The 219,637-nt window shown below is 44.1% G+C and overlaps 6 protein-coding genes and 1 long non-coding RNA gene across 9 annotated transcripts in view; 4 read left to right on the forward strand and 3 right to left on the reverse strand.

The window, feature by feature from the left end:
• grk6 (G protein-coupled receptor kinase 6) overlaps nt 1-17,114 on the reverse strand; it is a 37,848-nt gene extending 20,734 nt beyond the window's left edge. The window contains exons 1-2 of the mRNA XM_076750398.1: nt 16,860-17,114; nt 10,489-10,584 (exon numbers count right to left, since the gene is read on the reverse strand). Of these exons, the coding sequence (XP_076606513.1) occupies nt 10,489-10,584; nt 16,860-16,911 (148 nt within the window). The 5' untranslated portion in view covers nt 16,912-17,114. The remainder of the gene's footprint in view (nt 1-10,488; nt 10,585-16,859) is intronic.
• A 3,103-nt stretch (nt 17,115-20,217) lies between these two features.
• Nucleotides 20,218-27,635, forward strand: nop16 (NOP16 nucleolar protein homolog (yeast)). The gene is made up of 5 exons (XM_076750595.1): nt 20,218-20,409; nt 21,364-21,472; nt 23,140-23,206; nt 24,118-24,224; nt 27,135-27,635. Exons 1-5 carry the CDS (start codon nt 20,303-20,305, stop codon nt 27,276-27,278), a joined length of 534 nt encoding a protein of 177 aa, XP_076606710.1. The 5' UTR covers nt 20,218-20,302; the 3' UTR covers nt 27,279-27,635.
• A 2,185-nt stretch (nt 27,636-29,820) lies between these two features.
• arl10 (ADP-ribosylation factor-like 10) lies at nt 29,821-47,793 on the reverse strand. The gene is made up of 4 exons (XM_076750596.1): nt 47,656-47,793; nt 41,743-41,926; nt 37,744-37,919; nt 29,821-34,747 (listed from the first exon to the last, which is right to left on the reverse strand). Exons 1-4 carry the CDS (start codon nt 47,791-47,793, stop codon nt 34,574-34,576), a joined length of 672 nt encoding a protein of 223 aa, XP_076606711.1. The 3' UTR covers nt 29,821-34,573.
• Nucleotides 47,794-51,669: 3,876 nt separating this feature from the next.
• Nucleotides 51,670-94,485, forward strand: wwc1 (WW and C2 domain containing 1). The gene is made up of 22 exons (XM_076750499.1): nt 51,670-52,711; nt 66,931-67,040; nt 67,218-67,421; nt 68,362-68,438; nt 69,433-69,512; nt 74,904-75,033; nt 79,323-79,469; nt 79,893-79,963; nt 80,177-80,422; nt 82,702-82,791; nt 85,612-86,300; nt 88,900-89,017; nt 89,101-89,271; nt 89,675-89,867; nt 90,464-90,604; nt 90,871-90,923; nt 91,089-91,278; nt 91,428-91,598; nt 91,686-91,778; nt 92,955-93,185; nt 93,284-93,402; nt 93,493-94,485. Exons 1-22 carry the CDS (start codon nt 52,593-52,595, stop codon nt 93,557-93,559), a joined length of 3,510 nt encoding a protein of 1,169 aa, XP_076606614.1. The 5' UTR covers nt 51,670-52,592; the 3' UTR covers nt 93,560-94,485.
• Nucleotides 94,486-99,125: 4,640 nt separating this feature from the next.
• On the forward strand, nt 99,126-119,562 carry rars1 (arginyl-tRNA synthetase 1). The gene is made up of 15 exons (XM_076751285.1): nt 99,126-99,307; nt 100,306-100,440; nt 101,588-101,776; nt 102,183-102,291; nt 102,433-102,533; nt 102,790-102,911; nt 103,638-103,758; nt 104,255-104,384; nt 104,544-104,648; nt 105,076-105,254; nt 106,121-106,230; nt 108,825-108,930; nt 114,265-114,437; nt 117,788-118,035; nt 119,232-119,562. The coding sequence occupies exons 1-15, from the start codon at nt 99,263-99,265 to the stop codon at nt 119,339-119,341; spliced, it is 1,983 nt and encodes a 660-aa protein (XP_076607400.1). The 5' UTR covers nt 99,126-99,262; the 3' UTR covers nt 119,342-119,562.
• A 3,356-nt stretch (nt 119,563-122,918) lies between these two features.
• Nucleotides 122,919-131,289, forward strand: LOC143333187 (uncharacterized). The gene is made up of 5 exons (XR_013078253.1): nt 122,919-123,196; nt 123,463-123,509; nt 125,928-125,979; nt 126,083-126,184; nt 131,171-131,289. It is a non-coding gene; the product is annotated as an uncharacterized LOC143333187 (long non-coding RNA).
• Nucleotides 125,165-219,057, reverse strand: LOC143333186 (rho GTPase-activating protein 7). 3 transcript variants are annotated; one of them, XM_076751160.1, is made up of 17 exons: nt 218,882-219,057; nt 150,174-150,245; nt 149,980-150,061; nt 148,950-149,013; nt 147,505-148,136; nt 147,031-147,247; nt 146,549-146,932; nt 144,487-144,830; nt 143,580-143,753; nt 139,603-139,762; nt 139,245-139,443; nt 138,347-138,560; nt 133,963-134,077; nt 133,625-133,858; nt 132,423-132,652; nt 131,153-131,326; nt 125,165-126,157 (listed from the first exon to the last, which is right to left on the reverse strand). In XM_076751160.1, exons 1-17 carry the CDS (start codon nt 219,000-219,002, stop codon nt 126,049-126,051), a joined length of 3,525 nt encoding a protein of 1,174 aa, XP_076607275.1. In that variant the 5' UTR covers nt 219,003-219,057; the 3' UTR covers nt 125,165-126,048. The 3 variants fall into 3 exon arrangements, with proteins under 3 accessions (XP_076607275.1, XP_076607274.1, XP_076607276.1); XM_076751159.1 differs by having other exon boundaries at nt 143,580-143,756; XM_076751161.1 differs by lacking the exon at nt 218,882-219,057 and adding an exon at nt 161,063-161,208 and having other exon boundaries at nt 143,580-143,756.
• Between the last annotated feature and the right edge of the window lie 580 nt (nt 219,058-219,637).

A 219,637-nucleotide genomic window follows, 5' to 3' on the forward strand; every position in this document is an offset into this window, starting at 1 on the left:
TTAGGAGTTATAAAAATAAGCAGCTGGAGAGACTGAATGAAGTAAGTAATTAAAGTCCAAAGATCTGAAACAGGTGAGAAGAATAACCAAAGACTGAAGATATGAGGTTGATTCTAAGAGTGAAACACCCATTAAGTTCACTCTTCTGTGAACACAAAAAGGATTGTTTCTAAAGATGGGACGATGAATCCAGAGGAACCGTCTTTAGCTCTGCAGTTGGAGCGAGGGATTGATAAAAGGCCGAGATTAGAGGATTGGGGTAGTCAAGAAGTGGAATATGGGACAAGGAGATAAGAAATGTGACTTGGGGAAAGGTCATGAGATCCATATAAGAAATCAACAGGATTCTGTAGTTTATTCAAAATGTTACAGGAAGCTAACGGAGGGTCATGAGGGACTGTTGGCGAGGTCTAGTTCACAGCCTGGCAGCTACATTCTGAACTGTAAACAGTTTAGGGAAACTGGACTAAGACACGTGTAGAGGGAATTACAATAATCAACGAGAGAGGAAATGAAAGAGTGAATCAGTAGTTCAAGATCTGTAGAAGATGAGATCCTGATTTTGTGCAATGTTTCATAGCTAAAGAAAAGAGTGTATCATCGGCATAACAGTGACGTGACACGTCATGAAAGCAGATAGACAAACCACCCAGAGGCACGTACAATGAAAAGGATTTTTCAGGGATTCTAGATAAGAAGAGTAGCTTGGAGGTTGGTCTGAAATTCTCTAACTGGTCTGGGTCTAGAGAAGGTTTTCAATCCAAAATAATCTTTAGTTCATGCAGTGGAGTCCTAAAATATTTGTCATGGTACACAGAAATGCTGAAGTTGAAGTACTTGGCAGCTAAGAACAGGCTTTGAACAGATTTTAACTACACCGCACCTCCTTAACACGTGATCTGATATTAGTTTGATGCTGTTGAAACAATGGTTATAATGTTTGCAGCCTTGACATCCAAACCCCTGAGTTCTTCTGTCCTGCTGTGCTTCAGGACCAAAAACAACACCAAGGAGTTGTAGATTTGCATCTGTGACTCGTGTGGATGCAAAGCAACTCAGGAACAAGCAAATGTGATTCAGGAAGGAGCAGAGAGGTCAGTGTGATCGAAAGGACAGAGCAAAAGGATCTGCAGAACCCTTCAATCAGACCAGTCTGACTCACCAGTCAGCCAAACAATTCCCATCTGTACAACACAAGATTTACAGGAAACCATTCAAGACAAGTCCAAACTCAACAACGGGATCATAAAATAACAAATCCTTGTTTTCTGTGTCTCAGTCTCTAGGCAGGACATCTTATAGCACCTGAGCTACAACACATAATGAGAGGAAAAGCTGGCCTCGTTCGGTCTGTGCAGTGAGGCCACTCCTTTAAAAATCAAAGGTCATGTGCTGTCATATGAGTTTACTTCTAAACAAAGTTCTGTTTCACGCAAAATACACAGCACGTATTCTTCAGGCCTAACAAGTGTGTTGAGCTCACTCCATTCCCCAGAAAAAAATTTGCAACATGCACATTTGCATTTGAATATTTTGGAATTTGCATCGTTTGCGACAGTTTATTGGACAGCAGCCTTCTTCTGTACTGGTACTGTACCAAGTACTTGATTTAGGAAGGTGTCAAGTTCTAGCCAGTAAATGTTTTCTTTCTTTTCCTGATAAATTACTAAAATGACTGATTATAACACTAATAACTTTGAAAAGATCTGGAGACAAAATGGATGAGACTGAAAGAGCAGATGGAGATATCCTAAATTTAAGTGGTATGATTGAAAACAGGCTTCGTTCTCAGAGAATAAATAAAAAAATCCCATCTACACAAGCACCATTTGTAAAAATCTCTGTCCAATATCAAAACGCAAAACACAACAGAGGCGCTCTAAAGACCATGCCAAACCAAGAGGCAGCAATAAATCCCCTAAAAAACCCTAACCCCAACCCAAAAGCCACGCTGGCCAATCAGACGCCTGAATAAAAGTTTTTACCGGCAGGTTCCCTGCAACTAGACGTCCGACCGGGTGTACGTGTGAACTCACCCTGAGTCACTAACACGGGACAAACTTCCAAAACACTCTATCCTACATTTCCCATAATGCAACCAGTAGCATCTTTTCGTCAGACCCTCCCTGCCTGGTGCGGTAAATGAGCACGACTTGGGTGGAACACCTCTTTAACTGTGTGAAGATCAGTGCTGAGTCGTTTCCTGTGATGATGCAGTGACGGACGCTCAGCCTCGTTCTGTCAGGTTCTGCTGTTTTTATCCCACTTTAGGAGTTTTTCTGCTCTATTTGTCTCCCTTCTGCTCCGCCATGCTGCTGCATCCTCTTTGTTCTACTCTGTTCTACTCTAATGATCTCTTTTCTCTCTACTCTGCTCCAAAGTCCTTCCAATGTCCTGCCGCAAAGTGAACACAGCAGGACAAAGTGAAGTGAATGAGAGCCGGAGTGGGATATCTGGAAGGCAACAACAAGAAAATCATCAGGTTGTTCGAGGCTCTTGTGACCCTAATTAATAGTGCTAATTGACATCTTATAATGCGTGTTTACATTCAATCCAAACCCATTATTGTCCTCTGAAAAACACCAAAGATTAGCTTCATTACAGTTCATGGAGCTACTTGTCCGATCCCACACTGGCTACTCATGCATGAAATATAACATCCCACAGTTCTGGGAACTTTTCATTATGTGGTTGTGCATCAGTGGACTTTCTCAATACATCACTGGAGGTGTGATGTACATGAAAGGAGCTCCAGGGCTGTACAGAACATGCTGTACATCATCATATAGAGAATTTACACAAAGAGGCCTCTGTCCAGCCTCCCACTGCTCTGCAGGCCTCAAGGTCCCCACAGTAAAATTATTATGCCACGGGTTTGAAAACAGATCAAGGCCCTTGCTCTTCTGACTGCCTCTCTCTTTATAGAATAATCAGGGGAAGTCGGGAGAAGTAAGCACACTGAAATTATCGGGTGGATTCTCACTTTTAGCTCTGTGCAGGAGCGCTGTATGCAAAGGTGTTCTTTGTTTTAGACATGATAGCATTGATGCTCTACGGATGCCAGTGTGGGCTGTTGGTCAGTCCTCGTGGTCCAAGCTGAAATATCTCAACAGCTATTGGACAGGTCGCCACGCAATTTTGTACAGAGGATGAATCTGACTTAATGATCCCATGACCTTTCCTCTAACATCACCATGAGGCTCACATTTATGCTTCTCCAGCACTGAACTGACTGCAATGAAATTTGCTAAAGATGTTCATGTTCCCCTGGAGACGAACTGTAATAGTTTGAATGCCTAAAATTGCATCTAGCACCACCATGAGGTGTGCTGAACCAAAGCGAACATTTTCATCTGCCGTCAGATGCTAAACACAGCAAACATACCTTTTCAACATTGTCAATGTGTGCGTGTTAGCATTTAGCTCAAAGCACCACAACTTAAGTACAGCCTCACTGAGCTGCTAGCATGGCTGTAGTCTTGTTAGCCAATTGACCCCCTCCAATGAAGATCGAATTTTTAAACTTTATTAACATGTCCATATGGTATTTCTTATATGCTACAAGGCGGTGCTACATAAGCATTCAATGCCAGGCCTGAGCATTTCTGCCTGGGAACTGCAGTGGACCAATGACAGTGTCACAAAAATGGATTCAGACAGCCAGGATTTCATATGTCGCATACCTAAGAAACCAATCCCGTCAACTTGCGGATTAGGGCTCCGAAGAAACGAGAGGCCTTAGAGGAGAAGAGTTTCACGATTTTCAAAAGAATGCCAGAGACAAAGTCGCAAAAGAAGAGATGGTGAGTCAAAGCCGACGGAGATTTGGGCATTTTTTGCTTTTAAAAGCAATTGATTCAAACATCTGTGCTTCAACGATCAGGTGAAGTTCACTACAGGCTGCAGCTTACCGTTTATTTCTCACACCAATCAGATCCCCAGTGGCTCTGTTGGCCGATAGTGCTGAATGCACAAACATATTTCTGTGACGACATGAGCTGCTGACAGAAAAGGTTTCTGCAGCCACAGCAGCTGATCTTTAAAGTCAGTATGGACCTGGTTTACCGTCAGATCGACTTTCCTTAATGGCCTGTAGATGAGGGCACTGAGCACTGAGGAGGAGGAGGAGCCAGCATCTATCAAGACTCTAGATACTTTCATTTGCCTTTTGTAGAGAAGACAAGCACGTGCAGTGAGCTTCCTGCACGTGTCTCTCAGAAATGGCCACCAGCAGCAAATCACTGGGGGAAAAGCAACAGTAAAAGATAACAGAAAGCAGAAACTACAGCAAAAATTTGACAATTTGTATTTTTTTTCTTAATTGCCTTGATGTGTTTTTGCAACCTGTGCTGTAAAACAGCCCATCAAACTTGCAATAACTGAAAAACATAATTTACAACAGTCATGCAGCCTGTTCAAATGATGCTTTACACTCTTCCTCTTTGAGCTGGAGCCCTGGCGTTGCTGCAGTAATGTCACTGGAGGCCAAACTTTCACTGGACGCCTGTTGATACTGTCGGACGCACTTGGAAAGCTGGACAACTGTCGTCTCCAAAGACTTCCCCATGTCTCATTCACACACCCCTCCATCACATCTGCTTTCCCTATTTGCTTCAGTTTAAAGCGGAAAACAGCAGCTGACCGATCTGCTGTCTCCCTCTTCATGTGACTTCAACACCAAACGTTGTACCTCTGCATTTTCTCCAAGGATGAGTCAACACAGCAGAAACAGATTTCTCTTCAGTATTGTAGCAGAAGACTGACAGGAAATCAGCGTTTGCACAACGCTTTCCAAACATGTTTTCTATGTTTTAGTGATTTGAAGAGCAAAGACAACCAAAACCTTAAAATGACATTTGAATGCATTCGAAGTTTTGATCACTGCGTATAAAATTTTAGAAAGAACAAAATTGGCAGAAATGCACCTGAACAAAGGAGGAGAAGTGGAACATCACAGTGATTAGACAGTGTTGTGCAAGAGAGAAATGCTGCGCACTGCCTGCATGGTATGTGATTGTATGTGCTGTAAATGTAAGGAGAGAAGAGGAGCATGACGGGGAGAACAGAAAAAGAAACAGAGAAAAGGAGAGAACAACCTGCGTCTGACAAACAAGGAAGTTGGCAGTTTCCTGAGCGTCTTTCTCAAGACTCCCTCCCACTCACCTCTTTCTTCTGGTTTCATAAAAACTGTCAACAGCCAGACTCACCAAGACTTGCAGACGTGAATCATTACTTCTCTTCTCTCCTCTTTCTACATCTTATTAGTTGTCTTATTTCCATTTCTGACTCTTTCTAGTCTTCACACATCTTTACTTTCCTTTTCTACACATTTATCAGCATAACTTCTCCTCCCCTCGCCGGGACATCAGCTTTTCAAAACATGTGGTTTTGTGCAGCTACATCTTGAACTTCCTGCCTGCATGTGTCACGTCGTCTGCGGGACAGCATGTGTGAGTGAACTCATTCAAATCCATGCTTATTTGCATAGCACCTTTCAGGAAAGAAGCAGCTCTGTTGTGAAGGTTTCCTGAAGAAAAAACATCTGCTGTTGATCTCGAACGCACCCACCACCTCAACCAAACTTCATTTCACACACAGAATATTTTAGCATCAGCAGGAACTCTTGCTGTCACGTCTGACCAGAATCCAAGACGTTTAATCGGGAGCCGAATCAGGATGTAAAAGTCACTTTTACACGCTTTTATTTGCATTTTCACCACATCTGAAAAGCTGTGACACATGTTGGAAATGAGACGTGCAGAGGCAGAAACACAGAATGAAACTCCAAGACACCTGTCTGAGGGGCAGAAGTATGGTCTCAGGGTACTTTGCTTGAATACGTAAGCACATTTAAACCCTTTGATCAAATAAAGTCCCTCTTGCTTGTTCTAATTTTCTCTTTTTCTTAGACTATTTCTAATACTACTACTACTGCTAATAAAGTCACAAGCTCCTCCTCATCTCCGGTCCGTAGAGTGATTCAGTGACAGCCAGCCCTTGCAGCCTGAATGACGCTGTACACATGTGGTAGCAGTCTGGAAGCTCAGTTCTATAAACTGTAGCCCAGGGGACCAAGGGTCAGGGGCCAGATCCGGCCTGCAAGGCATCTTACGAGGCCGTCCAAATGTTTAGAATTTAACAATAATTTAATGCAAGTTACAGCATTTTCTTTTTTTAATTGGACTTTTTGTGAAAGCTCCAACAAACTCAAACTGTACATGAACTCATCCTTGTGGCTCAAACCCTCCTCGTGCTTTTGATCCTACCCAGCCTGTCTGTCGCCACACAGCATCTCAAGGCAGTATAAGGTTTATCGCGGGTCGTCATCAGCTGGGCCTTCATGCTTCTTCTTTAATGGATGTCTCCCTAACAATGTGGCCTGTGTGTTTACTCTGCACGGCCTGGGTGCCATGTATGGACGTATAGCATGAAGTGGCCGTGTGCAGTGACGGTCAGTGCCTCCATGCACAAACAGACCTCTCATGGATGGGAACGCCGATGTAAACATCACGCTGACACCTCATCCTTCTATAGTTAACCTTAGAGGCAGCTCAAACCACCAGAATGGTTAAGGACAAAACACAAAGACGCACACACAGGGCTGAAAGATTTGAGAAAAATATCTGTTAGCGCTTCGAGTCAAACAAAATGATGCACTCAGTCGCTTCAGAGGTTGCCCAAATGTTCTTTCTTCAATCCATCAGTCAAAAATCCTTAATATCTGACGGAAGAGCCCTGACATTGACAGATCAGCACTTTAGCTGCTTGGGCTAATCACACACCGATCACACTTATACCATCCTGCTGGCCTAAACGCGGATTAATCCGCCGCTGAAAATAGTCCCCAAAGTTTAAAGATTTGTGTTGTCAGTAGGAACCAAAGGACTCGGAGCTAAGAGACAGAGACAGAGTGTGGAAGTCAGGAAGTGCTGAGAGGCGAACAAACACACTTTTTGGTCTTTTCATTTCATTTCACTGTGAGAAAACTGTAAGCAACAGGAGAGTTGTTGTGTATATTTCACTGGGTCAACACCATGACTGTCCTCAGTGCTTCAAGCCAGAATCTCAGACAATAAAGAAAGTGGAATGCCTTCAGCAGGGCGCCGGCTACAGTTTGTGGTAATAATACTGTATGAAGAAAGAGAGAAAAAGACTTGCTTTATCTTTAAAATATAAGCTGAGTTCTGTACAGGGCTGGAGAGTTCAAGTCAAGGCGGAGCTTCTTTCCCAGCACAGCGTTGAGTGGATCGTGACACACAGATACCACATCGCCTGCAGCTCTTCATTGCAGTGATGCAGCAACACGGCCACCATATTGCTCTGTGCAAGCAGCGGCTCCTAATGCAAGTATGTCTATCGAGGCACGAAGCCGATCCACAATTAAAATCATCATAATGTCATGTATGACGCGTATTTACGAAACACAATACTTGGTTAAATAAAAAACATGTTGGGGCCTAATGCATTACGAAAGTAGATAAATGCATTTATTCAGTGCCTTATTCTTGGAAATCAACCTCGAATTTACGTGTATATTGGTAAAAAGATAGACTTGATGCATAAATAAAAGCTTCAGGTCGCGGCTACGCCTGTGAGACGCAGCTGAAACAGGAACCTGCACAGAGGTGGTGCAGACGGCTCGCTGATTAAAATCTGTCATGTGAGACATGAGAGTCCGACAAAGTCAACGAAATCAAAAAAAATCACAGGGTAAGCTAACGATGCTACAGAGAGCTGAGGCTGCAGTTCGTATAGGACAGCACTATTATTACAAACGCTGCACCCGAATACAACACTAGTCGTACTTCTGCAGTCATAAATGTAACGTATTACTTTGAAAAAAAAGTAACTGGTAATTAATGTTTATTTTGGCAGTAACTTCCCAGAGAGTGAAACAGAAGCCAATTACTGACTAATCCTTTCCTCATAATCAAGCCTTTCCCTCCAAAGCGTGTCATTATCAGGAGCCTTCGCTGCTCATGATCACACAAATACTTGACATTGTTGGACCATTTCACTAATCTTGGGAATTAAACCATGAACTGTTCCATCCAGGGCTGTGAAGAGCTCCACTGTACTTTGGAGGAAGCTGGGGACGATCGCCAAGAGAGTCTGACTTCCTCCTCCACCTCGCACTTTCAGTGACATCCTCTCCTGCCTGTACGTCTGGGCTCTTCTACCTGCTCCGCTGTCATTAACTCTGAGCCGTCACCTGTTAAAATGAAAGTGCTCATACTGCTGGTTGAAACAGCAAAAACAGCAGCATGCTTCCTCTTTCTGCACCGGCCACAGTTTCCTCTGTGGTAGCACTTGAGCAAGATTCGTTCTAAAAAGCCTGCAAGCGTTCAGCGCTTGACTTTTCTGAACTGAATGAATGATCTTCTTGGTATGAAAGGAGTCAAGTTAGGACACATTTTATCTGCTGAATGTAGTATGAAAATGAGAGCGGACGTGACAAAGCAGCTGAGAGTCCTGAGAATATCTCTGGGTTGAAACAGAGATTCAAAGAAGAAAGTCAGAGCGCTGCGCTGACCGTCCTGTCCATGCGTTGGATGGGAAGCAGTGCAAGTGATTACGAAAGACAGCACTTATCACCCGCCTCAATCAGTTGATGACAAAAGAATATTACACAATATTACGAAATCCTGCCACTGAAATCAAAAATGCCACCAACCAGCTTTAAAATGACCAATAAATCATAAAGTTACCTGATGGGTGCCTGTTAAACTTGTGTACAGTCAGTACAGTGACTGGTTTTGGGGATTCCTGAGTCCAGAGTTGTCCGTCACGACTGAAGAGCTCACTTGTAAACTTAGTTGGATCTTAAAGCTGGAGATATTTCTTATTCAAAAACTAAATTTGAATGTATTAAAATCATCGTCACCATCATAAAAGTTGTGAAAAGTAGAGGCTCACGGCTCATTCAGTCATTGGCTTTCTCTGCGAGTTCAATGAGAAGATTGATCCCGCTCTCGTGTCTGTACGCTGACCATGAAGCGAGCAGCCGTTAGCTTAGCATAAAGGCTGGAAGCAGGGGAAACAGCTAGCCTAGCTCTGTCCAAAGTGAAAAATACACCTACCAACACTAAGCAGCAGTCAAACACGCGTCATGTACATAAACAGAAGCATTAAAAAACACAATTTGTTGTTTCAGAAGGAGTTATCTGTTGAAACTATTTCTTCACAGTAATTTTATCCAGGCGCTAATGTTCAAGGCTAACGCAGATTGTCAGATTCGGCCGGTGAGCCCAGGTTTTGGCACTGGTCTCTGACATAAAGTCACTGAGAGCGTAACGTCCATTTCCTCCTTTTGAACCTGAGAGCATGCAGCCTGTGGATGAATGGATGTCTATTTTGGTACAGCATTATTAAGCAACCGCTGGTCCACAGAGGAAATGAAAAATCAACATTGATCACATAAACTAAGTGAAACGTAATACATCAATAAATACTGAAATACCACATTATCATTAGATCACGTTTCAGTATATCCGGGTGTCCAAAAATAGCCAACTAATCTGACTTAAGTGCTTAAGTACACAGTGTGTTGTGTACATAAGCACTAACTTTGTCCTCCAAGTGTTTTGAATCTCAACCTCTGCAGCTGAATTCAAGACGTTTGCTGCTGATTTGCTCTTAAATGAGAGCTACACAGAGCTGCCCTCTGATGGAAAACATACATTAATATCCCAGTCGGGCTGTTGGGACTTTCCCTCCGCGGAGAAGAAGAGTCAGCTGCTGCCTCTTAAAGGGAAAACCTCAGAATATAATTCCTGTTATTCCTGTAACACTGCACAGCTCAGCTTTCATTAGTGAATGTGATCCTGGTCTCTGTGAAGTGTGTCAACACTGGAGTGATGATGTCCATGTTCACGGGGAAAAAAAGAGGAATGTAATTTACTCATTTATATTAAATCTATTCAACACACAGGCTGAGGAGCACAGCCCAAAGATCCACCAGCTCAAGTCAATGTTTGCTGTTAATTCAACACAAGGAAAATGCAGGCAGGTCCACTCAGCTGAGTGATGTATTGATAAACCGGATGTGTGACAAGCAGCAGTGTCTCCATCAGATTGGTCCAGACTGAAATATCTCCACAAGAGATTATGAGTTTATTATGAAAATGCTTGTTATGGTCTGCCTTATTTCCATCTTAAGGAGCCACTTGACTGCAGACTTTATACAGGCCACGTGCAGAAGAGCTTTTATAAACTTACACTCCAAAAAGGACCGTTCCAGAGGGTCCCACTGTCCCATTTTAACTCAGATCTGATGACAGGGGTCTGGTGGTGGCTGCACATGGTAAACGTAGCTGAAGGGGCACTGAAGCAGAGCAAAAACCAAGCTGTGTACAAAAGGTCTGAATCTGTTTCAAAAGCCTCAGACTCACTCTGACTCACTCAGCACATAAAAGACCACAAACATGTTCGCGCCAAAGCCGGATGAAAGCCTGCTCCTGTCGGACGGGGAAGATGCCGTTATCTCACCTGTGGTTTGTCGCAGCTCTTCACACAGACTTATGTGGGGGAACTGCAGCAGCTGCTTCCATTTCTTACTTTTTCCTTTTCTGTTCCCGCCGCCTCCTGTGAAACAAACAGTCTGGGTTTAAAACTCAAGTCCAAGAGGGATGTTAAAGATGTAGAGTAGTACAAGTAGCATAAAATGGAAATACTGAAGTAAAGTAACAGTAACAACACTAATACATTTTATTTGTAGAGCGCTCAAAGACGCTTTACAGGAGAAGGGTCAGATAAAAACAATAAGACCATACAGGACAATTAAAACACAATCAATAAAAGCAAAGCAGAGAAGAAGAAAAAAAAAAACAAGTACTTTGAATTTGTACTGCTTGAGTAAATGTACTTCCAACACTGGTGGGGTCAACAAGCTGTTCACACAGTCACATTGTGAGGACTTCAGGGTAAAGATTGGATGTTAGGTTTGGAATTACAACGAGTCTAAAGCCTGGTGTGCCTCCAGGGAATCAATAAATGCGCTCACAAGTACAGCAGAACAAGTCGGTGTGTTTGGAGGCAGCCATGCGCAGTTTCTTCAGAAACTACGGAGTGAAGATAAAGAGCGAACGTCACTCAAGCAATCAGCACAAAGAGGAACCAGAGGAAGTCCCTGTGCGCTCTGCGTCAGCGCTCCGGCTGCTGCTCGGCGCCCGTGCAGCCGGTGAGACACGGCACAGCCGTGCAGTTCATTCACCGCACTGCAACAACAGGGACAAGAGCCGACACGATGCTCGCCGTATTACATTAACACCTCATGCAAGTTTCAAGTCCCTGCAGGTTGATTTGCTTCTTGTGAAATGAAGAAACCATCAGCTGCCTGAACAGTGGAACATAATCCAGCAATCACTTTTTTTAAGGCAAAATGCAAAACATTCAGCTTTTCTCTTGTTTTGTGTCATCGTGAACTGAATATCTGTGAATTCTGAAATGTTAGTCTGCTAAAACTAGACATGTGAAGACGTCACCTTCAACTTGTGGGACATCTTTTGCCATTTCAAGGACTATTGAAGAAAGAAAAATAATTGACAGAGTAAGTGAAAATGAAAATAACGTTTCATTCATCCTGCAGCTCGGGCTGCAATTAACAATTATTAATGATTAATTGATTAATGCTTCGGTCTGTAAGACGTTAAAAATCAACAGCCCAAAACCCGCAGACTCTTGACTTGCAGTCAAGCCGTCAACGAGCACAACACAAACTTCATCTGAATCCCTGAACAGATCTGAGATACGCCAACAGAAAGATCTCCTCTCATCTGGATTTCAGCAGCTGGATTATGTTAACAGAGGTTTTGGGGACAAAAGCGTGAAGAGTGATTTGGACGTGCCATCCCCATTCCAACGGAAAAGTCCCTCTTGCTCCCTGAAAACATCTCACTGGCCGTCCCTCAGATCTCCGAGACGATATCACTTTCACAGATTAGACGTGACTGATTGATTAGTGACGCTCCAGGATCGAACAACGTGTCCGAGGGGCAGCGCAGGAGCCGCTGATGGACGTGCTCGTAACAGAGCGTAGCTGTGAAGACAGCGGCCGACTGGCTGCGGAGTCAATGCCACGCGCCACAATTTGCTATTCAAATACTGCACGGCAGCTGCTACTCAGTAAAAATGGATTATTGTCATAGACGCAATGCAAACAAGATGTTTTGTTTCTGTCCGGGAAACAGATGATAATATCAGCCACGGAATTACCAATAAGCTGATTGATAACAGAGAAAAGGAGATCTCTGATGTCCGTTCTGTGCATTAGTGAAACATAAATAAATACAGATGAAGAGCAGGAAGGCGCTGAAACACCGATTCTTCACAAAATGATTAACATACGTAACGAGAGGATGAAATCGTCCCACATCGATCATGGAAGGAAGCAAAGAAGAAGCTGAGGTCAAAGGTGAATTCTCAACTTCTGTCCTGAAGGAAGGCTGTTCAACCAACACAGTGTGACATGATATCATATCTAACAGTGAGGTTCAGCCTGACATGAGATAAACGTGCTGCCTTAATAAACCACGTCACAGCGACTGACACAACAACACGTCTGTTGTTTCTCTGAACAGTGCGTCTCTTAATGTCACATACACCGTGGAGTTCAAACACTCGGCGTGCGTCCTGAAGGCCAGACCAACGCGGTCGATGTCGGCCCAAAACTAACAATTACTCACATTATTGACTAATCTGCCAATTATTTTCTCTACGAATCCGATGACTGTTTGTTCTGTAAAACATAAATAGTGACAAATCAGCATTATAATTTCTCAGCCTTTGTTTGACCATCAGTCCAAAACCCAAACACAGCGCTGCATTACTATAATGTGAAACTGGTAAAAGTGGCAATTCTTCACATTTGTGAAGGCAGAAACACGAACTGTTTGGGAAAAGCCTTGAAAAATGACTCAGACGATCAATTATCAAGACAGCTGGCGATGAAGGCTCTTCTTTCCTGCAGTCACAGTAATATTGGAAATGGTTCTGGGTGGTCAGCGGTGTGAAGCCTGCACCATGCTAAATGTGACATCTGCAGTTTAGACCCAGTCTGAGATCTCTCACGTGTCCCCTTCTCTGGCACAACAATGAAACGTTCTATGAAAAGTACTTTTCTTTCTGAGGCATAATAAGACACACCAGCTGATGTTTTTATGTCGGACATGACACTTAATCAAGCAGCAACTTGGGTTTTTTACCATTGATGTTAAGTTGTTAAATAACACGTTCCAACAGCCCAAGGTGATATCTTCAAACGCGTTCTTTAGCCGGCCCAAAAGTCATAAAAAAAACCAAACAAATATTCAGTTTGTAAAAAGCAGCAAGTCCTCGCCTGTTAGAAGCTGGAATCAGAGGCCATTAAAAAATGAGTATTTAACTTTCTGTTTATCAGCTGATCAGTTCATGACAAATAGCTTCAGCTCTACATCCCACAACAACAAAATATTCAGCGTACAGTACGAGGAAACCAACGTGACCTGATAACAGGAAGTTAAATCGTGTATCTAATGTGACATCTCAACATTTCTCAGAGCGTGCAGTGGAGTTTTGCATTTTGCTGATCGACTGATTGATTAATCGGTTCATATTTCAGGCTGTGAGCAGGTTGTGTTGCGTATTGTGCTGCGTTCAGGTCACATGGGATTGAAGGGAGTGATGGGAAAGATTGTGAGTTCACGTGTCTGAGCTGGTCATGTGTGCAGTGACAGGATAACACTACAGACACTCAATTTGCATTTAATTCACAAACCTTGAGCTTTGTTTATTCTGTACATATTCACCCATAGGACACTGGAAATTATAGTCACATGACATGAATAAGCTGTTGGCCAGTGACACTGAAACGCCTCGTGTGAGCTGTGCTAGTTGACAGCTAAGAAAATAGCAATTGTTTTACCCCTTTGTGTTCAGCTTAGAACACAATTTAGCTTTTCAGTATGAAGGAAAATGAAATATACTGAGTTCGAGAGGTGAGTGGAGCAGAAGTTAGAGCATCAATCATTTTTAGTACTGAAGGAAAGGTGTCTAAAGAACCGAGTACAGCTTTAATTCATGGGAAAGTTTCATTCAGCTGAATACACTCTGGGTTCTGCAGTCAGTAAGTGACAGTATGGAAACACGATAAGTAAAACCCAGGCCTATCAGAGCGTTAGAACAGTACTTCAGCTCAAAAAATGTGATAAAAGAACTGCTCGTCTCTTATCAGTTTACAAAGACTGCAAACTGCTTTAATCCCAGCCAAGTCAGCCGTTACTCCACACAGAATTAGTCACGATGAAAAGATGAAACTGAAGGTTGCCTGGGTTCAACTTTCATTTGACGGCTAACCTGGGGTGTGCCACATGACTAAAACAAGCAGAAAAAAGAAATACGTCACGAGAAAATTACACTAATAGATTTACCGGTTGGTATTTTTTCTGCCTGTCATGACGTCAGCCACATTCCCTAAAACGTACCTGACCTAAAGTAGCTGTGTGAACTTACAGCTAGTGACATTAGGATTGGTCCCAGAGGTGGGGGGGGGGGACTATCCCAATCAAAGGCTGGGATAGTCGCTCCTATGTAGCCTGTCAGACAAAAACCAGGGCAACCAGAGTCCAGACCTGCACATCATGCTCACATAGACTAACTGCTGTGAGCACACAGTAAAATTTGAAAGCCACGGAGATGAACACATTGATCACTTCCTCTTTTCTCACTAGACATTGTTTTGAGAGTTTAATGAGGGAAGCAAAACATAACCACCTTCACGGTTTCAGTTTGATTTCTTCCTTAACTCTGCAGAGAAAGATGGATCCCCCAAAATGACACCTGTTGCCTCTCTCATCCCTTTGCTTTCCTTCACATCAACGTGCAAGACTGGTGTCACGCGAAGTGATTTTCTCAAGTTCAGACTGTTTCCTCTCTCCCTGCCATTTGCAGCCATCACCTTGAGAAGTTGCCAAATGTTGCATGCTGTAAAGGAAAACTCCAACCAAACACTTTAACACCATCTAAAACGACTTTGTTCAATTCTAGGCCCGTTTCGTTTCGCACACCTCATTCTCTTCCTTCCACGAATAACTAAACTGGAGGGTAAATGTAAGTCTTCGATGTCAGGCCTTCGATCCAAAAGCAGGCAGGAGACAGAGAGACCTTTGACTTGTGATGAAGTAAAGCGAAATGTAGTGTAAGAACAGTTGACTGTGTTAATTCAGATGTATGGGAACCTTCTGGTGGGTGTGTTTACATCCGATGAGCAGTGAACTTACATGATTATTTGCTGGCATCATCCATCTGCATAAATATCTTTGTCCTTCAAACTTATATCCATCTTTGCATGTTAGAAAATGTGTCTTTTTATACCTGAATCAAACAAAGTCTGGCCAGCCTGTGCCACAGGCTTGGGTAATAATGATGACGATATAAGAACATCCTGTCTAGTCTCCGTAAAGGTCGGAGGTCAAGGCCTGCCCAGTTCTGGGAGGTATGGTGCCTTGCTCCAGGGCACCTTAGCTGGACAGAGGGGTTCCAGCACAGAGGCTGCACTCCGGGTCCTCTACAAGCTCGACAGATAAGCTGAATTGAGCAGATAAGCTCACAGTGAGGGAACATGACACTCATCTTCTCATGTCCCTCTGCAGATGGCATCAGGATTATGTTGGCAATGAGTTGCAAAAAAACTTTGTCTCCTGTTTAGAGTGACAATAATAGATGGTGTTTCCATTGTTCACAATAAGATGTCTGTTTACAATTTATACTGTAATTACTCAACAGTGTTATCGTGCACAGGAGCCACACTGTGCCAGTGTTTGATAGATGTTACATTGGTTCTGGTACATTTGCTCTGGTGCATTTGCATTTTAGACATTTAGCTGTTGTATTTTCCTGGAGTGGCTTAACAATTTTAGGAGCCCACAGGTATCAAAACATAAGAATATAAGACATACATATAACATAAGAATCCAGAATCTAGACTGCACAGCAAATAAAAGCCATTTTGAAAAGAAGACGAACACACTAAAAAATTATGAATTGCAAGTCTATGCACAAAGTACAAACCCAGTACAGCACAGCTGCTGTGCCTCAATATCCTGTTTCGCAAACGTCAGGACGATGCTGCAACATCAGCAAGGGAAACCCGATGTGTCGCTGCAGTAACGTTTTACAGTTGCAACCGCTTCCGGACTTCTGGTGCTTCGCGTTCCATGTACATAATCAGAGCAGAGCCAAACTTCTGTTTAGAATGTGGCAATTTCAGGCGCCCTTTTATGACAACCGTGTCCGCTCGCTTTCACCGACGAATAAAACGACACTACTAACGTTTTGCATGTGTCTGGGATTCACTCTGCAATTCGGCACACACTCATGGTGCTTCAGTAAATATTAAACTACATCTGCCCCCACTGTCTTGTTTTACCAAGCATCACTGTGATGGTTGTTACTGTGGAACAGTAATTGACGGTTTACAGTGAGCGCCATCAACAAGGAAGGCAAACATTTTATCGGAATACAGCGATTTACTCAAACAATTTCCATGCCGAATTGGTCATTGTTTGCTTAATGGTTGGCCACAGTCTCTAGACAGGTTAACGCACGCATGCGTGATCACAGATAAGCCGGAAAACTTTAAATTGCTAAAGTTGAAAATGGAGTTCGGTACGTCGTTCAATCCACTCGAGAGAACGTTGCGTATTTTAGGTTATATCCTGTTCGTATTGAACAGCATTATCAAAAGATTTGACCAACGGCCAAGAGGAAGTGCAGTAACGGTTGATATCACCCACTTACGGGGCATCCCTCCAGCCGCTGGACCGTTACTGTGTCACTAATGTACCGGGAGAGAGGAGCTGTCAAACCACCATCTCCATCCTTACCTTCCCGTGCTTTCAGCAGCACCGTGTTGGCTACGATGTTCTCCAGCTCCATGTTGATGCTGTTACAGCAGCAGCAGCAGCAGAAGACGGAGCTCCTGGTCCCCCCCGGCGGCTTCAGTCGCCGTTTATCCTCTCTGAACACCGTCCACCACCACCTCCCACCGCCCAGCCGAGGCGGAAAAATTCAACTCTGCGTTTCTGCTTTCGCACCGTCCTGTCCGGTAACAGTCCGCACTCCTCCTCTCCTCTTTCTCCTCCTCCTCCTCCTCCTCCCACTCCGTCTGTCCCTCCGCCCTGAAGCTGCTGTCACAGAGGAGGAACAAACACAGACTTCTCACTCTGTTGCCGGTTTTGCCGTTGAATACAATACAGGACATGAAAATGACCCCACAAACACACCACTCATTTTGCTTAGCTTTAGCTAAAAAGCTAATCATAGTGCATGTGTGGTTTTCTGGTTTTCAGTTAAATCAGTATCTTATAGGATACAATGCTGGATAGCAGCCTAATTATGATCATTTAAGTATTTAAACCGAATTTAATTATTGTTAGAGTTCAAAACATCACTGCTGTCACTGGGTTTTGGCTGAAGGGGAGCTATGGCTAGCTGTAGCTTAGCATATGAGCAGAAACATCCACTGCTGTTGACTGTCAAAGTTTTCTTGGAAATAGTTTCACAAAATAATCTTAACTTAAGGTTCTCTTTCTAGCGTTTTCTTGAACTTCTGCCTGAGATAACAGGGTTGTAACTGTGAACAGCAAGCTTACTAAGTTGAGCTTAAGTTAAATTTCTTTCATATTAAAAGAGTGTTTTCTTCCTGAAACGTTTCTGTCTGGGGTTTATCCTCAGTACGGTTGAGATTCTGGGACATGTCAGGCTCAGCGCCGCTGTTAGGCTTGCCTATCCCATCAGTATGAGTTGCTTTATGGGGCTCAGTTCTTTAGGCTCAGTCGTGCTTTGGAGCAGAATGCTAAAAAACGCTAATGTTAGCCTGTTAAAGCGCTAGTTACCAGCATGGCTAACAACTGGCTGCCATTGCTGGATAGGCATACAGCTTTAAAATAGCCAAAACTCTGCTAGCTTTTCGCTGTTTCATTTCGCCTTAATATACAGTAATATGCAGTGTCTGAATCCACTGTTTGTTTGATTTACTACTTCTCTGTACCTGATTGATCAAGTGCTAATTATTTAGCCAATGAAAATATTCCCAACAATTTATTTGTATTCTACAGTGACATAGGTCACAGTAATTGAATCGATACTATAGGAATGACGTGCAGGTCCTCTCCGGAGCCAAACATGCATTGATATCCCTGGATGTATCAATCAGAATTGATGCACTGTTACAAATCCAGAAATCAATACATTAATGACTCCAGAGCTGCTGCTCTCTGTGGCTCATCTTTCATTCTGCAGAAAGTGGATTTCCCTTCACAGATCAATGAAAGCACCACGGTGCATTAAAGGTCCATTAAGAAAGACGTTCACTGTTTTGCTGCACAGAATGACGACAGCAGCTCATATCAGGCGGAGGACTGGCAGAATTATTGATCGGCATCTGTCACTCAGTGATTGCTTCCCCTGGAAACTCACTCTCTGGACCAAACTTCCACTTGGACTTAATCGTCATCCTCCCTCGGAGTCTTCAGCTGCTCATTGATGAGGAGGACAGCGTGACCTGAACAGTTCAGACCTAAAATGGCTAAAAGGCCTCTTACCCAAACCAGGACAAAAGAAAACAAGTGAGCAGCATCGTCCAGTAGGGATTAGACCACGTACACAAGTAGTGTTGAATAAGAGTGGATAATATTGAATTCTACATTTTTAAAGTAAATACATGCGTTATTTTTACTACCAAATTACTATGCAACATAAAAGCTTATTGGCAGAAAATAATGTGTGTAAATATGGAGACTGTGAACTACTTTGTTATCAAAGGGAGGTGAAGAACTAACTTTAAAGACTGTACTACATGAGGTCAGATTTGGCTGATGTAGCTTCTGAAGAACCGATAACATATATGTTTTATTTAGTTTGCATTTGTGAATATATTTGTAGTCCTTTTGACCTGCAATAAATTATCCATTATGTGAGGTCTAAATTGAAGGTATTCAATGTTGAGATTTCTGACTGTCTTCTATGATGATTGTTATACATTTTTAGTTTCTCTGTGGGGGAATGACTGATTGCATGTTACCACGATAACACAGTGACAGTATTACCGTTAGAAGATTCTGTGAGCTGAATCAGCCAGGAAAATCTAAGAGCGAACACTTTTTCAGAAGGACATTTTGTCTTGACCAGTAGCAATTAACACGTGACAACCTAATGTATTAGTAAACATAAATTGACAAGCAGGGATTAAATAGAAGGCAATAGGAAGGTTTGAATTTTGGGTGTTGAGATTCATTTTGACCCACACTGACATCTAGAGGAAGAAAGCAGCAGCTGCAGGTGCTTCCAGCCCTTGACTGCACCTCCTCACCTGAACCACAGGGAGAAGCAAGGCTGACAGTCTAAACAAATGTCCTTAGTAAGGGTTTAGTAATATGATTCCCTTTATAACATTACATACTTGATGAGTCATAATGATAATGAGTTTTTCATTGCTTTTATTGCACCTTATTATTAATTCATCATCATGGACTCACTGTTCTTCAGCATTAGACTCAAAACTGTTCTTTTTAAAAATGTATTAAATGCAGTTGAGCTTGAAGGTTCATCGCTGACCCTGGACTCAGCAGTTTGAAAAACATCTTTGGCACAAAATCTGCATACTTGACTCCTTTACATGGCTGCTGGGCGTCAGAACGTCGACAGCCACCAATTACACCGACCACAAACCATTCAAAGCAAGGCAAGTTTATTTGTATAGCATCTTTCAACAGCACAGCAATTCGAAGCGCTTTGCACACTGTAAGACCTAAATAAGCACTGCACGTGTTTCTCCATGTAGTTTTGACCTGGAGCACAGTCAGCAGACCAGCCTGCTCACAGAAGAGGTGGTTCAAACACATGCTAAACCCTCTTTTAACATATTTTATGGCTTACTTGTTGTAAGTCTCTGTGGTTATTTTTATATTGTCAGTGTTGTTTCAGACTACGTTTCATTTATACACGCCCTACGTTGGCCCTACGTTTGTTTGTCTTCATGTAAACTATTCACTTAAAATATGAACAAGTAAAATCAATACGAAAGCAGAAAAACAAACACATTTTAAATCGATCATATCTGCGTCACGGATACAGTTATCAGCTTTCAATTTGCACTTAAAATTAAAACTTAGTTTAAAAAAACTGAAAGGTTAAAGGTGAAAGGGGGGCGTGGTCTGTAGGCACATGACCGGAACCAAACATACGGGTCCTTCTCGTCGCTGCACGTTGTCTTTTCCTCACCACAAACAATTTTCAGCTGTGCTGTGAAAACAGAAAAATCACAAATATGCCGAAAGCCAAGAAGTCAGGGAAGAGAAAGAAGTTCGATTACAACCAGGACCGGAAGAAGATGAAGAAGAAGCTGTTGAAGAAATACAACCCGAGGATAGAAAAGTAAGGAACAGAGCGGTACCTTAGCATGTTAGCTAATGCTAGCTAACACTGGACACATTCAGACGAACCATGTGAGAAGGGTTCGTCCGAGCGCTGTTTGATTGAGGTTCGTCTTTAATACTGCAGTGGAAAGGTACCCAGATCCTTTACTTAAACGTAGAAAAATCAAATAATGAATGCAGTCAATTACGAGTAACTGCCCTGCTTCAAAATCTTAAAGTTACTAAAGTATAGGTATGCTGCGCTGTGCTGGTGTTTTGTAAAGTCGTTCCTGTCGTCATGTCTTTAACCTGTATCTTCCACAGGTGTGTCAGATTTCACTGTCACAGTTTGTAAATGATCATTGCAGAAAGTTCCAGGTCAGTTATAGATTCTGTGCGTCACTCAGTCATTCTGAAACGCTTTGGTTTAGCACGCAGTTTGAGCTGGGGCTGCACCATGTGGTCAAGAATAAAGACATGAATTAGGCTGTGATTATTTTCACATTTAGTACTTTTCTATGGTTCTCGATGAGTGGTAATGATCGTTTTTGCCTCACAGTTTTAGTGCGTAACTGATGATGGAAGCGTTTGAGTGGAGAGTTCAGGCTGATGCGGCTTTTTTAAGTGTTTGGGTTTGGTTTTTGTTAAGTTACCACCTTATAAAACTGACACTGCACAAATTCAGTAAGTCTGTTTTATTTCATAACATGTACCCACAGGTTCGTTCTTTATGACAAAGTCAAAGTATCTCTGGAATTACAAAGGTTTTGTCAGTAGTTTGGAAAACTTCTTTGCTCTGGTCAATCACAGAAAGTGTTTGTGGTGGATTTAGATATGAAGCTACAGAACAGTCCCTTTTTGATGGCGTACTTAACGTAAACACACACCGAAGGCGTCTCTGTTTGACTGGAACTTCAGCTTCGTCCTCCTGCAGACTGTTGGTGTCATCGTGTGTCTTTCTTGTCCTTCTCAGCTCACAGATTCGAAATGCGTGGGACGACAGGAAGTCCATGGCCAGGAACCTGCAGGACATGGGTCTGGCCTTTGATCCAAACCGCACTCTGCCAATAAAGAAGCACAGAGTGAGTAACTGAACTGCTGTGGTTCTGTTGTAAGGTCCCTGTAGCTTTAAGCCACGTTTCCACCAAACACCTTCGGCACAGAACCCCTCGAACGCCAAGACTGTACATTTACTGTCAGACTGACTTCCTGCCAAGGAAGGGCCCATTGAGTTTTGAGTAGATCCAAATCACGCGGCGGTTACTCGCCTTATTTTTCATCTTTGGTAACAATGCAAAACAGGACATCTGGCCCATCCAGTCAAAGGTGATAGCAGTAGGATTGTGATGACTCCATATCACAATCCACATGTGTAGTTGCTTCATACAGAGAAGGTTTGTTTTTAAACCAAACTGAGTGTTTTCATGGGAGAACAGGTGCAAACACCCTTTTCCCCTCAAACTCAGGTGTGGCTGGTCCTTGAAAGCTCCTCTGTGGAACAATGCTGACTCCGTTCACTCGTTCATCAGACTCACTGACATGGCTGAAACTAGGTCAGCTAGAGAGTCATAACGGTAGTTTCTGTAAATTTTGGATGAATCGCTCAGCCACAGTCTGAACATGTCTAATATTAACTGTGTGCCGTCACGCCTCTTTGTTTTATAGATGTCCCAGTTTTACACACTCTGAGGTCTGAGTCCGCAAAACTGATTTCAGCAGCAACTTCTGCTGCATCCATAAATTCAATTCTTTGTAGAGAAGTCCTTTTTTCTAAGATGATTGTACATGAATACACCAGATCAGAGGAGCAGCCAGTCTGTTTGATCTGACTCTGCAGCAGATGCGAGCGTCATCATCACGTTCAGCGGCCAAATGAAATATACGCATTAGAGATGCTGCATGTTAGATAAGGTGGAAATTGATGTACAACAGTTGCAGTAAAAGAGAGGAAACTGTGTAAATATACAGTATTAACAGGTGCACATTTAAGAATAACAATAAACAGAGATCCAAAATCAGCATCAAGGTAAACAGCTAAGGGGGAGCTGATCACACCAGGTTGTTCATGTGCATTTGGATCATCCAGGATGTATTTTTGAACATGGACCTGACTCATCAAGACACTGATAAAAGGAGGCTCTTATTATTTAAATTAAAAATGATAAATGTTTCCAGCAGGTCAGGATGGAAATCATTTCTCTTCCTGTCCTGTGGTTTTTGTTTCTGCCAGAAGGGGGCAGCAGAGTGTTGATTATGATGGTTAAACGCATGAAAATCAAGAAGAAACAAACTTCTGTTCAGGAGTCGTTAAATGTGTAAAACTGATTTGAAACAAACATGGATACGAAGTGTTTCTGTCTCTAGAACATTTTTAATGTTTTTCTTATTTTTCGGTTGTTACTGAAGCTCTTTGCTGCTGTGACAGATTCACCCTGAGGTCAGTGATAGTTAGCCTCGTCCTCTGGGCCGCAGCTTGTTTTCCACCAGCCTGAAACAGTCAGATTTTCTTAACTTCTGACAGCAAGAAACCTATAGATGATTCATTTTTGGCTCAGCAGCACAAACACTGAAATCTTGAAATGACATCGCGCACAGAAAACTCCACATTTCATACCTGTCGTGCCACCTCAGAGAAGACGACGGATGATCTGTGGAGAGGAGACATACTTATCGTCCTCCGTCCCAGAATCACACGCTCGCTCATGGCCTCCGTTATTCTTCATCACATGTTTTTGTTCACACTTTGTAGCTCCTCGGTGAAGAGAGGGAGACGAAAGCTCCCGCCGCCATCGTGACCAAGCCCTACGTCCTCAACCGTAAGTCACTTCTTTTTAAAATCTCACCTCGTAGAGCAGAATGTGTGACAGGGGACGAAAGGCGTCCCACGCACTCTGTGTCCCACGGAGGCTTCTCCATCCGAAGGTAATCAAGTTTGGATGATATGCCGATTTAATTTGGTCTAACTTCAGCAGTTATGGGCCACAACAAGAAAAATAAGGGAGCTCAGCCAATCAGGGGAAATGCCCGGCAACCTTATGCCCGGCCTCGTGCACGTCCTCGTGCACGTCCTCGTGCACGTCCTCGTGCACGTCCTGGAGTCAGAATAATCTACAGAGTGTGTGTTTGTGATAATGAAGGAACATGTGACACAGTGCTTTAATTCTGTGTTTCTCTGCATCTGCCAACAGACAGAGTTTAACACTTGAGTTTGGATGGTCCAGCAGAGCTACTGCCATAGTTTCCTCCACTTTTAACAGTGTGTGTGTGTGTGTGTGTGTGTGTGTCTGACCTTGTGTTGCCTCTGTGAGTGAATCTCCTGATTATTTCCAGGTCGTTACTGATGCGTTTTCTTTCGCTCTCACTCGGTGTCACAACTCTTGTTCGTCGCTCTCGCGAAGGCTGTTTCAGACCACGTCCAAGGATCTTTTCATTTCATTCCTTTGGACGCTAAATGTGATTACAGCCTAATCAGACCAGACTGAATGAAGGCAGAGCGGCCTTCAGTGTTAAATGACTTATCCCTCCAGTAACAACGGCGGGAGTTTGAACGCTGTGCTGAATAGTTGATGTTACAAAGAGTGACTGAGATGGTTTGCATATTTTTCACTCTTTTTATTTTTGTGTCCTTGTATTCTCACTCACGGGGAAAATAAAATGAATGTTCCTGCCTCTCGGATGCCTCGAAGGTGTTTCACACCGCGACTTGTTCTTGTGTGGTTTTGAACAGAGCTGGAGGAGGAGGCCAGCCGTCCGGAGAAAAGCTCCAAGACGTTGTCCTCCGACCTGATCGAGTACGTCCAGCACATGATCCGAGAGCACGGCGACAACTTCAAGGTGAGAGCAGAGCGGGAGCCTGAGGGGGTCCCGCATGATGTTACAGCACTGAGAGATTAAACGATCACACTGGTGCTTTCACACCATTTATCCCAGTTTTTATATCGAGTGAATTCAATGTCAGACCTTTCCGAATGCTGAAGATCGACGTCCTGCCTCCTGTGCACCACCGGTTTCAATATGTTCTGTTCTGAACCTACAAAGACTGGAAGACGAAAACAGTCTGCCTTGTGACCAGGGTGCATACTGAGCGTGACGCTTTACAGTGTGAAACTGAACTTCTCAGAGCTTGTGGTGAACGAAATAGCTCATGAAGACAATTTCTAAGTGACGTCAAATACATTGAAACGTATGTGCTGTTCTTGTTCCTCGTCACGGTCGCAAACACGAGCAGATATGCTGTGAAAGCGTAACGCTGGGTGTTGAAATGCAATGAATGAAGCTGTTTTTTCAACCATCAGCTTAGAGCTAAAATGATCACAGATGATGAGAAGCCATCCAGAGCTGTCAAGGCCCCAGTATGCTTCAAATGAACTGGCCTGAACCACCGTTAATTGAAGCGCTGCAGTGCACGTATGACAGCTAGGTTGTGACCTGTTTTGAAGGTTTTGTAGTCACTGTTCATACGGTGGCAAGTTTACGTACTGTACATTAGCATAAGCCACCACACAATGTCAGACTGAGGGTCTTGTGGCAGTCAGGCAAACATCTCACGATGTGGCAGGTTGTAATTAGCTTGGCTTTAAGCCATACAGGCGATTGAATCCAAGCAGTTTTGAAAGTGAAAACCGCGTTCGAAACATCCATTCTGAGGAAAAGCTGGAGCACAGGCACCAAGCCGAGCCGGCCGGCTGTGTGATCTTTCATGTTTCTCACGTGCAAATGCGTCATGAGGAAAGGAACCATGAGAGATGATGTTTGACGGCAGGCAGCTATTGACTGCAGATGCTCACACTGACGCCGTCTCTCCTCAAGGACGTTCACGGTGGTGCTCAGTAGTTCACGCTAAAACTCAACAAAGTCGTGTGGAGACTGAAAAGAAACTGAAACCCTGCCGACTTTTCTCACCTCCACACACCTGAACAGAAGCTGTGGGACTCAGACCGCCTTATTCCACCGACAGAAAGCATCTTAACATGCTGTTAAATTATCCAAAAGGCACGTTTTCTGAAGCATACTGAGGCCTTGAAAGAATAGTTAGCTTCTCTTGGTGCAAAGACTGGAAACTGGAGAAAAATTGCTAGCTAGCTTTCCCCCCTTTGCTGTTTTTTTGTGCTAAGCTAACTAGCTGGTGGTGTTAGCTTCATGTTTATCTTACGAATCTTCTTACAAAAGCAAGACAGCATAATTCCCAAAATGTTGAACTCTTCCTTTTAAACTCAGGATAAGAGCGAGTGATCGAGTCAAGCTTACAGATGATCCGCGAAAAACATCTTTTAACGAAGCCAAACAGGATCAGTGACGATGAAGATGTACCGCAGTCTTTACCAGGAAGAAGTTAGCTTAAAGGTCAGTCTGACCTGCAGGAGGCACATTTTACACGAGGCTTCAAGGTTTCACATTCACAGTCGGGGCCTGAGCTGTATGTCTGAGAACTGTTTGGAAAAGTTTCCCCGATGCGTTCAAGGACGCTCTGAGGCATGAGGGCCGGCTGCCGTCATCGCCGAAGACGTTTTCTCTGTACCATCCTGGACGTGCTCAGTTGCTGCAGAGGGAACTTAATTTGTCAGTTGAATGTTTCTCTGGTGTGCACCGACGATAGCAGCATCCTTCCTCTGTGCGCTCTTGAAAAGTTTTGAAGCAAGCTGCTCAGCTGAAGGACAAATAAGGTTTCGGCTCGATGATATTCTTTTTCTGGTTTTCTCGTGACTTTCGATGGAAGGGACTGCCGGTGCTCATGGCGGATGGAGCTGAGAGCTTAGTTTGTTTTTAGTTTTTATTGCCCAGAGCGGCGAGTGGCAGAAGTTTAAATTACTTGAGCTTTTATCAGTGAAGTGCTTCATTCGAATGGATTTTCAACAGCTGCTTTAAGTGGAACTGAGTCATCACGGGGAGCACTGCCAAGTCAGAACCAGTCAATAACAGAGGATGGTGTGTGGGTGTGTGTGTGTGTGTGTTTGTGTGTTTCTGCAATGAAATATATTTCATTAAGAAATATTCTATCCTTAACTTTTAATCTGAAAAGCTCACTTTTACAGCTCAAAAGTCACCTGAATGGGTCAGTTTATTTTATAACCGCCCTTGATAAAATGTGTTTTTGTGTGTTTTATCTTCATCCGTGTTCTGGAAACTGGAAGATTCAAGGTTTTTACTGGAGGCCCTAAAATGGACCTGTGCTCCCAGTACGATGACTGCAAATTTTAGATTTGTCTTTTTAGCCTCACTAACTGTAGACATGCTAACTACATGTTAGACTGTCAAAGTCCGGTAATAGATGCATTTTAACACTTTAGCATGTTCTAAAGCTAAGGCGCTGAGCGTTACAGGCTAACTTTACTGTCGTGCTAAGCAAAAACATGCTAAAAATGCTATATCTGTGACATGGTAAAACACTACATGTTATATGCTAAATGTTGTCAGCAGCGTTGGTGTACATGTCAGTGTTTTAGCTGTGGGCATGCTAATACGCTAATCTTGCTCGTTGAGTTATTTTATATAAATTATTTGCTGAGTCACTATCAGTTGATTCAGGTCCTGGTCTGTCGTGTTCAGACAAAAAGCAAAAAATCTGTGACTCGTGGAGTTAGTAAGCGTCTCCTCGGTGGTGAAGGTGTGTTAATATTTTCATCCAGGCAACACTTTAGTGTTCTGGTCTGTAGTGAGCACAGCAGCCTCACTGGGGCGTCCAAAACAAAGGAATATTCTGCAGCTTTGACCGAGCTCACTGTCCTGTTCTCTGCTGTCCTGCAGGCGATGGCCAGAGATGAGAAGAACTATTACCAGGACACACCCAAACAGATCAAGAGGAAAATCAACGAGTACAAGCGCTGCCACCCGGAGCACTACGACGCCTTCATCAGCTCACTAGACGCTCCACAGCAGACGGTCCAGTAGAGGCATGGACAGCCCTGTTCTGGACTTTATGTCTTTGTCTGTATCAGGATGAGATGGAGCTCATTCTGGAGACTGTCAGGACATTCAGACTGTGACGGTGTGAGGACAGCAGGCCCATAATCAGGCTAACCAACAGTGACAGGAGGTGGAGATGTCCCGGAGGAGTGAGGGACGAGCGCTGTCTCTGCATCTTTCAGGTGTTTCTGGACATTTCTCCTGTCACTGTCCTCCCTGTCGAGACTTCTTGTTTTTATGTTTTCCATTTTCTTGCAGAAATATTGTCCTGATCTCAACTGTGTGCTCTGAACGCCTGACGAGATCTAGTTTTAAATATATGTATCATTTAAACCCCCTGAAGCTCATTTAGCCGGCGTGTTTTTCTTTCTCCAGGATGAAAAGTGTCCCTGCATAAACACTCGAGCCTTCTCTGATGTTTCCCATCTTTTCCACGTTGTCCTGACCATCATTCGGTCACACGGGACGTGTTTCAGATCTTCAGTTAAAGCATCAAATGTTGATGATGATGTTTGTGTCCGGGAGGAATCTGACTGCGGCGTCATGCTTTGAACTGCAGTGGAGATGTTTCCAGCTGCATTAACACGCAGAGAAAATCCCATTAATGATGCAGTTTAACCTCTTGACGCAGTTTGTGTCACTGAATTTGGAATCTTTGGGTGAAAATGACAAGGTTCAGGTCACACTCTGAGAGCAAGAAACCTCATTAAAATGCTCAGTTTACTTCCATTGTAACATAAACTCACTAAAGAAACATGATGCCACAAAACTAAAAGGATGTTGAACCAGCAGACCAAGAAGTGCTTTCTGCAATAGCTAAAACCTGATTTAAGCTAAAGTTTTTTTCTTGAATCTAAATTGAGGCAGAGACAATTTAGACAAATTACAAATGAATGTAAGCCTTTGTGGAAAAACGTGGTCGCAGCACTTATGAAAAATAGTTCTCACGCTGTGTTTCTGGTGAGTATCTTCAGCTCAGAGTAAAGGAGTCGAGTCATAATAACGGTGTAAAAATAGGTTCCCAACAATAGCATTAATTAAACTTTTCAAGAAGGAAACAGCTTCAGTGTCTCTCGCAGGATGTGAAAGAGTCCGAATGGTCGGTTCAGTCAGCGCAGACAGAAGTGAAGGTCGACGGGATGACGAGGATGAGGAGAGGAAGCAGACCCTGAACATGTGACGAACACTAAAGAAGCTTTGAGTCGACAGCTGAGCCTTTGAGAAAACTGGTGTGGGATTCTATGAAGAGGATGTGGAGACGGACTGAGCCTCCAGGAAAGGACACGGAGGTTAACAGCATCAGTCTGTCAGTCTGTCATGGTGTCTCATGAAAGGACCAAAGCTGACGACGTGTTCGTCCATCTATTCATACTCTGACGTCCTGTTTGTGGCTCTCACCATTCATCCATACCATATCGATAAATCCTTAAAAACTACACAGAGATATAGTTTCATTTTTTGAAAACAAGGTTAGGTAATTTCTTCAAACACCTGGTCACTAGTTTTAATCAAATGTTGCACAAACAGGGAAATTGAGCTTTTCTTTGGGACTATTTTCAGCAGCGAATTAACCCACATTTGGCGTTCCAGTGCAGTTTTTGTAGAATTTGAGTTTCTGACCCCTGAGAAGTGGCTGCACATGTAAGTCAACTCAACCAAAGCGTGATGTTTTTTGGTTGTTTTGTTTTATTAGTGTCCTTTTTATAGACTCGAAGAGGTGAAATTATTGAGTAATTCCAAAAAGGAAAGCAAAGATTAAAGGGAAATAATGAAGAAGCCTTTGAGAGTTTTGTCTTTCCACCCCTCAGATTGATTTTCTGATTCCCACTCATCACTCGCTGATGTTTTTACTGCTTTTTAGACAACAATGGAGCTCTCTGGCCCAGAGGAGTAAGATCTCTCAGGCTTTGGATACACAGAGCTCCTACTGCCCAAAGGCAAAATTTGTCAAAACACGAGCTACAAAACCGCTGAACCTGAAATCTAATGAAACCTGCACCTGTACTTTGACAGTAAATGTGGTTTAAAATGAGTCATTTGTTCGCAGGACATGATGTGCAGTGGCTCATCTTACCCTTTGTCCTCGGCTTCAGTTGTTTCTGTGGTGGCATCTCACCATCAGCTCTGGAGTGTATGCAATGTATTTCACATATGAGCTGCTTTGTCAAGATGTAAGACCTCGAGACTCAGTGGAACCTGCCGCGCTTTACCTGTAAAATGTCTAAAACACTTCAGCCTGTCAAACAGGCTTGGACTTAAAAGCTTTTTCCCTTAAAAGCACCAAAACCAAAATCATCCACAAGCTTTTTCACGATTAAATATTCATGGATTTCATTTTGTCACTTTGAAACCCTCATCAAACTACAACAAATCCGATGACCCTGAAGGCAACAACACACTGTCAGAGCTTCATGGGGGCTGATGTTGTTGAATACCAACTTCAAAAAAGGTTTTCTTTTTATTGGATTAAATGATGTTCAGGAATAAAACGTCCAGAGTTTTACTTATGAGCCTTGGAGTCCTAGAAATGAGTGTGAGATTTGCACTGATGGCAAGAAAAGTGTGAAATAAACAGCAGAGGCTTGTTTGACAGGTAGGTAAGAATAAATCATAATCTTAAGTGACAGAAAAGCACCAAGTTTCTCAGCCATCATTACTGCATCACATGACATCCACCTCTGGATTCACTCATGACTGATGCAAACTACTTTAATACCCTGTTAAATCTGTTCATGGCTGCAGAGTTTCGGTGCGGAAAAACAGAGCAGATGATGGGATGTACGCGTAACCGAAGAGAACATTTTCTAGACAAAAGCTTCAAAACTTTTAGAAACTTTCCCTCTTTATTCTTTCAGCACCTGCAGCAACTCTGTCGCCGTAAAAGTGACATGTTTTCCTCCAGGATGCTCAACTCTAATAGAACATTTTCCTTTGATAGAGAATCCAGTTTAAGTGACATTAAGCGCTGAAGTGTAGAAACACAGCTGGGACCTCAACAGTGTGATCAGTGACAGCCAAGCACAGAGACTGACTCTCACTCTCCATGTGTTGTGGATCATTTTGATTAGTTGTTGAATTCGAGTCTACAGCCAAGCTATGCTCAGGGAGAATTCTACCACTTTAACTCCATTAGTTTAGTAATTCAGCACATCACATTTCCTAAAAGCACTAATCACTACATACAGCTGGGATTGATGGGAACATCAGTCATTTAATGATGTGTGTTTGGCCACGAACCAAATTATTAGGAAAAAAGTGAAAATTAGGACTGCAATGTGAATCCGTGTCTTTGCAGGCATTTAAAGCTGTCCTGTGTTTTCTTGCAAATGAACAAAGGTTATGTTTATATTCAGTGATACTCACCAAAATGCATTGTGTGTATCAACAAATGTAATGCATGCCTCATCTAACACGCCACCTTTAAAGGTGCAATGTATAACTGTAAGAAATTTAGTTCAAAACGTTCAAAAATCAACAAAAATTCTCAACAGAATGTGAAAAAGTAACGTTCTGAAGTCACGTCCAAGACGTCAACGTATTGTGTCGCAGAGTTACCCACTGAAGTTAGCATGCTAACCAGCTAGCTAACCACTTGGTACTTCCCGGATCCAGCCATGTTCACCAAAGGTTGCCCCGTTTGGGCCGACACTGTCAGCTAATATGGCCACTAGCTGCATGGCTAACTGAGCTAACTAGCTAGTAGCTGGTAGCTACAGCAGTGCAGTGATTAGCAGTTAGCTGATATGCTGCTCCCTATTTGTTCAGACATTTACCACATAGCCAAGTCTTATTGCATCTTTAATATATCACAAATTATTAAATCATGCATAATGAGTGCTTTTATTTTAAGTGTACTTTGATGCTAACAGTTTTGTACTTGCTGCTTTGATTATTTATTTTAGCTCTTAGTGAAAGGGGACGCTGCAGTCTGTCTTTGGGGATTTTTGGAGGTATTACAGCACCTGTGGAAATCAGGTTTCTCTAATCCTCCACCCCGATTACACAAACTAGGTTTCTGGCTTACCTGACCTTCAAGAAATTGTCCTGTAGAAAAAACCTCCAGGTAAAACCAACACACAGGTTCACCTTTCCTTGAGTCATGTGAACGCGCAGCACATTATCTTTATTGTCCTCTGTTGTTGTTTCAGATTATCTGCTGCAAAGTTAACGGCAAAACAACGGCTTGACCTACATGTGCCGTGTTGACCTTTGCTGTTCTCGTCAATCATTCACCGCCTCGTTCCACTGAACAGCCCAAAGGTCCTCCGGCGTCACGTGTTTGACCATCGAGAAAACATCCCCGGCACGCTCAGGAGGGAGGAAGCTTAATCAAGTATCTGAGAAGGAGCGGCAGGCCGGAGGAATGTGAGGTATGACTGCTCTGTTTCACTCCAGCTGTGGGTGTTTTCTGGAATATTCAGCGGGTGGGACTTTGAAACTATGAAGCGAGTTGGCAGCAGGTTTTCCATCAATGAAATGCTTCTCGTATCTTCAGTCTGAGCACATACTGGAGATTAAGGCTGCCGGTACCCTCGAGTGTTTCACGTACGACCCTGAAAACAATGAAGACAAATCCTGATACTGTGACACGAAGACTTGCATCCAAACTGAATTCAGGCCTGAGGAGCGATATTAATATTACGTAACCCTTCAAATATTCTCCAGTTTAATAGGTTTCACTTGGCATCATGACTCATTTATGTAGCTTTGATTCTGATTGGACGTCTCACAGCTTTACGAGATGACGAGCTCTCGTCCACAAGCTGTGCAGTCTGAGTCACGCTGCCTCGCCGTCGCAGTAACCTGCAGAACTGACGGCGTGCAGTGAAAACACCTGAGCTCAGAGTGACGTCTCAGCGAAATCTGCTCGTTAGACCAGTTGTGAAACTTGTCTGACAAAAAACAGTCAGGCAGCTCCAGAAGCCCGTAGATTATCTGAGTTTGTGTTTGTGCTGACATGCTCAGTCCGCAGAGACAAGCACTCGACCCCCAGAATCTGTGCTCGTTAACAGCTCATTAGTCATCTTTGACATCTGGTACTAAAGATCCATCCATACTGTTTTTAGTGAGGTGAGATAATCCCACTTGTTTGAGTGCCTGTTGAGTACATACCTGTGTTTATGTCCTCTTTCTACATGTTTCCAGTTTCCCATGCAACAGAGATCTTAATATCAGTGAGATTATTATGTTAAAAATACAGGGATTTTTTTAATTATCTAACATTTTTCAAATCAGTGGCTGCTCCTGTTTAAATGGACTAATTCATTACAGCAATGCAGCTGGGAAATAAATAAGTTTTCAACAAGAGATTTTCTCTCATCCCTGTTTTCTGTTGCACATTAAAAGGGAACTCCACTGATTTAGCATTTCAAAAATAAAAAAGTATTTTAGTCTATGCTTTCTCATTTTAATTCATTTCCTGACATGAGCAGAACAGCAAAATCTGGATTTTACGACTGCGTTTACGTATTTCTTCTTATGTGACCAAACACGCTCAGTGTCGGCTGCGATGATGAGCGTGCAGTTATTTATTTAAGCTTTCTTTCTGTCCACTGTCTGTTAATTTAATTTTGTAAATTAATAGTAAGCTTTTACAAAAATTGTCAGACTGTTTACTTACACTTAACACTTCATGGCAAAATAAGCTTGCTTAAAAAAAAACTGACTCAGGTTGATTCATAGGTGTGTCAAAAATGAAATTAACACATTTTTTTCTATTTGTTCTCGTGATAATTTCCCTGAAAATATGTTCGAAATCGGCGGAGCTCCCCTTTAGGATTAAATAACCCAATGGACACTTGCTGTTTAGGAAACCACAGCTGAACACGTTAACATCGTTTTAACAGAGAACAACAAACCATAAAGACATGCATGAATTCACATCTAACGGCTCCATTTACATCTCACATGAAGACAAGGATGAGACGGTCACTGGTTTTAAAAAAAGAGCACATAGGACGATCCACAAAACTCAGTGACTGTGAAAACAACATTTCTGCAGAATTAGCCCACATCCAAAGAATAAAACCTCACATTTCATTAAAAAAAGTCTCATAAGTAAACACTGCTGCACACATACAGCATTAAAAATCAGAATCGAGCCAATTCAAGTTTATCTGTACAAGAAGCATTAAAGTCAAGTAACTCACATCTGTATTTACACACTGAGGGATGTGTGATTCAGTGGATTCTAGTCCGTGTGAGCGACTTCTCCACGGCCATCTAACTGGAGGGCAAGCAGGATCGGGAGTGTACGAGCTTTAAAGGACTGAAAGCAGCTCAAATCCTTACAGACTGAGACTGATGAGTGCAACCGAAAGCAGATCTTACCTTCACAGAACACTCAGTGGTTTCTTGTTTATGAACGGTCTGACCTCGTATGACGGATTGTGTCTGAACATTCAACAGCTCTGTTTTTGTATTAACTGGATTTGGCTGATTCTGTGAAGTTGAGCGATGTGTGGTAGTCGTAGCCACATCGCCGAACAGGGACTGGTTTCAAATGAACAAGCTTAAAATGCTCTCAGGCTGTTTGTGAAGAAATTCATGGAAACGCTTTTCACTGCTTTTCAAAAAGTCCAGGGATCCTTTAAATGATTTGAAAAAAAAAACTCCCCCAGATCTCAGTAAAGCCTCCGTGTTGGAGTCAACACCCAGTCAGTGAATTCATCCAGCTGGTGCAGCTTTAGTCCCCCGGGGGGCTCCAACCTGGCAGCCCTGAATATTACCTTTTCTGCTCTGCTGAACACAGAAGACTTTCAGAAAACAGCGACGTGATGAAATCTCTATATGAATCTACAAAGATGACACACTTCAGTTTATACACAGTGTAATCTACATGCTTAAATAACCCTGTCGCAGGTCGACACTAAGACGAGTCCACAGTCTGAATCTCGGGCAGGAGGTGAACGCTGTGTCACAGACTCCACGAACAAGCCTTCGTCCTTCTGTCCCACCTTCTGTCCTCGTCCTCCTCCCTCTGCACCTCCTCTTCTCCACTGAGTATGAGGAGGAGAAAAGTGTAACGATGAGCTGAAGGGCGAGGAGGAAGACGAGGAGGTACTGCGAGGCTTTGTACTCATCTTGGCATCTTCTCGTCTGATTCAGTCATTTCTCTGCCTCAGTTCGTGCTGTCTTCGTCATCTCCTCCTCCTCCTCTGCCTCAAATGCGGCAGAGCTTAAATAAGGAGGAGGAAGAGGAGGAGGAGGAAGATTGCTTCGAGCCATCCTTTTGTTTTCGTCCCTTCTCCTACTCTTCTGCTCTGCGGGGGGAGGCGAGATCAGACGAGCTGGAGCAGGAGGTCCTGGAAGGTGTCCAGGCCCCGGCAGGAGTTCCTCAGGGCTCCGTCAGAACCCAGCTGGGCAGCCAAGAGGAACAACTTCCTGTCCTCGGTCACGGAGCCCAGAGACAGGGCCTCATGCAGCTCCGACACACTCACAGCATTGGGTTTGTCCTGTGAGGAGCAAAAAACCAGTGAAACTTAGTTTGACAAGAAACAACTGCCTCCTTGTTCAAGGACAACTACGACTGCACATAAACCACACCAGCATTGACCGAAGATGTTGGTGCTGTTTGTTCTTGTTTTTAATAGAATCTCATGTCACTCGTCACATAATGACTTGTCCTGTTCTGAAATATGGCTTTTATTAAGAAATAGATATCAGCCAATAAACAATATGAGTCTGGTGGAAAACATAGGAAAACTCTGTTTTCTTCTGTAAAAACGTACAGATGTTCATAGAAAAACTGTACGTAAAAATCTGTCTTATGTTCCCAGTACTCATATTTTCAGTAAAATATACACCTTTTTTTTTGGACGTACGTGCCTACGCTAGCTTAGTTTGACTGCTAGCATCAACACAAACAACTGACAATGCTATATCAAATATAAGCTGTGTATTCAGGCGTGTTTTGGCTCATTTTTGGTTAAAATGGCCACATATAGTTCAACACTTCTGTTTATCACTGTTAAGCTAACAGCTAACTGAGCAAGAAACAAGTTTTTGCTAATGGCTTTTGGTTAGCACAAACGTGAAAAGCTAACAGTGCTATCAACAAACAGAAGCTGAGCGTTTGCCATATTCTTGGCCAAAATATGGTTAAATTAACTAATTTGTTGCTTGTGCGGTTCGCTAGCTACATACCCTTTTTTGCAACAAAGGCAAACAGTTAACTGCAATAACAAAAAATGTACTTTCAGCTATGTTTTGGAGGAAGTACGAAATAATAATCTGTACAGTATAAATAATAAATCAATAAAACCTGACTTGATTTCCCAAGAAAGAATAAAATCACCATTATCTTCCATAATACAGATAACTACACGTCAGACTTTCAAATGTTGGCCGGCTCAGTTTTGAAGACAGTGAATTTAACGCCACCCTCCTACACAAACCATTCAACCCAGGCTACAGTCTATGGATGTCCGCCTCGTTTCTTTGCACCGCCACGTCGTTTCCAACGCGCAGGTTCTGCTGGAAACATCCTTTGTACTGTTTCAACACAGCGAGTGCCGAGGCAGAGAACAAAGCAATGGTGGGTGAGAGCCGGTATCGCTGTCAAAAAGAGCTCCTCCCTCTGAGTCCCTTATTTCTTTAACTTCACCTGCGTCATGAGCACAGCGTGACACAAGTTCAGGCTGTGCTCTCAGGAAAGTCAAGCGTTTTGATGATATTAGAGACTGTCCATTGCAGCTCTTTTCCAAAGCAAACCGTAGTTTTTTAACGAGGAACTGCTTTGAAAAGTACCCGCATTCAAGTGGTTGTGAGAAGTAAAAATACTTCATCAATACACAAACCTTGGCCTGCTTTGGAAAACAAAAATCATGAGACGGACAATTAGATGATTTATTCATACACAGATGTTTCCAGCAGATGCCAGAATCGAGTGTTCTTGTGATTTTCTATTTTTGCTTGTGTGAGATCAGCACCCATCTGCACTGATTATCGTTATTATATGCTGCAGGAAAATATTCCTCCTCTGTGCAGCTGTATGATCAGCATGTTCTCAATACTCAATGTACAGCTTCCATTTGTAGCTGGTGGGAATAGCTCTCACATCTTCATCACATGCAGCTACGTTAGCTTAGTTTACACAAACAGCCAGGCTCGCTATAACAAATACAAGCTGTGTATCTGCACATAGTTTGACCATTAAAAAATTCCATTTTGATAAAAAAAAAAAGGAAAATATGACTAAATGGGAAACAGCCATTTAAGTTTGGTCAGAGCTGTATATGTGGTTCAACTCAAACCAGTAAGCTCTGATTTGGTCATGCACGTCAAAAAATGAGCTAAATTTGGTTGAAGTGAAATTTCTTTAAATGACTGTATGTGAAGCAGATACACGTTAAAACGCTCATTTAATTGCTGTCAAAACAATAGTGACACTGTATTTAACATAGACATCTAATTAAGATTCATTATTTAGCCCTCTTTTAACCTGGACGCCTACACGTCTTCTGACCTGCCAGTCACCAAGGCTATACTTTTTACTGCTCAACACTGTGATTTATAACATTCAATTCAATTCAATATTCCTTTATTTGTCCCGCAAGGGGAAATTCCAGATTACAGCAGGATCAGTAGAGCAGATTAATATAAGAACTGCATGCAAATTAGAAACAACATCAACATCCCAGCTTACCTGTGTAAGCTGAAAGAGAACCTGGATTTCTGTAGCCACTTTCACATCAATAGTCATTAAGTTTAAAAAGGCACAAGTCTGGCTTTCATTTGTGTAGTAGGTATTCTGTTTGATGTTTGAACTTCCCTCATTCATTTTGAAGATGAAAGTGGTGAAAAGGGGCTTTAAAATGCCTCCTCAGCTGCATGTTTGGACCATGATGCACTGCATAAGCTAACTGGACCTGCTGCGCCTGCTCTGCACAGAACATTCTGGCATTTAGCTGAACCGCGGTGACTTAACAATGCGTTTTATCACAGGTTCCTCTCTTGCTAATAGTAGCGCAGAGTGCTGAGAGGATGAAAGCTGCAGCGCTGACAGCAGACATGACAAATATTCCTGCTCCCCTCAGAGGGTCATGTATAATTCCACATATGCCGTGTAGGGCGAAGACATATGAGGCGAGGAGGAAATGTAGAAATGTTTATTTCAGGAGTCTGATGGATCATCACTGCTGGATAAATGAAGAGGGAACAACCCACTCGTGCCCATTCATCAGCTCTTTTTAGGCACTTTTACTGGTAAATTCCTTCAGTGTTGTTATGACTGGAGGGTTTTTAATAGAACGCCGGTGCACCAGAGTGTGATGGCTTCCAGGTGAGTACTAAACTTAGAGAAGAAGTGAATATTAAGGTTTATTCCTGTCACTGTTTCCTTTTCTATTTTCACCCATATTGTCTGTTAATACACTCACAGGAAGAGCTTAAAGGACCACACTAGTATTTTTATGTCTTAACAAGAGACGGACAGGACACCTGCTTTTACCTGCTTGTTGCCCAGGACGACCACGGGCAGCTGAGGCTCCACACTCAGCAGGCGGTGCAGCTCAGCCTTGGCCAATGGGAAGCGGCTCTTGTCGGAGGAGTCCACCACATACACCAGAACGTGAGTCCTTCTCAGGTAGTCTGACCAGTACCTCCGCAGGTCCTCCCCTCCTCCGACTGCAACAGAGGAAGCACAAACGTTCAAACTTTCAGGTTTTTTTTTTTTGGGTCTGCCAACCGAGGTTTAATTCGACCAACAGGAACATTTCTAGAGAGAAAAATACGCAACTTTAATGATCATATAACGAGACTAATCTGCCTGTTATGACACACTGGGACAGCAGGAGATGCAGATTCTAACCTGTGACAACACAGTTTTCAGTGGGAGTTTCCATTAGTTTCCCAAAATATCCTGTAACTGCCCGTCCAGACCAAACAAGTCTCAAATCTCTGTTTTTGCAGCCAAACAAACTCTTCTACCTTCAGAGATAAACAGGACCTAATGTTCTGACTCGTCGCCTTGCTCAAGGGCGTTTCAGCGCGGCCGATGTTTTCCGTCGGCATCCTTTGTGCTCCAGTGACAGAAGATGCCTTTCAAATACATCTGATGGTTAAATTAAAAACAGATCAAGTGGTAGAGTTAGATAAGCTGTTGACATTCTTCCTCTAAACAAACTGGCCACAGATTAATTTCAGATGTGTATCAGACCGAATGAAATCACTGATCTAGTTTTCACTGAGGGATGAAATGGGCGACGACGGCGCTCAGCCGGTATTTATCCCCACGTTTCCCTGCTGGAGAAATTGGTCTGATTCATTTTTTTCCGTCTTGTTGCCTTCAGACATATGTCAGCAAGGCTCTGAGCTAAATATAACAGCACAGCTTTTTTCTTTGAAAGGTTTTGGGATTTCTGTTTATTTCTGCTTTTCATGCATTCTTTTCACTTTTTTCCTGTTTTAATTTTCCCTTCTTTATTGGTTCTTCTCATGCGCTCAAAGGAATTCTTCTTGTTTTTTGGAGGGATTGTTTTAATATTCAGGGTGTGTTTGTTTCTCCTGCTAATTGCAAACATATCTCATTTGAGGCTTGGGGGGAATAACTGAGTGTCACGTGAAGCATCTGTGCCGTCATGTTTTAAACATGGAGGGGTCAGACCTGAGAGCTGCTGGGTGTTGGAGGACTGTGTCTCTTGTTTACTCAGATTATTATCTGTCCTGCTCTGTGGACTCGCTGTTGAGTCACGTGACTGACTGATTGTTTCATTGTTATATGAGAAAATGGCGTCATGAAGTCCAGTCTAACCCAGATACAAGCTTGTCAAAGCTTTCTGTATCACCTACACAGTCACAGGACACACTCTCCACCAGCTTCAATGATTGGAAAAGTTTCATAGTAACTGAAGGCTTTAACTTCCCACAGTCCTGCTGTGAACTGACCTGCAGCTGTAATGACCAAACGGCACTCAGCGGCCAAACGAATCACTGCTCACACACCGGCGGGTGTGACTTCAGGTCGTCACCACCTCTGAATTCAGCACAGCGAGAATTCATTAGTGCCGGACTTAATGGAAAATGTTGCTAGGAAACTGGGTAGTGATGTAGCTTTAGCTGATGTGATGTGGCAGCATTAAATGCGTGTTTACCTGATGTGGTACAGACGGCGGAGCTGACGCTCAGCGCTGCGGGCAGCTTGTGTTTTATAGTCAGAGGGAGCTCAGCGGGACGTTGGTCCCGCGGCTCAACAGGACACCTTATTAGACACACACCCACATGTGCACACACGGCAGACGCTGAGTCACATGGGTGTGAATGGTGTGGATGCGTGTATATACTGAGCTAAGCTGTAGTTGTAGTCCTGAGGGCCAAATGATCTCTGTAATATTTTCAATGGAGATCGCGGCTGCACTCTGTGAGCAGCCACACGAGCCGCAGCACCACACATCCGACTGTTTTTACACCACGTTTTGCAACCAACTTTATCTTTAACCCTTGAATATGCTGAATCCGAAGACATGGATCCAAAGGCATTGAGTCAAAGTCTGTTTCCTCACTGATTTGTTTCCTGTAGCCCCATTTGTTGCCTCGACGCTCCGTACGTTACTCCACAAATTCCACCTCTCAGCACAGATCTGAGTGAGGAAATACAAACAGTACTTTTGTACCCGTCTTGTGGGAGCAGTTTGGTTGTCAAAGGTATTTTTGTGATCTGTCAGGTGTTAACTATCCCCCCGGGGGAAAAACCAACATTTAAATCCTGTATTTTGACTGACTGTGCGCAGAGGAAGCCTTCAGAGAACAGCTGTGTTTGTAGTGCTGTTGCTGAAAAACTGTGAAACTGAAACTGGTCTGCTCCTTATAATGAAAACTGCAGTATTTAGTGTAGCTGACAGCTTTAGTGTGTGCTGTAGTGTATTGGCGCCCATGCTCCATGTCAGTTTGTGAGCTTCAGTTAAGGGTGTGCCTTCATTAGAGATGAATGCAAACTAGTACACGCTGTACTCAGACTCGAGCATTTATGAAAGAGGAAAGCTGAGAATATGGACTCCAACCACATCCACAGTTTGCATAACGTAGGAACGCAGGAACTTCTCCTGATTCTGTTTTTCACTTCCCGTTAGCACAAACCCAAATCTCAGCTGCTCAAAGCCTAAAACTGCTTCTCTCACTCATCTCATCTGCATCTTTTCATTTAGAGTTTAAAGGCTTTTAGCTTGATTTCCCCAGCGGACCTCATAAAGCCAACTCGTCAGTCCCTGCGCACTGTACTGCTCCCGATGTGCACAAGTGCGCGCTGAGCTGTCAACATGCCTCTGCATCAATGTCGCCGAGACAAAGACTCCAACATTTACTGCACTGGGCCATTGAAGTATTCTGACTGAGGGGGCGGTGACATGTGTTCCTCTTACTTTCAGAGATGAGAAAAGGATTCTAGGCGTCCACCGATCTCTGTGTTCAGATCATGAATAAATCAGCCGTTGAGTGTGACACACTCGAATACATCCACAGAATCTCATCCTGCGGCCGACTGCTGAGCGTCTCACACTCAGACTGGTCTGAATGAAGAGCAAAGTCGTTTTGGGTTATTTTTAGTGCAGTGGCTTTCAGTGGAATGCTAATTAGCAGGATTTATTTATTTGTCTGTAAATACAATCGAGCCGGAAACATCCGCCTCTCCTTTCTGTGCCTGTATGAGCTGACATTCATTTTAGTGAAATGTCACAATTTCTCAGGTTCTCTGTAACAGTTTTCTAAGTCTTAACCTCCAAAATGCATTAAGACTGAAAACAGAAACGGCAAAGTTTCCTTCAGTCACTGAACAAATCAGGACAATATAGCAAGTGCCAGAGATTGCTTCTGTGCTGGCAGTGATGGATGCAGCCAGCTTTTTGGGAGAAGATTGGAGGCAAACAACTGAAATCTGGATCAAGTTCTGAACAGCCGGACTCGAGCAAAACATACATGCAAGCACCAACACTTTAAAGCTGCTGTCATCGATATCTTGTCAGTAACGCATCCAATGAGCTTGAAAACAGCGTGACAGTGTGTTGGGTGTCTCTGAACCTCCAGAGGACCATCAGCTGAACAGCATCACGTTGCTGTGCACATAAAAAGTTGCTAAATGTTACATGTTAAATGCTGACAAACTAAAATGCTAACATGCTAAATGCATTCCAAATGTTAGCACGTCATCATAACTGTGAGTGGGTTGTAATGCTAACATCAGCTGACTCGCGCTGTCGCTCGCCACAGCCTGCTCTTCTATCTTTCAGTCTTATCTTGAAAGAGACTCAGGTTTTCCAGGTATTTTTAGTTTTTCAGGTATCTCTGTGGAGTTGCTCTGTGCATTGCAAGTTAAATGAAGCAAATGGGCAACTGTACTGAACAGAGGGATGAAAGCTCTTTCCAGTTCTCCACTTCGTGCTACCAAAGCGTAAATGCCTTCTACACTCCACACGCAGAGCCTGCTTTGTTTGATTTGGAGGAACAAAAAGAGTCTTACTCTCCAGGAAGTCGAGCTGACAGGCGGGGGCGTTGAGGCTCATGAAGTTGAAGCCGCGGGTGGGCCGGCAGCCGCCTCGCTTAGCCGCTGCCTCCCCGGGGGTCAAACCCTGCAACATGCTGCTCTTCCCGGCCCCGTCCAGACCGAGGACCAGGACCTGACGCTTCCCACGCTCCTCTTCCTCCTGCGGGCAGAGACCAGAGACGATCGCAGTCCATAAATGCTCAGAAATGTTGACTGGAGGCAAAAACTAAACACATAATTTATTCAACGCTGAAGGAGGTTGTTTGCTTCGTTTTGAGACCACTGAGGGTATGGAAGAATGTCTTAGGTTTATCAATATGATTAATAATGTATTCGTGTTTGGTGCAGATTACGCTCATCAAACCACAGCTGAATCTGAACACAGTGTCACAAACAGTGCAGGCTGTCTGAAATCAATAGATGGCTTTGGGCCTTTGGCCAAAATGGGCAAACAGGTGGAGCACGGGTGGAGACGAGGCAGGCCAAATGAAGCCTGGTTGCTGAAACCTAGCAGCTAGCTGTGGCTATAAGTCTGTTTATTTCTGCTGTAAAGTTGGGCATTTTCATATGGGGGTCTATGGGAACTGACTGGCTTTTGGAACCAGCCTCAAGTGGCCATTCATTTTGAACTTGGCATATCAGCATGCTAACACACTAAGCTAATATTGTGAACATGACAAACATTATACCAGCTAAACATCAGCATGCTAGCTTTGTCACTGTGAGCATGTTAGCATGCTGGTGTTAGCATTCAGCTTGAAGCACCAACCTTGCTCGCAGCATGGCTGTAGAGAATTTTCTGCCTCTCCCCTCAATCTGCTCATTTTCATGCCAACCTCATCGCGTCCATGAGACAATTTGTTGGCGTATTCAGAACAAAATAACATATTTCAGGACAGCCATTCATTCAGAGGTGGAACGTGAGAAAAGTGGTTAGTTGTGCTTGATGCTGAAACAATAAATTGATTCTAAATTGATTACTTAATGTGTTGATCATCCGCTAAATTAATCCACAATTAATTAATCCACAACAATTTGGATCATTTACCAAGCAAAAGTGTCAAACATTTGTTGGTTTCTGCTTCTCAAATGTGAGGAATTAATGCTCTTCTCTGTCTTAAGTTATTGCAAATCTAATATATTTGGGTTTTTGCCTGTTTGTTGGAAAACACAGAGTCATGGCGAAGGCCAAGCTCCGCTATTTTCCAACATTTTATGGATAAGTCATTATTTGCAGCCCTGGCTGTATAAAACCAAATACTGGTACTTTTCACAGATTAGCGAGCACCAGTTGTCCATCAGCTTCATGTCTGGATCATCATTTTGTATCAAACTCAATGCATTAGACCCTCAGACGCTTCATAATGTTCAGGAAAATGAATGAGCCTCTGCAAACCTCTGAGGTAAAACTTTCAGAAAAGACAGAGCAGTATCATGGTAATGCAGTAACACCCTCTTACTGCATATTTAGGTCAGATTTGAGAGAGATGGAGAGTACTTGTCTCCCACTGAGCCGCCTGTATCTGTAGAAAGACACTCGGTAAAGGTCAGCAGCCAGATTCAAACCTCCACGCTCTCTCTGCACCTGAGACGCCACAGTCCCTCTGAGATCCTGCACACGTCAGTCATCTCCTTTTAAAAGTCACACAAGGTTAGTCTTTATTCATGCCGTGTGCTGATGCGCGGCTGCGCTTCTGTGGAGGTTAATTAGCAATTCATATCAGCCCTTTGAGAGCCGAGACGCCTCGGCATCAGCTATCGTATTAGAAATATTACACTTAAAATCTCTTTGTTGATGGATGATGGAGGCTTTAAGAGGAGTTGAGACCATTTTCAAAAGTATACTCAGACTCAGGTCTAATTAGACTCCCTGACACATAAAGAGGCACCACAACTACCCTTTAATGGTACCAGAAAGAAGTCAGATGAAGAATTTAAGATATTTTGGTGATGAACTCGGTTTTGTCTGACGTTCCTCTGGCTGTAATCTCAGACTGGTGTTGCTGGGTAAACGTAGCATCAGATAAACACGCTTGCTTTGACAGATCTGCAGCTTGCCTCCTGTACTTCTAGCTTATGCAGCCCGCTGGGAGACAAACCTCAAACCTTGACAGCATCGAGCAGCTCTGAAGCTGCTGAGGCTGCAGAGCTTGCACCGCTTTTCCTCCCTTTGCTGCATTATCAGCACGGACTTTGTGCGAAGTGATCAACGCTTGCGTACTTCGTGTCTTTCAGTCATCTGATTGGATCTTCTAGATTAGACAGGAGACATTTGTCTAAAGCTTCTGACCAACAATACATCCCACATTATTATATTATATTTCAGGCATTTCTTTGGTAAAGAAATTGATCTGACACTCTTCAAATCAAACCAGCGCACTGGCCATTTATCTCCTGCCTCTTTTGTCAGTTCAAATACTTCAGTGACTTCTTCTTCTCTTCTTCTGGAGTCTAACCTCTCCTCTGCCTGTTAGAACATTTCTCATAAAAAGGCTGTGATACTGTATTGATTTCTATTGTTTATGCTTTCCACGGAGAATCAGGAAAAAAGCTGAGCTCAACTGAAGACCAGCTGGATCTGACAGGGATTTAATGTCTTGCTCAAGGACACCCCAACAGAGCAGATGGTTGGCAACACAGCGGCTTTCTAACAAGGAAACACTAAAGCCAGCTCGCCTGCAGCGCTGAACAGCAAACGGAGGAGAGACGTGATGGAAGATCCTCTAACTGTCACATGTCATCAGGCCGGGAGTTCCTCTGTAATTAATGTTGTGATTTATTTCTGTTCTTACTTCAGTTAATGAATTGCGTCATTAACCTAGATCGCTTTCAACCAGTCCCAGATAACCAGTTTGAATCTGCTGCATCCAGCAGAGAGTCTTCAAGCAGCAAGTGCGGTCGAGTCTTTTGACGTTGACTGAGAGGTCGAACAGGTCAATATGTTTGTTTCCGGTCTTTCATAGAGTCAAACAATGGACATCGGGTTTTGTGTTGAGAATAGACCTGGAGTCAGGACGTGCTTAGCTTAGCTTAGCTTAGCTTAGCTTAGCATAAAGACTGGAGGCAGGGGGAAACAGCGAGCCTGGCTCTGTCCAGTTCAAAAACATACCTACACACACCTCTAAAGCTCCCTGATTAATACGTGTCTCATTCACAGAGATGTAAAACTTGTAGTTTTAGGGAGTTATTTTAATTATGTTCTGCTGAAAAGCAGCGTATTCCTCCGCCGAGCGCTTCTGGGCAGCATCTCTGGTTATGGTGCGGTCGTTCAACAGGAAATAGTTCCAACACAAAACCCCCCTAACACCCCCTTAAATAAGAAATAAGTATGGGACCAGTCGTATGTTTGTAGCTCTTGAGGATGTTTTCTTCAGTCCAAGAAACTAACCCTGGTGATGTCACAGTGATGTCATCGGGGTTGTCTCGGCTTGAACTTAAAATTTAGAAGAAACAGCCTGCGTTACAAACTGGTGTAAAAATTAAAAGACGTGATTAAAAGGCAAAGAAGGAAAAGAATGAAATGTTGCATTATGGGAAATGTAAGAGCTTAACCAACACCAGGTTATTGAAACCTGTCTTTCACAAGTCCCCTAACTTTATGGGAGCAGTAAAGGTGAAGTCAGCCGTTAACCATCAGGGCTGCACTCCATCAGATCCTCATGCATGTTGTCTCATGGTCGGTTCAGTTAATGGACGACGTCAAACAGCCACTCATTAAACTTCTGGCTTTTGTGTGCGGAGAGTATCACCTCGGCTCTCTCTCCATGAATATTAATGTTTTATTTCATGAAAGTTTATTAATCTTTTATGATGTTAGAGGAGGGGTCTTTGTTTCAGCTGTTAGAAAAGTCGGACCGTGAAGAGGCTGAACGGCTGCTGCTGAAACACATCAAAACTGTGCTTTGAAACTAAGATTATGTTTAAACTGTGACGGCTTTTGATTCTCCACTTGATGCCCATTCGTCCACGTTTGTGCAGAAACAACAAAATGACGGCAACAATATGAACAGATCCAGACACCCAAGGCGCATCCTGCCAGTCCCTCTCTGGCCTGTGGCTGCTCGCTGCGTTTATCCACCAGCTGGATGTTTTTCTGTTGTTTGGGTGATTGCTTGTCGCTGTGTAAATGAGCGTGTGCGGCCCCCCCACCTGCCCAAACTCCCCGAGGTCAGAAACACGCTGTTAGTCGACTCCCCTGCTTTCTGAGGCCGCAGACGTGATTACAATACGTCCTGCTAGACTTTGGCTCCCGGGATGAAAACATTCACGTCCCCTGTGGCAGACGCTGGCGACGTTATCCTCTGAAGAGGCAGATAAAGCGAGCTGAGCCGGTTTCAGGCCGCCGCTGCTGATCGAATCCAGGAAACAAGGTTAGAGACACGCAAATCGGTTTTATTAAGAGATTCAGGCCGCAGCTGGAGTCCTCATCGAACCCTCAGTCGGTCAGCTGCTTCATTTCTGAGACCACGTCTGTTCATACAGAGCGTTACATCTTCATCATCCTCATCTTCCTCCTCTCCGACGTCATCAAACCTCGTTACAGTTTGTTTTGCCACCCTCATCATCGTCATAGTCGTCATCCAAGGCGGCTGCTGCGTCATCTTTTTGTTCATCACATACCGTCCTCATCATCAGTGACATCATCATCAGCATCATCAGTACTGCTGTCATCATCTTTGTCACCACCATCATCATCATCAGTGATGACATCATCTACCATACAGTCCCTTCATGGTTTTCTTATTCTTCATCATCACAGTCATCATCTTTACAGCCACATCTGTCACTGTCAACTTCACTATTAACATTTTCCTCTTCATCACATGCCGTCCTCATCATCAGTGACATCATCACCACCGCCATCTTCGGCTTGCCACATTTTCTTTGAAATCTTCATCGTTGTTATCAATTGTGAAATCATCAATAGTGACATTCTCGTCGTCGTCATTAAGGCCTCTTTTCATCATCACCAATGTCACCATCGTCATCATCAGTGACATCATCAAAGCCATCATCTTCATCATCAATACCTTCATCATCATCATATTCTTCCTCCAGCGTCATCGATCTTGTTTCTTTTTCTTTGTTTTCCTCGTCATCTCCATCCTCCTCATCATCACCACAGCCTCCACCACATCATCTTTTCAGGATCTTCATCTTTACACTCGCCTTCATCATTGTCATCTTCACCATTAACATTATTTTTCTTGTGACGTCACCATCCTCATCATCATTAAAATTAGACTCCACTGTCGCCTTTATCTTCATCAGCTCCTGCTTACTCATTACCATCGACCTGTTCTTCGTCGTCATCAAATCCATCATCTTCATCATCAGGATCATATCCACCATGGCTTTAAATCTTGGATCATCACCTTCATCATCTTCACCACTGACATCAAAACATCTTCAGCATCACCACCATCACAATTCATTCATCATCTTCATTATCATCATCATCATCGTCGTCCTCATTATTTACATAATTCTGACCAGCATTACCATCATCATCATCACCACATACCCAAAGCTCTCACCTTCATCATCATCATTAACACGTCAGCTATTCATTAAGCAGCATCCTCCTCCTCCTCTTCATCATCACACATCATCACAGTTCACATCTTACTGTTATTAAATATGCAAAAAAACAAATCATAAACATCATCTTCATCATCAACACTACCACTGTCATGCATTCACCAAGCATGCTTAAATCTTCATCTTCCTCATCATCAGGATTCTGCAGTGAATTCTTCCTCAGTCAGTCTGTCAGATGTGATAACAGTAATCTGAGGTTTCACCACCTTCTTCAAGTTAAACAGTTCAGTGAGAATCTGAAACAAACGTGTTTAATTATCAGAGAGGATCATTAACCTTCTGTCTCACCTCTTTGATCGTGCAGTATTCCGCTTGTGGTGACCATATCCGCCTCTTGTAGAAGAAGTTCAAGGCGATGAAGAGAGCGGAACCCAGGGCAGCCACGGCGGCGGTCAGGGCGATGGAGATGTGCCGGAGGAGAACCATATGTGGAGCGCACCGATGGGCGACTGGAGCCGGAGAGGGGCCACTGCTTCCTGGACAGCGCTGAGAGTCACTGCCGCTTCCTCCTGCTCCTTCTTCTTCCTCTTCTTGTCGCCCTGCTGCCGCTGCTCGCTCTACATGTGATCTAGCTGTCTCCGCTTGTTTTTGTTTCGAGACGCGAAAGAGGAAAAAAAATGCTGCGTTCAAGCGCTGCTTGAAAAATCCGGTTCTTCTCTGGAGATGCGGCTTGTAGCACATTGCAACAGACAGCGGTAGATGAAGTAAAAGTACTAATGACGCTGTGACAATACTCCACTACAAGTAAAAACACTGCATTCGAAAGTATGAAAAGTACTCATTGCCCAGTAAAATGTATACTATAATAAATTACGTTTTTACATCAATATTACTGCTGCATCAATGTGTATGTTGCATTTTAGACTGTAACTTATTTTAACTGTGATAGTATATGTACTTTAATCTACAGCAATGTATCATATTCCTCTCTGAGAAGTCAACTTTTCATGAGTATGACATTGCATAAAATGGAAATACTCAAGTAAAGTGCAAGTATACCAAAGTACGCGTGCTTAGTTACATTCCATCACTGACAGCAGAAAATGTGCAGATATTTACACTGAAAACTCAATTTCAGTGACTTGTTTCTAAGATAAACCTGTGCTGACTGTTGATTCTCTCTCTTCTGGTCAATGTTCCACCATGCTGGACTTGTGGTCAGGGCTGCAATCAGTATTCTAGACAAACTGAGGTCATCTGTTCAACTGTCCCCAGCAGAAGCCCAACCAACTGATAGATTATGGACTAACCACCAACTAAACTTTGTTGAAATTTTTTTTCTTTAAAAATCCCCAAATTATGGTCTAAATATTATTTTGAAGTCCTTTCTATGCTGCAGTGTAGGTATTGTGAGTGTGACTGTTGCTTGTAAATCATCACATTTTAAGATATTTAGTTTAGAATAATATTAACAGCACCTTTAAATTTATGCAACAGTAGAATGTAAACTTCTCTTTATGCCATTAAAACCCCTTAAATTAGATTTTTATTTTTAGTCGTTGCTGAACATTTTCTTTAAAAGCCTCCTTGAATCTGCCATTTTAACTCACACTCAGATGGCTTTGGAGAAAAATGTATGTTCCAGTTCCAGGAACCAGCTGTGGACGTTGGCCATGATGCAGCGTAACAGCTTTTCAACACCACCAATGGTTGTTGAGATTGATTCAGCAATTGTCAGCAGCTTTATTAATTGCTAATTTGTCACTATATTATAAAAGTTTCTTTTTTTTTTTTCCAAATGAACTTTAGCTTGATGAAGAGAAATAATAAAGACATATATTTTAAGCTGTTTAGATTAGTTTGCATTAGACACCCATTGTGTAAATATGCTCACCTATATGACTAAAAATAATTTACAACAATGTCATTTGACAGAAAAAATGGTTCAAAACTTTGTGGCCTTACGCGCCTCAAAGGATCAATCTTTGATATTTCCGATAGGACGTGAATGCGTCAGGAGCACCCCGCCCGCAGCCGGTCTGCAGGTGAGTGCAGGACGTCAAAGACACGACAGCTGACACTGAATGTGTGAATACGTGAAACACACGAACAGAAAAGAAGGAGAGAGAAGCTGCAGATGGGCCGTGCTGAGCCGTGCTGAGCCGTGCTGAGCTGTCGGATCACAGTGATGATGGTTCGTATTGAGCCGCTCTTCATCCAGGAGGAGAGACCGAGGCCAAGTGCTCCATCTACAGTCAAGTCTCAGCTTTATTTATTTCTTTTCTCAAACATCATCTGTGGTTTCTGACCATTCAAACTGCACAAGAAGAGGAAGATTTAAAGGCTAAACTTCACAAAGGCTGCTGCGTCATGTATTTTTCCTTAAAAAAAAAAAAAAAATCAATAATAATAATAATAATAATAATAATAACACCACAATGTAAAAATAGTCTCGTGTTAATAGATTATAATGAAGTAAACGCAACCCTCATTTTACTTTTAGTATTATTATCAGAAAAAAGTTCTTTGATGCAAATTTTCACCACTTTATTTACTGAAAATCTACAATGCACCATATGTTGACATAAAAATAGATTATTATTCTTATGTGTAAAATCTTAACACAGAAAATAATTGTGTGATAGAAATGCAGTGAGCAAAGCTTTTCAACTAAATACTCAAGTACTTTCACTTTCACTAGAGTATTTCTGTTTTACGTTACTTTATATTGTATTTTGTAGTAAACATTGAGCTTTTTACTCCCATGCATTTGTCTGATAGCCTCAGTTATTTTGCAGATTTAGATTATTAAGACAAAACATAAATCTGATAATAAATTGGGATATATGATTATTGATTAAGCTAACACATTAAGACACTGATCATTATAATCCAATTACGTAATATACATAGTTCTGAAATGGGCCAATCTGCATCTGAGTAAGCATTCACTCTAAACAGAGTAAGTGCATTCAATACTATGAGATTTAATCTGCATTAATTTATGCGCTTGATTGATGCCTCAATGTTGTCTCCAACTGCTCGACTTTTAAAGTTTCACCAGAAATGATTCCTGAGTGCCGTCTGGGAACAGACTCCCATCAGATGAAAACGAGTCTCTGGTGACATTAACTCACAGGAACTTTACATGAGTGAACGGTGGTGTTATCATCATGCAAAGTGTGATCTGATAACAAGCAGAGCGCGGGGCCCCGATGCTCATCAGTAACATCTAAAGCGTAATCAGCAGCAGTTTAGTGGAGGATTAAAGTGCTTCATCTTACTTTGTTCAAATCAGATCAATGGTGTCTGCAATTTACTCTGAGCTCAACACGCAAACCTTTTCTCTCACCTTCCTTCAAGTCCATCATTTATTCCAAAAGAGTGAAGCCATATTCACGCTGTGTCATTTCATTTTGTTAAATGTTAAATCCGAGCATTTAGGTTATCAGTGTGTTTTTGAGTTGCTCAGAGCTACAAACAAGATGCCTATTGGGATAAAAATCAGACCACTTGAACAGTTGCTTCCTTTGCCTGAAAACTACTGTATCACCTTCCAAACAAACATGTTTTTTTAAGCATCTGGACAGAGAGTTGTCAGGAGTCAGCCCTCCATGTTTCATCACAATCAGACCACAGATGCAGCCTGTAAAACTGGCCTGAGGTCAGTCATGTCTCAGCATGTAGCAGTTCAGCATTTTCTCCTCAAGAGGGCGCCGTGAGCTTGAAAGTTTGTCAGAAACGTGAAGGAAAGTAGGCTGCTGACTATAAAACACAGTGTTTAACCTACATGACAATAAATAAGTAGAAATACGTGATGAATCAGATAGAAATAAGATTAGCCAAACTGTCTAACAGCCACAACTATAAAATAAATACATTTAAATGAAAAATGGACAAAACAAGGGCAAAACCCTGATAAACTTGCACCTGTCACTGTACAAACGAGAGGAGAGGGATGAAGATGATGGATGATATTTGACCTCTTGCAGTTTTTCATCAATAGGAAAAACAATTTATTGAAAGTTGAGTTGAGTCCATGTATAGACAAAAAGAAAGGCGTAGGCAGTGATTTTGCATGTCATTTTGCAAATACAGCAGAACACTGATGTCATCTTACAAATACATAGCAAACAAAAGTAACGATGCAGTAATAAATGAAAAACAATGCAGATGTGTGTGTTAAGGTCATCAGCAAAACACATACATTCAGTGTTTTTCTTAATATCAGCCATAATCGACGAAAAGAGCTAATTTTGTTTTTTAAACTTCGTCCTGAATTAAAACAGTCACCGGAAGTCTTATTTTGCTGGACGAATTTGTCAACAGAGGTTTTATTTCGTAATCAAGACCGGAAGCCACAGTGAATGTGTGCGCCTTGACAGCGCTCGACCGGCCGAAGTCATCGAGACTGAGGAAAGACTTTACCGCCGCCGCTGCCGCTCCCCTCCCGCCCGGGTTTAAAAGGATAATCTGATAAAATAACACACAATTTTCTCACGGATTTACCGGATCTTAACGGCCGTGGGTTCGGTCGCTTCTTCCTTCTCTCAGCGGTGTTCAGACTGGTCGTTACCCCGCGGCTGGCGGCTAGCATCGGTTACCGCTGCTAAACATGGTGGCCTGTAGGCAAGAAGAAGAAGCGAGCTCAGTTTGTGGATTTTAGAGGGTTTTTAAAGCCACTCGGACGGTCTTTTCAGCGGAACCCCGCTGCTCTGGGCACGCTACTGCCCTCCTTTTGGGTTTAATTTGCCCGTTTGTGGACTTCGACGTGGGGCTGCCCTTCTGTTTACGTTGGAGCTCCAGCAGCAGGCAGCACCGTCCGTGTCTTGTGGATAATCGTACTTTACTTGAAAAGTTGTCGCCAGGCCGCCGCAAAGTTTTCCACCCGGCTGGGAAAAGTTGAGAAACATGCTCTCCCGCGGGGAAAAACGCGTCTAATAGCGAGACGGTTTGGTTTTTATGACCGCTGGGTCTGTGTTACGGATGTCCAGACACTCATAGAGATGAACCGGTGCACAAGTGCAGCTAACTGGAACAGTTTTATCCTCTGAGATAGATTCTTCCACCAGCCCCCCTTTGAGGTTTGATTCACTGCTAATCTGTGGATTATTATGGATTATTATTATGGCCTAATCCCAACCGCACCAGACCGGGAATTTTGGGAATAACCGCCCATACTGCTGCTGCTGATGGTGATGATGAAGATGACAGAGAGAAGCGATGGTTTCCCTTCGTTATGATTTTGAGTAGAGAGGAGTTCATTACATGGAGACTCGCCTGACATGCCAAGGAAGGAGTTGCCACTACCTGAGGGTTGGGAGGAAGCCAGAGACTTTGATGGCAAAGTCTATTACATTGACCACATTAACCAGTGCACCAGCTGGATCGACCCCAGAGACAGGTAGGAGAGTGTGTGTGTGTGTGTGTGTGTGTGTGTGTGTGTGTGTGTGTGTGTGGGACAGAGATGCTGTAGCACTAATGAAGAAGATGGATGACCTTTGACCTCATGCAGGTGATTAAAAATAAGCACTTATCCTGTCAAAATGCTAAAAATGTGAATAGAAAAGTCACATTTCTGACGTCTGTGCACGTTGTTCTGCAGTTACAAAGAATATCCGTGTCAGATTACAGAAAACTGACAGATGACCACAGAACTCGCTGAAAGCCCCAAATCACACGTGTGTGTCTGCAAAGCAAACAGCATCTGTCCTCAGAAAAAAACATCAAGGGACACAGCAGGTGACGGTGAATCGTACCTGTTTCACACCACAGGTGCTGCTGGGTGCTCCTCTGTGCACTAACAGTATTTATTCTTTATTTAGTCATTTATGTTTACACGTTTTCCTTCTCAGAAACAAGGAGATGCTGCTGCCCGTTGCTAAGTGTTGTTATTACATGCACTAAAACTTGATTTATTTCTCATTCATAAGCATTTTTTTAATGAAAGTTGAATTTTTTTTTTTTTAGTTGATACCTTTTTTAAATGAAAATAAAAGCGCTGCAGAGAGAGTGCAGATCTGCCTAAGCACACAGAGAAAATGCAGAAATGTTCATTTAAGTTCAGGAGTTGTTTCTCTTTTGTTATTTTTAAATCTTTGTGTTTTATGAGATGCAAAAACAACAGCGACAGCATGATGATGGTTCATGTATCAGCCATCGGCCTCCTCGTATCCTTCGACCACTACTTATTAAAGTTTTCTGACCTCAGCCTGTTTCTGTAGTGCGTGTCCCCCCAGGACATTTGAAGGTGTCAGTCACTACTGAGAGACTGGAACATAAACATTGAGGCTCCTATCGGTGACAGGCACCACACCGTCAGCTGGTTAATCACTCGAACACGCAGGATTGACCCTGAGCTCGTGTGCATGGATCACTGGACAGGCGACAACATTTTACATGGACCCTGAGACGGAGACTTAACACCTGTGACTACAACTGCAACTAGCAACTTTACTGACTTCCCACATCTGGAGGTGATTTCCACAGATGTATGGCTTTATATTCAGTTTACCATCATGGATCAAATCCTCACATTTGAGGAGCTGAAACCAGCAAATGTTTGGCATTTATCAGAACAGATGCTGATTCGTTTTCTGTTGATCGACTGCTCCATTATTCCTTACAATATGAGAAACAGAGATGGGGCATTTGGACAGGATACAGTGTTGTTTTTAGGTGTAATTTGGATGAATGTGAGACCAGCGTGAACAGCAGAGTGATCAGAAGAAGAAATCTGAATGAGAGGTTGACGTCAGCTCAGGACCTGCAGCCTCCTCTTACTTGAATTAGAAATTCATGCTTGAAGCTGGGAGTCCTCCTCCCTGTGCGGAAGCCTTCAGCCTTCAGTGTTAACCGAACGCATCGAGATGATGTTGTGGATGAAAAATAAGGTCTTCCTCCTCACAGTGTGCTCTGTTCTTAAGTGGTGTCTCATTAGCGCTCGAAGTAGAGACAGCGAACGAGCAGAGGGCGGGACTTCACTCCTGGTCAGGCCATTAGAGAAAAACACATTAGAATTCACAGGAACAAGTCTCAGTGGTTAAGAAATATCCCAGGTGATGCACTGACATAGAGACATGGGAATGAAGTCGGGGAGTTCTGTTCAGTGTGGCTGTTTTCTGTATTTTGCAAGCAGCACATCTTAAGAGAGACATAAATGAATACGTTAGTGTTATATATACCAACATGCCTTCTGATTGGCTACTCATCATGTTTAAATCAGCACAGCGTAGCATCGTTAGCTGTGTTTCCATCAGCGTATTTTCATGTGTGTTTTGAAATACCACATTTGAAAAGGTTAAGTTAAGGATAATTTGCTTGAGGTGGTTTTTGCCTTTTTTGAAAAGGTTCCTGAGAAATGGAAACGCCTTTTTTCCAAAGAGGCCGTGATGAAGCCAACATTTAGCTCGCTTGACTGAAGCTCGCAAACATTTTATTTCCTTTTTGTCCGGTTTGCAGCCTCGACTTCCACCGTGTTTAACGTAGCCTACAGCGCCACCTTCTGACAAAAGTACACTTTGGGTGGTCTGGTTTATCCGCTCCAAACCAGTCGATGGAAATAAGCCTAACTCACATTTTTCCTTTTCTTTTTGCGGTTTGGTTTCCTGCCTTCGAACCGGCCGTTGGCTGCCGCTCATTTTACCGCAGTGTGATAAAAGAATAACTTCACAGAGACGTCAAACCTGAAATGGGGTGCTCCATTTCTGAGTGGTGTTATCAATAACAAGGAAACAAACCAGGAAACAAGCAGCAAACATTAATGCTGGGAGACTTAGTTTGGTTTCATAACACGCCGACACTGCGCCGCAATCAGGCGAAAATAAAACTGGCTAAATGTTGACGTACAGCATCTCAAACAAGTTTCAAGTCTAAGCAAATGTTTCTCGACATGAAAGGAGCAGAAACCAGTGTTTGCTCACAAACCTGAACGCCATGAAATGAATGGAAGCCAAGAGCTGCCTGGAAAGTCAAACCTGATAGGAAATGAATGGAAGAGTCAGTTTGTCTATGCTAAACCATCAGTACATTCATTTACAGCTTTATTTTTCTACTTTCTGTCATCTTTTCAATCAATATGGAGATGAATTTTACAATCTCACCCCAAAGTCCTTTTCATTCATTAGAAAAGTCCCAGGGTGACTGGTTGGACGCTGCACTGTGTGTTGTGTAAGGACATTTTATCCGTTAATATCAGTTTTTCCTTTCAGTTTGACACCAGTTTTGTTTCAAAATGAAGCTTTGGTTCTATAAAAGCAAGTCCAGTTATGTGCAGGACTGAATAAATGATGGATTTTGTTAAATTAATTTGCTATAAAAACATTGCTGAATGCCGGAGTTTTTTCTCCCAGGGTGCATCCTGCTCATTTACATTCCTGTAACTGGAAATCAGGTCTGGAGGTGTGAGTTACCCCCCCCCCCCCCATAGAAATCCATCAGTGTAATAGGCTTAGAGTGCCAAGCATGCAGCACTACATGACACAGTCCAGCTTGTACAAAAACACAGTGTCGGGGGGGCAGATTTTCACGGGGGCTCGTTTTTCATCTTTACCAGTTACTTAAGACCCCTCGGACTTTGACACCAAATCCCTTTAATGGCTTATGTCTGGAATTCTGGAGGCTTAGCGCTTGTTTTTTTCTTGGCTGTGTGACGGTTTGCTGTGAGAGAACACAAACTCTCCTCTCGCTGCTTTTTGTTGACTGTTCTTCTCACATTTTATTTATGTGGCTGATGCTGTTAGCAAACAAACTGTACATCAACACTGCAAGCACGCGGCCCACTGATGGGAAGGGGCCCAGCCGTTATCCCCGGACGGTGCTCCTCTGGCTGTGCCGTCGTGCTCAGCCTTCTCGGGGCTGTTGACTAACTTCCATGTAACGTCCCGTTAAGAGTGATCTGCCCACTCTTCACTGACTTTACTGTGAATGAGTAGTTTTTTAAAGAGCGAATCTACCACCACATTGAGGTAGATTTTGGGGGTTGGGGTCATAAAGGTTGAAGTTTTGATTGTTTGGGTTAGTCTGGTATTATTTTTCTAATTAGTCAGTTAATTGTGTAGTCGACAAAACACAAAGTCGTTTCTAACCACCTGTGTCACTGTTCAGATGGGCCACGCTGTTTTAAGACGCACTTATGAAGTTGTGAATCGACCCTAAAAACTCGGCTTTTTTCTCATCGTGCTGCAAATGAATTCTCATGATTTACAGGATTATGTCACTGTGATGAAATAGATTGATTTGTCAGGTATTTATCTCCCTGGCCGAGCTAAAATAAGGTCATTTTATATGATAACTGTCAGTTGAACGTCCAGAAAACGTCCTGTATCACGATCCATGGTCTGGCATTGGATCCTGTCTGATGAGTTAGGTTTTACTCTGCTGATCTGGTGTTTAGTCACGCTGCTGTGCTGCGGTGATAATTGTCCCATTGTTGTCCTTCAGTCCGGACACTGATATGATCAGATGATCACTCACCTGTGCTGCCTGCTAACGGTGCAGGGCTTTGAGTTTGGATGGCAGCTGCTAGTTTATATTTGAGGCCATGTAAGCCCTCAGTCATCGCACCACAAATCATCATTAGCGGAACACAGAGGACTGTCGTGTGGAGGTTAAGCGTGAGTATGTGACAGGAAAACAACAAGCGAACAGATTGAAATTAGCCGACACGGCTGTCGTGCAAAAGGTGGCGGTGGAATGAAGACTTTCTCCTTTGCATGAAACTCCTCAGGTTGTTTGACATGGAGTCACTTAGAGGCAGCGAGAAGGAGGAGACCTTCCCAAACAAAGTCCTTCAAAAACACACACACGCATTCCTGAAACACACGATGTGAAGGAGCGAGCAGCGCGCGGACTCGCCAGCCAAAGGCCTGATTCATCTGAAATCCCTTTCACTGCCTGCCAAGGTGCACGGGGTCAAAGTGCAGCCTGAGGCCCCGCAAACCGTTGACTAGGATGTGAGCAGAGGCTGGTTTGCACACCGCTGCACTGTCTGTTTTTAACACATAACCAACCGTGCCATAGCTTATTTATGCATGGCACAACAACAACATTAATACAGACCTGAAAGCGATTTCCACAAACTGAGACGCTGACGTTTGGAGTCAGACAGCAGACATTATTGGCATTTGGCATTTGCTGTTTGCTCTACATTACAGTGTCAACAAACCCTTTTCTGCCTGTTCATTTATTTTTTTTAAACATTTACATGATGTTATTACCCAGAGAAATGTTGCATTGCTGCAGTAAATGAGATAAACTTTGATTTCCTGCATCAGAAGGGCTGCAGTAACCAGCTGCAAGGGGGCTGGGAGCCATTATTCTCTGATGATTGATCTGTGAAGTCTGAAACGTCATTGACGGGAGGACAGGAAGCAGACAGAAGCTGAGGACCAGTCAGCTCTGAGTTTAGTGCTGTGGTCATGTGAAAGTCGACGGTTTAGGATTGAAGAAAGACCCGTTTTGACCTGACAGCTCTGCGTTTGTTGTGTTTTGTGTGTTTCTTTTAATCCCGTTCTGTCAGAGACCCCCAGAGGAGGACTCACAGATATCTGATGTTCTGATTGGATATCTAAAGTACCTGCAGCTCTACTGGACTTCCACCAGACTGTAGTGCTGATTTCATGTGAGATTATCTATTAAGGGCATGTCGGTTTGACGCTTGTTTTCTGAACAAATCCTTGCTAAAGTACAGTTAAAAAAGAGTAGAAACATGCTTTTAATTAGCAGGACTTTCTGTGTGTGAGATGTGCAGTTGAATTTAAAAGGTGGCCATTGGCGCCTAAAACACACGCAGCGTGATGGTGTTTCTGCAGACCTTCACGACGACTGACATTAAGAATGAAGGGAGGCAAATAAAATCTCAGCCAAACTGCATTTGCAGCCCTCATAAAGCGCGATATCATCCATCCACCCTTGCAGTGACGCACTGAATGCGTGTCGTCAGGTTAAAGGAATGCAATCTGCGAGATAACACAGCGTCAGTGGTGTGAAGAGGGTAACGTGCAGGAGACTGAAGCAGATCTCTGCTGTCATTTCTCTTCTTTATGAGCCTCATTTTGTTTGGTTGTTAGTAAAGCATAATGGATTCTACTGTGAGGGTGAAAGGAGGTGTGTGTGTGTGTGTGTGTGTGTGTGCGTGTGTGTGTGCGTGTGTGTGTGCGTGTGTGTGTGCGTGTGATTGTTTTCCTGTTGGACCTTGAGCAGCTATGAAATGCAGTTGGAAGCCTCATAACTCCACTTGAGGAATTTATGCGGCGCTCTGAATGAACATTTCCCTGCGTCGCCGCCTGACTCACCGCTCAGATATGCAGCGCGCCTCCCTGCGTGTTTGCACTCTGCCGCACGCTTTGTCAGTTTGCATTAGCGCACCGCGGCCCGGCCTGGCTGTTTACCTTGGTATGCGAAACCTGGGGGTGTGTGTGCGCGCGCTCGGCTGATATCGGGTTTTAAAGGCAGATGTATGACAACTGGTACTGATATCACCTGCAAATTAATTTTTGATACCAAAAACAGCACAAGAACGCAGTGTTTCCCTCCCAGAGTTTAAGATAAGCTTCTTAAAAAACATGCAGGCCGTCATGTGACACGCTCCACTCAAACACACACTTATTGATTGATGCAGAGTTACTCACTCAAAGTTCAACATTATGTCCACTTAAAGTCAGTAATTGTGGCTAATTTGTGACAGAAAATAAAACTTTACTGCAGGTGTTTTTATTTTTGTTTACCCTCTGTGTGTGTGTGTGTGTGTGTGTGTGTGTGTGTGTGTTCACTGTGTATGTGAATGTTATCACCAGGAACATCAGTAACACATGAGTATAAAACCATAAAACCTTATGCTAGCGATGTTGCAGCGCCTGCACTGGACAACAAGCCATCCCAGATTTTTTGTATTGAGCGTTTTGTTGGAGTTTAGATCGTTCAGCTTAATCAGCTGAGGAATAACAGTCACTGATGTCTCTGTGAAATTAATCTCAACAGCACGTCGACTCACCAGGGGCATAAACAAAATGTCAAGTCAAGTGAATTGACTTAAATAGGCCAGGATCACAAATGATCCTCAAAGGCTTTTCCATGGATGGCCATGATGTGTGTCAACAGTAGCTGGTGTGTCATACGCTGCAGGTACGAAAAGAAGGATTAAACTGTGTATGAATATTAAGCCTAAAAGATCGGTTGTCATAAAACAAGTCGTTTGTTTGTTTGGATCCAGCGTGGATGTCGCTGTGACTCAGGAGGCAGAGCAGGTCTTCCACTAATCGATCCAGGCCAGGCCAGGCCAGGCCAGGCCAACACCTAGCATGCAGAATGTCTGTGTCGTTCTGCATGCTAGGTGTGCGATGATGTGCCGTCTGCAGGCGGCGCTCTGAGCTTCGAATGTCGTGGCTACGCAGGGACGGTGGCGTGCTTTGGAAATAATTCTTTGCAGCAGTTTTTCGTACAAGTCAAGAAATGTCTCAGTAGTTTTATTTGGTGCACACACACCTCTGCAGGTTAATAATCAATTCACAGTTTGTGACTTATCAGGCAAACACTCTCTGGCTCTGCTCTGTCTGATGTGAGGAGTTACTGCTTTTCTGTGTTTCATAGGCTGAATATCTGAACAAGCAGCATGTCAGCTGAGGTGAGCTGCTATCAAGGTGTATGATAATTATTACCATGATAGCAGCTTTTGCTCATATTACCACATCCGCCATCGCAGGCCGCTTGAGCACTGAAGCAGTGAAGCATGTGAGAAGCACGACAAGTGGCTATTGAATGACTGACAGCGAAATGGAGGCTGGGCCGCCGCTGCCAGCTGGTCCTTCGCTCAGAGGGAAACTGTGACGGCGAGCGACCAGTTTAGGTCAGCGGCTCCCCCCCGGCCCGGCGATTAGAGGATAGGATTTAGTGGGTGAGAGGAGAGAGGAATCAAATAATGGGATGCGGATACCCAGCCAGCCAACCGGCCGGCTTTTTCTGGGATCAGCGGTTGGCAGAAGCCTCCCTGTCTTCCTGAGCTAAATTTAGAGTGGAGCTGAGGGGGTCCTCTCCGGGCCCCTTTCATTATTCATCAGCTGAAAAAGGACCCAGTTCAGTTTCTCCCCTCAGCACCGAGCTCTGTGTTTGTGTTTATCAGCAGTTAGGCCTGTGCGATATGACGATAAAGTACCGTGAAAGACGAGGAGGAGTGGAGAATCGCAGGCGATCTAACAAATATGAGAGCTCGTATAGATCGCCATACCGCGCAATGTCTTTCTGTTTAAGGCTGGTTCCCGCCCATGCGGCAGACGTAGGCATAGAACTGTCCAATCACAGCGAGCTGTGCGTCTTGACACGCTGTTGTGTTTGTAATCGCTAAAAGCCGCGTGGACAACCATGGCTGAAAGCCAAGCCGAGGAGGAGTTGGTTAAGAAGAGGAAATCCACCTCTGTAGTCTGGAATTGGTTCGGGTTTTCTCCCACTGACGAAGAACAAACGTCCGTGATATGCAAGATATGCAGAGAACCCGTGAAAACGTCCGATGCCAGTACAACGAATTTATTCAAGCACTTGAAAAGTAAGCACCCCAAGGAACATGCCGAAAGTGAAACGATGCGAGCGGCGGCGCCAGCCACATCAAAAGCTGCGGCCTCGGTGGAAAAACCAAAGCAAACTACGCTAACCCAGGCATTTCAAAAAGGCACCCCGTATGATAAGACCAGTAAGCGGTGGAGAGAGGTAACGGACGCTATTACATACCATCTAGCTAAGGACATGGTCCCTTTCGCGACAGTGGAGAACGAGGGATTTAAACGCCTGATCAAAGTCCTTGACCCCCGCTATGTGATACCAGGCAGGAATTTTTTTTCCAACACTGCAATGCCACGTTTATACACGGAGTGCAGAGAGACGCTGGAACACAAAATCCAAAAAGTGCAGTTCTTTGCAACAACCAGTGACCTGTGGTCTAGCCGCACATCCGAGCCTTATTTAAGCTTGACCATTCACTTTATCGATAACTGGAAGCTCTGCAGTGCGACTCTGCAAGCAACGTACTTCCCAGATGATCACACGGGGGAGCTCATCGCGCAAGAACTGAGAGACTCATTAGAAAGTTGGGGACTCCGTGAGGAGAACATGACCTGCATGACTACTGACAGTGGGACCAACATGGTGAAGGCCCTCCAAATTAACGACTGGACTCGTCTTCCCTGCTTTGGGCATAGGCTGCATCTAGCCATTGGTGAGTAGAACTAAACTTAATAAATGAATAACGCATGTCTGTTAAAATGTTTTCAGTATTTATCTGGAACAGATTATTAAAAAAAACTGTGGTGGGATTTATGATTAAATGTTTCTTCACATATGATAACAATACAATTATTATTATTAACATGTGATGATGATGATGATGATGATGATAAATAAATAATTCAGAATGAAAAATATGAGCATTGCAACACTTTCATGTTAATAATTAATGGCAGATTAAAATGTTGTTATTTTGGTTTATTTCTGTCATTGCATCTGGGCTGGTTTTTAAAATGAAATATTGTGTGCTCTTCTTTTGTAGAAAACAGTGCCAAAGACCATCGAGTTGTTCGTGTGACATCTGTTTGCAAAAAAGTAGTCAGTGCATTCTCCTTCAGCTGGAAGAAGAAGAGAGATTTGGCTAAAGCCCAAACTGAGCTGAAACTTCCACAAAAGAAACTCAAAACAGAGTCACCAACCAGATGGGGATCGAGACTTGCCATGATGGAGAGGGTGTTAGAGCAAGAAAGTGCCATATCCCAGGTCCTCAAAGCTGACAAGAAGACGCGGCAGTTGGCTCCATCATGGCAAGATGTTGAGGTGATGGAATGTGTAAAGAAGGCCCTCGGCCCTCTGAGGGACTTCACTGATGCGCTGTCTGGGGAGGATTACGTGAGCGTGTCATATGTGAAGCCAGTCCTGCACCTGCTCAAAGTGAACATCCTCGAGCCAAATGAAGAGGACATAGAGCTGACTAACACAATGAGGACAACAATCCTGAGCTACCTCAACGACAAGTATCAGGACCCCACCACTGATGCACTGCTCGACATGGCTTCGCTTGTTGACCCCAGGTTCAAGAGCCAGTACATTGTTACAGAAAAGACGGAGGAAATACAAGCCAGAGCGGTTTCGGAGATCGAATGCTTATTGAGCACACAACAGCATTCACTTCCCACCTCCACTTCACAGAATGATCCTGAGGCAGAATACCAACCCCCACCAAAGAAGGCAAAGAAAAAAACATTAGGAAGCCTTTTCAAAACCTCAGGTTCTGCAGCTGACACAGCAGGCCGTCCCACCCCATCTCTGAAAGAGGCAATCGAGGCTGAAATGAAGGCCTATCTTTCCACCCCAAATGCAGACAGTGAGATGGATCCTCTGGAATGGTGGAAAGTCCACGAGGTAAACTTTCCCAGAGTAAGCAAACTAGCACAAAAATACCTGTGCATCCCAGCCACAAGCTCTCCTTCGGAGAGAGTGTTCAGCACAGGTGGCAACATCGTGACTTGTCAAAGGGCTGCTCTAAAGCCAGACAAGGTGGACAAATTGATTTTTCTGTCAAAAAATCTGTGACGGGGGAAACTGAATTTCCCCTCTTTATCAGGAGGAGCACCCTGATATTTCTTTGCACTAGAGTGTTGCACTAACTACAGTTACCTCATTTTGCTTTTGACATTTTAAAAAAAGCTATTTTGTTACTTTGATAATAATGTAAGTTGATTTTAAATCATGTGAATGTAGCCAGCAACAGTTTGTGTACTTGAAGATTTCATATTTTACTTTCTCTTTTCTATTCTAAGAGAATGCACTTTCAGAGTGAGAATGTTCTTTTTTATCAGAATGATGTTTATTTTTATCAGTGAGAATGTTTACTTCATCAGTTGGGATGTTTAGTTTATCACAGTGTTTCTCACTTTGTCACAGTCATGTTTACAGACTTAGTAGTCTTCACTTTTCTTTTGTTGTTCTTAATCATAATCCAATAGTGCACTTTATCAGTGTTGTGTGTTTTTTACATTTTATTTTGTTTACAATGATTGCAATATCGTTCATTAAAATCTTCTGAGAAAGAAAGCTTTGTAGCCCCGATTTTTTTTTTTTTTTTTTTTTTTTTTTTTAAATATCGTGATAAAATATCGAAATCGTGATCTCATGCAAAAATATCGTGATACAATTTTTTTCCCATATCGCCCACCCCTATCAGCAGTCATGAAACACAAGAGGCAGCAGAGGAGAAAAGCCAAACACAAGAGTCTCGCTCTTTCCTCTGCTGGATGATGTCGCTCACCATGAACCAGAGACAGGTGGTTTTCCTTGTTTGTTCGTCCCGTGTGACAGTTCAGATAGTGTTTTTGGGGGGGATCTGGACAATCCTGAAGGGAATGATGTGTCTGGTTGCTCTTGTTTGTTGATTGGTACTGATGTGCAGTGAGGCCAGGCTTTGTTTCGTCTTTCAGAGACCAGTGTCAGTGTGATATTTGAGTTTAAACCTCTACCAAAACAGTACTTTTCACTCAGGCTTTGAGCCAGAGTGCTGCTGCAAAAACAAACCTCAAACATAAAGTGGTCCATTGCAGCGGCCTCTCCTGTTAAACCAAAGCAGGATCAGTGCCGTTAGCACTTCTGTTGTTTTAGCTAAAATAGCGTTAGCAGCTTAAGTGCAGACTAGAAGCTGCAACAGGGTCAATACAGGTGATATCTGATGTCTTCAGCTTTAATTAGAATATTGATTCACCAGCAGTTTGTCATTATTGCTATAAGTAGAAAACTAGAAAACACAGTTCTGATGCTGAATATTAGAATTGGAAGAATGAAAAGTAGCTATTTTCACTAAACGTGAGCTCCAGCACATTGGTTTGTTTTCAGGTGAGATTGTTAAGAATATTGTAGTGCACACATTCCCTTCATTACGTGGTGAGAACAAAACAAATCATAATGAGCAGCACAGGTAGGATTAAGATTTTTGCCGGATTCAGACGCTCAGTTCTGTCAAAGTGAAATATGAAAGTGGTGGACTTGAGCGTCGTGGCTGCAGCGAAGTCGTGTAAGGCCGCTGTGAGGCTGAGGGTTGCCCCAGAAACCTCCAGGCGATGTGTCAGCGCTGCTTGTGGAATGCCACGGGCCGGCTTCCTCCTATTGTGGCCAGCTAGAGGGACCCCCCCGCCGGCCCTCAGAGGTGAATAGAGGACGCAGTGAAACACCAGACTACCCACCCCCCCTCCGCTCACACTCACCCCTCCTCCTCCTCCTCCTCCTCCTCCTCCTCCTGAAACTGCTTTCAGAAAAACAGCGAGCTGGGACAACACAAACCATGTGGGTCTGACACTGTGTGCTTCTACAATGACTAGCATCATTTTAGCCTCACTACAGAATATCGTACATACTCTTTAATCTTCATTTGGATCCCCATTAGCTTCCACACGGCATCAATAAGACCAGAAAATGCAATTTGAACCAAACATGCGAGCGCAGTTCCCTAAAGCACAAGCACAAGTCAAGTTGGAACCAGTGATTTTTTTTTTTTTGTCGCTTCTTGTTGGTGATTACTTTTCTGTTGATGGACGTGTGACAGCTGCCTGGTATGACGCGTAAAAAGCTGGCTCAGCATGTTCAATCATCATCACGTGTCACTTTACACATCACGTACTTGATGCTGCATAACGGCTGTTACACACACGGACGGACGTCACGGATAGCTGCTTCAGTTTGGGCACATTTTAATCTGTCTGGTGGAAATATTACAGATTAGTGTTATTTCTTTCAGTGTTTCCCACAGGATTTTAGGAGACTGTGGTGGGAGGGTCTCTTACCCTCGGGGTTGGGTGTGTGTGTACGTTTTCAAGCCTGATGTATCTCTTTAGGGCATTTTGAGACCACTGAATGTAATATAAATTGCTGTATATGAACATAACAGGTTGGTATCATCCTTAAGAACATACGAGAGAGAGAGAGAGAGAGAGAGAGAGAGAGAGAGAGAGAGAGAGATCGCCAGACAGTGCAAGAGAGGTGGCATGTCCTCTTAATCTTCAGAAACGCTCTGATTCAGACTGTTTTCTCCCCGTTTTTTTTTTTTACACTTATATCTTTACAAATACAGCAGTAAGAGACCGACTTTCCCTTTTTGTTTTTTCAGCATCAGCCTTGCAATGGGCCCCCTCATAACCGTGGGCCCGGGGCAGCCGCACCCTCTGCCCCCCCGCCGGCTCCGCTACAGCTTTTAAGCCATAACCTCACCCCTCTTCACCGGCTGTGGCAGAGTCACTGACTCAGTGCTGTCGGATCCCTCTTTTCTTTTTCTTTTCTTTTTCTTTCTCGCCGACGAGAGATATTAAATAATTAATTTCATGTTAATTTTTATAAACGGGTAGAGAGAGAGCACAAACGACAGAGGGATGAGAGAGAGAAATAGCGCGAGCGGGAGAGGGAGAAATAGCGGACAAGTAGCTAGCTACCGGGAAATCAGCACCAGGGATAGCGGAAAGTTAGACTCTGTTTGGTATGTTAGAAGTTGACTGGTGCAATGAGATCAGCAACATGGCCGACACTGCTCCGTTATCGAACTTGATACCTGCCCAAAAGAGAAGTTTTACGCTAGTGGTTTACGCTTCTGCGTCGCGGCGACGCTGTACCTACGCCGTCGACGCAGACCCCTACGCAGACCCTACGCCGTAGCCTGACGCGCACCTCCAAAAAATCCTGACTACGCGTCGCGTCGACGCGTATTGACGTGAACTTCGAGGACTGTGATTGGTCCGTTCAGAACGTAATTTTCGGTTCAGTCGCAGCCCTATGGTCGCAGCACAACAACACCGCCATTTTCAAAGTTTCTGTGGTGAGAGCTACAAGAAAAACTGGACCAAGCCGAAGAAAGAATTATCAAGGAGGTACGCAAGTACGACCACCTCTACAATTCCTCTTCGCGGCAGCAAGAGCCCCCCGAAACCATACAAAGACACAGCAACACCCCCCTAGCGGCTTGGCGGTGAATTGCGGAGCAACGCGTTCCCTCGACGCAGAACTATGAATGCTCAGTAACGGCGTAGGGTGTACGCCGTAGGTACGCCGTCGCCGCGACGCAGAAGCGTAAACCAAGCAAAGTCACACAATCTTGAAATGCCGTTCCGGCCTGCTGTCATGTATGGATCATCGACTGTATGGATGCGGTGTCGCCGGATCGCGCCAAATGCAGCAGACAGTAGGACCGTCTATGAACGCGACGTGTTGGTGCGTGCGTGTGTGTTCACGCGCGCGCTCTCGCTCGCGGGCTATAGAGTAGAGTAGGCTACAGCTGTGTAATCGGCTGACTGACGGATCTGGTTATTATTATTATTTTTTAGGTGGGGAGGGGGGTGGAAAGCGGGGGGGTGGGGACGAGACTGTGGCGGGCCCAAACGAGACTGTGGAGGGCCGCCACAGTCTCTTTAATTGGTGGGAAACACTGTCTTTTATGCAGAAACATGAGTTATTTTGATCCTTGATTAACCTGATGTTAAATATGCTGAATGATGGCTGTGGCTCGATTAAAAATCCGTCCACGCTCACCTGCGTGCTGCGATGGACGTGCTGTTTATCGATCACAGTGGAGACGATTCTGCCTCTGAATCTGTTTTCTTGCTCTGTTTCCTTCAGGCAGACGAAGCCTCTGACGTTCGCTGACTGTATCGGGGATGAGCTGCCGGTTGGCTGGGAGGAGGCGTACGACCCCGTCGTCGGAGCGTACTATGTCGACCACAACACCAGTGAGTTGACTGTCTGGTATTGTTACCCCCCATCATTCCTGCTGCTTGTTCCTGGTTAACTTCCTTTTTAACTGCACCTACACGTGTCACTAATGCCTGTTTTTACGCTTTTGGTTGTGTGCCATAACTGTGAAGATGACTGACTGACAGCTTCCTCTTCACCTTCTTTTCCTGCAGAGAGCACCCAGCTGGAGGACCCGCGGGCCCAGTGGCAGCGGGAGCAGGAGTCCATGCTGCGGGACTACCTGGCCGTGGCCCGCGATGCGCTTAGCGCCCAGAAGGAGATCTACCAGGTGAAGGAGCAGAGGCTCCGCCTGGCGCAGCAGGAGTACCGGCAGCTCAATGACGCATGGAGGGACAAGTCCACGTCGCAGACCAGCTGTGAGTACTGGGACGAAACCGCGGTGGAGCTCGATCTGATTAACACTGAAGGAGTATTCTGGAAGTATTGTATTATTTAACTGGAGGCGAGGGTAGGAGTACTGCCAAATACTGTGCAGAACAGAGAGAGAAGATCCCCTGAAGACTGCTCAAAAACAAGACCAGTGAGTGAAGAGCACACAGCGCTTCACCTCAGGGTCAAACAGCCTCACACACAAGTTCAATCACACCTTTGGCTTCGTCATTACGCCGACGATCCCTCAGTGAGTGAACAGTCAGTGACGATAGAAATCACTGAAAAAAGGGATTCGAGAAGAGAAAGAGAATTGAAAAGAGGTTTCAGTTTTGTTTTTGACAGTCTGATCTCTCTCTGAAAGCAGCAGATGACAAAACTCACAAATGCCTCCTTTTTCAGACTAATAGCAGTTTATCGCCGTGTGATGTGACACTGTAGGTCAGCATGAGCAGAGGCCGTTAGGCGATCGGTCGCAGCAGTTAAGTCAGTGTCCGTGGATTCACTCGGGGAAGTAAATGTGAGTTTGGTGAAACTCGACGCAGTTTTGTGCTGTTGACTGAGCCTTGACGGTGTTGCTGACCTTTGAGGGAACGGAGAGAAAGTGAGGAGGATGGAGGATTTTTTATTTTTTTCAGGTGCAGCCAAGGATCACAGTTTATTTAGATGAAACGTTGATTCTTGTTGGTTTTCAAAAACGTGCAGAGGAGGTTAGAAAAAGTCCTTGACATCAGAGAGGCTGAATTTTCTCTTTTTAAATCTCGACAGAAAAAACACGTTGACAGTTTTCTAAAGGTTCCTTCAGTTGAACAGACCTCCTCTCGGCGTGTCGCTCCCCCTGATCTGACACAAAAACCAAAGGAGTGAAGGAGATAACGGCTGCTCTTCAACACCTCTTTGTCTCTTCATATCTGACCTTTCCTGCAGTGAATTCCAGATCGTCCTCGTCCAGCAAGTACGACCCAGACATCCTAAAAGCAGAAATATCCACAGCCAAAAGTCGGGTAAGAGCCTCTCCTTCCTGTTCCAACCACATGACCACGTGTTCTCATGCTGGATCAGTGACGTCTGGATGATCCTGGCCGACTGAACCGAGACGTTCAGTACTACTAAACTATTCTTTTCATCGCTGATTCGTCTCTTCATTTGTCCATTAATCAATTACTTGTTTATTCCATAAAGCTGGACCAGATAATGTTTGACTGTTAATCATTTATCCACCTTGTTACTGATTCTTTTTCAATTATTTCAGCACTATTTCATATAAAACTTTAAGTCCTCCTACTGTCAGTGTCATCGCTGTTATGTCTACAGCTTAAATTAATCAGTTAATTAAGTCAGTTTTAAGCGAAATGCCATTAATTCTCTGGTTCCTGCTTCTCAGATGTGAGTATGATTTGATTCTCTGACACAGTGCTTAGTGTCAGCCCTTACGTCGTCTTCTTCTGTGTTCCCGTCGTTCGTCTCGAACAAAACAAAAGGCAGATGTTGTGTTGGAATGACATTGACCGTGAACACAAATGTGAACAAACAGGATCCCATACACTTACTCCTCCTGGCTGTTGATCAAATATGTAGAGGAGTCAACAAATCTCATGAAGAGACCAAAGCCAACACTGACTGTACCTACTGAAGCACTTGGTGCGTATCAACATCTGATAGATCTCCTTCCTCTGTGCCACAGAGCTCCATTGTGTTCCAAAAACTATTAAAAGCTCATCAATCAGCCACACTGCTGGCGCTTGGTGTACCCATACTACGAACACACACACTGTAGTTTACTTTGAGTCCCACACACACCGTCCTGCTGCCCCAAATGCTCACCAGAGCACCAAATGTGGATTCATCCTCTGAATAATTGAACCTGTCTTAAAAAATGAAACTTACATATCTGTGACCCATTTTAAAAGCACATTGTTGGTTTGGGGCTTCTCATGCTTTTGTTCGCAGTAACAGAAATATAAATTCATTGAAGCTTTTCTCCTCTCTGTGTCTCAGGTGAACAAGCTGAAACGGGACCTGGCCTGTATGAAGCAGGAGCTGCAGTACAAAGAACAAGGCTTTGAGACCCTCAAAGAGTAAGTGTCCTCAGACTGGTGCAGCCTTTGCCTCTTTTTCGTCCTGCTTATGGTTCATGTGTGCTCTCGTATTCACTTCTGGAAGCTTTCCAGTCTGTCCTCCTCCACCTTGAATCCTCGCCGAAGGCCGCGTTGACAGGTATATTTGTTGACAGCTGATGCTGGGATTTGATCCTCACGCTTTATGCCACCGCCGCCCTCCTAATTTAATTTGACGAGCAAAGCGAGACAGTGGGAATCTGACTTGAATAGCAAGTGTATGTGTGACCTTCCCTCAGTCTTTACAGTTTCAGCCTCTGCCTGCAGAACTCCTTTGACTCACTGTTACCTTGAAACCCTGTGGATAGATGTCAGATGGTTGCAACCATTCAGCACCCAAGGCACTCCTAATTTGCATTTCTTTTTCGGGAATTAGCTTTTTAAAAGTGAAAAATGCCTCCTCAGAACTTCAGAAGTTGACATCTTCAGATGCTTAAATCTAAAGATATTCAGTTTACAGTGGTATGAAACAGAGGAAGGGGTCTCTGGAGTGGATCATTCAAAGTATTAGCATCGTGTTTTAGCGTGGATGAGGAAAATAGGCTTCTGACCAAAGAACACGCCAACTCAGACTCTTGATTGGAGGTCTTGATTGGTGCTCCAGCTCTGCCCTGCCCACACACATCTGTCGTGTTCAAACTTAGAGCCCATCGCTCACAGTAAGGAGCTGTATGTGAACATAAGCTGACAGGGTCTTTAAGATGAAAGCTTTCTGTCTCACTCAGCTGACATCATTAACCTCTGTTCCTGTTTATTGTCAGACATCTGTAGCATCTGTGAGCTACAATCAAACCACTGTTTTACGCTCCTTTGGTTGCCTGACAGCGCCATCAAAATGTCACTGAGAGCTGCTTAATTGTGAGTCTGGCTGTATTAAGACACAGCACTGATGATCACAGAGGGGTGGAGGTGGACTGAAGGGGGCTTTAATCAGCCAGGACTCAGCAGAGGATCCAGACCTTCTGTCCCGCTGCGCAGCACACGTTGACTCTTATCAGCTGTTTGTTTGTTTTGCACATAAAAGCATTTTCAGAATTAGCCGTCACGCTGTGGACGTTGTCCTAATCATGTTCCGTCTCTGCCAGGCTCTTATCTTTCATTTCTCTTGTCCTTATCTATCCGAGGGACGCGATCGCTCGAGCGTCACAGGAATTTCGTTGCACAGTAGAGATGAAGGAGTCGAGCCTTCTTGAAATCTTGCACTTGTTGGAATTTGCCCTTTTAAACAGCATGTAAACATTAAATGTCAATATGCTGCTGGAGCTGATGAGAGGCGGTTAGAGGCTTCGGCGCAGTGCGCTTGCTTATCACCTCAGTTATTGCCTCAGCATTATCGCGCATTCCATCCCATCATTAAACACTAACACCTCTATAAACGCACCAGTGGAACAGCAGTTGAAGAATGTGGATGTGAAAGGAAACACCCCGTCTGTCTGACCCACTTGTACACCTCTGAAAATGAAGTCAGTTCTGTAGAAAGTGAAGGTGCATCGTCAGCCAGGAATGTTGATTCGAAAGGGATTCTTCCATTTTTCTTTATCTGCCAGACTGAGGCCGTCCACGGTTCTGTTTGTGAAATTCTCCACATTAGAAAGCAGACATACCGATCCCCCGCGGGCCGATGTTGAATTGAACAGGAATGTCCGGTCTGTTTGTCTTGCCTCACGCAGCACAGTGAGAGTGTCAGGAGGATTAAAGAGTAGCTGAGGCAGAGCGGTTGGACGGCATTCCTCCGTGACTTTCCTCTCCTGTTACAGTCATCGGACGGTGTTCAACAACCAATCGCTGTTTGCAGAAATACGAACAGGCTTAGACTGGAATGCAGCCCAACACTCAGCTCCTGATAAGACTTCACAAAACGCTGGTGCATGTGAGGTTTTTTTATGTTTTCTGATATGGTGAACAGAAAAGTGGCAGTATTATACTGCAAGGCCAAAAGAATGTGGCCTATGCCCTGCTGTCACAGTGAAGCTAACTATTAATGCTCCTGCTCACAGTAATAATTTAGATGAGCAGTTCCCAACCGGGGGGGTCACGAGATGATTAACGGCGTAGGAAGCCCTCAGCCTCATCCAGCACCTTCGAGATGAACTGAAACGCTGACCGAGTCCAGACCTCACCACACAACAAGTATTGGACCTCACTAATGCTCTTGTGGTTGAATGGGAGAAAATACTGCTGCTCTACTGGCACTGATAGTAGTATTAGTAGTAGTACTCAGCCTGTACAAACAGTCGTGTAATGTCTTCTTTGGCTCTGGAGGAGCTTCAGAAAGTGAAGCTGCTGGTGTCATCGAGGTTAGAAATCAGACTGGACTGGAACTTTCCAGCAGACAACCTGCTTTACAAGATTTTGAAAGTCGTGGGCATTCACCAGGTGGGGAGGGCGTAGGAGAAGACGCCGCTGAACTGCATTGTGGGAAGTGTAGCATCCTTTGCTTTTGGAGCTTCACCCACACCAGAGACTCAGGGTCTGTTAACACCTGAACCAAAGTGTGTGTATGTTTGATCCAGTTAGTTTAACATTGCAATTATGCAAGTGTGCTGATGAGCCAAATGTACGTCCTGTCGGCGTCACCTACGGAGCCGCATCTCCCTGTACTTGAAATTGATCGGTCTGTCAATTAAACATCCACTCTCCTGCTCTCTCCCTGTGCTGCCGTGGCTCATTTTGGTTTGTTGCTTTGTCTGGATCTGCCAACAGCCAGAAGTTCATGTAATTGATCCAAAAGTCCAAAGCATCCAAAATGTTTTCACGACTTTGGGCTGTTTGGTCTGAACTGTGCCTCAGGAGAAATTTCACACCTGTGATTTTGGTTCGAACCAAACTGAAAAGCCCAAAAGTCCGGGCTGAAGAGTTTAGGCTTTACCGCCATTCCTTCTCACAAGCCCCTCAGTTTTATTGAAGTGCAAGACTGAATCACTGCTGAACCCCTTGAGAAACCAATGTCAGTCAACGTATCATCTATTTTTGTTCAGTTTCCAGTATTGGTGCTGGTATCAATCCATTTTCCAGTATCAGCAGAGCTTTAGTGTCCATATACTTGACATGGTTCTGCCTGGTGTGCATTTCGGAGGGTAGTCACCCTTTGAGGTCACAGGACCTCCAGCATCAAAGCAAGAGGAGTTTCAGTATTTTGGATAAAGACAAGCGAGATGTTTACCAAAACAGGAGCAGAAGCTCTGGTTGTCATGGTAAAGGAAAACTCCCCCGACCATGAGACCACGATCGGAGCTGATAGTCCCACAAAGACCCTATTTTGTTCATTTAACGCGAAATATCCAGAAGAATTTACTGTGGAGACTTGAAGTGGTGTGACGGTGGTTAAATGTTTGGGCTTAGTGAGTATGTGTTAATGTCTCTCTGTGTTGTTGTGAAGCGGTCACTGTGATTTTAATTATAAAAAGGTTCATAACACCATATTCACTCAGCATAAGTCCATGTTTGAGAAGGACTTAGAGAGGATTACTTGTTCTCCCTGCCTGTTACAGACAAGTGCCTCTCTCCCTCCCTCACTTCCTCATTCTCTCTGCACCTTGTTTTCTCCCTCTCTCTCTCTCTGTCCGAACCTCCCTCCCCCTCTTCCCTCTCTGAAGAATGTGGAAGGACCTGTTATTCAGATGCATGCATGACTTGCTGATGACAGGGTTTGCATAGCTGCTGCTGCCTCTGATGGCTGTTTCCTGCAGTGTCCCTGCAACGGCAAGGTCTCCCCAGTCTGCCCACAGCCAAAAAACAGGATCTGGTGTGTCTTACGTGAGGGTTAGAAGCTGAGCAAACATTTGAACTTGTTCTCAGACAGATCATAGCGTCCACACCAAGCCGACGGTGTGAAAAGGTGTTTTACCTGCGGAAAGATCTGCACCTACTGGGAATTCTCAGGCTGTGTTCGTCCATGCTGACGTGCCCGTGGAAACAGTAAAATGTCGAAACCTCCTCCCTCTCTTATTCTGCATAAAAAGCTCATTATAGTCATTATCTCACGTGGACACCTCCTGCTCTGCATGGACACCTGTACCCATTTAATACAAACTCTCCATTTAGTTGTTCTCATGAACATATTTTTCCTTTTGTCCTTTTGTGAGACACATGAACAAGTATAAAGAAGCCATTAATTTTCTGTCTGTTAACCATTGAACAGTAAGTCCTGCCACTGAGATGCTGATCCAATCACAGCTTTATACTTGTGAACCTCAAAAAGCATTAAATTCAGCTTCAAAAGAAGAAGGTAATCATACAAGGTATTAAAATGTCAAACAGGACTGCTAGCTCCAGTCGCTTGGAAGCTCGTCCTCTTATAATCAGTAGAACATTGGAGCTTAACTGGTGAATTCACCAATCCATGTTGTGCCTAATGCCTTATCCAAGTGCAGGTCACGTTAAATTAATGATAGTAATTATATGAAGAATTACTGTTATATGGAGTACTGAAACAATGGGATAAAATAACAGATCATTTTAGGCCGTATTGTACTTTTCCATCAGTTGTTGAGTTGCTTTCTGTGTGACATTAAAATGTCTTAAATTTCGCTAAATCTGCAGAAACCCTGAACGAAATGAATGCAGGTTAGTGACTGCAGTGATTGTTTGGAGTGACCGAGTGATCGCAGAGGCAGTTAGAGGTGGCACAGTGTTTACACTGGATAACCATGTCTGGGCAGGCACACGGTGCAACGCTGTTGTTGAAGAACTCAGAGAGGGTTTAAGGGTTTAGTGTGGATAGAAGGGCAAAACGGTGGGAAAAAGAAAGATGCTCAAAACGAGGTGTTTTGAAGCTGCAGGTTTCCAGTCTTTGGTCATCGAGGCATTGTGAGTCAGCAGCAGCTAACAACATCATCATTTGGACAAATCTGACAGTATTTCCCAAAAGAACAAAACATGGGACAGAGTGCCACAGTTTGGTCGTACCTGGGATGAACAGTCAGCTCTGAGCTTTAACACCCAGCCCCTGTCACAGTTAATATGTGTGAGGAGAGTGAATGAGTAATGCTGCTCCACCATCTGCTGTTTGCTGTTTTACTTTCCTGTGACGGCGGCGAAGCCTGCTGAGTGACTGCCAGTGAGAAGGCCGTGGGAAGCTGACACTTAGCATAACTGCATGAGAGTGAGTCAGTGCTGCTGTAATGTGTACACTCACCTGACCCAGTTCCCTGAGTAAACATTAAAACGTTATGATTAAAAGGCATTAGATCTTTGAAACCTGTGACCTTTTCCAGGTCTGTCCAGAGCAGCTCACCGTGAAAGATTTTTGACAGAAGGATTGTTTAAACCCTCCTGCTTTTTCCATTTCTCTCGATCTTCATCCAAACTGACCTTCGTCTCCTGTCTCCTCGCCCTCCTCTTGACCTCCAGGATTGACCAGAAAGTGTCCAACAGCCCGTATGGGTACAAGGTGCAGGAGGCGCAGGCCATCCTCAGCGAGGTCCGCTCCATCCGAGACGCCATCAGCTCTGGGGAGAAGGAGAAACAGGAACTCATGCAGGTAAGAGGATGTTTATCATGGAGGTGACAAACACTTAAAGCCAAGTCGCTCTTAAAATGCTTTTCATGGAGCATAGATGGGACATGAGCTGAGACTCGTCAGGCTGGCAACAGCTGGGCATCACAAGTTTGATGTTTGTCACTTTGGTTGACATTTTTTCAAAATACTGAGCACATTCTTGGTTAAAATGTCATTTTTTTGGTTAATTGAGACCCTTTAGCAGCAGAGTTAAGGTCAGTGAAATGTACCATCAATCACACAGATGTTTCCAGTAAGGCGTCAGACTCAAATCCAGTGCGTCAAGCCGTTATTTAACATGTACGTTCATTCTGTTTCTGTAATTTGACAAATATTTCCGACTGAAATTCAGCAAAAAAAAAACAATAAAAAACTAACTCCAACACAATAGGAGTGAAGGTAGGTACAAATCTGATAAGTATGTAGACGCTTAGCATTGTTTAAAGGCCGCTGAAGGCAGGATCGATCGGCTCCAGTATCAACTCTCTGACGGACAAAAGAGGGAGGAAAGAGGAGACAGATAATCCAGAAGGTGACATTTTATGGCAAGAGCCAGGTGCATCATGTCACAAATCACATGAATGCATGGATTCAATATGTCTGCCGTTGGGACAACTTGAATTGTGATGAGTTTGTTTTGAAATCAAAGCAAAGATGAAGTTGTTATTTTGCATTTTGAGTCTTCAGGCAGTCGGTGCTTCGTCCAGGAGCACGTCTTCATCAGCTTCCTCTTGCCTGCTGCTCTGTTTTGAGAGCTGTTTGGGTTGTGGGGTGAATGAGTGGGGATGGAAGCTCCGTCAGCATACCAATTGACTGGGGAAATGTGATGCTTGTATTTTCCCTCTAAGAGGTATTTAACTATGTTCAGCTGTAAAACGGTCTCGAGATAGATAAAATGAAATGTGCCATGAACCAGAACTGAGAAGCTCTGGCTTATTTACCCCAAGATGGACTTTTCAGATACAGTTTAAACTCCACTTAAAGCCGTGACAGGAAGTGATTTGCGATGAAGAGAGAGCAGAAAATGTGCAGTACAAGGAGACGAAGTAGGAGTATAAGCGAGGGAACGAGGCGAGGGAAAGGAGGCGGGCTGTGAGTGGAGGAGATGAGGGCATCAGAAGACTCTCAGGAGAGTCTGAACGCGTATTAAAACACTTAATGTTATATAGCTGCGAGAAAGAGGCCAGATGCACTGAAAGAGATTTAGGGACTCTGAGGAGCTGAGGCTGCAGGGAGGCAGGTGGTGCTTCAGTGCCGACGTGATGACGGACTGCTGGGCTCCGTCAGGAGAAGATGAGGGCTGTGAGGATCGCTTTGAGACGAGTTTCCTGGAAAGTGGAAACTATTTCGCTGAGGGCAGCAGCATTTTTCTGCCATGGGGGTTTTATTTCCTTTGTAGCTGATGTGGTGTAAACTCTGGGCTCCTGAGTGGGTTTGCTGGAGCGTCTGTGGGCTGTCAGTGTTTATTTCTGTCAGTGCTGATGTTTCCGGTGGAACTGTATCTCAGACTGCACTCGTTTGAGTGTGAATGTAGGGCTGCAGAGAAGTATTCATTTCATGATCACATTTCTGCGATGGTGAAGCACCCAGCTTCAAACCTTCTCCCTTCTTGAGGACGACCTGCTGTAGGCACCTTAGTGATTTAACTATATCTGAAGGGACACTGAGTGACTTGGAAATAGAAGCGAAGGTCCAAGGCTGCGTATTTTCTTGGGGATGACGTGTTAAAGTGCCTGTGTGTCTGTCATGTCACGTGTTTTCCTCTCTCTCAAGTTCAAGCTCCTATGTGTGTCGTTTGCATGAATGGTAATCTCCCTCTGCTCCTCTGCCACATACAAAGCTTGTTTCCGCCCAGTTTCTTGTCTCCCAGCCCTCCTCTGCTTTCCCACCGTCCTTTATTGTGTGTGACAGCATCACATTATTAGCTCATCCATATTTCCACCATGGCAGCAGTGTGTATTAAAGTTGCATGGTGGGACTTCACAGGCTGCAGGTGTGCAGTACGCCGGTCTGCAGGGATGAGGGGAGTGGAGGTGAACATGAAGCTTCTCGCTCTGGTGCAGCAACTGACAAAGAGTCATTTATTGTTTCTAGTTTGCTAATGTACTGTAAATCACCACGAGAATCCCTCTGGGCTCGATTTCTGAGACATTTTCATGCATCTGAACAGCGCAGATGTTCTTTGATGCTCCAGGACTGCACATCAACAGGTTTGCACAGAATATTAAACAGCAGAAAATGTGGAATAACTGATGTATATAAATCTCTAAAATGCATCTGCAACATTTTAGACTCCAGTTCTCAATAAAACTCCTCCATGTTGACAATAGTCCAACATACACCCCCAGACTCACATATAGATTTAAAATGTCAGGTCTTATCAGGGAGGTCTGGCTGCAGACTGGTTTGGAGGTACAGAGAGGAGAGTGTTCAATAATACATAATCTACTCTGTGGACTCCTCTCTGCCTCCCTCTCTCTCCCATTTCTCCCCCTCTCTCCCCCTTACCATCTGCAGCTGACAGCTCCGTGTGTGAGATTGTCCCCATGTGCTCTGCATCATGTGTTTATATGGCTGTGAGGGTGGAGATGTTGCTGTGTGTCTGCCTGTAAAGTCAGAGAGATGCAGGCCTGGAGAAGAGTAGAGAGAGGTGCAGTGTGTTCGTTCAGTTTGGAGCTGAAACAGTCAATTAACTGAGCAGTTAATTTGATTAATTGTCTGCTAATTGTTCCAGCTCCTCCTGTCTTGTGTGATCACAGGCTGAATATCTTTTGGGTTTTTTGAGTGTTGGTTTGACTAAAGACGACATCTGGAGGCTGTGAGGAGTTTTGATGAGCATTTTCACATTTCCTTGTGGTCCTGGTTTTGGGTTTTTGGGCCAATGTTTTACCTTTTCGAAAGGTAAATTGCTTTATTTTACAGGTCTGTTTGTACTTCATGGTTCTCTCAGATGTTCCCTGTGCAGAACTGTGATGTTTTTCGGCACTAATTATAGGAGAAAAACTAGAGGCAGTGTGCAGTTATCGCACTACGGCTTCACTAATTTCAGTACATTTCCAGCATAACTTTAAGTCTTTGAGTCAGTGCACAGCGGGGCAGCTGAACTGAGCATCCAAAAGTATGAAAGTTTCCGGAGTTCAGACCCGTTTGGGTTTAAATGCCACAGTTCTTTTTTAAAAATGACTATTTTTTGCTATAATTAGTTCAGACTACATAGTTCTTTCCAGATAACATCCAAGGAAATAATGAATTTTTCAGGAAAATGCAGATCTGTAAAATGTAGCTTTACTCAACTGAAAGGCTCAAAGATGAGACAGAGAGGGTGAAGAGTCAGGGAGAGAGAGGGAGGTGATGCAACAGGTCCCGGATCAGAGGCAAACCCATGATCAAATGTAGAGAACATGTAACATGTGAAGCATGATTTCACTTTGTCTGCTCAGATTGAGTTGTGTGTGTTGCCTGGAGGGGAATCTTCTAGCTTTTTATCACCTCTCGAAGTCATGATTTGAGTGTGAAGTGCAGAAACAAGCTGACCATGTTGTGTCCGTGCTTTCCTTTACCAGAGGAGTGATGAGCACTCAACATACGATGATGGGAGATTTCTGAGTTATGACGTCTTTCAAATGTGAATTTAAGCACCTCCCTCTACCTGCCGTCTGCACCAGAGATGCTGCGTCTTCAGAACACATAAACACTGCTGCCGACATGGAGCCTGTGTGTTGTTTTTCTGAAGGGCAGAAATGAGGTGCATTCCACCGCAGGTTTAAACGATCTGCAGTCATATAAGATATTATTTCATGACTGTGAAGATGAGACGATGGCTGCAGCAGCTGTCACTGCCGCTGCATCGCTGCACAGCTCAAAGGAACAGGCAGCAAAACACCAAGGATGTTGTCTTTACCTTTTACAGCTTTGGCTCCTCACAGATGCTCTGTGATGGCTTCTGACAGCCAGTCAGACAAACTTCACGTCACTGCTGATTTCTAGAAGCTTCAGGTGCTCGATGAGAGAAAAGAGGACAAAGTGTTTGATTCAGAACCAAAAAGCCAATTAAGAGGTTATTAATATGGGCTGATGCTCGCCTTTATTTCATTCACTTAAAACAGTATTTCATCGCTGCGTTGTCTCATAGTTTTTTCCTCTGTCCTTAATCACATCCTATTTTTATTCCCAGTGTACTTTCCCACTGCAGTGGCCCAGTTTCTCGCTGCAGATCATGTTTTGGTTCACATAATCTCCAGCAGCCCTGTTTGTCCCCTCTGTTCATCCAGAAACTGGCCGTGTTGAAGGACGGGTTCCAGCTGGACTCTGGGTCCCAGCAGGAGCTGTGGGGCAGCAGCCCCTCGCTCGCCAACTCGGAGCTGTCCATCCCTCGGCTCTACTCCGACGCCGGCTCCCAGACCGACATCCCCGCCGAGGTGAGTCCCGGCAGGGTCTGTGTTTCACACAGAGATTTAGTCTAAATTCAATACAGTCAAACAGGTCACAAATGGCAGCAGCATCAGAACGTCTGCTACACGTTGGCAGGACAACGAGTGGTCCTGGAAAAACAAAGAGGTGAAATTCTCCAACATTTCACAAAAGAAAACAAAGATTAGAGAAAATTCCAAAGATAAATACAAGTATATCAAATGTATCAGAACTTTGTTTTTTCTGCTTTACCCTCAAATGTACCTGGTGACCCTTTGAAGTACATTATGCTGATAATGCTTCTGTGCTTCTGAATGCAGGATGAGTTTAACTTCTCATGGAGTATTTTGTACATTGTTGCGTTGTACTTTTACTTGATGTCTGTGAACATGTCCAACATGTCATTGTGTGAATATTCTGTTTGTGTTCAGTTCATGACCAGCAACAACAAACTGGCAGAGAAGGTTCGTCTGAGTCTGAAGTACGAGGAGGCAAAGAGAAGGTAGATACCGGCTGACTGATCTGCTCTGAAGACACACACTCAGTAGAACATCTAACAGACTCATGTTACTGTGAATCTCCACGATGCTCAGAGACAGAGTACAGTTCAAGTCAGCTGCTCATTAAACGAGTCCACGTTTCCCCTCTTCTCTCCCTCTTTGCTGCTCTTCACTCTCCCCCTCCTCCTCCTCTTCCTCCCACCACGCTCTCTCAGGATCGCCACCATCGAGGTTCAGATCGCCAAACTGGACAGCGAGGCGTGGCCGGGGCTGCTGGACCCCGAGCGAGACCGCCTCATCCTCATCAATGAGAAGGAGGAGCTGCTGAAGGAGCTGCAGTACGTCAGCCCCCGCCAGCGCCTGGAGCCCAACGACGCCGAGAAGCTGGAGTCTGAGAAGAAGCGTCTGGAGAGAGACCTGCAGGCCGCCAGAGACAACCAGAGCAAGGCTCTGACCGAGAGGTGGGACCATCACTTCAGTCAATGCTTGAGATGATTTAACAGTTCAGAAGAATCCAAATCTCAGAGCTCCTTATTTCAACACAGCAAAGCTCATGACTCCAGTCTGAATTCATCTCATTCAAATCCAGCAGCAGATTTACTTTTCTCATATGTTTTGTTTAACTTTGCAAGTAAAAACCAGATCCAAAATGGACCCGGCCATTGAAACCAAACCCTACTCCTGAATGTTCAGAGCCATAAGTCAGCTTGAGTAGTCCTCGTATTGACCCGGTATTTATTTAATGATAATAATAATAATAATAATAATAATAAGGGGGAGACAGAAAAAAGGTTCTTGTCTTGGTTGACATTAGCTGACGCTGAAACCCAGCAGCAGCTGGACCAGGACCTCTCTGTTAGTCTTGTGTTCTTACTTCATGTCTGAAGGTGGACTGAAGGCTGGTGTCATGGAGAAGGTCAGAGCAGGCGGTGACAGCAGTGCCATGAGTCTAACTGTGGTCCTTCTCGTCTCCTCTGCTGATGACACCGCTGACCTTCTGCTTCTGTTGGACTCCTTTGGCCTTTAGAGACATCAGACCGTCCTAATGATCATTAAGACTTAGAGATGAGGATGACAGAGACGACAGCCCTCCTCTCCCTTATTCCCTCCTCTTTATTTCCAGTCTTTTATACCTCCGTGTTATCTCTGCTCTTTCTCCCCTTCACCTTTTTCCTCTGGTTTTTACCACTTTGTCTTTTCTTAAAGAGTGCCAGGCAGCGAACGAGAACCGCCAAGATCCCGTCCTGTCCTCCGCTCTCCCTCCCTCTCTCTCCCTCTAACAGGACTCTTGTTGTTCGGTGTTCAGGTCAGACTCCACCTGAGCTCAGTCGGTCTTTGTGTCTCGTCTCCGGTTCCTGAAACCTGAGATGCTGCAGAGCCCGCTCACAAAAGGAACCTCTTGTAGTCCACCTACGCACCCTTATAATCACACACACATAAACCACTCACACACTGATAACTCAAAGTTGTCACCACACACACAGACACAAGAAGTCTGCACGCACTCATGTGTTCTGTGTCTGTAGCTTCTGAAAGATGTTCAGTTAAATCTGAATCAGGGTCCTTCAGTTTACAGAGTCAGTAGTTTAGGAAGCGTCCATGCAGGTGCTACCAGGCGTTCTGGCCAATCAGTTTGAAGTCGGGCATTGTGGGAGAAAGTCAGATGAGGACGTTGCCCTTCTCTAAAAACTTAACAAAACTAACAGAAGAGGGAGGCAGACATCAGTAAGGCCCAGTGTGGATGCATCATGCAGTCAGTCAGGGTGTGAGTGAAACTGTGTGTGGTGTGTTTGTGTGGGCCTTTAGATTTACTTTGAAACTCATTAATGCACCTTTTACTGACAGACGCACGCGTGTAACTTCTCTGACATGTTCACCAAAACAAGCTGTGCTCGGTCAGAGCAGACCCACGACGATGATGATGATGATGATGATGATGATGATGATGACGATGATGATGATGATGGGGCTGGTACAGGGTCCACTTGGATATCAGATACATTGAGGCACAGACCTGAGACCTGTGTCAGTACAGTGTGACCCGACCCAGTCAGACTGAGGATGGTTTTGGAGCTGGTCCACGTCAGGTCCTGGGTCAGCTCTCAGCCAAGATCTTTAAGTTAACGTTGCCAAAAACTTTACCTAAATAAAATACAAAAAGTCTGAAATTGGTAAAGTTTGATTCGTCAGGAACAATCAGATCAGAGAATAAATAAGGTTATGACCGAGCGGACATGTGATGCCAGCTCTACCTGTTGAGCCCTCATTCACTGCACACACACCTTCCTTTCGTATGTACAGTGTAGAAGAAGGAGACAGGAAACTGTCAAAAAGTCAGTTTAACCTGAACGAACAGTGACACCGGCAGCTGTCTGTAACCCGATCAAAGGCTTCCTCTCTGGCCTGTTTCCATTCAAACCGTGGATCGCAGTAGCAGCTGTTAATGGACTGTTTTCCTCCCAACAAGGCTTGTACGAACAGATGACACCGCTGTCACCTGGACACAAAGCAGCTGCTCACGATCGCCCAACAAATCGCCGCCGTCATGTCATATTTGTTCACTTTTTTCCAAGTGTTCACACCTCCAGCGTTAGCGGAGCGCTGACTCATGTTCAGCCTGGAAGCAGATTGAATTAATTAGATTAAGATGTTGCTTTAAACCTTCAGGTTTGCAGCTGACTGGAAAAAGAAATTATATAACTTTTGTTTCTTTGTTTGGCAAATTTCTTTATGATTTCAGGCTGCGACTTCACTGCAAGAGGAACAAGCTGGTGAGAGAACTGGAGGAGATGGTTCGACTGGCCACATCACTGCATTCTCAGCTCAAAAGGTTTGCTCGGCTCTTCTCCTTTTATTACAGCGTGGGTGTTATTTTTGAAGAGTTTTCTGTCATTGCTAACAGAAATAATAAGATAGGACTCACCAAGTTAATCGCTGAGATCTGAGAAGGCGGTGACATCAAGAAAAAGAAGCTAAGAAACACGAGCAGTCAAAGCACCAAACGATCGGTTTAACGTCCGTTTAATGAAATGCACTCATGCATTTAATTTATTTTTTACACAGTCGTTTATGTCGTTTATCATTTAGTTCCTTCAGATTCCTGACAAGGTCGATGACCGTCGGGTGATTCACTGGAAGGGATCTTTGAGTTATTAGATTGGAAGCAGACAGAGAGGCAGCGGAGCTTTGAAGTATTTAGCCTTTAATGACCAAACATTTGCTTAAGATGAAAGCCGTTTTGCTCGTCCTCGTCTTTTTCATTTCAGTCATGATCTCGCCACAAATCTAATTTTCCAGCCCAACCCAGAACATCCTCTGGAATTACATTTTTATGAGATGATGCAAGGCCGCTGCAAGAGCCGTACATGTTTCAGAAACGTGTAATATTTAACAGTCCTGGTTTTTAAGTTTGACAATCCGAAAGCTTGAAAGCGAAGGCGAGTTTCTCTCCCTGTTTCTTGTCTCACGGCTTGTTCATCCTGTCTGTCCTCCACGTCTGATGGACATGAAAGTGTCCCTGGCGGACAGGAACTCCTTTCTGTCTGTGCTAACGAGCCCTCCTGCTTTAATTAGAGCTGCTCATATTCAGGAGTGAGTGAGGAGGGAGCTACAGGAGGGCTGCGAGGCGAGGACGGACAGAGAGGAGACAGAAAACGACTCTACTTTCCTCCTGAAGTAGCCCCTTAAGTCCAATATTTAATGTGTATTTTACATTCTCAGTTTGATTTGAAGCTTTTAAATGGTGATGAATATCTCGCCTGCTGAGCTGGGAGATGTGAAAAAAATAAAACCTCTCAATTACCACAAGATCTTCTAAAGATTGTACAAGTACTGCCAAAACTTTTTTATATAGAGCATTTTAGAGATGAAGGCCATTAAATGTGTCATTTTACATAAGAAATGTTTTATTGGATAGTTTATTGCAAGATGATTTTCAGCTGCACTCAGTCTTCAGCCTGCTTTGTCTACAGCCACGTTAGCAGCTCTGTGAGGCTAACGTCAGCATGCTAACGTGCTCACAGTGACCGTGCTAACATGCTGACACTTAGCAGCAGCAAATTAGCAACATATGCTAATTAGCACAAAACACAAAGCACAGCTGAATCTGATGAGCTTATTTGGTCCTAAACAAAAGCACTGGATGGATTTCCAATTCTGACCTGATGACGATATCACAGAGATAAGACCGTGGAATCACTGCGTCACACACGTTTCAATGCACTTACTGCCAAATACACAGAGGGTGTGAACGCAACACACCACAGTCTGAACTGATCAGGACAAACCTTCACACTCGCATGCAGGATTTATTAGTAGTATTAAAAAAATCACATATCTATTATCCAAAAATCCTGCAGTTGGTCTAAGACCAGGACCCTCCTGGGTCTCAATCTGGCTTCATTTCACTGATGTTTGGCCGAGCTCAGGCTCATACAGAAGGTTCAAACATGTCATGATCGGTCATGAACTTTCGGCTGAAAAATCTGGTGTCACAAACTCTCCAACATGTTAAGGAACAGTGACGAGGAAAAGTCAAGAGGAGTGAGGAGGCAGGGAAGGATGGAGGAGCCGAGGCAGAGTATGAGATGAGAGGAAGGGAAGCAGCAGCAGCGGCCTGCCTGCAGTCTTGCTTCCAGCTCTGCACATCATGTAGTTTTCTTCTTTTGCGTCTTACTTTATCTTGTCTAAGACTCACAATGTCAGTATTTCTTCCCTGACTCAGCTGGTTCCTCACAGTCCTGCTCTGTTGTCTCGCATTTTTGCCTTTTAATTAGTTTTTTGATGTTAAGCTGATGCTCCTACTTACATGTTGCTTACAGTAGCAGAACAAAGCAGATAGAAATTGCATTGAAAGGGGAGCTAATAAGGACAAAACCTTAGAATCTGTTATTAAAGAAAGTTTGTCTGAACGCCTGTTTAAACATATCAGATGGTTGCACTTTAGGGATCCTCTCAGAAGTTCTTTGAATGTTTTTTCCAGTTAACAACAATCAGTGAAAAAGAGTGATGGGGTGAACATCTGCATGTGGATCCTTCACCACAAAGACAAATTTTAGTTGATCAAACAAGCTTAGGGAGAATTGAGGCTGTGACAGTGAGTCTGCACGTCTTGAAGTCTCAAAAGCATCGAAATTAATGTTCTTAAAAAGCAAATGTTCACTCTCTGCTGGTGTAGGCAGTGATGTTAGCTATAAAATGTCCTTGTAGCCAATTACAGGCTGCCAAGAGACATTATAGACCTGTAACGTGGGATAGTTGTGACTGTGGATTGTGCTGCAGGAGGCTGCTTCAGTTTCAGTCAGCCTGCAGCAAACACTGCAGCTACATAAGTCTGATTTTCAAACAGGAACAAACTATTTTAATTGCATGATTTATTGCATTAAAAAGATCTTAAAAGTTTTAGATTGAACTCGCCGAATGCTGCAGAAACCCTGCGTGAGACGTCTACATCGTAGGACAAATTATTATTGTTATTTTTAACTTCTGATTAGTTGGGATTGTTCTGGATGTTCTGCTTTATGTTCCACTGTCTGACTGACTTGAATAGCACCTTGTTTCATTACTTGATAACTACAGTTTGTCTTTGAAACTGCTGATGGGTCATCTTAGATCATAAGTCTCTCTGTCTTCGTCTCCGTCTCCTCTCCAGCCTGTCAGCCAGCACTCTGTCCTGTTCGTCCGGCAGCAGTCGAGGCTCGCTAACGTCCAGCCGCGGCTCGCTGGCTACCACCTCCAGCCTGGGCTCCACCTCCTCCCTCAGCTTCACTGACCTCTACCTGGAGCAGCCCGAGCTGGCGGACCCGGACTTCCAGAACAAGCTGGACAGCCTCCTGCAGGAGGGCGGCCAAGGAGGCTACCGCCCCTCCAGCTCCATCACCACGATACACGAGCACGAGGTGGTGACGGGCTGTGGAGGGAGGGACGCTGGGAAGCCTGAGGGCAAAGCAGGCGGGGCGGGAGGAGACGCGGGGTGTTCTGCTGGAGGAGGCGCAGGAGGAGGCGGTGGTGTCGGAGTGGAGTTGGGGTCATCCAGGATCCAGGCGCTCAGACTGTCAGAAACCCCTCACTCCATGAGCTCTTTGTCTCCGCGCTCGTCTCTTTCCTCGCTGTCTCCGCCGTGCTCGCCGCTGGTCACAGACACTAGTTTCCTGTCTGGAGAGACATTCGCAGGACAGACGGGACCCGGCGGCTTGAGCCTGGACCTGGAGCTCCACAGCAGGCTAGCAGAACTGGAACTCAGCCTGGACTCTCAAGAGCAACTGCGCGAGGAGCACAGGGGTTCCCGGGGGCTGGAGGACAAGCGGAACCACAACAACAGGCTGGGCGAGGAGGTCAAAGGTAAGCAGGGCGCTTCCTCTGTTCTGTGTCTTCTTCATCCGAAATGTTCACTCGTCATCGTCACCGTCGGAATGCCAGTTCACTGACAAGAATAAGAGTCAAGAGAGACAGGAAAAGTGGGAAGAGGTGTGACCTGGAGCAAAGCTTCCCAGTCAAGAATCAAACATGCTGCATGGGTTTGAATCCACAGCTTCAGGTTTCCGCCTTTGCGCCCGGCTGTGGTACCTGGCTGCAGGGATTTGGCATCATTCAGCCTGAAGAGCGTTAGTGAGGTCCAGCGCTGATACTGAGTGATCAGGTCCGGCTCACGGTCGACGTTCCAGTTCACCTCAAAGGTGTTGGACGGGTCTGAAGTCAGGGTTCATGCAGTCAGCTTCTTCCACACTAAACCGAGAAAACCACTTATTTATGGAGCTACATGGGATCATTGTTGAAACAGCGAAGAGACAAACACAAACTGTTGACACTAAGTTGTCCTAAAAGAAAATTATTTCAGTGTCTTAAGAGTTTCAGCTCACAGTATTGATCCCATGCAGGGAAATGGATGTTTCACAGCAGCAAAGTGAAGTGAAGCACGACGGCAGATGCATAATCTAGATAAGTGACAGTAAAACACAGAACCAAGCATGCGTCCACCATCTTTTAGTCACAGTCAGAAGATTAATGATGCTCAGGGATGAGGAAAATAATACATCATCTGACTTTTCATTAAACCTTTGAGCGACTCAGAGTCTCATATCCTCAAAGCAATCATGTTACATCTCAACAGCAATGAAAACTAGGTTTGAATAATAACTCAGGAGGCCTGCGACTCAAATGACAATCCCAGTTAATAACATGAAAACGATAATCGTGATGAATTATCTGCAATTTAAAATGAGCAGCAGTAAGAGAGGGAGGAGGCTGCGGAGATGCTGGTGACGTAACCTTGATCTGTCACACCAGACATCACAGAAAGCACTCCGGCTTTATTGGAAAGCAGGAGAGCAGCAGTCGTTCTCTGTGTGTGTGTGTGTGTGTGTGTGTGTGTGTGTGTGTGTGTGTGTGTGTGTGTGATGAGACACTTGATACTGTGTGTGAAACCTGATTGCCGGTGGGAGAAATGAAGAGAGGGGAGGTGAAGTTTAGGAGGGTGTTGGATTACAGCCGCTGGCTCACCTGTGTGTGTGTGTGTGTGTGTGTGTGTGTGTGTGTGTGTGTGTGTGTGTGTGCTGATCTGTTTAAGTGAAATTGTCAGATTATTATTTCAAAGGATGAGAATTAATGAGTGTGAATGAACTGATTTGATGTGATTTGAAATGAATGAAATCAGTAGCTTCACAGAACATTGATTTGAGTTTTGATAACAATCATTTCAGTCATTTATCATCTGGAGTATGATTTTCTCGGTTTTACACTATAGCAAACAAGTCGAATATCTTTGTATCTTTCGACTGTTGCTTAGACAAAGGAACACATGAAGACTACGCCGAATTAGCTATTAGCAGTTCCTGGTTGCAGTGTTCCCATAGAAGTGCAGACAGCTATAACTGGATCACTTTTATACTGACATTAACTGAAAAACGTGATGATTCTCAGGCAAGTTCTGCAGTTATAGGGGGGATTTTCCTATAAGTGGTGTGTACCCTGTCTGTGTGCTCAGATCTGACTGTGTTACACTCAGGGAGGAAGTCATATTGGCATAAGGATCCATGAGCTGCGTGTTGAGAAGCAGCCAATCAGTGGCCAAAGTACAATAACTAATTTCCTTAAGATGATAAAAATTACTTGTTGTGGCCCTAAACCAGACAGCCAGACATATGTTTAAAGCTGAATTGCGGTAATGGTCAGTTGAAGTTTGGACCGGGCGCGCTGCAGCTGAACGTGACTCGGGCTCTTGTTGCAGCCTCGGGTGAAAGGTGGACGTGGTGTCTGGTTTCCTGTTCACTCTCCATCCCGGCTGTTCAACGTGTTACCAGGCTGTGACTCTGCACAGTCAGGCCTCCGTGCAGCCCAGCAGGGCTGTGTTCAGATCAGCGTTAACGCTGCGTCTCCTGTGATTCCATCCAGCAACACAGTCAAGTCTGTTCAAGGGCACGTTCAAGGTGCTGCTGGGATAACTTCCTGCGTGGGAACAAAAGAGTATTAACTGTAGTTGAGTGTCTTTGAATCAGCCTTTAAACTGGACTTCCTGGTTCATATTTCATCACCTTCACCTGTAGAACCCAAAATGCTGCTCCTGTTTTTTAAGCTCTAATGCGGCGGGCTGTTCTCCACCACGCTGTGCCTCTTCAAAGGCCGCTGTGTTGTGTTTACACCGTACTCTTCAACAAAGCCACGATAACCTGATTACATCTCACAGCACAAAGCAAATATGTGGTATCTGTGGAGTGTTGACAGGTTTGATCAGTATCAATGATTCAACAAGTGCTGAAGTGCTGTGGTTGACTGTTTCACTACAAATCTGTCACGGCTCACTCTGCTGTATGCTACATGAGTGTGTTCATGGTGATGAAGAGTGTGGCTCACTGGTGTCTTTTCAGCAGTTACTGGACAGCAGTGGATCTCTTCATGTAGATGAAGCCATATCTCCACCTCTCATTCCTCCTCTTGTCTACAGATTCAGCTCCCCAGCTGCGAGGGACGGGGGCGGGGCCAAAGAAGATGGGCGTGACCTCAGCGGTGTCGGACGAGTCAGTGGCTGGCGATAGTGGCGTGTACGAGCCTTCAGAACGCAGGTAAGCTTTTTACCTGGCGAAATCTCAGTTTATGTGATGTTTGCTCAGATTTGAGTGTGTCTGGGTGTTTGTGTTTCCTCCAGGCCGGGCCTCCCTGCAGACCTCCTGCTGGGCTCCTACGAGGAGCGTTTGGCACTGGGCTGCTCTCAGGTGCAGCTCGGTTTCCGCTACGAGTCCAGAGACCAACGCTTCACCATCTTCATCATGCAGCTGTCCAACTGCAGCGCCCTCTGTCTGCCGGCTGACCAGAAAATGTACGTCCTTTTTTCTTCTGGTCTTTAGACGACACTTTTTAAGTGAGTAATTTAAAAAAAAGACATTTATGTGCAGAAAAACAAGAGAAACAGAAGAAAAACTGCCGATTAGAAGACGAAACAGGAAAGTTATATCAACAAGCTGTTTATTTAAGACAAAGCACAGCTGCAGTAAATATTTCCAGTGTAGAGAAGCTGGTGACTGCTGTGTGCATGTGTGCTCAGACAGAGACACACAAAGAGTTTACAGTGTTTGCTTTTTCCTCAGGTGTGTCTCATTTGTTGCGTGTATCTTTGCATATTAAATGCCTGTTGGCACTGTTTGCTTATGCAGATGTGCGTCTGAGGGAGGCTCTGTACTCAGATACAGCCTCACGGTAACACTCTCCCCTGTCTGGTGCAGGTATGTGCGTTCGGCGGTGCTGCCCTGCGTGGAGGCCACCCGCTGCCTCTTCCGAACACGTGGCTCACTGCCGCAGGACGTCGTGGAGGTCAACGAGGTGTTCGGCATGCAGATATCCCACAGTGCACTGCGGCAGAAGACACTGAGGGTCGACGTCTGCAGCACCAGCAAGTCTGGCCACGAAGAGTGTCTGGTTGGTAGAAATCTCTGGTTTATGGGTGCAGGGAAGTTCATTTTGATGTTTTTCCCCACTTTTTCCTCTTTTTGTCCTGGTACAATATGAAAACTATCCTTTTCTTGTCACTCAATTTTGCTGATTTAACTCTCTGCCTTCGAGTGAGAGCAGCTGCTCAGCGACAGACGCTGGTTCAGCGAGCTAACCCAGGAGCAGCGGAGAAAACAGCATGTAGAAAACAGAACATTTTCCATCTAACTGAGTGAATTGAGGGTTTATTTCAACCAAATCAGAGTTGTGATGAGGTTTCCATGATGAGTAAACTTGTAAGCAGCTGGGAAAACCATTTAAAAGACAGATGACCGAAAAAAACGTTTTCACATGTAGGATGATATCATTTCTGATTTCTAGAGAAAAACCTGCAGGCAGGAACTCTAAGAAGAGACAGGGAACGTAAACTTCGAGTTCAATGTTTTGAACACATCCTCTCAGACAGAAACTTACGTGCAGAGTTCAAGTATCAGACTATGACCTGCAGTGTTACTTCTTCTAACATTCTGCCATCTTGCCTCTCTCCTCCTCCTCCCCCCCCCCCCCCCCCCCCCCCCCCCCAGGCGGGGGCTCAGATCAGCCTGGCCGATGTCAGCTGTTCGGAGGAGAGATGCACCAAGTGGTACAACCTGCTGAGCCGCGTCTACATGCCCGAGATCAACAACAAGGACGAGGAGAGCAGAGCGTCCAGCGGCTCCGACAGGGTACAGACACATTCGACACAGCTGAAGTGATTTTCCAGTAGTTTTAAGTGGACAGTAAGCCTGCTGTGGCTTGTTCTCATGTTGTAAATGAGGCCATTTTCCTTAATTAATAAACCGAAGTGCCTTTAGAATTCGCAGATGGTTTTAGTTTTAGTGGAAAAGTAGTGAGACTAAAACAGACGCTGACTCGTCTGAATGTTTGAGAGACACACTCACAGCTAATATGAATCTGAGTTTGGTCCTCGTGTGTGTGTTCTGCATTTCAGACTCCGGTGATTTCCAGTGTTTCCAGAGTCGGAGCTCCAGAGGACGATGAGTGGTGAGTGTCTCCTTTCCATCATCTGCTTTTTGGATGTGTCGTATTTTTGATCCTTTTCTTCCTCTTCGCTTAATTTTTATTCTCTCTGATTATAGTGAACATAATTATAATTCAGAAAAAGTGTGAACGTAGTGGAGATGAGAAGGTTGTCCTCCTCTCCGTCAGGCACGGTGATCCTCTGGAGACCGACGTGTTTGATGATGAGGATGGAAATGGAATGGAGGGGGTGGGGCCTCTGGAGGAAGAGGAAGAGTTTTATCCCGAAAGCAGCCAATGGGAGGCAGAAGAGGAGGAAGGGGAGGAGAAGGTGGCCAAACCTCCAGCAGCAGCAGCAGCAGCAGCCATCACAGAAAAGGTAACTTTTGTGATGCTGAAAAGTCTAAGAACTGAGGCCGTATTGGTCTTTGGTTGAGTTAAACACATGAAAACATAGCTGCAGCTTGAGAGAACTTCCATTTTCAGATGAAGGGTCAAAGTCATCATCGCCATGCACTCTTTATCCAGGTCAACAAAGAGACGAGCATGGACAGCTTGTTGCCGTCCCATCACTGCTCCGTGGTCCGACCGAAGGAGCGCCGGCCGGACGTCCACCAGCAGAACCCCTTCATGAGGGGGAACACCATCATCCGCTCCAAGACCTTCTCCCCTGGACCCCAGAGCCAGTACATCTGCAGGGTAAGTGGAAGCAGGATCACATGAGCGCATCACTGCCAAAGATACCGTGAGCTGATGTTTCACTCTTCGCTGTTCTTGTCTTTGCAGATAAACCGCAGTGACAGCGACAGCTCCACGCTCTCCAAGAAGTCTCCGTTTGTCAGAAACGCCTCGGAAAGACGCAGCATGCGCGTGAAGAAGGTAGAAACTCCAGGATAACATCACGAATTACACACGCAACCTGTCGTAGCTCGATGTGTTTAAGGGCTTGTGAGACACACACAGGTGCTGAGAAGGGAAGTCACGAGCGCCTGTACGTTTCTTATGATAGCATTTTATTTGTGTGCTTTTATTTTTTTGTCTGCAGTTTTTATGCTGTTTTTTAGCTGAAGTGACAAACAGAAAATGAGTTGGTGTTGGGTGAAGGATGAAGACGAGTCCTGTCTCTGAAGCCTCTGCAGTAAATCTCTGCATGCTTCACTCCAGCAGCGTGAAGCTCCAGCCTCACTGATTGGACGCCTCTCCTTCTGTTCTGTGCTGTAAATCTTACGTCATCTTCCTGCTTTTGACACTTTAATAGTCAAGTCAAACCTGCGGGTTTACCGACCACATTAACTGTCCTCTCTGTTCTCCAGACAAAGAGACGGAGAGCTCATTTGCTTTTTTTTAAGCCTTAAAACCAGCCGACCACTCCTCCTGAAGTGACTCTTAATATTTAATAACCGTCTGAATGTTTAATGCAGCTCTGACATTTGCCGGCTTGTATTAATTTAGAGGCAGGCAGAAAAATGTGTCCCAGTGTCCCTCCAGGGCCTCGACAGCAGCGGCAAATTCACACACACACACACACACACACACACACACACACACACGCACACACACACACACATCACATCACATGTTGCTGACAATATTCGCAAATAATTCAAGGTGTCACTGTGCACTCGGGTGACGTTTAGGCCCTTCGCTCACATGAAGCACGTCGCTGGCTTCACCTGTCGGTTAAAGTAGCGGCTCTGGGCTTTCAGCCGTAGCCTCTGTTAACAGAGACGTGTTCAGATGTAACAGGCCTGTCATGGAGAGAGCTGCAGCGCTCACGCAGGACGTTTGTCTTCTGTCACTGCTGGTTGAGTTTTATATTAATGACGTGGAGGAAGGAGAGTTTTCTGTTCTGTCACAGGCGGCGTCAGGCAGGAGTTTAAGTCATTTTGCAGTTGCAGCCTTGTAGTCGTAGTAGATTTGTAGTTGTGGCCTGTTAGACAAAACAAATATAATAATATAATTATGTTAATGCAGATTAACTGGTGATGAAAATCATTTTTCGTCGCAGCCGTGTGTGTTTGCTGCTGACTGTGTCCCTCCCTGTCCTCCCCTCAGCCTCCCGTGCAGGTTAAAGGTCTGGATGGTCTCCTGCGGACGTCCCTGGACCTGGAGCTGGACCTGCAGGTGTCCCGGACGCGGCAGGCCCGGCTGGCGCAGGAGCTGCGGGTGCTGCGCGAGCTGAAGACGCAGCTGGAGAAGGCGAGGCAGCAGGGCCAGAGAGAGCTGCCGGCCTGGGTCCAAGAAGACGAGCGCTTCCGGCTCCTCCTCAAGCAGGCCGAGAAACAGGTGAGGCGTTCGGGGCTGTCTGCCAACGAGGGGGTATTTGTAAAGAAGGGGAGCAGCGTTCAGTATCTGAGCACCTCTGTGGTCTTGGTCCCGTTCAGACTCAAGAGGAGCAGCTGCAGGAGAAGCGGGTGGAGAAGATGATGAGGGCGGCAGCCAAGGACGTCCACAAGATCAGGGGCCAGAGCCGCAAAGAGGTCCCCGAGGTCCAGACCTTCAGGTGGGAGCAACAACAGACCAGGCTTCATCTGAAATAGACTCAGCGTCTGTGTGGATAAGCCTCACTGATCTGCTTCCTGTGTGATTTCAGAGAGAAGATGGCCTTCTTCACACGAGCCAAGACCAGCATCCCCGACCTGCCGGCCGACGACGTGTAGAGAAGCATTTCAAAGTATTTCCCCTCCCGAGTCTTAACCTGCTGTTCCCGACGCAAATGAAGCAAACGCTTGGCGGTGTTATGAAGAATTTTAAATAATAATGATGTTTAGTAGAAAACACTCAAAACCGTGAAGAAAGACATTTTTAAAGAGCTCAGCATTTCTAATGTGGATAGTCTTTGTTTGTAAATTAGTGATAGCACTGCTAGAGCTTTTTTTATTATTTACTCTCTCGTCCACTCTGTTAATGGCGTCGTGTTTCTGTTACTAACAGGCTGTTTATAGGCTCTTAGGTGTTTAAAATTATTCCAGCACAAAGTCACACAGCAGCACATGAGCATACAAAGAGTTTTTACTAAAGTTTGGACAGAAAATCTGTATATTGATCGCACAAAACAACACAGAAGGTACGAAAGGAAAATACTTATCCTGAAGAATGAGCGTCGAAAGTTAAGAGATATTTAATACTGACCTTCAGGTGGTGTGTTTTAGAAACCTTCATGCGCAGACAGACGTTAGTCCGCCTGAGGCTCGTCTGCTGTGTACCATATCACAGGTGGTTTCACACACATTGAGCATCGTCAGCATAACTTCCGTTCAGCTGTGGCGTCTTTCACAACCCGACACGAGAGGAAAACTGGAGCCTGTATTTGCTTTGTGAGCATTTCTAAAAGAACTGGATCTGATTATTCAAGAGGGAGTTTTAATCAGCGAGCAGGAGGCGAGATGCTTCTCGTTTTTAGGTCTGAAGCAGGAAGTCGTCCCGATCGCCTCCCGCCAGCCACGCACACACTCATCCAAGTCTAGAACGAGCACTAACTCTCACTAACACTCAGGTAGTTGATTGGATAGTCTGCACTTTAATAAACTTGAGGTAAAAGTTAAAAAAATGAAAAAAATGAACTTGATGTAGGTTTTTGGAAATTAAAAAAAAAAAGAAAAGAATCCAAAAACGTTGGCCTCACGCTGGAGTGATTGTTGATGAAGACTGTGGAGACACACAGGAAGTGAAGATCAAATGTGTTTCTGATGACTGTGAACTTCGTACTGATTGTATGACCCCCCCCCCCCCCCCCATCAGCTGCCAGCCAATAGGAAGAGAGCAGTCCTACTCTGCCTCTCCAGGCTGCTGATCTTCGCTCTGATTGGCTGGTTTAAATCGTTTCTGCCCTGATGGTCCTGACGGTGTTGGTGTCACACTTGTCCCCCGGTGTCTCCGCTCTCTAACTGGATGTCTTGTGTTTGGACTCGCTCTCACGGCTCTGAGAACTGGACGTTAGCACGGTGCCCCAGCAAAACTCAACACGTCGCCGTCACGTCCTTAAAGCTGCACGACTCAGTACTTCCGTGTCATCAGTGTTTAAACGAATGTGTAATGTGAAGGAGGCCTCACAGTGACGAGCCCAGTGGTCACCTTTCAGCGTCTTCAATAACCTCGTGACCTTGGCAGGTGGTTCGGGCTGAACCAAAGGACAAACGTGCTGTTTTTGATTCTTAGACTGGTGCCGTGAATGTGCACGTTAAGTTTTTAGGTCGAGGTTTGAGAGATGTGTTGTTTAGCCTATGTTCTGCTTTAAAATCAGCACAGATGAGTCTAATCTATCGATATATATGAAAACTTCACGTGACTTAAAGTGCTTGCAGTCCTTCTGCATCGTGCTGGTGTTCTGTGGGCGCGAGAAGGTGAGAGAAATGTTGTGAAACGAGTGGATTTAGAGACTCGATGTGATTTGTTAGGAGGCGGTTTTCCCTCCAGAAGTCATTCCAGGCAGCATGAATGAATAAACACTCGTGGAGTCGAACACTGTGGCTCATAAGTGTCTTCAGATAACTGTCGATCAGCTCCTCGTGAGTCGCCGTCAGTTTACGGATCTCGCAGCAGCTCGTGCGCCGTGGCCTGAAGGCAGCAGCGTGTCCTCGTTGGTAGAAGCTGTTCCTCGTTCCTTCGGTGCAGAGTTTGAGTCTCGCGGTGTGATTTCTGTTCTGCTCGGTGAAGACTGTCTGACGTCTGACTGTTTCCAAGGCAGCCGCACTTCGAAAGCAGCAGCAGACCTGGACGCCGGCGCATCTTTTGTTTACTGATTCTTTGTGTTCGTACCTGGATGTTGAGTAGCTGTTGGAGAACGTGTCCTTGGTGCTTTTTTTTATTTTTTTTTTCTCGGCATTTCACCGTGTTAGAGCTAAACTTCTCCCTGAAGCTCCTCTGTTTAGTTGATATACCTCATGTTTGTGGATGTAATGTTTTAATGATCCTGCTGATGACTGGACTCGTGCACACCTGAGACGTTTTCAGCACATTCAGTGCCGACAATGAGCTTCAGGTTTCAGTGTCAGACTTTCACCAGTCAGTCAAAATCAACACACGGAGGTCAATTTAAACACTCACAGCAGAAAGTAGACCAGAATGCACTGCAACAGCAACAACAACAAAAACAACAACAACAACAACAAGAGGGGTTTAGTCTTCAGTAAGAGCTGGAAAGGCTTTCTCATTACTTCACCTACTACCTCATTTATTTTACCAGTTTCTCGTCATATTTCTTCATATCAAGTGTCGTGACTTCAGGAAAGCGCTGATCTGCAGCGAGGCCTTCATGAGCAGCACCAGAGGTTCAGGAAAACAAAAGCAGCACAGTAATAATGAACAGCATTTTACGCTGACTGTGTCATTTCTGCTGCTGGAGTCTCAGTCGAACAATGAAAAGAGAAGATGTAGCCTGATGGTGTCGTTACGTAGCGTTGGATGATGGGAGTTGTTTCCATCACAGGCAGAAACGAGGCTAAACCAGTAAAAACTCTCTGACAAAACACAGGAAAAAGTAAAAGAAGAGTCAGTGAAGAGCAGGAAAATGCAGAAAATAAGATGAACAGTTTCTCTCCGAGACCAAACGTGCGCTGAAGAGGTCGCCGGAGTCTCGTTGCACAGACGGTGCAGCACAGCTCGTTCTCACACTGATGGATAAACGCTGCTTCGCTGGAGAAGAAGCTGGATGGCGGACTGTTGGAGAGGTCACCGTCGGCGGGTCGCTTCGTGCTGGGTCACCATGCTAACCGCGTGTTTTGGGTCTGTCGTGGCGAATGTAGCCGACGCAAACCGAACTGCTGCTGTCCTTCCAGATGTTCCTCTGTTTCACAGCAGCTCGTGAGAGCTCAGATCCAGCAGAGTCGACCTGCAACCTTTTTATGCCTTGTGTGTTTAAGACAACACAAGTTGATTCTGATCTGTTCCCACTTCCTGTTCCTGTTTTCCCCGTCACCTTCAAAAAGTCCCAAAAATTAAAACCAGCTTGTTTTCTGATAATAAAATATTGTAAATCCACAAAAGAAGAACGCTAGTCACAACAGGTTCAGGTAGAAGTAGGAATATTTTTGCACAAGTGTCTATAAGAATAATAAATATCCCACAAACACGTATTAATCAAACAACACTACAGCTCTTCATCCTGAAGATGAAGAGAAACAAAACTTGATGGAAACTGAATCTAATGCTGTGAGGACGCTCACACTGAGGCTCGTTCACTCTGCAGGAAGTGCGCGTTTGATTGTGGCCAACGTCCATCTGAACAGTCGCGTTTCTGCCGGAAAACAAAAGGTCAAAACCAAAGATTTAACACCTGAAGCACAAACAGGGATCCAGACGATGCTTCACCTGTCGGCGTGGCCGCGAGCGTCCCATCGTTTTCATGTCTGTGACTGCTCCGGAGCCAGTTCACCCCGATGCTTTTTGTAACCTTTCCCACGGAGACAAGAGCCAGATGTTGGTGGGTTTTTGGTTCAGTGTGGAGCGTTTTAGATACACCTTCACACAATCCCATAGAGCTGGTGCGCCACGAAGTCTGCTGTTTTCTGACGTGTTAATTCAGTAATATTCGTTATCATTGCGGTCTTAGTGGTGGCGTCTCTAATATTCTGCCCCCTCATGTTTCTTAATGGGAAGAACAAAAAAACATAACTATGGCCTCTATAATAAACATGTTGTAATTGAATTAACACGTTCAGAAAACCTCAGCACTGTGGATTTGTAGAGGTAGAATTCATGGCAGAGCTGTTGAACTGAATTGCAACAGATTGTACCTAATAAAGTGGCCACTGAATGTGTATGTAGCATGGCCTTTTTTAGTATCTGGCCAAACAGGGCAGATGAAAACTGGAGCATCATAAAAACCCGACTGTTCAGACTGAGGCCACAGCAGCAGCCGTCACTGTTATTCTGTTTGTTTCCTGCTGAAAAGAGTCAAAGCTGAACGTGTGTTGAGTCGTGTGACAGAAGCGGTCACGTGATGCCTCCTGCAGCGTGAACGCGGCGGCGTGCCGTGGCCGGGCTGAGGGTTTTACCGTAGCAGGAACGCTGTGAAACGAATGAGCGCCTTTGGAGTCCAATGAGAGAGTGCCTTTGGAGAGCAACACGTGACCTTTCTTTGTTTTTGTTGTCTTAAATGTCCAAACCCGGCCGCCATCGTCTGATGTGAGAGACGCTGGACACGTGGAGGCGTTTGCATTGATTCTTCTGATGTGACGCGTGTGTGTCTCCTCCTTCAGAGTAGGACTGTAGTGTGAGCATCAGAACTGCGTGTTTAAAGTCCGTGATCGATTGTTGTTTAACCTGAAATCAGCTCGTTTATGTATAAATAACATCTGGATGAAGGAATGTAGGTTTTTGCTACGAGAAATCACGATCATTCAGAGAAAACAAGTGCTGTTAGTCTCAAATCTTTTTTCATCATGTAGGTTGTGATATAATTGTTTGTTTTCACGTTCAAGTGCATTTTTTCTTCCTCATTTGATCATTGGTTTTGTTCTGTTTTTTTTTTTTTTTTCTTTTCTTTTTTTAATGAATCTGTTTGTATTACGACTGGTGATGAACCTGGTAATGTGTAAGGAGGCGGCTATGAGAAACATACAGCATGTATTTATTGCACTTTGTGATTTGGGTGTGCTTTTCCTGTTTTTCTTTTTATCGCGAGAGTCCCGAAAAGCTGTGAATTTTATTCTCAGACACTGTACTGTCGACCAGAGTTGTAAATATTTCACCAGCACAAAAAAACCAAACAAACAATATGTTTTGTAGTTTCACAACAAATAAAAAAAAGTTCTTCTCTTCTATTTTGATGTGTGTCGGGTTTTTGTTTCCGGTCATGAAATTGCATTTTGAACTGCTTTTATTTAGTTTAAATGTGGAAGTGTTGCACGTTTCCTTTTTCGGGGTGACCAGAACTGCTTGACAAAAACAAACATTCAATAAAAAATAGTTGCAGTCCAGATTTTTAGTGCATTATATATATTCTAGAAATTGTATTGTTTGGATTTTGACAAACGTGTAGATCTTTTAGTTTTTAGTGATGGAATGTTGTTTCTTTTGTTTGATGGAATAAAAGTGCCTAAATCCTAAGTACTAAGAAATAGTAGTACATGTATAAAAACCTAAAATGTGTATTTCAGTGCAACACTGGAATAAATATTTGTACGTTCACCCCATCAACTCAGATTTAAAACCACGTTTCTACATGCGTCCAGGAGGGGGCGGTATGCATCTTTGGTTGAGATCCGCCAGTAACCCAAAGAAGAAGAAGAAGATGAGGACGTTGCAATTCCGGAAGTATAGCTGAAAGTTGTGGAGTTCTTCCTTCTCTCGCGGTTTGTTTCATCAGCCACGAGACTCCACATCCAGCCGTCGGAAGAGTTTCACTCCAGTGTCCCGGGAAGATGGGAGACCCTGTAACCGAGTACACAGCCCGACTGCAGCAGCAGGTAAGCACCCGGTTTGTGGGGAATGTAGCTAACGTTAGCTAGGAGGCTAACTGTGTGTGTGTGTGTGTGTGTGTGTGTGTGAGAGAGAGAGAGAGAGAGAGAGAGAGAGAGAGACTACCGGCGTCCGTCAGAGAGCTACACCGGTCTGTAGAAGCAGACGCAGCGCCAGACTTCGTTAAACAATCTTTCACTTTCTCGTGGTTCTGCTTATGAGTAGAAACAACCACATGGCAGAACAAAATGAGGAATGTCGGCCGAATACGTGGCGTTCTCCCTCAATTTCGGCTAACAACCCTTGCATCAAACCCCACTTATTACCGAAAAAAATGTAATTTGATTTTGCTGTCCTTCGTCAGGTCGTCGATCGTCCCAGTGAACAGTGACGGCACACCAGCGAGTAGCGTGATGTGCCTGTAAAAGAGTGTTTTCATTGATACGAAGGCGTCGTGAAGTGAGCTGCCGAATTTACTCCAAGATCTTATGGACTCTATTAAAAACCAAGGAAATAATAGCTAAATGAATTATTGTGCGAATAAATTTCCATGAAGAAAAGTTCGTACCAACGTTAACTTTTTTACACAGTAAAATTAGCAATTAGTCAAATAAAACTGAAAGGTACATGTCACAGACACAAGTAACAAGTTCACAATTAACTGTTTGGACAGCTTATTAAAATGCTGTGTGGGGCCCTCTAGTGGTCCCGAACAGGATCCTGTGTGGTTTATCTGTCATAGTACACAATAAATAAAATGTATTTAAAAACAATTCAGCCAACACAACACAGTCACGATTTAATATGAGTGACACATGAGTTTCAGGGACTTTCAGTTCACTTTAAACTTTGCATCCTGCACTGACAGTGAGGCAGCTTTAGATTTTGATTACTGATCTGGAGGTGTAATAAAACTCTTTATTGCCTAGTTTATCTTATCCTCAGAAACCTTAAGTCATTCTGAATCTGAAAATATTAGAGATCCTGTCTTCTTTTTTTCTTGCAGGAGCGGGAGATTCAGAGTCTCTCCGCAGAGATCGAGAGTCTAAAAAACCCCCAGAACCTGAACTCATCTGCACGTCTGGACGAGCTGCGGGATGAAAACACCAAGCTGAAGTACCGCCTCAACATCCTAAAGAGGGTGAGTGACGCCGCAGGAGTGCAGCAGGGGGCGCTCTCTGGTCTGAAGGTGCACAGCAGATTCTTTAGACACAGCATCTGAATTCAAACGCTGCCAATGGAAAGAGCCAAACTGACCTTTAAAGAACCAGTGTGTGAGATTTTGGGGGCTCTGTCAGCAGAATGTGGCAGAAATGGAAAGTAATATTCATAATCGTGTTTTCATTAATGCATAATCACCTGAAAACAAGAATTGTTGTGGTTTTTAGCTCTTTATATCTGGAGGGAGTGGCTGCTCTTCCACACAGTCTGCCATGCTGCACAGCCGTGTTCTACAGTAGCCCAGAATGGACAAACCTGTGCCTGCTCTGTCTGTTGTGTTTTTCACGAGTTTCACAGCCTCTGTAGGTCTTGGTTCATGCTTGGAAGTGGAGTGAAAGGCGAGGGGTGTTCAGTTTACTGCAGTCTGCAGCCTCACCACTAGATGCCACTAAACTCTCCACACTGGCCCTTTAAATTCTTACCTAACATCGTTAACATTTGATCAAAAGGTTGCACTTCATGGATTGTCTTTGACAGCAGGGTAATCTGTGGTTTGCTGTGCTTCTGTGATTTCACAGTAGTTTATTGTATTTTACACGATCACAGTGTCTTGAATTAAAATAGATTTTGAGGTCGATGCAGAACAGAAGCAGTAAACTGATGCAAAGATGAAGAGTCCCAATCATCCCTTTGGCACGAATGCAGACTTCAGGCTGCATCACAGCACGTTCAGTCAGTCCTATGAAAGCTCAGCATCCTTTGAGTCATGACAGTGATCATTTACTGTTTGCTAGTTTTCCATGATTTTATTGACAAACACAACAATGCTTACATTTGAATGATTAGTGGTGTGCAGTGTTGTCGCTCTGATGAACTTGCTGTGTGATGTATTACATAATGATGAAGATTTTATTTTTTTCAGAACAACATTGTAAAACAAACTTTTCAGATCACTTCTGCAACATAAATGAACTTGTCAACTCTCCACCTGTACGTTTGTTCAGACACTCACTACCTCTCCAAAATGTGGCTAATTACATTCAGCTCTTCATCAAAGCTCCCCTGTGGTTTCCTCCTCTTCCTCCTCCTTCACGTGTTGGTGAAGCTGGTCTGCTGTGTGTCCTCAGGGCCTGCAGGAGGAGAGGACTCACTGCGCTCAGTCCATGCTGAACATCAACCAGCGGCTCCAGGAGGTTTTCGGCGAGGCCATCCGGGCTTCCTGCCCCGAGCTGGACAACCCCCCGCTGGCCGTCACGCCCAATCAGCAGGCCAAGTTTGGAGACTACCAGTGCAACAGTGCCATGGCCATGGCCCAGGTGAGGCTGCCAAGTCAGAAAAGGACTCTTTAACTCGGCTTAAATGAATCTTTCAGTGAGTCTGCAGATCCTGAAATTGTTCAGACGTCTTGAATTTGGTGAAATTTCTAGCCTTGATTTTCCTTCGACACCTTTTCTGTTCAGTAATAAACAGGCTTGTCTTCAGAGATCACTTTGACTCAATATCCCATTTTTACAAGTTGGTTGTGATGTGAGTATGTTTAGAAGCTTTTTGTTCTCTACACACACTGTTCAGCTGTTTGGAGATCAGCAGGGATGTGCTGATGTCAGCTGTCTGGCAGCTCAGGAGAAGTTTCTCTCTGGGATAGAAAGCGAGCAAATTGGTGCTTCTTGTATCAGTTTAATCATTTGAAGCTGAGCCGTCTCTGACTTTGCGCCGCTGCAGATGCTGAAGGCGAAGGGAATGAAAATCAACCCGAGGGAAATCGCAGAGAGGATCATCCAGAACCTTCCCGACAACGAACTCATCCAGAGAACTGAAATCGCAGGACCAGGTACAAAACATCTGATTCAGCTGCTGGATGCAGCGTCGGGGAGAGATTTCCTCGCTGCTTCCTGCTTCCTGTCTACGTTTTATAGAGTTTCCCAAGGAGAAACCATGTAAACCTGACAGTATCTGTAATTTGTGTCTTCAGGGTTCATTAACATCCACCTGAAGAGGGCGTTTGTGTCCAGACTGTTAAGCAACCTGCTAATAAACGGGGTGAAGCCCCCCCCACTGGCCTCCAGGAAGAAGGTTCGTCATGTAGCATGTAGCCACATGCAGATATACAACCCAGTCTGATAGCCTGCTAATCCTTTTTGACATATGCTCAACTGAAAACAGTACAAAGACGATGTATTTGATGTTACACCTCACTGACTTCCTTGATGCTTGTGCACAGTGTCCCAGCTTTTATAGAGTGAAGGTTGTATTTAACAGCTTTACATCATGAGAGGTGGGATGTCCTACCTGCCTGACAACATTCAGGGTGTGTGTGTGTGTTGCACAGGTGGTGGTGGACTTCTCCTCCCCTAACATTGCCAAAGAGATGCACGTGGGCCACCTGCGCTCCACCATCATCGGGGAGAGCACATGTCGGCTCTTTGAGTTTCTGGGCTACGACGTTCTCAGGTCAGAGCGGTCGCCATTCACGAAGCCTGCTGCGTCTGAAACCAGCCCCGTCTGCTGGACGCCATGTTTATACGCGATTTACAACAAAGAATAAGTTTTGAAGGAAATGTAATGCAGACAGAATGTTCAGTTTGTCAGACTGAAGGAACAAGACTTAAAGGCAAATTCATGTTGCTCTAATGAACATTATAGCCTCACAGCAATTAAGACTCGGCTTGAGTTAAAGGTTTATGTTAGCATATCAGCATGCTAACAGAGCCAGTGTTCCATTAATATAATAATAATAATCTAAAGCACATCCCTACAGCTTGTATTAGTATGCATGGAAACAGCTATTAGGCGTTAACTGCTTTAGCGTGTAGCAGTAATCATTTTAGCATATTAGCGCTCCACCTGTCAACCTAAAGCGCAGTCAGTGTTAGCATGCTAATATACCTGCAGTTAGCATTAAAATATAGAATCTATTGGAAGTTAACTGACACGACAGTTAACATTTCAGTGTGTTGCAATGCTAACTGTATGCACGTTAACAATTAGCTTGGAACAAGCAGCAAGTAGCATTGATACATCTATCATGCTAATGTGCTAACACTGGAGATCATGACTTCTACAGTAATACTACAAACAGCATAGCATGAAAGTTCAGAGCTACTTGGTAAAGGCCTCAAAGTGAAACATGTCTCTGGGATTTTGCCAGTTCTTGACTCTTGTTTTCGTCGTTCTCAGGTTGAACCACGTGGGAGACTGGGGGACCCAGTTTGGGATGCTGATCGCCCACCTGCAGGATAAGTTCCCAGACTACCTGACCATCTCCCCGCCCATCGGTGACCTGCAGGCCTTCTACAAAGTCAGTTTCTGTTTCTCTGTTTTCTCCTGCGGCTCCACAGGCAGTAACTCACAGCTGCAGTCACTCAGTAGGTTCAGGGAACTAAAACCATCAGTTTCAGATGCTCTGTGTCGCCTGTCGTAGTTTTTATTGAAATCATTAAGTGCAGATTGACCTGAAATGTGCTCAGAGGGGAAATGGTTTGATAAATGACGTAAATAAACAATGAAAGACAGTTAATATCAATTACAGAAAGTCAATCTAATGAAATTCACTGTCAGTTGATGCACAGATATTGTGTGCCTGCAGTGTGGCGTGTGTACGTTGTGTGAACGCTGAAGATGAACAAACGACGACATCATCTGTTCTCTCTGCTGTCGTCTTCCCTCGTTTCTCTCCACACCTCATTTGCTTTTCACATCTACTTTTTTTGTCTTCTGTTTGTCTCATATTCTTTCTTTGCCTTGCATCCTTCTCCTCCCCCTCCTCCTCCTCCTCCTCCTCTTCCCTCAACCAGGAGTCGAAGAAGCGTTTTGACAATGACGAGGAGTTCAAGAAGCGAGCCTATCAGTGTGTTGTCAAGCTGCAGAGCAGAGAGCCGGACTTCATGAAAGCCTGGAACCTCATCTGTGATGTTTCCCGCAAAGGTAGAAAAGTTTCTGAGTGTGTAATATTAAAGGAGTGATCCTCACTAACACACAAAGCTGCTGATGCTCTGTGTGTGTGCGGCTCTGTCAGCAGGAATTAAACAGCTTCCTGACGGGAAGGGTCTTAAAAACAGAGAACTTAGATTGTTTGTGTTTCAGAGTTTCAGAGGGTTTACAACTGCCTGGACGTCACGATCATCGAGAGAGGAGAGTCGTACTATCAGGACAAGATGACGGAGGTGGTGAAGGAGTTTGAGGAGAAAGGTCAGTGTGCAGCAGAGGCAGAAACATTTCCTTTTATTTGCCGTTTTGATTCATTTTCCATCCACTTTAATACACTCAGAATCCTCCTTTGAAATTGTAGTCTGTTGTTTCCTGTTCTGACCACCAGAGGGCAGTGTTGTCCCACGAATGTCCTTCAGTCTCCTGTTTCAATGTTTCCTTTTGGTCTAATTTCCTCCCTTTTACCCTCAACCCTCTCTTTTCTGGCACTTTTTCCATTCTCCATTTCACTCATTACCTCCTCTTTCTCCTTTTCCTCCTCCAATCACTCCCATATTATTTCTGTCTTAAAACTATGTATTTGTTCTAATTTCTCTCCCCATCCCATCCCATCCCACTCTTCCCTCCCTCCCCTGTGTACCATCCTCACCGATCCATCCATCTTTCCCTTCCCTCTGTCATTCCCCAGGCTTTGTGCAGCTGGACGAGGGTCGGAAGATCGTCTTTGCCCCCGGTCAGTCCATCCCCCTCACCATCGTCAAGTCTGACGGCGGCTACACCTACGACACGTCGGACCTCGCAGCCCTGCACCAGAGACTCTTTGAGGAGAAAGGCGACATCATCATCTACATCACTGACAGCGGACAGGTGGGTGGAGGGACGAGAAGGCTGCAAACATGGACGACAGAAAGAGGAGCGGGGCAAAAAAAAATCTTAATGGGGAGCAGAGGGACCCTTTGTTTCACTGCTCTGCAACAGAAAATATCCTTTAAATTCAGGAGTTTTTGACTGGTGGCATTGAGGAGAAGTTTTAACAAAGTTTAACACTTCAGTGTTTCAGAAACGAGCTGCGTCATAAAGAGCACAGACGAAGCATCGGCTGGTTTCCTGCAGACACAGATCCGCCTCTGCAGATCATATCTGTCACATCGAGATTTAAAACTTAACTAAGCTCAATCACATCATCTCCAGAAGTCACCATGTGGTGCTCCCTGCACCTGTTGGAGGCTGAAAACTTTAAGAAGTCTCCGACTGCAGGCTGGCTTTAAGATGGTGGTTATGAAGACATCGTCATCATCCTCAGCAGACACAAGCAGCAGGAGAGAGGGAGGGAGGAGAGGGAGGGGCTCAGTGTCTGCAGGCTGACTGGAACTAAAGCTGAGGAAGGTTCATTTAGCAGGAGCAGTGATGTGCTGCAGAAAGGACCAATGACGTTCAGGTTGTCCAAGTTTTTACACACATGACAAATACAATATCTCAAAGGGGGAGGATGAATCCTAATGACTCTCAGACCTTTCCTCTAGCGCCACCATGAGGTTTTGCGTGAAATGACACCATCAGTAAAAGTATAAATGTGAGCGTAACTTAATGAGCAAACATCTCCAAACCAAGGAGTTTCCCGTCAGACTCAGCTGTACCTGGTGTTCAGTGTTCAAGCTTCAGATTTATTGTCAGTATTCAGTGAAATACACTGTGCTGTGTGTCACTGAGTGTGTTTGTGTTCTCTCTTTTAGGGCACACACTTTCAGGTGGTGTTTGCTGTGGCTCAGATGATTGGCTGGTACAACCCCCAGGTGACCCGGGTGGAGCACGCAGGCTTTGGAGTGGTGCTGGGGGAAGACAAGTGAGTGGAGACGGATGGTGCAGATGGTGCAGATGGCGGACGGCTAGCTGTTTCCCCCTGCTCCCAGTCATTATGCTAAGCTAAGCTAATTGTCTCCTGGCTTCTTATCATCTCCATTTGTTCCTGTAAACATTTTTTTTTGTTTAAAGGTTAGGATGTGCTGCCTCATGGCTTTAACTTCATGCTAATCCAACAGATAGAAGAATGGTGTGGATCTTCTTATCAACCTCTCAGCAGCAACGTGAATAAGCAAATCTCCCGAATTAACAAAAGCACCGTCTGCGCCTTGGAATTAAAAGGATGAATCCACGGCTCAGTCAGTAAAGGCAGGTGAACGTTAAATGTTTAAATATGGAGGCGCTGTGGCTGTGCGACCCTGACGCTCGACACAGAGAGCATTAAAGGAGCGAGTGTTTTCTCTGTGTGCAGACTAATAACAGTTTAACACGACTCCAAATCACCGTCATCAGAGCAGCAGCAGAGACGAGCAGCTCCTCGCTGTAATCATCCGGATGTCCTTCACTGTATCTTTACCAGCACCGCTTCATGCTTTTATCGCATTTATTATCACATATACAAACACAGCTTTACTACACGACTGCATTGGCCATAAAAAGGAAAATATGTGGCCAGACAGTCAGTATTTGAACTGTTATTACTCGGCATGCGAGGAAGAGGAGGGAGAAGAAAAGTTTTACAGTAGGTGGACAACAGTAATTAAAAGTTGGAGAAGAATATTGGATTTAAGAGACGCTTGAAAGCAGAATAAGTGCGATCAGTTTCCTCTTTGTCAGATGATGTGTTGAAGCTGAGCACGAAGGCGTCGGTCATCAGAGAGATTCAGAGGTACAGGCTCTCGACGGTAGACAGACCTCCGTTCATCACAGGTTTGAAGTTCAAATTGAGAACAGGCAAACTGATTAGCATTTTGCAGAGCTTTTCAGGGATTAGAAACGAGGAAGAAATGGTTGAAATGACTGATTAGCACAGCTGAACGGACTGAATTCCTCCACTGCAGATTCAGTGTGCTCGGTTCGCCGAACGGCTGCTGATGAGAGCCAGTTAGAGGCGCCGGTGCCGGGCTCACCTGAAGCTGTGGTCGGAGCGTTTGAAGGCCTGACCTTGAGATTTGAGGCTGGACGAGGACAGAAGTTAGATTAGTGAAAGTTCTGAGACTTCAAAAGCAAAAACGGTCCAACTCTGGAAGATTTGTAAAGAATAAAAAATAAACATGACGGTGTCAGGCAGTCGCGTAGTTTGAGTATTTAATCATTAGACTTTCTCTCTGTTACGTTAAAAAACATTTAACTTCAGTAAAACGTTTCCATCACTGATGGAAATGTTGAAACTCTGAAAATCCATCAGGAAGCAACCAGAGCGTCTGATGTTTCATTCTGTGGACTCTTTGGCCGCAGTGGTGGTTCTGCTTTGTCGTCTTCTTCGCCTTCTTCTTCATGTTCTTCTTTGTTTTCTTCTTCATGTTCTTCTTTGTTTTCTTCTTCATGTTTGTCTTTGTCTTCTTCTTCCTTGTGTTCTCTTTGTTTTCTTCTTCATGTTCTTCCACTTTCTGATCCTTTCCTTCTCTCCTCCTCTTCCTTGTTTTCTGCTTCTGTTTCCTCCTTTCCTCTTTCTCCTTCCTCCTCTTCTTCTCCTGCATATTCTGCATACATGTTTCCCTCACCACCTCCTCCTTCCTCTCCTTATCTTCACCTCCCCTTTTCTTCCTTATCTTCTTCTTCTCCTCTTCTCATTCCACTTTTTCTTCCATTTTCGGTCCCATTTTACTTGTACTCGGCCTCCCTCCTCTTCTCTCTCCTTCTCCTCCTCCTCCTCCTCATTCCCATCTTTCTTCTTCTCTCATTCTTCACGTCACAGTCCCTGTTCTGCTGTCGTGGCAGTTCATTTATTTGTGCTTCCAGTGCGTGTACCAGACCACGTCTTCCACATGTACTGTTTATTTCCTGTAATAGTAAGCAGTGATTGGTGTGTGGCCGTCAGGTGAGCAGCTCTATCATCTCACCAGTTGTTTTGTCCCGATCAGTCGTCCAGAGAAGAAGAGCCGAGACCAAGCAGGAGGTTGATGTTACGCTTGGCCGAGGCCATAACGAACGTGCCGCTGAACGCCCCGCAGTAACCTGAGGGGGTGTAAATTGGCCCCACAGTGTCTGCGCGACTCCAGCCTCCATTAGAAATTTATCATGCTGTTTTCATAATCGCTCATCCAGACAATAAGGGCTTAACGCAGCCACAGGAGGGGGCTCTTATAGCTGCAAGTAAACAGAGAAGAAAGGGGGGTTATTAAATTTTTGGCTCTTGTTCTGCTTGTAATGCTCATCTGATTTGCTTGATTGTGCAAAATGTATCGCCCCGAGGCGTCGGCAAGCAGAAGTAATCTAATAGTTTGTTGTCATGTTAATTACTGTCGACAGAACGTCTAACCTCGCTACCTGCTGCAGAGTTCTGTTCGGGGATGTTGAGGCGTCTGACTCGACACAGGCTCATAATTATTTCTTTTGTTTCCCAGTTTGTTTGTTTCTTGACTGAAAGAGTTCAGCAGTCGCCTCCTCTCACTGAAGTTTGTGTTTGTCGCCCAGGAAGAAGTTTAAGACCCGGTCTGGAGACACGGTGAGGCTGATGGACCTGCTGGAGGAGGGACTGAAGAGGTCCATGGACAAGCTGAAAGAGAAGGACAGAGACAAGGTGAGGACATGAAGGTGCAGAGAGAGACCTTGTCCCTCACTTCCCTTCCACATGAGCTTTTACTTTTCCATCATAAAACAGTTGCCCTCTGCTTAGGACACGTTTGCTGTCTCATAAACTTGAGACCCGGTGAATGAGAGCAGCTAAGTGGGTTCAAAGCAAAGTTGAGGCCGCGCATGGCAGAAAGTACTGTTTACGTGTCGGTTCATTGTCTCCATCCATGCAGGCAGTTTGGGTTTTATTTGTCCACGTTTTAAGATGTTAGCATCTGGATAACAGACACTGGAACCACTTTCTAATGAGGAAACGTCCCTGGGAGACGTGACGCCGTGCTTTGTGAATTATCCGCAGCAAAGGGAGCATTTATTGATGAAGGCTGTGAGATGCAGTTAGAAGACTGGGCAGATTAGTCTTTTTCCAAGCAGGGGTGTTCGTTCTGGAAAGACAACAACACTAATAAGAAAAGGAATTACAATGATGAAAATAATGATAACAGCATAATAGAAGCGAAGCTGTCTGCACGGCTGGTTAGACCCTTTATCGACCCTTGTGCAGGAGGAGGACACGAACAGAAGGTCAAGTCAAGGAGTAAAGGTGGTTGTTGTGGGAGCACTAGCCTTAAGGTGGAAAAGAAAGTAGCTTCAGGTTGACGACGTGAGAGTTAAACAGGGAGAAAGCAGCACAGATCAGTGGTACACGCTCCACAGTGATCTTAGTGTTTAAATCCAGGTCATTCCCCATAGACCCCCATATGAGAAATCAACATGTTTTAAAGTTATGCATAATGATGGCCATGGCAGCTTTGAGTGACAGCTGGTTCCAGGCTTCATTTAGCCCATCTCAGCTCCACCCACGCTCCACCTCTTTGCCCATTTTGGGATTAGCTGGGAGTGTCGGTGGAGTCAGGCACTGGTGCGATCGCGACGGCCGGAGTCACTGTCACTGAGCTTCACGGTGGCTCCTCAGAAACTTGTGGGTGACATCATGGAGACGACGTCCATGTTTCAGTCTGTGGATGTGACGCACATCACAGGTGTGATCAGAGGTTCAAGACTCTTTAAAACCAAACAGTGAAGTCAGTAGTAGCCCAGGAGGAACACAGAACAGCTCAGCACTCTGCTTAAATGTATTAGTGACATTACTCAAAACAAAACGAAGAAGACGAAGGGCCGCAGCGCCGCAGGGGTTGTTTTAATGCTGTCACGTGTCTGAGGTGAATGTTGAACTTCCTGAAAGCTTTCTGAGGTGTTTTATTTCCGACCTGCTGCTTCATATTTAATCATCAGTCTGCTTTGTTTCTCTAATTTCTCCTCAGAATAAGTGCTGAAGCTCTGTGAAACCCTCCCTCATCAGAGTCCGCGAGGATCGTTTTTGGCCGAGTGTTTCACATTATTTCAGCTTGTATTCAAATCATCTCGTATCAATATTTTGTGTCAAATGTTGAATCTTTGATAAGCAGCCATTTAGCGAGAAGGAGCCGGTCCAGTGAGCAGCTCATTATTTCCGCTTGGGCCGGCTTTCCGTTCGCCCTGAATGACGAGGCTTATTTTACAGTAATGACCGCCTCACTCGACAGTAGCCATTAATTTGTCTGGCTGGAGCCAAACCCCGGATCCCTCTGATCACGTCTGGAGACGGCCGCGGCTGAAATGTGAAACGACGCCACCGGCAGCGTTTCTTCTTGGCTGCCGAGCTCTGAGGAGGACCCGAGTGCGTGCGGTCTCTTGATCACACGCTCGCTCCGGCTCTTCTCTTCATCCCCTCCATCTTTTCATCATGCTCATCTTTTGTGAGCTTGAACCTCGTCGTGTCTGCGGCCACGTCGACGCCTCTTCTGTCTGTGTTTGTGTCTCGTTGCTGGAAACGCGTCGGTCTCCCTCACATTCGAGGAAGGAAAGAGAAAAACTCTGAGCTTTTGGAAATGGATCAGGCAAATGATGAACCAATAGCACTGAATCATAACATATACAATATATTGGCTTCATCAGCAGTGGAAGAAGTCTTCAGATCCTTTAAAGTAAAGTAAAAGTACTTTTACTACACTGTGAAAATCTCTAAAAAGTGATGTCATGAAGAAAAACAGCCTGTTTGCAGCTTCGTGATGATGCTTTTTCCATCTAATTCAACAGGCTTTTAAAGAGTTTATTTGGCTTTTGAAGCAGCAGAACACGTCACCCTTCAGTTTATCACAGTCAAAATCAACACGTTTGGAGATGCGTGGTTTCCACAGGACAAGGACAGGAGCCTGTCAGACAAAGTGCATATTTAAAGCTGCATAAAATACAAATACTTGAGTATTGTGAACGTGTAGTTCAGGCTGCTCCTGTCATGGCCGCAGGAAGTTAGCTGGTTGGACATTTTTGGACATTCAGCTGATTTAAAGACAAAGGAACCAGATCAGAAAGAGGGTTTTTGGCCAGTCCAGTGGATTTTAAATGCCTGGAAATGGCGCTTCCACTATAATTTTCATTACTGATAAATCTGTCAGTTTTTCAATCCTGAGATTAATTATCAGAAAATATCAAGTTTCCAAAGCTCAAGAAGACGTCCTCAGACATCCTCAATCATCTTCATCCAAAACCCAAAGACATTTAATTTACAGTGACAGGAAACAGAGAAAGCAGCAGGGTCACAGTGACGTAGTCTGAATGTGGTTTCTGCACGTCTCCTCTGCTGGCTTGGCTCAGTCTTCTTGTGCAAACTGGTCCAGCTCTCAGGTTTGATTGGTGCCGTCTCAGACCTCCAGTGGGACTCAGATCAGGACTCATAGCAGGCCACTTCAGAGCAGTCCAGTGTCTTCTTCTCACCCGTTCTTGGGTGCTTCTTGATGTTGCTTGAAGTCGTTATCGGGCTGAAACTCCGACGCTGAGCTGAAGATGCTTTGAAGACGTCATAGAATCAGATTTCTTCCTTCCTTGGATTGAGCTTTGCGTGGCCGACGCGCTTCAGCCTGACCTTCAGCTCGTGAAATCTTCATCACAAACCGCTGATCCTCATCCAGGCAGAGCTTGACGAGTGCGTGCTGTCGGATCCCTCTGCAGCTCCGCTCTTCATCACTGGGTCGCCTCTGTGGTTCAACTGTACCTCGTTAAAAGAAGCGTATTCTGGCTTGTAGGAGATGTTCTGTTTCACCTCCTGACCTCAGGTTGTTCCACCGCCTCCAGAGTGAAGCCAGAAAACATCTGTTGACAAGCCTTTTCCTATTGTTAGCTCTTGTTTTCCCTTTGCCTCACACGGCAGACGCTGACTTTTCCGTTAATTTGAGCAGCTTCTGACGTTGAGGGGTTTGTATCTGAAATGAGACTTGCAGGGGGATAAAAATGGGGAAGAAACAACAGAACCTGACCTGGTTAAGTATTGTCTGGAGGGCTGGTGCAGTGTAAACAGTCAGTGACTTCCAGTTGAACTGCAGTGATTTTAATGCTGAGAGGGTTGTGGGAAACTGGTGCCAGCACTGTTTCCCTGCAGGCCCCCCTCGCCTGGCGCTCTGCTCTCAGTCTGGGTCGGTGCCCACGTCTACCATCTGCTAACCCTGCCTCATTAAAACAAACCCCAGCCCTGGCCTCCTTGAACCTCAGTCTGCAGCGCCGCTGCTGCTAACATGTTGTTTTCTCCGGTTGCGTCCCGTTACACTCGCTTCTGTTCTCGTGTCTTCAATCATTCACTTCTGTCCTCTTGTTTGTTTCGAGTGTCTCATACCTTTGTGTCTGTCATGTTCTGTCCTTTCCGGTCTCGCCCTGTTGGGTCACGCTGTGCTCTGACCTCTTAGGTCCAGTCCTCCTCATGGACAGGACTGTCCAACAATCAGAATGTTCCCAAATTATTGGACTTGCTGCTTTGTATGTGATACGAAACTGAGTATTTCGGGGTTTTGGATGAAATGAGTAACCTGAAGTCCTCATCTTTTTTTTTTGTTTTTAACCCTATTTTCTGACCTGTAATTCAGTCAGGACGAGTGATCGATAATGAAAATAATTGTTCGTTGCAGCTCTTGCTTTGACTAATAGTTATTTTCAGTATTGATTAACTGAGTGCTTCTTGAGCGTCTTTCAGCCAAAAGAACTTCCTCCACATCTCCCTCTGATGCATGAATTGATTGAATTTTTAGCAGCAGTTCTGTGGAAACTGGTAAGAAAAGAGACTGAATTTAATTTAACTTCATCAGAACACGAGCTCTGAGTCTGTTTGTGTGGACGCTCCTCTTTAGTGTCCGTGTTCGGTGAAGTTTTTCCTCACTGAGGACTCGGGACTCTCCGGCTGTTTGACAGCGAGTTGAAGCGCCGGACGTGCTCCTCATAGTTTGGATTTGACTGATTGATTAATGAGCTCAGGCTTTTTACTTTCTTCCCCGTCAAAAATCTGTCCGTCCGACTTCACGTGTGTCGGAGTGTGAATAAATCTCGCTAACCTGAATATTGATCGCTCCGCTCGCGTCGGAGCTGTCTTATTAGTTTGTAAATGAAATCAGCTTTTCTGCTCCTCGCTGCGGTGCCTCTACGCTCCCAGTTTGGAGCCCATTTGATTAGTCTGTAGATTGATTTTCGGTTAATCATTCAGTCTGTAAAATAACAGAAAATGCCCATCACCGGCTCCCAGAGTCCTCAGTGACATCTTCATAAAGCTTGTTTGTCCAGCCAAGTGTCCAGAAGCCAAAGATGTTGGTTTAGAGCGTCACAACAGTAAAAACAATAAATCCTAATCCGTCTATGAGCAGTGCCAGACTAATTGCATTGTCCTGTTACGTGTCAGCGTGCTCTCGTCTCTTATTCCACGTCATGATCTCTCTCTGTCTGCTCCTGTCCTATTTATTCCAATTCTCTTATATAATAATGCGTCACGTTATCGTCCGTGCCTTTATTTCCTGTCGTGTCGGATCTTTTCTGTCATTCTTTGGCCTGTCATTCTTTGTTATGTCGTTTCCTCAGACCTTACGCTCTGCTTGACTGGAAATTTTAGTTTTCCCATCGAGTGAGATCATAAAATGTTCTGCATAATCTTCCTCCTCACTCCGTTCGCTCCCTGTGGTATCAGACACGTCACAGTCAGATTCGAGGGAAGGCCATGACTTAATAAGTCAATTTAATCTTCGCCTGAAGTTAGCGAATTAGATTCATTATTTGGATTAAATTCAACTCACTGGTTTTACTATGAGAAGCATAAGGTGAAGTGCTGCCTGCAGTAATTACAAGCTGATAAAAGCTACAGAGTTATCAGAATATTTAATGCCTAAAGAGTTTTCTAAAGGGGGAATGGTGATTGGAAAAGATAGACAGCTCCATATCTGTCATTAATATTTCTGCTTTATTAAATGAAACTGAAGTCGTCTTTCTGCAGGTCCTGACCCCAGAGGAGCTGACCAAAGCCCAGAGGTCCGTCGCTTTTGGCTGCATCAAGTACGCCGACCTCTCCCACAACCGCATCAACGACTACGTCTTCTCGTTTGACAAGATGCTGGATGACCGGGGCAACACGGCGGCGTACCTCCTCTACGCCTTCACCCGCATCAGGTGAGGGTCCGCTGTCGTGCTCGTGTCATGACTGAAGGGGAATTCTGCTCCTGCACTGCTGTGAAAGTTCAGCACTAAACTTCTCAAACATTCTCAGCCGAGGTTCAGATTTGATTTCTGAATGAATGAATCCATCATCTGAAATAGAGTCACATCTGCTGTGTGAGACTGTTTGACAAAGAGGCAGACAGAGCTCAAACCATAACTGCTTTTAGCCACACCAGCTAGCAAAGTGTTGACGGGTCGAGCGCTTTGAAGAGGAATAAAATGAACTTTTCATCTACCTCTGACACCAATGCTGTATTTCAACATTGATGCAACATACTTCAAGCATGTAACATGTATCATGCTAAAGGTAAGCATGTTGCAGCGGTAACTGTATGCATATGAAGATGCTAAGTGTTCCATGCTAACTGTGCATATGGACAAGCTAAGAGGCTAAAATGTTAGCAGTACCATAACATAGTAAGCTATGTAGTAGACTCCTTAGAGAGCATGAAACCCGGTAATGATTAAGATTTAAGAAGAGACAAGCTGTCTCTCGTGGGGACACCAGTGTGTCCTGATGTCACTGAAGCTGAAACTCTGCACCAATCAAAGCCTCAGTGTCGTGTGTCAAACAGCCATTGATTAGTTAATGGTGATGTGGAAGAAAGCAGCCATCTATTAATCAGGGAGCACAAGACACGAGCAGTGACATGCACCCTGGCTCGTCTCTTTGGGACGCTGAAAGTACTGTCAAAGTTAAATTGAGTTGCTCGGACACACTCCTCCCTGGTCTGTGTCCTCCTCTCCACCCGGTCCTGTTAAAGCAGCTCTCACCAGTACCAGTATACTTTCATTACCCGTATCAGATCAGCCTCGCCGGCCCTTGTGGGAGCTTGTGGCGAGGGATTAGTCTTCTGGGTATTTCCAGTCAGCGAGACCCAATTTCTCCTCACCCCTTATCCCCCGTATCGAGTGACCGTCTCCCGGCTGCGGAGTGCTGCGCTGATCTCCTTCCCCTCCAGCTTCCCTGGAGGTGTTAGACTTGGGGTGGCACAGTGCCGGGCGAAGATTGATCTCCTCTTCTTTTTCTAGCAAGGGGGGTTTGAGCAGTCTCGCCTGAGAGGATTCGATGTTCCTGCGTTGAGTCAATAGAGCGCTCACCGGTGGTGGCCGCCCCCCTGCTGTGGGTGTTCAAGTGTCAGAGAAGAGCCGAGGACAGACACACGGACGGACTTCAACTCGGAGCGTCGTAATAGAAAAATGACAGAACAGCAGCCACTTGTAGCTCGGAGGCTGCGAGCAGTAACTTCAGCTCTGGATGAGCTGATGATTACTTTCCCAATTAAACGTTTGGGAAAAAAGTGAAACTGTGGAGGCAGTTTATGTCATTGTGTCCTAATTAGAGAGAAAATGCTCTGAAAGTTGTTTGATAGTTTGTCCTTGAAGAGCACTTTCTGATGTCCACAGGAGTTTCCTCAGAATGGTTTCATTTAAACCACATGAATATTTATTCTTTCTTCTTTTATCATCAGAAACTTCACGTTTCCTATTCTTTGAATGGCACAGAATGTCCTCCTTTAGACGAACTGACCGTGTTTTCATGCTCAGCTGACCTGTTCACCCAGTGAAAGACTCAAAGTCAAGATTAATTAACGAGCAGTTTACTAGTTGAACACTGTCTCTGTTTTAGCTGGAATTAGTGCCAAATTTCACGCTTCTTTCCAGGAATCTTCCTAAGAAATTAGGAGAAAAAGAGACGAATTTCTTCTTTTCTGCAGCACTTTGAAGTGGAAGTAAATACCTACTTTACTATGAAACACAGTGTTGGCCTTATTAAGCCTGAGGGGAAACGTGTGGAGGAGCCACGTTTAACAGCAAGGCCTCGTATTCAACGTTTAAGGTGCGTCAGGATGTGTCTGATCCGGCTCAGGTGATTGAATGATCGATGATTTGTACGTTCACCTCACAGAAGTTAATCAGAGCAGCGTGTGGCAGTATTCAATCAGGTGCCTCCTCTGGAACCAGGAACACCCTGTGTTTGACATCAGGGATAAGACGAGGAAAACAAAATACTCATATCGATGTATTTTGGCCAATAAGCAACAAGAAATGTCAGTTGGAAAATGGTAAATAAACTGCGTGTTTGAGGTAGTTTAGAAACAATAGTAATAATTTAAGTTATGAAAAAGGTTTGTTTTCCTTATTTGCTTGTGTTAAAAAAAGAAATATTGGTACATCAAAAATTCAGTATTGGTCGATTTCCCCAGTGTGACGTCCACTAATAACCTCTGTTTGACCAATGGATCAAAACTCGTCATTTAGAATGACAAAAAACAGAGAAAAGAGCCAATCGTGGTATTTAAGAAGCGAGGATGTGTTTAAGCTCAGTTTAAATCAGCGTGACTGCAGGCGTCTGCTCTGCAGGCCCCCGTGTTTAATATGTTGTACACTGAGCCGCTTTCAGGCCTCGAATGCATGTTGTTGTTGGTTTGATCTGCCACAGATGAACCTCGATTTTAGAACACAGGCGAGTTTCTGCTGATCTGAAACCTCTTTGCCATCACAAAGACGGCGACATGAAAGGCAGCTGTGTCACAGTCTGAGGCCCTTTTTGTCTGGTACAAAAGGAGCAGACTGGCGGTAAACACTGGAGATCCTGGACGCACTGGCTGCACCTTGATCTGCTGCTACGCCAACGCCGTCTCATGACTTGGGCAAGAAAAGTGAACTCGCTTGTAGCTCGATCCTTAAATTACCCCTCTTTATAGCAAGGTAATAACAGGGGGATGTTTTCATGATAATTAGGTAATATCAAGGTCATTTTTCCACAGTATTCATGGACTTAACTCTGTAATCAGCACAGTATCACACATCATTACCTTCTTACTGCTGAGGTTTGTTTTTTATGATCTTCAGTGGAAAGTATCTCTGTTTTCTTCACTTACTGGTCATTTCTGAGGACTTCTGCATCAGTAGCAGGTAGTTCTCCAAACCTGAAGCATTTGCTAATCTCTTAATACCGTAATCACATCCGTGTTAAAGCGCATAACGCATTTTGAATAATAGTTCCACATTCTGGCGAAGCTGCTTATCTGCTCTCTTGCTGATAGTTAGATGAGACGATCAATGCTGCTGTTGCGTGCTGGTGTGGGTCTGGAGCCAGTTAACGATTAGCTTAGCATAAAGACCAGAAGCAGAGGGAAACAGCTAGCGTGGCTCTGTTTCATAAAATACACCTGCCAACACATCTAAAACTAATAATAACCAATAATCAACATGCTCGAGGTGTTTTTTTTCATTGTTGCTGACTGTCTGATGGAATCCGTGACGTCTTTAACAATGCTGTCACTGACTTCCTGCAGGTCCATAGCTCGTCTGGCCAACATTGACGAGGCCACTCTGAGGAAAGCGGCAGAGACCACGGAGGTCCTGCTGGACCACGAGAAGGAGTGGAAGCTGGGGAAGTGCATCCTCCGTTTCCCAGAGATCCTGCAGAAGATCCTGGACGACCTGCTGCTCCACACGCTCTGCGACTACCTGTACGAGCTCGCCACCACCTTCACCGAGTTCTACGACAGCTGCTACTGCGTGGAGAAGGACCGACAGACAGGTACGCTGGGAGGAGGAGGAGATGTGTTAGGAAATCAGGGGTCAGGGGTCAGGGGTCAGCTCTTCTACAGTAGCTGCAACAGTGGCTGCAGGAAACTAGCCTTAGGCTCTGTGCATCAGTCGTGTGGGTTCGACCTCGTCACACGATGACGCAGTTACTAAGAATAATCCACTCATCTCATTTTTGAATGACATCGAGGTCATACGTGCAAAAAGAAGACAAACGATCAGGAATTCCTTAATGTTCTGCTCTCATCTGGATTTATCCAATTAACAGGAAGTTAGTTTAAGAGGGTTTTCACTGAAAGCCGTCTGAAGACTGTTAGCCCTCCACTTGTTCCTGTTAGCATTTCATCCCTGCAGTGCGCTGAAGTGCTAACACTTCAGGCTCAGAGCTGTTTAATTATGCTAATTCTCAGTTAGCGCTGAAGCAGTAACCCCAGCTGGAGGTCATTATTTTACGCCATTTCGCTTCGTTGACTGATGGAACGAGTGTGCGTGCATGCGTGTGTGCGTGCCTGCGTGTGCGCAGACGCTCAGGTCACTGATCCTCTGGGACCGCTGGTGGTCGGCTGCCGCTGTGTGACGGCAGCATCATTAAATGTGCCCTCTGACCTCTTGTTGTTTGTTGGTGTCGTTCTGAGCTTCACCTCTGCCTGTTTCACATCTCTCCGATCGGCCCTCTCTTTATTTGTCTCCCTTCCTTCCTCTCGACCTCGTCTCACCCTGCTCTTTCTTTTCCTTCTTATCTGCTGTTTCCTGCCTTTTCTTCATCTGAGTACATGTACAATCCCACTGGTTTCCCAGTTTTGTATGAGGGACCTGATGTTTACTTGAAAAGACGGAATAATGTGAATGTTCATTTATCTGTGTAAATTCTACCTGCTGACTTTGACGAGATCAAGGCCGGCGTTAAAATGTTGGTATTCTTTAGATAGATGTAGTAGAGTGGAAGTATAAAGCAGCATCAAATGGAAATACTCACCTGAAGTACTTAATCACTTCGTTCCCCCACTGGTTGGGGCTAAATATGAAAGCTCTGCCAACACTGAATGTTCTTACTTTGCTTTTTGCTGATAAGAAGATTTGATAAGATATTTCTATTTCACCAACCTGGACCTGAATCTGGGAAGTAACCGGCTCCTCGAATCCTGCTTACCGAGGACTAAAGGAGTGAAATACTTGTTGTCTCTCCAGGTGAGGTGGTGAAGGTCAACATGTGGAGGATGCTGCTCTGTGAGGCCACGGCGGCCATCATGGCCAAATGCTTTGACATCCTGGGCATCAACCCCGTTGAGAGGATGTGATGTCACAGCCCCTCGACCGTCTGCATCCAGGTTCACCAGAATCCAGGACAGGACAGGAGGAGGAGCGACGAGTCTGTTTTCACTCACGTCGAAGCCAAAACTCTCCGGACTTCATTTCCACAGTTGTGATATCCAACCTGGGAGGAAAAAGCTCCGTTAAATCCATTAATTACAACATCTCACATGAAGTTTCTTTTTATTAAAGAACCAGTATGACACCAAACTTCACCAGTCTGCTGCCAGTCATTTTCACACTCAGCTCATCGTGAAGCCAGAATTCTTACTGTTGCTGTCAAAGTATTGAATGAGAAAAGCCTCAACTGGCAGATTAAATCAGGAAAAACAACCTGGAATAGAATCTGTCTGAGTCACTTCCTCCTCAGGTGGACTCTCACTGACCTCATGGTTTAGTCAGATACGTTTACACGCCGGCTCTCAGGCTGCTGTCTGCCGTTCGTTAGCGGCTGCAGGCTTACTGTCACAAGGCTCTCTGTCTTCTGGGGGGTGACGCAGTCCTCAGTGGTTTTGGGCTAAGAACTAAGTATGTTGTTCACACTCTGGTGAAGAGAGCTGTAGAGGGGTCCTGAGTTCGTCAGGGGTCCGTCGCCTCGTCATCATCACAGGAGAAAAATGTTTTTTTTTTAGGCAGACGGAGAGCGATGCAGCTCTTTTCAACCAACCAGCTTCTCCTGCTGCTGCTGGTGTCTCATGTCTCTCCGTAGGACCCAGTGTCCTCAGGGCTTCTCTGGTCTGAGGCTGTTTCTCTTCTCACCACTAGGGGTCCTCCTGAATGGCACTTACAGTTCTTAGTTAAGAGAGGATCCTTTAACGAGGAGCAGGGTTGAACTCGTCGCTGGTGAGACACTCGAGCAGGTTTGTGTTCTGGACACCAGCTGTAATTATTTCAGATGCGTCTCTCATGTTTAGTTGTTCCTGCATTGCCATTTATTCTGGTATCCTTGTGGGCCCCCCTCACATGGAGACCCTGTACACCCCCCGAGTCCTACGCCCTGATGCCACACAGCTCTACATAGTACAGTACCCATGAGCCTCGGCTGCTGTCTCTGTGGAAGAAGAATCAATCAGAGGTTCAGCACGTTCAAACAGCTTTGTTGACTTTGTGAAGTGAACGCAGCACCGAGTTGAACTGAGTGAAGCTGCAGCTTGTGTTTTTTCAATTTTGCTTTCTAACACCTTAATCTTAGCATCTAGCCGCTGTTAGCAATGATTCTCAGCTCAGTGATTGAATTTTTCTTGTTGAAATGCACTTTGGGAGATGCAGTTGACTTCTACCCTGAACTTTCCACGGGCGTCTTGTATCTTCAGCGTTTCTTTTATCAAAGAACCAGATCGTTAATGCGGTTATTAATCTTTTACACTGAGAGGGCTTCATGCCGATCCAAGTCTTGGAAATGCTCCGGCTGTGAGTCATCAGACGTGGTCTATAGGAAAAATGAATGGACTTCAGGGGGAGTCTGAAAGAGCTCCTGACACTCTGTCAGCAGTGATTGGTTGACAGGTGATCGATCTGTTTCAGAGAAAGACATTTAATTAAACTTTTTCAGTAGTGTTACACATAAATCATTGATCTGTCAGAACAAAAACTCCTAACTCGACCAGTAAGAAGCTCCTTAGCGTTACTGTAAAATTAGCCTAACACGCCGATCCATGCATAGCTGAAGTGAACTGAGAGCTGTTCTTGGAGCGTTTGGAGAGCATGCATGGTTTTCTTTTGAAAAGAAACACTCTGAAGGTTTATCTTCAGCAGTCAGAGCCACTGAGTGCTGCTGGCATTGAGTCGTCAAAGTTTGAATAGACTGAAGTAGAAGGTTTTTATTTCGGCCTGAATATATAAGTAGATGCCTGCAGATGACTATATCTGGGCCTTATTAGCCGGGAAACACAATGGAACCACACCATGAAGCTTTACCCGAGTCCAAATTCAATAAAAATATGATTAAAATACCACAGAAAGTGAATATTTTGAATATGTTTTGATAACAGCATGTCAATGCTTTCTCCAGGAGAGGCCATTTATTATACACATCAAGATGAAGATCTGTGTTCATATTCAGGCCATTTATATTTTCACTGATTTCCTTGATTTGGCTGTAAAATACTCGCTGAAGCAGCATATCCTCATTTTTGGAGTTTCATTGGCTATAGGAAGCGCCAATCATCTGCACAATTGGTTTCAATTGGCTCGATCTTTACACAAAAGAATGAGGCACCTCTAATCCATGCGGACCCTCGTCGGCTGTGGACTTCACTGATCCGGTGAGGTGTCAGTCAAAAGGTCAGAGTGTAGCGGCCATTTTGAAACCATCCTGTGGCCTATGTGTCCACCGGATTGGATGGTCTGGCCCTGCGACTGTGACCAGGCGGGGCTTGTTGGAGTGTCGATGGGTGGATTTCTTGGAGACTTGGTGGGTGAGTGACCTCAGTTTTCTGATGTTTGTTTGTTGATGGTGTTGATTGTAGCTGTTGTTCTCATCGTGTCTTGAAATGGTTTGCATCTATTAACCCACAAGAATCTTTGTTTTCCAGTGACGTCTGACGTTCTAGACAGATGGGGTCCTTTAAAAGTTTTTTTTTTTTTTTTAGCATTGATTTATGCATGTTGGGTTCTGGTCGGTTTCCATGGCTCCATTTCAAATCAGGTTCAACACCTCTCCTGTGTTTCTTTGCCTCTGCATCAGGACCCCCGCTGTGCCAACAAATTGGTTTTATTGACATGAATGAGGAAGCTGCATGTTGTTTTGTTGTTGTTGTTGTTGATGCAGTGCCATCGTTGGTCTCACACGGCCTGAGTAAGAATGAAGGAAACACATCCTGCACCAGTGTTCACCGGCGTTGTCTCATTTTCTACAAACGGCTTCAGTCATCAGAATAAGTCTGGAAGCTTTGATCGCATAAAATTCCACAAATTTGAGCTCATTCAGAGAAAATAGTTTTGCATGCATTCCTGCTCTAATGGCTTTTCATAGCGCCCCTTGTTTCTCAGACTTATAGAAAATCGCATTTGGCTTGAGCTGCTTCTTATATACCAGCAATCACAGCCTTTTCCCTCCATGGCCTGTGTGAGTAAATGGGCTTTGTTTGCAGACGCTTGAAGTGCAAAGCAAACAAACCCACTTGATGAAGTTAATTATACATCACACACACTCCGAGGCGGCCTGGAAGCTTGTAATTGTGCAGTCTGCCTTTACCCAGCAGACAGTTGTGCGCTTCCACAGATATAAAAGTTGTATGACTCCAGGAATCGTCACAAGTCATACAATAGTTATTGGAGGAGTTTTAAGCCGTGAGGGGAAGACACGTGCTTGTCTTTGAAACTTCTGAAACATCCACACTCGTCTGCTCGCTCGCAGTCTCCCGTCATCACATACATCCCAGGACTTTCTGGCTCATCTCACGACCTTCTCAGGCAATAATTCCCACAGCATCCTCATGAAAGATTCATTAAGCTTTCACAGTCGGGGCCTTTTTTTTCTTCTTTTTGGGGTGGGTGGCCGCCGAGCTGCTGTTTGAAGGACAGTGTTAAAGGTGTTATGACAGTCGCTCCAGGAGGAGAAAGCCCGCCACGCAGCTTCAATAACACCTGCAGAAGCAATAACGTTTCCTGCCTCAACGGGACGGACGGATCTCGTCACCCGGTGGCCTCGGCTCATATTCGCTCCCTCTCTCGTGCGCCTCGGGGTGGATTAGAGAGGTGGGATGTCGCCTGTTTGAAGGCCTGAGTAGTTTGGAGCAGCTGCCTGTGGGGACTGAAGGAGCAGCGTCCTCCCTGCTGAGGAAGACGCCTCTGAATTAACATTCAAGTGGCATCCTGGTGGTGCAGAGCAGGAGAGGAAGGTAAATATTGATGTTTTCTCCTACTGTGTGCAGTCTAGAGCTACAACAATCAAATGATTAATCAATTAGTTGTCAACAGTTAACTATTTTGCTAATTGATTAATTGATTTTAGCCGTTTTTTAAAGAATTAAAGTCAAAATTCTCTGATTTCAGCTTCTTAACTGTGAATATTTTCGGTTTTCTGCTGCAGCTGCTAACAGCTTCCACATTGTGTCTGGTGTTACAGCTAATGTGTTAACAAACGTTTCCCTGCTTCCTTGTCCAGCAGATGCAGAGTAACGTGATCATCCGGCTGGAGTCCACCTGATCAATGTAAGTCCAGTATTTTCTCTCCTTTAAGCTCTGCTTTGGTCTCCCCCGACTCCAGAGAAGAACATCTGGTGCTTTATCTGTTAAATGCTCCACTGTGTTCAGCAGCTCGTCTCTCACGCCGTGTGCCTGCTGTTTGGTGCTGGGCAGGCAGTGCGCAGCGGGTTAATCAGAGCGTTCTCACTGAGAACAGCTGCTGCTGGAAACGAGGCTGACGAGAGCCGTGACGCTGAAGCGTGCTGTTAATGAGGGAAAAGAAGCGAACAGCTCTGGAGGGTCGGTGGTGATGATCACTGCAGCACTGCAGGCGGCGCCTTTCACGCCACAGTCCTTTGATTTAAGGTTAATATCACAAAAATGTTCTGAATGTGATCAAACCTGAGATCTGTTACAGACTGCTGTTTTCCTTTGACCTTTGACCTCGAGTTCATCCAGCGTTCACACCATGGTATATTAGCACCATATGGAAGGAACAGACTTGTACAGAAATTAAAGGTGCCTGCAGGCACTTCTGTGCTTCTGTTATTTGTAATTTGCATAAATTATTCCTTCCTTAGAATCGTGTTTAGACCGGGGCAGGATGTCCTCGCCACAAGAAGTATTTTTACATCGCATTTTGTTGCTCAGCATCTGTCTCCCGCTCTGAGTGCCTCTGCGCCGAGTGTTTATCAGCGATTCAACTATCTGATCTGAGATGAATCAATAAGATATGTAAATAAGCTTTATGCAAATCAGATACAAGTGGGTGTCGTGAGCATGAGAAAGGAAGACAGAGGTGAGAGTCTGGAGTTTTTGGAAGTCTGCAGCGCGAACGCAGCGCCTAGCTTATTAATCTCCTGTGCTTCAGTGGCGCAGTGTGGTACCTCATCTTCACACTGCCTGCTGGTTCCACCACCTTCCTCTGAAATGACACTCAGTAATCTGTTTGGCACTTAGACGAGTCACAGAGGAGGGAGAAAAACAACAGGAAACAGATTCGGAGAGAAATAAACATTTTAATTAGGTGTTTGGCACTGATAAATCGAGATTTCACACGCACACAAACAAGAAATTGTTTTCCAAAAGCTCAAAATTAAATACAGTTTGTATTCAGATAGAAGGGATTTGTACTTTGATATGCATTAAGTTAAATCATCTGAAATCAGACGTTTGAATGAAATGGACTCTGAAGACATTTACATGCACCCACTTGCCAACAATGACACTTTGAAATATGTAGGACAAGCCTACTTTGAAAGTGAAGTAACGCTCAAGTGCCACATGAAATAAGACGCCGTTGACAGGCACGAATAAATACAAATGTTAAAAAATTCAGGAAGTTGAGGGGAAAGTTGTCTGGTTGAATATCCGTCACAGCGGCAGAAAGCACACAAAAGGCTGGCCCCCCCAGCGGCGTGGCGAGGCCTCGGCCCGTGCTTCAAAGTCACGCGCTGCGGCGTCGTCCTGTGGAGAGGTAGATATCGCTCGTCTTTGAACTGTCACACGTGTCCCGTTACAGAACGGGTCCGAGTCACAGGGACGAATAACAAAGAGACGCTCGCGCGGCGGCGACGCTCTGCGGCTGGATCCAGCTGCTCTGCGCCACGCCGAAAGGGAAGTTTGACAAGAAAACCCCTCTGTGGGATTTCATTTCATCTTAACAGTTCTGCTCATGTGGCTTTGGTACGAGGATAATTGTGTCTGAGTGAATCACAGAAAAACATCTTTCTTTTGTAGGCGAGGAAACTTTCTCTGGTGCGAACGTGCTTTGTGTCTCTGAGCTCTTTTCGCCCAGAAGTCGGAGGTTTCGCAGGTTTTCCGGGCAGCTGGACCGGCTCTCTTTTGGTGACCTTGTTCCTGGTTGTCGCACAGATTCTGTCGTCCACTCTCTCCTCTTCCCGTCTTTGCTTTCTGCTGGTTGAAGTCTGTTTCCTGATGTTTTTCTGGCCACTTAGGCGCTGCTGTGTGTTCCCCCTGCCTCTGGAACCTAAAATTTGTGGTTCTCTTTTTCTTGACATATTTCAGGCAAAATTTTGGCAAATAACAAAGTCGGCTCCTGATCCCAATTTCACTTCATTGTCCACTTGTTCCATCTCGACCTTTTCCTCAGTTAGAAGTCAAATGAGGCCTCCGCTTTTCATCCTCCCATCAAAACGCTCTTTGTCAAAGCTCGCCATGGTTTGCCTTTTTTTTGTGAACTTGAGTGTGAAGCGTAGCAGACGCAGCAGGGAGCGCAGAGGTGCTGCTGGCAATCTGCAAGGTCACTGACAAAAAGTGAGCACATACAGCAACTCGAAAAGAGTCAAAGCCAAAGCGACACAAATGGTTTCGGGAAGCCATCCGAGGTCACCTTCCCTGCTCGCTGTGCTCTGGGCCACGAGTTTCACTTCTAAAACTCAGAGAAAGTTCTCTGACAATGATGCTGTCGTCCCTTTTTTCCAGCTTTCCACCACGAGATGGGACGGGAGGCCGTTAAACCAGTTCAGAAGTCGGGGTGAGTACTCCAGATTGGTGCAACGTCTGTAAATCATCCCGAGTCCTCAGCTTCCACCTCGGCACTGACTCATATCTTGGTCTCCTTGTGGTCTGCTCTGAAGGAGTCCCGGATGGCCACGAGACCAGAGGCCAGAAGATGTCCGCTCACTTTCCTGTACCACTCCTGCGACCGGCCTCTGGAAGATAAAACATGCAGAGAAAAGGTCAGTGAAAGTTTAACAGACGACTGCTTTAGTTTTGACAGCTGTGACGGGCGAGAAGCAGATTTCCCTCTGTTTTCTGTTTAGAGACGCGTGTGGATCTTCTGAAAAGGGTTGATGCAGACACCCGCGGTTTGCTGATGAGTGTTTTTCAGTCATTGTAACAGCATGTGTCTTGCATCCACATGCCTCCTGTCTCTGAGGTTAAATATTACATCTCTGTTAAAGACTTCTGGGATAAACCTAAAGGCATCGTCGCGTTCACTCATAAATAAACATTTCCCATGTATATTTTTAAAAAAGAAGTACTAACTTGTGTTTAGTGCCACACAGGTGTCACATTTTTCTGCTCTGCAGCTGTCAGCATGAAGACAGTCATACATGCTCGTTTAGTCAATAATTCCTCTTGCAGAGGAGCATCCTCATCTTCCTCACGAGGCGTTTTGAGTCGTCGTAGCAGGAGAAGCAGAAGTGTGGCTAATAACAGAAATGACGCACCAGCAGCTCCAGGATCAGTCGTGTGCCGGTTCACAGAAATGGTTTACTGAATGATGCAAGAGAGCTTCATCATTAGCATCATTAGCTCCACTCGTGTTATCTGTGATGTTTGTACTTCTACCCGTGCTACATGGTCTTTGTGCTGTCGCAGCAGCTGCAGGCGGATTCCAGTCCAAACCAAGTTTCTCACTCGCTGAGGCCATAACGTGTTTAATTTCCTCTGGAGGTGATAGGATCTGTTTCACAGGCCTGTACTGTAAAAAGCCCCGTTGACCTTGATGCTGTGGATCTGTTGTCTTGCCTTCAAAGCTAACAAGCACTTAAAATTAATGTCACAGCAAATAAGTGGGAGACAGCCCGGTGCACCGCGGACGTTAGCTTGAGCTCCGTCATGAGAGGAAATTAAAGGCGAGAGGAAGTGACAGACAAAGGAAAGAGTGAAGGCACTCATCCCTCCGGGTGTTTTCACTCCTTTCTTACACGATCGCTCTTGCATAAGAGGAGCATTGACGGGCCGATGTGGCTCAGACGCCTGCTGCCTGCTTGTGAAAGATCTTGGCATTGAAGCTTTCACTTGAGCACAAACTCTTTGTTGCTCTGGATAACAGTTTCAGCCAAATGCCTAAAATGTGATCGTGTGTACACTTTAACAGAAGCAGTTCAGCTCTCGGCTCGGCGTCAAAGGGAAGGCAGCAGATATTGCCAAAGCTGCAATAAACATCAGAAACTTATGGTCTATTTCTACGATGACAAGCATGCCCAGTGTCCCAGTTACACCAGTGGAAAAGTCACAGCCTGCAGGATTTCACTCGATGGAGGTGAAGGGTACGACAGTAAATGCAGCTCAGTCCACCAAAATAAGATCCTTAAATCAGAGTTTGATTTGGTCAAAAATAGTTAAAAGTTTGAGATGCTGAGTCAAAATTCGGATTAAATCAAAGGTTTGACTGTCTGGGTCTGAATTAGGACACGTGATCGAGTTTCCGAATATTTCTTATTTTAATGCGTGTGTCATCATTTTTAGCCACGCTAGCATTACAGCTCTATGGATCACATCCATGTTCCACAGAGGATGAATCCTACTGACTTTCACTAACGATCCTCTGAACATGAGGTCCACATTTATAGCTTTGAGTGAAACGTCTCAGCAAATATTGGATGGATTTCAGTTTGTCCAACACTTATTTGTTTATGTCTAAATATCTGCCGTCACATTCCCATCAGCCTCAGCTGCACTTTGTGTTTGCGCTAGTTAGCAGATGTTAGCATGCTTACACATAAACTAAGATGGTGAACGTAGCAAACATGATATCTGCTGAATCACCTTGTTAGCTTGATCTCATAATTTTGACTTAACAAGTCCAAATTTGGATTAACTCCTCAGAATTTGACTGACTGTGAGTTGAAACAAAGCACACCATAACATCTTAATGACAGGTGTGTACGATCACATCACTGTGCACACATTGAATCACATGTACTCGGCGTATTTAGCGACAACAAAGCGCGGTTTAGTGACAAACGATGTGCATTCTTCTGGAAAAGATGAGCCTCCACAGTCGCCTGTTATCAGCCTCTCATCTCTGTTTTCCAGCCCTCTGCCTCCCTGCGCTCTCCCTTATATTGAATCTGTGCAGAGGAAACTGCGTGCTCATAACCGAATTGACCAAATCTGCAGTTGCCTTCTCGCAGGCCGGGCTGCTGGAGAAAACAAACTACAGTGCAGTTAAATGAGATGCTATGAGCCCGGCCCTCTGCGAGAGAGCGCCGCCGCCGCCACCTGTTTTCTGTCGCACTGAGGTTCATTTCATTTAATCAGCTGAGACAAATAGAGCTGCAGGGCTCTGCCAAGAGTCAAATTGATCATGTAAGCAGCAGAAAATCTGCAGCAACTTAGTTTCAAAGGGCATGAATCATGAGAAGGAGGACTGCGCCTCCTCCTCGACTTCCTCCCGCTCATGCGCTCACCTTCAGGGAGGTTGTGATTGTGCTGCAGATGGATGCTGGCAGAGGTCAAAAACACAGAACAGGCTCAATTAAGACGGATGAGATGGACTAAGAGCTCTCTCCAGATATTTCTTTTAATAGGCTTCTCACGGCCTTAAATCCTCTCAGCCTCTCTGCAGCTCCCGCAGCTCACTTTGCCCTTGGTCTTACGTCTGTCTTTATTCATTAAAGGACCATTCTGCCATTTTAATGTGGACAGATTAACTAGAATTATCAGCCAGTGACGGAAATATGCCGTTTTGATTCGGCTTTGAGCGTTTCATTGGAAAACTCTTACTTTATAAACAGCAAACATTTCAGATTTTCATGCAAATTAATATCGTTGGTTCAAACAGCATGATATGCTGACTGATTTACATGGGGATTACTTTAACTGATTTTTTTTTCCAAGTTCATCCCAAGTAATGTAGTGAAACGTGAGTGTTTGGTTTGTCCCTTCTGGGCTCCTGTAGAAACACGGCGGTTTAACATGAGATCTTGCTCCCTCTGTAGATAGAACTCAGTCTGAGGTGATGAAAACAAAGTTCTGAATATTTTATTCCATTTCTGCCAATAGATCCCTCTAAATCCTACACACTGGACCTTTAACTGCACAAACTTAATGAACTGAATGATTTGATTATTGGTCAAAATATTACTACTACAGCTGCCAGCAACATGTCAGTTAGTGCTAAAAAAAAACAATTTTGTTAAAGTAAATTATAAAACGGAAAGGTGAAATCCGGCAATCTGATTGGCTGTTAACTGTGATATAATGAGCGTGTACCACAGCTACTATTCTGAAAAGCCTTATCACAGCATATCACTCCGCTTCAGGGACGCAACAATGTTTCCATGACAACAACCAAGTGTTACAGTACGCAGCAAGAAGTATCCGGTTTGATGTCTGTTTCTTTAAGGCGTTAACATCGAAACATGTTCAGGTCAGTCGGGATCAGACGGTGACACTCAGGGCTCGGTGGGATGGTCTGTCTCTGTCTGACTGAACAGCCTCATGGAAATGATATTTTACAATTCTTCAACTTTTAAAGTCATGATATTCAGGTGCCGCTGCTGCGTCTCCAGGTGTCTGCCGCGATGTCACATATACTCGCTTAATAAAGTCAGTGATCACTCAAAGCTAAAACTGTTAAAAAAAACTCCCATTCGTTGAGGTTTTGGGTGGATTCTTCCGGACCACTCACTCATAGTTAACTGAGGGGGGGGGCTCGCATGTTTACGTTACGGGCTGATTGTCAGAGAAGCAACAATGTTTCCATGACAACAAGCTGTCACAGCAGGTAGAAGAAAGTAGCTGCGGTGTTTTGACAACGTTAACAAATAGACTAAAGGAGTTGGATTCACATGTTTAAGGTTAACTCTCTCCTCCAGGTAGAGTTAACAATGGTAGAGCTGATTGGGCAGTGAGGCAGGAACAGACGACAGGCAGAGCTAACGTACGGAGAGGTGGGACTACTTTTCACAGCGGGGCTATTTTATTAGATAATATGTATTTCTGTTTAATTAAAAACTACATGAAAATTATTGTGTATTCCTCTTTCATATTGCCATTATTGGTAACCGTCTTATAAAAGCAATACATCACTTCAGTCCGTTCGGGGGGTTTTCGGCCCCCTACGCGTCGGGCCGAAGAACGCCCATCAGCTGTGGTGTAATGAGCGCATATCACGGCCTGTCGTGATGTACTGCTGAAGTAATCCAGGACTGGGCTGAAGACGAGGGACGAGGTGCGGTCAGCAGTCACAGAGACGGACGATATTCTACTGATATGTTGGGAGTTATAGATGAGGGCGTTCCCTCTGTAGAGACCTGCGTAAAGATCCTTGTAGGAGTGAGAGAACTTCCTCTGAACTGTTTCCAGTCAAGTCTTACGGGCCTGTCAGACCTCTGGCAGCCGTGATGGTGAGCGCAGACGCACAGTACATTTTAGGTGATTTTGGAAACATATTTTTATCTCCAGATTCATTTAGATCAAGATGTTTCTGCGACCTGCACAATGTTCAGTGTTCATATTTAATTTTTCACTGCTTTCAGAGCACAAACAAGACTCCATTCACCTCCAGAGGACTTTCAGACGTCTCCCAACATGGACTAATACATTGTCCACCAGCGAGGTGAGAACATTTCCTTCTCTATAATATTTCCTGTCAGTCTTTGCTGTCGACTGTTTGCTAACTGAGTCTATTCTGCAGTGATCCCTTCACATGCTGCAACATAGGGCAGCTTCATCCTGCCGCTGCTCCTCCTCCTCTTTCCTCCCCTGATAATTAAATAACTCCCTGCATCCTGGCGGTTATTCGGTATGAGTGTCTTACTCTTTTATCTTCTCCTCTTTCCCACGCTAACTCAACTTTAGCTTTCAAAGGCTCACATTTATCAATTAATATTTCTATATATTATATATTTCTATTTATAAAATGAGCAAAAATTCACTCCTTTTCCGTTCCTTCCCGTGTCCGTCCTTACCTGGTATCTGTTCGGCAGAGGTGCGTCAGTCGGGTCTTCCTGGCGCCGGTGGGCTCCAGCACGTAGAGGCAGGAGTGGACGTGGGCCCGAACCCCCTCCAGCAGCGCGTCGGGGTGCTCCGTGGATACAGAGGACAGGTACAGAGGGCCGGAGGACGGGTCTGCCTGCCAGGTCCTGAGAAAGAGCGAGCATCATCAGGATGAGAGTCCCAGAAAAATGACCAGCCACACTGCACATTACCTGTTTACTGTCTGCAGCTCTGACTTACACAGCTGACATTAAAATAAGAATGAAATGGCCTGCAGACATTTGACTGATGCTGATAAACACATCAGAAGACAGAAAATAACTGCTCGCTGCTTTGGTTTGTACAAATCACAGTCATAAGTTTCCCACTGACATCTATTCAAACTGTTTCCAGAGATTGTTTTTCCACAGGAAGGAGACGACACGCCGCAAAGATCCCGTGGATGAACTGAGTTTGGGCTCAATCATACACACCTTAGAGCATGAGGACACCTCCAAGGCTGTTTTAACGGATGAATAAAGATCAGATGAAAACCAAAGCGCTGTCTGTGAATGCAAAGCTTCTCATTCCTCTCTGCCATAGAGCTCCATTGTTGTCAAAACCTATTGAAACACGTCCCACATACACCATGCTGCTGACCCAAATGCTCTCTAGAGCACCAAATGTGGATTACTCCGCCGCTGAAAGTAGTCCCCAACAAATGTCCCATTTCCCTCTGATTAAGACTTCGGTGAGCGGCTGTTTTAGGAAATTGCGAAGTGTTTTTTTAAAGTGTGTGGTGGGAACCAATGATCTTTGAGTTGAGAGCCACAGACAGGAAGCATTAAGAGACGGACTATGTTGTTTTTGGTAATTTTCTGGGATTTGATAACAATAACATTTGTGTGTGATTTGCTTGTCTGAATGCAGAAGTGTTGTTCCTAATGTTTTACTCAGGGGTAACTCAAAGTTCATGTTGGCTGTCACAAAGAGACGCGATAAGACAGAGCTACACGGTGTGATGTGATCCAGCTGCAGACACAGATACTGTCATCTCTCATCTGACTTCAGGGTTGGATTAAAATTTCATCAACCGCGTTCAAACCTCTCGCACACAAAACACTCTGCTGTCTCCGACTTTAAATCAAACCGACGTTTTCAGAGTATTTTTGGCTGTGACTTGTCCGTCCTCGCCGCTCTGTAGAGCTCAGCGGGTTAAGACCCAGAGGCCCAAGAGGCTTGGGGCTCGCTTTGCCTCATTACCTGAGCAGCAGGTGTTCCTGTGGGGGCCGGGCGTCCGGGCAGTGGCCCTGGCCCTGGAGGAGGTAGCGGTAGACCTCGGTGTCCTTGGACAAGGTCTGGATGACGGCGGCCCGACGCAGGCTTCCCTCCCACAGCTCCTGCTCCCTCAGCAGCCGGTGGAGCAGCTCCTTCTGGGGGGCCTCCACCTCTACGGAGCCGCGCCACATCCACAGCGGGCAGCCGTCATCCATCTGCAGACGAGTGGAGAATTACAATTCAATGGAGCCATGACTGCACTGTCCGACCCTTCTGTTGCCCTCAGTGAATTTGGATTTGAACTACTGAAGCCTTATGGTAGCTCATTACATCTTTGCATGAAGGTGGAGGAAAGGCTCATTCAGGGGCAGCGTGGACGAGGACACATTCAACATGTGGGCATTAAGATGGGCTTGAAAGGGGTTGAAGCACCAAACGTGGACTGCAGCGTCCCTGGTTCACGTCCGACTGGTGACTTTTGTTAGGTCTCATGTTTGTCAACCAGTATAAATACACACCATGTGTACCGCCATGTCAGTGTGTGCTGGACATCAACACACACAGACTGCTTTAGAGTGTGTGATGCAATACTAATACAAAACTTCTTATTTCTCATTTTCGTCATCTCTACTGTCGCGATCTAATAAAGGCAAAAAATGCCTGAAGAAATTATTAAAATTATTAATAAAATGAGAACATTAATTCTTTTTCATGTTCTTTTTAATTTCCTTCGTCCTGATCACTTCTCATCTCCTTCGTTTTCTTTGCTCAGTTTTTTTAATTATTTCTGCAGAATCAGTCATATTTTGTCTTTGTGCTCTAAGTTCGATGGTCGTTATTTTTTTTGTAGAATTTTTTTAGTTTTAATATTGTACAGTATTTATCAGGTTGTATTTTTTACTTTTTTCAACAATCTTTCATTTGTTTTTTTGTCCCTTCCTTCTTGCTGTAGTTCATCCATTCTTCCCTCTTTGCTGCCTTCGTTATTTGTTTCCATAATTAATTCACTCATTCATTGTTCATTCTTTCCTCCAGATCACGATATATTAATATTATATTTACTAAATAAAAATCTCCATATTTTACTCTACTGCAGTTAGTAAATGAGCTCAAACTAAACTTTTTTTTTTTTTTTTAATCAGTCTGTAGGACTGAAAATGCTCTCTGCAGATCTGACAGTCATTTACCTTCTTGAAGGCCAGCTCCACGTGCTCCGGAGCCGGGTGGCTCTCCCAGCCTCGGCTCTTCTCTCTGGCCTCCTTCAGGAGCTGCTGGGTGCTCAGCCGCAGATTGCTCCTTCTCTCCTCCTGCTCCTCCTCACCTCCACTCTGACTGTGGGACAGCAGACCTCCCTCCTCACAGGGGGAGTCCTCAGGTGGGCCTGCAGCACTTAAACACTGACCCGGCCAAAACTCTGGAAGCTACAGGAAGAGTTCTGCTATTTTTTAGCATTATTTTGTTCATCCTGTCTAATTAGCTTTAACAAAAACTTCGCTGTATAGCTTCAGGTTGTCGGGGTTTGTACCTGGAAGAGTCTCTGGGCCTCGGTGATCATGTTGGCCAGGCCCTGGGTGGCAGCCAGGTTCTCACTCAGGTCCCGCTGGTCTGGGCGGCCCAGGCTGTACTTCCTGTGACTCGACCTGTAGCAGCAACACAGGAACACGGTCAAGATCCTTTATATTCCTCAACTAAAGGAAACACACATACTGAAATCCAGTGATGGAAGAAGTGCTCAGATCCTGAAGGAAAAGTATCAGAAAACTCCACAACTATGAGTCCGGCACCCAAAATCCTCCTTAAGTACAGAGGTATTATCAGCTTCATGCAGTTCAAACATCTCCTGTGACTGATGAATGATTCTATGTGGGTATGTTAGCTGGTTTGTTAGCTGGTCCAGTGTTTCCAAACCAGAGGGTCACCAGATAAATCTGAGGGGATGTGAGACAATTAACAGGAGATGAAAGAAGAATGAAAACACGTGAGAAGTTTAGAGGTGAAGCGTCTGTTTGGAGAGACATCTGAACCATGACATGAACGACACACTGAAGATGTCAGAGAGCAACAGAGGGCGAAACCCCATCGGGCAAAGCGCCACCTCCTGCTGGATCAGTGATGGATGAGGAGCAGACACGGCTGCTACTCGATGCTTTTATTTCCAACGTGCTTTTTCACAGGAAGAGGTGTGAAGCATGGAATCATCAGCACTGCGTCACAATTACGGGAACTGACAGATTCAGGTTGTTTTGGAAAGCTTTCATGTCGCATCGCAGAGGTTTACTGGAATCTGACGCATTCACAGGAAGTTGTTTTACTTGATTTCATTTGAGATGAAGTTTCACCCTTTAAGTTGTTTTAGTTTCCTGCGACTGAGAAAAAGTTGGAAGGATGAGCGTTTTGTCATATCAAACAGTGCAAACTCTTTTCAGCGCTACAAAACTGGGAAATTAGACGCCAACACTTAAAACAAGCCGAGCCGACCAGAAGACCATTAAGAAGTGTATGTCTCAGTAGGATGGTGAGTTCTGTCACAGCAGAAGCACGAGCGAAAAGACGCAGAGATGAGATTTCAGAGATCTGTGTGAGAAAAGCCGCGAGCAGCAGTCAATTTTCCGAGTTATTGTTCCCACCACAAAGTGTGACATGATTTCTGACAGGCCGGGACTCGGGCTTCCAGGAGCAGGGAGGCCCAAAGTGCTGATTGTGTCGTTATGTCATTTCCATCTTCTGTCCCGCCAGCCTGAAGGGAGGAAAAGAGCCAAAGTGGAAAAAGGAAGAGGTGGAGATGAAAGGAAGGGAGGAAAGTACAGGAGGACGAGAAGTTAGTGAAAGGAAAGTTGAAAAGAAGGGGATTAGAAGAGAAGAGAAGAGAGAACACAAGAGGGAGGAGATATGAGGAAGATGAGCGGAACAAAAGAATAATGTGGATGAGAGAGGAACGATGTGAGGGTGGCGAAAAAAGAGACAACAGTGGAAGGAAACAAGATGGATGACAAAATATGTAGAGAGAGAAAGAGACGAGGCAGTGTGGAGGTGGAGGAGGGTGATGGCGTAAGAGATGATGAAGAAAAAGGAGGAAGAAAGTTTGAAACAGCAGCGAATGTCTCTACTAACAGCACTGTGAGTGTATCAAAGCCTGATTTATCTCTGCCTCTGTGCCACAGAGCGCCACTGCTGTCCAAAAACTATTAAAAACACATCATTGAGCCACACTGTTGCACTGGCTGACACATTCCTTCATTACTGTGAACAAACACACACACACACACACACACACACACACACACACACACACACACACACACACACACACACACCGTCCTGCTGCCACAAATACTCACTAAAGCAGCAAATGTAGATTAATCTGCCGCTGCGAATACAACCTGGATTCATTAGTCTGGGACGCTGTGCAGAAGACGCTGCGTTTACTGGCAACGGTTTTCCTGAGCTCATGTAGTCGCTCGTGCCCCTTTCATACCCAATCGTGATACTATCACCTGTTACCAATCAACCTGTTTACCTGTAGAATTCCCCTATTTGAGTAACTTTTGGTGTAAACTTCAGAGAAAAGGAAGAAAATGAAACTATATATTTATGAGTCGAGGGACACACAGGAAGTCAGTGAGAGACGCACCAAACACTGTTGGTTCTTGTCCTCATGGGATTTGTTGATGACAGTAAAATAAAAGCCAGCATTATGCTTTGAACACGGGATAATTAAAGTTGGTCAAGGTTGATCATCATTAATTAATCGTCAGTTGTCGTCTCCTTCATGTGATGCACCGTCCTGTTATGTTTCTCTTGGATTATTGGATCCTTTCTAGTCCTGAATGGTAATTTAAGACATCCTTTTCTGTCATCTCTCATCATGTTTGTCTCTGTTATTTCATCTCATGTTCTCTCTTTTCCATGTTCTCTCATTTTCTTTTAAAAATCAAGCCATTTATTCATGAGGTGCTTTTAAAGATTTACATCTTCAGTAGGGCTCAGAGCCACAGGCAGAAATTTAGAGACGAACCAACTTCTTTAGTCGTTTCTTGGGATGTTTCGACAACAAGAAAATGCATGAAAAATAACAGCAGCTTTATCTTCTGAGTTCATCACTGTCTCCTTCACTTGGGCAAGCATGTATGTTTGTATGTTTACTTCCATTGATTTTAAAGTATTAAATCAGAAGAGAGACAAAACCTAAACCTGGACTTAAATTAACTCACGTTAATAATGGAATCGGGCTTTAACAGGTGGAATAACAAACACACTGCGGTGAAAAAGTGGATCGGACGAGTCGTCCTGGAATATTCTGCCCTCTTTGTGATCTTTGTTTCCCTGGCTGCAAAGATTTTGTCATGGCGGCCCTTCAAGACAAAACGAGCCGAATCACTGGAGACACAGTTCTGCAGCACAAACTCAGAGCTCAGATAAATGGTCTGCAGACGCTGATGGGACCCAGCGTCTCCCAATAATTAAGTTCATTTCCTCATAACACAAATCACCAACTGCACAGTCATTATCATTGTCGACAGTCTCACTCTGTCCCCTCTCTTTATCATCCCCCCTCTCTCTTTGTCACCTCTCTATCTTTTCTCTCCCGTTTTTAACTTCCTGCCCAGCAGGACTCTCAGCTGAAAAGCAGATAGAAAATATCTTTCATATCAGGGAGTGAAGTTGAGGCCAGATGGAAATTGGTGGAGGTTACATAACGTTCTCTCTGTATAAACTGTGCTGACAGCTTTTCATCACAGAGGGAGTGTGTGTGTGTGTGTGTGTGTGTGTGTGTGTGTGTGTGTGTGTGTGTGTGTGTGTGTAACAGCTGGAACTGATCCAGAGGTGATGTCATCCATGGGAACGGAGAAGTTTGGAACATGACGTCTAATGAAGCAACAAAATGTCAACCTGCTGTGGGTGACAGCCATCACACACATGCAGTCACACACACACGCATTAACCGAGGGGGAATCAGCATCTGAAGCTGAATCAGGGGCCGGGACTTAAAAGAGAACCATGATGGAGTCAGAGCTTGAAGTCAGTACGCTGTAGTTGTAAGAAAATGAGACATATTTGGTTTTTTTTAGCTTTCTTTGCACAGGATTCTTACATAATTCAGTCACATCCTGTGCGATCATCTGAACCGTCGGTTTACAGTCCTGTTGGACTCTTGGGAAACAAAATACAAAACTACAAAAATTAGAGCCAGGCTGTTAAAAACTGAGTTTTCCTTCAAGGGCTCATACGAGTGGTTTTGCACGTTTAGCTTCGTCCCTATGAAGTCTGTAATCTTTAAATTATAGGACTATGTTTCAAAGGTTGGTACTCCACCTTCCAGGCAGTGTCCATTTCTGTTTAAAAACCAACTAGAGATCTGAAACTTGCTCATGATCATTAATCTGAGCTGGATCAGTTTTATTTGTTTGCAGGGGACAATTTAAGGTGACTTTGTAACATCTGTCCAGCGACTGCAGATGAAAAATGGCCTCTTGGCTAACTCTGGTGCATCTACAGCAGTGTCTGTTAACATGCACGGTCCCTGATGAATTAATCAAGATATAAATATATCTCAAATAAATGAATCAGACCTTAAAACCGTCCTTAGTGATGTGTTCAAGGACACTCTACTATCCAGGAAGTGATGAAAAGCACAGCACTGATGAGCTGCATTGTCAGAAAGTAAACTCCAGATGAAATATCATATAAACATAATGAGTCTCAGAGAAACCTCCATGTTCTTTATATTAGGCTGAATTAAAGCAACACACACAGAGTGGACTCCACACCGAACAGCAGAGGTCTTATGTAACCGCTGTTCAGACTTATGTAACTGTGACAGTGTGGGTCAGACACCACACTCCCTCCGTCCGTCTCCATCTTTCCCTGACCTCAGGTTTAATTTGACACCGTCTGTGGTCTCAGCTCACCTGGGTGTGTTGGCGTCCCTCTTCAGGGTGTTGAGGTGGAAAAGCGACGGCGCCAGACAAACCGCAATGTTGGTTGGCGTCATTTGGTTCTCGTCCACGCAGGCGACCACGTCCCGCAGGAAGAACAGCAGCGTTCGCAACGCCTCCCTGTTCTCGTCAGGAAGCAGCAAGATGGCCGCCTGAGCCGCAACCAGCTGCTGATCCTTGGGAAAATCTGTAAGCAGAAAGTTTTTAATATATAGCTGCAGTTCATCTGGGTTTGACATGAATCCAGTGTGCTAACGTTAGCATCTTAGCATGGCACGGATAATATGTGTGCTAGTGATTGCATGCTAATGCATGCTGTTGTCAAACCTCTGCATAACTACACCGTTAGCTTTAAACTTGCTTTAGTATGTTGTGGACTGTAAGGCTGTATTCAGACTGAGTGCAGAGAAAAGAAGATGGACCAAAGAAAGGGTTCATTTGGTCATTTTTGAGGTTGATATGTATGCTAACAGGCTAAGATTACAGGTAAAACTCACACAGTCATTGACACCTTGGGGTAATTTCTCACATTCAGAATACACTTTAAAATGCTAATATGCTTATGTTTGTACAGAAAAATGGCAAATTAGTTGGTAGCACGTTTGCTTTGTTAGCAAAGCATGCTAATCTGTAAACATGCTAAATAGTTAACAGACAAACACACTAGTTATTGCGTGTTAGCGTTTCGCAAATAGAAGCTAAATCTTAGCATGCTAGCTAGTGGTGCAAAAACCTCGACAGTTGGTTCATCTTAGTTTGTCTTGTGTTGGAGATGTTTCAACCAAACTTCAGCGGATATTTTACAAAGTGAGAAATGAAGATTCATACAGGTAGACATGGGAGTCACAAGATAACAGTAGTAAGTGCTCACACTGGTAAATGTGGAGGAAGGACTCGCAGAGTTTGCTGGTGAAGATGGGCTCAGGCAGGTCTCTGAAGTACTGCTTCACCATGTCGGCCACGTCAAAAGCGGACTGACTGTCATACGAAACAGCTTCTGGGTCAGACTCCACCAGCTCACGGAGGTACTGGATACGAGACTTGACCCCCGACTTCCGGAAAAGACCGACCTGGGAGACAATACAATACAAATGAAATAAAAAAGTTGATATTTTGTGTTATCTTTTCATGCCTTCTTTGCTTTATTTTTACTCTGTATCACAAAAAGCACTCTGCAACGACATTCAGTTGAATTATTGTCGTGAAAAAGGCCTCTTTTGCTCCGTTACCTGGTCCAAACACTCGTTCCTCAGGTAGACCAGTGCTCGGAGGATGCTGGGAGGAAGTGGCTCTCCTGTCTGCTGGGTGATGAGGAGCAGAGGAACCCCAAAGACCCGCCGACCTTTCATCTCCATCACCTTGGTCTTCCTCAGCGGTTTAGGAACAGTCCTGCAAATGACAGGGATGTCCATTAAATCCTGCAGTCCTGCGACTTTTACGAAGCAATCAGACAGCATGGGCTGGTGCTGAGGGAAAAGTTATGGAAATTAAAGTACGCTCAAGAATTGTTTTGCAAATGTCAGGGGAATTTGTAATCTCAACTAGTCAAGTGTAAAAAACTTGGCTGCTGTTGGGTGCGTTTCCTTTTGAAGGAACAGCCAAATAAACATTTTTGATTGCATAAGTCTCCAGTGATCGCTGAAATGTGTGTGCCATTCAAATCAGCTCTGTAGGAAACACATTCATGAAGAAACCATGGATGTTGATCAGAGAAACTGCACTTTTGGAGAGACTTTCCATGTTTCAGCTGATATCAGAAACCTTTTAACCATAAATACTATTGACAGACTTTTTGTTGCCTTTTCGATTGGACACCTATGTTGTTCCACATGCAGGGGATTTGAAAAGTCACCTGTTTGGAAGACCGCATAGAAAGCTGCAATGCTTTTTAGCTTTTAACTCTAAAAGCTGCAGGACAGAGTGCAGCCTTTTAATGGTCATGTTTAAAAGGAGAGAAAAGACACACGAAGCACTCCGACAATCAGTAATGAAACCTCTTCTCTGCTCGGCTCATCATCCTAAAAGTTAGGAAAACACGCGTCAACCCCTCGGCTTTCAACAAAGTGCACAGTCACAAAGAGAAAATGGTATCAGCCATGCACTCTAAACACTTTCAGCTCACTTCCCCTTTTTTCCCTCCATATCTAACAGCGGCTCTTGGAAACAAACTGGCTATTTTGAGGAAAGTGCCTCCGAGTATCAGCCGTCTCAATCAGCACTTAATTGCTGTATTTTGATCATCTAGCGCTCGTTTTGGCATCAGTGATTAAATCATTGAAATGACAAGACTTCAGCTAATTGTTGAGGCCTGAAGAGATTTTTTTTTCCTGTTTTTGCTGGAGCTTTGGGCGTAACGTTGCTGGAGTGACACAGTTTTCACTCACAGCGCGTGCATCTGTCTGACTTTTACAAATAAGCTACGGTCGAGTCGTGTCACTTCCAGTTTTAGTCCGATTTGGATCGAGCCGTCTGCAAAACCCATAAAGAGTAATGTGACCTGCCCAAACCGACCAGATTTTATGGGATGAATAAACACGACGATGTGTCTGGGATGTATTATTGTCACATAATCCAGTTTGAGGTGAAAGAACATGAAGTTAACAAGAAGTAATTTGCACTTCAGAGTTTGTGCTCATTTGAAACTCCTGCTTTGCTCAGCAAACGTTAACTTGATGTTTTCTTTCTTTTTCCCTTGGAGGTCAGGTCTGGCATGATTTCTACTCATTTTCCCTCCTTTTCATGTCATTTATTAAAGTTTAAACTCTGTAAAATGGTGCAGTTTGAAGTGCTAAAACACAGCACACCTGAACTACAGGAAGCCTCGCTGATGCTTTTCAAGCTGCTGCCACAGAGCGGCTGTTTGTCCTGAACCCCCCACCTCCCAAACACACGTTTGATCCTCAAAATTAAAGACGAATATCTGCGAGGAGTAATTTCAGGAGGGTTTTCTATGCAATGCTCGGTTCCCACATTCAGCCTTATCTCATTGAGCATAACAACCTTGGCAAAAATCTAATTGGTTTTCTACCAAAGCATAAAACAAGCAGGTCATGTGTTTACAGAACACATTAGAAAATACAAATGTTAAGCAGAGTAAACAAGCTGAATATCTGAGTGTTTTATTATTTTTTAAAATGAATCTGTCTCAATTTTGCATGAAGGCTTATTCCAAAAACAGTGTAGGAGGCAAAACGCTGATCTCATTAAATCCATGTATGTCACAAAGTGCAGTGAAAGCATCCACAGTTTTAAACAAGCTGCAGTTTGAGCTCAACATTCTGCAAACTCTTTGTTAAAACACACCATCTGCATCCAAAGCCTTGTTCCCTTTTTTATCCAACTGCATCACCAACAAACACTGAATGACGGGGACCTAAACTGTTGGCCACCCAGTTAACATTAAAGGATGATCCTGCCTTGTTTCAAAATGGCTTCTTTCCCATAAACGTGGCTGCTGTGGCTCCATGGGTTGTGCTCTCCTTTCACTTGACAGCTCCGTTGTGAAGAATCAGTTGAAAGAGGGCAAATGAAGCACAAAACAGCCTGTTCTTAAACAATTTCTGGATGTTTTTCTGTGCCGAGTTCTCACTGACTTTGTTTACCTTCTGCATTTCCTGATCTATGAGATCAGAGATAGACACTAATTATCAATTTGGTGGCCAAAGTTTATTTATGTATAATGTTTTGTTTTGTTTTTTTAATAGAAAAGGCAATTTAATGCAACTTAACGTGGCCTTCAGTAACTGAGCAACTGCAATAGATCGAGTGAACATACAGTATGTAGTTATTTATTTAAAGTGAAAACTCAAGTTCTTTGTAAGATATGGTACATATAATCACTCCCAGTCCAGAGTGAAGAACACAGACATCAGCCAGTATCGATCATTCCTCCCGTCGCTGCCTGCAGGCGCTGCTGGCGGCGGGGCTGCGCTGGCTCAGCCAGCAGCTAACTTTACATGAATTTGTGAAACTTTGAGGAATCAGGCAAACTAAGCGAAACAATTACACACAGCCAGCTTTTGTTTTAGCTTGTTTGTACCTTGTTGCTGTGGTTGAGTAAAACATAGCGGTGGATCAAATATCGCTTTTCTGCATGTTTACATGTTTATGTTTGGTGAGCTTGTGCATTGTTAAAGTATTTCCACTTGTTTTATTGCCCTCACAGTCACGAGTGTTGATGGAGGAGCTCAGCCCCGACACAGAGAGCAGGAGAGATGCTACAGCACGATGATAAATTACGGCAAAATGTTCAAAAGCACCAGTAACGTTGGAGTTTATGAGCACTAAGGTCTTTAATAATTTATCCCTGAGGACCATTTAATGCTGGGTTTCGTCACTGTGCCTCTGTCTCACTCGCTCCTACTGCTACTAGAAAATCTAAAATACTTCCATCTGTAGCCTTCTTGGTCAAAAGCTTCTTCACAGTCTGTCTTTTGAGTTTCTGGTTGTTCTGTAAGGATCGTGTTAGCAGTTTGAGTAGACTGAGTAAACCCATGTTTCAGTAGTCCTGACATGTTGTTAGCTAACCATCACCAAGACTGTTGAACTGAAAGGCCAGAATGTCTCGTTCTCAAGAGACCTGATAAAACTTGGAGGCCACAGGGGGCCAACCACAGGGGGTGTTTGGTGGCCACAGGCCATGAGGCCATGGTTAATGTCAGACCCTGCAGACACTTGCTATAAGTGGGTGAGAAAGAAGAGTGAGCACAGAGATTGAGAAAGGACGAGGACAGAGACACAGTTTGACCCTCTGAAGAAAGAGAAAGTAGCCCAAAATAACCCACAATGCCTCAGCAGTTAACCAGCGGGCAGAAAGGAACTTCCCTCTGATTTTCCAGGAATATAGATCCAAGGTGAGGCACCCGCAGTCCTCTCTGGGGTTTTTTTTGGAAAGGGGTTTATTCCTCTTGAAGCATGATGTTTTATACGCTGAAGAAGGGTTGCACCTGAGCCATGAATAATGAATGAATTTTCTAAATAGGCTGCCTGAAATATTTACCCTCCGCCTTCCCACCTGCCCTCCTTTCCACAGTTGTTTCCTTGAAGAAGTTTCTCCATGCAGCTGTGCAGGAGCAAACAATCTAGGAACGCTGTTGTTTTTACAGAGTTTACTTCTCACCTCCCCTCACCTCTGCCCTCAACCTCTGCTGAACACTAACATTTATTTTAAACCATGAAATCACCGCAGTCCGTTCACACTTCTTACCAGTTCCAGCCCTGCTTGCTGGACGGGGAGTGTTTGTCCATGAGAGCCGTGAGTTTGAGCAGGGAGAGTTTCTGCAGCAGGAGGAACTGGGAGACAGACTGGTTCTCCACTCCGGGTCTGGTGGGCAGGGAGGGCAGGCTCTGCTCGCTGGACCAGTGCAGCTGCTGGCTCACTCTGCTGGTCACACAGCAAATACACACACACACACACACACACACACACACACACACACACAGTGCTGGTTTTAACAAGAGAAATGGGAACCAGTAATAAGGGTTAACTCACAAATTCTTCAAGAAAACTTACTTACATCTTACTGCTGAAAATATAAAGCTGCTAAATTAAAATGATGGTTTCTGTATGATCTATTTAGATACCCTAATAAAACAGATTCATATGCATAAAAGAGGTTAAAGCACTGCATGGCATAGCTATGTGAGGCCAATGCTCTTCACACAAAAGGAGAAAGGAGCAGCGCCCATCAGCACTCAGTGACAATGTGGCTGACTTTACATCACAGGAGAGGCTTCATAACTCTTTATTGCTCTATATCTGAGGAACGAATGCAACAACTAAGAGACATAAAAGCAGTAATATAAAAAGGGCGATCAAAGCTGTTCACCATGTGGTTACTGCTTTTATCTTTAGTGCCTCACAGTAACTCCACCTTCACTTCAGTTGACGCCTGAGGGAATAAATCCTCATTCTGTCATTATTAGTGCTCCGCTGGACACAAAAGCTCACATTTGGAAACTTAAAGCGTCCAATAATTTCTTTGTACTTCGCAGACCTGAATTTTTATGCTAAGCAATATTTGCCAAAATAAATTGCTTTAAACTGAGGAACTTATGTCACTTCTCCTGTTCCTGAGTTCTTCGTCTTCTTAATGACCCTGATCCGTTCTCACCTGCTCCGGGGCTGTGGCGATCTCATCTTTGGCTCCTCTCCGTTCACCGGTGCCTTCTCACAGCTCTCTGCCTCCTCTTCCTCCTCCGGTTGCTGCACCTCCAGGTGGATGTGGCTGGGGGAGGATGGGCAGGGGGAGGCGGCCGAGGAGCCGTGGGCAGGTGAGTCCTGGGATGAAGAGGTAGAGGACGAGGAGGAGGAAGTCGAAGAGGAGGAACCTCTCTGACAGTCGTCCTCGGACAGACTTTCGGACCAGGTGGAGACCAGCTGTTGGAGGTCGCTGATCCTCTCCAAAACGCTGTCCAGAGCCGAGAGAACGTCTTCCCCCGCCAACAGCCGGCTCACCTGAGAGACGAAAAGAATTTGGAGAAAAATCACAAGGAAATTCCCAAAAAAGAGACTTTTGAGATGCAGTTTTTTGTCTCTTGCTTTGAGAAAATTCAACAACTTTTCAATGTTTTTCTTATCTTTAACTTAACTTTTCAAAATGAAGAAAAAAACAAAACATCAAAATTAAGACTGACAGGAAAGTTTTTTTTTTAATAGAAGTGTAGGTGTTCTTTTAACTTTCTCTTCAGATGACTGATTCAGCAGATTTCAGGAGTTTGCAAATCAAGGATTTAATGGCCATCCATCACATTTGGAGGAGAGGTATTACTCAGTGTCTCAGAGGATCAGAAGTAAAAAAAACTGGTTCCTTAAAAGCCATCAATGACTTCTACAATATTTTATGTCAAGTTTCACTTCCACGGCTGCCATCTTTTTGTCAAAGAGGGTTCCAACTTTATTCCAAATGGCTCCTCTTTTCCTTCGGATAGAAAGACGTCTGAAGCAAGGTGATTCATATAAGCAGTCAGAGATTATTGTATAGCTTCAATCTAAAATGGGATTTGATATAAATACTCACAAAATGATTTCTGGCTTTATGGGAAAACTCCATATGGAGCTTTGCTTAGCAGAATCGATATCCTTGATTGAATTACTTGTGTTTCTATAGACTTTCATTTCAGATTTTTTTTAGGATTTTCGTAGAGAGGCAGGAGGAGAGAAGTCTGCTCTGTAATGGGATTTCTCATTATTCATCTTCTCTCTCCCTCAATCGTGAACCAAATGATTTCATCTTCTCTTTGCTCAGTCGTAAGCATTCACTACCTTAAAGCCAAATGATTAACTATGTCATTTGATTAGGTGTATGCATGTGTTAATCTGCTGACCATGATTGCCAGACTATCTCCTTGTGTTTGATTTTTGATATGCATGAATCTGTATTTGGGTGGTGAAGCTCTCTGTAAAACCGTTACTAAAAGGTACAAATGGCAGGATTTTACAGCCCTGTTACACAAAATAACCATAATATATTGTACATGTTGTTCCTTGATGGTGAATCATCAATTTCTTCACCAAGTAATCATTTTCTGTTTATCTCTGGTCTATTCCGTCTTTTCAGAAAAATCTCTCCATCCACAGAAGCAGTTAGTCACAGCCAGGTGGAAGAACAGATGTAACTGCAGCATTTCTGGGTCCTTGAACCCACTCATCCAACACAGTGACAGTCAGAGGTTCAGCACGAAGGACTGATGCCCTTCAAAACAGTTCACCTGTTCAGCACCTGGACAGCTCCACTCTGATGGAGCTTTGTTCCCAGCAGTCAGTTTGTTGGCCTCTCATATGAAGTTTAGTGTAAGAGGGATGCTGGGATGACTCATCATCCTTATCTATGCTGATTTTTTGTTTCACAACACAGAGGATGGACCTACTTGGCATCACAAGACATTCATGCTATCACCTTAACTGCAGGCAAAAAGATTCCTGTGTCATCTGTGTCACTTTGTGTTATTGATGCAATAAATCATTCAAATGGGGACAATGGCACGCTGTCCATCCTTGAAGATGTTTGGCTAGCATGCCACAAACCATGCTGAGGCCTGAAGTGGTCAAGTTTTTTGCAAAATATCAGAGAATGTTTGCCCGGTAACCTCATTCTCCCCCGAAAAAATACAAATCTAAATATCCAAATCTAAAAGAAATGCAAGTCTCAGTGCAGTAACAGTCTTTTGACTCACCTCTGACTCCTCACCCATCCGTTCTGCATCACTGACACTTCCACCACTGCCCCCTTCACTTCCAGACAGCTGCTGCTCGTCGGGCACGTTATCGTAGATACTCAGCCGGTGATCCAGCGCAGCAAGTGGGCTCGGGACATCACAGGAGGAAGAAGACGAGGGGTCCAGCGTTGGCATACCACGGCGGCAACTGTGCCGCCCCCGATAACCGTGGAAGCTTCCGGTCCTCCAGTTGACGGAGGTGTTGTCAATGATGGGGGACAGGATGGTCTGTTTGTGCGCGAGGGAGGTTGGGAAAGTCCCCGGTTTGTGACCGTGGGGGATTTGGAAGACCAAACTCTCATGGATGCTGTTGTTGTTGTTGTTGATCTGGTTCCTGTAGTCCTGAAAGGGTGAACAGATGGATGAGTGAAGGTTTAATGAAAAGTAAAAGGAAAAAGTAAAATGGTAAGACCAGGTTTGTATCCTTGAACGTAACTGACCTCTGTTCCAGTGTGGTTCTGGTTGTTCTGGGTCATTCCACCGCCGACCCCAACACTGCTGTTGGAGCGCTTGCAGTTACTCCTGACCCGGGTGACCGGGCTGGGCGTGCTGACGGTGCTGCTGCTCTCCGAGTGGCTGTTACTGCTGCTGCTGCTGCTGATGGTGTGAGGAGACGAGGGCGAGGAAGATGCACGGCTGTTGGGTCGAACCTGCAGGCTGGAGACATTCAAGGAGGTATAACTCAACAAGTAGAGCTGCAGTCCGTATGCGACACAAGAAAAACATCTGTGGCATGTTTCTAAGCTTAGTCTCACTGAAGGAAGCGGTTTTTTGGATTAAACTGCAAATTGTGAATCTAGTTCAAAATCTATTGCATGGTGCAGTGAAGAGAACGTTTTAGGGTTCAGATGGACAGCTGATCCCTATGGATGACCTTCTGGGTTTTTGAAAGACTGTAAATCCACAGTCCTCACCTTGACGGGCAGTGCAGCCTCTCCATTTGCTCCTCCTCCTGGACCAGAACTGGCCCGCTGATGATGGTCCGGGCCCTACTCCTGCTGTTACTGCCACCACTGTGAGCAGAAGGGAGGAGGCCAGTCGTGCCCCTGAGCCTCAGCTTCTCCATCTTCTTCAGCAAACTGGTGCCCTTCTTCCTGGGCGGCTTGTCTGGGAAGCAGCCTTCGGCCTCCATAATCATGGTGCAAGATCCACCACTTCCACCGGGGGAGGGGGGTCCACTGAATGAGGTGTCCAGGGAGGGCGTCTTGTTCGTGGAGGAGCAGCGGGAGGAGCTCCTGCTGGTCTCCTGGTCGTCTGTGGTGCTGGCAGTAGCAGCAGTGGAGGTGGTGGTGCTGGTAGCAGCATCTCTGTGGCTCTTGTGTTGGCCATCGTGGCCTTCGCTCTCCGTGCTGCTGGAGCTCTGGATGGAGCAGACATCATGGTGGTCGCTCACATCACCCAGAGACACATCGTGGGCTCCGGTGGGGCTGTCAGACAGGCGAAGGATGTCCACTGTGGAGTCGAGGCGACGCCACCGTCGTGTCTGCCTGTCGTAGGTCCAGTTGGGGCTGGTGGCGCAGAAGTCTTCTTCATCACAGTCGTCTCCCTGGAAGAAGAAGGATGGTGCAGACACACAGACAAGAACACAGAAATCTGAATCTGGCACAAATATTCAAACAGAATACGCACTGACACTAATGTATGCGCAGGAGGGACATGTAGGCATGAGCAGCAATCTGCAAACAGAATACAAGCCTTCAAACAAACACAGAGGCCTGAAATACGCACAAACACAAAGCTGTTTTCAATAATTTATACAAGCATGAACATCATTATACATTCATACAGACAAAATCATACAAGCATCACACACTGCAAAAACTACACTCAGGATCTACAGTATGTGGGGTAACTTTATATTTAGAATTTAAAATGGAGTTGGATTGTTTTGGGTAGAAAAGAATTATTCATTGTGGGTTCAGCAAAACCCATAAATGTGTTTACCAGGCAGGGACGGCCTCAATAAAAAGTTGCATTATGGGAAGTTTAAGATTTTGGGTCCTTTTCGTGGCCCGCTGCTGCTTCGAGTTTGATGCAGCCTGTGTGATGAAATCATATCACATTATATTAATATAAACGTGTCAAAGTGAAGCATTTAAGATTCAGGTGCCCAAAACAAAAACTGTATTGAGTCTTTGTAACTTCAGGCTGTGTTTCCTCCTCTCTGTCTTTTCTGAACACTTCACTTTCTCCTAGAAAGAGGAACTGTTGAGGAGGAGGAGGACTGATCAGTATCTGTCAAAATCATGTGATGCTTAAAGTGGAGATTTCATGGTGGGACTCCCCCCACGGCTCCGGCTGCTTCTGTACGAGCGTCCTGCTGCGTTTGAGTTTCTCGGTGTTAGCTCTCAACACTCACTCTGCGTTTTGATCTCCGCGGCTCCAGCCTCATTTCCACACATTTGTTTAAAGTGCTTAATCTCCTGAAAGAGGAAGACGAGAGGAAAGCGGATGGTGGTTACACTGGAAGTGTCATTCATTAATAACATTTACATAATATTCATCACTTACAGTATCATCAAAATGCACTGTATTATACTTTGCCAAGAATTTCTCCCACAGATGAAAACATCCGAACGAGGAGTTCAAATGCTATCACAACTGTGTCTTATAAAGAAATCAAACGAGGAAAAGTCACATATGGTGGTTATTGTATGTGCTGCAGCAATGGCAGCGGCCTGTAAGACGCAAACTTTCAACCAGAAGGCAGCCAGTTCAATCCCTCGACCAGCAGGATACATCTGAAGAAATTGTAGCTCATGCCCGTCCCTTATTACCACCACTGCGGTGCCCTTGAGCAAGGGCTGCTCCCATGGAGCATCGCATTGGCCACAGATCAGTAAGTGATCATGGAGCAGGATGTTCCTGCGAAAGAGTGTCCCTGCCAAGAGAAACTACCGGTTTGATTCATGTTAAAGTAGCACTCAGCAGAAACGCATCTTCCACTGTTTGGAGGTCAAAAGAGCTCTGCTGCACCTTTAACCACACGATGATGTCACACCCTGAGTACACTTCTGCATCACTGAAGGAGGACGAGAACCATTAGAGGAGAGAAAGTACAAGCCCCCTTAGGTCAGACAGCCTTGAAATCTTCAGTATGGCATCAAAGAGAGCAGTCATTACAGCTGAAGGAGCTCAGAGGGCGTCAAACTGCTCAATTAGAGTTTCATCTACACTGATGACAATATACTGTTGCTTCATAAATTGATAATAGTCCTCAGTCTCTCTCAAACACACACTATCCCCTGAATTGTTGAAATACATGAGTGGAGCTGAAGGGGTCAAAATAAGACCAACACTCTGTGATATGAAACAGTAAAACTGCACTGAAGACAGTATTCTGTCCAGAAGTGAAACTGAGCACACGGTTATCTGCATGAGCCTGTTACCTGCAAAGTGAATCAAGGGCATCCTCGTCCAGGAAGTGGTGATCGCCCTTCGCCCACTCGATGTCAATGGGGAACCTGCAGTCTGACACACAAGTGGAACAATGAGAAGTGGCTTGAGATCATAATTTGCATCGTCTTGGAGCTGACTCCGCGGGTTGTGTGGCGCAGGATTACACTGACAGCCTCGTATTTACCTTTGAATAACTGCACGTACTGAGGGAAGCCGGCCGCTCGCAGCCAATCACAGGCCTCCTTGGCTTCAATCTCTGCAAACAGCGAGAAGCAAAACAGCATTTGATTCAATTATAAACATTTCATGCTCCGCCCGCTTTAAGAGGGCAAATATTTGCACTTAATCAGTCGTCTGTTTATGAAATTTAATTACATTTGCATGTGGGTAAAAAAAAAAAAAACATTGGAGGGAGAAAACTGGAAACACATACAGGCTATTAATTATCTGTGACTCTTGGAAGAGGCCATTTTAATTACTGCTAATTGGCTGAGTGTCTGGATGAGAGAGAGGGAAAACAGATTTTTTTCATGTTTCCCTCCTCTTCATCTTCTACCCGTCTGCCTGACTTCACCCTCAGAGGTTGTTGTTCTCACATGCTGCTCATTTGCTGGTGACACTCATGAAAAAGGATTGATTTCCAAAGGTGTGTCTTAACATGGCTGCGAGTTTACTCATGGACATAAAATGAAGCTTTGGGATTTTTTGATCTCATCATAGTGTGAGAAACCGAGACACCAGTGTGCCAAAGAAGAGAATAGCCACCATATGGCCCCAGTCACCAAAGTTTCAACAGATTTGTAGCAAAATGTGGCTCTTTTCTCACTTTGACTGTGATATTTTAAAGGCAGTCGGTTATATCGGCATGTGTTCAAATCGATGCTGCTGAAAAGTACAGACATACAACCAAAGACAGAAAGACATAAACTCAAGATTCACTGATGGATGCGATTCAGAAAGGCAGAAATGATCCAGTTAGTTGCTAGTGCATAGTTAAAAGTGCATTGGTGACACCTGCTGCGGTTTTACCTGGAATCACATTGTAACAAAAAGTGCATTGCAAGTTGCTGCAGCTTGATGGAGTAGAGGAACACACACATCTACATGGCATTATAATGCTCCAGCACGCACTTATGATGAGCACACGCACTTGGACAAGAAACACAAACAGGCACACAACATTCCTTCATCAAAACTTCCTCCCTTCAGAACATTATTAAGAATATGTGCAACAGGATACCTGCGCACATACCGACACACGCAGCCAATAAACCTCCAATGCAGCCAAGTACTTTTGTGGAGACTCAAAGTATTAGAGAAGGCTGAGTGGAAAAGAAAACTACAATAAAACATTCTCACTTGAAGCATAAAAGTGTTTTCTTGATCCACAATGTTTACAATGAGGAGCCACACAAATCATTTTCTCAGTCTGGCTGCACAGTTCAGAAGAGGATTTGGCTTTTCTGAGAGGTCTCAAAATATTTGTCCACCACAAGCCTCCCTGAAATGTTAAACCTGCACTCCCTTTATGCATAAGAGGCCTGTCGCGGTTAGAATACTGCCAAGGGCATTTCTTGTTTTCATATTCAGACAGCATGAAATATGGCCGACATTAGTCTCCACTAAAGAACAACAACAGCAGTTTACCCATGACTGATCGGTTCTTCAAACACTTCTTGTCTGGTTGTGCTTTTTTACTGCCTGCTTATTCACTCCAGCCCAGACGAAGGAAAGGCACCCCATTCACAGCTTATTTTTTGTGACTTTTCAAAAGTTTGCCTAAAATTCACTTGACAGTGGGACGGAAACTTGGCTTATGATGTGGTCTCGCTGCATCCCCAGACGCCCTGAGGGTCAGAAGAACAGCGCGACACAAAGCAGATGGCCCAGATATGTAAACACTGGTGGGAAATTCAGCAGATATGGCAATCATCAAAATGACAAGTGACTTAAGAAGAAGCCCAGAATCAAAATGAGGAGGATTTGTATGGACAGGGACGAAGGAGGGTTTGGTTTACCAGATGTCAGGGTGTATAATCTGTCTTTTCATACAACTAAATTAGCTAATCATTGGGATAGAGCTGATCTGGATTTGGACTGGGTACTGAAGGATGCACCACACTGTCCCATTACCATTCTCTCACAGGGGATGGAGAACAAGAATCCAAAGGAATGTGCAGAGGACAATTCATAAAGCTTGTAGAGTATCACATATAAACAAGTCATGTCAGGTTATAGAAGTAAATATAATAATCTGTAATTTGCATGAGAAGTGGGGATTGCTGATAACAATGTTATGTTACAACATGTTCTGGGAGTGTTCTGAGGTTCACGGTTCAGAAACTGGGGAATCATCATCCCACTCTGCCATTACATCCACGGTTTTGTTTCTGTGGTGACAAGACAGTGCTACCTAACACAGCAAGTAACCAATTAATTATTTAAAAGCTGATCTTTTCTTAGACTAAAACTGCAAAATTGGAAGAACCTCTGATGTCCCACTGCAAAAGAATAGATTGAGTGAGTTAAAAAGAGGATAAATTAAAGACTGAATGGTAAAATACTGAGGAATTACCATAAGTATGTTTATCCTGACCCTTCCAATATCCTGCTGGCTGCCCATTTTCCGGTGTCACGATGGAGATGTGACATTTGAGATAGAAAAGGGATCAAGTGTGCTTGCCGAGCGGCGGTCTCACATGTCCGTGAGAGGATCTGTAAAGCCAGGGGATATGTGAACCTACCAGAGTCGGAGCCCTGAACTTAGCGAGGCACCCACACCGTTTCTTCACCACTGACATCACTCCGATCCTTTACCAACACTGAAAATACAGCCTGTTATCTTGCAACCTTGAGGGTCACAAGTTAAAAGCTCTAGTCATTTAAACCAGTTTTCCACTTTAAATAGGTCTAATATTGTGCTGTAAGGCAGCCGTGGCTCAGAGCTTAGAGAAGCCAGAGCTGTTGGAAATGTTTGAGGTTACAGTCCTGGAGCCTGCGGGGAAAATCTTAGTGTGGAAAGTGAATGATTATTATTTGAATTATCTTGGAGTCCTTGAGTAAAGCATTCAAACCCAAATCACTGCAGGGCAGTTGTGGATAGAAATGGATTGGAGCTGCACAGCAGGTAGAACTTAAGATATGAATGTGTTGAAGTCAGAAAGAGTCAGCTGAACCTGGATCAGAAATCCCTCACACAAAAGTTTGTTTTCTTTGATTCCTTACATGCTAAGAGGTGTCTGAACGCTAAAGCTGCACTCGGCGTCTGTGCAGCTCAGAGGTCAACTGCTTTCAGACAACCTGGACACACTTTGAGTTTAGCAATGCAATCACCCAAAGATCACCTTTCATACCAAACAGATCTGATTCACCTGCCTCATGTGGGTCATTTCTGACTCATTTTTTTTTTTTTAAAACACGCTAAATCAATCCACAAAACTGGGAACTGTAGCTACAAGCATTTCGATGGCATGTTTAGATACAAGAAAGGAGTACGAAAACAAGCATTCTGTAAACCCAACATAGCAATGTCAGCTAACATGTTAGCTACAGTTAACATCCCGCTCTTCTCAGAACGTGGCTAATATAGCTAATAGTCTTACAGAATAATAACGACAAACAGTAGGTCAATAAGTCTTAATGGTTTCTGAGATTATTTGTCTTCAGTTAATTAAACACAGCCTCCCCTTTGTTTCTCTGGCTCATTAAGCTTGATATAACTTTGATAATGGTCTTGTTGTCTTAAAACAGGGGAACTCAGGTGCACATTTTGAGTCCCTGAAATCAGGGCACCTCATTTTACATGATAGTGAATTTGTCCAGTAGATTTATTGACTACGACTGTATTTTCAATATTGTCTGCTGTTCTCTGCATACAGCACTTGCTTAATTTATGCTAACTGTGCGCTGGCTAACGCAGCTTCTGTCGTCAGCAGATGACATCTGAATGCTGCACTCGTGATTGAGCAGAAAATCAAACCCCTCCACACACAGAAAATGTGCCAACAATACAGGAATGCAGATACACACCATACTGTAAGCCATGTCAGTGAGACGTGGACAAACAAAGGTGCAATGAACGCGTTTGGTTCTCAGAGAACAAAAAAGGTAGGAGAAAGTAAGTGGGTCACATGCTTAACAGAACAGTAAACTTCATCCTCTGTGTTTGGTCACCACTTCGAGTGCCACATTCAGGGGCCCCTCTCCACTCGTTTACGTAAGCGATTGTATCTGCTGGGCTCCCGTTCCGGTGTGACCACAGCGGGCAATGGCCTCTTCCCTTTCCAAATGATTCTGTCTCTGAGGAAGTTGTGATTTGGCCCCTCTGGGCTCTGATAAGAGATGTGGATGTGCGATCAGGGCGGCTCCGCCCCGCTAGCGCCAGGAAGCTGGACAGCGTGTGTCTGGATGCTGAGAGGAACTGTGGACGGACGGGTTACGTGTTCGGTGGACCGTTTGTGCTCGAGTGTTTATGTTTGTCTGGATACCAAAGCTTTGACCTGGAGTAACAGAATTACTGCTCGCCAGAAACTGGGGTGGTTAAGAGTTTATAGTTTTTCTGTCAGAGCAGTCACAGCACGTTACTTCACCAGAAAAAGGCAGCTGAGTGTGTTTTACGTTACTGTGATTTCTCAGGTGGTTGTGTGGCTTCACATGCTTTGGACACACATTGGAGTGTTTTCTTATCTAACTCTTGGTAAAGAGAATAACTGTACTTCCCAAAATGTGAAACTGTTCATTAAAGTGGAAGTGAGTGAGAGGCAAGGCAACTCGTCACACACTGTGACGCAGTCCATCCCTTCGTTCAGCTCCATGTCTGGATCTGACCGTCTGTGTCTAATCAAATCTGCAAAAGACCAAAGCCAAACAAGCTCAGCTTCCTCCTCTTGTCTCACACACTCATTTTTCTGAGCAGCCTCTTTCCTCAAACATCAGTCGGAGGGCTTCACACCACACCACACCACTTTTACGCCTCACTAAACACCTGCATAGCTGGCGGGGGATAAAGTGCAGCCACTGCTCCGCTCGCAGTTCAGGAGATGCTTGAGAGCGTCTCACAGGGCTGGAGAAGTGTGGTTGGAGATCAGAGGTATGTCAGCTGTCAAAACCGTGAACGATGCTTCCCTCTTTCTATTCACTGTTTCTCTGATGGTATTCTCCTGTCAGTGCAGTCAGCTCAGGGAGGGGAAGTTTAAGACGTCTGTGGTCACGAAGGGCCAGAGGGGCGAATACTAAAACTCTGTTCTGTGATTCACTGTGTGTGTGTGTGTGTGTGTGTGTGCGTGTGTGTGTGTGTGTGTGTGTGTGTGTGTGTGTGTGTGTGTGTGTGTGTGTGTGCGTGTGTGTGTGGACCAAGCATCAGTGTATTAAATAAACATTAGATAAAGACTTTTCTGATGAACCAGGACTTAAGCTTCCAGTTAATAACTTCTGTTAAAGTTGTACACAAATTTGAACCAAATTCCAGAAATCAGATGTACGTTAATAAAAATTCTGCTGCTGAAAAGTATTTTGATTATCCACCTTAAAAAACCCTGCGGCTGTTTGTCTCTGCCAACCAGTCGAGAAAAGTTGAGGTTACGGTGACCTTGACCTTTGACCTTTGACCTCCAAAATCTAATCAGTTCATTTTAGAGTCCAAATGATAATTTGTGCCAAATTGGAAGAAATTCCTTCAAGGTGTTCCTGAGACATCAGATCCACAGTCATGGGATCGCAGTGAACTTCACCTTTGACCTTTGACCTGCAAATTCTGATCAGTTCACCCTTGACAATCATATTTTCACACTTGTTGCTTGTCCGTCCAACAGAACAGGACACCTCCAACTGCAAGCAAGGTCAATTATTACCATTTCTGTTATTAATTTATGAATAATAAGATATAACATGTAAAACTTGCAGGATGAGCACATTTGATTGAAATGAATGGGCGTTCTACTACTTCAGAGACATGAGTGTATTATGAGAGCTGTACACACGACGAGCCAGGAGGATTTGTTGGGCAGATTCAGATGTGACCTCTTACTGAACTTAGCCAGCATCTGCACCGAGGACCACAAGCCCTCATTAATTATCCAAGAGGAAAAGCAATCACGTTAGGAATTACAACAAGTGTAAAGCAGCGAAGAAAAAACGCCTCACACTTGTCAAAAGGGAACAAAAACGTATTAACCTCGTGGCTAAATTCTCCTCAACCATTAAAATAGGCTGCATTAATTTCAGGCTTTTAGCTGACCCTCCCATCACAGCAACCTGCACTGATCACAGCGGCAGCATATAGATTTAATTGATAAAGCAAAACTGCATCGATAAGCAAAGGCAGCAGGAGAAATGAAGCTGAAATCCTTTAAAAGCAGGAAGGCATGATGACAAAGCATTCATAGAGGTTTGAACTGATCTTTAGTTGTACTTAGATAATCCATAAATTAAATTAATACATCTTGTAAGCATGTTTCCAGAACTATAACAGAACAGATTGCAGATTTGATGCTTGTCCACATGACACATTGGTAATGATGGACAATGACGGATCCGTGAGGGTGAAGAGGTTCAAGCCTTTGACGCTGATTGCCAATTAACTACTGCACTATTAGAGGCAATTTACTCCCACAAATTGTCATGATTCATACTCATTTCCAGGAATAGATCTCAGGAAACGCTAATGTAGCCACTTCTTACTTCATTCTTGTTGCAATAATAAAGCACTTCAGCTCCAAGCAATAGGAATTGTTTTGAAGGCTTCAACTTTGCACCATTTTCAAACGTGTGTAAACACGGCATTGAAGACTCAACACGCATGTATGCTTGGATTTAAACCCAGATGAGGTTTTAGACATTTTCAGCAGCACATTTTGAACCAGTTTCCTTGAAGTTTTACTTTTCTGAAGATCTGGAGGCTTGAGTATTAACTTCTCTCTGTAAACAATGAAATGCCACCAGCTAATGCTGCCACTTCATCTTTAAAGACAAACACAGAAGTGGCCAGACTTGCTGAAAGCCTGGAGTCAACTTGGGAAAAGCAATGCAAACAGACATTCAATTAATCCAACCATAAGAAAAGCACTTTAGAATTTAGTTTCTGGCCAAAAGCAGTCTGAAAAATTGATATCTGAGCATCAGATCCCACAGATGAGTCTGAAAATGTCTAAATGTAGCTGGTGCCTCACTCTGCAACCAGATGACCTGAGCTGACCCTGACAGACCAGGATAAACCAGGAGGCGTCATTCGGAGAAGAAATTCCACAGTTAAAATGGGAGCAGCCACGATGATGGTGATCCTGACGTCTGCCCCTCACAGTAAGGGGAAGACAAATAATTCGCTTAACACAGGCGATGAACTCAGAGAGCTCCAGCTGCTGTGAAACGCCACAGTCAGGTTACACTCCTGCAGCTCCAGGAGATGAAGTAATAACAGTATGGACTGGAAGCACCGCGTTCACCTGGTGTCAGAGAGGACAGATCGTCACGACGGTGCAGGTTAGGAAAGCTGAATGATGAGGATCTGAGGTGTGTCAGTTCACCGGAAAGTCGTCCACATCAGAGGATGTCGAGGAGTGTGTGCTCTGTCATTCAGCCTGACTCTGTACGTGCAGTAGCAAGCACACTTCATTCATTAAACACGATGTGCTTTACAACAAAGCGACCAAACGACACTAATGACCAGCCTCCCTTTAAAAGGTGGTGATAAAAGCTAGCTAGTTTTTAATGCTGCATTTTGCCCACACGAGAGTTTTTTCCACGCTGAATCACCAGCAGCAATTCATGCAATCGGCAGCTTGAAAAAACAGCCATACATGCATGTAGTTATATTACATTTTTATTTCACAGATTGGTTTCATCTATATAAATCTGGTCGTCCACAGATTTCTACATACTTCAAAATATCCTGAGGGCCACGTCCCCTTTGGCTCTAGAGCATGCCAGTTAAAGGCAAGGCTGGTTTCTGGCTTTTGTGTTTCTGAATTGTTTTTATCTTTAATCATGTTGCAGTTTGGTTTTGTCCTCTCGTTTAACTGAAAGCTTTGTGCTGCATCTTTTAGTATTACTCTTCAACTTCATGTTGCTATTGGTCGTCTAATGTACTTTAATATGACTTCACACTTTTCTGGAAATTTCATGGGACCAGGCACACACACACACACACACACACACACACACACACACACACACACTCAGATGACTTGGCTCAGCTGATGGGTATAGCTGCATTAGCTCATACGTAGGTACAGCATAATCATTCCTGCATGCTGTTGCCGTCCGTTGCTAACAACACTGTCTGGCCTGAGCCTTCCTGCCAGTGGAAAGATGGCTTTACTAAGTTCGGATAAACACTCTCAGGTTACCGTGAAACAAATTGGACGAACTGCAGGGGTATTTCGTAGAAACAGATATGACAACACAGCACAGCAGCGTGCCACTGGGCAGAAAACCAGCTGTCTCCAAGCCAATCTAAACCGCATGGAGAGGAGGGTTTTTTCTTTCATTTTTATTTTCTTTAATCTTGGATCTCTCCACCTGTTGTGTTCTCCGTCCAAAATTAACTTTTCAGTTCACCTGCCAATGGCTACCAAGCACTTAGCCTGCCAAACAAGTTGGTTTTACCTGCCATATTAAATTATATGAACTTTTCCCTCCCTGTAATCAGTTCTGCTTTGTGCACTCAATCATTCTGACCACCTATATTTTGTGAAAACGGATGTCTTAAAAAACAAATACAATATGTGGCCTGTGTAGAAAAAGTGAGAGGGCAGGATTACGTAGCCGAACAGAGGCAGCACACACACTCTGCTTCACTGACTGCGGCCTGGGAACGCTCAGTTAGTCATTTGCTTGAATTCGGTGTTGTCAGTGGGAAATGGTCAAAACTCCTCCGCAGGCAATTGGGTCAGCCTTTTACCATCATGTTATCCAGGCTGTGCAGCAGATGACTGAGAAGTTATATAATTGCTGTGACACCAAAACTTTCCTAATCCTGAATGGGCACTTTGCATCCAGCTATGGCAGCCATGCTGGAAGAAATCTGAGAATGTCAAATGTCAAATGAATTAATCTGAGGGATAAAATAGGACTTGAATTTGCAGAATAAGGTCTCTTTCTACAAAAACAACACCTTATTCTAATTGTTGATAATGATGAAGTTGACATTTCACTCTTCATGCCGTTGTAATGTCAGTTCCTGCCTCATAAGCCATTACAAGTGCAAAACTGTTTTTAGGAGCCGACCACTTGCAACAGTGTTGTTGCATTATGACGTTTCTGTGCTTTTCCTGAGTGAGACATTTTAGTGAGACTAATGAAGAAACGCACTGTGCATCATGGATGAACTGACAGCAGTGTTCCACTGCTAAAACATAGCTATTTGGTCAGTGATAATGGTCATGGAACCAGCTTTTGCAACCCAAATCTCCTGTTACATGAATACCGACATTTAATGAGATTTTTCTTCTGCATCCGTGACGGCGTCCATCTCAAACCTCACAGCTCTGCCAGTAACCACACTCAAAATAAACAAGGAAGACTTGCTTATTCCACAGAGACGTTATTAATCAGGTGTTCATCCTTCTGCAAAGAAACAGAGTGTTTGGATTGCAAACGTTCTCACCTCTACCTGTGGGTGTTTGACGTCTTAATAGTTAATGAACCACTTGTGTTTAGAGAGACGAACTGCCTGACAATAGCTGGAGCTCATTAACTGTTAGCGTGAAACAAACACCTGCACTGCCCTCGATGTGTCTGGGGTCTGACAGCAAAGTTCTGAAACACATCAGGCTTTGAACTTTGAAGAAAAGTTGTCGATCGATTATGTATTAATAGCATTTGCTGTACAAGCTCATATCTGGTAAAATCACTCATACCATTCCAGCACCTTTATTACCTTTCAAAGGCATCACAATGAGTGCATCAAAGAGCAAAGGTTTCTCTATAATACCTGTAGTTTCTCCAGATATTTGTCAAAGAAACACCTGCTGGCACGATCAGGGGTGAGGGGACACGTAATGCTGCGTAGATGATATCTAATGTTAAGGCCCTGCGTCAGTGCAGACAGCGGTGTGGGGTATACAGTATGCAGTGATGAGGAATAAGGGTGAAAGCGAACACCCAGTTAACCTGTTTAGTCAGTTACTGATAAATCTGAAAATTGAAGCCACAACATCTTACTGTAGCACAATTAAAACATAATTAGATCTTTCTTTGTCATGACCTTCTTCACGTTCACTGGCAAACACAACGTGAGGAAGTTACAGTTAACTTCTGCAAGTTATGAAACAGGAGTGAGAATGTGAGATCCACACATGTTAATGTCGAAAACGAAAAGACAAAAATAAAAGCGAAATGGCAGATATCAGGTCACAGATTTCAGAATAAGGCAACCCTTTCTGAATAATTTACATATGATTTTCATACAGCAGCACATTACAACTCAGGCAGATGCAAATTTCTGTGTTTGCACCCAAATTCATGTCACAAAATTTGAATATTTGCACAGTTTTCTTCTGCAGGCGATCGGTTCACTCCAACAAGTCACATTTTAAAAGTAACCCACACACATTCAGCGTGATTCCTACGCTCGTCCCGCCAGAGAGAAAGCTTTTATTCCAACAGTGAGTTCAAAACTGCGCTCGTGATGTGTTCAGGCCCACGACCTTCAAACAACAAAGAACTCTCAGTGGACACTGGAGTGCCTTAAATTCCTTTACTGCTGCATGCATCAAGAACAACCCCATTACACTGCGATTCAGACCGCTGATATTTACACAAAAATCTGTTGAAACGATCATCCCAGCATGTTACGCAGCTTATAATGTGAAGTCTTCCTTCAGTTAATTCAACAGCTATAAGAAGAGACTTTTATAAGTAGCCCAGGAGCCATATTCAGTCTAATCAAGGTTCAATCAGGTGCTCATTACATACCGCTCGTTAAGCTAATTAACCAGTCACATCCCTTAATGAATGTCATCAAGCACCAATTATCAATTGTCATCAAAATTAAAACAAGCAGAACTCTGAAGCTCTCGTCATCTCCCTGTCTGTCACATAACACCACATAAGAGCTGTAACTGAACACATACTCACTTGTGATCAACATGCTTTTCAAGTCTTGGATGGGGGAAACTTTAGCAGACTTCCATGTTAAATGATGAGAACCGATGATATTGAATTACATCCAAAGGTAAAAGTCACATATATCCAGTGCTGTAATGGAGCAGTAAAGTCCAGTCGTACTGGTCATGTTGGGCATCATGTTAATGAAGTCATTGTTGAAGATTTCCCCTTTCCCCTGCCACTCCCCTTCCTCTGGCCCGGACCGGACCATCTGAACACCAGGGGGAAGGGGGTGGCATCCTAAAAATAACCCAAGGGAAAACACTTGAGACACACGAGGTCCGGCCTGATGAGACTGAAATCACTTTGAATCTCTGTGACCAGATGAGACGTGGACGAAGTCATGGACAGGCCGGTGAAATTTAGGAGATAAAATCAGTAAAAGCTGAACATTGTTGACTCTCCCTGGAAGGAAATGATGGATCCCAGAGTGAGCCGGCTGCCCACTTGGTGCAGGAGTGACCGCAGATTTCCACAGGGCAGGAGTTGGCTTTGAGACCGGCAATTTTTATGTTTTCCTCTTAAAATACTATCATTTAAAAAAGGCCATTCAGGGAGTCAGAAGTCACTTTGCCTCAAATGAGGTCTGCAGTGAAACTCATGATACAAATCAATATTCTCCTCCGCTTGGGGCCTGCATCGCAACCCTCAGATGATGAAATTACAAAGAGAGCGAGGAAATTAACAAGATTCCCCCTTTTCTCAGATTCAATACTTTCCGATCTCTGAACTTCTCATAGCTGTGTTTGGCGGTGGGGGGCTTTGAAAGAGAGCCACTTGAGATGAAATGAAAGACAGATATCCGACTGGGCGAATGACTCAACGCGAGGGGGATAAAGTCCTTGCCGTGCCCTATAGTCTGTAGTTCTTCAAGGTTTCATCTCGGCTCAGTCCAAGGTATACCATTAGCGCTAATGGCCTTCCATTTAAAGCGTGGTGTTTGATTATGGGATTTTAAATGTGAATAACTCCCTGAGAGGAGCGGAGAGCGGTCGCCGTGATTCGCTACATTAATTCACAAGTGGAGGAGGAGAACGTGGGAGTATGTAAACAACTAATGGACTTTTTCCACAGTCTGTCGAGAGTCACAGAGCGAGAGGAGAAAGAGTAGAGAGAGCGAGGAAGAAGGTCGGAACCTGGTTTCTCCTCCTCTGCAGCTTTTCTGAGGAGATTTTGGAGGTCTGATAAGTTCGTTTATAGGTTAAAAAAGCTCTGAAAACTTTTGGTGCTGGGAAAAATAAAATCTAGAGCAAGAGTCAACTCATTCCCACATTCTGCTGCCATTAAAGCAACAATGTTGAGGTACCATTTTGATCAGGGTCACCGATCAAATTGCTCCAATTCCACGTGATTAATTACAACATCTGTTTGTGCATGTATGTGTGAACAACATAACTTCGTCCCAACAGCTGCAGCAGCTGTTCTGAGCAGACCGAGCAGCAGGTTCCCCCTCAATCACTTCTATGGCCTGCTTTATATTCACTCTGATATTTTACAACATCTGTGATTTACAGAAGTGTTTGGGACATTTGAGAAGCAGACCCCCCCGAGCAGATCCCAGTCTGAAGGTCTGACAGAGGGAAGTGAACGGGAGCTGAGACTTAAAGAGAGAGAAACTTCACAGATCTTTGAGGAAACATGGCAGCGTTAGTTATTTGTTCCAAAAGCTTAAAACGGCTGCGCTAACTCTGTTAACGTTCAGCAGCAAAGCAGGAAGTAGCATGGTGTTGATACGTTGCAGAGAAGTTTGCAGAGGGAGTGTTTAAAGCAAAAGTTTGACATTTTGTGAAATCCACTTATTTGCTTTCTGCCGTACAGTTAGATGAGAAGTAACTCTCATATCTGTCTGTTAAATATGAAGCCGAGACGAGTTAGCTTAGCTTAGCGCAAACACTGGAAACTGAGGGAAACAGCTAGCTCTGTCCAAATCAAATAACACACAGCCTGAGTCCAGCTCTGCCAGCAGACGCTCCTCAGGGCTGGAAAAGGTACTGCCAACTGTTTTGGTTAAAAAATGACCTGAGCAGTATTTTTATTTTCAGTTAATTTTGCCTCAGAAAGACGCTAGAAATAAGTTAGCATAGCACAGAACTGCAAGTAGTGTGTGAGTGTGTGTGAAATAAAGTCCATGTTAATGTAACATTCCATGTCCTCTCTGAAGTAACAGACCAGACATTTTGGGAAAGATCCTTCCAGACAGTAAATAACTCATTTGTTTTCCATCTGATTTCATTGCACTTCAGTTTATTTTGGTATTTATTCATTTGCAAGAAGTTAAACCCTCATCCCAAAGTCACACAGGAGAAAGGCCTCCAGTCTCCGGAGCTGACATGTTGACTGTAGAAGTCGGGATTAAAGCAGAGCTCAGGGTTTGACCTCCGGCTCTGTGAACAAAGAGACTCTCTCTCACTGTACAGTATGTGTGTGTCTCTCTCTCTGCTGTGTGTAAAGGTTACACAAGACTGCGTTTCCTTTTCCCAAGCAAGAGCCTCACGGGCGTCAGAGGAGGAAGAATCCAACAATACTCCCAGCGGATGGGAGTTTCTGTGTGTGTGTGTGTGTGTGCGTGCAGTGTTTATGTGTGAGATGTGTATGAGCGTGTAGATATGTGTGTGTGTGTGTGTGTGTGTGTGTGTGTGTGTGTGTGTGTGTGTGTGTGTGTTTTGGAGTTTGAGGGAGGCAGCCACAGTACATGAGGATGAGATGTGTTGTGTTTACTCTCACAAGCGTAGCCTCGCTGCATATTCACTGCTGCTTGCATGTGTGCTCTGGGGTGTGTGCGTGTTTGAGTTTACTTTGTGTGCCTGTGAATGTGTGTGTGTGTGTGTGTGTGTGTGTGTGTGTGTGTGTGTGTGTTTGTAGTCTAATCTGAATCCAGCCTCAGAGGCTTCGGGGCTGGTATTTCCGATGCAGCAGGACAGGAAGCGCCTTGCTCTCTTGAACTGTGTCCCTCCCTCTGAACACTGCAGCACACACTCTGTAAGACCTATCACTTCATCTGTGTGTGTGTGTGTGTGTGTGTGTGTGTGTGTGTGTGTCTATGACAGACAAAGACAGGATAAATAGGCCTTTCTGTGCATATTTACTGTACATACAGTACAGCATCAACCTGAAATCTCAGCACAAAGTCAACATTACAATTAGTTAATCAACAACCATTTAATGATCAATCAATTAATCATTTAAGTCAAGTTTATCAAGCAAAAACAAGAACAAACGTTCTCTGGCTCCAGCTTCACAAATGTGAGGATCTTCTGTATCATTGGACACTAAATATCTTCAGCTTTTGGACTGCTGGTTAGACAAAGCAAACCCCATGAAGACGTCACCTTGGGCTCTGAGACGCTGTACAGACTAAACAAACAATTGATTACTTTAAAAATAACCAATGATGAGTCAAACGATACGGGAAATGATCACTGGTGGCTGTCACGCTCTCAGCCTGTACTGTATGTCATGACAGTAAGCAGTTAATTCACTTTAACTTTTAGCACATGCTAACTCATTATTTTCTTTTGTATTCTCGAAATGATGATTTAAGAGAGTAAATGTTCCATGAAATGACTCAGAGACACCCTGAAATATTCTGGTGTTCAGATGAGCAGAAACTGGGATGACCGTTTAATCCCTGTGTTTGTCTCAGAACCCTGGAAAAGAAGGCAAGATCGATGGTTTCATTAGTATTTAGACTGTTCAGTGTCTTCTGTCAGTGATCCAGAGGTTCTGATCTCCACGGTGCAGGTGTGAAGATTCGATTACATGATTCATGATTTTCACATCATGTATTAAATGCTGTTCAGTGTCAGACTTTGGTCATGACAGTCACGGCTGTTTCAGAAGCAAAGCAGGAAGAAGTGCGATGTCATAGCAAAACCTCTTCAGGAGGAGGTCGGCGTGGGTGGTTGGGTGTACGATGTTTCTTTTTACCAATACCACAGTCTTTCCATAACAAGTACTGCAGCTTTTGTTGACTTAACTCAACCAAACCTTTACAGCAGCGTGGCAGATCAGAAGAGGGTCATAATAATCATTCCTGGAACTGTCGTCAAGGTTGTTTGGGAAGGCACTGACACGGTTTATTTGTTGTTCGGGGTACAAGCACAGGGGATACGCAGCGGGTGCAGATTGAAAACAAGAGGGATATCAGTGCAAACTGTGATATTTTTTATTAAACCCAGCGAGGTCTATTGTTATTATAACGAGACAGTCAGCAGCAGATTGCTTTAAGAAGAATTGGTGAAAATAGCGCTAAGTGTTTTTGTTTCTTGAGCTGGCTCTTAGAGGGAAGCAGGCTGGGGTGAATATATAAATCTCCACGCTGTGAGTCATAAATTGGGCGGCTGCCTGCGTGACACACATCTGCACTACAGTTTTGAATCAGAATGATGGCATTTTCTTCCCATAAACAAATATATATGGCTTCATTTACACATCATAGCAAATCCTCTTCTGTCTCTCTGTGTAATTCGAGAAGCAGCATGAATGTTGCACCTGTCGTTCCTGCTAAAAAAAAAAAAACAAAACCACCACAGCGTCTGCATGAGAATGAATGTCTTGATTAAGTGCTTAAATCCTGGAAGATCTTCTGGAAGTAAACCTTCACTGCTGCTGTTTGGCTTCGCAGAGGCAGATCCTGACTCAAGCAGCCTCCCATGGTCACAATCAATTAATTGGGAATGTGATTAGAGCTGCTCTTTATTAGCGCTAAGGAATGATCTGAGAGTGTGAAGTAATGGGCCGTCCACACACAGTTCATTTGGAAAGTGTCTTTATGAGGAGCACACCTCCTAAAACCAACGCTTGGACACTCTGGCAGCGAACACAGCAGACTGTTTGGGCCCTCATTTCCTTGCCAGTATGCTTCTGTCATATTCAAATCTGCTGGTTGTGTCTCCCAAGTGATCATTATCTGGATTCAGAAGAGTCAGAGAGAGTGGATTTGAAGATTTATGTCTCATTTTTTCTCCATGCAGTTTTATTTTAGTTGTTTGTCACTGCAAGAAAAGGGCTTCTGATATCTTTGAGAGATCTTTAAGAAAGTATTACAAAACAGTGTCATGTCTTCCTGTGATACGGATCCCACTGTGCTGTTTATTTTAAATTCACAATTGCCCAAAAGGGCGAAGTATAAACTCCCTTCATCTCTCTGCAGCTGTAAAACAAGAGAGCAAAGAGGCCTGGAGTTCAGATATCCAACGAGGAGCCTTAAACACAGAAAACGTACAAAAGTGACTAATAAATGAACATTAAGTTTGTAAGTAAGTGAAAAATAATAGGCTAATTGGGCCTTAATAAGTTTATTTCTTTCATTTGAATGCCTGGCCCTCACAGAGTCTGCTTTGAGGAATTCGGGCCCTTGGACAAATGTAGTCGATGACCCCTGATAAAAGCAAGAAGCTCGCTGGTGTCAGAAAACTTTAGAATGGACTCTGATGAGGCCATGCAGGTGGATTGATTTTGTTTTTTTCCTTTAAAAAGGTGACATAAAGCACTTTAAAAAGAGCCAAATGGAAAGGTTATGCACTCAGCTGATCTGTAGCCGATTCACCATTTTATTAACCGTCCAGCTGTTACAGCTTCTCGTCCCCGTTTCTTGATAAGACCTGTGAGCAAAGGTGCCACTTTCACCAAAACACTGCTGACATCATTTCATCTTTATTTTCTTTTTGTGAATAGAAAACATTTTTTTAGAAAGACCTATGATCCAGCTCATCTCAGAGCTCCTCTGAGTGACATTTTTGATATCTACTCTCAATCAAACGACTCCCTGCATTGTGAAAAGGTTGTCTGCTGAGCTGCAGTGTGGAGCTCTATGCAGCTTTCATCCACTTCCATCAAAGAAACAAGCTGCTGAGGAAAGTCACGTAAAAGGGAGGCGATTTCCTCTGGGTGTAACCCAGGTGCCGGGATGTACTGGACTTAAAACAGAATAATATCCTCTACACAATCACGTGAACCTCACTCCATCCTCGCATGTGAACAACTGAGCCCCCCCAATCATGACACTATCACCTGTTACAATGAACCTGTTTACCTGTGGAACGTTCCGGGGGTTGTCAGTTTGTGCAATCAGGCCAATCAGAGGTTTGTAGGCAGGATCAAGAATATCATCTCCTGACATACCGAGCTAACTGCTCAGCTAATCCCAAACAGATACTGGATAGTATGAACACGACAGCAGGCTGAATGAATGAAGTGAAACAAAATGCCAATTAAGCCTGATTATCAGGGAAAGCTACCATATAAGTGTGATAAATAGGCTGGTATGTTAGTCTGGAAGAGGCCATCCTTTACTGTCACACGCTGAGATGGACCGCTTTGAAATGTTTTGCTCCCTTTTTTCAGCCATCAAAAAGTGTGAACTCGGGTTCACATGTTGCACAAGAGCAAAACTCTTGATCGGCACTGAGAGACCAGAGCTTTGATTCCCAGGAGCAGCACCTCCAGCTGATGGGAAGCCGGTGAGGGATCTCAGCTTACTGCTGAACTGCCTCCTGCTGGTTAGACATGTTGACACAGAGGAGGATGGAGGAACAGAGGGGACCGTATGAGCTTCACATGGCATCATGGAGGCAGCTCCGTCTCTCTGCAACACTATAGGTACCAGAGACAATTACTGTGGTACATACCAAATCAGGCACTCCAAAGTGTGAGAAAAATGGTAAAAATCCCCCAAAGACAAAAAGTTTGAAGCACCAACTTGTTCACTTAGATGAAAGCTGTTTGTTACAAAATGCCCATTCAGCTCCATGTTGTTAATATAACAAGCAGAAATGGCTGCTTGGGGATTTACTTGATGGATTGCTTTCTTCTTGCCATCTTGTTATCTTTTTCTCGAGTTCATCCTTATTTCCATGCTAAAACCCAAACATTACCATACTGTCAGCCATGTTTTTCTTTTTGATGAATAGCCAGTTGCAGGAGTGTGTTTGGATTGGGCAGATGCGAATGTCTGCATCTGTTTCTAAATGAAACTGGGACCGAAAATGTCCTGCGTGCTCAACACATTTACTGAGATATTTTAAGATGAAAGGAACAGATTAAGGAAAAGGACATCGCTCAGTATAAATGTTTAATGTGTCGAAGTTCAAATCAACATTACAGCAATAGTGACTGACTATACGTCAAAATTACTGCATGCTGATTTAGCTTGTGAGCCCAAATATGTGGGAGATATTCTGGTGTCCACATACTTTTGGCCATTGTGTCTGCGGTTGTTATGAAAGATAAATATAAAGACTGGTGCTTTGAGCTACAAAGGAATTTATCAAAGAATGACAACAAAAATGTTCAAATGATCAATTTTACATGAAATATGTCTATTTTTGAAGTTATTATTTATCTCTTGTTGGTGATGGGACATAAGAGAGAAAGATTAGGAACCATCCTGATAACAAAGAACAACAAAATGATAAAGGAGCATGTGCAAAAACAAATATTGAATATAAACAAAGCGGAATAAATAATCGTGTGACATGGATAGAAAAAACAAACACAAAATGAAGCAGATGAAATATGAGCAAACAGCAGATTCATGCACGGCCCTGCAGCATCTCACGCACAGTTCGACCGGTGCCTTCGTCCCGCTGAGTCACTGGGACGCCCCACGGCTGACCCTCCCAATTGTGCCGGTTGACACGCTCTATAAATAAAGTGTTCTCTGTTGTTTTGTTCTGGGCAGTGGATGGAAATGCGGGGACATTGCCAAGGGTCAGCACAGCCCCTGGCACCGTGTTCAGAGATGTTATTACCAGCCTTTCAGCATGATTATTGTTCCAAAATTCCTCTAAACACCAAGTGTGACAGTTGGGCTGTATTTGTGCAATGTTTGACATCCTCCTCTGACAAAAGTCCAAGAGTGGACACTGGTGAGGGACAGAAGCTAAACCTGGAGCCACTCCACCAGCACGAAAGGTCTGAATGTCTAAAACTGTGTGCGCAGTTTATTCAAGGTCATTTCATTTGGAAAAATCCTGATTTCAGTTTGTTGTTCAATGAGATTTTTGTGTTCAGAATTGATGAGAAAAGATTTTAGACCTTTGAAAAGGGATAATTGTGGTTGTACATTCCAGTTTTTTGTGATTAAACATCTTAATCATCCATATGCTCCATTAGCAATAAAGCTATTGCTCAGGTTTCTTTTGGAAAGTGTATTTACCTTTGGTAGATTTAACTAATAATCAGTAATGTTTGCATTCCATTAAAGTGCTCCACTTCCTCTTAATGTTAAAACCTGTGCTATCGTCATGTGTTATTCACCACACCTGAGCTATCAGACATCTATAAGTCACACCCGTACGATCATCAGTGTTGTAAGTCACTTCTGTGCCATGAACAATGTTATTGGTTACACCTGTGCTTCCATAAATGTTATCAGTTCTGTGTTTCCATCAATGACACCTGTACAGAGTGATGTTAGTTACAGGTGCTATCATCAGTGTCATTAGCTACACATGGTGTCATCAATGCTTCTGGTCATACCTTTACTTCCAACATTTTTATTATGTCATGTGATATGATCAGTATTATTAGTTACACGTGTGCTACCATTACTGTTTTTAACCGCTCTTCATCAGCAGTGCGACGCAGCTCGTGGAAACAGTTGCATAATGCCTCCTGTGGTCTGGAAGGAGCTTTCTAAGGGCCTACAGATGGAACTCTTTGTGCCGTTTGGATGTGCTGTTAGTTAACATTTAACACTAAAAACAGTCAGTTCACTTCGGAGCGCATCGCTGCACTAAAATAACCTGCAGTTTGTTGTTCACTTCACAGCCATGAATGGAAACTTGAGTCCGCTGCCTAAGGTCACACTAGGTCACTGTCAGAGATTTGAGTGTTCCCGTGAGGAAATCCTACTCCTACACCAGCTTCACCACCTCCGCTGCCCAGAATCCATCAACGCTTCGCCTGGAACACTATGTCCAACAACAAACCAACCCTCAGCGCCACCGCCTGACATGGCCGTCCAACAGGGTTCACACCGCAGGCAGCCGACATGCTGGGCTCTGATTTCATCTGCAGCTACACCTCTGAACACACTGTACTCTGTGTTTATTGATGCCGTTACAGTGAGACTGACAGTCAATAGAAAAGCCACAGATGTGGTGTCACTTACTCAAAAAGAAATGACAACATTTGGCAACTGCGTGGTGTATTTCTGCCCCTCTTCCAGTGTGGCACCATGAGCCAGCATAAGGGATTCATGTCATATTTAACCAACACATACAGAGTGACAGCAGGACGGAGAGACACAGCGAGTTCAGTGAGACAGAAGTCCAGGGTCACATTAAAATGACAGAAGTGCAGCCTGTTCTGCTGTAAGCCACCAGGACACCCCTGAATAGTGTCAAAAAAAAAAAAACAAGGCTATGAAAAATTCAAGAGTGGAGTAAAGACACTGAACTGGCAGGAAACAAAATGGAGGAAATGGTGCCATCATCTTCTGCAGGTGCCTGCCATCAGCCTCCAGCAGGAGGGAGGAAATGTGGGATATTTAAGCAGAAACGACTGTCGCTTTGCAAATATATACGTCGCAAAAGAGCTACCGAAAAGGTCCAAGTTATGGCTGAAAATGTTAAAATTAACTTTCTTCACATGACGCAGGGTCTGAGTCTGTTTAAAGTCGAGCCAAACACACACATTCACAGGCAGCACCCACTCAAACACACACACACAGTCAACCACAACTACTAACAACGAAAAACACGAGGCGGTAACATTCAATCAGTCACTGTGTGTGTGTGTGTGTGTGTGTGTGTGTGTGTGTCAACCATCATTGCCTTCTTAATGAGGCTTCACCTGTCCTCGGTCCTCTCTGCTGGAGCACATTTAGTGCTGCATTGTGGTCAAACAGTAGTCATGGCAGACAGGGGAGGTGTAGACATGCACACACACACGCACACACACGCACGCACACACACGCACGCACTTGCTTACAGAGAGACACAAGAACAGATTTTCATTAAGAAGACACATCATTGTGGGTGGAGGACGAGGATCGAAGGAAAAGTTGTAACTTTCAACTTGAGGTGTATTTTCTCACTTTCTTGCTGCAGAGCTACTTTATACACTCTTCAGAATGCAGGACGTCCTGCTGTCCAACACACTAATATTATTGTTAAGTCATTTTTGTACTATTTTATCAGAGGAGACCATGTGCAGTATTTAACATTAATGTTAGTACTTGGTAAATTGTACCACAGTTAGCGTAGCGCTCACTCCAAACATGTGGAAAGTGTATATTAAGCCACACTTACTGGCATTTAGCTGGTTACTGCAGTTATTTCTGGTGTTTCCACAGAAAGGAAAACCCCACCATCACTACATGAGCAGAGCCAAAATGGCCGACCTCTGGGATTTCCTCGCTGTGTCTGATCCATTTCTGAGCGCAGTGATGTGCACTGTACTGATTTTGCAGATGTGCATGTGACTGTGTGAGTCTGATCCTGTGTTTATGTGTGTTGTGTCTTGTGTGTTTGTGCAGGTGTGTGTCACCCCGCCACACATGTCTCTGGAATTCATTATCGGAAAAGAAAATTACCATCGAATTGACAGTAAAAGCCTGCCTGGATGTCCCATTTCCATTTATGGCAGCAGGATGTTTCCTTTGAAATGTGATGACAGAATAACATCAAATGCAAACATATCTTGATAAACAGAGTGAGTAAACACGGAGGCACAGAATCAACACCAGACCACATGCCAGAGCCTGCAGAGACTGAGGTGTTAAGAAGCTGAAATCATGTTTAAGTAGAGGTTTGAAAAATATGCATGTTGGCATTCTGAGCAACGGCTACCAGGTTATGCACAATATTCACTGGGAAAAGTGAAAAGGAAAACTGATATTATGCTGTCTGAAATCTAGAAATATTTTACTCCACTGATTTCGCACATGAAGATCAGTGAGCTGGTGGTTGCATAATATTCTCTAGTGGCTCTTGAGGGAGTCAAATCTGACAAAGTGACACAAGAGAATAGAAAATTATTATATAAGTCACATGCTGCAAGCTGCGGATGTCAAAACATGGCAGTTCACCAGGCAGGGAGAGGCGAATGACAGCAGCTTGCATTCTGGGAAATGCAGGATCGAGTTTGACTCGAGTTTGAAGAGCAGCACCAAATCGCTGGAGTACAGCTTTAAGAAACATACATGCAAATTAGCTGCAGCTGTTTTTAGCCACTAGGTGATATCAAGGCATTATTCCCTCTCCTGAGAAAAACATCTGCTTCTTTAGCTCCTAAACTGGGTTCTCTAGCTGGTCGCGAACTTTGCCAGTCAGCCCTGTGAAGCTGGAAGCGAGACAGAGGAGAGCTGTGAAAGTGAGCTAAACGGTGAATGAGCCGTAAAACCGAAACGATGAGCTAAAAGAGGCTAAACTGCTCTGTGGACTGCGAGGAACTGCAGAGTTGAGTAATAATTCAGTCGTTCTTGTCAATAAAATACTGACTCACTTTGAGCTTGTATTTGTTTTTCCACACTGTGACTCAGCCCCACTTTTTATTCAAGGTGTTTTATCTGTCTTATCATCGTTTAGGCTTTTAAAAAGGTGCATTAATGTGCTGCTGCCCTCCCATAGATTTCACATTTTTCTGCACTCTCCCTGTCACACAATGACAGGCCTTGTACTTCCACACTGCACGCTTGCATCAATACATTCAAATGCCTAAATTATGTACATCAGAGTGGCACTAAAACGCTGTGTGTGAGATTTAAACTGCATGTTTTTTAGCCCACATTCTTCGAGGTCTCGTGTGACAACACCAGCATCCACATCTCTGATTCTTTGTCATGGCAGCGTGACTGCAGGAAGTCCCCGCCCTGCACGCTGCAGTCAACAAGACCACGGCCTTTTAGAGACACGGCGTTCTGAGCGCTCCGTCCTGCTCGCCTGCACAGGAAATCCCTCCGTGATTAACTGACCCTTCCCGAACGGCTGCGTGATTGCCTGTCTGTCTGCCCATTACGCCGTCTGACTGTTGGTCTGTGCAGTGCTGCGACGGTCTGTCTGAAGCGTGCCATACATCGGATTACCTGTCTGTCCGTCTCGCAGACTTCCTGCCTGTTAACTCGATTAATTCAGCCTCATTCTGCTTTGCTTTAAAGGAGCAATAAGTAAGATTTTTACTGCCCTGTGTCACAGAGTCCCCGCCTGCAGAGGCTTGATAGGGTTTGCAGATCAATACCAGAGACTAAACAACTACTTCTTCAACTGCTGAGATGTCTGGCTGCCAAAACTCGCTCCCTGTCTACAAACTGAAGTACTTAATACCTTTCTATCGTTATGAAAGCTGTGGACTCTGGTGCTAAGGAGTCTTCAAAGGGTGGTGTTAACTTGGTGATGGAGAATAATGCTGTATAATAATTGACTACTTTCAGGCGAGTGTGCGGAAGGCCTAGAAATGAGTCCAGCTCGTCACATTGAGATTTACATTTTTCAGACTTAATTAAAAAGATTCAATGGAATGGAATAAACAAGGAAATCACTTGAAAAATGTTTATGTTAATTACGGCATTCTATCCTTTTTTTTTTGTGCATCTTTATCTTTCATCCACGATCCAATGGGTCTACTTGTTGTTAAGCACTTTCTGAGCTGCAATTCTTGCATGAAAGGGGCTGTACAAATAAAGTTTAATACGTTAAAGTTAATTAACAGAACAAATAAAATAAGAAATAATAATCATTGACGGTCCAATTCTCAGTTCTCCAGTTTACAGCTCAGCCCTTTGTTTCTCTGATGACTGTAACCTCATGAGGATGGACACAGTTTGGATCCTGGCTGTCTGAACTCGCGACTGTTTTTGGTCATTTGAGTTGATAATGCACCTAAAAACATGGCAGAGTGATCAGAAACCTGGATAGAAAGTTTATAAGTCACTGTACAGTGGCTGCTCTAATCAAGATGCTATTGGTGTTTCTGGTAAAAAAAACAATGCTGCAAGTATTAATAGATATAAATAATTTAAATGAATTGAACTTTCATTTGCACAATTAAAATCCACCAGTTAGTTTCGTTTGCTCCTTGAGGTCTTTCAAGCAGAAGCTGATTGTAATAATTTAATAACAAAAGATAAATTTTTGCTTCACACATTAAATATGAATGATCCAACAAATTAAATGTGAAGATTTCCCACTTGTAGCAACACAATGTCTTCCTGCTCTTGTGATTGAAACGCCATCGTCAAAGTCTCACGGGCAGACCGGTATCTCTGGAACGGTGCCTCCTTCCTTTGTTTCTTCCTTTCTTTCTTTCCTCTCAGTGTCTTACTCACTGTGTTTCTAAAACTTTATTTCACTTCACATTCAACTCCCAACTTCCAATTACTCTGGCGGGGCCGACTTCTCCGCCGCTGTGCCCTCCTGGGGCCTATAAACCTTTGATGGGAACAATGACTGATAACTCGGGAACAAGAAAAAATTAGGCCGCTTCGTTATTGGTGATTCATAATCCACTTCTGAGGTGTTAATGGGGAGCCGTGTTTAAGCTGCCAATGTTTAATATACACTTTCTGCGGCTGCACTAAATCTCCAGCAGTTTTTTGGGTTCGGGGAGGGGTGTTAATGGAGGGAGTGGAGGGGCAGGTCAGACTTGGCCGTCTGCCCAGGACGAGTCTTTGCTTTTGGGTTTTCTTTGCGCTTTGAAGTGACCTGGATATACAGCTTGTGGATAACTCTTTCACTCTCGATCTCTCTTTTCATCTCTCTCTGTTAGTCCCTCCTTGGCTTTTATTTTTCTCTGTTTTTGAATCTTTCTCCTTTACTCAGAATCACTATCTGTCTGCATCTGATTCCTCGATCTCCTTTTCAGTTTCTCTCTCTCTGCGCCTCTGTTTTCATCTCTTTCACCCTTTCTGTTGTTCACTGGACTGTTAAAGGAATACTCCGCCAAAATCCTACCGTTGAATATCAAACAGTAGAGCAGAAAGGCGGCTCTCACAGATTCCTTCCTTGGTGGTGGCCAGCGGCTGTGGTCAGCTGGGTGTTACAACGGCTTCCAGAGCATAATCCACCTCTCCTCTGTCTGTCCCTGTGCTCAACATGTTCAAAACACACTTATTTTCACTCAAAAACATATGGTTACTGCTGCAACTATGGCTGATGACACCAGCACCAGGTGAAAGATGTGTCAAATAAGAGCAATGGCAAAAATCAAACTGGTTAATGGTAAGGAACATAAAAAAACTCTAAACTGGTTAAGTATTACCAATTCAGTTTTAAGTACCAATACAGTGTCAGTAGGACTGGTTACATGAAAACAGCCGTAGAAGAGAAGAGAAACTATCTCCAAAAACTAGATCAGTATGATGGTATTAAGAGTCTGCAAATTGATCGCCAGACAAGACCGTCCATATTGTGTGATTCAGAAAAACCTTGGATTACATTGAATTATGCTTTTTTTAAACATATAATGAGAATGTTTTGACACTTCTCACTTTCTACAATATTGGCTACTATGGCATGGCAAGGGAAAGGGTTACGATACATATTCTGCGTTTATGGTAATGTTTGGTTAAAGAGATAAGCTTACTTCCTGGACTGTCCACTGGTTGCAGGGCAGCATGTCTAGCCGTTGTTTTTTGTATGGATTAAACAAATGAGATGCAGTGTGTCAATCTGTGAGTCTTAGGCATGCGAGCAGGTAGAGTTTGTTACCTTGGACAAAGCCACGCTAGCTGCTTCCCCCTGTTTCCAGTCTTGGTGCTAGGCTAAGTTAGCCGCCTGCTGATAAGTGGGGAAGCTGCAGGAATGGTTTGAGGACACATTTTGCTAACTTTTTCTATTTTTTTGTGGGAAACTGGGCTGCTGTCAGAGTCCACTGAAGCTGCTGAGCGTGCTGAGAAATGCTGCTGTTCTCTGTGCAGCCCAAACCTTTTCAGAGTCTCCTTTGAAGCGTTCCAATGGTGAGTGTTTGATATTAAAGTTTTCTGTTGGGTGTTCCGAGTTCAGTCTGCTTTTCACGCAGATTGTTGTTGTGGGGACTGTAGGACACGCAGTGCAATGCTTTTATAATCCAACTTTCCCTCTCTCTCTCCCTCACACACACACACACACACATCACACACTGTACTGTGAAGCCCCTTTTGTGCTGCAGTCGATCTCTGTGAATCACTGTGAACATAATGAGGCGCAGTGAGACTGATGAGACCGGGCAAACCAGGCTGCAGCTCGGAGGAACAGTAAAAATACATTCATTTTTATCTTAATTGCCACGGTGAGTCAGTACCTGAGCTTTGGGGCCGTAATCCCTCTGACATTTGGCTTTAATGCCAGACTTAATAATATGGACCCGAGCACACTGCTAATGGATCAATACAGTTTGCAAATATCAGACCTTTAAAAAGTTCAAAACTCTTGAAGTGACATGATAATACCTGGAAAAATCAACATTATTTAATGGTGGAATATCATTTGATTTACAATCCAATCGTCTTTACACAGACAATTGGTTGCACTGCTAAAAGCTTGCGAGCACACCTGCCTTTGGACTTCATCCATCATAGAGATGTCAGATGGTGTTGCTTGTTGTTGCTGCAGAAAGGCTTTCTAACGGCACGTGAACATTCACTGTTTGTACTACAGTTAGAAATCAGGTCGTTTCTAAACTTTGTTTTATTTCTTCACATTCTTTTTAATGAATTTGAGTTCCATGTTTAAACTTAAAATTGAGATTAAGCCACCTTGAAGAAAGGCAAGCTGTGTTCTACCTCTACGCTTAATAGAGAAAAATTAATACCAGTGAATGTCAGTGAATCTGCTCGTGTGATTGGTCCTTTGGTCCTTGAATGGGGCCCCTTGTGTGCATCTGTACATCCTAACAAACATGGTTTTTCCATCTCGTAAAAGCTTGAGATATTTTTGAAACCTGCATTGCTGACCAGCTCATTACTCTTCTTCTCTTTTCTTTGCACTGCACCACTTTGCACCTTCAGTGCTGCATTGCTATCTCTTACTGCGCTCAGCAGAAACGTGCACCATATAAACCCTGTAATGTGTGTGTGTGCTGGTACAACACAAGATAAAACCAATTTAGGGATGTGCTCATCAATTCATTACCACACAGAGGAAAGGTTCACTCGCTGCAGACTGACAGTCCAACCTTGTTGATAGCTGAAACAGCAGCAAATATTTTTGAAGTCCGTTAGCAATTTTCTTGCTTTTAGCTGTCGCCACTACTGTGTAATTTGGCTTTGAAATACCACGTAGCCGAAGTCTGCCATTTACTGTCAATAGAGAAGTCTCATGAAGTATGGTGTTAGTCTGGAAAAGCTTTTTCCTTCTTGTAATGTAACCTACTATCTATAGACGAATTCAGGTTGTAGGCTGAAGTAAACAAGCTGCCAGTACACTGGCAAGAAGTGTAAACCCATGTGTAACACGGCACTGTATGTGGGGTTTTCAGCTCATCACACTTCTGTCAAGAGCTGCCGTACAAACTTTGCCGTGTTGAAGATACATCCACCAACCAGAGGTGGCAGGCCCTGGCAGAGGACATCATGCACAGCTCGAACATCAAACAAGTCAGCGGTGGAGCCATGTTTGTGAAAACAGTGTAAGATTTGCAGAATTCTGCGCAAAAAACAGGTTTTAAAGCTGCCTAAATTATTTTTTTATCCTCTGGGAGGCAAAATGAATGTAGAACAAGCTGGAAAACACACACCTCTGACGCCGTCTAAGGCTGTTATGGCTAACGCCTGAGCAAAATTGTCTGTTACCATCCAGCAGACACAAAGGAACACAGTGTTTGTGTCCACCTGCTGTATGTGAGCCACGTCACCAGCTAGTCTCTAACGGTGCATGTCTGTCATGATGCTGAGCAGGTAGTGTTCAGGGGTTTTAAAAGCTTTGTCAGTTGAAAACAGCTGCCTTCTGTAGCTGGAAAATTCTAAATTTCCATCTCTGCTTCTGGACCCACAAGATTAAAGAAATCGGTTAGGGGTCTGTGCCATCACCTGGCTTTAACTCTTCAAACAGTCTACTCCAGAATATGAGCCTTTTCACCAAAATATTTGGGGATTTTGTACACAGTTCACATCCTGCCATCACTGGAGACCAAAGCCAGAAGACCGATTCTCACAACAACCTGCCGCCTTGTATTAGGAGGGCTCGGAAAGGAGGCTTTGACGAAAAGGTCAGGCCACCTTTCGCTATTGAAAATCATTGGCTGCTAAAGATCATGACATTAAAGGTATGAGCAGAGAGGCCATAAGAGAGCAGCAGCGAGAAAGAACAGATGAGGCCACGGTGGCAAAGATGGACAGATGGGAATAGAAAAAACAAGAGAGTGAGAGAGAGTGCCTGAGAACAGGAGAGAAAAACAGGACAATGAGAAACACAGAAGGGCAGAGGCTTGACATTAAGAAGAGACACAATGTTACAATCACGGTTGGAAGAAGTATTCAGATCTTTTACTCAAGTAAAAACACACAAATATTCTCAATCACAAGTAAAATTCCTACATTCAGGAGGAGCCGGAGACTTTCAGAAGGCTGCTGTTGTCTACAGGAGGGGCTGAAAAATGAAGGCCACGCCTCAGTGCAATGAAGCGCAGTCCCTTACATGGCCACTTGAGGCTGGCTCCAAAAGCGAATCAATGCCCATAGACCCCCATATACAGGGAGTGTTTTATACAACCCACTTGTTGAAATATATTGAGGCTGAAAGTTCTGCATAATTATGGACATGACCGCTCTGAGTGGCAGCAACCAGGCCTCATTCAGGCGAGGCCAAGATGGTGACGGCTGGAGCCACTTTGACTCAGCTTCACAATGGCTCTTCAGAAACCTGTGGGTGGCGCTGCAGAGGTGTCTATGTTTAATACAGTCTGTGTAGCAGGCAATAACATTACTGCTTTATGCAAATATGGTAAATGGTAAGTGGACTGTAATTATATGTGGTTTTCTAATCTTATTGACCACTGAAAGCACTTAGTAGCAAGAGCCAGCCTTCACACACACATTCATACACTGGTGGAAGGGTGCCACCTGCTCATACACACACACACAGATACACACACACACACACACACACACACACACACACACACACACACACTCACACTCACACACACAGATGGAAAAATGTGCTAATTTGGGGTTCAGTATCTTGTCCAAGTATACAGCAGGGGCCAGGGATCAAATCACCGTCCTTCTGATAAATGGACGACCGCGCTCACAACTGTGGTCTGACAAATGAATGCAAAGATAAGACGCAGATAGGATCATCACGGAACCAGAAAATATAAAGATCTTCCTTTCGGCCTGTGATTTTTTTTCTTCAAAGGAGAACACAAATAAAAAAAAAATGCTCACATTCAGTTTTACTGTCCAGTGAATCCACTGGTGTGATGGTGTGTTTCTGGGGTGGACTTTTCATTGAGCTTTGTGATCACAGCACTAAAAAGTTGTGCCTCCACAGCAACTGCAGCATCTGTTTTTATTGCAGTGTTTACTGGCCTACTTCAAGTGTTAAAAAACAGGTTTGAAAGCACAAAGTGTTGAGCGACAGTTTGCCATGAAATCAATTGTCAACCCACAGTGAAATGAGGCCAATGTGCTAAAGGCTGAAGAATTAGACATACTGTATGTAGGCTAACGCTGCACGAACAGAAACTCCGTGGAACCAAATGATTAGAGCAGCAGACAAACCCTGCAGAGCAATGAGTGAAGAAGCCTTGCTCCTAGATCTGCTTTACTCTGTGTGTGTGTGTGTGTGTGTGTGTGTGTGTGTGTGTGTGTGTGTGTGTGTGTGTGTATAAAAGTGGGTTGCTTTCAGCACAAACCAGATAAAGGCTCTCAGATGTGGTCTTAGACCTAGTTTTCAGTGTGTAGTTTCCGTACAGTATCCTATGGACGTACATGCCAAATAAAAGAAATATATCCACCAACAGATTATTTCTCCTCAGAAAACGTGGAAGTGGGTCACTGAATATCACATTGTAGCTTATTTTTATGGTACGACACAGTGAAGTTCAACTGGATGGCAGGAAATCTCTCTGCTCCGTCATCAGATGGTTGCATTTGATCGTAGGTACCTGAGACGTGGCAGCTTAGAGATCTTCTTCTAATAATTTGATGGACAGAACCCATTTCCACCTACAAGTCTAAAGTCCCACTGTCATTTACTTATTATATATCACGATCACTTCATCGAGTACTGTAGTTTACATTCATTGTCTTTGCTGGTTCTGTGTAGTCTGGAAGCTCCTTGTTGTTCTACGTTCCAGCCACAGTTGAGCCTGGTTGAACTTGTTGTCTGCTGGCTCTGCATTGGCACCCTGCCGCCTCAACAGAGGTGTGAACTCATGTGAACATGAGTCTTTTTAGGCATTTGAATAAATATCAGGTTGTCCACTCTGCCTTTGTATCTAAGTATCTGTGTTCATATTGTGTTACTGTTTGCGTTTCTTGTACGCTGGAGGGCCACAAAGCAAATTGCTCAGACATTTTTGTGTTTTTATTCTCGATAATTGTAACTACTGCTCTACACTGTATTATATTCAGCTGAAACAGACTTCTACCCGACACCTTGTCCTATGAGATCATGTTGTTCTGTAACTTCACAGAAAGGAAAATTAACCCCTGACCCTGCAAATCTCCCTCTACTGAGCCTTAGAACAACAGAACAGCTACTTTCAGAGGCAGTTCAAAGTGTGAAATCAATGCGAACTGTTAACAAGGTAAACTCTTGCTGCATCTGCGTGCATGCAGTCACCCGGTCATTCAACATACTGGTTAAGGTCATGAGTGTTAAGCTGGTTTACATGAGCCTTTGATTTTCCTGCAAACTGACTCTCCTCGTTTTCCATCAATTGAATCATCATCATCAATCATGAATTCTTCCCCTAAAAAATGTTTATCCACCCACTTAGCTTAGCCATGTAGCAAGCAGGTTTGATGAAAGCAGCATAATCGCAAATATTGTACCGTAAGCTTTCTTTCTGTCCTCTATTATGAATAAAAACAACAGCCCATCAGCTATAAATAGGTACAAATGATGGTAACATATCCTTACAACTGTTCTGTGATGTGTAATTGTTTACGGATTGGCATCCTTTAAGATCACTTAAATATTCACTAACGAGAGGTAAACATAGATACGACATGTCTTCATTATGAACTTTGCCTTTTATCTCGTCTACTCTATAAAAGTCATTTGCAGGCAGCGTTTTGATGATTGCACAAACGTGTCAGCAGCAGCTAATTTTGCTTTCTGAGAGAATACAGGATCACACTGGCGTATAATTACTGTAAACATTTCTGAGCCTAATTACAGTTAGCATCCACTGGTATATCTCTGAGAGCTTGTTAGGGGGCAAACACAGATGTATATTCTCTTCATCATTTGTCTAAAAAAACAGATCTGGGGGGAAGTGTTCAGTCTGTGGGCTTTCAGAACAAGAAAGTGCTTTGATTTGTGCTACAAAATGCAGATTTGGAGTCTGTTAAGGACAAGAAAATAAATTCATGCAAAGTCTGGAAGTTTTCACACCAGCATGCAAGAACTCCATTTCACCCTTCACATTAGTGTTCATTTACAAACACTGTGGCTAAATATGTTCGTTCACAACGAGGCGATGGCGAGACATCATTAGATACTAACTGTGACAATCGACATGCATCATTGTTGACTAAAATGAATTTTAAGAAATAAAAACTTTACATAAATCTCTCTTTATTTTTTGACACAAAACATTTGTTTTCAGTTTTCTGAGCGGCACATTCCATCAAATGACAAGAAAGCATCTTATGTGAAACAAGTTTGACTAAAACATTAACGTTTTTGGCTAAACTAGATCAACTGAAATGTCAATAATCTCGAGGCTAAAAAAAGACCCAGCTCATATGAACACTACACGTGTTATTCACTGTCAGCTCCTCATGTCTGAGCAGCTACTGGACCCCTCTGGCTCCTGTAACCGATTTGCTGGACTTTGTGATTTGGTGAAGTCTTGGCAGAGAAAAATGTTGCAGAAAACACCCGAGTGTGCAGCCCGAAGCAGGTGGAAATAACTGGCAGCACACCGTCAGCAGTTGGTGAAAATGCTGACCAACACAAAGCACTCCATCAACTACATATTAAAGAATCAATATTGTGAAAAACAAAACTCAACTGTATGAAATGCTGAGGGATGGAGGGGGCTTGGGGGGGTGTGTGGGGGGGTGGGGGCACCACCTTCCTCCGCTGTAAGAGCTGCCGCTGTGGTGGAAGTAAAACTAATCATATTGAGGTAGAGGGAGTCAATAGCCTTTCATCATTTCTCACAGCTTCACCTGAAAAACCTCAAACTGCTGCTGAATGAGAGCAAAGCGGCGGTAATTGATATTTTTCAATAATGTATCAAATGACACTGTGATAATGTGAAAGGTGTCGTTGGTGGTGATGAATCTACAGAGAAATATCAGCTGCAGCTCCGCTCGGCTTTCCGGAGCTTCATAACGACTTCCAGCTCATTGTTTATCTGTCCGGCCTCAACTTTACTGTCCTGCTTCACTCACGCTGTCCTCATAGCTCCGTTTCACAGCATTTTTCGCTCCTTTCAGTTTACTTATGCCAACATTCTGTGTCGATGCAGAGGTAGTGTGAAGTAGTTCTGGTTTGGTCTCCTCCATCCGGCTGTTCAGCTGCTAAATGTTCCACTTTCTTCACCAGCTAGTCGCTAACTGTGTCTGCTGTTTGGAGCAGGTAGTGTACAGCAGGTTTATAAAAGCTTTTCCCCGAAAAACATCTGCCTGCTGCAAGCGATGCTGATGAGAGCCGTGAGACTGAACCAAAATAAAGTTTCTAGATAAACTACAATAATCAGCCGAAAGGTGCCAAAACCCTCCGAAGAGCAAAAGTACTTCTGTACAAAAAGCAGTCTGTCTTGCCAGCTGGATAAAATGGGGAGTTTATGGAGCAGCCATGCTGTTGCTTTCCTCGCAGTCTTTACAGAAGTGCCATTACTGTGCACGTGTAAATGTTCAGCTTCAGCTACGTAAGATGTTTCCTGTTTTTTCCACACTGATAGGATTTTCAGTCTCTCCCTAAATGTAAATTCTACATAATCTGTCTTTGTATATATCACTCAGATTGTCACTTAGGGCAGAACAAACACTGATTCTTGTTTCTTTTGTGGAAACTATGAATTATTTCAGATGAATAAACTGTATCATTCTTACCTGTAAGCTGACATGTGACCCTGGAGTGTGTACTGTATATAAAACCTGCAGTAGTTTATACCTGTATCTGTGTATCTGTATCAGTCAACTCCTGATGTTTCTTTCTCCTTTCTTTGATTGTCTCACTGTTTGACTCTAATGCGACACCTGGTGGCAGGGGAGCGCCACTACAACGTGACATTGATTCAAAGCATGTGGTTTTGAGTATGTCATGGATTCATGTGTATGTATTCTGCGCTAATGGCTTCAGAGATAGTGCGTTTCTGGTGGGAGTTGACCTGAGATTGTGTCTTTCAGTCTGCTGGTAGTTGTTACCAGTGTGCAGTGAGACGACAGTGAGGTAAAACATATTTTAAAAAATACAATTTTCTGCACAAACAGTTGTTGAAGGTTTTTCTTTTTACGTCTGGGACAACATCAACAGTCTGTTTGCATCGTTTCCTCACACTTTTCTTCACTCTGTGAAGTGTTTTGGAGCTGAGGACCTTATCATACTGTAGACTACAGTGACTGGCATCTTCTTTCAGCTGGAAACACTTTTGGGACATAAAAATCCGGGTTTTAATCAGCTCCTTTAGAAATCCATCTGAATATTTTTCCTGCTGAAATCAGGAAACTGAAAACGATGAGCCTCATCGTTATGCTGAGAGTGAAAGGTGAAACGTCTCTGCAGGCCAGCGAGGTGACAGTTTCCTCCTGGTCAAACATAAAACATGCCATCGTGATATTTCCTGTAGCTACAGCAGAGTTCCTGATGATGAAAAGTTTCAGCCATCTGAATAATTACAGAGGTTATAAGAGAGAAAATCAGGTTTGGTGTCAGTCCAGAGGGATTCAGTATAAAGAACAAACAAATGTTCAATAATCACACAGGAAGAAATCCATCAAAGAAGAAGCTCAGAGAGAAATTTATACACCCGGAAGAGACTCGATAGACCAGACTTAATGTGACCATAAGACAAGTTTGGTGTTTAAAGCGAACAAAAACTCAGCTCTCCTACACGCCTTTGGGTTCAAGTCAAACTGTGAACTTGTCCCATACTTTGGGTTTTTGGTAAATGCCTTTAAAACAAATGTCACTCCCATCAGCCTCATCTGTGTTTCAGCAAGATTTACAAGAGCCACAAAGAAGGTTTTAGTAAGGGAAATAAATTAGAATTGAATATAGGTCTAAATATGACTGAAAAACAATTATTAGGAAGAGAAATTGAGCAATTAGGCAATTTTTAATAAGCACAATATCTGATTACTGCAACAGAAACAAATAGTGACCAATTAATTAACATCAATCAACGTAATCACTGCAGGCTGCAAATGAACTTTTCTTTATTTAATTGTGCATTTGGTTAAATTTAACCCTTAAATATAATGTGAACATACTGTCTGTTTTTAGATGAACGCTGCTCAGGATGTGTACTGTACAGCCTCAGCTGGATCTATACGTTCCAGGAGAGACTGAGAGTAAATGAAGTCATCCGTCAATTCAGCTGAAACTCAGCGCTGGAACACTAGTTTCACCGTTGATTCAGCTGTTTTTGTTTTCATCCCTGAAACCTTCAGTTGTGCCCAATGAGCATCCATTCGAATCAAACAGGTCAACTCAAGTCGAACGCTGTGGGAGAATAATAGTGACATTTGACAGCAGGCATTTTCCCCAAAAGGAAGGATAAAACAGAGCAGTGCTCCCAGTCTGAGATGACTGCCTGGCTTTTTCTCTGAAAGTCTGAGACAACAAGATGATTGACACGGGTCCTTTTCTCCCTGTGGAACCCTTTCAGAGCTGCGTAATGGACAGAAGAGGTCTGCAGCGATGGGGAGTGACAAAATGACAGAAAATGGAAGTGTCTAGGAGATGAAATAGGGGAGAGAATGAAATTAAGACGGAAACAGAGCGTCCATCACGGTATTCTGATGTGGATTTATGACTTCTGACATGTTCAAATATGAGAGCGAAGCAGCAAATTTTCATTAAATTAATTAGTCATGCTTTATTTTATGGCTCCATCATTTCTGAACGATTTCCTTGAAATGTTTCCTGTGAAGAACTATGTTATTTCATTAAAAGTCAAAAGTGTGCAGGGCAGTCAGGCAAACATGGATTTCTTTCTACAGGGAAGCACATGAGAATAAAGCTTCCAATACTTCTGTAAATTCAGGATGAATGAATGTTTACTTGGGTTTCAATGGAACTCTCCTCTTAAAAAATGACTTCTTTCCTTATAATTAATAAAGTAATTAATCTGATTATGTTGTTGTACAGCAGGACTGAATTAATGTGCACAGAAACAGAAATACTGAATGTATTAGAACTTTTTTGACACAGGGTCAAGACCTCAATATCAGAATCACAGGAGCCATCAAACGGCTCTTTTCATTCCAGTTACTGTCACAAAATGTAATTGAGACACAGACAGTCTGTTGCCCCAAAAAGGTCTAAATTACAAATCTGAAATAAATTGTGATGCGAAAATCCATTTTATTTAGTTTGTAAATGTGAGTACTACAGCGTGTATTTTTTGTTTTGGCTAAAAACATGGAGCCACCTGGGTTTGAGTGCTTGAAGCTGCAATTCTCCTGTGAGCCACTAGATGGTTCCAAGAGAGCTCCGACTGCATGGAGGTGAGAGAAAATCTTCAGGTTCTCAAAAGAAAAATAGCTTAAGTTATTTTCCACAGGACGGCTGGCTCTTAAGAATTAATTTCACATTTTCTAACATGTCTCAGCCCTCAAAACATTATTTTTTATTCATCTAGAAGACATCAAGGCTTAAAGTGAGGTACAGCAGCGAGGACATGCTTGCATAACTGACAAGTGCCTAAAACCAACCAGAAACACATTTCACCAAATTTGCAACATGAGATCATTTCCTCTCGCTCCTTTTGTCTAATCAAAACATTTGCGAGCCTGCAGGATCTGCACATTTAGCTGCAATCTGCTAACGGCAAGCATTTGTGAAACATCATGCTGTCATTGTGTAGCAGTGTTTGCAAATTGCCACTGTGACATGAAGCACAGATTTAACATTTGCAGCTTTAGCATAAAAGACAAAGATGGAGACGGGGCTTATTCTTCAGTAACTGGTGTGCTGAGGAACACTGTCCTGAAACGAAGCTGCGTTACAAAAACTGCAACATTAGCACAACAACTGTAAATACTGAAGTTCAGCTTGAACCGAGGCATTAGAGGCAAAGCATCGCTTCTATGTATTTCATGCTAAAATTGGCAGTTGTGTGGCAGAAAAAATGTCAGCAAAACCGACAGTTTAATTAGTGATGAAAGATAAATGTTCAACAGGTGGAAGGAGAGACGGTGGAGCATCAAGGGCGGCAGACTTTCCGAAAAGTGTCCTGGAACAAATCACTGGACCAATGACACCCAGTGACCCATGGGTCTCTTCTGTTTCTGGCTCGAGCGTTGAACATATTTACTGTGATATTGTGGAAATGTTATTGCATCTGCTGTCAGATATTTTCTGTTGTGACATCGTTCATAAAAAAACATTCCTGAACTCAAGCTGAGCAGTTGGTGAAAGTCCGAGAGCAACGTAGAGCTTTGACCCTGATGCTCTGTTAAACAGCTAATGCCTCACATCCCAGGTGGAAACCGCTTTTTGCTGGCTTATTTCTAAACCACACACACACACACACACACACACACACACACACAGAAAGCGGTGTGAGCTCAGTGTTTTGCTGTTCTGCAGCTCGTCTGTATCATCACACTCGGCTGACTCTGAAATCTGATCAGGGCTGCTGGGACCTTAAATGACTGAGAGAGGAGAGGCAGGAATCTGTGTGTGTGTGTGTGTGTGTGTGTGTGTGTGAGCATCAAAGTGTGTGTGCATCAGAAAAATGAGTGAGACAGAGGGACAGAAAGGATTGTAGCCACCCACACAGTGCATGTCTTTGTACGTGCATTCGTCTTGAAGCGTTCAGTTCAGGACATTGTGTTTGGTATGCGACCTGTTCTCATGTTCACTTCCTGCACGTGTGGAACGGAGTTCGAGAGATTCTGGCAGTGCAGCAGTTGTTGTCCATCAGCTGTAGCATGCCAGTCTGTTTAGCCCAGTTAGGTCAGGTTAGTAAAGCTCACGCAGTGTTCATGTTCCTGCCAGGAGAGAGACCGCGAGATGCAGCTGAGATGTGAGCCGGCACAGACAGCTGTGGTACGGTGGCTGAGAGAGCTCAGTGCGCATCATCTTAAGATAACGCATGCAACTAGACAAAACACAAGCAAATCGAGAACGCATCGTCATTTTGTGAACACGCATGCTGCAAATACACACACCAGCAAATAGACAAGCACAAGTGCCAAAAGTGGTGTTTTCTTCTTTTGTTCTTGAACGCATGGTGATGAAAACAGTGTTTTAAGTATGACACGATGTGAGATGTGATAGAGTCAACGCTGATTGGTGCACAACCGGCAAACAATTCTTCAGCCATTGCACTTCGCACTGCTGCACAAACATGACCCAAAAAAATAAGTTTGGGGACGCCCACACAGTCGGACCGCTGTTTGTCATCATGTGATTAAAATAGGGCCCAAATAGTTTTAGTCTGAAGGTTAGGTAATGTATTATGGCAATAAGCTATGGCTGTGTGTGTGTGTGTGTGTGTGTGTGTGTGTGTGTGTGTGTGTGTGTGTGTGTGTGTGTGTGTAGCATGTTGTGCTGTGTGTGATTTATGAGATGTGTTGTGCAAAGAGAAGCACACACACACGTACACACTCTGCATCTAGATACACAGTCATACATCACACCTTTATCATCTGAATGCTACAGCTTGTGTGTCTGACACAATATGTGATGGTAACTGTGTTTACATTAAAGAAGGAACATAAAGTGTGTGTGTGTGCTTACAGCGCAGGTATAACCACACACACCTTTTCCATTTTGACACCTGTGTGTTCATGCCTTTACTGTGTGTGTGTGTGTGTGTGTGTTGTCACTGTGGCCTGTAGTTGCAGTGATGTCTCTGCACTAACAAGGTGCCTGACAGGGGAGAGGGAGCGAGCAGGTGTGGGGGGCTGAAGCTCATTTAGTTTCTCCACCTGCTGCCTCTCGCTCTCTTTTTCTCTTCTACACCAACAATGAAACTCTCAGGTGGATGTTTTTGAACAAACACAGACAAAAAAAAAAAAAAAAAAAAGCTGTAGAAGTGTAAACACACATCTGCTATTTACTCATATTAAAGTTGAGGCTAGCTGTTAGCTCTCTGGAGCTGTTGAGCTAACAGCTAACATGCTAGCGAGCTGGGATGTGCTTGCACAAGTCAGTCACGATATAGTTGTTCAGTCTCCTCTTTTCTCCTCTCTGGCCTTTAGGTCTCTAGATTGCTCACCCTTTCATTCAATAAAGAGTCAGAGAAGAGGGTAAAAACCTCTCCGAGCTAATGACAGTTGAATATAGCATAGAGAGCCCGCCAACAAGCACAAACCCCCTCTTGTTGGCAATGGCATTCAGATCCAATCAGTCTTTCATTTCATGTCCATGAAGTCGGCTCAGTCTCCCTGTCAAATCACAGTTATTTTGGCCAACGCTCCAGTCGAAACTCGCAGGCTTCAGACTGAACTCACAAAATCTGAGACTTGACTTGGACATAAGTTATTGTGGAAGCGATCATTGTTTTGAAAAGACTCAGGAGAAAGAGAGGGGGGAAATGGTCTGATCGTACTAAGAGTAGAAAAAGGACGAGAATCGAGAGTCTGAAGTTTCTAAAACGTGTTGCTCCACTCAGACGTGGACAGTGTTGTTTGTTATGTTTCACACATGTTGACAAGTCGTCCTTCAAAATGCCAGATGAGTCCTGAGATAACCTTCAGGGCAGCTGAATTACTATACTATATTACTATATTGGCTTAATATTAGTTTGCGTTTAATGCATTTTAGGCTGGAATGAGATTTTGCACATTTGCCATGACTGTATGAGCAAAGCATAAGCAGCACTCTAAACTCTTTAAACCAACATCAATGGGGCGAAAGTGGCCCAAAATTATGTTTACGTTCCAGTTAACCCTCTAAGCCCTCTAGTGGCTGCTGTAATTATGACGGGATCAATGGAGGAAGTCCGGTTACGTTATTAAAGAGCGACAGAGTCTGCAGAGGGAGGAGGTCGGGGTGGATGGATGGATCAACGAAACATCGGACGTCAACGGGTTTGTTTCCTACCAACGATTCCTGCCTGTTTTTAGACCTAATCAAACCTTAACTGTCGCGTTGCTGCACCATAAAATGGTTTAATTTGGAGGACATGTTGGTCAGGAAAATCCAGACGGGAATCCTGATGGTCTTCCTGGATCTCTTGTCACTCACTGCCTGATTTGAAGCGTTGCCATTCTCCCCCAACCAGCCAGAGCGCAGCTAAAACGCATTCTTTCATTGAAACATATGAGGTTCAAAGGCATTTCCCCTGAGTGCTGCGTCTCGGTATGAACATGCTATAAAAAGGCATGGAAGAACTCCTCGGAAAAAAAAAAAATCTTAACACACAAGAAAACAAAACTGCAGGAAATCTCAGTAGAATATGAGCAGAAAGTTGGTGGAAATCCAAAATTTGAAAAAAGAGTTTATTTCTGATCTCGTGGGCCAACGTAACAAAACGTGCCTCTCTCCTTCCTGCTAACGGGGGAGTGTTTGCTGGACGTCCTCCTCCCTCTTCTCCTCCGTCCGGCTCTCACACCTCTCTTTCAACCCGGCCGGCTGCTGTTTATTCACCCGGTGCTGCTCGCGGCTTATCGTCCATCTCATCTGCGTCACGTCTTCCCAGACTGTCGCATCTCTGCCTTATCCGACCCGTCACAGCTCCTAAGCTGCTTCTCAGACTCCATCTCTCCCTCCTGCTCTCCCCGACTCCCTCTCCACCTTCCCCTAAACCCTCCCCTACTTTTTAGTGTCTGTCTATTTCATATCTCCTCTCCCTTCTTTCCCTCTTATCTCTTCCTCTCCACCTTCTGCCTTCTCTATGATCTTTCTCTCTTCTATTCTCTCCCTGTGTTAGGACCACCCGTGTTTCTTTTCGATCCTTCTCTCCATGTGATAAGGAGCCCAGGTGGCATGATGGATTTCAGTCGGGCCAGGAACAGTTTGCTCCCAGGCTACAGCGGCTCTGGATAGTGCTGGATAAGCAGGTCAGACGGAGTTGGCGTGTGCGCAGAGAAAACAGCTGACAAGAAGCAATAAGGGGAGCAAAAGCTTGGCCACCCAGAGATAAATGCATCCCTTTTTTTACGAGGGAGACGGGGTGGGGCAGAGGAGAATAAGCCATTTCCATGTGAAAAGCTCAGAGGAAGAAAGAGGAAAGTGGGGGAGATCTAAATCAGAGTCACTTTATCCGACAAGTATGATAAATGTGCAGGAATATGCCTCGGAGGCAGTGGTGCAGAGAGGTTGGCACCTCGCAGAGTTTCCCTGCACATAGTTATGAAGGAGAAAGAATCAGATCCATAAGGAGCAACAGACTGGCTTACAGGTTTACAGCGGGGTTAGCAAGCGTGGAGAGGTGCATGAAATCGATAAAATGTCAGGTAAACTGCAGGGGAGACACAGAGGACGCCAGAAACTGGAGGTCAGAGGAAAAAAACTCCACCTCATCGGGCTGATTCTGCTTGGCTTTCACTCTCATTATTTACAAGCTTAAGGTAAAGTCACTGCATGTCTGGGCTGCCTCACGTTATCTGCACAACTGCTTTTTCATTCCTATTGTTTTGATTTTTCCTTTTATTTCTATTTATGATGACTATATTTTGGCGGCTTTGACGTTGGAATGTGTAAATTGTGTATGACGTCTGAACACTCTGGTTTGATTCGGGCAGTGTGCTCCAGCAGGACATTAGCTAGAGCTTCACCAATAAGTCAAGTGATATCTGATTACTGCAGATATATGTATAAGCATGCTGGCTGATAAATAACAAGATTTAAAAAAAAAATCACTGCAAAAATGCAAAGTCTGAGGTCTCTCAAGGCTCCTGTATACTTATCAGAAGTAGAAATTCAAAAACCCTCCCCCACACCTGTCCAGTGTGGGAACTGGGGGACGTGCATCAGCATTGAAAATCCATTACTGGTCAGCTTGTGATAATAAACAGTGTGTATTTGGCCCTGTTTATACCTGGAAATAATATGTCTCAGGTAGTCCGGTGGGCAGCTTTGAGTGTGTCAGTTCACACCTGGCAGTGCAATGAGCGTCCACATGTGATCAGACCTCACTGCTCTGTATGCAAAGACCAAACATGTTGTTTGATGGGAGGCAGCTATGCACGTCCGAGCCTCGTCTGCCACAAATTAAAAGAAGAAGAAGCTGTTCACAAAGACCTTGGTGCTCAGGCAATCAGTCTGAAATCAGATGTGTTTCATGTGTCCAGAAGAATTCATTTTGCTGTTGTTGTGGCCTCCTTTTGTTGTTTTGCAAGTGCTAAAACAGTGTGGCCTTGTTCAGTGCAGACCACCTCTGAATGTGGTCTGAGACACTGGATCTCAGTGCAGCTTCAGTGCATCCTGGGTGCATTCATAGGTGTAAGGTGACGTCAGATAAACAGAAAATCTTTGGCTTAATCACTCAGTTTGTAGATTCTCTTTTGTTTTGAGTTATATTTGCCAAAAAATAAGGAAGCTTTATTAAATGGAGCACTCCTGGTGAAAGAAAGTGCAGGAAAAAAGAAAAATAAGGGAGAAAATGCAAAAAGTGTGCTGCTGATTATGCCCCAGATTTCCTCACTGAGTTACAAAATTATGATTTTTGGCTGCATTTATTATTTGTTCTTTCTATTTTCACCTTTTTTCAAACTCAAGTTGAACACAGATACATTCCCAGATTTTATTCTAAAAAATAAAAACCAAACTAACAAGGCTGGTGTCTCTATGAGAGCGTCAACTAGATGCCTAGCCTTCACCCCTAACCCTGCCAACATATTTGTTTTAGCATCGTATTGAAGGACACCCCCCCACACATCACTCTGCTGGCTGTGGATCACAGAATCCACCCACTGATACCTCCTCTCCTCTCTCTTCTTTTCTGCTCTCTGTTTCTGTTTTCATCACAATCACACAGACAAACAACTGCAGGCAGTGAAGTGTCCGCTCACATCTGAAATAATGTGTTTCACTGTTAGGTGGTGGATTTTTTTTAGGGCTCCAAAAGAATTCCAGACGCTTTGAACCGCTGCCAAAAACCACTGACGCTGCACAGGTGGCATAAAGTGGACTCTTGAATTTATTAGGATGGAGAAAACAAATGATTCACCTCCTGGGATAACCTTCAGTCTGGCAGCAGAATTAACCAATAAGCCAAAAGTCTACAAAACATTTTACTCTGTGTCTAAACCAGTTAAGACCCCAGACTGTCGAATTACATCACCCCAGAATTTGGATAGAAAAATAAGAAAACTGTGGAGGCGCAGGTTTAAAGGTTTATGGTGTCAAAGCAGGTGATTTAAGCCTGTTTTCCACAGTGCAAAAAGTTGTTAACATGGCAACTGTATGCCTGAAATGTCCAGAAATACAAATCCTACAGCCATGAAAAGTTTGGGCGAACATGAAACTAAAAGCACTTAAATTCCAGTGCAAACACATCACAGAACCGCTGCATCTTAAAGGCAGCCTGCGGGGTTTTTCTTTGTAAACAAACTTATATTTACATTCAGTGGATTATCACTTCAGGCCTGGAAGTTTAATCTGTAATCTACTGACAGTGAGACGATGTGACTTTTGAAACAGGAAATAACACATTCTTCCTCTCACAAAAAAAAGTTGAACCCATAATATTTCATAATAAAACACGTCCTTGCTCACTGTAATACATTGTTGTTTTTGTGCTGCAGCCTTACTTGGTCTGGTATGACCAGCGGCTTATGGTTGCTAATGTCAGCAAACTTTGGTAGATACGGGGCTGATATTTCTGGATTAATTTGCTCACGTTCAGTCGTGTCTAATTGTGCCATTGTTACTTCTAAGCATTTACCATCATCATGTAATTACTACTTGTGGCCACAGTGGCCGCTGTTGCTTCAAAGCTGAAGAAATGTGAGACTTGTCTTCTGATGTAACCTGATGAACAAATGCTTTCACAAAGACAAATGTTTTCTGTTTTATACTGATTTTTTCTCTGTTTCTTCAGCTGATAATGCATGACCTCATCCTATTACAAAGTTTGGATGGAAGTTCAAGTGGTTTGAGGTTACAACAAGGTTAGATCTGATGGACATCTGGAAAGAATCAAAGCTGACTAACACTCAGTGAGAGTCTTATTTCAAATCAGAGTGTATCATCAGTGTAAAAATAAATATTTAATTGCTGTTTTGATTAAAAAACAACAACAACAACAACTGACCATTAATGAAGAAGATGAAAATTCAGACTATTAATACATTTAACAGCTCATTTTGTATAAATCATTAATCTTCCCTTGAGTTGCGCCTCTGAGTTTTTTGGATAGCGGCCTTGTTTTTCAGCGCTGTTGTTTTAGCAGTCGCTCAAGATAAGAGTCGTTTTCTCAGGCCTTTATCATAAATCTCCATGTTGAGTTTTTTAGTTCAGAGCGCGGCTAAAGAAGAAAACAAAAACAAAAAGAAAACCCAACTGATTCATTCAAAGCTGGGAGGCATGCGCTGTCAGATCTGCAGAGCTCTTAATTTTGTCTAACTGACAAATAAACTCCTGCGGCGCACTTTGACTCAACGTTTTCAGCTTGGGACCCTCAGAAAGACACAAAAAGCATTGCTTTCTCCAGGAAAGCAGACCATTCAAGTTTTTCAGCCAGGGACCACCAGAAATGTGAGAGAGTTGTAGTGTTACCCGAGGACTAAACCGACTTAAAGCGTATTTTAACTTTCACCCTCTGGGATTCCTGAATGAGCCACACAAGCTGCTTTGGGTTCGGGGGATGTAGCAACAGTCAATCCAACAGTCATAACTTTCTTCATGAATGTGATTTATTCAATACAACTTTCTCACAGAGTGTTGGATCAATTACGTTTTATAGCTCCATTTATCAAAACCTTTCATATTAACAATGAATCAGATGACTGTGTAATGTGAAGGGTTGCTTGTAGTGATGAACCCACTGAGAAATTATTACAGACTCTGCAGCTCCGTGCAGCTTTTGAGGGTCTTTAACTCACTGTTTTGCTTTTAGGCTTCACTCTTAGTAAAAGTAAAAACATCCCACTTGAAAAATGCTCAATAAGAGCACAATAGAGGACACTTGTTTAAACATTGTGCAGTTTTGTGCTGCGAAGTGAAAACTTCCCTCTTGTATTTCTGAGATTTTCATGCTTTTGGATCCGTTGAAAGAGGAAACTGAGATATAAATAGGCCTCGTGACAGAGACACAACACTTCTAATGGTCGCTAACAGTGCTCTTACCATGCCAGGCAGCTGGACTTGTGAGGTCACACAAGATCATGTGAACTGAGAATCCATCTTGGCAAACTTCAAAAACAACAATGGTGGCCCCTAAAGAGGTTAGCGTAGGTGGTGCGATAGCATTGGTTACATCACAACTGGAGAGTATTTCTTAAAGGAGAGCAAAGAAGAGGGCTTTCTCACAACAGACATGATGTGTTCAATCTCCTCTCGCTGGCTTCAACAAGAGTGTCAGTCTTCTACTAAGTGTTTGTTGATCTTAGCCTGCAACAGATGGTGATAGTCAGTTCATCCAATCATCTGCTAAGTACTTTTTTAAAGTGCCAACCAAACAGTGTCCATGGACGATTTCCTGGATGGTTCTGTCTGACAGACCCTCTGATGTTGTGTTGGGAAGCTGCAATCTATGTGTGTTTTTATACAGAGTGTTTCTCAATAATGGTATTCCAGTATTTCCTGGATGAGTTAAGAAGTGTCCGTCAGTTTCTAACAAATTTCCAACAACAAGGATGAACAAACATGAGGAAAATCCTCATACATATGTTTTCCTTTACAGACCAGCATGACTCTAAATCTGATCCTCAGACAGTGATCTCCCTCCGAGCAGCAACTCAGACACAAACAGATTGTTTTTCAGCCTCCTGCCTCATCTCAGCTGTACCCTGCTCATCTTGTCCATCCCTGCAGCGACGAATGAGGTTTTAAGGGGGCAACATCGCAATGTAATGAGAACCAGGATGGTGATGGGCAACCATGAACCTGCACTCACCTCGATGATACCCATCTGCTTCACTTAAAGAAAAACACCACTCAGTGTAAGAATTTCTGTATGTTATTCACCAGGTCCAGAGGAGTCAAGTAAGTGTTCTCTCCAAGTCAGGACCCTCGGTGGAAAGTCTGCGTCCACCCCACAGGGGCTGACATCACCTATCACACGTGGCTGATACATTCAAAGCAATGCAGCAGATAAAACCATCTGACAGCAACTTTCATGGAGCGGGATGCTTAAGTAGTGGCAGAGGAGGAGGAACTCTTCCTGTCCTGCATTTAGCATGGCGTGACGAGCCATTTGCTGAATGACTTTAAAGTGCTGCTTCGGTGCCATGAGTGCATTCACTTTGGAAATGGAACTGAGTTGACCCTGGCTAAGTCAGTGCCACTGCTGCACTCAGTGTCACCTGAGGCCATTACCAACACCAGGAGAACAGGAGTCATAATGAAGGACAGAATGTTCGGAGTGCTTGTTTGTCCTCCATAACAAAGGTTGTTATATAAGAGATAATACACAGCCAGGTGTCCTGATGTACAAAAATATATGACAAGGTGAAGATGAAGAGCCACAGTGTGAAGCAGAGTGCTGTGTGGCTAAAGGTATGTGATCACCAAAACAAAGTAACAGCCAATGTGATAGCTGTAGCTGTCCTTCCAAAATGCACATTAATCTCCTGCTATAATCAGAATCAGGTTTACTGCAAAGTAGGTTTTTACATACTGGGGATTCTCTTTGGTTTGTTGGTGCAGAATAGTAAAAAATGAGTAGTACTGCAAATTAAGAGTCTTAAATGTACAATCAAAAATATGTTAAATATATCCTGCTTTAAATATGCACAGTGTTTAAAATTAAGAGGATGTTTAATCAAAATACTGACTAAGGAGTGTCCAGATGCTCGCAGTATTAAAAATATGTGCAATAAAGATTTGCATTACTGTATCACATCAGTTTAAAGATGGAGGTAACGTGAGAAGAGGTGAGAGTCAGTGGGGGTCCGGAGCCTTTTTGATGAGGCCGGCTGCAGTCAGGAAGAAACTGTTCCTACGGTGGATGGTTTTGGTCTTGCTGGACCGAGGCCTCCTGCTGGAGGAAAGTTTCTCCAAAAGATCCTGTCTGGAGTGGAGGGATGGGCCATGGCTTGTCCTTGGCAGTGGCAGCAGCACACCACATGCTAATGGAGGAGGTCAGGATGCACTCAGTGGTTGCAGTGTACCATCACTGTTGTTGGTAGGTTCTTCAGTGGCTGCAGGACGTACATCCTCTGCTGTGCCTTACTGGTGATGGTGCAAATGTTCCCATTTCAGGTCCTGGATGATGGTGGTGCCAAGGAATGTGAAGGATCTCCACAACGTCAACTGGGGAGTCACACAGGGTGATGGGGGCTGATGGGGAATAGCCTCCACTCTTCTCAGAAGTCTTGCCACAAGAGTTTGAGCCTTTATTGCTCCCACTCAGCTACAAGGACTTTAAGCCAATACACATTGTGTGTTTTCTGGCTGTTAAACAGAAAATACTTAATCTGAAACAGTGATTTTAGATTTTTTGCTGTGAGACAAGTCCAACCAAAGACCAACGGCTACGTCAGCAGTTTGACAGTGTGGGAGATTTACGACAAATATCTTCTAAAGTGAAAATAGATTACTAAATAAGATGCAACTGAATGTTCATAAGTTATTGATTACTGAGAAATCAAGTTTCAGCACATAGATTTTTACATCATCCTGGAAGTAAATAAGTCTTCAAATCTTGTCTTGAATCAAATAAAAATCCCATGTAAAAGTGATGTAAAGCAGGCCACACATTTTAGAGTAATGAGGAAGTGATTCTGGTGTATCACTGGGACTAATCTACGGTAACAGCCTGAAGCTTTTCTTCAGGCCAAATGACTGAACTCAAGCAACCAGAGCAAACAATTTACATAGGAAAGTTCTACAGAAATGTATCTGGCATTGACGGTGGTGTTGCCTGGCTGAGTCATCGACTGGAGCCCTGAGCCCAGTGTGGAACTTTTGTGTGGAGCCCCCTTCTGGCAGTAAGAGCAATTACACCAAGACTGTGAACTAGTATGTGACACCATGGACCCTGCTGTGCTCCGAGCAGCTCGGGCCCCCCTTTGCTCTGGCAAACCAATCATTGCTGGTTGATGTAAAACCTCAGAGAGGTTTACCTGGCAGTGATAGGCTTAATCAGCATTGTGTGAACTTGTTTTGGAAGGGCCTGAATGTAATGGATGTTCACTTATATGGAAAAATTTTACTGAATATCTGCTAAAAAAATATCAGGCGGTTTCTAGTGGAGGAACAGAAACAAAAATGTGTTCGATGAAGAGAAATAAGGAGAAAGAAACTGCAGAAGAGGGAGGAAAGACAAAGCAAACAAAGATGAGCTGAAGAGAAATAAAACATTTTATTCCAAACGGGCTCTGGAGACACTTTATACACTTCTCCTCACTCACTCTGCCCTGCAGGCTGGAACTCTGCTTTAAAAAATAACAAACACACTACCCATCATGCCATATGTGTGGTGTCTGACTCAGCACTATCATGCATGGGCGGTATTCAGAGCCGCCGGCGACAACTGACGAACGCAGTGTGCACTACAGGTCCCAGACATCCGGCTATTTTTTTTGTGTACTTGGTGTGTTTACTGTCAGTGTAGCGTGTTAGCAGCAGCAGCATGGTGACAAAGAACAGCCAACATGTAGTCATCAAAGGACGCTCTCTCCTCCCGTTTTTCTGATGGTATGTCTGAGTGTTCTCTAAAAAAAAACAAAAAAAAACACACCCTCTGCATCCTATTGAGCCTTTAGTTAAGACTGACTTGTTTGCTTTTTGGATCATCTGGATTTAAGAGGGTCCATCATTTATTTCACACTCTACAACTTTGAAACTGCACTTCTCTGCTTCCTGTGAGTAAACGTAAAGGGATGATAGTAATCAGTCACCTCTGGAGCTCTGCTTTCATAAAAATTTTTCATCCCCGGGAAGATTTGTTTGGAATTTTCTGGTCTTAGTTATTTCTTTTAATCCAGCTTTTACTCATGTTGCACCTGTTTACGGTTCAATAAAGGTGCTTTCTGATGTATTACCACAGGCTGGAGTGCAGAGGATCCGCATGAACATGGACTTCTTTTAAAAATCTGACGACTGCTGGGCAGCAGCCAACTCTGTTTGGTAGTTTTCCATTATTCACTGAAGATGATGATGATGGTGATGGTGATGGTGATGACAATCAGGATTTGGCTGTAACAGATGGTGGGCTGCATTATGGGTAATTTTTTATTGAGTTTTTCCATCCATTACAGGAGAGGCTGCACACATTTGAGACAATGATGAGAATGATGAGGCTGAAGATTAGCGATTATGAAAATGGTCCTTTCAAAAGAAATGTACATCGTCACACAATCATCTAAAGATGGAAATTTTAATCGCTGATTTTCATGCCAGCAATCAATTTGTCAAAAGAGCTGTCACATTTTTGCAATTGTGGACATCTTAATTGGAAAAAAATTATAAAGCAATTTTCCCAAAACCAAGCTGATGAGTCACTGAAAACTATCCAAGACAAGCTTTTAGCTCTGCTCTCACACGAGGGAGCAAAGTTATCCATAATAATAAATAATGACGCTCACATCTGAATACGACCATGAACACATGCACACATCCAAGGATGACTGCTCAGAGCACAGAGGAAAAAAAGATACACACACACACACGCATGCACACACACGCTGACACACACGCACGCACGCACGCACGCACGCATGCACGCACGCACGCACGCACGCACGTGTTTGGGAGTTGGAGGACTCCTGGCCAGGTGGTGATGGAGCAGCTGGGTGGGGTTTGTGTGATGCTTTCAAAAGCTGCCAGCTCTGAATCAGAGACGGAAACATCAGCCAAAAACAAAAACAGACATCCAGAATCTGAGAAGTGCAGTTTTAACAGAACACACCACAAGACCGCACGTTTCCTTCAGGCCTGCGGCTTTTAACTCCTCACTACACCCCACGTTGTGCAAAACGTAAATCAGATAAAATCGTTTTTCAAAATGATCAGTTCATCTAATCAGTTCAACAAATAATCAGGTTTTAAGATGTATTTATTCAAACCATTCACGCTTTATTCCATAAAGCAATCCAGGCTGACCCTCACCTCACCTGACCCTGAAACCCGGCTGGAGAGCGCAGCACAGAGGCAGGTACGAGCCGCCAGTCCTCCTGATGATTGCCTTCACGGTAATTATATTACTAACTGAAAATTAATGCGGTAATGACACGATGGATTTGTTGGATGGACCTTTTAACTATGTTCAGCTGCTCTAACAGCATCATTAGCCTGAAGCGAGTTTGTTCATTAAAAGGCAGCAGCGCAGAGAGAAGACGTCTCACTTGTTCAAAGTCCTTTTTACTATCTTCACCAGACGTGCACTCTGTGCCCCTGCCTTTCAGATCCCAGCATCCGCTTAACGTCTGAAATTCAAGCAAGATCTGTCACTTCCAGGTGTGTAAGACACGCTGATTTTATTTATATTGACCAAAATCCACAATTTTTCTTGGAGGCTTTTTTATTATAAACCAAGTTATGACACCCTCCATCAGCGGGAGAGCGTCTGCAGTGAAGACTGTGTGAGCTGTCTGCTGCTTCGATGCCTATCAGTTATTCTTTGAACTGAGAGAAAATGGAGATTTTGCTTTCAATGCTTCTGCATCAGCGCATTTGAGAGCATCAGCATCTGTCACCTGCGTCTGTCATATGTAAATGAAACTTTAAGAGCCATTGTGACGCTTTCAGGTTAGAATTTTATAATCCAAAATCAGAGCAAATCGACTTTATGTAAATTGTTTCTCAGGCGTCTCGTCTGGAAATGCTTTTTTCATCATTTCATACATTATGTGAAACATTTACACACAGACACATAATGATTCTGCTGTTGTGGGTTATAACATGCAATTTATTAAACTGTTTTCTTTGAGACGAATTGTAAGATGAGAGTTAGAGAATGGATTTTGGGTCGATGTGTGTTTAAAAACCAAGATTAATACAAATTAAAGTAAATAAATAAAAAGATCCTGTCTGTCAGTCGATGGTGGCTCAGTTAAAGCTGACTGAAATTTTCAGAAGATATATTCTGTGAACTGGTTTATTGACAACGGGAAAACTCTCTAGCTGGATATTAAACTGATATTAGCAGGCTTAATGAGACCTTTGCAGCATCAGCCATGTAATCACACCTGCAGAGACGAAACATGAGGTTACACTCGATAATTTCATCACACAAATCAAACTTTCAATCGCAAATTTCTCCACTCACAAAACTCCCACCAAATTTTGGCTCCATGAGGGAAAAGTTAAGTAATGAAACGCCACCAACAATAGCTCAGCTTCACTCTGCTCCTCAGATCCCTGGAGTCTCACATTTAGCCAACTAACTGCAAATGGAAAACGGGCTAACTGCAAATTGAATGTCGCCTAACGGAGGGATCTGGTGTGAGAGACGGTAAGAGTAGCAGGTTGACTTCCTCCCCAAAAAAAGTTGCTGGGGCAGCATCTTTTTTAGAGTTCATGAATTGAGGATAATCTTCAGAGGAGGTGTGTGTGTGTGTGTGTGTGTGTGTGTGTGTGTGTGTGTGTGTTTATGTGTGTGTGTGTGTGAGTATGTCCTTCAGATTTTCAATAAGACAAGAGTCACAGATCCTGATTCTTCTTTTTTCTTGTGGCTCAGAGGGTTCAGCAGAGGTGAGTCTGCAAAAAGCACTGCAACACTGTGCATGTGCATGCATGTGTGTGCGTGCGTGCGTGCGTGCGTGCGTGTGTGTGTGTGTGCATGCATGTGTGTGTGTGTGTGTGTGTGCGTGTGTGCGTGTTTGGCTGCTGTGTGTTTTGTGTTACCATCCCCTGCCTGGCAGATATGGAGCCTCTTGGCTGGGTTTTCTCTCGTTTTTCTCCTCACATCTCAATCCCTGCAGGCCTGTTGTTGCTCACCACAACCACACGCACAGCAAAACAAACCCATAAAACAATATCAGATCATTACTGAACACGCAATCACAAACACACACTAAAACACACACGTCTCAGCTGAACATCTTGTTTTGTTTTTAATAAAGCTGTCATGAAGTTAGCTCACACTCCACTGTCAGCAGACTGAGAGAAGATAGCAAATTAGAGATCAAGGGACCCACAGGGGTCCTCAAGACCCCCCCCAGGGTGCCCACATCAAAATGAGGAACAAGTTAAGAGGGGGGGGGGATTGTCAATTCCTCTTATGCTGCATTCCCTGTGTGCCAAGCCTCGAAAAGACTCCAAAACATAGTTATACACTGATAGCCTTTGTTCCATCGCTGGAAGACATTTTGTGTCCTCTGAATTAAGAAAATACAGATCAAGCACATGATTTAGAAACACTAACCTCAAAAAAAACTTCAAGATCCTGCATATTAAGCACGTGTGAAACTCTGTTTGGCCTCCTAAACGTGAGCACGCAAGTGCTGCGTTCTGGCAAATAGCTTCTAAGGTCACGGTGAAAAGTGAGAGGCTCATAAAAAATACTGCAGAAAGGGTTCAATGTTGCCATAAAACAGTGCAGAGCTGTACAAAACGAAATAAGCAACAAAATCATTTACCTGAGCATGAGTCAGCAGGTGAGAAAAAGAAAGAAAGGTGACACCAATGATGAAGAGAAGATGACGAGCGGGAAAATAGAATAGCCAATAAAGAGGAGGGGAAACAAAGAACAAGAGGAAGGAGAAGGCCAAACAGGTGGAGCAGCCGAGGAGGGAAAACTCTCAGGTGGAGCAGCCGAGGAGGGAAAACTCTCAGGTGGAGCAGCCGAGGAGAGAAAACTCACAGGTGGAGCAGCCGAGGAGAGAAAACTCTCAGGTGGAGAGGTGGAAGACGGACAGGTGAGAGAAAACAAGAGGAGGAACTGAGAGACGACGGGGTGCTAAAACCACGGTGGGTGATGAAAGCGAGATGGCGCCCGGGACTCTGCAGCATCACTGGACCTCGATCTGACTCCCTCCTCCCCTCTCTTTTTCGTCTAAACCTCCCCCTCTCCCGCCGAGGGGGACAACGCCACGCTGCATCTCCGCTTTATCAGCAGCGACCACATTCACGCTGCACGAAGATGAATTGGCGGAGGGGTTCGCAGCCACCCCGATGAGAGGCGGGAGCCAACGACGCAGCAGGGGACGAGTAATCCTCAGCCTCTAGTATCACAGGACTCCAAAAAGAGCAACTGGATCGGGATTAATGTGGGAGCCGCACTGCCCAGTTTATAGATACAGCCATTAAAGAATCTGCACTCTTTTCTCAGGCTGCTGTAATCCTGTCCCCGTCTCAAGAGAGACGAGACAAGCACAGCCAACACCTTGCTTTCTTCTCATTCGTCAGAACTTACAAGGAAAGATCCGGTAGCTGGTTGTTTGAGGGGCAACACAATTCTGAATTACAGCGATTTAAACAACAATCAGGGAAGAGCTGTTTGCTGAGAATAATGCATGACAGTATTGGAGCGTGAAGAGGGAGTTGTGAAATTGTTCCCAGTGTGCAGAGAAGCTTCTGGAGGTGGAGATTTCTGAATGAGTAACAATGCGATGTTACACAGCTGAATTACTGTGCCACTTTATGCGAAACCCTCAGGGCCACAGCCGAGGTCTTCAGCCGAAACTGTGAGCTGTTGTTCGCCGTCTGGAGGAATCAGTCTGGCACAGCTGGGCTCGGACAGGTAGACAGATTCCTCCAGGTAAATGAGGACCTTATAACCTCACACAGCAACTCTGACAAATCGACCGTCGGCATCAAAACAAACTCATTATTGAAGACTGATGAGCTGGCCGACCCAGAGTCTTAAAACAGCAGGTTTGGGATTAAAAGCTTAATGTAAAGTAATGGAGACAATGATCGTCTGTCTTCTGTAACATTAAGAAATGAACACGGGCAGTGAAACACAGTCTAATCAGTACAGCATGGGACAGCTACAGAGCTGCTAGTGAGATTTACAACGAAGTCTGGAGAATACTTTTTAAAACGCTGCTCTTTAAAACACTTTTTGGCAATTTAGGCTAGTATTTAGAAGGATTTCCTTCCTTTCAGGTAGTCAGTCATTGTCATTATTTAGAGATTGCGATGATGGAGGTGGTTCTCAGGCTGGTTTCGACCCCTCCTGGGGGCTGTGGTGTGTTGCAGCGAGGCTCAGGACCAGGCCACTCCTGTAGGTCATCCATCACTGTGAGTTTCTGTTGCAACTGTTGTCAGTTTTGCAGCACTGTAATTGTGAGTCGGGGCCATATTTAAACGATTTAGGTGCATTCAAGGATGCTTTGACACACCAGAACTGATAGCGGTCAAAAGGATTGCTTTTAGTTTTATTGCATTTTCTTCCCACAGAAAAAAATAATGAAGAAGAAAAAGAGTGAGCAGCCAAAGCTCATGTTTGCTAACCTAATGACCTGGCTGAATTACCATTTTATTTTCACTTTCATGAGCCGATTTCTGTTTTTGGAGGAGAGTTGTTTTTTTTTTATTTTGCCCAAACCAACCAGCAGCAAGCGATGTGACAGTGGTGGTCACTCAAAGTGGCCAAAGAATATGTTAATACGCTTTTGTCATTGTTAACAAATCCCACGAAAAGACCAAAACCAACACTGAATGTATCCTGCTGGTCTGTGTGTAACGGCCTGAGTATCTTCTTCTTCTGTGCCATAGAGATCCACTGTTGTTCAAAAACCAGTATAAAGCCATCAATGAGCCACAGTGTTGCACTGGGTGACACATTCCTTCATTATCATGAACACACACACAGTGTACTTTATTTTGACTCAATCCATCACACACTGTCCTGCTGCCCTGAATATTTTATTAGAGCACCAAATAAGGATTAATCCACTGCTGAAAACAGTCCCCAACGAATGCACTGTTTCCTGTTGTTTGACTAACATTTGATAACAACTGCAGTGAGAAGCTGTTTTAGGAATTTACTGAGCATTAGAAAATAAACGAATGCATTGTTTATCTTACAACAATGCACCTGTGCCTGCACCTAATCACAGATATCAGGCGCTTTAATCTTTGGTTTGATTGGTTTAACAGATTTTCATCAGAAATGTATGTTCTTAATCACGAAGCTATTTCTTTTGATGAGCTCTTATTAATTTCAAAGGTCACAAGAGCAGCAAGTCTCACTAAACTGAAGAACGACTGCATACGGAACCAGTGACCGTCCAGCTGAGAAACGACAGAGGATAAAGCTTTTGTTTTGAAGACGGCAGGTTGAGGAAGAGCTTTCATCCAGACACAAACCTGACCACAGACGTTCGTCTTCGCCCGACAGGCCAGCTCCTTTTAGGGCCATAAGGCCTCTGGTGCTTTGACGTGGGAGTCTAGTCGACCACAAAAGTTCCTTAACAACCGAGCTGCCAGCCAGTCATTCCGACACACACACACACTCACACACACACACACACACACACACCATCAGATGCAGAATGAATACAGACGCTTGCTCAGTGTTTCTGAGAACCATTTAGCATCTGCTCATCAGTTAGCGAGTTCAGACTGAAGCCATAAAACCAGAGAAAGTTTTCTGTCCTGTGATGATGTGAATGACAGTGACTCAGACAGGTAGAAGACACAAAGCCTCCAAAGCACCCATCAAGCACAGTAGAGATGTTCCTCAAGGGGATGTCAGCTTTTATAAAACGTCTAAATGTGCACGTGAACAGTCTGCACAAATGAGTCTGCATGCATGAGAGACACAAAATAAAGAAAGAGGGGAATGGTTGATCAGACCGCTGGTTACCAAAAGGCTTCATAAAATCCCTTTTGCAACAGCAGTGCCTTCTGGGAATCATTATCATGTTTGGAGCACGCCTGCAGAGATACCTGGAAAACAGACATTCCCATCATTCCGCTGTAGTGCTCTGTTTTTAATTGGCAGAAGTTAAGCTAAGATGGTGAACATGGTAAAGTGACAAGCATGTTAGCACGCTGATCTTAGCATTTTCATCAAAACCCTGCCTAAGCAGAGTCAAAGAGCCTCTAGAAAGACCCAAATGCTCATGTTTGATTTGTTTACATTAGTTCTCAGGGATTATTTAAAGTCACAAGGTATTCTGGGAAATGTAGGAAATCCCAAACTGTGTTTTCACACTTTTCCTGCCTCATTGCTACAAGGAAAATTCCAGACAATTGACTTCTCAAAATAACTCCTGAAAAAGATCAGAGATGGTTTATGGACAATATCTTAATCATGATGACTGGAGCACGATGTTAGTCATCTTTATTTGGCTAAATATTCTACATTATTGATGTGGAACATGGTACGTTTTCGATGCTCTGACTGTGTGCATGTGCCTCTATGTGAGTGACAGTCTGATCAAACAATAGCACGTCTGTTTGAGAAGCATCATGACAGACAGTAAACATGAAAATCCTGCAGCAGCAGTGAGATGTGCATCAGTGGGCAGGAACAACCAGAGCTAAACACCCTCACCACACAGTTACAGCACATGAATTCATGTATGAACTGCAGCTCTCCTGTTGCATTCTCAATCATTTGAGAATAGAGAACGTTTGATGATTTGAAAAGGCAGTCTTCTCTCACGGAGGCTGATTTCCTGATGCACACAGAGATCAGGAATCATCCCATGACAACCAAAACCCCTTTAAGCCTGAGCAGAAATATACTGAGAAAAACAATATTAACATTTTTATGTTTAGCAAAATGTGGTTAAGCTCGGCCCGAGAATACGTTAGGTCATCAGAATTACAGACGGTACGGCGGAGGGTCACGTTATGTTGAATGCCAGTGAGCAGCACGAGCTAAAGAAGAGGTCTGACAATGCAATGCAAAGCTTTGTGTTAGTAAAGTTAAACCCACAGAGAATTCTATGATGTTATGAAAGTGTTTTAGCAACCTTCAGCTCATTGTCTCGGCAGCTCTCTGTATGATTCGCTCTGACCATTTACCAGCCTGGTTCCCAGTGGCAGCAGGCAGCAGTTTCCAGCAAAAAAAAAGCTCTGTTAAATCCACCATACGGCAGAAAGACAAAGTTAGCAGCAGGTCGATGAACATAGTGGAGCATTTAGCAGCTAAAGAGCCAGATGATTTGGAGGAGGTGATGAACACCAAAGCAGAGCTAAATGGAGAGTGAATACTGGACATGCATTCATTGGGTGGCCGGAAAAAGGACTCGAAATGAACGCTGATGTTGCTTTGTGTCTGCTGGAAGTGTAAACAGGGAACTGTTTGCTGTTGTTGCTGCTATAAACTGACTCATGAGATGGTTTGTTACACAGAAAGTCGTCCATGGAAACTGTTCTGATTTAACCGATGCTATGGTAGCATGTATGCTAACCTCTTTAGGAGCGGCCATTGTTGTGTTCACACAGTTGCTTCTCACTGTCATCATAAGGAAACGTTGCTTTTCAATCTGCCATATGGGTAGAAAGGTCAAACTTAACCAAACCTCATAAGGAAACAAGGAAAAACTGCTTAAACGTGCAACATTTTTTTTTTTTTTTTATCACAAACTGAAACAAACCGACAGTGACAACAGAATTTGGTGGACCTGTTAAATGTGATCCACTGTTGTGGCAGCGTTTGCAGTGTGATTCAGTCTTTCCAAAGATGCCAGATGCTCAAAAAGTTCAGCACTTCACAGAGAAGTGCTGAACTTTTTGAGCATCTGGAGAAACTATTTTTAACCAGCCTGTTTCATTAAAGGCTGAGCAGAGAGTGTTGAAACTGACATTTCTGTGTTGGCTGTTGGGATGTGATGATGTTTTGAGGAGCTGTGCTCTCGGATAAGAAAGATGTGAGGATCTGTACTGTGAAACAGTTGATGAGATTTTGGCCAGAATCAACTGTCAGAGAAATAGAAAGAGAAGAAGGTCAAAAAATCCCACTTTGAAATTTTCACTTTTTCAAATGAAATTCTTCCATAAGACACGAATGACCAGAAGAGTTTATTTTATATAACACGGTTTCTGGATGAAGCAGCAATCACTTTTTAGATATGTGCCAATTTTGATTAACTTCAATTTATTTTCTACAAAAACAGACCAGAACATCGCTGAAGAGTCACAAAATGTTACCACCTCATTTTAAAGGTTGAATCCTAGATCATCCAGACCAGGAAAAATGTGAAAAAAAATAAATAAATAAAAAAAATATAGAAATATGTTCTTGGACAACTTGCATGCATTTAATGTTTTATGCTATAAGAGCATACAGTTATAACCACAGTGTGTTTGATGGAGAAGAGAGCTCATCCATCCAACTAATTTAAAAAAAGCCATTTAATATGAAATAAAATGGGAAAAGGCAGTTTTTGCCCACAGATTGAAACTCCTCACGCAGCATCACAGTGTGTCCATGCTAACTTGAACAGAAGGGAAAATGAGGTCTGTTTGGGGGCAGCGTGGTGCGAGATGACTTGCTGCCATCCGCCTCACCAACACAATGCCGCTGTCCTGCATTGTCCCGACCAATTTGTCGCCTGCGCCGTTATCATGTGTCCTCCCACAAGATTGGAAAAGTAGCAGAAAGAAATAAACAGCCTCTGCTTTTGTTCCTGGCCAGCGGTATGGAAAGTTATTCAGCCACAGACACATAAATAATGACTGAATCCAGGGAGTTTTCATAAATATGAAAATGTACATAACCTCCATTCAGGTAGGCGCGCACGCTGGAGGGAGCTCTCATTGTGAAACAACAGCGGCAGTCAAACACTGCATCAACTGAAGAGGAAGGTGCAGCGCTGGCTTTCACTGTTTGTCTCTTTCACTCAGAATATGAACAAAAGCTCACCGCACAAACAGCCTGTGGACACAACGGCAACACAAACCACGCCAGGGCTCGAGCTTAGGATGGGCCGGCAGCAGGAAGTACAGTGACACAGGAGGTGCTCGAGGGATTAATTAAAACAACAAGACGAGCTCATCAGCTTATGAGCACCAAATGGCACAAGACGGTAAAAGTTAGCAAATGTTCATTTCCCAGCGGCTGAAACAGAGACGAGCTGAAGAGCGTCTGGATGTGACCGCTGTCGAACATCATTCTCAGAGGATGAAGCTGATGCTGCCTCACTCTCAGCTCTCAAAGGCTCTCAGGTTAGAGAAACAAGTGAAAACCTGCAGCGGACAGGGTCAGCACACCTGGACGATCGAACGCAACCCATCAGTCTCTGAAAAAGTATTTCTGAAACTCGTCACGTTTAGTTTTAGTTGAGTCCAACAAGAGTCTGCTCAACTCTGAATTTAGCAGATAACGCACTGTCCTCGTAAACATGACATTATCATGCAGCTCAGTGCAACACCACAAATCATGGTGTCAAAAATAAATTAAATCGTCAACCTCTTCGATACGATCTCGACAGAAACCCAATGTTACAAAGGCCTCGTTAAGCTTCAAATAAAGAGCTTGTCAGATCGTCTGAGAGCGGCTGGAACCTCCGTCCCAGTGGCAGAAGTGGAGGCGACGGGATCGTTAGTGAACGACTTGAGAAAGGTTTTTACTACAAGACGGAAAAATAGGATGATCCCACAACTTCTTAAATACCATCCAGAAATGTGGTGAGACAAAGCATCAGTCGCCAACATACAAAACATTACTTGATATAAATAAAATGTTGAAGACACATGTGCAATAGGGTTGTGTTTCAGGTCTTTATACGGAGCATAATGTAAAATTATGGCATTCTGTAAATTAGGAGGTTTAGTATAATTACAATGAATAATGAAAGTTATATCTGTGCACACATAGCAGTCAAAGGTCAAAGCATTACTAAGCTTGGTTGATTTCTAAAAGCCAGATGTGGCACTAAATGAAGGCCTAAAGAGCTGAGCTGGGCCAAATGACCTCGCTCACTAAAGAGAGATGGATCGCTGCCTACGTCCATTTTCTAAAACTGACGATTTGAATTTTTTTTGGAAAGTGGAGGTGAGAGAGAAGTTACAACAAACTGCAATACCATGAATGGCTTCAAGGAGAAACTGTCTGAGAGCGTCTGAGGTTTAGCCTCACCTGTACGATCACGTCTCGCCCTTCTCTCTGACAGCAGGTGTTTTTCTCCGCCTTCACGTGTGGCCATTTGGACCAGGTATACTGAGCCTTTAAACAAAGTGCTTACCGGATGGGTAGAAACAGCATCTGAAACCTCCTTTTCCCACTCTGATAATTACTTTGAACTTTCTATTATTATGATATGATATTTTAAATCAAGCTGCTGAGCTGTGATTTTAGGATTTACCTTTGTCTAAAAGTAAGAGATACTGTGCACTGTGGTCAGAGTAGATGGAGGTGGAGCAGATATGGAGTCAAATAGATGCTCAGCCACCTTATAACAACCTGTGTTTACACTCAGCAGCTAAGCAGGAGTTAGCTTTATGCTGCACCTCCTTGAAAACCGTCTGTCCTGATCGAACGAGGGGGAGTCCATGAATGAAGTGAGTTAAACTACATCGAAACTTGGCCAAACTGTTGCTGCCTCCAGATGAAAAGCTGTCTGATGCAGCTTTGACAAACAGACTCTAAGCCACAGGACGCCCTGCTGCTCCAAGAGAGCAGAATCATTTCAGATAAGCGCTTTTCCTCCGCTGTGCCCTGGTTTACAGCCACACCCTTCCTCTGTGAAACCTACAGCGAGGTGATGAGAAAAGCAGCCTTTTTGGGTCTTTCTGTGGCTCTCAGGTGGCCTCCTCCTCCTCCTCCTCCTCCTCCTCCTCCTCCTCCTCCTCCTCCTCCCCTCTCTGCTCTCTTTGGAAGCTGCGAAAGCACATTTCCTCCAAGATAATAAAACCAACACAATAAATACTGAGGAATATGAGACTCTGGCTTCTGCCGACAGCATATTTTTCCTCTTTTCACTCTGCTTCCTTTTCAAAGTCCTGTGCCTCGGCGGCTTTAATTCAACCTCGGGTGCTTTTCATTGTACTTCGCTGTGGGGACACAGGCAGCTGTTTTTTAACCTCGTCAACCCCACCGACCTGCTGGTGGGTCAGCTCTTACAAACCGACGCTGTGTGGACAAACTTTCCTCGAATGTTCATAACTTTACTATATCAAACTTAAGCTGTCGAGACGGCAAATATGTCGGCTGAATTTGGATGAAATGTGTAGAAAATGATATAGAAGACATCTAGGATATTTCAGGTTGATGTAATGAGCAGAACCCTGACAACAGGTGGAAAATTTATTTTTTTAACTATTAAAAAACTTCATATCATTTGTTTAACTTTTCTGATGTTTTTAAAAGCTTTCAGTAAATTAAAGCTTATACTTTTAATCATGATCATGACAGAGTCTAAATTTACCTCAGAGAGCAAGTTTCATCTTAGCTGTTACAGAATTAATGTCATTTAGCTACCGCTAATTTAATGATGCTAATGCAAAGAATAACAAGAGATAAAAAGGTTTGCTAAGAGCTTTGTTAATAGGGATGTGTGTTGACATTTGAAACAGCTAGAGCTGAGTGATCCACGCGCAATAACTTCATTTTTAATTAATTAGCCTGTGACATTATGAAGTTTCACCTAGGTTACATCAAATCCTAATGTAATGACTAATGTAAAAAAATCAGATATACTAGGATACATTACACATAAAAAAACATTTAATTGAAAAAAAAGCTCTCCATCCTGTGATGTCTAGCTCCCTGCTCTCCTCCCATGTTGTCTCCCTGTGCTCCTCCTGTGATGTCCACCTCCTTTTTCTCCTTGTTGTGAGAAGAGCAGCTACATTTACCTCAAAACCTTTTGGTTTTTTGCCTCTGCCAGAATATCTTTATGTATGATTCTTTCCTTTTTTTAAAATGTTGCAATGTGACTTTTTACATTCAGATTTTTGTTTGTGCATTTGAATGCAACACAGGACCTTCCAGCAGACTTCCACTACTGAGGAGTCGTCCATTATAATGAATGGACTTACTCTATAGGAGACAGAAAATGCCAATAAAACACTTCAAGGTTGAGTCCACTGGAGGAGAACACTCGGCTCCATCGTAGATTTCGACACGGTCACCAGTGTTGGCAGGAAAATGCTAACAACATCATTTATACTGGCAGCCTGAATATCGGCGTCACACGCAGGTTCAACCTTAAAATGTGATGGCGGCCTTTACAAATGAAAGGAAGGTGATCTATATTTGCCCGCCGTATAAAAAATGTTTCGCCTCATCATTGTGACTGCCTTGCTGTTACATCTGTCAGTTGAGTCGAGTCAATGCATTTTTTTCTTCAACACTGCGCTGCCTGGTCAGAGCTGTGGACAAAGCAAACAGCTCATTAGGCCACAGGATTTACACTCAGCCCTGTCCGTTAAGAGTCCTGGGGTCAGCGCTGCGCTTTGATGAAGGCAGTCAGAGCCACCGAACCATTAAACCAAACGCTAAATTTAACAACTGCGCTTCAGCCGAGGGCCCACGTGATCTGTGTGAACAGGATGTGCGGCGTTCAGTGGATGTGACCCCGACAAGTTCTGAAAACAATTTTGTTGTTTCTTGTGGAGGTCAATCCATGCAGCATGTGTGAGAAAAGTGACGCCTTCCTTGAGCATCAGCTCTTGTTGACGTTGGGAAAATACATGGAGAAAACTGATTTTTGGACATCCTCGATCCTCCAGAGAGACTTAGGTTGTGGCCTTGGACAGGGATGTCTGCACTGCATTGTTTAGCCGGTCTTCACCATAACTGATGCGGACAGATGGACGAGTGGAGGAGAGTGAACAGATTATAGATGATCTTTATGTGTGGACCAGGAATTGGAGGTAAACTGCCAGCTGCTTGTTGCCTCCACCTGCTCATCACACATTCTCTGGACGTTCGTGAAGGCTAAAAAACACAAAGCTCTCTGCGATTAGCCCTGAAACGATTACACTCACTCGCAGAGGAAGATGCGCTCGATGCCGGCGTTAACAGGCTCAGCAGACCGAGCCACATTCTGACTTATCTGCTTCAGCATTAGAGACACATTTTCTCTTCAGATTCAGGCAGGAGGCAGTCATTCTTATTCTGCACAGGAAGACCTGCTTCCTTCTTCTTCTCATCTCACTCACAGATTGCATCCTCAGAAATCAAACAATTTTTGATAAAAATGATTTGGAGGGCCTCATACGGGAAATATTCATGAATTCTGAAAGAATACATGCAGACGGGGAACCTATAAGTAAAAAAGGCAATTTTCAAATATTCTCTTAACTGATGTTCGAGTCGAGGAACCCGAAATCTGAATCCTTTATTATTTTTATTCCAGCTGGATTTTTTTCTTTTATTCAGCTGTGGATTTTTTTTTTTCACTTCCCATCTGGAAAGTTTTTTTTCTTTTTAACTGTAACGCATCCTCGATCAGAATAGTAAAAAGCCCTCACACACACTCAGCACTCCCCTGAGCCTGTCATATGAACACAGCCAGTGACAGCAAACAGACAGGGAAGAAGAGAAGGACAGAGGAGGCGAACATAGAAGAAGAACAAAGCAGAGGGAGGGAAAGTTAAAGAGAGTGGAGGAGAAAGGAGGAGAGGGAAGGAGGGAAGGAAGGCATGTGGTCCTGGTGCTCAGGATGAGGTAACACTACTGATGCAATCCAGGCAGCTCTGACAAGAGACGCACAGTATGTAAATGAAAAAGGGGAACAAGGGAAAGAGAAGAGAAGAAAGAGGCAGAAGACAGCAGGGAAATAATCAAATTTACAGCTTCAAGTATTGGAAATGATGTGACGAATTGAGTTAGCACATACCTGCATTTCTCTCTCTGTGAGTAAAAACTTAGCCAAACCAAGAAACAGCTCAGAAAATATCCTAATTAAAATGGAAACTGAATGCCAAAGAAAAACATGGAGGACTCAGACTCTGATAGAAGAACGTTGAATTCAGCTGCTGCTGTGACTGTTACACACTGGTGGACTAAGAGGCGGTGATCACAGCAGAAGTGCCCTCTTGGATGCTTCTACAGCAGATCAAACATGATAAAATGCCCTCTGCAGTGGCCCAGTGTGCTAAGAAATGAGATGCAGACTCCTCTGGGGAGCCTTTCCAGTGGAGAAAACATGAAGGAGGACCCTCTAAGGCCTTTTTGGTGGAGAAAATGTGATGAAGACTCCTCTGGGGTGGCTTTCCAATGGAGAAAATGTGAATAAGCACCTTCTAAGCTGCCCTTCCAGTGGTGAAAACCTGAGGGAGGGCCCATTAAGGTGCCCTTCCAGTGGAGAAAATCTGTGGGTCCTCCAAGGTGCTCTTCCACAGGAGAGAATGTGATGCAGTGATATATCGGCTGCCTTACATGCTAGAAAGTGGTTTGAAAGTGAAAGTGCTGCCAAAAACTGAACATATCTCTGCGCGCTTTTCTATGTTAGTATGTTCTGGTTCTGCACTGTTTCCAGGACCTGCAGCGCTGCACTCTGACACTCACCTTCTCCTGTCTATGAAAGCATGGCAGTCTTAAACAGCGTTAGATGATCACTCTGCGCTGTGACAGAGTTTAGTTTATTTAACGCAGTGTGGGTGACGGCCGGGTGGCTGGCGTGTTCTCAGACCTGCACTCGATGCAGAGATCGTTCAGGTCCTCCAACCCTGCTGCTAAGCTCAACTTGGCTTCTGGTGATACCAACTGTCGCACATACTCGCTGCCCTTGACACTCCCACTTCTCCAAGCTTGTTCCTGCATCAGTGCGAGCACAGACTCTCTGCTTGTTAGCCTGTGGACTGAGCAGTTTGAAAGGTGCACAATGGTTAAAACTTGATGTTATGACCCTGCTTGCAAGGTGAAGTGGAAACAATATAAAAGCAGAAGGATTTGGTAAAAGAAAGTTATTCATCAGCAAGGAAATCCCCAAACCCCCCAAAACTTGAAAAGGTCATTGTGGATTTACTTCGCCTTTGCTGTAGAAAAAAAAGACTGTTTTGTTTCCACTGTTTAAACCCTGAGTCACACGAGCTCTCCATCACGCCAGACGATAACACACACACACACACACACACACACACACACACACACACACACTTACTCTTCCTCCTCTCCATTCATTCTGCTCCTTCTGCCTCAAAACAACATCATTTACCACACAAGTTGCAAGACCAAACACAAATCTGTGTGTGTTGTTTGAAAGCTGATGATAAAGAGTCTGAGTGTGCGCGACTATGTGTGTGTTCTGTCAGAGACATAACGAGGAACTGTGTGTTTTGTGTGCGTGTGTGTTTCCCAGGTTCCCACCCCAGTTTCCCCACTTGGCTGTTTAGTTTGGCCCGTCTCTGATCACAGCAGAATAAACAGCAGCGTTCACATTAATTCCTTCTATCACATTTGGCTCAGAGCCTCGCCGTCTCTCTGCTCTCTCATTTTCAGTTTTAATCATCTTTATCCTCAAGAACCACTTCATTATGTAAGGCTGTTAAACTGTAAAATTATTCTATAATTAGTTGTCTGTTTGTGTAAATAAACGGTGGGAGCTTCTGGGCCTCCCTCCGAAAGACAAACGGTCTGATGCGTTTTATATTTTCATCTTGAAAAGTCTGCGCCGCCTCAGCTTCCATCTTGACTGTTTTTTTCTGTAGTTGCAGGATTTGTACATATTTGAAATAATTTATTCTTCCTCTGGTGACAAACGCGGTGGTGTAAATACATCCAAATGTGATGCAAATTAAAAGCCAAACAACATTAAAAGTAAATGACGAAACAATTGTAGTAATTTTGTTAATGAACTGAAGTAAAAGTTCTTTTTTTTTCTGGCCTCAAACCTATGAAGACTGTGAGTTCATGCTGCTCTCAGTACAACCTGATTGAAAGCAGAATCAGACCTCAGATCAAACTTCCTGGCTCGCCTCTCGGCTCCGCTCGCGGAGTGCAAAGGTTAATCGCAGTTCTTTATAGTTTTTATTTGAATTTCTACAGGAAAAAAGTCTTCAAACAGTGTTCATTCTATACAAGCTCAGACAGAGTGTGGACATGCAGCACAGTGGCCTTATAAAAGCTCCTGTCACATTAAAGCTGAAGTCTTCGTCCTGCTGAAGAGCACTGTTTTTGCTTATTCAAAGTCTAAATTCTAACCATCATGTTTTATTAAGTCCTCTGTGGATTTTAATTTGCATATGACTTTCTGTCATATTGGCGATGAGTCCGTCCAGACGGGAGGAAAAAGTTAGAGCAAAGTTTACAGAGAGCGTCTGGCAAAGAGCGTGTTTGGAAGTCCTCGTCCTCGAGTCTGAATGGAAGACCATATTTGGGCTCTGAGTTATGACAACTTATTAGCAGTGGAGTAAATATTAGGACGGGCCGATGAAGGAGGACGGGCAGGAGATGCTCCTGTGGAGGCGAAACTCAGAGACAGTGAGCGATGAAAGAAACATGGAGGACGAACAGCGAGAGGCCGGGATGAGGATTAGCGTGGAGATTGTCACGGGCCGTGTTCACACTGCAGCTGCATGTGGTCGTCACTCCTCGGGAGAGACGCAGATCCCGTTCAGCTCACTCACGGTTTGGTTTTTGAAAAGAAGAAAACTGCGTTCTGCCACCAGAGCAGAAGCACAAACAGCCAGTCTAATGTGAAAAACTGCCCCTGTTCTGGACGTCACACTGTCTGTGGTGACCAAAACGCTTAAAACTACATAATGCTGATGTGTCAGTTTATCACAACCTGAACAAGCGAAATAGTGGAGCCAAACGTTTATTTGTCTAAGTTTTCTTGTCATTAGGCTTAATATGAGACACCTCACAGGAACATCTCAGATAAACAATGTTAATCTCATCCAATTAAAAGAAATGTTAACAAGTGAATTTTGATCCTCGTCTTACATTTAAATAACCGGAAACACTGGTTGTTTGGAAAGTATTTCCAGTAATATAAATGCACGTAAAGTCCACAGTTTCATGAAAAACAATTGGTGTGATTTATTAAAAAAAACCTCCTTCCCTCTGTTTTTTCACTGCTGTGCATAAATGTGTGTGTGTGTGTGTGTGTGTGTGTGTGTGTGTGTGTGTGTGTGTGTGCTCCAGGATTACGAAGCACAGCATTACATAATCCACCTCAGCCAATCAGAGAGCCCGACTGCTCTAACGTCATGTGTTGATTTAATCCGAACACACACACAGATGTAAGCGTACACACAGCTGGAGCCAGGTATCAGCTCTCACAAAGCAGAACCAGCTGTCTGAATTAAACACACAGAAAAAAAAAAAAAAAAATCTGTTCCCACACATACACACTCATTCATACACTGGGAGCCCTGCACACACGGATACACACAGGCAGCCGGAGAATCGGAGGTGTTCCTGGAGGTTTAAGAAGTGCTCAGTGAGAGTCTGGACGTTAACATGCAGCAGACGGATTATTCAACTCTGAACTTCTCAGTTTGTGACAGAAGTTCATTTAAAGCCCTGAAGGTAGCTGTTTTGAATTTCGCAGCATCGTGACTAAAAGCTTCTCAGCTTAAAAACTTGCCTCACCGGTCCTGCAGCCTGCTGATCAGCGACATATTATCCTACATACACTCTGTGTGGGTGTGTGTTTATGGCAAACTGTGATTTGGGGGATTTTTGCAGTCACAAACATGATTTCAGTTTGTCAGGATCATCAGAGTTTAGCCTGTAATAAACCCGCTGGCCCACCATGTCGGTGTCACGTTTTGCTTCGCCTGCGCTTGACAGGAACATGAGCGGTCAAGTTAGCAATAATAAATACTCAACGTCCGGGTAGACCCATGAGTTATGACTGATCAGCTGTATCATACTGTCACATCATGCCCAAAGGTCGTACTTTAACAGCTGCAACAGGACACTGTTCATTTCACAGGAAACACACCTCTGACAGTCCACAGCTGACATATGTTTCATTAAATAAAGTGAAAAATTATTCAAAATTATAACAGAGTGGAAATAGGGAGGGCCTCAAAGTAAGAAATAATAAGAAAAAACTGACAGAGACATCAAATATTCAAACTACAAACGACATATTTCACAGCTCCCTATTTTCCATTTCTAAGATCTCATATTTATGGCAGAGACGCTCAGCACAAAGCAGCAGCAGGTGGAAGAGAAGTGTCGCCTTCAGGGTCACCTCAACATTTTCTCAGCCAGTTCAGTGAATTAACCTGCATCTAACAAGGCCACACTCACACACACACACACACACACACACACACACACACACACACACACACACACACTCAGCAGCGTCAGTTTAACCACACACCATTTTCTCACTACACGCCGCAGCTCTGGGTCTCAGGCTCACTGATCGTTTAAAACTGGCTGTTTTACCAGCGATGAAACGCTGCCAGATGCATGCAGAGGAGGTTCAGCGCCACGAAGACCTTCTGCAGGATCTGTCAGACGCAGACAGACTTAACGGTTCTCAGCGTGGAGATCATGCTGAGATTCCTGGAAGTTTGGAGCTGAGAACTCGCTTCGCACCCCGAGTATCAACATGTGAGTCACCCTCACAGCGTAAAACAAACACTGGAAGACACTCTGCTGCAATGAGACGTGAAACCACAATCAGTCACAGCTCCAGCCCACATGCTGGTGGTTTTGTGGAGCCGCCTTGTAACTGTATGATGGACATAAACAAGCAGGAGCTGACCAGGATATTATGACGACTTTTGAAAGCGGTTTGAGAAATATTGTGCAACGAGGCTGGTGATCAACAACGACTTTATCCTCCTCACAAGTATTTCTAAAGCCTGATGCATCTCATGTCAAGTTCAGTATTTCCAGAAACTAGAAACAACATGTTAAAGAGCCATACTCCTCAGTTCCCTCACTGCAATCAACAATGCAAAAACTACATCTCAGACATGAATGTTGAGCAGACATCACTGGTTCCACCAAGTCTTCCACAGCATGTTTGACAACAGCCTTGACTGAATTCTGTTTTAATGAACAAACTTCAGCTGCAGGAGAGATGTGAGCTCTTTAAAATGTTTCCCCGAGGCAGCGTGAAGCACGGCGGCGTGCGCACGTCACAGTGCAGCGACTGTTCGTGATGAACTCCTCCACAGATGCTGAAGCGAGTCTCCAGCATCAGCTTGTAAAACGACTCAAGTGCATCTCTCAAGCACTGATGTCACTCCTGATGAGGGGAAAAATAAAGAAACGCCCAACAAGATTTTCAGATGATGGACTAAAATAAACAGATGAAAATTTTGTGTCTTGAAGGACCTGATTTGACAAGTTGATGCAGCTGAATATGACTCCTGACTGCATCTCAGCCTCAACGTTTGTGCAGGAAACACCAACATATACAGAGGAGCAATAAAGTGGAGTAGACAGAGCTTTTATTGCCATCTGCTTATTTTAACTTTAAATGGGCTAAATTTCCAGAAAATCACAACACAGACTGATATTGTAATTTCGCAGAAGCTGAAACAGAAGATTTTAACCTTATCTCAAATCGAACTCTTGAATCACACTGAGTTCCAGAAAAAGTCTCTCCTGCGACCAAGATGTGACTGCAGCCTGCGTAAACCAATCTGCAACCAGCTGAATGATCTACATTCACATCATATCCCAACTCACCCCACAGCCGCCTCTCCCTCACGCCCCTCCAGAAGACGTCCCAAGCCTTGTTGGTGGAGTCCTTCACGTGCTCGCTGAAGGATCTCCGCAGTGGAGTTTTTACCGCCGGGGTCTGAGCCATATTCCACACGTTCAGCAGTCACATATTCCCGCTGAAAAAATCTGCGTTTGTGCAGAGCTTCTTGCCCATGTGGGCAGCCTTTGCTCCGTCATGGCTCATGCAGAGGGTGTGTTTGACTTAAGAGTCAATTGAGGAGGGAGGAGGAGGAAGAGGAGGCAGGGGGGCTGACACGATGCAAAAAGTCTGCATGTAATTTGTGAAACACCCCAGTCCTCCCCCTCCCTACGCCTCCCTCCTCAGAGAGCTCAGAAAGTGTGTGTGCGCGCATGTGTGTGTGTGTGAAGAACTTTTCATGTGGATGAACAAACTGTTATGCAGTCGTGAGTGTGTGTCCGTGTGTTTTCAGGAGGACGAACGTGAAGCAGAGTGAGAAGTGTATTTTCACACACCGCTGTGGACGTGACACTTTGTTTTTGGATAAATGTGTTTGTTTCAAAGTTCAGAAGTGAAAAGCAGAATGCAAACATGAGAAATAAAGTGCAAAACACAATTAAAATGAATGAATAAAATAATAAATACGGGAAGAAAAGATAAAATGCAGATAAAATGAAGAATTTATGTAAGAGCATGAGAGCAGGTGGATGCTGCCTCTGGGACAGACTTAAGACCTGGTCTGGAGTGACTCGTGACTTCAT

This window comes from Chaetodon auriga, chromosome 15 (assembly GCF_051107435.1).
Source record: "Chaetodon auriga isolate fChaAug3 chromosome 15, fChaAug3.hap1, whole genome shotgun sequence".
NCBI lineage: Eukaryota > Metazoa > Chordata > Actinopteri > Chaetodontiformes > Chaetodontidae > Chaetodon > Chaetodon auriga.

Excerpts from the sequence above, each read along its gene's own strand:
- nop16 (XM_076750595.1), top strand. The coding sequence starts at position 20,303 with ATGCCGAAAGCCAAGAAGTCAGGGAAGAGAAAGAAGTTCGATTACAAC. Across the intron at positions 20,410-21,363 it reads TACAACCCGAGGATAGAAAA|CTCACAGATTCGAAATGCGT; the intron begins GTAAGGAACAGA and ends TGTCCTTCTCAG. Across the intron at positions 23,207-24,117 it reads CAAGCCCTACGTCCTCAACC|AGCTGGAGGAGGAGGCCAGC; the intron begins GTAAGTCACTTC and ends GGTTTTGAACAG.
- arl10 (XM_076750596.1), bottom strand. The coding sequence starts at position 47,793 with ATGGTTCTCCTCCGGCACATCTCCATCGCCCTGACCGCCGCCGTGGCT. Across the intron at positions 41,927-47,655 it reads AATACTGCACGATCAAAGAG|GAGGAAGAGGAGCGTGGGAA; the intron begins GTGAGACAGAAG and ends CTCTGCCCGCAG. Across the intron at positions 34,748-37,743 it reads TCGTCCTGGGCAACAAGCAG|GACAAACCCAATGCTGTGAG; the intron begins GTAAAAGCAGGT and ends TGCTCCTCACAG.
- wwc1 (XM_076750499.1), top strand. The coding sequence starts at position 52,593 with ATGCCAAGGAAGGAGTTGCCACTACCTGAGGGTTGGGAGGAAGCCAGA. Across the intron at positions 67,041-67,217 it reads CTATGTCGACCACAACACCA|AGAGCACCCAGCTGGAGGAC; the intron begins GTGAGTTGACTG and ends CTTTTCCTGCAG. Across the intron at positions 80,423-82,701 it reads AGCAAGGCTCTGACCGAGAG|GCTGCGACTTCACTGCAAGA; the intron begins GTGGGACCATCA and ends TTATGATTTCAG.
- rars1 (XM_076751285.1), top strand. The coding sequence starts at position 99,263 with ATGGGAGACCCTGTAACCGAGTACACAGCCCGACTGCAGCAGCAG. Across the intron at positions 103,759-104,254 it reads ACCTGCAGGCCTTCTACAAA|GAGTCGAAGAAGCGTTTTGA; the intron begins GTCAGTTTCTGT and ends TCCCTCAACCAG. Across the intron at positions 104,649-105,075 it reads GAAGGAGTTTGAGGAGAAAG|GCTTTGTGCAGCTGGACGAG; the intron begins GTCAGTGTGCAG and ends GTCATTCCCCAG.
- LOC143333186 (XM_076751159.1), bottom strand. The coding sequence starts at position 219,002 with ATGGCTCAGACCCCGGCGGTAAAAACTCCACTGCGGAGATCCTTCAGC. Across the intron at positions 133,859-133,962 it reads AGGCCCAGAGACTCTTCCAG|CTTCCAGAGTTTTGGCCGGG; the intron begins GTACAAACCCCG and ends CTCTTCCTGTAG. Across the intron at positions 131,327-132,422 it reads CAGGAACACCTGCTGCTCAG|GACCTGGCAGGCAGACCCGT; the intron begins GTAATGAGGCAA and ends GCTCTTTCTCAG.